Source organism: Pelophylax lessonae, assembly GCF_965119305.1.
Source record: "Pelophylax lessonae genome assembly, chromosome: 4".
In the NCBI taxonomy this organism is placed as follows: Eukaryota; Metazoa; Chordata; class Amphibia; order Anura; family Ranidae; genus Pelophylax; species Pelophylax lessonae.
The window spans coordinates 165,272,666-165,523,667 of NC_138771.1; the positions used below are offsets into that span (position 1 = coordinate 165,272,666).

General features: G+C 44.6%; 1 protein-coding gene across 1 annotated transcript; it reads left to right on the plus strand.

The window, feature by feature from the left end:
• Positions 1–93,054: 93,054 nt before the first annotated feature.
• On the plus strand, positions 93,055–213,125 carry COPG2 (COPI coat complex subunit gamma 2). The gene is made up of 24 exons (XM_082255985.1): positions 93,055–93,180; positions 104,556–104,608; positions 106,605–106,685; positions 114,153–114,224; positions 116,699–116,778; positions 135,664–135,739; positions 135,996–136,088; positions 144,649–144,735; positions 145,959–146,116; positions 148,337–148,470; positions 165,207–165,274; positions 166,592–166,780; positions 166,956–167,051; positions 167,971–168,214; positions 168,635–168,710; positions 172,653–172,756; positions 172,907–173,032; positions 175,069–175,134; positions 194,532–194,671; positions 194,782–194,953; positions 197,826–197,923; positions 199,592–199,730; positions 212,222–212,320; positions 212,552–213,125. The coding sequence occupies exons 1-24, from the start codon at positions 93,144–93,146 to the stop codon at positions 212,680–212,682; spliced, it is 2,619 nt and encodes an 872-aa protein (XP_082112111.1). The 5' UTR covers positions 93,055–93,143; the 3' UTR covers positions 212,683–213,125.
• The last annotated feature ends 37,877 nt before the right edge of the window (positions 213,126–251,002 follow it).

Here is a 251,002-nt window from a genome sequence, read left to right on the forward strand (position 1 = left end):
TGGGAAAAAAAGGACGTCAATTTCGTTTAGGTACATCGTCGCACGACCGCGCAATTGTCCATTAAAGTCACGCAGTGCCGAATCGCAAAAAGTGGCCTGGTCAGGAAGGGGGTAAAATCTTCCAGGGCTTAAGTGGTTAACAATCTGAAGTTAGAAGCTGATTGGCTACACAGCTGCACTAAATTTTGCACTCTCCCATTTTAGCAAATCAACCCCAGTATGTTCACAACTATTTTAAAGCTAAAGCCCCGTACACACGTACCGATCGTCGGCCGAACAATCGGCCGTCTTTTGTCCCCGGGCTGTCGTGTCCGCTGAAAAGTGCAAAAGACTGCACACGAATTTTGTCGGCCAACAACAGCCGACTGCAGAAGTGATGTCATGTGATGGTTAACTTTCCCTGTGTTTTTTCTTTTCTGAGCATGCCCAGTCTTGCAAATCTGCTGTCTGTCGGCCGAAATCTGTACTGACTGGCGAACAATCGGCCGTTCTGGTGTCGGCATACAAAAATTTTAATGCTTGCACGACAGATTCTGTTCGGCCGAAAGTGCGCTGTCGGCTGTCGGAAGCATCATACTAACAAGCCGAAAATCGGCCGATCGGTCGTCGGCCGAATCTTTTCGGCCGACAATCTGCACGTGTGTACGGGCCTTAAGTTAACATTTACTAGGATAAGTGCACAATTCAATATTTGAGATCTTTAATATGTATCTTTCCTGGAGTAAATGCTGCTTGAGGCCCCTTTCACACATGCGGACCGTTCAGATCTGCCTGAAAGTTTTTCAGGCGGATCTGAATGGATGCCCCATGCATCTCTATGGGGCAGCATATGTCAGTGGAGACATGTCCGCTGACATCCGATCCGATCCGATCCTGTCCGTCAAATCCGGACGGATGGAAACCCTATTTTCCATCCGTCTGGCGGATCGGATGAGAACAGACAGGCGGTCCGTTCTCATCCGATTCCCCCATATAGAACAGCGGAGATCGGACACCTCCATCTCCACACACAGAGCAGAGACAGAGCTGTCATCCACCTGCTCATCGGGGATCGGCAGATCGATCCCTCGCTGAGCAGAACGGAGTCCGCCGACAGAGTGGACAGGTGTGAAAGGGGCCTTAGGCTTCTTCCAATGAACATTTAAAGAGAAAGTAAAGCTTCCTCTGTAACTTGTACCTATAGGTAAGCCTATGATAAGGCTTACCTATAGGTACTGTAAATATCTCCTAAACATGTACCGTTTAGGAGAGATTTACCTTACATGCAGCCAGTGACATCACTAGCCCATGTGCTCTAAAGGAACGGCTGCCTGTGCCATTCCTTCAAAGCCCTGCGTCGTGAACAGCGGCTCCCGCGCGCATGCATGGAAGTGACATCATCTCAGCTCCAGCTACTCAGAGTGCCGGGGGACGCGAACTCGGAAGGAAGACCGGGTATAGATGGACGCCATATCAGCTGTAAGCGGGCAGCGCTGTGGGGGCTTCGTTCTAAGGTAAGTATTTTATAATTATGCATACTAGCTCATTATGCCTTTGTCTTTCAGGTTTTTATTTTTTATTTTTTTGGGTGGTTTACAACTTCTTTAAAGTCCTCCTTAGTCTAATTAATCCTTGAATCTGCTAATGACTCCCATAATTGTATAGACTTTGACAGGGCTTTTTTTCTCCGAAAAAAGGTGCAGGAACTAAAACGACCCCTGCCCCAATACACATACACCCTCCAAAACTGCGTGAAATAGTGGGTGTGGTCACATTTTAATAACAGTGAGAGGGTCATACAGGGGCATTAAATACTAGGAGTGCATACTGTGCAGAGTTTGTGGGGGTTGGTGTGTGTTACACACAGAGTGTAGAGTTTAGGGGTGTGCTGCATACAGAGTGCAGAGTTCAGGGTGCTCTACACACAGAGCCACCCTCCACAGCTGCCTAGTTCTGCATCCCCTGTCTGCATCTCATATTCCCCACTCTTCAGCTTGGACCTCTACATGTAACCTCCCCTCCACTGCCCCCCCCCCCCCCTCCTTAAAAGCTCCACCACTCTCCACATGTCTTACTTTTGTTGCTGTATTAAGATTAATAAATGTGAAAAAAAATTAAATAATTTCCGCGCTATTCCTGTGTATTAACCACCTATTACTCAACACCTATGTACTATAGGAAGCAGCTAGCACCACTATGCATCCAACCACCTGTACAAAATGCAATAAATATATATTGTGACGAGACCCTTGCTCGCTCTGTCCGCTCTCCCGACACTCCTTTGTTTCTAGTAAGTCAGCTTGCAGATCGCAACGTCTGATGGTTCGGTCAACCAAGGATCCGGGATCCGAACTACAGCTATGTGCCGTTCGGAATCCATTAGAACACACACCAGGCAGGCTGTATGTAAGTTCAAACAGGAAGACAATTTATTGGAAGAACACGGCACACTTTTATACAGAATTTGGAACATCCTGCCCCCAACAACCGCTTTCCTATTGGTCAATTGTAAAGTACCTGCAGTTTCCATACTGGTCCTCTCCACACATGCAAATGAGGGCTCGAAAATGAGTCAGTAGTGATTGGTCAGATAGCTTGACCAGGAAATGCAAATGAGGACTTGAAAATGAGTCAACAGGGATTGGTCAGATAGCTTGACCAGGAAATGCAAATGAGGACTTGAAAATGAGTCAACAGGGATTGGTCAGATAGCTTTGACCAATGCAAGGAGACAGAAGCCCCAGGGGGCAGTCAATGTACATAATAGTCAGACACAGAACAATGGGTCCCTAACGAGCCCTCAATACACATTACTCTGTGTCAATACCTCCCTTAGCAGACAACAGGTGAGGTGCGGTCATTAGCATTAGCCCACCTGACAATAGTTGAATGGGGAGCCACCCCAGACAGTCCGTCTCCTCAGAACTTCCTGGGATGACCATATTAGGAGTGGGCTTCCTGCTCAGAAACCTCATGGCAAAGGGAACAATTGACCTTGCTGACAAAAATGAAGCAATTCAACCCCTCACCCATCTGTCCTTAAATTCCAGTGATGGTGAACACCATCACATATATAGTCACAAAAAAGTGCAGTGCTCTCCTTCAATAAAGTGCATTAAAATTATAGTGCATAAATAAATAGCTGAAAACAGTGTAAAAATCATCTATGTATAGTAAATGAATTAATTACGTAATTCCATCTTTTCTTTTACATAAATATACAATCCATCAATAAATGATTCAATGTCCGTAAAAAAAAAAGGAGTGCAGTCCCATACCCCAGAAACTCTGTAGTAATTGCCTCTGATCACCACAGTGCCCTTCACCCCACCTATGGGTGTCTTCTCACCTGCTTGAATGGACCTCACCAAATAATGCACTTTGCAGTGTTATAAGTGGCACCGCTCTCACTGGCCGTACCCTCCAAATCTGTGGCTCTCAGCAGCTCTCAGCAGCTCTCAGCAGCTCTCAGCGTGGTGTCAATCATAAAAGATGCAAGAGGAAAGAACCATAGTGGAAATCGCTAATGAAAAGCATTTATTTCCATATAAAAATCCACTCACATTTCAGAAATAAAAACAAAGCATTTCACAATACAATCCTCTGCATACACGGCTCCACCTAGTCCCAGCATAATTTCTTCACCACCCACCTCACGCGTAGCACCCAATGGGCTTTCTCGAAGGTTCAGCTGGAAATAAATGTTTTTTATTAGTGATTTGCACTATGGTTCTTTCCTCTTGCCTCCTATATGATTGACACCACGCTGAGAGCTGCTGAGAGCCACAGATTTGGAGTGTACGGCCAATGGGAGCGATGCCACTTACAGTATAACACTGCAAAGTGCATATAGACCTCCTTTAATTAGTGAGATCCATTCAAGCAGGTGAGAAGACACCCATAGGTGAGGTGAAGGGCACTGTGGTGATCAGAGGCAATTACTGAAGAGTTTCTGGTGTATAGAACTGTACCCCTTTTTTTTCACAGACATTTTCATAATCATTTATTGATGGATTGTTTAAATATTTAAAAGAAAAGATGGACTCACATTATTAATTAATTTATTATACAAAGATGATTTTTACACTATTTTCAAATATTTATTTATGCACTTATAATTTGAATGCATTTTATTGAAGGAGAGCGCTGTACTTTTTTGTGACTATGTATTAGGATTAAGCTTCCAGCCGGCTACAGTAGTACCTCCCCCAACCACTGTAGGTGGTCCTGCCTCTTTCACTTGCAGCGAGATCATCCAATGGGGTTGTCGGCATTCATACTCCACCCTGGCCACCTGCATCTCCCTTGTCCTCATCCTGAACCTAATAGGAGACGCTGAGGAGAACAGATCTGTGGAGCTATTGGGAGAGAAAAACACAAAAGCCATACCTCTGTCTTTACAAGTGATAGTGGTGAGCAGGGAGCAGAGGACCTGAGCCAGAGGTGGTGGAACTGAGTTCCACCAAGTTCCAGCTGAAAAAAGCCCTGAACTTTGATATTTTACAATGCTTTTACATATATGGGATCAGTCCAACTGCTCTCTGACATTAAGCTGATGCTTAGGCAAACAGTTAAATACACAGATGAAATACATACAAGGCAATTTTTTTTTTTTTTTTAGCCCGTAGCGTGTGCAACACACTCAAAAGACTCCACCCGGTGCATAAAAAAGTGCACACACACAAAGTGAGTAACACAAAAAAGCACAGGGTGTGCGACAACGTATGGTCTTCCCTCCGAAGAGGTAGGACCCAAAACCTCAATCCCCTGGGGCGCAAGGCTCCTGACAGGGACATAAGGTACTCATGGTCTGTCTGGCCAAAACCAGACAGACCCCGTTCTTCAGGGGAACTGCCGGAACAGCCCCCACCGAGTACTAAGTAGGGCTCCCCCGAAGGGAGACCCCATGGGAGAGGGCGAACTAAGCCAAAAGGCCATATCCACCCCCTCCCAAGACTTAAGGCAGGGCCCGAGGACCCACACACTCCAGTCTGTGCAAATAAAGAAAACAAAGGTGATAGTGCAGGTGACGGACTCCAAAGAAAAAGACAAACAAAACATAGAAGTGGGGAAGGGGAAGTGGGGAAAGTGCAATGGTGCCATGTGAGGAACCAAGGCAGGCCTTCCAGCCGGAATAAAAAATTCCTCTGGTGCAAGCCAAAAGGCCTGTCCCAAGAGGCAGGTGCGAAAAAGGTGTGCATAGTGCAGTGACCAAGGTGCCAAAAGAACTCACAGCGAGCTGCCCCTCACCAGTGAGAAATTAAGGCACCCCTGGGCTGCCACCCCAGGGGCACTTACACTACGGGCTTTTTCAATCTCAGCCCCCGGCCAGACCGAGTGTAGCCTATCCCCACCAGCAGACATCAGAACCTGGACAGGTTAGAGAGAGCTTACCTACAACTGGGGACAGGCTCGCCACAAAAGCCAGATCAAAACCCAGGAGAGAAAGCCCTCCCCTCGCCATCCCGTTCCTCAGTCCATTACATCCAGGAGCAGTTCCACCGGCCCCCCCGAACCGGCTTCCTGCCCCCTTCAAACTGGTTAGGACAGTTCAACCCATTCGAATCAGAAGGCAGCGGGCCCCACATGCTTTCCCAGATGACCTACTTCCCATACCTCAATACTCAGAGCGCTCCGGGTTTCGGTCATACTGGTACTAGCTAAGGCCCATACCAACTGATAAGAACAGATACTACACTTGATCTTAGCCAAAAGGCAATTGTTTTACCTGCCAAAGGATTTGCAGTTATATCCACTCAGCTCAGAGATTGACACAGCTCTGACATGTTTGTACATCCCAGTCTTGTATGGGGGAGATCTGATTTTTCTCTTCTGCAGTTCAGTTATACTGACAGGTATCACCCCACCACCACTCTATGACCGGACAGTCAAAGCTGAAGGAGCAGACTGATAAGCTTATCTCTTTGTCACCCCGTCTCTGTTCTCTCATTCTAGCAGCATGCTCCTTGTACTGCAGCAAAATTGTTGGTTTCCTTGTGCTAATTTTCCCTCCCCCAATCTGACATCTCATGTACTGCAAAAGGCTTTTATCGAGTCAATTTTGGATACTACGACTAGGTTCACACTAGTGCAGTTGCAACATGATCTGATTTTCAGTGCGATTTTGTAGTGCAAAATTGCATATTATTTTACGCATTTTCATGCTACAGGTGTTTTTTGAAAGGGGAAGGAGACTAGGAGGTTTTGCAGCTCAGGGATGCTGGTTGTTAAGGAGCCAGCACTCGCTTGCATTCTAGCAACCAGTGACTCATTCCTGCTGTCAGCAGGGAAGTCCCAGCAGACAACAGAATGTAAACAAAAAAGCCTATAAAAAAAAGCGCATGTGGATTCACTTACAATCTGTACCAGACCTTTTGGGTCTGATATGGATTTTACCTCCAAGAAAATGGAGTGAGGTCCTCCCAAAATTTATAGCAGACCCTTATCCGAGCATGCAGCCTTGCAAATCAGGAAAAGGGGGAGGGGTTGCGCCCCCCACCAAAACTATACCAGGCAACATATCCTCAACATGATGGAGTTACTTTGCTAGGGGGACCCCCCCTAGCAAAGCACCTAGTCCCCATGTTAATGACAGTGACCTCTTCCCCACAATCTTGGCCTAGTCGTTAAGGAGGTCTGTGATTGGAGGGGCTGAAAATCTGGAAGCCCTGTTTAACAATATAGGGGCCCCCAGATACCACCCCATGTGAATAAGTAAGGGGTACATAGTACCCCTACTTATTCACAAAACAAATTCAGTGGCAAATAAAACACAAACACAATTTTTGACAAGTTCTTTATTATTATTATTTTTTTTTAAGTCTCACTTTGTACATCATGTCAATCATGTCTTTCTACTTATTCACAAAACAATTTCAGTGGCAAATAAAACACAAACACAATTTTTGACAAGTTCTTTATTATTATTATTATTTTTTTTTTAAGTCTCACGTTGTACATCATGTCAATCATGTCTTGCAGCGATGTCTCTGTCAATCACAACAGAACAACGGCTGCAGACCCACATGGAAAAAAAATGCCGCCCACCAACAAGGTGCTTTGCCGGGGGGGGTGGTATGGTATGGTTCAGGAGGGGGGGGGGCCTGGCCTGCATGCTCGAATAAGGGCGTGGTATGGATTGTGGGGGGACCGGCTTTTTTGTACACATATTGCTGTCGGCCAGGAACTCCCAACCTGACAACATGGAAGAGTCACTGGTCACTGGTTGCTAGGATGTCGGCAGGTGTTGTGCTGAATTTATGTCGATGAGTGCCATAGAGAATAATGTGGTTTCCATTGTAATCCAATTCTGTGCGACATAAGTCGCGTCTGAAATCGCACAAGTGTAAACCAGGCCTTACACCACTTGCTTTTAAAAACACTTTAAATTACCTATTAGGAAATACAGATTTGTATTATTTTTCATCTTTATATCTGTCTGCAGTTCAGCTTTAAAGGATAAGTCAGGATAATCACCTTTTTAACCACTTCAATACAGGGCACTTTCACCCCCTTCCTGCCCAGGCAAATTTTCAGCTTTAAGTGCTGTTGCATTTTGAATGACAATTGCGCAGTCATGCAACACTGTACCTAAACCAAAGTTATGTCATTTTTTCCCACAAATAGAGCTTTCTTTTGGTGGCATTTGATCACCGCAAGGTTTTTTCTTTTTTGCTAGAAAAATAACAAAAGACCGAAAAGTGTGGAAAAAAAAAGGTTTTTTTGTTTATGTTATAAAATTTTGTAAATAAACAAGTTTTTTTCCTGCACTAACAAGCACTTATGAGGCTGCACTGGCAGACACTAATGAGGAGGCACTGATGGTGTGGCACTGATGATGAGACACTAATATGAAGCACTGATGGGCACTGATAGGTGGCACTGATATGCAGCACTGATGGGCACTGATATGTGGCACTGATAGGTAGCACTGATATGCAGCATTGATGGGCACTGATAGGCGGCACTGATGGGCACTAATAGGCGGCACTGATGGACACTGATAGGCGGCACTGATGGGCACTGATAGGCAACACTAATAGGCACTGATAGGCGGCACTGATGGGTAATGATGGGCACTGGTGGGCAACACTGATGAGGAGGGCACTGACAGGCATTTGTGGGCATCCCTGGTGGCCATGGGTAGGCAATCCCTGGTGGCTCTAGTAGCATCCACCAAGGGTCTGCACTGGTAATCAATGCTCTGATTACCAGCACAGACCCCCCTCCTGTCAGGAGAGCCGCCGAGTCGCGAGGAAAGCCGATCAACAGCACTTCCTATTTACTATGTGACCAGCTGTGATTGGACACAGCTGATCACATGGTAAAGAGCCTACGTCATAGTCTCTTTACCGGGATCGGAGATGCGATGTGTCAGAGCAGCCTATTCCACTGGGCGTCATATGACACCCAGCCGGGATGGGACAACCACTTTGCGGCTGTCATTTTACTATATGACGGGCAGGTAGTTGTTAATAAAGATAATAAATGCAAACATTTTAGGAGATATTCGCTCTGCATGCAGCCGCTGACACCAGCAGCACATGCGCTCTGAAGGTCCGGCAGACCTATAGAGCTTCTTGCTGGCTCATTGCCGGAAAGTGACCTCCCGCGTGTATGCGCGGGAGTGACGTCATCGCGGCTCCTGCCACTCACAGCGCTGGAACCGCCGAAACCGGAAGAGATGCCGAAGGAACATGACAGCTCCCCCAGCGGTGTCCGGGTGACCGTGTCGGGGCTTCGTTCTAAGGTAAGTATTTCATGATGCATACTAGATCATTATGCCTTTGTCCTGCAGGGGTTTTTTTTTGTTTTTTTTGTTTTTTTGTGAGGATACAACTGCTTTAAGCACAGTATATACAGACAAAAATTTGGCTAGTTCAGCAGGAACTGGCCAACCTTCCATCTGTTTGTACTACTATCTGTTCAACAGAAGCCTGTCTGATGATGTGCGTTTGTTGAATGGTCCTGTTGGAAATCCAATAGAGTACAATAGCGTCTCGGGGGAGATCCCTACATCCACATTATTTGTGCTAATATAGGGATCTCTCAGTTTCTTTTTGTTCAACCCACTGGTTGAAAAAAAAACTGAATGTGGATACTCAGCTGTTTTTCCTTTAACTGCTCTATTCTCAACCCTTCAGCAAGGAAAAGTCTCTTACAGGAATTGTCCCTTCCCCAGACTATGACTAGGCAGTGAAATGAGAAGCAGTACACTGATTAGCTGATTTCTCTCTGTCACTCTTCTCTCTGTCTTCCTATCAGTGAGTTTCTTGCACTGTAGCACAACTCATCGGCTCCTTGTGTTGCTCTTCCCTCACCCCGCCTGTGCTGTGCAGGGATTGCAAAATGGTGATACCAAATGAAATTCAAGCACTTTGTTTCCTTGCATGTAATGTTTATGGAAACTCTAGCAATACATTTCTCTTTTTTTCTCCCTTATGGTCTTTAAAATATACAGGTATATTTGCTAAAAAAAATTGCTATTCATTCAAATATGTTAGGATTTTATATTTTAATGTGCTCTCTTCCTCTGCAGTTATCAGTTGGCATTGTTCCCAGCTACCTCTGTTTACCAGAAAACACTTTCCTTTATGTTATTAAGAGAGGTAGGTGTTATATACTGTAGATCTAACATACTCCCTTCCTAGAGTGACAAGGCTGCTCCTCCTATTTACAGGCTTGTTGTCACCCTAGGATGGGAAGTATGTCACCCATCTTTTCTAAGGCCTGGTAAACTGCAAAAAATACAATTTTTGTTCTTGGGATTTGATATGCATTACCAAAGTAATGGTGTATTAAAGTGGGTGTAAACACTTACATATACCCACTGAAGTCACAAGCCTCAGGTGATATACAGAGATGAAACAAATGTTCCAACATAAGTTGTACTGTACCTGTATATCTGAAGCCCTTTCTTCTCTCCAGCTTTCTAAAACACACAGATCAAAGGCGATTTATCAGTTCCAGCAGGTAAGGGACAGGGATCTGGTGTCACACACCGCACAGCCTAGAGCAGGGAGCTTGTATGCAGGTTGAAGTGTATATAGTATAGCGAGCTAGTGGTTGGCCCAGGCTGGAGAAGTGATTAAACATTCCCAACTCAGTTCCAGGGCTTTTTGTTCTAGGCAGCCCACCTGTGCTAGAAAAAGGGGGATGGTGATGTCCAGAGAGTTCTGGGACCCAGGTTCAGAGAGTTCCAGCATCACCTGTGAGTGCAACTGTAGGTGCTACTGAAGAAACCAGGGTTTTTGGAAGACATTCAAGACATGTACATTGGACAATGCTATAATGGACTCTCACCTCGACTCTCACCCCATGGAGGTATGCCTGGGCCACTTCATCATTCTAGCTAGGACTAGGGGAAGGACGTTGTTCATATTGAACTGTTATGCTACATTTCTTCAGTAAAGTTACATTAAACATGCTAAGCCTGGTCTGAAGTTATTCAATTAAGTACATGTTGGTTTTCATGCATCAAAAGAACTTGGGTTTGTAAAGCACCAAGGTATGAAGTAAGAAGGAGTTAACTTGGCAAGGCAAGAAGAGGAATGTAGCTGCTATGGATAACCAAGTGAAGGAACAAGCTACAAGCAATTAGTAGCTAGGCATGGTACCTGGTAAGGTGGCAGGTCCACTGGTGGTGATGGGGTTGTTATAAGACTCCCTCCCTAGTTGGTTTCCAGTAGCAGCCAGAACTGAACCTACTTTATGGAGATCCATGGCCATGGCAGGTACAGGATGAAAGATGTTATGTGAGAGCATGCATGAGGTCCACGCTAGGTGCTCTACGGGACCCCATTTTGTTACTGGGAGTGAGATAATAGAGGCACGCTGGACTTGTGGAGTGGACGCCGGCTTAGCATGTCCTTCCTAATGCAATATACAAGTACAGTGTGTAGTGACAAGGGCCAAGTCACTTTTCAGAGGGACTCTGCACAGAATGAAAGCTCATCTCTAAGTTGGGGAACTGCCTTAATATCAGATTGTTCACATGACCGTAGTCTCCGCCTTGTCCCGACATTGGCGAACATGCACGGATGCAGATGACCCCGCCAAAAGCCTGGCATAGTTTGCAGGATATGACCACCACCTGTACCTGAAGATCACCTCTTGGTGATCAGCACAGACAGTAGCAAGACTACCTCAATCGCAGCAGTAGGCAGTTTAATCTACCGAGTGCTGGATCTACACTGCCAGAGTGCATTTATGCTGGCGATGGTAGTCTTATTAGAATGGGTATGCACTTTCCAAAAGAAAAGGAGGGTGGTAGTGGAGGGGGTAAGGAAACAAAGGGGGCTTGCAGAATAATTATTATTAGAAGGGCAGTCCTTTGTGATGTTCTTCTGCGGGCTATCGTTGGGGTCCTTTAGGAGTGTCTTTACAATTAAGGACATTCCCAGTTAAACTGCAGGCAGTATAGGTAGGCTATAATACCCAGCACATGCACTAAATAGATGTGCTTCAGATGCAGTGATAGTTCAGTATAACTATAATATAGGGTTGGTATAAATGTAGTGTTAAGCTGGTATGGATGCAATATAGGTTGGATGCACTTGGTGTCCTGCTCTCAGTGGCTCAGTCTCTTCTAGCAGTGTTAATTGCTCTCACCAGTTCCCAGGATGCTGCTATAAATGCTCGCTATGGAAGTGGGGTCCTCTCAGTCTCTCTCTAAATGCCTCCGGTGATCAGTGGTGGAAAGCAGAGGGTGTGGACACTTCAGCCTTTCTGAGGCAGTGGTGCAGGATATGTGATGTGGGCAGTACTGTGCTGCCCAGAGTATCCTCACTTTCAGTCTCAGGCTTGCATTCCCGCTGGCAGGTAAATACTCAAATAGAGGTACTCTGCTCTCTCTCTCCTCAGCACTAACAGGAAGAGCTTAACCATACAGTTTAAAAAAGATCTTCTATCCTCATTCTGCACAGAGCCTGTTGCAAATTGTACTGTAAGAAATCTATTTATCTGAGTATATGGCTGCTGTCTCAAACTACACTCGCTGGACTCTAAGCATGTAGGCAGGTTGAAACAGGTATAGTCTAGTAAGACAGCAGTTGGCCCAGGCTGGGGAACGGGTTAAATGTTTCTAGCTCAGTTCCCAGGCTTTTGGTCCTAGCCAGCCCACCTGTGCAATAAAAAGGGGGCAGGCTCTGAGGAAGAGGCCAAGCCTCAAAACACGTAAGCCTTTCCAGCTTCAGGGGACGGTACAGCCTTTGATCTTGATGCTGATGACAACATACCTATTTGATATGCTTTTACCAAGAACTCGTTTGTGAGTGTTTTTATACCTTTTACTTGAATAAACCTTTTTTAGAGGATAATGCACTAGGCCGGTGCGCCCTTGTGTTTGTTTTTTCGTTTTCAGTGGTCTTAGACTACCCTGGTCTTGTAAGGAGTAGGGATGATCGAACTTTTGAAAAGTTTGGTTCAGCCAGAACACCCGAACTTCCCGAAAGTTTGGGTCCGGATTCCAGAACCCCATTGAAATCAATGGGACCCGAACTTCTATAATCAAAAAACACCATTTTGAAGCCCTAAAGCCCAATAAATGCCCCTAAAAAGTGCCTAGGCTTCTGGGTCATGCCCCAGGGACTATGAATCAGGCAAAAAAAAGTTCTTAAAAATTGTCATTTTTGATAGAGAGCCAATTATTGAAAAAATTATTGAAAAAAAAAATGTCTTTGGATTTAGTGTCTGGGGGGGTCTAAAAAGTGTACCTGTGAAGTTCCAGCTCTGTAGCATGTCCAGAACCAGGAAAAAAATATCAATTTTTAGTAGCGTAGGGATGGGGTTCCGCTCCTTTCACACCTGGACGTTTCTGTTTCAGGCGTTTATTGGGCATTTTTTGGGCGTCTTTGGGGGCAGGCATGACATCTGAACTTCTGTATAGGGTTATATACACACACACACATATATATATATATATATATACACACATCACATACACACCTATAGGTGTGAAAGGAGCGGAACCCCATCCCTGCGCTATTGAAATTATGTCAGTAGCGCAGGGATGGGGTTCTGCTCCTTTCACACCTATATGTGTGTAAGTGTGTGTATATATATATATATGTGTGTGTGTGTATATATATATACCCCTATACAGAAGTTCAGATGTCATGCCTGCCTCCAAAGACGTCCACAAAAAAGCCCAATAAACGCCTGAAACAAAAACGCCCAGGTGTGAAAGGAGCGGAACCCCATCCCTGCTCTACTAAAAAGTTTAAGAAAAATTATCTTTTTTTTTCTGGCGGTCACCCTGACATGGATGAGTTCGGTCACCCTGGCATAGCAGTCAGAGTCAGTTCACCCTAAACTACATTACAGTCACCCTGACACTTAACACTTTCCCTACTAGAAACTAGATTATTGAATCTAACTATAGTGGTATATAGTACCCTAACTACACTGCATATCCCTTTCCTCACACTAATAATTACTAAATGACACTGGAGCAGCAGGAGTAACAGAAATGCTTCCACTCTATTCCACAGCCTCTCTATTACAGTGCTAGAGATTTGGCGGGGCTATGTTATATACTGGGGCGCGTATTCACTACTGATTGGCCTCTGGACCCCCTAGTCACTCCAATCACATTCCTAGCAGACTCCTGCCCCCTCAATTGGCTTTTACTGACGTTTCTGGTCCAATCACTGGCTTTTAAAGCCCAGTTCCTGTCCCATTGCATTTTGGGCGGTTCTGGTTGCCGAATTCCGAACTTTTACCGCAAAAAGTTCGGAATTCGGCCGAATTTCGAACAGCCAATGTTCGGGTCGAACCGATGATCGACCCGAACCGTTCGATCATCCCTAGTAAGGAGCTGCAAGGCCGAAGTTATCCAGCGAGGCCAAGTCGAAAGTTCTCAGCAGCTGCATGATTGTGGCTGAGGTGGTTAGAAGATCACACCTCTCAGAGCGCAGGATATAGGTGCTTTGCACTCCCCCCCCCCCCCCCAAACAAAAACACTCTCTAGTAATACACACCAAACTGAACATGTACAGCTTGCTCCCAAGGTTCTGTTCTATCAGGAAATGGTTTGGGAACTGTAGAAGAAGGGCAGGATCAGAGAAGACAGAATCAAACAGCCTTTTTACACAATGCCACCCTCCAAAGAAGCTGCTTGAGAATGCTATGCTCTGCCCCTCAACCCCTCTGGCACACCTGGCAGGTAAATGTTATTATTTTTTTTCACTAAAAAGACCTTCCTCATCAAACAGACAGTGGTAATATCAGTAGGTAAATAAAATATAAAACTCTGGTATTAGGCAGTGCAACACAAAGTCACATGCAAAATATAAATGGCACAGTTTCAACAACTTAACTTACTCATATGTGACCTTTGACCTCAAGCATGAAGGGAAATCAGAGTGACTTGTTGCAGGTCAGTCTATTCTCCTAAAACCCTGAAATCACAGGCCTTGAATGTACATGGGTGATACAATACACAACATTAAGCAATATCAACTCTGTCATAATGGTTCCTCCTTGAAGTGGAGCTCCACCCAAAAGGGGATGTTCTGCTTGTTTGCCTCCTTCCCCCCTCCACTGTCACATTTGGCACATTTCCTGGGGGGGATTGGGTACCTGGTTTGACAGGTACTTGCTCCCACTTCCGGCTTCTTCCTGAGATGTCAGCCAGAAGTTTGGCCCTCTCCCCTTTCCTCTGCTGCCTGGCCATTCACAAAGCGCAGTAAGGAACTAGCAGGCTTCATTGACATTTTCCCCTAGCCGAGATGGCAGCAGCAGCACCTAATTTAAACATCGGCTTGGATGAAGACACCGTTGGATTTGTGGACAGGTAAGTGTCCTAATATTAAAGTATTAAAATTAATTTTTTTTTCTGAAGGAGCCTGGGGCACGCTTTAATGAGTATAAGGGTTTGTCCCTGAGTCACTGCAGGCCTAAATAGGCACTGAAAGTTCTTATTCCTTGTGAGGCTGGGTTCACACTAGTGCAAATTGGATGCGGGTTTCCATGCATCCAATTTGCATGTCAGGAGACTGTGACCGGCTCTCAATGGAGCCGGTACACACAGCTCCGGGACGACTGCAAAGCGGTTTGCAGAAGAGTCCTGTGCATCTTCTGGTTCATTTCAGGTCTGAATCCAGACCCAAAATTTGGGCCTGATTCGTCCCTGAATCTATGAACAGGGACGCACCGGACCCCTGCTGTGAGCCACAGCAGTGTGTGAACCCAGCCTAATAGGGAATATTCAGTAGTCCTTGGAGATTACGTCTTGAGTCTTCAGCTAGCTCTTTGAAAAGGGCCCAATAAGTTTTGGCAAGTGTGCTAAATGTAATACTTCAGCATGGAGGGCTTCTAATACTTCAGCATACAGGGTGAAACAACTGGTACAAAGGGGTCTCCCCACATGGCTTGATAAAGTAAGTAAAGTAAAGGTGTCTGCAAGCAGTATCCTCTTAAAAAGGGGGTATTCACAAGATGGGCTACTGCCCGCTCACCAATCCTGTGATACCAAGGCCCAAGGAGAAAACATGTCCTGGAAGAGACTCTTTAGGAATGCTCGACTGTCAACCTGGCAACCGGAAGAGCTGGAAGAGTGTCTGAGACAATGGGTCTGATTCCCACCATGAAGCTTCTGGTAGGGAAGCGGTCACACAGTTCTAGAAGAAGAGCTCCCCTTCCCTGTGTCCAGTCCCTCTCCCCTGCCTTGTGGTCTCCCTCTGTCTTCTCTGGCAGCCTCATGGTTTTCTCTCCTCTCCTCCTCTGCCCCTCTCCCAACATTCTGGGGTATGTAGTCTGCCCCCAGGGGATTCACATGGAGCCACCTGGCTTCGGGACTGCGTGTCCCAAGATCCTCTGCTCCTGCTGTTCTTCTTTTAGATTGGTCCTTTCCCCCTGCCAATGAGGAAGCAGGGGAAAGGAGCAGAAGCTGTGCTAGCTCCGCCGCCCATGCCAGCATGGCATCTTGGGGGGAAGAGGGAGGGGGAGAAAATTTCCCGCAGCTGCTGCTGTGTCAGTGTTTCCCTGTCAGCTTCGCTGCCTGTGTGTGCTCCCCTGAGGCAGCAGTGGCTGGCTGGCGGGAGAGTGGTTGGGGGGGGGAGAGATAGGCACCTGCTGCATGGAGGATTAACCCCTTGGGCTCCAGAGTGAGTAGAATAAGCATGCTTTACTGCATATGCAGACAGATTTTTCTGTTGTGGGTTTAGTAACACTTTAATTGTTAGATTTTTCACATGATCGCAGTCTCCACCTGGTCCTGGGTATTGATGAGTGCGCTCCATGCCAAAGGTACCCCCACATGCAAAGGTGCAGATGATCCCACCCACAAGCACTTTGCATGAAAGTCTATGGGCTTGCTTGACTTTAGCTCTCCCCCTGTTGGCTGCTGAGAATAGGGCATTAAAGCATCAAAATCTCAGTAGAGGGAGAGAAGAATAAAAGGCAATGTCTTCTTCTCCATATTGCTGTAGCCCAGAACCTGTCTAAATAGGGATGTAGCACTGCCCCCTTGATGGCTGCTGGTTTTTCACACTTTTAGATTCCCCTGGGTTACCCATAGCAACTGCATGCAGAATCTTAACACTTTACTTTCTTGGCTCAGTCAATGAACAGTCTAGGGGTTGTTGTTTTTGTTGTTTTATTTGATATTAGGATGGGAGAAGGGATGAGTGGGATACTCCAACACTTGAACTATTTACAATGCTGAGGACTTCTATCTGAGAATGCGGCCAGGCCACAGCTTCATCCTGCTACTAGATGAATCTGAGATAAGGTTCCTTTTAGTACTTATCTTCAGGGCACACACCTAGTACCCCCTTTCCTATCCACCAGCTAACACCCGTCCACTGACTACTCTACTCAGGAGTGGCCCCCTTCCTGGTAAGGCCCTTAGGCACGATCATCTGTACTCACGATACTGCTTTCCAGGTTCTCCAGTGCCTCAACTCCTTCAGCTCTCCTGGACCTCTGGGTTCAGCTTCAAACTTCTGGCTCACCAGGCCGACTGCCTGTGACCATACTCCAACCACTGCAGAAGAGTTGGCAGCCGCCACCCTCCTTCCGGGACTCTGCTCACCAGCCAAAGACCTTGAGCACATGTGCTCCTGCCTTTTTATACTACACCCCACAGTGCACCGAGACAGCAGTCTGTGCCAATCCCTGGGGCTGTATCAAAGCCCGTGTACTCATTGGCCAGGTTTCCTCCACTATCCAATGTGCCTCCCCATTGGATCAGTGGGGACACTCCCTCAGACCAGATGAATCACACACTGAGCACATTGAGCAGACCTAACTCACAGATCCTGCTCCATGTTAAGCAGAGAGAATATGGAATTGACCTGCTGCTCCTCTGATAGGCAGACAGAGCCAAAACTATACTCACTCTCTAGCACCTATCTAGGAGGGTGCTACACTCACCCCCCACCAAACGAGCCATGTCCTCACTGGGACATGAGCTGTACTTGATGCCCTAATTACTGAGGAGGAGGAGGTTGTTTTGGCTGATATTGGCTCCTTTCCCAGCTGTTAGTCTCCTGAACCTGATGGGCTCCCGGCAGTGTGGTATAAGCATTATGTTGAGGACTTATCCCGTCAGTTAGTGCACCTGTATGAGAAATGCTTATGCACAAATTCTCTACCAGAGTCATTTATTGAAGCGCATGTGGTCCTGTTGGCTAAGCCTGCCAAAGACACCTTACAGTGCACATTTTATAGACCCATTTCCCTCCTTAACATGGATCTCAAAATCCTAACAAAAATACTAGCCACCAGGCTCACTAAAGTGCTCTATCTCCTAGTGTCCCCTAACCAGACAGGCTTCATGCCCAGTAAAGCCACAAATATTAATTTGAGGAGAGTCTTTACCCATACTGAGTTTCACTCGGATAACCCTCATAGTCGTGCACTGATTTTTTTTTTAATAAAACATTTGACTCCATAGATTGGGTCTATGTGAAGGAGGTATTGACTCGAATAGGGTTTTATGAGGTATTCCTTCAGTGGATACAGCTGCTTTATGATCAACCGGTGGCTGCTATTAAAACTGGTGGCAGGCTGTCAGAATTTTTCCCAGTTGGTTGTGGTATTAGGCAGGGCTGGACTTTTTGCCTTAATGATAGAGTCTATTGCGCTTGCCTTGCTAACCTCTTCTTTAGTACGTGGTATCAGGGTAGGTAGCTTGGAAGAAAAGACGGCCCTATATGCAGACAACATAGTAAAGCTTTTGGATGACCCAGATGCTTCCTTACCACCTGCAGTAACTATATTAGATGACGTGGTGTCCTTTTTGGGTCTATGTGTAAATTGGCAAAAATCCAAAAGGTCTTTCCCCTCAATAGATCTGTTGGGTTACCTTCCTCTCCTGTTTCACCTTTGCAATGGGTAAAACAAGTGAAGTATTTAGGGATTACCATAACTCATTTGGTGTCTGATTTCATATGGTTAATTGTCTCCCTCCTTATTGCTCACTTTAGACAAAAGATAAATGCCTGAAGAAACCTCCCTCTCTCGCTGATTGGTCAAAATTAAATTTCCTCCACTAGTGCTATATACGGTATTATGCGAACTTCCCCTACGTGGATTCCCAAAGCCAATTTCATTCCCATCATACACTAATTTCTGATCTTTTTTGTGGAAGGGGGGTGGTACTCCCAGAATTCGCCTTGTAGTTTTGCAACAACCTTGGAGGGGGGGGGGGCTTAGCAGTGCCTAACTTCTGTAAATATTTAATATAAACTCTATGAGATTTGTAATGCGGGCCTGGAGGGTGAGGCATTTGACCGAACCTGGAGGCTCCTTTCCCCCTTCCCCTCATACTCTGCTGTGGAGGAATCCAAACCTTCCTCACTTTTAAACGTATGCAGACCCCATAGTGTGTACAGGTTATGGAGACAACAAATTGGATGATATTACTAAAAATGGTATATTGAGACCCTTTGATGAATTCAAATTCTTAAATAATCTCCCAAATACCTAGTTCTTTCATTATATACAGTTGTGATATGCCTACCAGGCAACAACAAAGCAGGTACTGAGTTACAACAATTAGTACTAAAAAGGAAAAAACGCAAAATGGCTTTGCTGGAAAAGAGGATTGCTGAATTACAGTTAATCCTTGAACCAGACAAAGATCTAGCTCAGGTTATTAAGTTCAATACGGATGTAAAGAAAAATCCGCCAGTACACTCCATTGTACGGCCCATAGAGTCTGTTCCTAATACGCCGCTCCCATCCACTTCTAGTGGTATGGGTGCTAGTTATTATGCCAATTCGGCATCACAGATGCAAAATAAAAAGGGAAAGAACAAGGGAAAGACTAAATCCAATAGTAACAATTATCCATCTAACCATGACCAGTGGCAACACGTTCCTTTTAGGAATGGTGGGCATGATGGATCAATTTATAGAGGTGGTCTCAACTCCCCTAAACCCCTCCCAACCTTTAACAGGTATGACTTATTGGGTGATGCGAATGCACCATCCACGCCTGTGCCCCCACCCCGTCCTTTTTTATGGAGGGGCGGTCGGGGCAGGGGAGGGAGACGGGGGGGCAGACCCTGGAGGGGAAGACCCATGGAATGGGGCCCCCCGATTTATCCACCGAGGGATGGCCCATCCTCCCAATATCCTCTCCGAGCGGAGCACGCATGCGAGGATGCCGAGCAGGGAGGAGGTACCAACAACAAAAAAAGAAGGCTGGTGGATTAACGGGTGTGTATAATTTGGCTGGCATATCTCTTACGCAAAAAGAGACTAACATTTTAAATGCTGGTTTAAAGTGTGCCAAGCATAGACCCCTCAATAAATTTGATGTGTACATAGATGTGCATAAGTATGTTAGGAAGATTAATCTGAAGAGACATTTTCTTAATCCTAATCGAGTCATCAATAACAGCCAGTCTTATAGTATGGCCACCACTGTAGGAGTAGACAGTGGTCTTAAAAACCACTCCTTGTTTAATCCTCCACAATCCTCCAACCAGTGTGTGGATGTGTTTAAAAATCTGGTGCTGCAGGATGTAGAAGCTCTGCAGCCTAGAAAAGGGGTGAACCCTAGACACATCCAGCAAGGTTTGGAGGCTTTGGAGGAGAGGAAAAATGTCATAATCAGACCAGCTGATAAAGGGGGAGGGGTAGTGATCCTAAAGAAAGATTTCTATTTAAATCAACTCAGCAATATGCTTTCTGATACGGAAACGTATGAGGAGCTGAGAGGGGATCCAACCCTTGAATATAGGAGGATTTTGAAAGATCTTATACAGTTTGGCTACTATCATCGGGTTCTTTCTGATAAAGAGCAAAGATACCTCATGCCGAGTTTTAATAGAGTACCAACGATATACACTCTTCCTAAAATACATAAGGATGCACAAAACCCCCCAGCGAGACCCATAGTGAATGGGATTAATTCAGTGACCGCTAGACTGGGTGAGTACCTGGATTTCTTTCTACAGGCCAGTGTGGTAAATCTGAGGTCGTACCTTAAGGACACCAAAGATTTCCTCCGGTCCTTGAAGGACGTCCAGATATCCCCAGATAAAGAAGTATTTCTAGTAACAGCGGATGTGTCCTCGTTGTATACTATAATCCAGCACGAGGACGCATTATTAGCTCTGAATTGGGCCTTTTGTAGTCGCACCGACCTCCCGGACCCCCAAAAGAGATTTTTAAAATGCGCACTTGAGTTTTGCTTAGCGCATAACTATTTCTGGTTCAATGGAACATTCTATAACCAGAAACGTGGCGTGGCGATGGGAGCCAAATTCGCTCCCAGCCTCGCCAATCTCTTTATGGGGGAATGGGAGGATCGGTTTATCTATGCGCTCGCTAAGAGTGAGCTTAAGATCTACAGAAGGTACATTGACGACCTATTCTTTATATGGGAAGGTTCGGAAAGTACGTTGCGAGATTTTGCTGACTCGCTTAACTCCAATAACAATGGTGTTAAACTAGAGTTTAGTTGGAGTCACGAGTCCATCCATTTTTTGGATGTAGAGGTGATGTTAAAAAATAAAGAACTGGATACTCGTGTGTACTTTAAACCTACCGACAGGAATGGGTATTTACCCATTTACAGTGGTCATCATTCCCGTTGGTTGCAGAACATCCCTAAGGGGCACTTCCTACGTGTGAGGAGGAACTGCTCCTCAGATACGGATTTTCTGACACAGGCTCAGGTTCTTCGACATCGTTTCCTTGAGAAGGGTTATGATGGACGGAAGCTTGACAGTACCATTACTGAAGTCTTGGGCATTTCCCAGCAGGAATGCTTTGCAGACACTGTGAGACCAACAGACAGTAAACAGGAGTGGAGTTTTCTAACGCAATACAACTCCCAATATAGAGAGGTGGAGGACATTATTAGGAAACATTGGGGTGTATTGAGCGTAGATAGGATCTTGGGGAGCATTATTCCATCTACAACCACCTTTGTATACAAAAAAGCACGCACCTTTGGTGATCAACTGGTGTGTAAGGTCCTTGACCCCCCTACCAAGCCCTCCATGTTTTGGGATGACAGGACGGGCTTTTATGCCTGTCGTCGTTGTAAGACATGTAGACAGGTGCGGACTCATTTACGGGGGTTCGCTTCTTTTAGCTCTTCCGCGAATGGTGAGACCTTTGATATCAAAGAACTCATCACCTGCCATACCACTCATGTGGTATATGGCTTGGAATGCCCTTGTGGCTTGATTTACATCGGAAGAACTAAGAGAACCATTGCAATACACATTTCAGAGCATATTGCGAATATTCAAAATGGTTATAAGGACCATAATGTCTCTCTACACTTCAAAAAGTATCACAATCAAGATCCGAGTGAGCTTAAATTTTGGGGTATTGAACATGTCAAACCTGTCTGGAGGGGCTCAAATAGAGTAAGAGAGCTGTCCAAGCGTGAAACGCATTGGATATTTCTGACCCACTCTTTGCACCCCAAAGGGCTAAACGTTGGTTTAGACATCAACTGTTTTATCAGTGATTATTGACATCAAGTTCTCCCCTTCGTATGTGATTTTCTGGCTTTGGATTCAGTCGTTTACCCTTGTCTTTTCTGTTTTTATTTTGGTTAATTTTAAATTATGTTTTTTTATGTATTGTCTTAAGGTAATTTTACCTATTTTAAACAATGTATTATCGTTATGTTTATTGAATGGTAATCATAGTTTTATCTACTCATTCCATCTGTAATAAGTCGCTATTATATAAGTTCATTGTGTACATATGGGCTACATGATCTGCTTATGATCCGATGAGCGCTCGCTCCATTTATCTCTAGGGGCGCTGGAGAGGTTGGACAGCTTCGGTCGGAGAGGACAGTGACGCTCTGTGTGGGCGGAAGCCCGTGTTGTACGATATGACTTCCGGTGAGGGCGGAAGTGACGACTAGCGGGAAGGTCCCGCGTCATCCGGCTGATTGGTGCCGCCGCCCCTTCGGTACAGTCAAATAGCGGTGACCGTACACGCGTGACCACGCCCTCTGTTGAAGTTACTTGCTAACGAAACGCGTCAGGGCGTGGTCACGCGGTCACGAGGCAAGACCAGCGTCTGATGCTGAACCCGAGGCTCGCTACAGCTTGGTACCAGCGGCGAACTGCCATCACGGGGACCGGCCTCTGCACACAGGTTTACACCTCATTTCTTTATGACAAGCTTGCTTTGTTTTATACTTTGTAAGTGCATCAGCTACTGGGGATATATCTTTGGGTAATAAAGCAGTGTTTTAGCCATGCAATATTGCCCTATGTGAGTTATTATTGTCACATGTACCGCCCCTGGTTTGATTGGAATCTCCTGTGGGTCTGCCACAAGTACTGATCTGATCGAGACTGATCAAGTGCCATCTGTCCTGGTTTAATCCTGTGGAGATCGTTTCTGAGCCTGAGATAGGCTGATGTTACAGGCTCCTATTGACCAGATCTCTGGTGAGTGTCTCTTACTAGGGGGAGCACTTTGGTGCGGTGGAGGGTTCGGTGTATATATCATCACAATTACCCACTCACGGCTTCTGATTGTCAGGAGTGAATATTTCGGGCACGTTGCATGAATATATGAACACATGGACTTTATCTCAGTGGACTGCACTATATTTTAGCGCTGCTAGTGTGTTGTAGTATATCCTCTGATTGTTACTATATATGCACCTTTATTTTATATGCCTACCAGTCGCAATTTGGATGTGCTCCTATTTCGTCCAGTCCCTCTGGTTTAGAAACTATGGTAAAAGATGAGGATTTAATCAAACCTCTGTTGGCTGTTTATAAATACCTTTTTCCTCAGACTACTAAATTGCTCAGCATTTGGAAGGCCTAATGGCTGTCGGTTGTCCCAGACCTGGATATGGAAGATTGGGAGGACATTTGGGAGGCACCCTTTACCAAGTTCATCTCTGCCAGGGATCAAATTATACATTTAAAATTTTTACATCTCATTTATCTAAGTCGTGCTTAGCTGACTAGATTTTTTTGCAAAAGTTCATCCTCCTGTTGGCGATGCTCTGTCCCTGGGCAGATTCATGCACATTTTTCTGGACTGCTCAGCCATCCAGATATACTGGATTCAAGTCCTTGAATGTATCCAATCTGTCACCACTATTCCTCTTAGCCCTTCTGTAAGAACCTGTTGCCCCAACTTTAGTATTGTGGAAGGCTTTAGTCAACAGGGCCCTTCCCCCATATAAATCAACCTACACAAACACCTACCTCATAAGTTTGAAAATATGTGGGGGGATGGGTTAAATCACCCCTCAAAGTCTCTGATTAAATATACTTGTGAATTATTTGATGTTTGACTGCTGGTAAACGTTTTTTCGCCCTATGTACTATGCTGTTTTTTATTTTTGTTTGATTCCCTGACTGGCGTTTAGGCTTTGATTCTATTTTAGGAGGACTAAGTGCCGGTTCACATTTCTGCGATCACAGAGATTGCATGTAATTCGCAGTGCACTGCTCCTAAAATTACATGCGATGTCTGTGTGGTGCAAATTCAGCCATACAGTTTGTATGCACTACTTTAAGGTAGGAACTTCTCCAGGTAGTCATATTGCATTGAATTTTCAGAAAATTACAAAGCTGCAGATTGAGAGCCGGTTCACACGGGGGCGACTTGTCAGGCGACCTGGTCGCCTGACAAGTCGCCGTGGGTCGCCTGCCATAGATTAGCACAGGACCCGTTCTAATAGGAGCGACACAAGTCGCTCCGACTTAGGAAAAGGGTCCTTTACTACTTTGGGGCGACCTGGAGCGACCTGCATTGACTTCAATAATATGAAGTCCGTGCATGCCGCTCCGAGGTCGCCCCGGCAAGTCGGGTCGCGCCTATGTGAACCAGCTCTGAAAAGGAAAGTTTTTTTAATAACATTCAATTACAAAACGACTTGTGTCGCAATTGTATACGCTAGATTATTTTTTCTTTATTTACTATTTTTTTCCCCACAAAAGTGGAGTTACCCTTAAAAGAAAATAACAGAAAAAAAAACTGATAAAGATATTTTTGGAGCAGAGCTGTTTTTAGTAAACTGGCATTAAACTAAATATTTATATACAGTGCTCTGATTTCTTATGGTAGAAATATTCTTGACATCTTTCTCATGTTTGAAACCTTGCTACTGAGATTTCTAGTACAAACAACACAGATGTGGTTTTCTGTAGTTGACAAGGATGTATTCTAATATCTTGTAAACAACACTATTCTGAAAAAAAGACACCCTAATCCATTTTTTTTTATTATAAAAGCAAATATGAGATATAAAATCTCAAGTCTAGACAGTTAATTGTTGGAAATATAGAGTGGTGTAAGTGGTGACCCTTACAAAATACAAAATGCATACATTTATCCTTGAAGTGTAGCGTGTAAGATTTTAGAGAGTACAGTATCTATTTGTCTAAATACATGACATTAAAAGGCAAGAACTAATATGCAAGTATAGTATACTCATGTGATGGTAAAAGCCATTCTCCCAATAAGGAAAAGGTCAGTCACAAAACAGTAATGTAGCAAACACTATTATAAATCACACCATGGAGATTGTTGCTAAGAAATGAGTGACCCCTGTTTTAAAAGACAACTCTAAATCTGAAGCTGGAAGGACTTCGGGAAGCACTAGTACATGTCATTTTTGCTGGTACATATCATTGTTTAATGTGCTGGCCAATCTTATTTATTTTATTTATTTATTAAGTTATTACAAGTACTTATAAAGCGCCATCAATTTACGCAGCACTTTACATATTCTGTGTATTGTACATTCACATCAGTTCGTGTCCTCAAGGAGCTTACAATCTAAGGTCCCTAACTCACATTCATACACACACTTACTAGGGCCAATTTAGACAGGAGCCAATTAACCTACCAGCATGTCTTTGCAGTGTGGGAGGAAACTGGAGAACCTGGGGGAAACCCATGCATGCACAAGGGAGAACCTGAAAACTCTAGGCAGGTATTGAATCCCAACAACCCTAAGTCTTGCAATTTTGATATCACAGATCTAGACACATGAAAATAGTGCAGTTATTTTCTTGCTTAAAGTGGAACTTTAGTCAGAAAAATAAGTTCCGCTAGATCACTTCAGGCTGGCACCTTCTGCAGGTATAGCTATGTAAAACATTAAAAATAAGTTAAAGTGCCTATACTGCTTAACATCCAGTAATATATTGTCTCACCCTGCTCTGCACTGCTTAGACACTGACAAATATGTGTAGAGGCTGATCTGCTGACAGCCTTAAAGCAGAATTAAACCCTCCTATCCTTTACAGCCAAGGAAGCTGCTTCTGTTTAATCTGCAACTGCCATGGTGCTGCACATGTTATCAGTTATGGCACCAGCCATTTGATGGTTTGACAGTTTGGCTGAGGTGTGCTGCTGTATATAATCAAAAATAAATAAATTAAATAAACAAATACATATAAACAATCCTCTAAGATTAATATGTGCTATAAAGTGCCCAGTGCAAACTGTGCAAATATATGTTTATGTTACGAAATAATATCAATGTCCTTATACACTTATTAATGTCCTTCAGAAATAACTCCAATATAAAAAATCCAATATATGTGCAATGGAATCAAAATAGCCTGTATGTCTGTGTGGGTTAGTCAGGGATCTGTGTCCTCTCCCAGGCAGGATGTAATCCAATTGCTGTGTCTCCAATCTCCTTTTTAAGGTAGACATATACTGCTGTAGACCGTAATACTGGCCGGAATCTTCCTCAATAGTATACAAAAATAATATCAGCCATGGTGAAGTATGTAAAACGAATTTTATTTAAACAAAAATATCCACTCACATTAAAATAAACTGTGAAAAGCAAGCCGTGGCTCGGGGGTACCTACTTCCTGTAGCGTGCGCTCCACCGGCCGGATATGACGTCAGACGCTCTGTGTGTTCTAGACGCGTTTCACCCTCCCCTTGGGCGTCATCTGTAGCTCCAGGAATGTGACGTTTTTTAAACTGTTAAATCTATGGGTTTAGTTTCACTTTATGATTTACTTTGCTCCGAGGCTCTGGGCTTCAGAAAAATGGCAGCCTCCAGCAAGAAGAAACAGGAGCAATGCTGGAGGCAATTTGCATCACACACTCATTTTGGTAGCATAAATATTAATGTGGAATGTATGTTTCCTGCTAAAGAACATTATTTTTATCAAGTTGTTATGAAGTTGTTATAAAGTTCCACTTAAAGAAATAATTAAGAGTCAAACTGTCATTAAATAAGCATTTCGAAGATCTACAAATTTACAGACAGCCCAAATATTCTAACACAAAAAAGGTTCAGGCGCTATTCCTGGGCACAATGTTCCTGTGATGTCCTGGCCCAAAGGTTACAGGGCTGATATAACAGTATATTGACTGCACCGCTGATCGCCTAATCCTTAACACGGGATGGTGTATGGAAAAGTTCAACAGAAAAAAAGAGCCAGAGAGCCATCCTTTTTTTCTGCTGCAATGACCGTACATGCAATATTCTACTGCAATGACCGTACATGCACAGTACTCTGGCTAGAAGAAAATAAAATTGCAGCAAGAGTACAGGCAATAAATAAACATCTGGTATGAGGTCTGCATTCATGCATTGTAGAGAATTCCTCTCCCTTTCTGTTTGGACAGTAAGTGAATGGAAATCTCTCTGTTGGGGACACAGACAAAGACTTATATTTAGTAGAGTGAGGAATGATTCTGTCTCATTGACAACCACACCCCCCAATTTCTTATTTGAACATCACGGGCACATAAAGACTCATAAAGAAGAATGTACATCAATACATAGGATGAAAATATAGCACCCTCCTGATAGGTTGCTATTTACTGTAGGTTAGGTAAATTTAGTTCTGGTAGCTCTCATGTAATCATTTGAGAAATATGTGATTGCTTTGAGCTGTTCTGGGCTCTGCGGGCGTAATTGCTCTTCTGTATCTTCTGGTGGATTCCGGAACATAGTGGGTGCGTAAATAGTCTGGGTCCTGAGGCCAACTTATTCTTGTCCAGGAGGAAAAGTTCCCAGCCTGAAGCATTATTGCCCTTCTGGGCAGCCCAGCTGAAAATTCTACTTGTGCCCATCAAGGACCCATCTGTGGCAGAGATGGAGTGGCCTGTTCTGTTAGAATCTCTGAAGCTAAGCGAGGGATTTTATTGGGGATCCAGTTTAGGAGACTCATGGAAGAATTGTCTGTCTGATACTGGAGGGAGGCATCCATGTATCCAGAGACATTGTGAGGACAGGCCTAAAAGGAAGATCCTAGTGACTGTTGCAGCTGATATCCCTAGCATATACTTACTAGTGCTTGCTTGGTCTAGGACATTGCTGAAGGTGCCCTGGCTCTGATTAATTTTCAGGGATTTTGTTGGAGAGTCTGTTATTAGAAATAATATTACAGCAGAGAGTGTCCTCAATCCATTGCTAAGTTTTCATGGAGTATCTTATAGCTCCCTAAGCCCTATCTAAAAAAAAAAATAAAAAATAAAAAATAATCTCTCTCTCTGATTTCTTGATGTTCTATGTGTTACAAATATACAATTGCCTATGTACAATGTCAAAGATATGTTATACTTTGTTTTTTGATATATATGTGTTTTTCTCTTTTCTTTTTTTAGTAACTGTATTGATGCTTATATAACCCCTCAACTGCCCCTGAGGAAGCGGCTATTGCCGCGAAACATGTCGGGCTACAGTTTTGGGCATCATCGTTCTTCACGTCTACTCTAACCAGAATACTTCAATTCTGGTTGGTTGAGGGTCTGTAGTAATTTCTATCAGCCCCTGTGTAAGACACGATATCTACTGATCGATACATGGTTTGCTGTGATTTGGTTTGTACTTACATGTTTTTAATTGATCACTGTAATACTGTCTTCTATTGTTCGGAAATACAGTATACATTTTATACATATGTTGTTTCAATAAAATATTATTTTATATATATTTTTTGATTATTATATTAGTCCAATTACGGTACCCCTCTAGAAAGTCCCTCTCCCTGTGCGCCCCCCTCCTCTCTTCTATTTCCATTTAAGCCCTATCTAAGTTATTCAGCAATACAATTTAAAAAAGGCAACCCCTACACTGTTTATTGAGTCAGAAGAGTGACTGTTGCTGTGTGCCTGGCTGCTATTGCACTAATCTGGGAAAGGAACCTGGGACAAATAAGCGAACCTTTCAGGGGTGACCAACTGCACAAACTTGGATCAACTCTAAAAACATTGATGTCCAGATGTTAAAAATGATTCACTGTGTAGGCGTAGAAGAAAAGTAGCTTAACAATTTTTTTTTTTAATGTTCCAAATTCAATTTCATCAAAATACCCAAAAGGCACCATTGTAGGATACAAACATTAGGAATATCAAAATTCTGCAAAACAAATTTGTACCCAGAAGAGCCTGACCTTCTCACATGACCATATTGTATTCAACAGATCCCCTTCTACTTTTTGGCAAGTATAGGTATTTCTTTAGAAAATATATTAGTTGAATGTCAAGTTTATCAAGTTTATCCATATCCTAGTTAAAGCGGAGTTCCAGCCTCAAATACCTTTTTTAACTAAAAATACCCCTATAATACTAATCCATCGCCCTTTACAGAACCGCTATTTTCATACTTACAAGGTGTACAGTATTGGATTTTAGTCAAAATCTTACTTTTAAAAATGCTGTCTGGGCACGGCCATCTTAGATGTGGGCATCTGAAGCCACAGTGTAATCTGCTGTGTCCTTCTTCCTGATTCCACGGAGTGTTCTGGGAGTTCTTCCTGATTCCAGCCTCCTGGGAGTGATGACAAACAGCTCCCAGGATGCAATGCAAAGGGGGAAGTGATGTCAGTGGCCATGGCCACAGAGGGGGGAGAACGAGGAAGTAGAATCAAAAATGCCCTGAAAATAAGGTAAGGGACCCCCGAAAAAATTTGAAAATGCCCAATTGTTGATCAGCATAGCGAGCACTCCAGGAATCACTAAAGTTGCAAAATAGGCCGGAACTCCGCTTTAACCACTTTACCACCAGAGGATTTTGCTGTCTTTTTGTGATTCGGCACTGTGTGAAATTACCTGACAATTGCGCGGCCATGCAATGCCATACCCAAATGAAATTTACGTCCTTTTTTTTCCCACAAACAGAGCTTTCTTTTGGTGGTATTTGATCACCTGTGCGATTTTTACTTTTTGCGCTATAAACAAAAAAAGCGTGAAAATTTTGAAAAAGTAACAATATTTTTCACATTTTTTTATATGAAATCCCCCCCCCCCCCCAAAATGTAAAAATCAAAAATTTTTATCATTTTTGGCCAATTTGTTTTCTGCTACATATTTTTGGTAAAAAAAATTGCAATAAGCGTATTTTGATTGGTTTGCGCAAAAGTTATTGCGTTTACTAACTAAGGGAAAGATTTCTGTCATTTTTGGTGTTTTTTTTTTTTTTAACGAGTAATGGCGGCGATCTGCGATTTTTTTGTGGGACTGCGACATTGCGGCAGACAGATCGGACCCTTGACTGACATTTTTGACACTTTTGGGGGTACCAGTGACATTACTACAGTAATCAGTGCTATAGATATGCACTGTTACTATAAAAATGACACTGGCAGGGAAGGGGTTAATTTTATTGGAGAGGGAGGGGTTAATGTATGCCTGGTGCTTACTGACATGTGTGGGGGGAGGTGACTGAGTGACACAGGGACAGATCGCAGGTTCAGCTATGCTGAACCCTGCAATCTGACCCTGCCTGTCACTTAGGAGATCCGCCCGCTTTGTTTACACAAGCGGGCGGATCTCCAGACTCGATTCCCCGACGATCGGGGAAGAGCGGCGGTAATCACCACCGCTCCTCCCCTGGCCCGACTCCCACTGTGACTTAAAACAGCGGGAGCGAGCCTCCGGCGGTGCGTCTACGTCGCTGGACGGGAACGAGCCACATTGCCGCAGTAGCAGCAATGTGAGCGGGGGTAAAGCGGTTAACAGCATCAAAATAGGAGCTAATAAATTACTGCCAATCTTGGTCAGAAATATTAGGGATATCCTTATTTCACTGTAGGTCTGGAGAGTATGTGTGTATCCCTTATAGGTCAGAGATTAGTCAAATATGAAATGGCTGATGTAATGGACGCTCTACTTTTTAACAAACTTTGTTGCAGATTCCTACTTTTTGATATTCTGAAAAATTGGCTGTTTGTTTTTCTGTGTCCATGTGCAAAATGAACGTGCATGGGAATGATTTCATGATTTTTAATCAGCTGCTGCATTTGCAAGGCTCTAATGAGGAAAGTATCAATGTCTGCATCCCTTAAGAGGTCATTTTGGTGTGTTGCAGGAAATGCCAAAAATCTGAATTGTATTTTATTGCAGACTTCTGGGAAAATCAGTAAGCCAATCACACAAGCAGGAATTTACATTTCTGGGCGGTGTTTTGTACATCATCTGTGTCATCAGAATGCCTCCAGGTTGCCATATTGCATTGCATTTAACAGAAAATTACAGTCCTGCAGTTTGAAAAGGAAATGTAATTTTTAATAACATTAAAATGGCTAGTGTCCAAAGTGTATGTTATAATTTTTTTTATATTCTTTTTTTTCCATGTAAGTGGAGTTACCATTTAGGATGCCAGGTATTGGGTACACCTAGTTCCTTTTTCAATGGGGTAAAAGATTCAAAGAAGCCTGCAGTTTTTATCTGATATACATACTTCAATCCCACCTATACCCCCTGAAACCCATCAGGGATAGATTGGAAGTGCATTATTATGCCAGATGGGCTGGTTGTATTGGTTGGAATCTAGGATCAAAGTTAGGCATTGTTTGTTGACCTGGGTGTTTGGGTGACCTGATTTTTACAGGTTATTAAATTAATTGTGAATGGTAAGGGGTTGCTGTGTATGCAAATGTAAAACAAAAAGACTCATCGATTAAATACTTTTAATTTACAATATTTCTACTGTAGCAAGGTGACCCCGTGCTACTCTGTAAATTGGTGGTTTACGCCAGATTTTGGGAGAAGCATGCACACTGATAGCCCAGGTGTGTGCTGGCTTCATAATAGATCCAGAGTTAGAGCTCAGGGCCCCACCCTCCTGAGAGGGGTCAGTGTGTTTGAGGGGAGCCCTGTGGAATGCTGCCGTGCATTGGTCCTAAGCCTGACAGGAGGTCCATGTTGGACGGAAGCAGCCAGGAGGCTGTACAGGGAGTGTAGGATGGACAAGTGCAGCTAGGGAGTTGCAAGGAAAGGCGCAGAGCTAAGGTTCAACGTCTGCACATACCCCTGGGATGTGTTTGATGGTCAGGAAGACCAAAAATTGTTTGATGGTCAGGAAGACCCTGCAGAGGTACTCTCAGCAAATAGCTTAGGGTGTCTACTTTTCAAAAAGGGGTCATTGGGAGGGGGGGTTGTGCTATCTTGGCATTTCATGGCCTTCCAAAACTGTGATAGATAGTGAGGAGTGAAATCAACAATTTACGCCTTTAGAAAGGCTAAAGACGGTGATTGGTTTTCTTGGGGTCCTGTACGCAGCTAGACTGCCAAAAAAGTCTCATACAGGTGATATCCCATACTCAGGAGAAGCAGCAGAATGTATTTTGGGGTGTCGTTTCACATATAGCTATGGCATGTTTGAGCAATATATCATTTAACTGACAACTTTGTGTAAACAAAGAAAAAAAATATTTCTGTCATTTTCCGGAAACTTGTGGCAAAATATAAAATATTCCATGAACTCAAAATGCCTCTCAGCAAATAGCTTGGATTGTCTACTTTCCAAAATAGGGTTATTTTTTTTTGGGGGGGGGGGGTTGGGCTACCTTGACATTTCGGGGCCTTCGAAACTGTGATAGGTAGTGAGGAAGTAAAGAAGGCAATTTACGCCCTTAGAAAACCTGATGGTGGTGATTGGTTTTTGGGGTCCAGTACACAGCTAGGCTTCACAAAAGTCTCACACATGTGGTATCCCTATACTCAGGAGAAACAGCAGAATGTATTTTGGGGTGTCATTCCACATATACCCTTGGCATTCCTGAGCAAAATATTTAGTGACAACTTTGTGTAAAAAAAAAAACATTTTCCTGAAACTTGTGGCAAATTATAAAATATTCCATGGACTCAACATGCCTCTCAGCAAATAGCTTGGGGTGTCTACTTTCCAAAAAGGGGTCATTTGGGGGGGTTTTGAACTGTCCTGGCATTTTATGCCCAATATTAGAAGCTTATGCCACACATCACCCACTCCTCTATCCACTTGAAGACCAAGGGCTCTTTCACACGGCCGCTCCGCTTGTCCGCAAATCATCCTATTTTTTTGCGGATAATTTGCGGACATAATGTAAGTCAATGGCACTGCGGATGTCAGCGGAATACCATCCGCTGACATCCGATTTTCTTCCTTTCAGTTCTGTTCCGTTTTTTGGAACGGAACAGAACCCTATTTTTCCTCCATGTAAAAAACGGAAAGGAAGGAAAATCGGATGTCAGCGGTGTCATCCGCTGACATCCGCAATGCCCATAGACTTACATTATGTCCGCATATCATCCGCAAACGGATGGGATGATATCCGGACACACGGAGCGGATGACACAAGTGTCATCCGCTCCGTGAAAAAAAAAAAGAGTCCTGCAGCGGATAAGAACAGCGGAGCGGCCGTGTGAAAGAGCCCCAAGCCTTTTCTGACACTTTTTGTTTACATGAAAAAAATATTTTTTTTCCCTAGAAAATGACTTTGAATCCACAAACATTATATATTATATTTTCTTAAGGCAGAGGCCCTACAGAACAAAATGGTGGGTGCTGCAATTTTTTTGTCACACGGTATTTGCGCAGAGATTTTCCAAACGCAATTTGTTGGGGGAAAAAAACACTTTTTTTTTTTTATTTAATGCACAGATACACTATATATTTCCCAATTGTTTGGTAAAATATAAAACATGATCTTATGCTGAGTACATAGATACCAAACATGACATGATTTAAAATTGTGCATGCCCGTGCAGTGGCAACAAGCTACATACATTTTTAAAATCCTTTAAAAGTCTTTACATGTTAATACTTTAGATTTACAGAGGAGGTCTACTGCAAGAATTACTGCCCTTGATCTGACGTCAACTGTGATACCTCAGATGTATGGTGAAAATGCTGTGTACATATAACACCAGACCAATGCTTGCGTTCACCTTTGTGTGCAAACACAGGGGGTCAGGGGTGTTTGAATTTTTTTTTTTTTAATCGCTATTTATTTTGCTTTTTTTCTTTTATTTTGACACCTTCCCTTTCATTTTTTTTCTTTTTGTCATTTTTATTGTTATCACAGGGAATTTAAATATCCCTATGGTAGCAATAAGTAGTGACAGGTACTCTTTTTAAAAAAAAATTGGGGTCCATTAGACTCAAGCTCTCTCCTCTGCTCTTAAAGCATCTGACCACACCAAGATTGCTGTGATAAGATGGTTTCCCAATTTCCCAATGGCACTGTTTTATCTGGCGAAACCGAAGTCATGAAATGCTCATAGCTTCCGGTATCTTAGGCCATAGAGATGATTGGAGCCATTCTGGTCTTCAATCAGCTCTATGGTCAGCTGACGAAACCACCGGCTACAGTCTCGGGTTACCCGGTGGGACAGGAGAGCCCGAGAAAACCGTGGAAGGCGGCGGGAGGGGGGGGTGTTCCCTCCCACTGCTTGTAAAAGCAGTCTAGTGATTAATTATCTGCTAGGATTGCTTTCACATGAAAGCCAACCACTGGCTGTAAAAAAACGATACCTGAAAGTGTGTGTTATGCCCACCATTAGACCTCCCAGCATCCACCCACTTCTAATGATGGGCATACATGCAATGTTCTTTTTTCCTTCAGCCCATGGGTACATCAGAATTATAATATTTATTAGTGAAAGAAACCTACTTACAAACATCAGTTTAAAAGAATGACAGTACACGGCGCGGTGGTTAGCTGCTCTCGCAGCGTGCTCTCCACCGGCCGGAAATTACGTCGTTCATGACGTAAGACGCTTCAGCCAATCGTTGTACTTCACCATGGAAGCCATCCATGTACTTCACCATGGATGGCTTTTTATTCCTATGAGGGCACTCTGGATCCATGGGCAAGTACCATTAAGGATTTCTCCCGACATTTATCATCTATAAGGCTGCTCATCTAAGGATCTTTGGACATACACCAAGAGAGTATCTACAATTCAATGCTTGATTTCGATCTGCCTGTGGTAAGCAGGGAACCGCAAGAGGGAGCACCAGCACTTTACTCAAGCAAGTGGAGCACTGCAGCACTTTTTGTATGCACTTAAGGACAATTTATTTATTTGATTATTGAATATATGTATTCACTATTGCACAAAGGACTTGATTTGCATTATTTATTAATTGTGGTTGATTATTGGAGTTACATTGCTAATTATGCACATATTTTATGTGCACAGTTGTGAATACATGAATTTATTGTAGAAATTATCACAAAGGTAGCAGCGCTGAGTAATTTAATTTTGTTTGTTTATCACTGAAGTGCATGAACCACAAGATTTGCTTGTATCTAGTCCTGGCCATCGCAGCAGAGAACACAGCCATATGATGAATTGGGTCAATGAACCAATATGACCGCAACTCACTCTTTTTCGTAATACTCATGAGGAGGGCTAGGCCCAGAAAGGTTTTAAATTCAGAAACAGTGATACGTTTCCATGCAAATTCTCTGGCAAGGGTCAAATTTGGATTTGCGGTGATTAATTGATCGGCTTATAAATTGCTTTGGTTCACAATAGATCTGTAAATATCTTCCATGAAAAACAGCTCATAAAAAAAACCAAGGGGAGTAAAATTGGCTGTTTCCACCAGAATTCTGGATTGGCCAGTGAGTGGGGGAAGTACGGGCACTGCAGAAGTGGTGGGCGCCAAATCAGGAATGGCAAATGCATCAGGAAGGACACTATGGGATCTACGGGCCTATCTTCGAATTATTGGTGGCTGCGGGACACAACTTGTGCTAGCCACCGCACCAGCATGAACTGCACTTAAGGACTTGCCAAGTCACCAAGTGTTACTGCAGTGCTGGTTTGACTATGACCAGAATGTACTAGGCTACTGGTGCTTGCCAGTTCACCAGAAGGTTGAGCGGCACTAGTACCGACACTCTGCTGCAAACGACAACCCTGCGATTCTAGCACCTAAGCAACAGTAGAATGGGGTCGGGTACACCTGACCTTAGCAGGGACCATTACTCCATCGTCAGAGCTATCTGTCAGGGTGCCGCTGCTCTCTACAGATTTGAATACTTAACCTGATTCTGACAGTGAGGCTTCCCCATCGCTCTCATCTGTCATGCTCAGCATCATGTAGGCCTCTTCACTAGTGTACCTCTGTTTGGACATTTTGGCCAATAAATATATCGGTACCTAGCGTGTAAAAAAAGCACCTGGTTGTCAAATACTGTTTGAACTGCTACCAAAAAATGTAACTGCTAGTGCTAGCAGAGATCAGGCCTGACTCTGTTAATGCTGCGGTTTAGTGTGCTATGTACTGGAAGTGACAGTAATCTGCTGATTCTGCGCTTCTTGGGGGGGGGGGGGGGGGCGGAGGGGTTAAACACAGGCGCTGGCAGGTGTCGGGCCTAATGCTGCTAATGCTGCATTTTGGGAACACCACCTAACTATTGGGGACACTAGTATAGTTCTGATCAGATCAAAGATATTGATCTGCTCAGACACTATACTAGTAATGGAGACGTTTAGGGTGTGTGTGTGTGTGTGTGTCACTTGCAATCAAAGGGTTACAATGTATTACTAAATATGCGGCAGGCAATCTGATGCTATCCTGTATTGATGCTAACTAACGGTAACGCTAACTGATGTCATCCGTGACACTAATACAGTGATCAGTAAAAGGATTTGTACACTATAATAGTGATACTGTAACAGGGCAATGAAGGGGTTAACTGGGGGTGATCAGGGGGTTAAATCTTTACTAGGGGATATATGGCGGGTACCCTAAACCTATCTCGGAATACCTCTAAGTACCACTAACTGTCTCTCACACTAACTGAAGTCACAAGTGACACTAATACAGTGATCAGTAAATTATATGTATGCTGTATATAGTGTACACTGAGACAGGAAGTGAAAGGGTTAACTGGAAGGGGTGATCAGGGGGTTAAATGTGTGCCTATGTGTACTGGTGTCAGTGTAGTGCTTGTGTACTCACAGTTGATGTTCTCTCTTCTCACACTGGAACCAAAAAGGGTTCCAGGAGAGAAGATTGCTTTATTTCCTGTGCCTGTGTTTACATTACACAGGCACACGACGTTCTGCAATTGGTCAGAACCGATCACCAGGTCCAGGCCAAAAATCTTTGGCCTGGATCTAAAAGACTGATCAATTCTGAATCGAATCAGAACATCGCGGGGACGGCAGGGGCCCCGCGCGCGACCGACGAAAACCTGCAGTGGGCAGTTCGGCAACTGGTTAAGCCGAACAGCCAGCAGTCCCATAGTCAGCCTGTGCCATTGCAAGCTAACATGCTAACTAGTAACTAGTAGATGACAAGCTGCTCATAATCCCCCCCCCCGTCCCCACCCCCACCCCCCAATACTGATTGACAGAAGATCTTGTCCGGAGACACGCAAGGCAAACCTATTTACATTATGAAGTAGAGCGAAAACTGGCGATTGTCACAAGCAATCTCTGACCCAGTTATTGCCATCATGTGAATACCATACTGAATAGTGGTCATATGACAAGTCTCCCACATCAGACTGCCACAGATCCATGGCCTTACAGGGGTAGGCCTCCAAAAAGATATTCAGTAGCGATGCGTGACAATTAGAAATAACTCCCTTCTGTATTTCACTGTGCTGCAATAGCCCACAAATCAGTGTTGGGGATAGAGAAAAGTCAGAGGGAAGATTTTGTGCCTGCACTGCGTGGGACAGCTGCAAATAGTAAAAATTCATGGATTGTGGTAGACTATAAAAAAGTCTGCAAGGAGGGAAAGGATAGCAATTTACCAGCTCTAAAAATATGCTTCATGTGTGTAATACCATAAGCACCCCACTTGCAAAAGCAAGTTTCTCAAGTTCCAGGTACGTGGTATTATTCCAAATACAGTAAAATGTTGTAAAACCAGGTACCCCTTGCCGCTGTTTGACTTTACTCTAGATTTTGTTCATTAACCTATATGTGGGGAAGACATGGTTGGATTTAGCAAACAATTCCAATTCTGAACCTTTTGGGAGTAAGTTTGATCTAGTGTGGTGAATTCCAGGTTTCAACAGGCTGCCCTGGTTTAGGCATACCCTCCCGCATGTGCTGTAGTTGAGCAGCCAATAGTACACACATGGGTTTGGGAATGCTATGGGAATGCTATGCCCCCTTTTTCCTTTGATTTTTGTAATTGTTCTAGGCAGATCCTAGGTGAACCTTGCCGCCAATGTAGTTGTCTAAAAATTTAATTAATAGTCTGAAAAAGCTTGAGAGGTAGCCTTGAATATTAAAAGTGAATTAAATAGCGTTTTCAGTTTGTGGTACTCATATACAGTCAAGTTCCACTTTAGAGATTCACACACACTTACTAATATATTCTGTAACAAAATGTTTGTCTTGATATTGGCCACTAATTATTCCCTGTAAAGCAGGGGTCAGAAACCTTTTTTCACTTAAGGGCCAGAATTAATGTATGTGAATGCATGGAGGGCCACATTCACCTGCCCCTAACATAGTAATATTAACAGTACAGGTTTACCTCACATTAAGGTGCTTCACTAATACAAAGCCAGTTCACTCTGAGGGAGCATGCAGGTTCACTCCCTCGAGGCTCCTGCAGCGATTAGTTTGCTCAAATTATACTCACCCTCTCCATTGTTCTCATACAGCTCCAGCATGTCTCCTCTGGACCCCTTTACATTACACAGCCCCTGTAACTCTGGACCCCTTTACATTATACAGCCCCCCTGCATATTACACAGCCCCCCCTGCACATAACATAGCTCTCCCCCTACCCAGCCCCCCTGCATATTACACAGCCCCCCCCCCCTGCACATCACATAGCTCTCCCCCTACCCAGCCACCCCTGAATATTACACAGCCCCCCTACACACCTCCTGCATATTACACAGCCCCCTCCCCTCCCCCTCCCCCACAGCTCTGCCCTTTCATATCTTACCCCATGCAGAGAGGGAGACAGAGCAGAGTGGAGCAGGTAGCAGGTAGCTGAATGAGAACACAGGAGAGACACACAGCAGCACTGATAAGACAGCAGGAGCTTCCGGAGTTCATTTTTCATAGTAACAAGCTGGTGATTAGTTGCTAGGACCACCTAGCAACCAATCAACTGGAAAGTTAACTCCAGAATCTCCCACTGTCTTATCAGTGCTGCTGTGTTTCTCTCCTGTTTTCTCATTCAGCTTCCTCATCCCTGCTCTGCTCTGCTTTTACTTAAAAATGTCCACGGGCCAGGTGCACGTGAATTCATCATGTGCACTAACGGGCCAGGCATTTAGCGGCAGCGAGCCGAGTGCAGCTCGTGGGCCATAGGTTGCCAACCCCTGCTGTACAGCATCATTCAGACTGGAAGGAGGGGTAGCACTAGGAGGCAATCAAGTTTTACAACAGGCACTTGTATGGACAAGGAACATTCTAAAGCCCCGTACACACGTACTGATCGTCGGCCGAACGATCGGCCGTCTTTTGTCCAGGGCTGTCGTGTCTGTTGAAAACTGCAAAAGACTGCACACGAATTTTGTCGGCCAACAACAGCCAACTTCAGAAGTGATGTCATGTGATGGTTAACTTTCCTTGTCTTTTTTCTTTTCTGAGCATGCCCAGTCTTGCTAATCTGCTGTCTGTCGGACGAAATGTGTACTGACTGGCGAACAATCGGCCGTTCTGGTGTTGGCCAACAAAAATTTTAATGCCTGCATGACAGATTCTGTTCGGCCGAAAATGCGCTGTCGGCTGTCGGAAGCATCATACTAACAGGCCTACAATCGGCCGATCGGTCGCTGGCCAAATATTTACGGCCGACAATCGATACGTGTGTACGGGGCTTAACAGAAGGAGTTAAAAATGAGATGATTCATCAATATGCTGATGCATCTTTACTGGCCAGTCACAGGCTGTGGGGGCAGGGAGGTGACCAAGCTGTATTCTTAAACCACTTGCCGTCTGAGTACGGTAGTACTACTGCGGCAAAGTGGTTCGTTATCGCCTGACGACGTAGTATTAACGTCGTCAGACACTCCCCCTTCTGGGCGGCGCTTGCGCGCCGCCGGAGGCTCGCTCCCGCTGTTTTCATTCACAGCGGGAGTCGGGCCAGGGGAGGAGCAGCGGCGATCGCCGCTGCTCTGTCCCGATCGCCGGGGATCTAGTGTGTAAACACAAGCGGGCGGATCTCCATGGTGACAGGGAGTGACAGATCGGACTGTTCAGCATAGCTGGACATCCGATCTGTCCATGACTCACACAGTCACCTCCCCCCCTACACGTCAGTAAGCACCAGGCATACATTAACCCCTCCCTCTCCAATAAAATTAACCCCTTCCCTGCCAGTGTCATTTTTACAGTAACAGTGCATATATATAGCACTGATTACTGCAGTAATGTCACTGGTACCCCCAAAAGTGTCAAAAATGTCAGTCAAGGGTCCGATCTGTCCGCCGCAATGTCGCAGTCCCACAAAAAAAATCGCAGATCGCCGCCATTACGCGTTAAAAAAAAAAACACCAAAAATGACAGAAATCTTTCCCTTTGTTAGTAAACGCAATAACTTTTGCGCAAACCAATCAAAATACGCTTATTGCGATTTTTTTTACCAAACATAGGTAGCAGAAAACAAATTGGCCAAAATTTTTTTAAAAAATTGGTTTTTACATCTTTTTTGGGGGGAATTTCATATAAAAAAATGTTAAAAATATTGTTATTTTTTCAAAATAAACGCTCTTTTTTTGTTTATAGCGCAAAAAGTAAAAATCGCACAGGTGATCAAATACCACCAAAAGAAAGCTCTGTTTGTGGGAAAAAAAGGACGTAAATTTCGTTTGGGTACGGTGTCGCACGACCGCGCAATTGTCAGTTGAAGTCGCACAGCGCCGAATCGCAAAAAGTGGCCTGGACGGAAGACAGCAAAATCCTCCGGTGGTAAAGTGGTTAACTGCTGTGAAGAGCAATAAGGGCACCAAACCTAGCCTTACTGTCTGAATGGGATGTGCAAATTTCAGTACTGGTTGGAAAAATTTTAAAATCTGTTGACAGATAAAAATCTCCCCTATAAGTATTTAAGTATGTATTAAAGCAGTAGTAAACTCCACTTTATGATTTGTACCCACATGTAAGCCTATAAGGCGTATACCAGGAAAGAAGATCGGGTGAAGCTGAAAGTGCCAACAGCAGTGACAGAGTGCCACTGGAGGGCTTTGTTTTAAGGTGAGTTGGTTATAATGTGCGAATATGCAGTACATACTGGCACATTGTGCCTTAAACCAACTGGGAGCCCAAAGTTTTTTTGCTATTATAGGACTTTTCTACTGCTTTACTGTTTACCTGGATTTCAGCTTTAATGTAAACAGATGGTGGGAGTCTGCACTGGTGTCAGACATTTTATTATATATCAGCGGTCACTAAATGGCGGCCCGCAGTCCATTAGTGGCCCGCACGATGCTTCCGCCCGGACCGCTTGCGGCTCCCGGCTCACTCGCAGCCGGTGTCCTGTCGGGCCGTGAGCCGCGAGTAGGGGAGTGACGTCCCGCGCGCGCCCCGCCCCCTGCAACTGACTGATGGACATCGCAGTGTCCTGTCGGGTCGCGAGTAGGGGCGTGACGTCACTCGCGCACCCCGCCCCCTGCTCCTGACTGCGGCTCCCTCTCAGCCAGGCAGCGAGCTAGGGCGTGACACTATGTGCACGCCCCGCCCCCCTGTTTGCGGCTTTTGGCTCAGCTCCTGGCTCCAGGTATGCGGAGCACATTTTTAGGGGAGAATAGCTCAATTTAAAAAAAAAACCTCTCAAGCTTTACCAAGTGTGCAGACTGGCATGTTTTGTTGTGCTCATTAGAGTGCCCATTAAAAGAAACAAAATGTGCCCATCAGATTGCTCCCTTGACATAAAATGTGCCCATCAGTGTGCCCCTTATTTTATGCTAAGGGACACGCTGATGGGCATATTTTATGTTAAGGGACACGCTGACGGGCATATTTTATGTTAAAGGGCACTCTGATGGGCATATTTTATGTTAAGGGGCACGCTGATGGGCATATTTTATGTTAAGGGGCACGCTAATGGGCATATTTTATGTTGAGTGCAACGCTGATTTACACGTTTTGTTTTGCCCATCAGCGTGCCCCCTAACATAAAATGTGCCCATCAGAGTGTCCCCTAACATAAAATGTGTAAAATGTGCCCATCAGAGTGCCCCTTAACATAAAATGTGCCCATCAGAGTGCCCCCTAACATAAAATGTGCCCATCAGAGTGCCCCTTATTTTATATTAAGGGTCACGCTGATGGACACATTTTACGTTAAGGGGCACTCTAATGGGCATATTTTATGTTAAGAGCAACGCTGATGGACACGTTTTTGTTTTGCCCATCTTTCTGAGTCATAGCACAGATTTCAGATTCGGACCTCGGCCCAAAGAAAATTTTGGCGACCGGACCTCCTCGAATTTGAATTCATTACCCCTGTTATATATGATATATTTATGATATACACCAAGTTTTCATTCGTACTTTCCATAACTAGTAGATGGTAAGAAAACAATTACCCACTTCTTTTCTGACCTCACACTAATGAAATTTTACTATCACTGCTAACATAATTAATATTTACAGTTATACTGCCATTCCACCACATAGTTTTAACCTCAATGAACCTCAGGGTTAATGACAATGGCTCCGTTTTGAAATATAAATAGCATTCTCGTTGATTCCATCAATAAAATATTATTTTTAAGCTTCCTAATGTTCACAGTGAAGACACTTACCTGTAGAGGATGATGGTTCCAGATAATGAATGGCTTTTTAAATATCATCTTTATTTAAGCCATAACAACATTACAAGTTTAACAATGCTGAATTTTTCAGTAACAAGTTCTTTAAAAATCATGGTAATTGACATAAAAAGTAAATGAGGCAAAAAGCAACTAGTGGATTTTTTTTCTGGTAACAACCTCAGCTAAATACTTCCTGTAAGCAGTTGTGCTTGTGTGCCCAGTGCTTAGGAGGTATTTGCCTAATTTCTGTTTTAAAAAGTATCTCTTTGCTCCGGTATATTTAGGTATATTTAGCCTGTTTTAGCTTATGCTGCAGTATTTATAAGGAGTTTAGATATGGACTTGACTTATCTAAAATAAGGATTTTTCCTGTTTAAGTCATTTTAATTCTTCACTCATCTTATAGGGGTTGTAGATTGTGAATGTGGGGCCAATTGACTAATTTAAGAATCTTCACACAATAAAAAGCAAATTCCTGTTTACTTATCTCACCTGCAAATAATTGGATAATGAAGGGAATAGTGACACAATATAATGCGTGAAGATTCTCAACTTATTTAGTAAATCAGATTAAGGCCCCTTTCACACATACTGTCCGTTTGTCCGTTTTTCATCCATCCGTTGATGGATGAAAAACAGACATCAATACATCTCTATGTAAAAACGGATGACAACGGATGATCATCCGTTAAGATCCGTTTTCATCCGCTTCTGTCAATGTCCATTTTTTGGAACGAATGAATGCCCTTTTGGATGAAAAACGGATGTAAAAAAAACGGATGAAAAATGGATGAAAAACGGATGAAAACGGACGAAAAAACAGATGAAAAATGGAGGAAAAACTGATACATTTTGACGTGACTGAACTGATGAACTGAACGGACCGTATGTGTGAAAGGGGCCTCATGGCATGCCCTAGCTATTCTAGATTTTTTGATCAAAGACTCTCTGGTATTCTGCAATATTTTATTTTTATTTTATTTTATTTATATGCTTTGAAATAAGGTCTGGTGTTGGTATAAGTATAAGTTGGTATAAGTATTTTTACCAAAAATGTTTTTCTCTCCTTAGTATGGCCTTCCCTGGTTCCTCTACATGCTAATGACTTTTTGAAATAAAATCTTTCTATTTTAATTACATAACTTAATTTACACCCAATGACATCATCAATGGGTCTCCTCTTTGCTTCTCTGTGCAATGCAGGCGATCATAGCTGGTGGAAAGAGCTATCAGAGTGATGGAAAGTGAGGTCTTCAGAAGTTTTGTAGCCCCCTTTCCACTTCGACAACCCTTTGTTTAGGTGCTTCATCAGCTGTTTTAGGTGTTCCATCACTTCAGTTGTAATTTATTTTGTATTTATTCTGATGTGCGAAAAGACACCAATTCGGTTACCTTGTTTTTAACAGAAAAGTTTTGGTAAAATGCAAAATGAGATGATCTAAACTGAAATTTTACAGGGCCGTAGAAAAGGAATTAGCTTTGCAGCCAGGATGACATACAATCTTAAGGGGCAACTGAATTCCAAGTTGTATCAAGATATTCTACAGCAAAATTGTTAAACAAACTGTAGCCCAATTGGCACATTAATGATTTTTCCCATAACCTAACTGGGACTGTCAATGTTATAATAATAATAAATGTGCATGTATTTGATGAATCAAGGTAGTACACTAATAACCTCAATGATTCATACTACAATGGAAGACAAAAACTCTATCCACCTAACAAAAATTGCTATACATGCCTTCTGCTCCTCATTGTTAATGGTGTCAAATTTATAAATTAAATGTTCCTAATAGAGGAGGTTGATTTTAATGAAGGAACTGAGCTGGAGGGAAATCATCAGTGCTTAATTGTGTAAACACCTGTTGTCTTTTATGAAACCTTTGCACATTGCAGAAGGCATTTGAGTAATTTTGACAGTGGCAATATCGCCTGTCATATCTGCTTTCATATTGTACAGTGATGTTTCTGGCCACAGAAATACCATCTACTGGTAAGATGTTTCATTTTTCCTTCAGACATAATAGTTAAATGTTTTCCTCCCTGCCAAATTTGCAAACTCGCAGGAAGGCACACACTATTAATAGCTGGTTTGCTGTCTAGAGAACAATTCAATTTACCAGGATGCACATAATGCACTGTGCACACAAGAACGTTTTTGACCTTCTTGTGCAAATTACCATTGCCTTGAGGAATTTATCTGCTGCAATTCTCTGTGTATGTTAAAATTGCACTTTCTGTTCTCTCTGAAGACAATAGACCTAAAATGGTTTCTTCAACCACAAACTGATATTCTGATTTTTAATGATTATAAGTTAAATCATCCAGCAGCTTGGTTCAACACTCGGGGATCCAAGTGTTGAGTTTTTCCCACTATTGTTATAAATTGTGTTCACTCGTCTGTGCTTGAAGTCTCATTTAAGATCACACTGTTAGAGGAAGAGCTGTTTCAATTTTTCTGTTACATTTTCCTTCATATAAGTTCTTCATATAAGGGCGGCACAGTGGTGTAGTGGTTAGCGCATTCACCTAGCAGCAAGAGGGTTGCTGCTTCGTATCCCAACAATGACACTACCTGTCTGGAGTTTGCATGTTCTCCCTGTGCCTGCGTGGGTTTCCTCTGGACACTCCGGTTTCCTCCCACACTCCAAAGACATACTGGTAGGTTAATTGGATCCTGTATAAAAAAATTGGCCCTACTGTGTATGTATGTGAGTTAGGGACCTTAGATTGTAAGCTCCTTGAGGGCAGGGACTGATGTGAATGTGCAATGTATATGTAAAGTGCTGCGTAAATTAACAGCGCTATATAAGTACCTGAAATAAATAAATTTAACAGCAGAGAATCAACAGCTTGAACTTAAAGCAGAACTCCAGGAAAATTAGACAGTTTCACCAAAGATTCGAAAATCTATTTAGTAGGACTTGCACATCCCTGCCATAGTGCTGGAAGCAAAAACAGACTTCCCGTGTCTCATCTCTGCATTCAACTATTTTATTGGAAATCTATTGAACATTTTACACTGCATTAATTAAACAGCATTAATTAATGTCTTCATACAACTGTGTGCTTTACCTTTATGCTATAAGGCCTGGTTCACACCTAAGCGTTTTTTTAGTGCATTTTCTGTTTTACAGAAATACTGTAGTCCCTTTAACATGGTTTCCTATGAGTCACGTTCATATCTGTGCATTTTATGGAAAGGGCCAGAGATTTTTTTTCTGGTTTTTGGTTCCATAAACTTCAATGGATCAAAAACGTGTAATAAAAATGCAAAATGCACCTGGAATATGCATCAACTGTAACCTGCATAGATGTGAACCAGGCCTTAAAACATCTAACAGCACTGGCAATCACCTCAAGCAATGGACTACCACTTTAAACTAAACCATACTCCCAAACATAGAGACAGTGATATGCTCCAGATGGTGTACAACCATTTATTGCCAGTTACCCAAAGTTACAAATAAAGTTCCACATCACATTGACAACATTGCTCCACCCTTCATATTTACAGTCAGAATTCTGGAAGATTATTACAAATGGAGACAATGAATATGTGCTTTTAGGTATATTACTGAGGGAATGTAAAATTATCCCTCCATATAAATTACCTTAAGTGATGGATAGGGTTGTTTAAATGGTAGCAAATATCCTTTAAAACAAAATTAAAAAGTAAGTGACCCCATACCTACGCATTTACACTAAAATAACTGAGAACCTGGATGACAAAGGTGTGTATCATGGACAGTCATTTGTTTATATTATTTCAGCCTCATTTTCATTTAAATTAATTTTATGAACAGATTACATTTGTGCATCACGTTGAGTTTTCCAGTAACTGGGTACTACTGACCACAGGCATTGTGTGCTGGTTGAATCATCTAGTGATGAATCAGAAGGAGCATGAAGAGTGCATACACATATCATAGTGTGACTACATGTAACTCATATAGATTAAAATTAATGAGTACTACATGACTTATGAGTGGGAGGATAAACTCTTCAGATGTAAGGGAAGCAACAGCTCAACTCACCATATTTCTGGCCTATATGTTACCATGACACCAAATTATATGTCAGTAAATATATATATGATTAATGAATTACTATTTATCATAACTCAGCATTGTAACACACTTAAAAAGATCAGAGAGGTAACCTACATTTTTTAGATGATATAAAGTGACTTCAAATCAAAAAGAACCCCATGCAAAGACAACAAATAATACATATTTGTCCTTTTACCTATGCTGCCAAACTCCACTGTGTTATAGAAAGAGAAGCTTTCTGAAAAATATTTAGCATCTGCCACCTTTCCAATTCAGTCAGATACCTGGACCTCCACTGCATTCTGTAGTTCTTTCTGCCAGCCCCTACATTATTACTGTGTCCTGAAGTGGAGTAGAGGCAGGGGATGCTGAAATTTAGCACTCTTCGAAAAAGAAGTTTGGTTCCTCAGGCCAAAAAGGAGAAAGTGGGATTTTATAGGCAAGTTTAAATATTATTCATTTTATTAAGAAAGGATTACATATAAAAGTAAAAAACAACAAAAGAATAACATTGGTTGCATAGGTAATGGGTATTACACAGTAGATAATTTATGAACCATTTTACTTATTAAATGGTGATTCCTGGTTGTGAAACCCTAGTTCTACAACCAGGAATCACCATTTAATAAGTAAAATGGTTCATAAATTATCTACTGTGTAATACCCATTACCTATGCAACCAATGTTATTCTTTTGTTGTTTTTTACTTTTATATGTAATCCTTTCTTAATAAAATGAATAATATTTAAACTTGCCTATAAAATCCCACTTTCTCCTTTTTGGCCTGAGGAACCAAACTTCTTTTTCGAATTATCACAGGGATGATGGCAACAAATCTATCTCAGTTTTTATATCTCTAAAAAACCACCCCCAAAATTTAGCACTCTTGGAAGTATTGAATGCTAAATATTTTATGGCAAGCTTTTCTCTTCAAGAGTGTGGGGTTTGGTGCTGTTGGTAGTTAGACAAGCAAGCATTTATTGATGTCTTTGCAGAGAGGTCTTCTTTTAGGTTGTTTTTTTTTTTTTTATGTTTTATTTTTAATAGCGAAAGTGTTACTTAAAATGTCATAAATAATTACAAGGCAGACACATCAAAATAATTGATATTCCCACTTAGAAGAGATCTAATAACCAAATGACTAGACATTCCCATAACCAGCCACCGCAAGATTCCAGAGCAGGTGTTTCTCCAAGTACTAGGGATGAGATTTGGACATTGGGTCTACTTTTAGGATGCATTTAGCACAATAAACACCTATTGATTCATACTGAACAGAAAAAATGGATATAAACAAACAATACACAATACACATAGCAAATGGGAACTGTATGTTTTTGATTACATTTTATTTTTAATACACAGATTTTTGACTGTAACACTTGCTCTTGCATGCATACCAAAAACCCTAGATACAATAAATGCAAAATTATTAAAAATATTCCACTGAAATTAATAAACTGTTCAGCTATAAGCATTGGCAATTGATAAAGAACTGACAAGCAAACTTATTTAGAAGGGAAAAAGCAATGTATGAAATGGAGTAATGAAAGAAATCGATCAGCAACCACTTTTATTGATTCTGATTACAGTCAACTAAAATTTGAGAGGTTGCTATTAGTCCTGCCTAAGAGGAGACAATACAAGATACCTACTATAAATGCCTGTGCCCCTTTATGATTTAAATTTACTTTGTTACTGGGGTCGGATCTTCCCTGACTGGATGCTAAATTGACAATTACCATTAAGGCCCCTTTCACACATACGGTCCGTTCAGTTCATCAGTTCAGTCACGTCAAAATGTATACATTTTTCATCCATTTTTCATCTGTTTTTCATCCGTTTTTCATCAGTTGTCATCCGTTTTTCATCAGTTGTTATCTGTTTTTCATCCGTTTTTAGTCAGTTGTTATCTGTTTTTCATCCGTTTTTCGTCAGTTATCTGTTTTTCATCCGTTGTCATCCGTTTTTCATCCGTTGTCATCCGTTTTACGTCCGATCCGTTTTTTTGACGGATGAAAAATAGGGCATTCCTACATTCAAAAAAACGAACATTGACGGAAGCGGATGAAAACGGATGTTAACTGATAATCATCCATTGTCATCCGTTTTTACATAGAGATACATTGATGTCCGTTTTTCATCCGTCAATGGATGGATGAAAAACGGACAAACGGACAGCATGTGTGAAAGGGGCCTAAGCCTGCCTCAGGTCTCAGGGCCCATTCACACTTGGGCGTGTAGCAATGCACACTAATACACCCGTGTTAACATAATGTATGGCAATGCACCTGCTTGAGTGCGGCGATCATCATGAATAGCACCCAATGCATTGCTCAGTTGAACCCATTGCACCTCATCACACTAGAACACATATATCTTGTGTTGGAGTTGCTCTGAGTTGCTAAAAAAGGGTAATGTATTTTTTTTTATCAGTTGTTGTGCATTAGAAGTCTATTCCTATTGAAAAGGCTGCCTTAACACAAGTAACATTAAATGCATGTGCTTTAGCAAATCTTAACAATACGCATTCAATGGAAAGCGAGAATGTGTCCTCAGTGGACACCAAGGACACTCTCATTGGATAGGTAGGTGGTAGTTGGTGGAGTTTAGCCAAGAAATTAGTGCTATTAAACCCAAAACCAAACATTTATGAAATTGCGGCTCACCAATCCTAGATGTAGTGGTTGCATTAGTTTTTTTTTTTAGGCTATGTTCCTTTATTTTTACCTGGGGATATGGACAGTAAGTCTGTTGTTTATCAACTTCCTTTAACCACTTACCCACTGGGCACTTAAACCCCCTTCCTAACCAGACCAATTTTCAGCTTTCAGTACTTTTTTTTTTTCAGTACATTTTGAATGACAATTACTCAGTTATGCAACACTGCACCCTTATGAAATTTTCGTCCTTTTTTCACACAAATAGATCTTTCTTTTGGTGGTATTTAATCATCATTGGGTTTTTTATTTTTTGCACTATAAATGAAAAAAGACAAAAAATTTTGGGGGGAAAAATTATATTTTTCTTCTTTTGTGATTTAAATTTGTTTCAAATTTAGTCATTTTTCTTCATAAAATTTGGCCAAATGTTATACTGCTACATATCTTTGGTAAAAATAACCCAAATAAGTATATGTAGCACCCTCCTAGGTAGGTGCTAGTGAGAAAGTATAGTTTTGAGCATTATCTGCTTACCAGAGGGGCTGCAGATAAATCTATTGTTCTCTGACTACCAGAGAGCAGGATCTGTTAGTGAGGTCTGCTCATTGTGCTCAGTATGCAATTCATTATGTCTGGAGGAGTGTTTCACACTGGTCCTATAGGGAGGCATGTTGGATAGTGGGAGGAAACCTGACAAATGGATGCAGAGGCTTGGATACAGTCCTGGTGATTGGCAGGGGGCAGGTTGCTTCGGTGCATTCTGGGATACTGTATAAAAGCTAGGAGCACATGTACTGCAAGGTCTTTGGCTGGAGAGCAGAGTCCCGGAGGGAGGGGGATGGCTGCCTCCTCCTCTGTAGCAGTGGCATGTGGTTGCAGGCGGTCGTCCTGAGGGCCAGAGGAACAGATAAGAGGAGCTGAACCCAGAGGTACAGGAGAGCTGACTGAAGGGGAGACACTGGAGACCACAGTATCATGAGTACAGGGACTCGTGTCAAGGGGCCTGACCTGGGGGGGGGGGGCACCCCACATGTAGGACAGTCAGTGGACGGGTGTCGGCAGTGAAAAGAGAGAGAATGCTAGTGAGAGTGTCCTGAAGATAACTGCTAATTCACCAAGACATCTTATCAAAAGGAAAGAGACTTAATCCAAATTCACCCATAGTGGCAGGGTGATTCAACAGATAGGAGTCCTCAACCACTTGTGAAAAGTTAATTTGGAGTATCCCACTATTCCTTTCTCCTATCCCTAATTTATAATAAACACAAAAACAACCAAATACCCCTGGACTGATTATTGGAGCGAGCCAAGGAAGGAGAAAGTAAAGACTTGAAACTGTGATTTTTGTATGCTGCTAACTCAGGGGGACCCGAAAGTGTTAAATCTGGCAGTCCTAAGGGGGGCAGTGCTACATATATATTATTTGGTCTTTGTGAATGTTATAGAGTCTACAAGCTATGGTGCCAATCATTGAAAATTGATCACACCTGATGTACTGATGGCCTATCTTATTTCTTGAGACCCTAACAAGCCAGGACAGTACAAATACCCCCCCCCCCTCCCCCCAATTGACCCCTTTTTGGAAAGGAGACATTCCAAGGTATTTAGGAGGCATGGTCAGTTTTTTTTAAGTTGTAATTTTTTTCCACAATTCTTTGCAAAATTAAGATTTTTTTTTCCTTTTTTCACAGAATGGTCATATTACCAGGTTATTTCTCACACACTGTATAGGCATACTTGCAATTACACCCCAAAATACATTCTGCTACTCCTCCTGAGTATGGCGATATCACATGTGTGAGACTTTTACACAGCCTGGCCACATACAGAGACCCAACATCCACGTAGCACCTTCAGGTGTTCTAGGAGCAAAAATTACACATATAATTTACTGACAACCTATCACACTTTTGAAGGCCCTGGAGCACCAGGACAATGGAAACACCCACATTATGACCCCATTTTGGAAAGCAAACACCCCAACACATAATCTAGGAGGCATAATGCATCTTTTGAACATGTCATTTTTTTCCACAAGTTTTTGAAAAATGTGGAAAGAAAACGAAAATGCATTTTTTTTACACAAAGTTGTCCATTTATAAGATATTTCTAACACATAGCACGTACATAGCAAAAATGACACCCCAAAATACATTCTGCTACTCTTCCGGAGTATGGCGATACCACATGTGTGAGACTTTTACACAGCCTGGCCACATACTAGAGTCCCAACATGCAGGGAGCACCATCATTTCCTGACTTCCCATTACAATTTTGTGAGGCAGTGTAGGGCACTGATAAGCACTGTTGTGGCACTGATGTGGCATGGATGTGGCACAGATGAGCAATGATGTGGCATGGATGTGGCACGAATGAGCACTGATGTGGCATGGATGAGCACTGATGTGGCATGGATTTGGCACTGATGAGCAATGATGTGGCATAGATGTGGCACGAATGAGCACTGATGTGGCATGGATGTGGCACTGATGTGGCACAGATGAGCACTGATATTGCATGGATGTGGCACAGATGAGCACTGATATTGCATTGATGTGGCATGAATGAGCACTGACGTGGCATGGATGAGGCATGGATGAGCACTGACGTGGCTTCGATGAGGCATGGATGAGCACTGACGTGGCATGGAAGTGGCACAGATGAGCACTGATGTGGCACAGATGTGGCACGGATGAGCACTGATATGGCATGGATGTGGCATGAGTGAGAGTACTGATGTTGCACGTTTGAGCACTGACGTGACATGGATGTGGCACGGATGAGCACTGACAGGGCATGGATGAGACACAGATGACCACTGACGTAGCATGGATATGGCACGGATTAGCACTGATGTGGTATGGATATGGCAGGGATGAGGACTGATTTGGCATGGATATGGCACGGATGAACATTGATGTGGCATAGATGTGGCACGGATGAGCACTGACGTGGCATGGGTGTGGCACGGATGAACACTGATGTGGCATTGATGAGCACTGATGTGGCATGGATGAGCCACGGAGGAGCACTGAGGGGGCATGGGTTGGCACAGATGAGGCATGGATGTGGCATAGATGGGCATGAATGAGGCACAGATGGGCATGGATGAGGCATGGGTGGGCATGAATGAGGCATGGATGGGGCACGGATGGGCATAACTGAGGAATGGAGGAGGCAGGGGATGAGTGCAGCTGCAGTCTCTCTCCTCTCCTCGCATCGCTGTGTACAGCGTGCGAGGAAAGAACTGAACCGGCACTGGTTTGTTGACAGCTGATCGCTCCATCATTGGACGGAGCGATCACGTGGTAGGGCCACTGTCATTGGGCCTTTATCACGATCCGTGATGCGCTGAGTACCTTGGACTCGGCGAGCACGGACACTTACTTGTGGGTGCCCAAGGGGGCGCGCAGGAAGTGTGATTCTGGGAGAATGTCATTCTACAAAGTAGCAGTTAGAAAGCTGAGACAAACCATTTATCACTGACAGGGGTGCTTACAATGGTTAGCTTTTATTTATTGTTGTAAAAGCTTTATCTCAAAAGGAAGAAAAAAAACATTGCTGTAACTGATTATAATATGTTAGCTGCTAGTCTAAAGCCTAGTGCACACTACTAGTTTTTTTTTTTCTTTTGCTCAACCCAGGTAGCTGAATGAAAAAAAGCTGACAGCTCAGGTCGGAGTGGCTGTATTAACTATGCAATGTTAGCACAGAGACCTTAACCTCTCTTCTATTGTGTTCTGACAGGGGGACGCCACTCCCACCAGAACGTGTCGGTTAACACTCTCAACCTGGCTGTGAGCGCTGATGGGGAGCCGATCAGCAGACCTCTTTTTTGGTCATGCCCCTTCGACAGAAGCCGGCAGAACGGACCGCCTGCAGTGCACACGGGCCAAATGTCTGATGGTTTCTATTGAACTGGCCAATGCCGCCCAACATTCGGCTTTACACTCTCCTCTCCTTAGACTGACAAAGGTGTCTGCTTTACTACTTCATCCAGATTGGAGGCACCCTAAGACAAGAAGTGTGTTACTGGCTTGATCACCAGATAAAAAAAAAAAAGGCTTGAAGCCACCTCATCTAATAATTGGTAGGCTGCAATATATTACATTTTTGTTTTTGGTTTAATATTGCTTTAAGAAAAATCAAGTCCATGTAATAAAGTGAAACTAGATAAGGTAGGTTTAGAATAGTCTTTTGTTTAACCGGTTGCCGACCGCCGCACGACTATTTACTGCGGCGGTCAGCCCCGGCCAGGCAGAGTGACGTAGATCTAGGTCACTTGCCTGTCACTTCCTTCTGAGCCTATAGCGGGCGAGCGCACGCCCGCCGCGGCTCATTCACAGGGAAGTCAGTGCGTGTGACCGGCGGACCCGATGTCCGCCGGTCACTCGCCGATCGTCGGTAGAGAGGGAGAAAGTCAGGCGGCTGATGTAAACAAGCCGCCTGTCATTCTCCCCTGTGTAGAAACAGTGATCAAACAGTTCTACTATGTAGGACCGTTGATCACTGTTCCTACACTAGTAGCCACAGCCAATCACAGTAAAAAGCACGCCCCTAGGGACACACTTAACCCCTCCCTCCCCAATAAAGTTAACCCCTTCCCTGCCAGTGTCATTTTGCAGTAACAGTGCATATGTATAGCACTGATTACTGCAGTAATGTCACTGGTAACCCCAAAAGTGTCGAAAATGTCAGTCAAGGGTCCGATCTGTCCGCCGCAATGTCGCAGTACCGCAAAAAAAATTGCAGATCGCCGCCATTACGCGTTTAAAAAAAAACACCAAAAATGACAGAAATCTTTCCCTTAGTTAGTAAACGCAATAACTTTTGCGCAAATCAGTCAAAATACGCTTTTTGCAATTTTTTTTACCAAACATAGGTAGCAGAAAACAAATTGGCCAAAAATGTTAAAAAAATTTTGATTTTTACATTTTTTTGGGGGGGAATTTCATATAAAAAAAATGTGAAAAATATTGTTATTTTTGCAAAATTTACGCTCTTTTTTTGTTTATAGAGCAAAAAGTAAAAATCGCACAGGTGATCAAATACCACCAAAAGAAAGCTCTGTTTGTGGGAAAAAAAGGACGTCAAATTCGTTTAGCACGGCAGCGCAATTGTCCGTTAAAGTCACGCAGTAAAAAATCGCAAAAAAAACCCTGGTCAGGAAGGGGGTAAAATCCCCTGGGGCTTAAGTGGTTAATAGTGAAGGCAGGATATTGCATTTTTATTTTATGAGTTGAGGTTCACTTTAGAGATAAACTGCACTGGGATCCATTTGGAGCAAAAACCACATGTTGTAAGCTGAGCTACCTTACCTTCTGTGGAAAGAAAATAACTATTATTTGTAAGGTCAACATGACTCTCATTCATGTGAATGATTTAGTAAAATTAGGAGCTGAACCTTTCACACCAGCGGACCACCCGTTGTTCTCTATGGGGCGGCGGATGTCAGCAGACATGTGTCCGTTGTCAACTGCCGGCATCCGATCTGACCCCCTAAAAACAGCCTGATGGCGATTCATTCCTCATTTGTTTGGCAGATCTGATCGGATGACAATCAGATGAAAACAGATAGCCAGCTTGTTTCCATCCGACCACCCCATAGAGAACAGCGGGCTGTGTCCATGTCCACACTGCATAGTGGAGCAGACACAGACTTGTCATAGACCTGCTCAGCGAGGATCAGCAGAGAGATCCCCCGCTGAGCAGGTGGATCTGCTTGGACAGATTCTGCTCTGTTTGAAAGGGGCCTTATGCATTTAATAGCTGTTTATGAAGGTTAGCATATACAGCGTCAGTTTTTCAGTTATCCCAATACAGGAAAGATAGAGGCAGCAGATTATTTAGGGGGTCTGGTTTAGAACATTCATTAATGGAATTTAATTAGCCACTCTAAAGACTAAATTGGTAAAGGCACACTGAAGTCTTTTAAACGTTGTCCATTATGTGAAAATGATTAATTAATAATGAATAATGTAAATAAATATTTGCTTGTGTTAATATGTTAAAAACCTTGTTTCTTTGAATAGTTTATAATTATACACGCACAAAAGTATGGTCATGTTTTTATTGCCTACACTGGCTCTGCTTTCTGCTTGTTGATTCTGTTATCTCACTGCAAGCCTACCAGACAGCCGCTGTCTAATTGAAAACAATAGACCATCTGCAGTCTCTAATGATGCAAAACAGCCACAATGTTAGCCAAAGGCCATGTGATTTGGGATGCCAAAGCCTTACGTCACATGAGGGCACAGGTTTTTTAATCGTGGTATGAATTACAGCTATTTTTTCAACATAAAATGGGATTTGGTACTGTTGACATGTGCTGTATTGATTCATGTGAAATGTGAATTTTAATGATAAATTCGCTTTAACGACAAAACGACATATTCCAGAATGGCAAGAAATTGTTTGAAAAAAAGAGCCAAGCTATGCGGGTGATTTTCCATCACGCCACTCTGGGACAGAAAATCTCCAGCAGATAGAAAAATGTAAAATCCAGTAATCCAAAATACTGGTTTATTTGCTAGGACATGAAATAATGTGTATTATTTTGAACATTTGTGATTGATCCAGAACAGTGAACAGTGTGGGTCTTGATGACAAAAAATGTCATCATTTCATTGTAGATGAGCAAAACTGAGAGTTTTATTTATTTATTTATTTTTTTAATGTTGCAATTTTGTCAACATGCATTAGAGTCAAAGGGGAAGGCAAAATGAACCAGTTGTGGACATTGAGAGTGCTACTCCCATCCAAACAAAACGTAATCAAAGTACACAGGTGTGTAGTACATCCTATCCTTCTGCCCCTCTGCAGCTACTTCTCCCCCTCACACTTTCTGGCAATTCCCAAATGTCAAAATAACAGTCGGAAGTTACTGTGTAAATACAGCAGCTACAATAGCTGCTGGTTCAAAAAAATGGCTTTCTGACACTAGAGTTTATTTACTAAAGCTCAAGAGTGCAAAATCAGACTCACTTCTGCATAGAAACCACTCAGCTTCCGGGTTTTACTGCCAAAGCTTAACCACTTAAGCCCCGGAGGATTTGGCTGCTCAAAGACCAGGGCCTATTTTGCGATTCAGCACTGCGTGACTTTAACGGACAATTGCGCGGTCGTGCGACGCTGTACCCAAATGAAATTGACGTCCTTTTTTTCCCACAAACAGGGCTTTCTTTTGGTGGTATTTGATCACCTGTGCGAGTTTTATTTTTTGTGCTATAAACAATATAAACAATTTTTCACATTTTATTTATATGAAATTCCCCCCCAAAAAATGTAAAAATCTAAATTTTTTAACATTTTAGGCCAATTTGTTTTCTGCTACATATTTTTGTTAAAAAAATAGCAATAAGCGTATCTTGATTGCTTTGCACAAAAGTTATTGCGTTTACTAACTAAGGAAAAGATTTATGTCATTTTTATTGTTTTTTTTTTAACTAGTAATGGTGGCGATCTGCGATTTTTTTTGCGGGACTGCGACATTGCGGCGGACAGATCGGACCCCTGACTAACATTTTTGACACTTTTGGGGGTACCAGTGACCTTACTACAGTAATCAGTGCTATACATATGCACTGTTACTGTAAAAATGACACTGGCAGGTAAGGGGTTAACTTTATTAGAGATCCAGGGGTTAAGTGTGTCCCTAGGGGCATGCTTCTAACTGTCAAGGGGCGTGGCTTTTGATGTAACCACAGAGACATATGATCCTACATAGCAGGATCGTATAGTCTCTGCTGTTACACTAGGGAGAATGACAGGCGGCTTTGTTTACATTAGCCGCCTGCCTTTCTCCCTCTCCAGCGGGAGATCGCGAGTGAGCAGCAGACATCTGAGCCGCCTGTCACTCGCGCGGGGATGGCCGTGAACGAGCGGGGGTGCGCCTCCGGCGGTGCACGCTCGCCCCCTACAGGCTCCTGGGCGAGCGAGGTAGTACTACGCCGCTTTGCCCAGGAGGGGCTGACTGCCACAGTAAATGTACTTGCGCGGTCGGCAAGCGGTTAATTGAACGAGCTGAGGTTAGAAGCCCATTGGTTTCTATGCAGAAGTGAGCCTTATTTCACACTCTCCAGCTTTAGTAAATAAACCCCACTGTGTTTATAAACACTGTTCATAAGCGAGATAGAGTGATACTATGTATCATTTATCTGCAGATCAAATGGATGAGCTGTGATCTGCATATAATGTTAGTTAAAGCCCAACTCCAGGCAACTACAAAATGATCCCTTGCAGTGGGATACACTTCCTACAATATATTCTATTCTCGTGAGCTTAGACCCTAGGAGAATGGATGCTGCAGAATTCTCTTATCCTGGGAGGCCCTTAAAAGATGCGACTTGCTGAGAGCTGAGTAATTGGCTTTGAGGAATTACGTGGTTGTCCCCATTGGATGGAATAGATGAGCAACTGGCTGACAAAGTAGTTTACACAAGAACCTTTGTTCGCTTCTCGGCCTTTTGGCTAAGATGAAGTGTAGTATCTGTTCTTATCAGTTGGTATGGACCTTGATGGTTAGTATCGGCAGGGGCTAAAATGAACCAGGATGCCCCAGGAGAATCTGGGGGACTGGGAAGTAGGCACTGTCAGAAAAAGCCGGATGGGTCCATTGCCTTCTGATTTGAATGGGATTCGCCCCTATCAGTTTGAAGGGAGCGGGAAAGCCGGTGTTGGCACTCACATCAGTTAGTACTGCTCCTGGGTTGAACCTCTCCTTTAAGGGAGGGCCTTTTTCCCCAGTTGAAGGCAGGCTCTCCCTAAGCTGTCTACATTCCTAGCCTCCTGGTAGGTAAGGGCTACACCGGGTCTGGCTGGGGGCCGAGACCAAAAAAAGCCGTGGTGTACGTGCCCCTGGGGTAGCAGCCCAGGGGTGCCTTAATTCTCACTGGTGAGGGGCAGCTCGCCTTGAGTTTTTCGGCACCTTGGTCACTGCACCATACACACTTTTTTCACACCTGTCTCTTGGGCCAGGCCTTTTGGCTTAGACCAGAGGAATTTTTATTCCGGCCGAAAGGCCTGCCTTTGTACTTCACATTGGCACTTAAGCACTTCTCCACTTCCCTTCCCCCACCTTTTTGTTTGTGTGTGGTTTTCTTTGTTGTGTGTCACTTCACTTTCACCTTTTTCTTCCTGCACGACGAGTACGGTGTGGGTCTTCGGGCCTGCCTTGAACGTCTTGGGAGGGGGCGGATATGGCCTTCTGGCTTAGTTTACCCTCTATCATGGGGTCTCCCTTCGGGGGAGCCCCACCTAGTACGTGGGGAGGGCTGTTTTGGCAGTCCCCCTAGAGAATGGGGTTTGCCTGGTTTCGGCCAGGCAGACCATTGGAAGTACCTCAGTCCCTGTCAGGAGTCTTGCGCCCCGGGGGGATCAAGGTCAGGGTCCAACCTCTTCGGAGGGAACGACCATTTCGCACACCCTGTGCAGTTTTTGTGTTCTTCACATATGCGTGTGTGCACTTTTTATGCACCGGGTGTAAGTCTTTTGAGTGTGTTCACACACCACGGGCTTTAAAAAAAAAAAAAAAAGAACCTTCTCAGCTGCCTGCCTTAAAAATCAAATAGAAATATCAATAGACTCTCTAAGAATTCAAAGTCTACAAGCTAAATGGTTCCCACAGTCTGTAAGAAAAGACTGAGAGTTAGAGGGATAAAGTCCTTTGAAGAGGATTCAAACTAAAGCCCCGTACACACGTACTGATTGTCGGCCGTAAATATTCGGCCGACGACCGATTGGCCGATTGTAGGCTTGTTAGTATGATGCTTCCGACAGCCGACAGGCCGCATTTTAGGCCGAACAGAATCTGTCGTGCAGGCATTAAAATTTTTGTTGGCCAACACCAGGACGGCCGATTGTTCGCCAGTCAGTACAGATTTCGGCCGACAGACAGCAGATTAGCAAGACTGGGCATGCTCAGAAAAGAAAAAAGACAAGGAAAGTTAACCATCACATGACATCACTTCTGCAGTCGGCTGTTGTTGGCCGACAAAATTCGTGTGCAGTGTTTTGCAGTTTTCAACAGACACGACAGCCCTGGACAAAAGACGGCCGATCGTTCGGCCGACGATCAGTACGTGTGTACGGGGCTTTAGTCTGGTGATTAAAGATGGAAACCAACTGTGTTTTGGGGTATTCTGATTCATTACTCACCTTCCCATATTTTTGCTTTTTAGTTAAGTTTATTTAACCAAAGTGAACGTTGCCCATTTTTATTAGACAACCTGTTCCTCAAGGACATTAACCTGATAAAGTGAAGCCTGAGTATGCCTTGAGGCAGGACACACAGTGTAAACTACATATAGGGTATGAATCTGACATGTGTTCCTAAAAACAGTGTTTTGTTGGGAAGGGGCTATGTGTAAAATATTTATAGAAGAATATCTTTGGGGCTACGGATTGATGTTGGTTCATGCAGTTGTCTCTGAAGTGTTCTCTGCTTACCACTGGAAGTATAAACAATGGATTGTCCATGCAGGTCCTCACACTAGATAGTTGTCTAAGGACTGGTTCAACCAGAATCACACAGGAATGTTGTGGGCATTTTTGTGTGATTCCTGCGTGTTCCCCTGCAGTGCAGTTTTCAATCCATTTATTTGAAAGGGCTGAAATCACACTGGATCGCACCAAAGTGCATGGTACCATGCGATCTGGTGCCTGCAAATGCCCTGTATTTGAGATCAGTGTTTGGGGTGCCATTAACAATGTATTGGCACCTGCAGCAGATCGAAAAAGCAGTGCGTTTTGAACATAGTGCTGGAATGTGCACTGAATGTGAGATCTGGTGCAAACCGCCCCCAAGGCCTTAAGGACACAGGGCGTTTTGCAAATTCTCCTAGAAGCCTTTCCTCCTAGCAACAGCATTTTGAAAGAAAAAAGGCCTGACACTTGTAAAATTGTCTAAAGCTTTTCCAAACTTTTAGGGGCACGCACAGGCATCAAGAGCTTGGGCATTAATTAATTTTGTTGGCCAGAATAATAATTTATTCTGGCCATTGAAATGATTTAACTCCCAAGCACTAAACGGGCCTAGTGTTTAGACGCTTTTTGTCTGACAAAACTCTGCTACTCCTGGATGCACTTGCAGTGTTTTGTAGTTGTTGATTTTGCATTCATTGCTAAAGATTGGCCAAAGCATGCGCCTGACCTGTATGCTTTGGCCAATCACAGCACAACGTCCTATCAGAGCCATGATTGGCCAAAAGGGAGGGTGCCTTTGGCCAATCATAGCTCAGGGGCTGAGTCCACGCCCCACACTATATAAGGCTGCTGCTAACATGGCAGCCGTGTATAGTGTGTGATAATAGAGATTAGGCAGGTAGTTAGTGGATAGTGTGTTGAGTTAGTTTAGTGCAGTAAATGTAGTGTACAGGCATACCCCACTTTTAAAATGTATAGATATGTTGAGGTCCTGGGTCCCCTCTCGGTGCTTCCCAAGATTTGTGTCCCTGTCACTTATAGTTCGGGAGCAGTGTCATGCCAAGCCAACCAAGATTTCCCATAGACGCCAATGTTAAAGACAGGGAGCAGTGTCATGTCAAGCTCACCAAGATTTCCGATAGATGTCAATGAGCACTAAAAGCTGAAAAATGGTCAGGGTAGAAAGGGGGTGAAAGTACCCTATATTTAAGTGGTTAAGGGGAACCCTATGAAAGAATTTTAATAAAAAATGGCGTGGGGGTCCCCCCCAAAATCTATACCAGGCCCTTTGGGTCTGGTATAGATTTTAATTGGAACTCCACGCCAAAATTAAAAAAAAAAAAAAAACTATGTGGGCACCCCCCCCCCCTCAAAATCTATACCAGACCCTTGTCCGAGCATGCAGCCTGGCAAGGGGTCCCTAAGTGAAGGGGTATCAGGTACATCGTACCCCTACCGATTCACCAAAAATGTGTAAAAAAGTAAACACCACAGAACACAGTTTTTGGAAAGTCCTTTATTAAAAAGAAAAAAAATAGTGTCCCTCGATGTAAATCCATTGTCAATCACGAAGACAGCCGGATCCGCAAAATAGAAAAAATTCAAAAATGCTTTGCCTCTTTAAAAGCTACCCGCCACCTGCCTACTCTTCAGCTTTGAAGAGTTCTTTTATAGGCAAGGGGTGGGGCCACCCAGTTACAGAACCCCCCCTTATGATGTCACATGATTTCATGGGACGTCAGAAGGGGGCGTGTCTAAATCCAATAACTTTGTTTTATGTCGTCCTAATTAATGCAATGGATGGTATCCTATTATGTATGTTTTGTTGGTACAATTGCTGGTAATTAAACCTATAGTATACAATGTGAACAGTACATCAATACAGTTATCGCTTCCTGGAAATGTACCAATGAAATATACCAGAAATTATCAATTACATCAGTAAGCAACAGTAAACATCTAACCCAGCTGCTAAAATGCATGTACAGTATATTCCTTCTTAAAGTAGAACTTTAGGCAAAACTTTTTTTTTTTTTCCCCATTTTGGATTTCCCTTTAATTCGTGTCCCATAGCCGAACAGGACGTGAGAGTAGATCCCTGCAAATTAGGGTAATTCCTTGGGGACTCCCCCGGTCACCAGAACTAGTGTCCCCATTGGAAGATTTACCATCTATTACTTTTCTGGAGACAACCCAAAATTTCGATTTTCTTTTACGTTCACTTTCACTGATAATGGGAAAACAGAGCAGGTGAATCTCCCGAATACGGACATAAACAGCAATAAAAACTGAAAGGGGTTTTAAATCCTCTCCACTCTATCCAAAACTAGAAAAAAAAAAAAAAAGCTTTGCCTTTAGGTATACTTTAATATTTTTTATGACTTACACTTTACAACAGTCAGTTTCAACATTGTTCATACTGAAGGGAAAATATTGATCTATAGATGCTCTAAGAAAAAGAAAACGTAGGAGGATGTAATAGGATATAGTAAGACAGAACACCCATTTATAAAAAATGGACACGCAGATATGACAAGAAAACAAATCAGACAAATAAAATAGCACAGAATGTCTGGATAAAAGGTTATTCTTACACACATCAATAAACAAAAGGGAGTAAGGTTTACATGATTTGAAAATAAGTTTAGCTTTATTCTACAAAAATATGATATAAAAGTAGAACTAAAGGCAAATTTTGTTTTTTCTTTTTTTTTTTTCATTTTGGATCGAGCATGGGAAAGTTATAATCCCTGTCAGTTTTTCGCTATCTGTGACACCCTGGAGAAAATTCCCCTTCACTTCCGGTCCCATAGCCAAAATGAAAAGTGAAGGAATCCTGGGATGTCACCAGGCTCACCAGAACAAGTGTCCCCATTGGACGATTCCCCTTCTATTATTGTTCTGGTGTCAACTGAAAATGTGGCAATTTCTTTTACTTTTCATGATAACAGTAAACAGGACAAATAGAGGGCAGACAGGGGCACAGACAGCAATAAAAAACCTCAGCAGCATCCCTTGGCTCTGAGGAAGGGGGTTTGCGCTCGAAACGCGTCAACCCAGCCACAGTGGTTTATTATGTGGTACACAGCAGGCCATCCAGCATTGCGTAGTACCCTGGCCACCTTGGAGACCCTATGTTGAACATGTTGTTATGTGCGATATTCACATCTGGTTTGTGAGTATAATGCTTATTTTATACTATTTTAATACATTTTTAAAATTTTTAGTGGTGATGCACTAGGTCGGTGTGCCCTTTCTTTTTTATGTTGTCTTTCAGTTGTTTTCGGACACCCTTGGTCCTGAGGGGGCGGCAAGACCAATAATCATATCCATCTAAGCCCGTTGGAAGTGTTCCTCTTTTTTTCCCCACCATTGTTTTTTCACTAGAGCGCAGGAAGTTTATTTTGCAGCAATAAAAAATGGACAGGTGTTCTAATCCATCTCTACTCTATCCAAAAAAAAAAAAAAAGAATTATACAATAAATACTTTCTATGAAAAAAATACAGCTAATGCTATCTATACATAGATAATGCTCTGCATAAGTAATCTGAGATGTTTTGATTTTCACAAGCTTAAGCTGGATACACACTATACAACTTTTGTTGTTAGACTTTCTTTAGATTTACCTTTACTATGTAGTGCAAGGGCCTGCCTGATTACATACTAATTGAAAATGTTTAGGTTTGACCTCATATTATATGGTTTTGGTAAAAAAAAATCTAAAGACAATTGTATAGTAGTGTGTATGGCCCATAAGACTTTAAAGAAATGACTGAATTTTATAGACACAACTCAACTATAGGCAACTCACTAACTGCCTAGCAAAATAGGTTAATGCAAAAAGAAAAAAAAAATAGAGAGAGGAACTACAGCGCCACCTGGTGGAATTAAAAAGAAACATCTCAGCTAAAAATATTTACTAATTAACTGCAGAAGCAATGCACATGTCTCATTCCATTAAATTCCATGTGAATACCTTCTGTTTTAAGAAAGGCTTTTACATTGCTTTAATCCCTTCTTACCATGACCAGTGGTTATACTATCAATTTATTCACAGTAAGTACTGCAGTAAGCTGAATAAAAATACAAACACATACTGTATATATACACTGTATATTTTATATATAATATTTAGCCTCCTGGCTGTTTGGTCTGTTTAGACCCTCAGCCTACTTCAGCAAATAATACATTTTCCCTTCGGCATCCAAATGGTCAGAGAGTTTCAAGACCTGTCTACACACGCACTGCTCTTGCAACATTTTGTCTCCTTGCTTTAAGATTACTCCCTTTTGTAGACAACACCCACCTGACAATCAACTTAACATCTGCTCTGACACTGTGCAAGCTGAAACAGGCACCGTCTGCACCTTTACACAATGAAAGACCATCCCTCTGTCAAGCGATATATATATATATATATATATATATATATATATTAAGCTGCACAATATGAACCCTGGTGTAAAGGGGAACTCTGATGTAAGGGGGTTTCTGCCCACCAAACCTCCCACTTACATCAGTGTTCCCAGCATTCCCCCTTAAATTAGGGTTCCCAAAGCCCCCTTACATCAGAGTCAACCTTACCCTAATGTACTCAATCATAGGCATTGGATGGTGGACTAACTTACCTAAGGATGGAGGCTCAGGCACAGGGGAGGGCTGGCAGCCTTAGGTCTGGGGGGCAAGTCCAGTCAAGTGGCCCATTGAACCACCGAATTGGCTCACCATCCATCTGCACCACATTTCCTGCACAGAGAGATAGAGAGAGACTGCTCCACATTGCCCACAGAGAGAGAGAGAGACACACTGCTCCACATTGCCCACACAGAGAGAGGCAACCCCACATTGCCCCAGAGAGAGACAGAGAAAGACCACTCCACATTGCCTGCACAAAGAGTGGGAGAGACTGCTAGACACTGCCTGCACAGAGAGAGAGAATGCTTCAGACTGCCTGCAGAGAGAGGGGAGACCACTTCACATTGCCTGCACAGAGAGAGAGACTGCTCAACATTGCCTGCACAGCAAGAGAAAAACCGCTCCACATTGCCTTCACAGAGAGATACCACTCCACAACATTGCCTGCACAAAGAGAGAGACCTCTCCACAGCACTGCCTGCACAGAGAGGGAGACCGCTCCACATTGCCTGCACAGAAAAAGACCACGCCACATTGCCTGCACAAAGAGAGAGACCACGCCACAATGCCTGCACAAAGAGAGAGACCGCGCCACATTGGCTGCACAAAGAGAGAGACAGCTCCACATTGCCTGCACAGAGGGACCGCTCCACATTGCCTGCACAGAGAGAGAGAGAGCCAGAGAGACTGCTCCACATTGCCTGCACAGAGAGAGAGACTGCTCCACATTGCCTGCACAGAGAGAGAGAGAGAGAGAGAGAGAGACTGCACCGCATTGCCTGCACAGAGAGAGAAAAACTGCTCCACATTGTGTGCACAGAGAGAGAGAGACTGATCCACATTGCCTTCACAGAGAGAAAGAGACTGCTCCACATTGCCTGCACAGAGATATACTGCGCCACATTGCCTGCACAGAGAGAGACTTCTCCACCTTGCCTGCACAGAGAGCTACTGCTCCACATTGCCTGCACCAGTGGCGGATCCAGGGGGGGCATCGGGTCAATTGCCCCCCCCCCCCCGAAAATAATATTTCCCCCTTACTCCAGTCTGCACCAGCCCAGAGTCCCAGACACAGTCCCGCAGCCGAGTTCCGAACTACCTTTCTCCCCAGCAGGCCAGCGGCGCGGCGGAGCTGAAAGCTTCTCTTGTAGTCCCTTTACCGCGCCGCTGACCTATACAGCAGCCGCGGCCGCAGTGAGTGCCCTGGTTGCTATGCTATCACCGATTGGCGTCTAGCAACCAGTGACGTCACCGGTCCTGAGGAGGGGAGGAGGAGAACGAGGCCCCTGCATCCCTGCATCCACAGGGGGAGCCTCCTTCCTCGCGCGCTTAGAGTGCTGGCTCCACCCACCTCCCGCTGGCTCCAGCAGCTTCTACAAGCCAGGCACCGACCGAGGAAAAGAATCTGATTCTGAGCAGTGACAGTGACCGACACAGTGACAGAGAGTAAAGACTAGTACAAAAGTGAGTACAATTTAATGTATGTATTAAAGGAAAAAAAAAAAAGTGCCCTGCCCTTTGCCATTAATGTTAAAGCAGAGTTCCAACTTCCACCCATTTATAATAAGATGCACTGACTGAATCCCATTTAAAATGCTTTTACCAATGCAAACTATTTTTTTTTTTTTTTGTAAGGAAATACCGTTTTTCTTCTTTATTCATCCGCACTTCCGGGTCCTGCTGCCTATAGGTGATTACGTTATTCGCAAGGGCTCCTGGGATAGCGGCATCATGTATCCCAGCAGCCCTTGCGAATCCTAGTGACGAAATCTTGCGTTATTTCCAGACTGGCACCAGCTGTTCTCAGGGATGTATTGCATTCAGTCTGCGCTCTGCCCCGCCTCCTCTCAGTGAGCTCTACAGGATGCGAGGCGGAGCGCGGACTGAATGCAATATATCCCTGGGAATAGCATCGTGACAATTTTTGGGGAAAAAATACACTTATGTGAATAAAAAAAAAAAAAAAAGAAAACTGTAAAGTTAGCCCATTTTTTTTCTCTAATGTGAAAGATAATATAACGCGGAGTAAATAGATACCCAGCATGTCATGCTTCAAAACTGCACACGCTCACGGAATGGCAACAAACTTTTTTACTTTTTTTACTAATCCCCATAGGCGTTGTTTTAAAAATTTCTACAGGTTACAAGTTTAGAGTTACAGAGGGGGTCTAGGGCTTCAATTATTGCTCTCGCTCTAACGATTGCGGCGATACCTCACATGTGTGGTTACATATGTGGACGCGACTTGCGTATGTGTTCGCTTCTACACGCGAGCTCAGAGGGACGGGATGCTTAAATTTTTTTTTCTTATTTATTTTATTTTTTTTTCTTTACACTGTCCCTTTTAAAAAAAATTTTGATCACTTGTAAACATCCCTTGTAATAGAAATAAGCAGGACAGGTCCTCCTCGATGTGAGATCTGGGGTCAAATCGACCTCACATCTCACATTAAGTGCCGGTTCACATTTCTGCGATCACAGAGATCACATGTAATTCAGAGTGCACTGTTATTATTACCCTTGTAATAATAAAGTTATATGTGGTTAAACGTATCCTGTCTGTTTGTAATGTAATATTCTAATGTGGAATGATAAATGTGTCACTGTTTTAAACAAGGTTAGGACCGTATAATACGTTAAAAACAGTTCTGTAAGCAACACCTTTTTTTCTGGCAGTGCCCCTCCCGAGACTAGACTCTGGATCCGCCCCTGGCCTGCACAGAGAGATACTGCTTCACATTGCCTGCACAGAGAGAGACTTCTCCACCTTGCCTGCACAGAGAGATACTGCTCCACATTGCCTGCACAGAGAGAGACTGCTCCACCTTGCCTGCACAGAGAGATAGAGACTGCTCCACCTTGCCTGCACAGAGAGATAGAGACTGTTCCACATTGCCTGCACAGTGAGAGAGAGAGACTGCTCCACATTGCCGGCACAGGGAGAGGGACCACTCCACATTGCAGTTTCTCTGTGGAGACAATGTGGAGCAGTCTGTCTCTGTGCAGGCAGTGTGGAGCAGTCTCTCTCTCTCTCTGTGCGGGAAGAGTGCAGCGGTCACTCTCTGCGCGGGCAGAGTGCAGCGGTCACTCTCTGTGGGGGCTTCTCTCAGCAGGGGCGATCTCTCAGAGACTGCTCCGCATGAATGCCACCTGAGGCAGAGAGCCTGCGCCTTCCCCACTCCTATTACACAGATCAAAGAGACTGCAGGAAGATGAAGGCAAAAGACTGTGCTGTCACTGCCGCCACACTAAGCGCTACTTGTGGAGTCTGGGCCTTCTCTGGTGAGTGAGCACCACACCACTGGGTAAGTCAAGCGAGCAGTTACAGTAAGTGCAGCAGGCTAAACACGCTAGTCCTGCTGTCTCCCTGGGCATGACCGCCAATACTAGGCATCAATACTAGGGGTTATTACTGTGTACACTGGCACCATTACTATGGGTTATTACTGCGTAAACTGACACCATTACTAGGGGCTATTACTGCATAAACTACCACCAATACTTGGGGCTATTACTGCATAAACTGGCACCAATACTAGGGTTTTTTACTGTGTAAACTGGCACCAATACTAAGCTATTACTGCGTAAATTGGCACCAATACTAGGGGCTATTACTGCATAAACTGGCACCATTACTAGGTGTTTAATACTGTGTAAACTGGCACCAATACTAGGGGCTATTACTGCGTAAACTGGCACCAATACTAGGGGCTATTACTGTGTAAACTGGCACCAATACTAGGGGCTATTACTGCATAAACTGGCACCATTACTAGGTGCTATTACTGTATAAACTGGCATCAATACATAACTGTGTAAACTGGCACCAATACTAGGGGCTATTACTGGCTAAACTGGCACCATTACTAGGGGCTATTACTGCGTAAACTGACACTATTACTAGGGGCTATTACTGCATAAACTACCACCAATACTAGGGGCTATTAGTGCATAAACTGGCACCAATACTAGGGGCTTTTACTGTGTAAACTGGCACCAATACTAAGTGCTATTACTGCGTAAACTGGCACCAATACTATGGGCTAATACTGCATAAACTGGCACCATTACTAGGTGTTATTACTGCGTAAACTGGCACCAATACTAGGTGCTATTACTGCATAAACTGTCACCAATACTAGGGGTTATTACTGTGTACACTGGCACAAATACTAGGAGTTATTACTGCACAAACTGGCACCAATACTAGGGGTTATTACTGCATAAACTGGCACCAATACATAAGTGCCTAAATTGGCACCAAAACTAGGGGCTATTACTGCATAAACTGGCACCAATACTAGGAGAGCTATTACTGCGTAAACTGGCACCAATACTAGGGGTTAATAATGTGTAAACTGACACCAATACTAGGGGCTGTTACTACGTAAACTGGCACCAATATTATGGTCTATTACTGCTTAATCTGGCACAAATACTAGGGGCTATTACTGCTCAAAACTGTTTGCTGAAGTTGCTTTAAACTATAAAGAATTTTTTTTTTAGAGTTTACCGCTTTCTCAGGCCTGAAGCAATACCCGAGGAAGAAAGTAAAACTCTTGAAAGCTTGTCTTTTAAGTGTTAGGTTAGTACAATAAAGAAGTGTCATTGCAAACCGCATTACTCTTGTATTTTGTAGCCTTATTTATATACTTACTTTGTTTTTTTAAGTGGTATGATATAATGGTGAAAATTATGAGTGCCCCCCCCCCCCACAGTTTTCACTGTGGTATCTTCTGTGCCCCCCCTATATATTGTTCCTAGAGTCGCCACTGTTTCTGACCCCTGTACTTTGCTGTGCTGACCCCTTGTGCTCTGCTTTGCTGACCCCAAGTGCTCTGACCTAATGACCCCAAGTGCCATATTGACCCCCTGTTCTCTGCCCTGCTAAACCCCTGTTCTCTGCCCTGCTGACCCCATGTGCTCTGACCTAATGACCCTAAGCGCTATGCCCTGCTGACCTCCTGTGCTATGCGATGCTAAACCCCTGTTCTCTGCCCTGCTGACCCCCTGTACAGTACCTTTCTCAAGTTTGACCTCGAATTGCACTTCTGTGCCGAAATTAAATAGGTAAGTTTTAATACTTATTCTGCTCTGAGCTGAGTGGTGACTATCAGTCACTGCTCTCTGCTCTGAACCTCCAGCACTCAGTGGAGGGCTGGTGAGGGGGCAGGAGCTGCTGGCTCAGGCTCTCAGCGGGCAGCTGTAAGGCTGAGTCAGCTGCTGATCAGGCATCTTTTGGGATCATTCCAGAAACTGGAATGGCTCTGCGATATCAGCTGACAGCAGGCTTTAGCACTGTCAGCTGATTCTGGGTCACAGTGCTCAGAGTAGATGATCAGTGTATTCTGACGGTAGGGAATTATTCCCCACTGTCAGAATACAATAAATCAGTGGGAGGATTCCCACATCCACCTCGAATGTGTGGATGGTGGAATCAGATTAGTTTCTTTTGTTCAACCCCCTGGTTGAACAAAAAAAAAAATGGACTCATGTATGGGCTGCATAAGGGTAGTCAGATAAAGGCAGCGGTACTCTGCTGAGTAAAAGTGGTCAGAATCAGGTGCTGCTGGGGGTAAGTGTGGCCAAAGAGCCACCACAGCTGGGGTAAAAGGAGGCCAGATCAGAGTGGTATTGTGGGCCAGATAAAGTTGCTGGGTAAGTGTAGTCATAGAGATATAACTCTGCAGATGGTTTTGTGGGTTAAAATGGTCAAATAATGGTGGAGTTATGGCAAGCGTGGACAGAGCATAAGGATAACAGTGATACAGATATGGGTGGTCCGAGAAAGGCGTTGTGTGCCTAAATAGACAATGAGGTAGGTGCTGCTCATAAAGGTGGCGAGATGAGCCATAGATGGCTAAATACAGATTATGTTGTCGGAAAGGTTGACAACAAGTGTTGGGGTAATGATGACCAGAAGAAGGTGGTACAGTGGATATGGGTGGCAATAGGATGGTCAGAAACAGGTGGTACTTTAGCCACCCATATCCACAATATTTTACCCTCATTCATATCCATTTGTCTGATTTGATGTGGTGGGGAGCATGACATAATAGCCTATTCACTGTGTCCAATTGGAGAATGCTTCACATTCATTCAATTATTCTCTGAATGACGGCCGACTTCTTGTGTTCAAAATGCAGCATACAGCCGCTCAGTGCAGGACCCAGAAAAGGCGTTAACTGTAATAGTGGTGTTTGCTTCAGTGATTTCTAGCTTCCAGGGGCATCAGCCAGGTATGGTAACTTATCCAAACTGGACCAGTGTAACTGTGTATAAAATATCTGTACCTTGAATTAATGTTAAACTTTTTTGCGCTGACCACTTCCCGGCCCTTTAAGAGTTCTAAAAGGTGGGCATTTGGGTCATGTGACTGCTGTGATTAGCTGTAAAAGCGGTCACATGATCAGAAAGCTCCTGATCGCAAGTACACTTCAAGAGCTTTCTGGTACCAGCTGGTTACAGGGCTGGGAGTGCGTTGGGGGTGTCTGTCTCTATGTGAGAATCTCAAACCAAGTGTGAATGAAAACCTAGTTGATTTAGAGTGTGATGAGGCTGAAGCATTATGGGTGGAACTGTACATGGGTGTGCATACTACAAATGTAATCATTGGAGTTTGTTATAGACCTCCCAGTGTTAAAGAGGAGTTGGAGACTCAGCTTCTTGCACAGACAAAAAAGGGCTGCAAGGGCTGGGAGTAATAATAATGGGGGATTTTAACTACCGATAAATTGACTGGAGTAATGGCACTGCTGGGACTGTTAAAGGGCATAATCATGCAGAGCGGATTACCAATGTTCATATAAAAGAACATCTAGGTAGCAGTGACCATAATATGATTTAATTTAATGTTAGCTGTAAGCAACAAGCTCATACTGGAAATATATACACTTAACTTTAGGAGAGCAAATTTTCCAACGATGAGGGCTGCTCTCCAAGACTTAGACAGGGAGGGAGTATTGGCATCGATAAACACAGAACAGAAATGGGAATTCTTCAAAAAGACTATATGCAAACTCACTGCAAAGTATATTTCCATGGGCAATACGTTTAAAAGGCTAAAAATAAAACCTATATGGCTCACCTCCAAAGTTAAAAAAAAAGCTATAAATAATAGGAAAAGAATCAAGGAACACTATCATAATTTAAATGGTAAAATTAATATAACCGAATATGTAAAAAAGAAATCAATGATGCAAAAATTCAAAATGAATGACAGATTGCAAAAGATAGTAGGACAAACCCCAAAAAATTCTTAAAATATATTAATAGCAAAAATGTCAGGTCTAAGCATGTAGGCCCTTTACAAAATAATCTAGAGTGGGTGACTGGGGACAAAAAGAAGGCAGATTTATGAAATACTTTCTTCAGCTTGGTGTATACAAAGGAGCATGGGGAGCTCATGTCCATAATTGGGGTAAAATTGGCACAGTTCCAAATGATCCACAATGGCTCAGAAGTGATATGGTCCAGAAATATTTTGACATAATAAAGGTGGATGAAGCACCTGAACCAGATGGCATCCACCCATGGATCCTAAAAGAATTGAGCTCTGTCATTTCAAAGCCATTGTTTCTAATTTTTAGGGACTCATGACTGTAATTGTACTACTAGATTGGCGTAGGGCCAATGTGGTGCTCATATTTAAAAAAGGATCAAAGTCTTTACTAAGTAACTATAGACCTGTTAGTTTAACTTCTATAGTCTGGAAGATACTGGAGAGTTTAATAAAAGACCACAATGATGAGTTTTTGCTAGAAAAAAATATTTTAGGCAACAGACAGCATGGATTTATGAAAGACAGAAGTTGTCAAGCAAATCTGATTTCTTTTTATGAGGAGGTATGTAAAACCTTGGACAGACGGGTGGCTGAAAAGTGTCCCCACACACAGCTGTTGTGTAAGGTAAAGTCTACAGGCGTGGAAAGATCAGTTTGTAAATGGATAGAAAACTGTCTAAAAGACAGAATTCAGCGAGTAGCGGTTAATGATTCTTACTCTGAATGGTCTAAGGTTATCAGTGGTGAACTTAATACTCAGTGTTGGGACCCTTACTTTTGGGATTAAAAGTAAAATTTCAGTCTATGCAGGTGACCCCAAGCTATACAGTGGAATAACTTCCTTACAGGATGTCTCCAATTTACAAGCCAACCTCAATGCACTGTTTATTGGGCAACTATGTAACAAATTAGGTTTAATGATAATAAATGTGAAGTTATGCACTTGGGGGCTAAAAATATGCATGCATCATACATACTAGGGGGACCACAACTGGGGGAATTAACTGTGCAGAAGAATCTGGGTGTTTTGGTGGATCATAAGCTTAATAATGGAATGCAATGCTAAGCTGCTGTTTCTAAAGTGAGAAAAATCCTTTTTTTGTATTGAGAGGTATGGACAGCAGAGAGAAATATATCATTTTGCCCTTGTGCAAATCATTAGTAAGACCCCATCTGGAATATGCGGTTCAGATTTGGGAACCAGTTCTCAAAAAGGATATCGGGGAACTGGAGAAAGTACAGAAAAGGCAACCAAACTGATGAGGTATGCAGGAGTTCAGCTATAAGAAAAAAGATTTCATCTCCAAACACAGAAAGGTTTCTTCACAGTAAGAGCTGTGAAAATGTGAGATAGAATCCCTCAATATTTTTTTTCCCTGCTGTAGAAAATTGAATCATGCTTTGCTGGGGTTTTTGCCTTCCTCTGGATCAACTGTGGGTAAAGGATTGTGTATATGGGATTGTATGATTTTTTTTCTCTCTTTTATTGGTTGAACTAGATGGACTTGTGTCTTTTTTCAATCTGACTAATTGTGTAACTGTTCTTTGCAGCGTGCTACATGTGCCGCACCATATGACTTTGTTTTAGTGCTTAGGTGTTTCTCTGGTCTTTCACAAACCTAGCAATACCCCTGGTTATCAGTAAGGTTGCATCACAGCTTTGGTAGGTGAGGGTGTTGAGGACTTTGTCATTTGTGGGTGGTGTTTTTGGTAAAGATTGCCAGATGCAGGTGGTTTTGTGGGTAAGGGTAGCCAGAGAGGCTCATCAGGATGAGGGAGTTGTTGTTGTTAAGGTTGGCTACAGAGCCTTGGCAGATGTGCGTGGTGTGTTATAGGTACGGGTGATAACACAGCCTTGGTAGACCTCCAAGGGAGTGCCAGGTATGATTGTTGGTGAAGGTGGCCACAGAGGCTTGCCTGATGAGAGTGACATTGCTGACAAAGGTGGCCATAGAGCCATGGCAGATGAGAGTGTTGAAGAGTTTGCCAAAGGTTGGCAATAGGTGTGGGTGGTGATGATGAGGCTAAGGCTAGCCTCTGAGCTTTGACAAATGAAGGTGCAGAGGAGGATGTTGGGGGCCTTGTCAGGTGTGGAAGATGTTTTGGGTAAGAACGTTCTTGCCTGTTGTAGGTCTGCCATGCCTGTCCATATAGCTTGTGTAGCCATCCAGAAGATAGCTGAGTGGCAGCAAGACAAAATGTAAATTGATGTTGTAGCTGAGGGTCTTGTCATGTTCAGGAATGGATATGCTTCTGTTTTAACAGTCTGGGAAATTCATCAATTTAGGGTGGCACCTGAGGTTTAAAAGAGGTTTGTTTTTTACAGCTACATAGTCAGTCAGGTTAAAAAATGTTCATTGAGTTCCAGCAGAAAAATTCAAGCATGATTTTACCTAGAACAACTTGAAAAGAAATAATGTTCTTTAGCAAGGAACATACACCCCACATTACTTAAAGCGGTAGTAAACTCAGACAATGTAACTACAAATCGCAATATATAACCTAATTTGGGTGTTTTCGATCAAAGCACTGCATATAGTATGGCAAAAAAAAAAAACCTTCTTACTTTTTATAATACGTTTTTGTGAACGCTTCTTCTTGTATCTCGCCACTGCCATTACTACTCCTGTCTTCCACGTCTGTACAGTAATATATTTCCGCACTCAGTATGTATCTGTGGCCATAATCCTACACGTGTGCATTATTCCCTGAAGCTAAGCCTTATCTCCTCTCCACAACCCCTGTGACATAGCGAGTCACGTGGGGTCCAGGTTCAGCTTCTAAATGAGGAAGGAGTATAGCGGGATCTCGGGGCTGACGCCGACATTAGTGACATTAATGATGCAGCCCTGGCATATAGACAGCATTTTTCCTGCAGCATAAGCTTGCTGGAAAATAAAGGCTAACAGCGCATGTGCTGGTGACGTCATTTAAAATAAACATAAGGATTCCACCGAAAGCAAGAAGGTAAAAAGCAATAAAAACATAGCAAAGAGTACTATTGGCTGTACTTTCTAAATTTAAAGAAACTGGTTGGAAAGGGTTTACAACCACTTTATTTATGCTACCAAAATTAGTGTGTGCTGTAAATTGCCTCCAGTGTTGTTCCTGTTTCTTCCTGGAGACGGCGATTTTGCTGAAGCCCAGAGCCCCTGAACAGCAGTAAAGTATAACACAGAACTAAACCCATCGATTTAACAGTTTAAAAAAACTGTTACATTCCTGGAATGCCGGGGTTGCTAACTGTCACATTTGCTTGTGTCCTCAACTAAACGGCCAAACCGTAAAAAATGGCTGGTATCATAACTAATCACGTGTAGCACCATGGCAGTTGCAAATCAAACAGAAGCAGCTTGCTTGGTTGTAAAGGATACTAGAGCTTAATTCCGCTTTAACCACTTGCCGACCGCCGCAAGTACATATACTGTGGCAGTCAGCCCCTCCTGGGCAAAGTGACGTATCGGTGCGTCACTCGCCCACGAGCCAATAGGGGGCAAGCGCACGCCCACAGAGGCGCGCTCCTGCCCCCGCTCGTTCACTGCCATCACCACGCGAGTGACTGGGGGCTCCGATGTCCGCTGGTCACTCGCGATCTCCCGCTGGATACGGAGAAAGGCAGGTGGCTAATGTAAACAAAGCCGCCTGTCATTCTCCCTGGTATAACTGCAGAGATCATACGATCCTGCTATGTAGGATCGTATGTCTCTGTGGTTACATCAAAAGCCACGCCCCTTGACAGTTAGAAGCACGCCCCTAGGGACACACTTAACCCCTGGATCTCTAATAAAGTTGTCCCCTTCCCTGCCAGTGTCATTTTTACAGTAACAGTGCATATGTATAGCACTGTCTACTGTAGTAATGTCACTGGTACCCCCAAAAGTATCAAAAATGTCAGTCAAGGGTCCGATCTGTCCGCCGCAAAGTCCCAGTCCCGCAAAAAAAAAAAAAAATCGCAGATCGCTGCCATTACTAGTTTTAAAAAAAAAAAACAATAAAAATGACAAATCTTTCCCGTAGTCAGTAAACACAATAACTTTTGCGCAAACCAATCAAAATACGCTTATTGCGATTTTTTTCACCAAAAATATGTAGCAGAAAACAAATTGGCCAAAATGTTAAAAAAATTTAATTTTTACTTTTTTTGGGGGGGAATTTCGTATAAAAAAATGTGAAAAATATTGTTATTTTTTCAAAATTGTCGCTCTTTTTTTGTTTATAGCGCAAAAAGTAAAAAACGCACAGGTGATCAAATACCACAAAAAGAAAGCTCAGTTTATGGGAAAAAAAGGACGTCAATTTCATTTGGATACAGCTTCACATGACCGCGCAATTGTCGGTTTAAATCACGCAGTGCCGAATCAAAAAATAGGCCCTGGTCTTTGAGCAGCCAAATCCTCCGGGGCTTAAGTGGTTAAGGCTGTCAGCAGATCGGCCTCTACAAACTTGGCAGTGCCTAAAAATGGAAAGCAACTGAGCATGTGCAAAGCAGGGTAGAGACAGTGTATTACTGGATTATTATCAGTACTGTATAGATACTTTTTTATGTCTTACATAGCTATACCTGCAAACGGGGCCAATCTGAGGTGATCGTACAGGACCTAATTTTCTGACTTAAGTTCCACTTTAAAAATAAATGTATTGCTCACGTCTGGAGGGCTACTGAAAATACACAGGTCTCCCTCGCTGGTTCAGAGACTGCTAGGTCTAGGTAGCGGTTTCAAATAGGACTGGCAAATACAGGCTCAGACTAGGGCAGTCTTTTTCAACCTGGGTGCTTCGGGGTTTCTTCAGGGGTGCCTTGGCAAAATACCTAAAAATGTAATACAAGCCAGCAGGTGGATGAAGACAGCATTTAAGTTACACAAAGCCACAGGTTTTCATTATGCACCATTATGACTTTCTAGACACTGGCACACTAACAACCAATGATGTCATCAGTTAATAAGGAGCATATCTGTTGCATCAACAGCATGTTTGTTTGACCCTCCTGCGCCCGTCTCCCTCAGCACTCGGGGTGACATTAGCTGACTAATGAAGAGTAATTGAGATAGAAGAGAAACATTGGAATACTAGTCAGTACACATGTGCAAAAGTGTATTTGCTTTGGAAGAACAAATCATCTCTATTGTTGGGTGTCCTAGTTGTAGCACCCTCCTAGGTAGGTGCTAGAGAGAGAGTATAGTTTAGGATCCTTTCTGCTTATTAGAAGGATTGCCAGGTAAATCTATATTGTTCTCTGCCTACTAGAGAGCAGGATTTGCTAGTGAGGTCTGCTCATTGTGCTCAGGTGCAGCTCAGTTTGTCTGCAGTGTTTCACGCTCTTCCAATAGGGAGGCATATTGGACAGTGGGAGGAACCCTGAAAAATGAGTGCAGAGGCATTAAGTACAGCCCTGGTGATTGGCAGAGGAAAGTGCCTAGGTGCATGCTGGGATACTGTATAAATGCCAAGAGCACATGTGTTTGGGGTCTTTCAGCTGGAGAGCGGAGTCCTGGAGATGGGGCACTATTCCTCCCACTGACACCAAGGATGTGGCACTATTCCTCCCATTGACAGCAACGATGTGGCACTATTCCTCCCACTGACACTAATGATGGGGCACTATTCCTCCCACTGACACCAATATTGTGGCACTATTTCTCCCACTGACACCAATAATGGGGCACTATTCCTCCCACTGACACCAATAATGGGGCACTATTCCTCCCACTGACACCAATAATGTGGCACTGTTCCTCCCATTGACAGCAATAATGCGGCACTATTCCTCCCACTGACACCAATAATGCGGCACTATTCCTCTCACTGACACCAATAATGCGGCACTATTCCTCCCACTGACACCAATAATGGGGCACTATTCCTCCCACTGACACCAGTAATTCCTCCCACTGACACCAATAATGGGGCACTATTCCTCCCACTGACACCAATAATGGGGCATTGTTCCTCCCATTCACACCAATAATGCGGCACTATTCCTCCCACTGACACCAATAATGCGGCACTATTCCTCTCTGTTACGCTGAGCGCTCCGGGCCCCCCGCTGGCCTCGGAGCGCTCACAGCGTATGCCCCCAGGCTGCACTCCAGCGTCTCGGCGTGTGCGTCCCCGCTCTCTAGGGCGCGCGCGCGCGCCGGGACTCTTAGATTCAAAGGGCCAGTGCACCAGTGATTGGTGCCTGGCCTAAAGTGGTTATTAAGGGTTAAGGTTTGTGAGAGGTAGTGCTGACTTAATTAGGCTTCACCTGTGCACTACCCATAAATACCTTCTCCTCCCACAGCTTCCTGCTGGATCTTTGTGCCTTGTGCCTCTGAGAAAGCGTTCCCTGCTGTGTTTGTTTGCTTTGCCTGTTGCCGAACCCGTTGCTACCGACTACTCGCCTTTGAACCTTTGCCGCCTGCACTGACCTCTGCTACGTCCGATACGCTCTTGCCTACTCCCTGTGTTCCACGCCATATCAGCTGCCAGAGAGGTCGAGTTGTTAGTAGGGGACACGACCTGGTAGTTACCGCCGCAGCAAATACATCCCGCCTTGCGGCGGGCTCTGGTGAAGACCAGTAACTGCTTAGAACCGGTCCTCTAGTACAACCAGTGCCATCGCCTCTCTGGTCCAGAGGATCCACTACCAGTCCTGCCGGTTCGTGACAGTAAGATCCGGCCATGGATCCCGCTGATGTTCCCCTGCCAAGCCTAGCGGACCTCACCACCATTGTGGCCCAGCAGGGTCAACAGCTGGCCCAGTTGACCGCTATGTTGCAGCAGCTCCTGCCTTCTCAGCAACAGCCAGCACCTCCGCCTGCAGTTGCCACCGGTTCCAGAATCCGTTTGTCCCTACCAGACAAATATGACGGAGATCCAAAGCAGTGCTGTGGGTTCCTGTCGCAGTGCTCTCTCCACCTCGAGCTACTGTCCGACCAGTTTCCTTCTGAGCGAGCCAAGGTAGCCTTTATTCTCAGTTTACTGTCCGGGAAGGCCCTGGCCTGGGCTACACCACTATGGGACTGCGCAGATCCTGCCACCGCTTCCGTCCAGAGCTTCTGCCTAGAGTTCCGGAATGTTTTTGAGGAGCCTGCCCGGGTTACCTCCGCAGAGACTGCCTTACTAAACTTGACCCAAGGAGGTTCTTCCGTGGGTGACTATGCCATTCAGTTCCGCACCCTGGCCTCTGAGCTGAACTGGAACAATGAAGCCCTTTGCGCCACCTTCAAGAAGGGACTTAACAGCGAGATAAAGGACGTCCTGGCTGCACGTGAGCTTCCTTCCACTCTTAGTGACCTCATCTTGCTGGCCACTAGGATAGACAAGCATTTCGCCGAAAGACAAGAGGAACTCCTCCTTGAAAAGGAAAAAGCTCGTCCTAGACGCTACCCTCGTCTGGCTCCCGTTTTTCTGCGTCCACCTCAACCCGCTACTGGGCCTCCCGCCATGGAGGCCATGCAGGTGGATCAGTCACGCCTGACTCCGCAAGAACGAAGCCGCCGCAGAGACGAGAACCTGTGTCTGTACTGTGCCAGTACCGAGCACTTCCTTAGAGATTGTCCTCTCCGTCTACCGCGTTCGGGAAACGCTCGCACCTAGTAAACGTGGGAGAGGCGTTGCTAGGTGTGGATTCTTCCTCTCCACGTCTCATCATACCCATGCAGTTGATCATCTCTTCCAAGTCCTCTTTCTCCGCAACCGCCTTCTTGGATTCCGGTTCAGCTGGCAACTTCATTCACGCCTCCTTGGTTGACAAGTACCGTATTCCAGTAATCCGTCTACCCAAGCCGTTTTTCATCTCTATTGTTAACGGTGAGAGACTCTCTGCCACCGTGCAGTTCCGTACCCAGCCTCTGCAGATGGACATTGGAATATTTCATACCGAGACTTTAGAGTTCTTTGTCCTTCCCTTCTGTTCCTCCAAACTCCTCCTGGGTCTGCCGTGGCTTCAACGTCATAGTCCTGTCCTGAATTGGTCCACCGATGAGATCCTGCGTTGGGGTTCCTCCTGTTCTGACCGCTGTCTCAAGCCTGCTCTGGTCAAACAGGACCCGCAAGTTTCTCCGCCTCCTGGGCTGCCCAAGCCATACCATTCCTTTGCGGATGTCTTCTGCAAGAAACAAGCTGAGGTTCTTCCTCCTCACCGACCCTACGATTGCCCGATCGACCTGATACCCGGTTCTACTCCACCTCGGGGCAGAATTTATCCTCTCTCACCTCCTGAGACTCTTGCCATGTCCGACTATATATGTGAGAACATACAGAGAGGATTCATAAGAAAATCTTCTCCTGCTGGGGCCGGTTTTTTCTTCATGACAAAAAAAGACGGCTCCCTCCGCCCCTGCATTGACTACAGAGGTCTTAATAAAATTACCATCAAGAACCGTTACCCTCTGCCTTTAATCTCCGAGGGGCAAAGATCTTCCCTAAATTGGACCTTTGAGGGGCCTATAATCTGATCCGTATCCGTGAGGGAGACGAATGGAAGACCGCCTTTAACAAAAGGGACGGCCATTTTGAGTATTTGGTGATGCCCTTCGGCCTCTGCAACGCACCTGCTGTCTTCCAGGAATTCGTCAATGATATTTTCAGGGACTTACTTTACACCTGCGTGGTCGTATACCTGGATGATATCCTCATCTTCTCCAATTTGGACCAACACCGGGCCCATGTGCGACAAGTTCTTACTCGTCTTAGGAGGAATCGCCTGTACGCTAAACTTGAAAAATGTCTTTTTGAACGGACCTCCCTGCCTTTCCTGGGATACATTATCTCAGCCCAAGGACTTCAAATGGACCCAGCCAAGCTCTCAGTGGTTCTGGATTGGCCACGCCCCTCTGGTCTCCGAGCCATACAAAGATTTCTGGGCTTTGCGAACTACTACAGGCAATTCATCCCTCACTATTCCACTCTGGTAGCTCCTATCGTGGCTCTCACAAGAAAAGGAGCTAACCCCAAATCCTGGCCTTCCCAAGCCGAGGAAGCCTTCCAGTCCCTGAAATCCGCCTTTGCCTCTGCACATGTTCTCTCTAGACCAGATTCCACCAAGCCTTTCTCTCTTGAAGTGGATGCCTCCTCGGTGGGAGCCGGAGCTGTCCTCACCCAGAAGTCCTCCAGGGGCAAGACTTCAACTTGTGGCTTCTTTTCGAAAACATTCTCTCCCGCAGAGAGAAATTACTCCATTGGGGACAGAGAACTGCTGGCTATTAAATTGGCACTGGAGGAATGGAGACATTTACTCGAGGGCGCCACACATCCTGTGTACATCTTCACGGACCACAAGAACCTGGCTTATCTCCAGTCTGCTCAGAGATTAAATCCCCATCAGGCCCGTTGGTCTCTGTTCTTCGCCCGCTTTAATTTTGAGATCCATTTCCGTCCGGCTTGTAAGAACATTAGGGCAGATGCTCTGTCTCGCTCCTCTGATGTGGTGGGCGACGAGTTAACACCTCAATATATTATCCCTCCAGAACGCCTTATTACAGTCGCTCCCGTGGACCTGCGCCTTCTTCCTCCTGGCAAATCCTACGTACCTCCACGTCAGCGGTTGTGAATTCTCAAGTGGGGCCACGCCTCCCCTTTTGCCGGTCATCCAGGGGTGCTAAAATCTCTCCAACTAATCTCCCAAAGGTACTGGTGGCCTTCTCTGGAGAAAGATGTCTCGGACTTCGTCCAGGCCTGTATGATTTGCGCCCGGGATAAATCGCCTCGCCAGAAACCAACGGGCCTCCTCTTGCCTCTACCTGTTCCTGAAGTTCCCTGGTCTCACATCGCTATGGACTTTATTACAGATCTTCCCTCCTCCCATGGCAAGTCCGTTATTTGGGTCGTGGTGGATCGCTTCTCCAAGATGGCTCACTTTGTACCCCTGCCCGGTCTACCCTCTGCACCCATGTTGGCCAAACAATTTTTCCAACACATCTTCCGTCTCCATGGCCTTCCCAAACATATTGTCTCGGATCGTGGGGTACAATTCGTCTCCAAATTCTGGAGGGCTCTATGTGCTCAGCTCGGGATCAAATTGGACTTCTCTTCTTCGTACCATCCTCAGTCTAACGGCCAAGTAGAACGGGTGAACCAAATTTTGGGTGACTATCTGCATCACTTTGTGTCCTCACGCCATGACGACTGGGCTGATCAACTTCCCTGGGCGGAGTTCTCCTACAACTACAAACAATCCTCTGCTTCTAACAAGTCCCCTTTCTTTGTAGTTTTTGGCCGTCATCCTCTTCCACCTCTGCCACAGTCTCCCACTCCTTCTTCTGTACCTGCCGTTGACAGTCTTGTACAGGACTTTTCCTCCATCTGGCGAGAAACCCACGCTGCTCTCCTCAAGGCTTCTGCCCGTATGAAGGTTCAAGCTGACAAGAGACGCAGATCTCCTCCGGAATTTCGCCTGGGTGACAAGGTGTGGCTCTCCTCTAGGTACATCCAATTTAGGGTCCCAAGTTACAAGTTGGGCCCTCGTTTCTTGGGACCCTATAAAATCAAGAGTCGTATCAATCAAGTTTCTTATCAGCTCCATCTTCCTCCCTCCCTCCGAATCCATAACTCCTTCCATGTCTCCCTTCTTAAACCTACTGTCTTTAACCGTTTTTCTCCCAAGCTTGTTTCTCCCACGCCTGTCGCCGGTACCTCCGATATATTCTCTGTCAAGGAGATCTTGGTGACCAAAATCTCCCGGGGGAAAAGATTTTTTTTGGTCGACTGGGAGGGCTGCGGTCCTGAGGAGAGGTCATGGGAGCCGGAGGAGAACATCCTGGACCACAGCCTCATCCTCAATTCCTCGGTACCAAAAAGAGAGGGAGACCAAAGGGGGGGGGGGTACTGTTACGCTGAGTGCTCCGGGCCCCCCGCTGGCCTCGGAGCGCTCACAGCATATGCCCCCAGGCAGCACTCCAGCGTCTCGGCGTGTGCGTCCCCGCTCTCTAGGGCGCGCGCGCGCCGGGACTCTTAGATTCAAAGGGCCAGTGCACCAGTGATTGGTGCCTGGCCTAAAGTGGTTATTAAGGGTTAAGGTTTGTGAGAGGTAGTGCTGACTTAATTAGGCTTCACCTGTGCACTACCCATAAATACCTTCTCCTCCCACAGCTTCCTGCCGGATCTTTGTGCCCTGTGCCTCTGAGAAAGCATTCCCTGCTGTGTTTGTTTGCTTTGCCTGTTGCCGAACCCGTTGCTACCGACTACTCGCCTTTGAACCTTTGCCGCCTGCCCTGACCTCTGCTACGTCCAAATACGCTCTTGCCTACTCCCTGTGTTCCACGCCATATCAGCTGCCAGAGAGGTCGAGTTGTTACTAGGGGACACGACCTGGTAGTTACCGCCGCAGCAAATCCATCCCGCCTTGCGGCGGGCTCTGGTGAAGACCAGTAACTGCTTAGAACCGGTCCTCTAGTACAACCCGCGCCATCGCCTCTCTGGTCCAGAGGATCCACTACCAGTCCTGCCGGTTCGTGACACTCTCACTGACACCAATAATGCGGCACTATTCCTCCCACTGACACCAATAATGGGGCACTATTCCTCCCACTGACACCAATAATGTGGCACTGTTGCTCCCATTGACACCAATAATGCGGCACTATTCCTCCCACTGACACCAATAATGCGGCACTATTCCTCTCACTGACACCAATAATGGGGCACTATTCCTCCCACTGACACCAGTAATTCCTCCCACTGACACCAATAATGCGGCACTATTCCTCCCACTGACACCAATAATGGGGCACTATTGATCTTTTATTGAAAAGAATCAAGCAACAAATTTTATACAAAAGTAAAAAACAGAACTATAGTACAATATTCCAACAGAAAACAAAGGAATACACATCCATGTGCAGAATATATATACAATATATACATAATCCACTTCCAACATTCATAGAAAACTATTTACATAAAGCAGCAGAGAGGGCCTAAGAGGCACAACCCATCACCTATGTATGCAGCCATTTATCAAAAACTAAGCATTAAGAAAAAATCTGGGGTGATAAGAGACAAAAAGCCACACCCGGGAAAGAGACTCTTGGCAGTCAGGGAGGCTTGAAACCCCTCCACGCCTTCAACCAAGCCCTCTGACCCCACTTGTCTCTCTCAAGCGCCCGAATCTTCCCCACCTCATGCAGAATGTCACACACCACCACCTGAACAGGAAGGATTTTACGCCGAAGGGTGACCTGACACCGTGCATTCCAGGTGTAATAACGGACTACTAAGCTAACTAAAAAAAGTGTATCCAAACAAAAGCCCCCACCAGTATTGAATGCTCCATACACCCACTCAGCATAACCCAGCCTGGAGAGGAAAGGAACACCGAGGGCCCCCCCCACCTGTTTGTATACCTCTATGTTAAAAGGGCAACGAAGCAGAAAATGGTCCATAGTCTCCTCCTCACCTGTACATTCCTCCAGAGGACAACCACGATCCATCCCACTGCGGAATTTCAAATTGCCCCGAACATAGAGCCTCCCGTGGAAGCACAACCAGGCCAGATCCCTGAATTTAAGGGGGACTCTAGCCAAATTAATCAATCTTAACCCTTCCCTCAAAATTGGGCCTGAGCAATCCCTTAAGGCCAGTGGGTCATGAAAGACTTCGCTCAAGACTCATAAGGACTTTCCTCGGAGCGGATCTGAGATCTTCAGCCGACAGTCGCCACTGCCGCAGCAACTTCAGACACGGAGCGACATAGGCTGGGAGCTGACCACGATGACCCCTGAGATTCTTCACTTGGCCACCTTCTTCCCAAAGTCGCAGAAAAGGCCTAAACCAAGATCTAAACATGCCTGCCCATCCAGGAGGTTCCACTGCAAGCATACTACCAATATTAAACTTGAGAAATAGCAGTGAAAAGAAAAGAACAGGGTTGACCATACCTAAGCCACCCTCCCTCCTGGATAGATAGGTGACATTCCTCTTGATGGGGTTCGGTCTGTTCCCCCACAGCATCTGGAAGAACACACTATAGATCCTAGCATAGAGAGACACTGGCAAGATGCAGACAGGGCTGACATACAAGAAGATCGGTATCAGGTAAGTCTTAATCAGATCAACCCTTTCCCTCAGAGATAACTTCCATCTCTTCCAGCTGACCACCTTAGTATTGGCAACTTCCAGCCTGCCTTCCCAGTTTTTGAGGCCATAATCGCCAGGTCCAAATTCAATGCCTAATATCTTAATTTTTTCCTGGGGCACTGGAAAGGTGTCCGGGAGATCAAACCCCTCACCTTCCTTTCCCATCCAAAAAACTTCACTCTTTTCCTGATTGATTTTGGAGCCTGATGCTTCAGAGTACCGTGATGTCAGAGAGACCACCTCCTCCGCTTCATCTGTCCCAGTGACAATCACTGACACATCATCCGCATAGGCAACAACCCTCAAAGGCGGCTCACCCGGGATTCCCACTGGTACCCCACACAACATGCTGCTCTCTAGCCTCCTGATGAAGGGGTCGATTGCAAACACATAGAGCAGGGGACTCAGGGGACAACCCTGGCGCACCCCAGAGCCAACCTCAAAGGACTGTCCAACCCAACCATTAACAAGAGGGAAGCTTTCTGCCCCCTTATACAAGACTTTTAACCAATCGACAAAACCACCCGGCAGACCGTACTTACTAAAGAGCAACCACAGGTACTCATGGTTGACACGATCGAAAGCCTTTGCCTGATCCAATGCCAGTAGATACTTTCCCCAGCCTGCAGCCCTGCACTGCTCCAAGGCCTCCCGGACAGCTAAAACCGCTGTGAAGGTGCTCCTACCCTGGATCGAACAGTGCTGATGGCGAGAAAGCAAAGACTCTGCTACTGCCGATAGGCGCCAGAAAATTATCTTCGCCAGCACCTTTCTATCGACATTGAGAAGGCTGATGGGGCGCCAATTCTCAATCATCGAAGGATCTTTACCTTTTGAAAGAAGAATCACAGCTGAGTGTCTCATGGAAGGGGGAAGCACCCCCTCAGCAAGACAACTGTTAAAAACCTCTACCAAATGTGGGGCCAGAATAGACTTAAAGACTTTGTAAAACTCAGCCGTCAGACCATCCGGTCCAGGTGACTTTTTGATGGCAAGCTGTTCAATTGCCCTCGTCACCTCTTCAACTGTGATCTCTTCTGTCAAATTCATCAAAGGGACATCTCCACCATTTAGACCTGGAGTAGAGTCCAAAAAGCTTTCCATCTTGTCTCGGTCAAGCTCTTTCCTCCCAAGAAGTTCAGCATAAAAAGACCTCACGACCTCCAGGATCCCTGACCTGGACTTTGTCAAGGAACCTGTACTATCCTTAAGGCCAACAACCATCTTAACAGCTACACCCTGTTTACAGTTCTGGTAAGGGTCAGGCAAGTGGTATTTCCCATAGTCCCGCTCCAGAACCAAAGAGGTATGCCGGTCATATTGACACTTCCTGAGGAGGATTTTCACTTCAGAGATTGCCCCAGGATCTCCACCTCTCGAGACAAGAATATCCAGCTTCCTCCGCAAACGTTGGTAGGTCATGTATCTATTAAACTGTTTTTTATTGGCTAGGCCCCTGAAGAACCCAGCAATCCTCTTTTTGGTCAGCTCCCACCACTCAGCCTTGCTGCTACAAAAGTCCAGGATGGTCACCTGTGCCTGAAAGAATTCCTTAAAGGATTGTCTAACATGTTCTTCCTCAAGGAGAGTCGAATTTAATCTCCAGATGCCTTTGCCCCTCTGAGGGAAGTCTGAAGCATTCAAGACCACAGATAGCATACAGTGATCAGAGAACTCCACTGCCTGCACCACTGGGGGTGAGAAAGCAGAGGCCTCCTTCAAAAAAAACCTATCTATCCTACTCTGACTATTACCTCGATGAAAGGTGAACCCTGTGTCATCCGGAAGGTGCTTAATGTGCACATCCATAAGACCAGCATCCCTAACCATACTATTTAAAAAAACGCTATCATATCCCAGCCTGTCTTTGAAGTCCTTCCTGTCCTTGGGCCTAGTCACAGTATTAAAGTCACCTCCAAAAACCACTTGCTGGGATGTAAAAAGAAATGGCTTGATCCTTGTAAAAAGGCATTTCCTGTCCCACTTTGTGTGCGGCCCATAAATATTAATAAGGCGCAGGTCCTGCCCTCCCACAAGGACGTCTAAGACCATACATCTCCCAATCTCCACCTCAATAACCCGCCGGACAGTTACCATGCCGGTTTTAAACAACACCGCCACCCCGCCGTAAGGCTCGGCCGCAAGAGACCAGTAAGATGGACCATACCTCCACTCTCTCTTGGCCATATGAATATCTGCCAAGGAGGTGAGCCTAGTCTCCTGCAAAAATAAAATTTCAGCATCTAATTGGCTGAACAAAAAGAAGGCCATAGAATGAGCTCTTACTGACTTAATACTGGCGACATTTATTGTCACCACTTTTAACGGAGGGGGAACCGCCATTTGGGTTATTGAGTGGATTGCTTCTTAGCTCCCCTCTGCTGCTCATCACCAGAAGCCTCTCTCTTTCTTGAAGCCTCCTCCAACTCCATTTCAATTTCTGAATTCTGCTCAGAAGAATCCCCAGATGAGGAGATATCCCAAGCAGAAGCCCTAGAACGGTTGGGGACAGACACTGGGGCATCCTGTCCCTGTTCTGTCCTCACCGTCTGTCTCTTCCACCTCACAACCTTCCTTCTCTCCTCCAGGTACTGCAGGTCAGATTCAGAGATGCTTTCATCTCTTGTTTTCTTCTTCTTCTTTGAAGCATTCACAGAAGACTTCTTTACAGAGGAAGCCGCAGCAGCACCCTTTTTGGTACCCTCTACCACTGGTGGGTGGGGGGCTTCTTTAAGGTCACACTTAGGAAGGGAAGATTTATCGGGAATAACTGACTTGGGGGGCACAGACTTGGAAGGTTCTGACACAAGAGGAGCAGGTACAGTAGGCTGGGGGGACACAGGGACAGACACAGAAGGAATACTTACAGATACAGGAGGGGTGGGCACAGGGACTGGGGAGGGATCCTGAACAAGACCAGGGGGGTCAGTCACCGCAGAGGAGGGTGGTACACCAGGGGCCTCATCCTCCATCCTGTCCAGCCTTAAGAGGTCATCTATCACCTCTCTATCCATATTATGCCAGGCTTCAGGACATCGGCTGTAGGGGTGGCCAAGGCGCAGGCACAGGTTGCACCTTATCACCTGAGTGCAGTCCCTGGCCACATGACCCTGTCCCCGACACACTGAACAGATCAGTGCTGAACAAGAGGAGCTAAAATGCCCCTTTTCTCCACAGCGGTGACACAGTTTTGGCTGACCGGGATAAAAAATAGTCATCCTATCCCTCCCTAAAAAGGCAGAGGAGGGCAGGTGACGGACAACATTCCCATCCCTAGCCAACCTGACCGTTACCGACCAACCCCCGGTCCAGATGCCACGCTTATCATAAATTTTATTTGGCCTGGTCAAAACATCCCCATAATTTCTCAACCAGACCTCTAAGTCCCGAGCAGGAACACTCTCATTTGTGAGGATAATAGTGATTTTCTTTACTGTTGACCTTTGGGAAACTGCCACTGGCACCAGACCTTCCCATTCGGGTCTTGACCTGCACCGAGCCATATATCGTTCCCAGAACAGGTCAAGACCCTCTGGTCTGGTGAAACTAACCGTGTACTCCCAACTTCCAGCCACATGTATCAAGGCATATAGGTCATTAGCCCCAAAACCCATATCCAAGATCAGGTCCACCACCATACGCCGTGCTACAGGGACTGCACCACCTTCCCATTTAAAGAGGACTACATTCCGCCTTGGACCCCCAGCAGGAGCCATAGACCCAAGACCAGATCCAATGGTGTTCATAGTGGCAGCCTGCAAGGGAAAACCCCGATTGGAAGCGGAGCTCCTCCTTGATTGTATTCCTGGCTTGATGATATTGCCAGGAGCACAGCTTACCACCTGTGCAAATGTAGGCTTATTAGGGCCAAGACCCCACACTGATGTCACATTATCAGGTACATTACTATTATTATTTTCAGCTTTGTCTAAACCAGCAGCATTATCAGTTAAACATACAATGGTGGGTCCCACCACACCTGCAATGTTATTAGGTGTAGTTACTGTTTTTAATGCAGTACCAAGTGCTTCCTGCTGCTGCGCTGTAGAGTCCTGGTTAGTTATTACTGAAACAGTTTTGAGCTCAGCAGAAGCAGGGTTAATCGGCTCTTCTGGGTTTTGTAGTTCCTGAGCAGAAATTTCATTTTTTAAAGTAACATTTTCTCAGCAGGCAAAGCATTGCTGAGCACAGGGGTATCATCCTGGGTGTCACTGGGAAAAACCTCATTATTAGGCAAGGTGCTAAAAGGCACAAAAACAGTTTTGTCTATTACCTGAGACTTGATAGCCTTTATCTCATCAGGTACATGATTCGGCAAGTCCTCCACACCACCAAACACCAGCTTATCTCCCTGTACTGGAGACTCCATTACCTGGATTACCTTTAGCATGCCTCCTGAGCCCTGAGATGGCAATGGGCTGCTTACCTCACCTTGAGGGGGAAGGGGGTCAGAACATGAGGTCTCCTCCTCCACCTCCATCTTTGCAAACCTTCGGTCGTTGCTAAACTTCTCCCTGAAGGGACCATCCCTGCCTTCCATCATGGCCACGATGGTTTCCTGATGTTCCACACGGACCTTAGCTAATTGGACCTCTGAATCCATGGATCCACGGTTCTTGCTGAACAAGCCTTCACGCTGCTTTCTCAGGTGCTTTAAATCCGCTCTAAGCTTGTAGAGCTTGTCTCTTTCCTTATTGAGGACTTTGATCCCGGCCACCACTCGCTCCCGAATGGATCCAGCATCTTCATCCTCACCAGGTGCAGAGAGATCACCAACCACGGCTTGTCCAGGAGCAGGGGTGCCATCCATCCGACCAGGGGATGGCTGAGAGCCTCCAGCAGGAGAGGCCCCGCTGGCCTGCATGGCCTCCCCAGGAAGGAGCCAGCAGGGCTGGGAGGGATTTCACCTCACTCCCCTCTCAAACAGATCACTTGGAGCAGCTCCAGACACACAGCCAGAGAACCTTGCAGCAGCCACACCCGAAGCTGAATGATGGGACACTACTCACCTCTAACCAGACCTCTAAGTCCCGAGCAGGAACACTCTCATTTGTAAGGATAATAGTAATTTTCTTTACTGTTGACCTTTGGGAAACTGCCACTGGCACCAGACCTTCCCATTCGGGTCTTGACCTGCACCGAGCCATATATCGTTCCCAGAACAAGTCAAGACCCTCTGGTCTGGTGAAACTAACTGTGTATTCCCGGCTTCCAGCCACATGTATCAGGGCATATAGGTCATCAGCTCCAAAACCCATATCTAAAATCAGGTCCACCACCATACGCCTTGCTAGAGGGACTGCACCACCTTCCCATTTAAGGAGGACTACGTTCCGCCTTGGACCCCCAGCAGAAGCCATAGATCCAAGACCAGATCCAATGGTGCTCATAGTGGCAGCCTGCGAGGGAAAACCCTGATTAGACCCCATACTGATGTCACATTAGCTGGTACACTACTATTATTATTTTGACCAGCTTGGCCTAAACCAGCAGCATTATCAGTTCCACACACAATGGTGGGTTCCACCATGCCTGCAATGTTATTAGGGATAACTGTTTCTGATGCAGTACCAGGTGCTTCCTGCTGCTGCGCTGTAGAGTCCTGTTCAACAGTGACTGAAATAGTTTTAAGCTCAGCAGAAGGGGGGTTAATCGGCTCTTCTGGGTTTTGTGGTTCTTCAGCAGAAATGTCATTTTTTAAACAAAACTTTTCCTGTTTAGAGACATCAGCAGCAGGCACAACATTGCTGAGCCTAGGGGAATCACCCTGAGTGTCATTAGGAAACCCATCATTAGGCAAGGTGCTAAAAGGCACAAAAACAGTTTTATCTGTAACCTGGGGCTTTATATCCTTTACTTTAGCAGGCACACTGTCAGGTAAGTCCTCCACACCACCAAACACCAGCTGATCTTCTTGCATTGGAGACTCCATTACCTGTATAACTTTCAACATGTCTCCTGAGCCCTGAGATGGCAATGGGCTGCTTACCTCACCTTGAGGGGGAAGGGGGTCAGAACTGGGGGTCTCCTTCGTTCATTGCAATACTTCTCCCTGAAGGGACCATCCCTGCCTTCCATCATGGCCACGATAGTTTCTTGATGTTCCACACGGACTTTCGCTAATTGGACCTCTGAATCCATGGATCCACGGTTCTTGCTGAACAAGCCTTCACGCTGCTTTCTCAGGCGTTTCAAATCCGCTCTAAGCTTGTAGAGCTTGTCTCTCTCCTTATTGAGGACTTTGATCCCGGCCACCACTCGCTCCCGAATGGATTCAGCATCTTCATCCTCACCAGGTGCAGAGAGATCACCAACCACGGGCTGCACAGGAGCATGCATGCCATCCATCCGCCCAGGGGATGGCTGAGAGCCTCCAGCAGGAGAGGCCCTGCTGGCCTCCATGGCTTCCCCAGAAGGGAGCCAGGAGAGCTGGGAGGGATTTCACCTCACTCCCCTCTCAAACAGATCACCTGGAGCAGCTCCAGACACACAGCCAGAGAACCTTCCAGCAGCCACACCCGAAGCTGAATGATGGGAAACTACTCCTCCCACTGACAGCAATAATGCAGCACTATTCCTCCCACTGACACCAATAATGGGGCACTGTTCCTCCCATTGACACCAATAATGCGGCACTATTCCTCCCACTGACACCAATAATGCGGCACTATTCCTCTCACTGACACCAATAATGCGGCACTATTCCTCCCACTGACACCAATAATGGGGCACTATTCCTCCCACTGACACCAATAATGCGGCACTGTTCCTCTCATTGACACCAATAATGCGGCACTATTCCTCCCACTGACACCAATAATGCGGCACTATTCCTCTCATTGACACCAATAATGCGGCACTATTCCTCCCACTGACACCAATAATGGGGCACTATTCCTCCCACTGACACCAGTAATTCCTCCCACTGACACCAATAATGCGGCACTATTCCTCCCACTGACACCAATAATGGGGCACTATTCCTCCCACTGACACCAGTAATTCCTCCCACTGACACCAATAATGGGGCACTATTCCTCCCACTGACACCAATAATGGGGCGCTATTCCTCCCACTGACACCAATAATAGGGCACTATTCCTCCCACTGACACCAATGATTGGGCACTATTCCCCCCACTGACACCAATGATTGGGCACTTTTCCTCCCACTGATACCAAAGAGGAGACACTGTTTACTCCCACTGACAGCAGGACATTTTCTATTCCTGCTGACCATTGTTTTCTTTTCCGTCCCCCCCTAAAGTTTGAAGGACAGTAAATGGGTCCTTTGCTAAGAAAGTTTGGAGACCCCTGGTGGAATAGACCATCCAAAATGCAGGTTATCCATAATTCACACCATTACAGTGCTGTGCAGAGGAAGAAAGTCCAGCAACCTGCATTTTTCCGAACAACAATTTTGCAAAAAACACATGGTAATGCACGCAGATGAACTGCAACAATGCAGTGCCACTGCGTAGGGGTGCCATTCAGTTGTAAGGTGGCCATTTGCATAGTTGCCAACATTCTCAAATTTTTAGGGATACTTTTTTGTCTGTAGGCAAAGTATCATTTTATTACGGGCAAGGCAATTGAAAAAACGCTGTCTGCGGAGTGGAAAATTGCTGTTTGCGGAGTGAAAAAACGCTGTCTGTGGAGAAGAAAAACACTGTCTGCGGAGTGAAAAAACGCTGTCTTTGGAGAGGAAAAACGCTGTCTTTGGAGAGGAAAAACGCTGTCTGTGGAGAGGAAAAAACGCTGTCTGCGGAGAGGAAAAACGATGTCTGCGGAGAGGAAAAACGCTGTCTGCGGAGTGGAAAAACGCTGTCTGCGGAGTGGAAAAACGCTGTCTGCGGAGAGGAAAAACGCTGTCTGCAGAGAGGAAAAATGCTGTCTCCGGAGTGGAAAAATGCTGTCTGCGGAGTGAAAAAACGCTGTCTGCGGAGTGGAAAAACGCTGTCTGCGGAGTGAAAAAACGCTGTCTGCGGAGTGGAAAAACGCTGTCTGCGGAGTGAAAAAAACGCTGTCTGTGGAGTGAAAAAACGCTGTCTGCGGAGTGGAAAAACGCTGTCTCCGGAGTGGAAAAATGCTGTCTGCGGAGTGAAAAAACGCTGTCTGCGGAGTGGAAAAATGCTGTCTGTGGAGTGAAAAAACGCTGTCTGCGGAGTGGAAAAACGCTGTCTGCGGAGGGGAAAAACGCTGTCTGCGGAGTGGAAAAACGCTGTCTGCGGAGAGGAAAAACGCTGTCTGCGGAGTGGAAAAAACGCTGTCTGCGGAGAGGAAAAACGCTGTCTGCGGAGAGGAAAAGCGCTGTCTGCGGAGTGAAAAAATGCTGTTGGTCTTTACGGGGAATCAGCGCGGCCCAGGAGGGAATTATCCCCCTGTCGTCAGGGACAAAACATATTTCAGTTCAGAAGAAATCTGCATTTTCTGAAAAAATTTATTAACTTTTTAGCTCATTAACAGGAACAGCAGCACACTCCATTCCCTGACATCCCTTTCCTCGTCCCCTCAGTTACACAGAGCCCCGACTCTGGACAAGTCTCTGACGGACGGTGGGCGGGGCAGAGAGCAGTGCGCAGGCGCAGTGTGTCCTGTTCTGTGCTGACTAGCTCCTTCGGTCCCGGTAGCAGAGCGGAGATATCCGGAAATGATTAAGAAATTCGATAAGAAAGATGAGGAGGCTGGTAAGAACGGTTCCTTGTGTCACTAGCTGGAGCGGGGTAGTTGGCTGAGCTGTGCGGGCCCGGAGCCTCGGACTTTCCTGAAGCCGGAAGCCGTGTAGGCTCGCCTGCTGTACATGTGATGGACACGTAGCCTGTACACCATCCTACCTACCCACCCCCTCACCCCCCAGTGTATGTGTGTGTGACCAGGAGCAACGAGTCCTTCCTCATGTCCGAGGAGTTTGTGTGTTCCCTCCATTCAGTGGCAGTCTATGAATGAATACAGCTGCCTCTACACAGGAACTCCATCCACATTCAGTATAATGGAATGCTGCTGTGTGTTCACACATTACATGGGACGACCCATTCATGTGTTACATGGGACGACCCGTTCACGCGTTATATGAGACGACCTGTTCACTCGTTACATGGGACGACCCATTCACGCGTTACATGGGACGACCTATTCACGCGTTACATGGGACGACCTATTCACGTGTTACATGGGACGACCCGTTCACGCGTGACATGAGACGACCTATTCACGCGTTACATGGGACGACCTATTCACGCGTTACATGGGACGACCCGTTCACGCGTTACATGGGACGACCCGTTCACGCGTTACATGGGACGACCGTTCATGCGTTACATGAGACGACCCGTTCACGCGTTACATGAGACGACCTGTTCACGCGTTACATGGGACGACCTATTCACGCGTTACATGGGACGACCTGTTCACGCGTTACATGGGACGACCTGTTCACGCGTTACATGAGACGACCTATTCACGCCTTACATGGGACGACCTATTCACGCATTACATCGGACCTATTCACACATTACCTTTTTTGCACATATGTTTAAAAAATCATTTTAGTTTTGAAGATTACATAAAACCCTCAAAACTGTATATACTGTATTTTCTGAAAGCAGACACCCTAGAGAAAAAAAATACAATTTTGTCACACAATATTACCACAGAGGTCTAGGAAATGCAAACATTTCATTAAAAAAAGACACTAAAGTTAATTTTAGTGTACACAAAGACAATAAATTGCCGAAAATATAAAAGACAAGGTGGCACTTACCCAGTATGTCAAACCTTAAATATGCGTGCGCCCGTAAAATAATGACAATATTCAGTAACCTAAATTTTTAGCAATTTAAAAAAAACATTTTTTTTTTACTAAACTTTTTTTTTTTTTTTTTTTCATCACATAGGGGACAAATGTCCCTTATGAGATGATTTTTTGGTGGTGACAGGTTCTCTTTAATAGGAAATCCAGGGTCTAATACCGGTTCTGGGACTGCAGATGGAAGTGGAGCCTTGGATACATGGCGGGGGCGCACGTTAGCAGGAGGTGTGAAAGGTATTGGGCGTCAATGCACCCGCCATATATTCCATCTGACAGGCAGGAATTTTCTTGTCACATATACACTATGCCCAGAAGATGCTCTCAATCCATCGAAGAGCTCACTGAGAGGAGGTGGGGTCAGAGCGCTGACTGAAAGCAAGGCATCCCTGTGCATCATATACTGTTATACCACTGACTGAAAGCAATACATCCCTGTGCATATACTGTTATACCAATGGAGAGCTGTTCTGATTAAATAAAATAATATATATGCACACACATATACATATTTTTTTTTTTTATAAAAGCTGGGGGACGGGGGTGTGGAAGTGGAATGACGTGCCCGCACCGGATTTTTTTAACCAGGAGAACAATCCTCCATTGGTATAACAGTATATGCACAGGGATGTATTGCTTTCAGTCAGTGGTGTAACTGTATATGATGCACAGGGATGTATTGCTTTCAGTCAGTGGTATAACAGTATATAATGCACAGGGATGTATTGCTTTTAGTCAGCGCTCCGCCCCGCCTCCTCTCAGTGAGCTCTCCGATGGGTCGAGAGCATCTTCTGAGCATGCGCAATGACACGGCACCAGCTGTGCTCGGGATGTATTGCTTTCAGTCAGCGCTCCGCCCCGCCTCCTCTCAGTGAGCTCTACAATGGATCGAGAGCATCTTCTGGGCATGCGGCCACACCGGAAGTGACGAGGGTATAGCAATCTGTCAGAACACTGGCAACTCCGTCCCGCCTCAGCCCCTCCTCCTCTTAGTCAGCTGCATGCTCTGTATTAAAATTTTCCTCGACCCTGGAGAATGTCTTCTGCCCATGCGCACTGGTGACTCGCACCAGCTGTTTCATGATGCGACCGCATTGGAAGGGACGAGGTCTAGGATTTTCATGGGTCCAGGAAAATTTTACAACACCGGCTTTACAGGCTCTTCTAGTAACTTCTACGGCAGATAAAGTGACGGCGGGGCTCTGGGGAGGGGACACACCGGGACCGGCACAGACATGGCCAAGTGGGGAGAGGAAGACCCACACTGGATTGTGAAGCAGAGGGCAGACGCCACCAACATCAACAACTGGCACTGGTGAGAGGCACTGGACACAGATAGTGATACATTGTATTCCTTCTACCATTCATGATGTCACTACTCATTGTATTGCTATTATTACTGAATATATCAACACCAATACATTGTATCATCTTCTCATATATTCTATATCCGCCTCAAGACCCGCCCAGTTCTGACATTTCTCTTAAATATGTAAAATTCTGCATATTTTCTTTTGCTAGAAAATTCCATAGAACCCCCAAAAATTACATAAATATTCTCTTTTTTTTTTTTTTTCAGCAGAGACCCTGGTGAATAAAATAAATTGACCAGGCCTGGTTCACATGTATGCGGGTTGGTGACCCACATTTGCACAGGCATAGCAGCCAATTGATTCAAATGGGCTGCTATGACTGCATTTTCGGCTGAAAAAAGGTGCATGCAGAATTTAAAAAAATGCAGTGGCCATGAAATCCATCCTGCTTTTGCACAATGTGACTTACCTGCAGTTCCTGCATAGGCAAACTGTTGTTTTTAAATGCTGGGCCCACGTATATAAAATTGCAGAAAGCTTGCCAGTGCAGGAACTGAAGGTAAGTCGCATGGTTGCAAGAGCAGGATGGATTTCAAGGCCACTGCATTTTTTTAATACCGTATACCGTGGCAAAACCTTAATTAATCGCAGCATGGAAATCTGATACCGTCACATGCCTAATATACGCACAATCCTGGTCGCTGCAGCCACTAGGAGTGCGTGTTAAACCCCCCACACTCAGGTCCGTACAACATACGGCAAATGGAAGAGCACAAAAATCCGCACAACCGGTTGAAGATGCAAAAAGTTAAAATCCAAATTTATTTTGCAGGCAAAAAGATAAAATCATCCAAGATGAAACCAAAACAGTCGGAGACATGGGGGGGGAAAGGGGAGCACAGCGGTTGACGCGTTTCACGGAGTCTTCCGCTTAGTCGTAACCGTTGGTTAACTTTTTGCATCTTCAACCGGTTGTGCGGCTTTTTGTGCTCTTCCATTTGCTGCTATCAGGACTGCGGATCCGTGCCTGCACCTGGGTCGGATGTGTTTGGAACTATCCCCTCACTTGAGCGGTTCTTTTCCCTCTTGACCGTTTGTTGCCGTACAACATACGGGCCTGGTAGCAAAAGTGTTAAAGTGGAACGAAAGAAAGTCAGGCTTTTTTTTTACAGAAGGGACATATACTATCCATTCTTCAATAAAATGCCCCTACCTGCCTTCTTGCTGTCTTACCTGGTGCCGTCAACTGAACTACTGGTGCACAGCTCAGCTTACATTGCTCAAGTCTCTGAGTGCTGGGATGATGGCCTCATGCACAGGAGTGACGTAACCCTCCCCCCCCCCCCCACTGGCTCGTGAAGAGGCCCTAAGACTGGCACTCAGAAGAAAATGCTGGCGAGGGGGGTCATTGGACAGGTACATTTTCCCCCTTTAGTTCCACTTTAAAAGGTCCTGGGCCAGATTCAGAAATCCCTACCACCTGTGTCAGTAGCTTGACGACACGTGTGGCAGATTCAGGTAGTTCCTAATGGCGCCATTTTTCCAAAGTGGAGCTATTACTGCACTATTGCCTCCAGTTTGTAAATTATGAACTTGTGAGTTAGTGTACAGAGACAGGCAGAGTTTCTGTCTCTGTAAAACCGCTATCTCCTCACCTGTCACTGCCTGATAAAGTGGAACTTACATCAAAGAGTGAAGTCCCGATTGTTTGCTCCCTCCCTCCATCTTGCAACCGAGTTAGGACTTCTTCACATGTGAGGTCAGAGTTCAGTAAAACCAGGCAGACCCTCTTCATCAGAGGGGTTTGCTGTGAAGAAGAGAGTCTGTCCCTTGAAACGCGTTAGCTAGTGATTCTCAGTGAACCCAATGTTGGGGTGATATTTATCCCTAGTGTTGGCTACCCCTGCCACCTGTGTCTGGAGTATATTCTATACTCTGTTTAGCCTTTGCCTGTTGTAAGTATGCCCCCATTCCTTTTCCTTTTTTCAAACAATGTTAACTGCTAATGCAATTTGCCTTTGCGCCCTTCTGTTTTTGTGTATGTCTTAATACATTTTCTGCATTATGGCAAAATAAACCCCCACTGCCTAATCTACCCACCCCCATTTCTATACACCTACTGACTGAGTGAGCGATCCAGCACTGTCCTGGCTGCAGCACAGCTCTCCTCTCTTCCTGCATTCACAGGAGACACTGAGAGCAGTAGGAGCCATTGGCTTCTGCTGCTGTCAGTCAAACTCCTCTGAGAAGAGAGCAGGGGTGTGGCTTATCGGCGCTGTATGTGTCTATGGACACACACAGCTCAACTATCTGCACAGGTGCCCCCTTAACATATGACTTGCTACATCCTCATTGGAGGATGTGCACCCACAGCTAGTACACCGGTGCACTGGTTTTTGGTAAAAAAAAAAAAAAAAATGCAGCTGAGTCACCTTTTTACGGCCCCCCAACAGCTCTCTCTTATGCTGCAAAGGCAATACAACCTCTCTCCCTTATGCTAAAGAGGCAATACAATGTCACCTCATCACTTGTCCAGTGCTGTCTAAGAAATCCAAACACAGATCACTCTTCAGGGAGCAATGCTAGTGTAAACTAGCTCTAAAACCCCTGGCCCTTTCCACAGCGGCCAATACAAGTGAATGGATGTACATGCATTCTTCTGCATTGCCGTTTACCTGTGCGTATGTTGGATTTCCCCAAATGCACCACTTTAAGAGGGGGTTTTGCCCACATTGGAAGAATATCCTCTCTCTTCTTGTTGAGTTTCCAGGATGTGAAGGCAGAAAAAAGGGAAGAAATTTGACAGTGGTGTTAACCCTCTCCTGATTTACCAAAAACAAATCTATAAAAAAAAAAACTGGCTTTAGGTAAAGGCAAAATTGTTTTTTGAGATAGATTAGAACCCCTGCCAGGTTTTATTGCTGTCTGTGCCCCCGGGAGATTCACCCTTACTTTTTGTTCTGTTTACCGTTGTCATTGAAAGTGAAAGAAAATCCCACATTTTGGGTTCTCCCCAGAAAAGTAATAAAGAGGAAATCTAATGAGGACACCAGTTCTGGTGGCCAGGGGGCCCCCAATGAATCCCCTTAAAATGATTGTTACTCCCCCCCCCCAAAAAAAATAAAAAATCATGCTCCTGTCCCTTTAAGGCAAGTGCTATAGCATAGTGCTTTTGCCTAGTCAATTGCCCTTTTGTATCTCCTACAGTACCTGGTTGATTCTGCCTGGTCCTGACCTCCCCTCTGTGAGCAGACCACGTTTATCATGGCTACTGAGCCATGGAATCGTGGTCAGGATACGTGCCTCCGTCATCTAGCTTCTGTCCAGTCTGTCTGCGTGTCTCTGCAGCTCCCCCCTCCTCCCACTCCTTTCTTCTTGTCAGCTCCGTAGTGTTCAGTGGAAATAGGATCTCATGGCCCCTCCCCTCTCCTCTCCTACAGCTTTCATTCACTGACAGAAGGGAATCTGAGCCCCTCCCACTTGGTTCTCTTAGATCAGGATACAGAGCAGAGAGAGAGAGGAGGTCACTACAAACGAACAAAAAGAAAAAAGGTATTTAGAGTTGAAAAAAAAAACAAGCTGCTTAATGAACAAACACATGGAGGCTAGATCAATTTTAGCCATTGACAGATAAAAAAATAGACATCAATGGAAAAATGGATGATCATCCATTTACATCTGTTTTCATCCGCTTCCATCAAAATCCGTTTTTTTTTTAACGGAGGAAACCCCCTTTTTTTTTATCCATTAAAAAACGGATCAGATAAAAAAACGGATGGCAAAAAAACGTGACTGAACTAATGAAATGAACAGTCCGTATGTGAAAGGGGCCTTAACGATACTCAAAAACCTGGGAACATACCGGTCAATGATATCTGGAACATGATATTTTGGAGGCATTGTAAATATTTATATCACTGGTTCATATAGTGCCAACATATTCTTCAGCTCAGTGCAGGGAATGTTGAATAATTATATCAGGCCCAAAGGTGTTTATAATCGAATGTTTTCCAGTCATGCCTTCGCACACATGTGACCCAGAACACATCAGTGGAAAAATCAGCAACTTTTTTAAATGTAGGAGAGAACTGATGCACCTGATGGTGATCCACAAAAAACATGGGAAGCACATAACATCTTCACGAAGGGAGTGTTGATAACTGGAAGCAGGATCCAAGGTGAAAACACTGGTAAAACCACCAGCCACCCCCCCCCCCCCCCAGAGGTAACAGAAGGGGTCATTTACACCACAGTGCATTAAATCATATGCAAATCCCTCTTTTATACTCCTGATATGTGCCTGCTGTTCTATTTGTATTGCTTCCTTTGTATGAAATGCCTGGTGATCCTGCTAGTCTCTTTGCTTTCCTACTTTAAAAAAACTATCCACACTAGGCATGAGAGCACCACATGGTCAGTTCTCTAGCTATGCTGGGAAATCGACCTGCTTTCCTCCAATGATTAGACATGTCCTAAAATCTCCCCACCCTTGCACAGCCATTCACTGGGAAGATCAGTGTACTGCTGTTTCTCCTTCCCCCTGCTCTTATGCAGCTGCAAACAGAGGGTATGTGAGTACTTTTATAAATACCCTATTTTTTTATTTTTTATCTATGCACAATGGTATTGCCTCTCATTTCTACTTTAAACTGAATGGCTTGTTTTTCAAGGTGATTGTTTACAGTCACTTTAAAACCCATGTTGTAACTTGTGGTGGCAACGTTTAGGAATATGTTGCTACCAGTACATTAAAAAAGGTAAATTGTGATTATTTTAAATTACAAAAAAACTTGTTTGGTAATTTTATATGCCCTATAAATTAAAAAAAAGTCCTATTTTATTTTTTACTAAAATGCCTAACTATATGCAGTACCTTAAAAAAAAATATCCCCCCTGAAATTTTCCACAAAATGTTTCTGTGAATGTATTTTATTTAGATTTTATGTGATAGACCATCACAAAGTGGCACATACTTGTGACATAGAAGGAAAATGATAAATGGTTTTCAAAATTTTTTACAAATATCTGAAAAGTGTGGTAAATCAATACTTTGTAGTACCATCTTTCGCTGCAATTACCACTGCAAGTCTTTTCGGGGATGTCTCTATCAGTTTTGCACATCTAGAGAGTGAATTGTTTTCCCATTCTTCTTTGCAAAATAGCTCAAGCTCTATCAGATTGGATGAATAGCGTCTGTGAACAGCATTTTTCAAGTCTTGCCACAGATTCTCAATCAGATTTAGGTCTGGACTTTCACTGGGCCATTCTAACACATGAATATACTTTGATCGAAACCATTCCATTATAGCTCTGGCTGTATGTTTAGGCTCGTTGTCCTGCTGGAAGGCGAACCTCTGCCCCAGTCTCAGGTCTTTTGCAGACTCTTAACATGTTTTCCTCTAAGGATGACCTGTATTTGGCTCCATCCATCTTCCCATCAACTCTGACCAGCTTCCCTGTCCCTGCTGAAGAAAAGCATCCCCACAACATGATTTGGCCACCATGTTTTACGGTGGGAATGTTGTGTTCAGGGTGATGTGCAGAATTAGTTTTCCGCCATGCATAATGTTTTGCTTTTAGGACAAAAATTTAAATTTTGGTCTCATCTGACCACAGCACCTTCTTCCACATGTTTGATGTGTCCCTCACATGGCTTATCACAAACTGCAAACGGGACTTCTTATTAGAGGTGCACCGAAATTTCGGCCACCGATAATTTCGGCCGAAAATGTGAGTATCCAATTTCGGCCGATAGGGGGTTAAGGATGCCGAAAATGTATGCTGATATCAGTTAAAAGTGAGTCCTTCACTTCCCTGTCATTTGCGGGTATGTGTGCTGCTGACTGCTGCGATCCTATGCTGGTTACACTGGGGCTTCATTGTGAGCTACAGTGGTCGCTAGACGGCTCGGGGGAGAGGGACTTAGAATGCAAAGGATCTTATCCTCCTCCGCGCCTAATGCTGAATCGTTGTACCCACCTCCTCCCTTCCATGTGCCGTTCGCTGTAGAAGAAGGTAATGTGGATGTCTGCTGCTGTAGCGTCTAGTTAGAACGGATTATAAATCACAGCCTAGAGTAAGTCTCTCTCTCTCTCTCTCTGAAATGGAATGTTACAAAGTGTTTCTGCAGTCAAAACGTAACATTCTCTCTCTCTCAGAAACACTTTGTAACAGTCTCTCTCTCTTGTTAAGATTTGACTGCAGATACACATTGTATACACTTTGTAACATACATCAAATCTGTGAAAAAGGCACTGTATGTTAAAGCCTTACTCCAACAAAACCTTATTACTTGTACAAAAAGGAGTAAGTAATTAAAAAACTGCCCACTCACCCAGCGCTAGCTTAAAGCTGACAAATAAGATAGCAGCTGCTATAAATAGAATAAATTTAAAACAAGGTGTGAATATAGCTCTGAGGGGCATCCTAATCACACTAACAGCGCTCCAATGAATTCTTAAGGAGAATCGTATACGACCACTACAATACATATATAAAATACTGAATGTATTTTATATATGTATTGTAGTGGTTGTATACGATTCTCCTTAAGAATTCATTGGAGCGCTGCTAGTGTGATTAGGATGCCCCTCAGAGCTATATTCACACCTTGTTTTAAAACCTTATTACTGTTGGGGAAATTTCCCTGACTTTCTGTCCTGGTGACATACACAGAGCCGTAGTAGTGACATCACCGGGAGGCGGCATTTTTGAAAGGAAGGGGACGGGAGGAGCAGAGAGGTGCTGACAAGTAAGGACATTGCATCATTGAGGTGGGGGGGCTGAGGTGAGGTTACCAATGGTATTTGTATTATGAAGCATGAGGGGGCTAATGTATTGTCACTGTTGGTCACTGATGCATTAGTGACCGACCAGTGGCACTTAATTAACCCCTTTGTGCTGCATTAGTGCAACCAGTATCAGTGCAACCAGTGTTAATTAACACTGATACTGGTTGTACTAATGCAGCACAAAGGGGTTAATTAACTGCCACTGGTCGGTCACTAATGCATCAGTGACCAGCAGTGGCAATACATTAACCCCCTCATGCTGCATAATACAAATATCATTGGTAATTAAATTAACCACTTGCCAACCCATCACAGTACATATACTGCATACTAGCTACAGGTGTACATCGCTGCCTGTTTCTGTCGTATGCCCCTGTTCTATCTATTTTAAAATAATTTGGGGGGAAAAAGTCATTTTCGGTTTCGGTTTCGGTTTTTGGCCAAGGGCTTCCTGCATTTTCGGTTTCGGTTTCGGTCCAGAATTTTCATTTTGGTGCATCCCTACTTCTTATGGCTTTCTTTCAACAGTGGCTATAACAAACCTTGGGCTTCGAAGGACAGCTGTATTTATACTGAGATCAAATTACGCATAGGTGGACTCTATTTACTAGGGATGCACCGAATATTCGGCAGCCGAACATTATTCGGCCGAAAATAGAAAAAATAGCACTTTCGGCGTTCGGCCGAATAAGTCAAAAGGCCGAATAATTTTGAGCCGAACAATGTCAGCTTCCGCCCTGACCGCTCACCTTCCTCATTGCGGCTCGCGGCTCCCTTCTCACACGCCGCCGGTGTCCTGTCCGGCCGGGTAGGGGGTGTGACGTCACGCACGCGTCCCGCCCCCTGCTCCTGACTGCGGCTCCTTCACACTAGGTCCACGCCCCGCCCCCCTGTTCGCGGCTTTTGGCTCTGGCTGCAGTTCAGGTATGTGATGTGGAGCTGAGCACATTTGGGGGAGAATACGGTAGCTGGCAGCTGCACAAGCATTAGTGTGCAGACTGCCATATGTTGTTGCCACTTGCCGTGCTCATTACATTAGAGTGCCCTATAAAGTGCCCCTTAAAAAAAAAAAAAAAAAGAAAAAAAAAAATGTGCCCAACAGAGTGCTCCCTTGACATAAAATGTGGCCATCAGCGTGCCCCTTATTTTATGCTAAGGGACATGCTGATGAGCATATTTTATGTTAAGGGGCACTCTGATGAGCATATTTTATGTTAAGGGGCACTCTGATGGGCATATTTTATTTTAAGGGGCACGCTAATGGGCATATTTTATGTTAAGAGCAACGCTGATTTAAATGTTTTGCCCATCAGAGTGCCCCCTAACATAAAATGTGCCCATCAGCGTGCCCCCTAAAAATTGGCAAAATAAATGGAAAAAATGCGAAACACCGCGTTCGGTATTCGGCCTTCGGCCAAGCATTTCATTATTATTCGGCTTCGGCCAAGAATTTCATTTCGGTGCATCCCTACTATTTACTAATTAGGTGACTTTTGAAGACAATTGGTTCCACTAAATTTTAGTTAGGCCCCTTTCACACATGCAGACCGTTCATTTTACATCAAAATGGATGAAGTATTCATCAGTTTTTCATCAGTTTATTTTACATTCACTACCAATGCAAAAATGGATGAAAAACTGACCATTTGTCAGTTTACATCCGTTTTTTTTCCGGTCCGTTTTTCTAACGGAAGAAAAATAGAGCTTTAATCAGTTTAATATAACGGATGGCGGATGTTACTTAATGTAAATGAATGATCATCCTTTTACATCCGTTTTTCCATAGAGATGCATTGATGTCTGTTTTTCATCCATCAATGGATGGATGACAAATGGACAGCATGTGTGAAAGGGCCTTAGGGGTATCAGAGTAAAGGGGGCTGAATACAAATGCACGTCACACTTTTCAGATATTTATTTGTAAAAAATGTTGAAAACCATTCATCATTTTCTTTTCACTTCACAATTATGTTCTACTTTGTGTTGGTCTATCCCATAAAATCCCAATAAAATACATTTACCTTTTAGGTTGTAACATGACAAAATGTGGAAAATTTCAAGGGGTATAAATAATTTTTGAGTACTTGTATGTATGTATGTATGTATAATTACAATACATATTGCACATAAATAAAAATTGTGTTAATTTTCAGGAAGTGGATCCAATCCATTTCAGCATTTGGAAAAGAGTGCTGTTCTTCAAGAGGTAAGACCTATATTAACCACTTCAATACTGGGCACTATTACCCCCTTCCTGCCCAGGCTAGTTTTTAGCGCTGTCACACTTTGAAAGACAATTGCGTGATATTGCACCACTGTACCCAAACTAAATTTTTATCCTTTCTGTTTTCACACAAATAGAGCTTTCTTTTAGTGGTACTTAACCACTTCAGCCCTGGAAGATTTGGCTGCTCAAAGTCCAGGCCCTATTTTGTGATTCGGCACTGCATGATTTTAATGGATAATTGCGCGGTCGTGCGACGCTGTACCCAAATGAAATTGATGTCCTTTTTTTCCCACAAACAGAGCTTTCTTTTGGTGGTATTTGATCACCTGTTGATTTTTATTTTTTGCGCTATAAACAAAAAAAGAGCAACAATTTTGAAAAAATAATAATTTTTCACATTTTTTTATATGAAATTCTCAAAAAAATGTAAAAATCAATATTTTTAACATTTTAGGCCAATTTGTTTTCTGCTACATATTTTTGGTAAAAAAAATAGCAATAAGCGTATTTTGATTGGTTTGCGCAAAAGTTATTGCGTTTACTAACTACAGGAAAGATTTATGTCATTTTTATTTTTAACTAGTAATGGCGGCGATCTGCAATTTTTTTTTTTTTTTTGCGGGACTGCGACATTGCAGTGGACAGATCAGACCCCTGACTGACATTTTTGACACTTTTGGGGGTACCAGTGACATTACTACAGTATTCAGTGCTATAAATATGCACTGTTACTGTAAAAATGACACTGACAGGGAAGGGGTTAACTTTATTGGTGGTCCCCTTGTTAAGTGTGTCCCTAGGGGCGTGATTCTAACTGTTAGGTGGCGTGGCTAGTGAAGTAACCACAGAGACATGCTATCCTATATAGCAGGATCGCATAGCCTCTGTGCCTACTTCAGTGAGAATGACAGACAGTTGTGTTTACATCAGCTGTTTGTCTTTCTCCCTCTCCTGCGGGAGATTGCGAGTGGCTGGTGGCCATCGGAGCCGCCGGTCACACACGCTGGATAGGCAGGGGCACGCGCGCGCCCCCTCTTTGGCAAGCGACTTTGCCTGTAAGCAGCTGCATGCCGCAGTGAATATACAGGAGGCGGTCGGCAAGTGGTTAATCACCACTGGGTTTTTTTTTTTTTTTTTTTTTTTTTGTTTTTTGCAAAAAAAAAAAAATGGAAAATGTCGAAAAAAAATGCATTTTTCTTTTTGTTATAGTTTCTGTTATAACATTTTGCAAATTAATCTTTCTTCATAAATTTAGGTGGAAGTATATTTTGCTACATTTCTTTGGCAAAAAGAACCCAAATCAGTGTATATTATTGTAATAAAAAAAAGGTTTGGAGATCTGTAATTAGTTGGCTTCTCCATTGGGTTATGTGCTATCTCATTGAAGAGGACTGAAACCCCTACTTCAAAATAGCATAGCTGGTTGCCAGGTGATGGTCAGTATTAGAGTATGTATATGAGATGAGGAGGATCAAGGAAAGGGCTCTTTCACAGGGGCGTTCCCTTTTTTTTTGCCCGATCAGGTCCTTTTTTTTTTTTTTGTAACGGACACGGATGACACTTGTGTCATCCGGTCCGTATGTCCGTTTTTCATCCCATCCGTTTGCGGATGAAAAACTGACATAATGCATGTCTATGTAAATACGGATGTCTGCGGATGACACCACTGACATCCGTTTTTGCTTCAGTTCCGTTTTTTGAAAGGAAGAAAAAAATAGGGTTCTCCTCCGTTCAAAAAAACTGAACTGAACTGAACTGACAAAAAACGGATGTCAGAGGATGATCATCCGATGACATCCGTATTTACATAGAGATACATTATGTCTGTTTTTCATCCGCAAACGGATGGGATGAAAAACGGACATACGGAACGCCCGTGTGAAAGAGCCCAAAGGCAGTCCCCAACCTTTTTTATGTATAGTTATTTAAATTAAACACTGCATATACCATTTTATTTCTAAATTGTTGTTTACAGGCTCGATTATTCAATGAAACTCCAATAAATCCAAGAAGATGCCTTCATATTTTAACCAAGATTTTGTATCTTTTGAACCAGGTAAGGAGAACAATCTCAGGTTATGATCACTAAATTTCAATTTTATTTTAATTTGTCTTACTTAAAGTGGTTGGTAAACCCTTACATATACCCATTAAAGTGACTGGCCTCAGGTGATACATAGAGATGAAACAAACCCTACATACGCTGTACCTGTTTATCTGCAGGATTTCTTTACATCCATTCAAAGTCCAGAATATACAGTAAAACTTTGGAGTAACTTGGTTTGAGAGCGTTTTGAAAGACAAACAAATTTTTTTTAAATACGTTTTGACTTGATAAACAAGCAATGTCTTGATATACAAGTAGCATCATGTCACAGCTGAGTATAAAAGAGAAGAGAGGTGCCTCTAAGTGTAGCAATATTGTTACATTTAATGAAGGTACAACATTTAGTAACTCGCATGGTTGATGATTAAAACAGGCACATCTAAGTATGCAGGCATCTGAGATAAAGCTGTCCACATAGACCATCCTCCGCACCTCCATGGACGTCATCCCTTCCACACTGCGCTCCACAAGCACTTCAAGCTTCACTTTAAGATCTCTCTACTCCAGGGTAGTCTTCCCGGTCAGGACCGCAGACTGACGGCGCTGAGAGCCGGTGGCGAGGAGTGTGGTCTATGTGGACAGCTTTACCCCGGATGCCTGCATTCTTAGACTTGCCTCTTTTAATAATCAACCATGTGAGTTGCTAAATGTTGAACCTTTATTAAATGTAACCATGTTGCTACACTTAGAGGTGTCTCCTTCCCCTTTATACTCTGTAGCTCCTGCAAGATTTTGCTTCTAATCTTCTTGTGAAGGCTGCCATTTGTGAATGGACATTTTATGGTTACACAACATATCACATTGCTACAATCTTTTTATATGGCCTATAAACTGAAGGACTTATGAAAAAAAGGTTGTGGAATGAATCATCTGAGATTTCATTATTTCTTATGCGGGAATTAGCTTTGATATAAGAGTGCTTTGGATTACAGGCATGTTTCCGGAATGAATTATGCTCGCAATCCAATGTTTTACTGTATAAGCTTGTCTGCACTGTCAGAAAAAAGGGGGTGGAAAGCTGAAAATACACATTGCAGAGTTCAGTGAGGAGAGCTCTAAGGCTACGTTTCCACTAATGCGGCTACAAAGTCGCGCTACTTCTAGCGTGACTTTGTAGTGTGACTTGTTTGCGGCAAAAACTATTTTTCAAGTCGCTGCGACTCAAGTCGCAGCAGTTAGAACGGGCCAAATTGAAATTAATGGCTTTTGACTTGCTGTGCGACTTGACATGTGTCAAGGCGCACAACAAGTCGCAATAGTGGAAACGGAGCCTAAGAGCTTTTTGGAGGGAAGGGACACATCCCCTTTACATAGCACACAGGAACAGAGCTAAGGCTGTCAATCAGCTTGGAGGTCCCTCCCCTGTCACCTTTTTTCTCTTGGTGTCAGAAAAAATGTCAGAAGCGTTTCATGCCGATAGCAGAGTAAGGAATCAGCAGACAGAAGTGACACTTAGGGGTTGCTTTACCAAAACTGGAGGGTGAAAACTTGGTGCAATTCTGTTTAGAAACCAATCAGCTTCCAGGTTTTACTGTCAAAGTTTATTTGAACAAGCTGAAGTTAGAAGCTGATTGGCTACCATACAAAGTTGCACCACATTTTCTACTCTCCAGTTTTAGTAAATCTTCCCCCTAGTGTTCTTAATTGAGACAAGTACACACTATTGAGAGATATGCTTTGTTCATATGGTTTACAACCACTTTAATATGCAATTAGAGTCAGTAAAAAAGCCAGCAAGTACAGAAGATCTGTATGCATTGATTCTCTTTCTTTCATGTTTATAGCTTACATTCTGAATCCTGTTAAGAAGTTATGGAAAAAAGAAACCTATAACAGAAAATTTATATCTGCAATAAGGGGCCGACCGATATTGTTTTTTCAGGGCCGGTACCGATTTTCCCGGCCACCCTTCAGGCAGATAGCCGATATCAGGTGCCGATATTCTGCACATTTAAAGTTTTTTTATTTTTACACTTTCCTTTTAAAAAAAATGTCTCCAGTCGTCTTCCACGGCAGCATCTGAGAGATAGGCTCCTCCCTCCTGAAACAGGAAACACAATAGTCCACCATTATAAAAATGTCAGTCTTAACTTCTGCCTCAGTTTGTTTGTTTCCTCCGGACCCATAGGGGCTGCATCTTTTTGTTATTTTCAATCTCTGTGCTAAATTGCAGGCAGCTCCCTGACCAGCCTCCCATGCAGCTCAGTGAGCCTTGGGCAGTGCAGGTCAGGGGCAGCACATTGCGGCAAGCTGTCCCCCACCTGAGATTTCACCCCTACTGAGGGGTTTGCAACCATCCCCCCAGCTGTCAGGATGCCAGTGATATCTCCCCTCCCTAAACCTTGCCCCCTGCATACAGAACCCCTGGTTCTTCCATCCTTTGGGCACCTGTCCAATCAGACCGCGTTGGCATTCCTTGCAGCATCCTCGCTGTTGGAGGGAACATAAATGGCTCAATTCCACAAGGAGAAGCTGACCTGAGGATACCAGGAAGTTGCAGTGCAGGTATGTCCACCAACCTGCATGGGGGGGGGGGGCAGCTGGAGCAGGGCAGGAAGCAGTTAAAGGTCCCTATGCTGCAGTTCCTTTTCTAAGACTGAACATGTCAGGATGACTCTCCACCCTGCCCTGTAGATCCTGCGTGCCAGGACCGCTCCAAGGTAAGCCAGAGCATGCTGAGGCCACATCTGTACTTACCAAACCACTATGCACATAATGCTAATTAGTGGTAGCAGCGATTTTGCCTAAAGACCAGCAGCGCACATTCCCACCCTAAGCATGTGCTTCCTATGAGGGCAAATGGCAGCCACCTGGGCCAAAAATCTTTGCCTAAAGTGCATAAGCAAACCTGTGGCAAAAAGAGTCCCTGGGAGTCCTAAAAGGATTAGTCTCCTCTGTAAAAGAAGCAGGCACCTTCCTCTCCCTTCAGTCTTCAGGTCTCTGTGCTTGATTTTGGTGTGGATCCTGCAACATATAATTGACTGGATCTTGGATAGTCCTCTATGCAAGGGCTGCATACACAAACCTGTGCCTAATGACTGCCCTTTATCACAGGCAGGTGGTGCACTTCTGACTGCTCTGGCCACATTTTTAGATTTAGGATGTCAGCAGCTTTAATTTACTACCAGTCCTGACCTGAAGGCTGGCCATACATGTTCACTCATCTTGTGCAATTTTTACTTTGGATTTACCAAAGACAGTGTGATATGAGGTCAAAACTAAACACTCTCAATTGTATCCAACTAGGATTGTATAATGTAGTGCCAGCCTAAGACCTCCGGAATGAGAGACTTTGGGTGCTTCTCACCTGAGTGAGATATTCAGGTTACTTCAAGTTGCAACTTTTCTGGCTCTGAGGAAGGGGGCTCGCCCCTGAAACGTGTCAGCCCATCCACAGCAGCCCCATACGGCACACTGCATGCCATTCAGCTTCGTGTGGGACCTTGGCTACCTTGGAGATTTTATGTACATTATGTTGATGTGTGTACATTCACACCTGCTTTGTGAGTATATTACATACTTTTTACAATTTTAATAAATGGTTTTAGTGGTAATGCACTAGGTTGGTGAGCCCCTTTTCTTTTTTCTTTTGTCTTTTTCTCACTTGGTTCTAGATACCCTTGATCCTAAAGGGGGTAGCAAGACCATAGGCTTTGTCCACCTGAGTCTGAAGTATCTCTCTTCCCTCCGTCATATTTCACTCGAGCGCAGGAGATTTGCTTTACTACATGTATATGGATTGCCCAGGAGACCGAGCTCCTGAGGCTTCATCCAACAGACAATTATAACCCACACATTTAGGCATTACCAGACATTCCCTGGGCCTGACACTGGTAGCTTATAGGACATGATTCCGGTCCTCTAGCTTCATTGAATATGGTATATCCCTTATCTCCTCAAAAGCAATTGTGTTAATGCAGACATCCCTACAGTAGAGATGATCCTCAGGTTATGGCACTATATAAGAGGGTATGCCTATGCTAAGGATGTGGGGCCACTACATTATATCATAGTGTAAAAGAGAAAACAAGAAGAGCACCTCTAAGTGCAGTAGTTTTAATGGATAAAAAAAGTGAACAATAGCACACTCGCATTCATAAATGTAAGGCTCATTGGATGGGGCAGAGCCCGATGGTGGACATAGCGCAGTGTGGCCAGGAAATGAGGTCAAGATGATAGTGGGAGACGAGGAGGGTGTCGGCACTCGGTGTCTTCCGGGTAGGATTGGAACCAGGTTGAGCCGCAGCGTCAAAGGCGCGTGACGTCACCGAAGGGCGGAAGGAGGACACAACGCGTTTCAGAGCATGCGCGATGGCCCAGACCTCAAGATTACACAGGCTTTGCTTCAGTCCAGTCAAAATCGCGCGACTTTTAGGTCGCACAAGGGTGGAAGGGACCTAAAGCGGAACAAATCCCATCGATTTAGGTCTCTAAAAGGTTACATTCCTGGAATGCCTGGATTGCTAGCTGTCACATGTGCTTTTTTCATCGGCTGGGCTGTTGGGCCATCGACTGGCTGGCGTTGTGACTCGCATCGTGGGTGCAGTCACCAGGACTGTTGCAGATCAGACAGAAGCAGCTTGCTTGGGAACATCGGAGTGGATGCGTGCAGCCAAAGCGGGGTCCCCCATCTATGTTATGCATTCCCTCCTATTGCCCTAATGCCAAGGTTGGTACTAGGTCAAGGAAGAAAAGGCTACAGTGATACTTATTGCACCCCAATGGCCTCAGAGACCATATTTCAGTCACTTAAAAAACAAAACAAAAAAAACCTCATCATTCAGCCTCATCTAACACTTCCAGACATGCCAAACCTCCTGTCACAAGGTCATGAAGCTCTCAACCTGGTTCCTGAAAGGGCGAGGTTACAGAGCAAGGTCTGTCTAACAGAGTGATTGATACCATCTTAGCCAGCAGAAAACCTGTGACTAGAACCATCTACGAAAAAGTGAGGGAAAAGTTTGTCTTCTGGTACGAGAACAAAGAAGACCCTGTTAAGGGAACTATTCCAACAATCTTAGATTTTTTTACAGGAAGAAGCGGACAAGGGCATTTCCAATAACACTTTGAAGGTTCAAGTGGCAGCCCTATCTTCCCACCTAGATATTAGGCTGGCAGAGGACACACTCATAAGAAGATTCCTTCTCTAATTGGAAAAAGCCACACCTATAAAGTTCAGCAGAACTCCGACATGGGACCTCTCCGCAGTACTCAAAGTATTCCTCTCTGCACCCTTTGAACCACTGGAAGAATGTTCGGATAAATACCTTACACTACTCCTCGTGGCACTTGTGTCAACAAGAAGAGTCAGCGAAATACAGTATCTATCGATGATAGAACCTTACTGTTTAATTCTGAGAGAAAATTATTCTCACACCAGACCCAGCCGTCCTACCGAAAGTCTCTTCAACTTTCCACAGAACTCAGGAGGTGGTTATTTCTTACTGTCCAAATTTAATGGATAGCAGGGAAAGAGTCACTTAAAACAAGCTAGATGTAAGAAAGGTCCTGATAGCTTACCTCGAGAGAACTAAAGAGTGGCGAAGAACCACCACACTGTTCATCCTCCATGCAGGAGTCAACAAAGGAAAACCAGCCTAGAAAAGTATGATAGCAGATGGATAAAGCTTGCTATTCAGCTTTATACCAAGCACCAAATCTTGCCCCGTGGAGTCATGGCCCACTCATCAGAGCTTGGGCATTATCAAGCACAGAAAAGCCGGGGCAAAACCAGAGCAGATCTGTAGGGCAGCGAAGTGGACCAGCTGTCCAGTCAGGACCAGGCATTTGGCCGCAAGGTGCTCCAAGGACCAGGCATTTGGCCATAAGGTGCTCCACATTTTTTTTTTTTTTTTTCCTTCCCTAGTAAGTATTGCTTGGTACATCCTCTCAGATGCTGCCATAGAAGACGACTAGAGAAAACAGAGTTAGGTACCTGGTTAAGTTTTTTTCTAGTCTTCCAGGGCAGCACTTGTTGCCACCCTAAACAACGATAAATAAGGGATTTTGCGGATTCATAAACTTATTGAGGGTTCCTTCTGTGCTTTGATATTACTGAGGCAGAAGGTATGACTGACATTTTTATAATGGTGGACTATTGTGTTTCCTGTTTCAGGAGGGAGGAGCCTATCTCTCAGATGCTGCCCAAACCCCTCCTCTGCACTTAAAAGCATTCAAAACACTAAGTTTGGCTGTTTTGAATGCTGTAATTTTTTTATGTGGTGCCTTTAAGGCTCCAGTACCCGGAAGTGATGTCATGACATTGCTTTCGGGTTTTTACATCGGAGACCTATTCAGAGTCTAATCGGCCAGCTGGCGGACGTGCCGGCTGGTCGCTCACATTATTCTCCATGGTTTCCATTTCCACTCCACTCCAAATCGCTTAAAGCTCAAAAAAGTCCTGGAGCTTTATTTGTAGCTCGAATAGAGCAGATGTGAGCATTTTGGTGTGTTTTTTTTTTTTATTCTCATAGAAATAAATGGAAACGCACTTTTTTAGCGATTTTCTGCTCAAGTGATAGAATGGCATAATTAAATGGCACTAATATTTGAAGACATAAATGTAAAATACACAAATAACTAAAAATCATCATAAATAAATTATGTAATAATACATAAATAATAATTAACCCCTAACCTTCAAATTAAATTAATAATCAATGATGATGATGATTATGTATTATTATTATCATTAACAACAATCATCAACAACACCCAAACTCGAAAAAAAAAAATACTAATAATAATTATAACTTATTTTGTGTTAGGGTATTTAGTTATTTTTTATTATTTTTTTTTTTTTTTAAGGGTTATGGGTTAATTATTTATTTAAAGTGATTGTAAAGTCTTGTTTTTTTTCCTATAAAAATACCAAACATGTTAAACTTACCTGCACTGTTGCAGTGGATTTGCACAGAGCAGCTCAGATCCTCCAATTATCCGGTCCCTCTTCTGTGATCCTGGCCCCTCCCTCTTGTTGAGTTCCCCTACATCAAGCTGCTTGCTATGGGGGCACCCGAGCCAAGTCACAGCTCCCTGTGTCCGTTCAGACCTTTTATTATCATTATTAGTAGTAGTATTAATAACACCCTAATGCTAACAAAAACAAAAAAAGGAAAAAAATAACCCTAATCCTAACCTTAACTTTAATCCCTTACCCTAACCTAATGGAAAAAAAATAATAGTAAAAGAAATAAAAGCTAATGTAAAAGCTTAAAAAGATGAAATACCTAGCAGTAAATGGTGAAACAGATGATAGTTTTCTCTATTGGCCAATAAAAAAAAAAATGCCAAAACTCAAAAATGCTGTATAAAAATGCACCAAAATTGTGCATAAATCCGTGCAAAAAAAAAAAAAAAACCCTCCAAGACGCTATGTTTGTAAATATAAATGACTCTGATGTTGCTCTTTTACAGGGTGAACACTTTGGAACGATGGAGGCCACTGAAGCATTCTTTGCTATGACCAGATTGTTCCAGTCAAATGATGTAAGGGACTTTCAGCATCTCTAAAAAATAATGTTGATCATAAAGAGCTTGATCCTGCTTCTTTTTTGACAGTCCAGTGTTATGCCTAGGCAATGTCTAGGCTGCTTAAAGCGGAGCTCCGCCCAAAGGGGTACGTTCCGCTTTAAGGCCTCCTCCACCCCCCCCTCTTTTTCAAATGGCACTTTATTTGGGGGGGGGGGGGGAGCGTGTACCTGGTTTTGACAGATACTCTCTTTTACTTCCACTCGGAGCGCCTAGTCGATCTGAGTGGAAGTTCTCCTCTCCCTGCAGCCTTCTGGGCATGTCACATGTCCCAGAAGACTGCGGGACCATTCACAAGGCACAGCGCAGCTCGCAGATGCAAAATGGGCTACCGGATGTGAAGTCATAAGCTGTCGCAGCCGGATGCCCACAGTTGAGATGCCGGCACCATGGAGAGAAGGCAGAGGAAAGGGATGGATGGCTCAGGTGAGAACATCGCTGGACCCTGGGTCAGGTGAGTGTCTGTTAATTAAAAGTCAGCAGCTACAGTTTTGGTAGCTGCTGACTTTTAATAAACATAACAATGACTGGAGCTCCTCTTTAAGCTAAATCTATATGGACATATTTAATTATTTGGCAGCAACAAATTTAATACCAGTGTTGTGGTGTGAAGAAGGCACATAGAGAACAGTTCTTTTATTTATACTCTTGTAGAAACAGGTGCAGAACAACTAATGTCTCTACACATGGTAAGAACGGGGGCCCAAAAGGAGATGGAACAGGGAAGTTTCCTCAAGCTGTCATTTCTGATGTGCAGGCTTGAAAGCAATGATTACAATTGGAAAACATGGATTCTGATTAGAGGTGCACGGAATGGAAATGTTGGTGCAGAAACCTAAAATGCAAGATGCACTTGACCGTAAACAAAAACTAAAATATTTTTTTATATATAATTGTATTATATTCAACATTTTTATTAATGTAATTAATTTAAATGAATATGAATTTATTGTTGGCCTTTATTGGAATCTTTAACGCAAGAAAAACTCAAGAAAAATGTATCCCTTTAAATTCTGTGTATGTCTGCACACTGGTCCGTTGCACTTCCGTTGTGATTTTAAAAATCCTGCTTGCTGCATTTTTGGTCTGTTAAAAAAAACGCACCAAAAATGTACCTCCCCGTTGAAATGTATTGAAAACGCAGCAAGAATGCATTAATAGTGCACCTGTGTTAAAAGCACAATAAAGATGCGGAAAACTTGTGGCAAAATCCCATGAGATTTCGGTACCATTATCTGCACCTTTTTCTCTTACGAGGAAAATGCCGATAACCCCATTTTCGGCAGATATGTTTTGGCCACTGAAATTTTGGTACATCTGATGGGATGTACTGGACAAGAAGTTTTCTTGTTAGCATGCTTTTATACTTAAGCCTCTAATTAGTTTGTTGCACAGATTTCCAAACCTGACTCTACTTCCATTGCTGCTTACCTTGTGCCTTGGCAAATTACCAGGGCTTGACAAATTTGCTTGAAATCTAGGAGCCAGCTAAAAAAAGTTCGAAGCCAGTTTTTTTTTTTGCGCATGCCGAATGGCCGACTTCTGTCGAACCGGCTGCCACACACACGAGCCGAATGGCGGACAGTTTTTAATGAACCGGCTGATGTTGTCCGGCATTCAACCTGTTTGTACACTTGGTTTATTTCTTCTGAGAGATATTAAAGGAACACTTTAACCACAATGACCACTTCAGTCATTTGAAGTGGTCATGGTGGTAGGAGTCACATGCTGGGATATTTACAATTATGTGCTTGGGGCTAGTTGCACCCCTAGCACATGTGACTTACTGCTGGCGGTTACTGCTGGCTGGTATTGCTGTGGGTCCTGCTGGCTGGTGCTGCTGTGGGGTAACGCTGGCTGGTGCTGCTGGCAGGAAAAGCTGGCGGAGAGTGTGAGGAGCGACGCTGGAGGAAGCATTCAGAACCGATGCTTCCTTTATCTCTACTCACAGGCGGAGTGCATTTGATACCACTCAGCCTTTGACAGGACGGAGTTGGAACTATACAGGAAGCATCGGCTCCATTCTGACAGCTGACACAGACAGCTGGGATATCGCGTGGCACTTGCGGGTGTCAGGGAGCCACGGCCCACATGCGGGAGACTTGGGATGTCTGGGACAAGACACCTGCCGCAGTGTAGCCCAGGTCGCTAATTCTATTCGCCAGTGCGACCTGGCGCTTGGGGTTTGTTGAGCCCTGCCTTAAATATCACCTGATTACTGCAATGAATAAATACCTTTTTCATCACTAGATAAGGTATAAAAATGTTTAATTTGTTTTTAGATGTATAGCCTGTAAAGGAGAGATAAGTGTATTCCTGCCTTAAGCACATTGCAGTTGCTAAAGAATATCCTTAGCTAGCAGGAGCTCATAGTTCACTGTGTATTGTGTTTCATTTATTTATTTTGTAAAAATGTCTGTGTGTGCTTTCAGCAAACCCTGCGGAGGATGTGTTACCTAACTATCAAGGAGATGGCCAATATCTCTGAAGATGTCATTATTGTTACAAGCAGGTAATGTGGAATCCTTATCAGATTCATATACAAAATTGTACAAAGTTTCTGCAGAGTAAATCCTAAGATCATTTTACTTCTGATCTGTTACGATCTGCAAGTGTACACTGCTCAAGAAAATTAAAGCATTTGGCTAGGGTCAGTGTCACTACTGGTAGCATGAGGCAATACCTGGACCCTATAAAGCAGGGGACTTCAAACTATGGCCTTCCAGTTGTTCAGGAACTACAGCTCCCATCATGCCTAGTCATTCCTGGGAATGTCAGTGTTTTACAATGCCTCATGGGATGTGTAGTTCCTCAACAGCTGGAGGGCCGTAGTTTGAGGATCCCTGCTATAGAGGTTGCACAGGCAGTCCAACTCCTCCAAAATGGCACATCAATAAATGCCATTGCCAGAAGGTTTGCTGTGTCTCCCAGCACAGTCTCAAGAGCATGGAGGAGATTCCAGGAGACAGGCAGTTACTCTGGGAGAGCTAGACAGGGCTGTAGAAGGTCCTTAACCCATCAGCAGGACCAGTATCTTCTATTTTGTGCAAGGAGGAACAGGAAGAGCACTGCCAGAGCCCTACAAAATGACCTCCAGCAGGCCACTGGTTTGAATGTCTCTGACCAAACAATCAGAAACACACATGAGGGTGGCCTGAGAGCTTGACGTCCTCTAGTGGGCCCTGTGCTCACTGCCTGGCACTGTGGAGCTCGACTGGCATTTGCCATTGAACACCAGAATTGGCAGGTCTGACACTGGCGCCCTGTACTTTTCACAGATGAGAGCAGGTTCACCCTGAGCACATGTCACAGACGTGGAAAGGTCTGAAGAAGCCATCGAGAACATTATGCTGCATGCAATATCGTTCAGCATGACCAGTTTGGTGATGGGTCAGTGTTGGTCTGGGGAGGCATATCCATGGAGGGACGCACAGACCTCTACAGGCTAGACAATGGCAACCTGACTGCCATTAGGTATCCGAATGAACTCTTTGGACCCATTGTCAGACCCTACACTGCAAGAGTATGCAGCCAGTTCCTGGAGGATGAAGGAATTGATACCAATGAATGGCCCCCATGCTCATCTGACCTAAATCCAAAAAAACACCTCTGGGGCATTATGTTTCGAACCATCTGACACTGCCAGGTTGCACCTCAGTCTATTCAGGAGCTCAGTGATGCCCTGGTCCAGATCTGATAGGAAATTACCAAGGACACCATCTGTCATCTCATTAGGAGCATGCCCCGACGTTGTCAGGCATACATACAAGAATGTGGGGTCCATACAAACTACTGAGTACCATTTTGAGTTGCTGCAATGAAATTTCATCAAAAAGGACTAGCCTGCTGCATCATTTTTTCACTTTGAGTTTCGGGGTGTCTTTAAATTCATCCCTCTGTAGAGTGGTCATTTTCATTTCCATCAAAAGATGTGGCATCCTTTCATTCCTAACACAATAATCAGTCCATATCAGTATAGATATCCAGCATGATATTTTCCCCATTGAGATCTGAAATGTTTTCAAAGTGTTTTTTATACTTTTTATACATCTCTCATTTGTGTTACTGCATATTACATGCCCTAGAACTTTGTGATGTCATTTATTTTTACCAGCACCCCAGCATACTAGGGCAACCTACCTCCCACGCACATGCAATGCAGCACTGCATAATTTACCATAGTATACCATGTCCGTTTATCTTAATCATGCAGTACAGGAACACAGGGCTTTTATTCATAGACCATGGGTGACATGTAGGTTACCTTCAGCTGTTTGGACACTGGAACGGAGCTTGGTTATATAACTCTGGGACTTGTGTTTTTTTTTTTTTTTCTTGTTTTGTTTTTTGGGGGTTGGTGCTAGTGTCCTTAGGTGATGGACCTCTTCCCCTCTGGAAAATATTTTTTCCTTTTTTAACCATTCTTTTTTTTTCTTCCGGCCCCTTCTGTCAAGATCTGACTGCTTATTGCTCTGGGTTATATAGCAGTTTCTGAATCACTAACTCCACCCTGTGCACTGTACCCAGTCCGTACTTTGTGGGGCTGGCCTGTCCTGTTTGCTTTGGGCCCTGGATTCTGCATTAGACACTTGCCTTGGTGTGTTTTTGCAAAGAGTGTAGTTAGCCACAGGGTGCCAAGCAGGTGCTGGGCTGTTTTATATCCCTGTGGTTCCAAGAACTTGAAGACCCCTTTAGGGTTATGTGCACTGTGACAGGCGAAGCCTAGACCCCGAACATAGACATTGGTACGGTTAGACCAGGTTTCCCTGTACTTGGACTTGTGTTTGGTTATACACACCACCGCAGTGCTTAGCACACAAGAAGATACATAAGAATGGGGAGTTACTTTATTGTTATGATACAGATTTGGTGGTCTTTTTCCATCCAGGCTTAGTCTGTGGATGGGGATGTAGTTGCAACATGCCTTCCAACTGACGCTTCCATCTGCCATTTCTGCCAAATATGTGCACACCATAACAGTGTTTGCTGCACTTCCTGTCACCTTTCTACTACATACACACAGATGAGCAGGTACTGTATTTCGGACACACAAAATCCATTCCTTCTGCATCCATTTAGTGAGCACCCCACAGGGCATCCCTTCAGTTAAGCAATGGCGGATCCACAGGTGCATGAGAGCTGGGATGAAAAGGCCGAAAAACACACTGCCACTTGCCTGCAGCCGCTGATCAACAAACATTTTCCAACATTCCTGTTTGACAAATGTTGATCTAAAGAACTTCTTTTGATTAGGGACAACCACGCATGGATTGAAATTCAGTTGCTTTCTGCTGAGCCATTTAATGTTTGATCCATCTTTGCCTAGCCTAAGACTTTTGAATAGAGCATTTCCCATGTGTTTCCCCCTTCCATTCCCCTGTGACTCCTTATGATCTAAATCTGGATCTCTCTCTCTCTGCTTTCTCTTGAGAAGATGGTCTTTCTTATAGCCATCACCTCTGTAAAGCAAGTGTTTGTACTAGCAGTCTTTTCCTGCAAGGAACTTTTTCTGGCTGTGCAAAGATTCTAGGTGGTGTTGAGACTCAGGACTTTCTTCTACCTAAGGTAGTTTTTGTCCTTCATCTTAACCAGGACATTGTTCTTCCATCCCTCCTGTCAAGTTTATCAAAAGGAAATGTCCTTCCATTGTCTGGATGTCGTTTTGGCTGCATGAGCCTAAAGCTGGCCGTAGATGGTTTGCAGGAACCAGCCGAGATTCAAACCATGTATGGGCAGGCTGAATGTACAACTAGCCTGCCGGATTTTATATAGCCGCTAGAAGTACAAAGTGTGTATATCCAGTGTCACCACAAGATGGCAATGTGGACACCATTGTGTGACCGTGCCACGTCCTATCATATGGGAAAACCACAAAAATGCTATTGCATGAAAAATGGACTTTACTGGCACAACATATAGGACACTAGGTCGTAAAAATACATAATTTTATTTCAAAACAGCTTAAAAATTATTTTTCACAGAATACAAATGAGCATTTTTTTTAAAAAAAATGGTATGCAACAAACAATTCGTTCAATTGATCACAGGTGAACCCCACCAAACCACATGGTACCAGTATGTTGGACCCACTAGAAGCCCTTTAACCTAAACTAGAGTCATACGATAGTATAGGCTTTTGATGGTGTAGTTCCAGTGGTGGCGGTGTATTCACTAGAGAAAGACAGGATTCTCTACATGTTTCACGCTATAGCGATTCTTCTGGAGAGTGTCGTTCGGTATAACACTTTATCATAAGATCTATAGGAAAAGACAAGGAAGAATATATATATATTTTTTTTTTTTTTGGTGTGAGAAGATTATTCTGTCAGCCATGTGTCCCTCCTATACAATCCTAATTGATTAATTGGCAATGCCTCCACCCAACTCAGTATAAATGTAAGCCCTTTCTAGGGGAAGCACAGGCAGGGGTTTGCACAGGCTGGGATTGCATTGGCAACTATCATCTTGGATAAAGTATTAATATTGGATTAAGTATTACACTTCTGCTCAGCACTTCAGCGAATGCACAAAGCATACAACTGCAAGCCAACAGACAGATTACAGGTGACCTGAGACTCTATACAACTTTTCCATCTCACATTCAGTCTACTTCTCAATCTCACCACCCTGTATTATGCAATCCCTAATTCTCCTTCTCACGTTTGCATCCTCTCTCCTAAAACTTTCTCTCCTTCACCCCTCTTCTCCGCCCCACAGCTTGTATATATCACCCTCATTCCTATCCTCACCTTTATACTGCACTCATCAACTCCTGCTGATTCTGAACCCACACACCAATAAAACCTACAGGACACTGAGATGTGTCCCCCCCTCATAAATCATACTCCCATATCACCTCCCTCACCCTTCTGCTTCTCCTAACCTCTGGAGATATTTCCCCAAATCCTGGACCCCCATCATTTACCTTTGGTAGACATACCCGTCACCCCCTATCCTCTGACACCAGCCGAAATCCACACAATCTGGTTTCTATTCCTCTCCTGCCTAGAGCCAACCTCCCCTTCTCCTGCGCCCTCTGGAATGCCCGCTCTGTTTGCAACAAACTCACCTCTGTCCATGACCTATTTATCACAAACTCCTTCAACCTGCTTGCAATTACTGAGACCCGGCTTCAAGACTCTATCCTTCTCCTGCTGCCCTCTCCCATGGTGGCCTCCTGTGGACTCACTCTCCCAGGCCTAGTGGACGGAAAGGAGGTGGGGTTGGAATTCTGCTTTCCCCTCAAAGCATTTTTCAGGTTCTTCATCCACCCCCTTCTCTGTCTCTCTCCTCATTTGAAGCTCACTGTATTCGTCTATTTTCTCCAGTTTCGTTGAGAATTGCTGTGATCTATCGGCCTCCTTGACCGGTATCAGGCTTCCTTGATGACTTCTCTGCCTGGCTACCCTACTTTCTCTCTTCTGAAATTCCCACAATCATTCTTGGAGACTTCAACATCCCTGTTAATCTTAACACTCCTGCTACTTCTAAACTTTTGAGCTTAACCTCCTCTTTTGACCTAAAACAATGGACACATGCTTCTACACACTCTAATGGCAACAGCCTTGACCTCATGTTCTCCTACCTATGCACCCCTCGCAACCTCTCCAACATTCCATTCCCTCTCTCTGATCACCACCTCCATTAGTTTCAGTCTCTCCTTGTCCTCCTCCTTACCTTCCAACTACCGAACAATTACCCGTAGAAACCTTCGCCATCTTAACCCTTCACTTCTTTTTTCTGCTACAGATGGTCTCTTCAACACAATCTCATCCCTCTCCTGCCCCAACATGGCCACTTCTGTCTACAACAGTTCACTGTCATCTACCCTGGATGCTTTGGCCCCCCTCACTACACACAGAATCAGGCCCCGACCGCTTCAACCCTGGCAGACAGACAATACCAGAAGCCTCAAAAAACGTAGTCGCGCTCTTGAGCGTCTGTGGCGTAAGACTAAGTCACAGCAAGATTTCAGCCAGTATAAATCTGCCCTCCAAAAATACAGTTCCTGCCTCCACACTGCCAAACAGACCTACTTTATCACTTTCATTAACACCCTCTCACACAGTCCCCGTCAACTCTTTTCGACCTTCAACGCTCTACTTCGTCCTCCATTGCTTCCACCCACTAACTTACTCACTGCCCAAGAGATTGCCAATCACTTCAAAAATAAGATTGATACAATTTGTAAAGAGATCTTTACACTACAGATATCTCCCTCACCTTACATACCTTGTCCTCCTGCACAATCAATACTTCCCTTGTTTAACCCAACTACTGTAGAGGAAGTCACTAATTTTTTTTCTAATGCCCACCTAACTTCCTGCCCCCTGGACCCTGTTCCTTCTCAAATACTACGGTCACCCTCTGACTCTATCCTACACTCTTTAACTCATATCTTCAACCTCTCCCTCTCCACTGGCATCTTCCCCAACTCTCTAAAACATGCGCTAGTAACTCCCATACCAAAGAAAGCCTCACTAGACCCCTCCAATCTTAATAACTTAAGACCCATCTCCTTACTCCCTTTTGCTTCCAAACTCCTTGAACATTTAGTCTACAACCGCCTGAGCAAGCACCTCACTGAGAATAACCTCCTTGATCCCCTTCAGTCTGGATTTCGCCGGCAACACTCCACAGAAACTTCTCTCCTAAAACTTACAAATGACTTACTAACAGCAAAAACCAATGGTCACTACTCAATACTCTTACTCTTGGACCTCTCTGCTGCCTTTGATACTGTTGACCACCCCCTCCTCCCCAAAAAACTCAGTTTGCTCGGTCTCCGTGACTGTGCTCTCCACTGGTTCGAATCTTACCTATCTCACCGCACCTTCAGTGTCACTTACAATTCCACTTACTCCTCTGCAACTCCTCTCGGCCTTTTGGCTAAGATCAAGTGTAGTATCTGTTCTTATCAGTGTTGGAATGGAACCTGAAGGTTAGTATCGGTGGTGGCCGAGGGTTAACCGGGGCGCTCTGGGTGTAACTGGAGGACCGGAGTAGGCCAAACCAGAGAAAGCCGGAGGGTTCCAATGCCTTCCTGATTTGAATGGGTCCGCCCCTGCCAGTTTGAAGGGAGCGAGAAAACTGGATCTGCGGCCAGTTAGTACTGCTCCTGGATGTGATTGGTAAGGAACGGCGGTGGCGGTGGGGGAGCCTTTCCTCCTGGGTTGAATCTGGCCTTGCAAAAGGCTTGTCCCCAGTTGAAGGCAGGTTCTCCCTAAGCTGTCCAAAGTTCTGATGCCTCCTGGTAGGATAGGGCTACACTCGGTCTGGCCTTTGGGCCGGGGAAGAGAAAGCCCGTAGTGCATGTGCCCCTGGGGTGGCAGCCCAGGGGTGCCTTAATTCTCACTGGTGAGGGGCAGCTCGCCTTGAGTTTTTCGGCACCATGGTCACTGCACCTACGCACACTTTTTTAAGCACCTGCCTCTTGGGCAAGGCCTTTTGGCTTCGACCAGAGGAATTTTTATTCCGGCCGGAAGGCCTGCCTTTGTTTTTCACTTAGGCACTAATTCACCTCTCCACTTCCCCTCCCCCACCTTTTTGTTTGTGTGTGCCTTTTCTTTGTAGTTTGTCACTTTTCTATCACCTTTTTTCACTTGGCACGACTTGTAGGGTGTGGGTCCTCGGGCCCTACCTTGAGTCTTGGGAGGGGGTGGATATGGCCTTTTGGCTTGGTCCGCCCTCTCTCATGGGGTCTCCCTTCGGGGGAGCCCCACTTAGTACTCGGTGGGGGCTGTTTCGGCAGTCCCCCTGAAGAACGGGGTCAGTCTGGTTTTGGCCAGACAGACCATGAGTACCTTAAATCCCTGTCAGGAGTCTTGCGCCCCGGGGGATCGAGGTTCGGGTCCTACCTCTTCGGAGGGAAGACCATTTGTTTGCACACCCTGTGCACTTTTTGTGTTCCTCACGTTTGTGTGTGTGCACTTTTTTATGCACCGGGTGAAGTCTTTTGAGTGTGTTTCACACGCTATGGGCTTAAAAAAAAAAAAAATACTGTTGGGGTCCCCCAAGGTTCTGTCCTTGGACCGCTACTATTCTTAATCTATACCTCCTCCCTGGGTCAGCTAATAGCCTCCCATGGCTTCCACTACCATTTCTATGCTGATGACACCCAAATCTACCTCTCTACCCCTCAGCTCACCCCATCAGTCTCCTCCCGCATCACTGATCTACTAACAGACATATCAGCCTGGATGTCTCACCACTTCCTCAAACTGAATCTATCTAAAACCGAGCTCATTACATTTCCTCCTCTACGTGCCCCTTCCCGAGAATTCTGTCAAGATCAATGGAACAACTATTAGTCCTTCCACACATGCCAAGGTGCTAGGGGTAACCCTGGACTCTGCACTGTCCTTTCAGGCTCATATCCAATCCCTGTCCAAATCATGCCGCCTTAACCTCCGCAACATCGCTAGAATACGGCCCTTTTTAACCAATGACACCACCAAGCTTTTAATTCACGCCCTGGTTATCTCTCGCCTCGACTATTGCAACTCCCTCATTGGATTACCCTTACATAGATTATCCCCCCTTCAATCCATAATGAATGCTGCTGCAAGACTTATCCACCTTACCAACTGTTCAGTGTCCTCCAACCCTCTCTGCCAATCCCTTCATTGGCTTCCACTCACCCAACGAATAAAATTCAAAGTGCTAACAATAGTTTACAAAGCCATCCACAACTCTGCCCCCAGCTACATCACTAACCTGATCTCAAAATATCAACCAAGCCGCTCTCTTCGGTCCTCCCAAGACCTCCTGCTCTCTAGCTCCCTTGTCACCTCTTCCCATGCCCGCCTCCAGGATTTCTCCAGAGCTTCTCCCATTCTTTGGAACTCTCTACCCCAATCTGTCCTACTGTCTCCTAATCTATTCATCTTTTAGACGATCCCTGAAAACCCTTCTCTTTAAAGAAGCCTACCCGACTACTAACTAATAACACTGTTTCACTTGCTCCATCAGCTCATCCCCCACAGCTATTGCCTTTTGTATCAATTGACCCTCCCTTTTAGAATGTAAGCTCTAACAAGCAGGGCCCTCTGATTCCTTTTGTTCCAAATTGTAGTGTAACTGTAATGTCTGCCCTCATTTTGTTAAGTGCTGCGCAAACTGTTGGCGCTATATAAATCCTGTATAATAATAATATGCATGAAAGTTCATACAATATACAACCTCAAAACCGTGCTCTAAGAATATGCACACTATTTACGATGACCGTCTATAATTATGCATACATATATATAGGTTAGTTAAAGTTCTTACCAATAAACGATGTGTTGCAAAGTATATAACATAGTCCAAAACGAACCACATCAAGATAAATAGCTACAGAGGTGGATAACTTGGTGTCAATGCCCAGAGCATAGGCGTGCGCACGGGGTGTGCCGGGTGTGCCTGGGCACACCCTAATCACCCTGTGTCTGTTAGTGTTGGGCCGGCTTCTCCATCTCTGCCACTGAGGGTAGTGAGATACTTGGTGGAGAGGCGGCTGTGCTGTTGGCTCCAGCAGATAGTGAGGCTTGTCAGAGCCGCTCAGTGTGTGTGTGACACTGTTAGGTAATGTTAATGCTTGCAGGGAGAAAGACGAGCTGTCAAAACTCAGGGGTGATGTCGGGGGTGGGCGGGACCGAACAGCTATCAAACACCAGCCAATAGGATGGGGTCTGGGCGGCCGCTTCGTTTATGTGGCTCCGCCCCTTTCTTAAGCAGCCCAATCATTGGCTGGTGTTTGACAGCTGCTTGATCCCGCCCACCCCCGACATCACCGCTTTTTTTTACAGCTGGGCTTTCTCCCTGAAAGCAGCTACATTACATGACAGTGTCATACACACAGTGGGGTACCAATGTGGGGTGTCAGCCGGCGTTCTCTGAGATCCCACATCGCAGGGTGAAGGCAGCTGCAGTGGCAGCTCCTTCAGTCCGTGCTGCTAGCGGGGGGCGGAGCCGGGATGGGAAGAAGGGGGCGGAGCCTCGCGGTGAGGGGCGGAGCCTCGGCGGGAAGAAGGGGGCGGAGCCTCGGCGGGAAGAAGGTGAGTGCGTTCCCATTGCTCAAGTGTGTGTGCTGGATAGGAGGGGGGTGGGGAAGCTGCATATAGAGGGATTCATCTTTCCCTATTCTTTCTGCAGCTGCTGAATAACTGATTCTCCTCCTCTCCCTCCTGCAGGAAGAATAGGGAAAGATCAATTCATCTATATGCAGCTGCCCCATCCCCTCCTATACAACTTCTTTTGCTAGCCCCCCGGTGCTCGTAATCCCCCCCTCTGCTCTTAGCCCCCCCCAAAGGCACTAGACCCCCCTGTTCTTTAGCACCCCCCATGCTCTTCAGCCCCCCACAGTGCTTTTCATCTCCCTCCCCCCAAGTGCTCCCTGTCCCCCCCAGTGCTCTCCACCCCCTGGTTTTCCTTGCCCGCCCCCTAAGTGCTCCCTGTCCCCCACCCAGTGCTCTCCACCCCCCTGGTTTTCCCTGCCGCCCCCCAAGTGCTCTCCACCCCCCTGGTTTTCCCTGCCCGCCCCCCAAGTGCTCGCTGTCCCTCCCAGTGCTCTCCACCCTCCTGGTTTTCCGTGCTCGCCCCCCCCCCAGTGCTCCCCCCCCCGCGCCTTCCAACCCCCCTACAATGCTTTCCAAATCCCCTCTTTATTCTCTCCAGCCCCCCCCCCCCCCCCACCGTGCCCTTCAGCTCCTCCAGTGCTCTCTGCTTGCCCTGTGCTCTCCGGCCCCCCTAGTGCTCTTCTATCTTCTATCATGTCCTCAGTCTCCGAGCATCTCCTGTATCATGTCCTCAGTCTCTGACCATCTCCTGTATCATGTCTGCAGTCTCTGACCATCTCCTGTATCACGTCTGCAGTCTCTGACCATCTCCTGTATCATGTCTACAGTCTCTGACCATCTCATGTATCATGTTTGCAGTCTCTGACCATCTCCTGTATCACGTCTGCAGTCTCTGACCATCTCCTTTATCATGTCTGTAGTCTCTGACCATCTCCTGTATCACGTCTGCAGTCTCTGACCATCTACTGTATCATGTCTGCAGTCTCTGACCATCTACTGTATCCTGTCTGCAGTCTCTGACCATCTCCTTTATCATGTCTGTAGTCTCTGACCATCTCCTGTATCACGTTTGCAGTCTCTGACCATCTCCTTTATCATGTCTGTAGTCTCTGACCATCTCCTGTAAACACATTGCTAATAATATTAGCTATCTATTTATGCTGAAGGTAGGACTGTGCAGGGGAGGCAGAGAGTGCAAAAGGGGGAACTGTGATTAGAGAGACAGGGGGCAGACTGCAAGGGGCACTGTGATTGGGGGGGGGGGGGGGGGGGCTGTGAATTTTGTGCAATAAATATTCCTGAAAACATTACAAATTTTTGTGGGTGCTTACATTTTAAAGTTGGGGGGGGGGGGGGGTGCCAGATATAGAATCCGCCCCGGGTGCCAAATTCTCTAGGTACGCCACTGCACACACACTGAGCAGCTCTTGCAAGTCTCACTATCTGCTGAATGTGAAACTCCCCCTCTCCCCTGTTAGTGTCCATAAGTGGTGTCCAGTAGTGCCACCTATCAGTGCCCAGTAGTGCCACCTATCAGTGCCCACCAGTGCCACCTATCAGTGCCCACCAGTGCCACTTCATCAGTGCCCATCAGTGTCACCTAATAGTGCCTATCAGTGCCCAGCAGTGCCGCCTCATCAGTGCCACCTATCAGTGCCCACCAGTGCCGCCTCATCAGTGCCCATCAGACACATCTAACAGTGCCTATCAGTGCTTCCTATCAGTGCCACCAATCAGTGCCCACCAATGCCGCCTATCAGTGATGCCTATTAGTGCCCATCAGTGCTGCCAATAAGTGCTGCCTATCAGTGCCACCTATCAGTACCCATCAGTGCAGCCTCATCAGTGCCAGTCAGTGCTGAGAACAAGCGCCTATTAGTGCTGCCTATCAGTCCATATCAGTGCCTCACATGTAATTTCACCTGTAATACACATCAAAAGGAAAATAAGGCATACATCTTTTTCAAAACTTAGCAGTGATGGTGGAACCCCTCTACAGATATTTGCCATACAATTTAACTTAAGTGCAAAAACCTTTTAGTGTCCCAATACTTTTGACAAGTGTTTATGTGTGTGTGTGTATATATATATATATATATATATATATATATATATACACACGCATGTGTGTTTGAGCTTTGGGGTGCACACCCTAATGCAATAGGCTGCGCACGCCTATGGCCCAGAGACAGATGGAGGCGGGGAGATGATCTAGGATAAATTAACTCTTCATGCCTATATGTGTGGAATATATCAATATATATGAATTAATCGGTCATATCCATGAGTAGAATGTATCGGGATACAGAAGGATCTTAAGATGAATTCTCTGGCAGGGAGTATAAGAAAATGTATTTATCCTTACCCCAATTGAGAGCACTGCACATATCATATGTACCATATGCCAGAATAAAGATGTAATACAGCTGAACTCAGTCAAATCCCTCCATTTTCCAAAGTGGATTTTGTCTGTATAAATTGGATAAAGGCCTTGCTCTAGATAGAAAACATTAGCTCCATATAAGTATAGACTAGTATGTTAGTGCTATAAATACTACTGTAAAGTAGTTGCTAAAGGGGTGCTCAAAAAAGACGCTTATCCCCTACATACCTGTCAAATGGGCACTACTTGGTTCCTGGATACCAGGAATGTCAATGTACAGAGCTTGATCCAATAGAGGATTTGTACAAATTGTGTATGTGGACAAGGCCCTGTCCCACCGGGTCAGAGGGGGCTTAGTATTTCCCCAATATATTTGTGGACCACCACCTGTTCTAGAATAAAGATAAGGAATGATAGGAAGCGGGGGGTGCCCAGTGAAATTAATGAAATAATGCATACTAATGCCTGTTGCCACATATATTAGGCAAGGTACCAAAATAAACGGCTGTATCATACCTGGTCAGGTGTATCTTCCTTCCTCCAGAGTCCAGAATCGTAGTCCTCATACTGGGGCGAATCACCCTGCCTGCTGCAGCCAGACCGACAACTCTAAGTCTGGCTTTAAATCTCCCCCGACTGAGTGACGTTCTGCGCCGGTAGGCGTCTGACGTCACTCAGTCCGGCAAGGTGACGCCCCTCCCCGCCGTCCGCAGCTGCGCATGCGATAGCCTGTGCAGTGCAGAGATGGAAGAAGAGACGTATCTGAGGGGTGGGGATCTCTCCCGACTGCCTGCCCAGATCGTGCCGCACACTAGACCCCAGGGTACACTCATGCGGTGTGGGAGGAGAACCTTCCACAGCACCGCTCAGGTGTCCACCCCCCGTGCAGCAGCCTGTCAGCTCAGCCCCAGGCGTAGGAGACACATAGAGCCTGCAGCCATCCAGCCAAGGGGGGCATCCAGGGTACAGTGGAGGTGCCACCAGCCGCACCTCTGTTTAGAGGGCCCAGACCATCAAGCATCCACCGCTGTTGGTACCAATAAAGGAGAGGATGATATCATAAATCACATTTACCTATTTATAGAATGATATAATTTTTGATGTAGGAAAGAGAGGAAAGGGATAGAGGAAGGGGAGAAGGAGGAAAAAAATGGAGGGGAAAAAGAAGGGAGGATCAAAATAGATGAAAAGAGAAAGACAAAAGGAGGGGGGGAAAGGGGGGGGGGGACAAGAGAACAACAGAAAAGGAAGAAACCCAAAGAGATATGAGAAGGACGCAGACAATAATAAACCAAAATAGGCCAGATATTATAAAAACATCAAGAAATCCCACCTATAGAGAAATATAGGTATAATCCCTAAATCATAGAAACGGTTATTAAAAAAAGACAAAGAGCTCACTCAGCGTATGAAACATCTAAAGATGCAGGAATTCAGGGCATTAAGGGACCTTATCCTACTCCTAGAGGAAAATGAAGCCACCCCAAACAGTGGGGTTGCAGAACATCAAGACCCTCCTACTCCATTAATAGATGAGCAAGAACAACATCATAGATTCAAAAATAAATCCCTAAAGTTCCTGGACCTCACATGAAATCCAAATTTATGGGCCTCTCTAGTGCCTACAGTAAGCGAGATTAAGAATACACAGTTTGATCAGGTAATACCCAACCTCACACGAGCGCAACATCTACCCCTTTCCTCCCTTAAAAAAAAAAAGGGGATTGTAATTAAACCAGCAGTCAAGGGGGGCAATGTAGTAGTGATGAACCAGGCAGACTACGAGAATATGTGCTTTGAGATACTTAAAAATAAGCAGTGGTACTCTCAAATTTCCCCCAGTCGGACTGTGTGTTACAGAGCTGAATTCAAGGAAATGATCAGTGGGGCTTTTTTTCAAGGCCTCATTGATCAGAGTACTTATGACTATATAAACATCCAATTCCCTCGGGATGCTACATTTTACGCCTTACCTAAAATCCATAAAAACCCCTCTAGACCACCAGGGAGACCGATTGTGTCAGGAATAGGATCCATAACAGAGAATGCGAGTAGGTATGTGGATTTCTTTATGAACCCACATGTGACAAGACTCCCTTCCATTGTCCAGGACACCCTTGACTTGCCTAAACAAGTGGAAGGACTCTACATACCAGAGGGAGCCCTTCTGGTAACCCTGGATGTAGAGTCTCTATACTCCAGTATCCCACATGACAAGGGCCTGGATATGGTACAGATGTTTTTGAGGGAGGAGGGTGACGCAAAGCGGAAATTTAATTACTTCCTCATTCAGCTTTTACGATATATACTTACCCATAACTGGTTCACCTTTGCTGGCTCCCACTACCTCCAGGTACAGGGTGTCGCTATGGGAACATGTTGTGCCCCTTCCTACGCAAACCTGTACCTAGGGGGGTGGGAGCGCAGCTTGTGGACAGAAGACACATACACACAATTTACAGACTCCATTCTCTGTTGCATGGATTTATCGATGATATATTCCTTATTTGGAAGGGCTCTGATAAGGATCTACTTGCCTTTGTCTGCTGCTTAAATGTAAATGACTTCAATTTAAAGTTCACTTTGACATTTGATAAGCGATCAGTGACATTTTTGGATCTGCAAATATTTGTTGACAGGGACCAGTGTATTGCCACCTATCTCTACAGGAAGGAGTCGGCGGGCAATACCCTGCTCCATGCTGACAGCGCACATCCCCCAGCATTAGTGAGGAGTATTCCATATGCGCAGTACATCCGCTTGCGCAGGAATTGCACACACGTGGAAGACTTTAAAAAACAGGCAAACCTACTCCGTGGCAGACTCTTGCGAAGAGGCTATAGTAAAACATTACTACGCAAAGCCTACAATAGGGCACTACAACAGGATAGGACCTCATTCTCTTTAAACCAAAAGGCCAAAATACCAACTATAAAACTGTTAAAGTTATCACTAAGTTTTCATCCCAACATAACCAACTAAGAGGGATTTTGTCTAAGCATTGGCATATCCTGTTGCAGGACACCACTGTGGCCAGACATGTAAATAGCCACCCGGAGATTATTTTCCCGGAAAGCTCCCTCCATTCGGGACAAAATGGTCTCCTCCCACTATGACCCATGTAAAATAACAAAACAACCAATTCAAAGAAATTACATATTTAAATGCAACAGCTGCGACTGTTGCCAATGGGTTGAGCAGGGCCAACGTTTCCTGTTACCTAACCAAGAAACATTTGTACCCAATTTTTCCGCAAATTGCACAACAGCAGGCGTGGTTTACCTCATGTCTTGCCGATGTGGGGCATTCTACGTCGGCAAGACAAAAAGAATGCTGAAACAAAGGATCAAGGATCATAAATATATTACTCTGGGGGTGGGAAGATGGTCACACCATACGCGTCACCTCGATCTTTATCACAGATTTGAAACATCATGTATCTCCTTTATTGTTTTAGCAGTGGTCCCACCTGACCCCAGAGGGGGCAATTGGGATAAGAGAATTTAGCAAAAAGAGGTTTTTAGGATAGAGAGACTGAATGCCACTTTTCCACCAGGTTTAATCGAAATAATTTCTTACAAACCGTTTCTATGATTTAGGGATTATACCTATATTTCTCTATGGGTGGGATTTCTTGATGTTCTTATATCTGGCCTATTTTGGTTTCATTATTATTGTCTGTGTCCTTCTCATATCTCTTTGGGTTTCTTCCTTTTCTGTTTTTCTCTTGTTTCCCCCTCCCCCCCTTTTTCCATCCCCTCCTTTTGTCTTTTTCTTTTCATCTATTTTGATCCCCCCTTCTTTTTCCCCCCTTTTTTTTCTCCTTCTTCTCCCCTTCCTTTCCTCTTCCTCTATCCCTTCCCTCTCTTTCATACATCAAAAATTATATCATTCTATAAATAGGTAAATGTGATTTATGATATAATCCTCTCCTTTATTGGTACCAACAGAGGTGGATGCTTGATGGTTTGGGCCCTCTAAACATGGAGGTGCGGCTGGTGACCCCCCTTGGCTGGATGGCTGCAGGCTCTATGTGTCTCCTACGCCTGGGGCCAAGCTGCCTGGCTGCTGCATGTGGGCGGAAACCTGGGCGGTTCTCCTCCCACACCGCACGAGTGTACTCTGGGGTCTAGTGTGCGGCGCGATCTGGGCGGTCGGGAGAGATCCCCGCCCCTCAGATAGGTCTCTTCTTCCATCTCCGCACTGCACAGGCTAGCGCAGTTGCGGACGGCGGGGAGGGGGCGTCACCTTGCCGGACTCAGTGACGTCAGACGCCTACCGACGCAGAACGTCGTGGGAGATTTAAAGCCAGACTGACAGAGTTGTCTGTCTGGCTACAGCAAGGAGGGTGATTCGCCCCAGTGTGAGGACTACTATTCTGGACTCTGTAGGAAGGAACATACACCTGGCCAGGTATGATGCAGCCGTTTATTTTGGTACCTTGCCTAATATGTGGCAACAGGCATTAGTATGCATTATTTAATTAATTCTGCTGGGCACTGTCCTCTCTCCCCGCCTCTTCTATCATTCCTTCTCTTTATTCTAGAACAAGGTGGTGGTCCACAAATATATTGGGGGAAATGCTAAGCCCCCCTCTGACCCGGTGGGACAGGGCCTTGTCCACGTACACATTTTGTACAAATCCTCTATTGGATCAAGCTCTGTAAATTTACATCCCTGGTATCCAGGAACCAAGTAGTGCCCATTTGACATTTATGTAGGGGATAAGCGTCTTTTTTGAGCACCCCTTTAGCAACCACTTTACCGTAGTATTTATAGCACTAACATACTAGTCAATACTTATATGGAGCTAATGTTTTCTATCTAGAGCAAGGCCTTTATCCAATTTATACCGAAAAATCCACTTTGGAAAACGGAGGGATTTGACTGAGTTCAGCTGTATTACATCTTTATTCTGGCATATGGTACATATGATATGTGCAGTGCTCTCAATTGGGGTAAGGATAAATACATGTTCTTATACTCCCTGCCAGAGAATTCATCTTAAGATCCTTCTCTATCGTGATACATTCTACTCATGGATATGAGCGATTAATTCATATATATTGATATATTCCACACATATAGGCATGAAGAGTTACTTTATCCTAGATCCTCCCCCCGCCTCCATCTGTCTCTGGGTGTTGACACCAAGTTATCCACCTCTATAGCTATTTATCTTGATGTGGTTAATTTTGGACTATGGTGTATATACTTTGCAACACATTGTTTATTGGTAAGAACTTTAACTAACCTATATATGTATGCATAATTATAGACGGTCATCGTATATAGTGTGCATATTCTTAGAGCACGGTTTTGAGGTTGTATATTGTATGAACTTTCATGCATATATTCCTCCTTGTCTTTTCCTATAGATCTTATGATAAAGTGTTATACCTAACAACACTCTCCAGAAGAAGCGCTATAGCGTGAAACATGTAGAGAATCCTGTCTTTCTCTAGTGAATACACCGCCACCACTGGAACTACACCATCAAAAGCCTATACTATCGTATGACTCTAGTTTAGGTCAAAGGGCTTCTAGTGGGTCCAACATACTGGTACCATGTGGTTTGGTGGGGTTCACCTATGAACAATTGAACGAATTGTTTGTTGCATACCATTTTTTAAAAACAATTCTCATTTGTATTCTGTGAAAAATAATTTGAAATAAAATTATGTATTTTTACGACCTAGTGTCCTAGATGTTGTGCCAGTAAAGTCCATTTTTCATGCAATAGCATTTTTTTGGTTTAGCCACTAGAAGTAATCACTGTGTTCTCCCAGCAGGGACAGCTTCCAGAACACAATGGCTCAGTGGAAGGGATTCCTCCATCAAAACTGTCTGTTGTTGCAGGAAAGAAATTCACTGTCTGTCGCCGGCCTAACAATCAACCATTGCTTCTTTCAATTTTTTTGTCATCCCAGATGGACCCTGTGTGGGTGTCTTGGCCTCTCATTCCATCTCTGGGTGGCATAGGCACACCATCATCCAAGCTTTTGGTCTCAAGATGTTGTTCCACCCTTTCTTGTGCACTCTTTTTTAATCCATGAGTGTGTCTTCTCTTTTCAGCGTCAAGCAACATGTTTTACAAGGTGGACATTTCTGCCTGGTCTGAGGCCAGCTTTGGGCGTAAGTTCCATTAGGTGGCTCTTGAGCTTCAAACAGTCTCCAGTTTTTGTTTTTTTTTTTTTTTTTCTGTTGTTTTTTTTTTCCATGGGGCTGTTGGGGATTGGTTCTGTGCTTCCAACCCACCAGTTGAACTGCTTTTGGACCACCTGAAGAATAAAGGTTTCCTGTGTCCCTCAGTGGATGAGAAAAAAAATAGCATCTTTGTATTTGTAAAAAAAAAACATTTTTTGGAGTCCATTGTAGAATGTGGTTTCAATCTGTGTTTATCATCATACTTCTGGTATTGTTTTTAATGTCCAGTCCTCCTGTAAGGGCAGTATAACACAAAGGTTAAAGATTTCCTGTGACCCTCAGTGGACTCTAAGAAAATCAGTGACTAAAAATCAATTTTTTTTTGTATTTGTTTTTTTTTTTCTAATTCAAGCACATGCAATTTTTATTCGAACTGGGTCGGAATAGCTAAATCCTCCAGATTTTGTTAGCTGGAGGTTAAAAAAAACTGACTGTGGGTATTGGGGATATGTGGGTGTGATCTCGCCTTTGCCTTAATGCGTAGGCTGGAGAAAATCTGTTTTTTCTTTTTTTATAAAAATATCCTCTTTATCCACAATTGCTGGCTTGATATAGTTAGGTAGTTTGGTCTTTGACATTTCAGTAGATCATTTATCTAATATTTCATTTTCCAGCCATGTTAATAAATAGAAGTCTTTGATGCTTGTATCCTATGTCTCAGAACAAAGAAATGCCATAATGTTGCTTTCCAATCAGATGTCTACTGATTGTTATTGAATTAACCTTTTGGATAATTTCATTCTGGCAGTCTGACCAAGGACATGACCGGCAAAGAAGATGTTTACCGTGGGCCAGCTATCCGTGCACTTTGCCGAATTACTGACGTAAGTAACCATCCAAGTCAAAGGTGGTGCCCTGGGGTTCTAATTTTTTTTTTTTTTAAATAAGTGTCTAGAAATGTTTATCAGTCACTGGCTTTTATAAAATATATGCAGTGAATGGAAAGTTGTGCTTTAATATAATGATTTTGATGGGTAATAAACTGATATTATGCTAGCATGTCCTATTTTTAATTTTAGGCTGATCTTTCCTCCAAATATAATAAACACAAAGTAAAAATTATATTGCTTTTTGTAACAGGCCACTATGCTCCAGGCTATTGAGAGGTACATGAAGCAGGCTATTGTGGATAAAGTTCCTAGTGTCTCCAGTTCTGCACTGATATCATCTCTGGTATGTATCTGGAAATATCCAAGAAATCAAGTGCATCTATACCCAAACTGTTTTTTTGTTTTTTTTTTGTTTTGAATAGTATTGGGAAAAGTTACAATCCCTGTCAGGTTTTACTGCTATCTGGGCCTCCAGTAAAGAGATTTCTCGTAATTTTATGTTCTGGGGACAGCATTTTACCAGATGAGAAGTGAGGGAAATTCTGCAATAGGAAAAAAGACGACTGTGGTTCTAGCATTCCCATATTTATCATTAATGACTTGTCGACCACACACTGTAGTTTTACTGCTGCAGTGTGGGCTGGCTGCGCAGAATCACAAATTTATATGTGATTTTGCATTTCCGGGTAAGGGGCATGTGTCTGCCCACCCAGCTGTGCTGTCACTGGCTCCAGCACATGCCGATCACCGATTCCCGGCAAATTATTTATCTCAGGACCAACCGATCAGTGGAGTAAGTGACAAGAGAGAGCTTTGAGTATGTAAACAACACAAAGCTCTCTTCTGACAGCGGCGATGTCGGTTTTTGTTTCCCTGCTAAGCAGGGAATAAAAACCGGCACATCCCTTTAATAAAAGCACCACACAGTAACTGCCTTACACATAGTTAGGCACACATTTAACCCTTTGATTGTCCCAGATGTTAACCCCTTCCCAGCCAGGGTCATTAGTACAGTGACAGTGTATATTATTAGCACTGATCACTGTTTTAGTGTCACTGGAGATGTCAGTGGCAGTTAGTCAGTTCCCACAAAGTGTTAGTGTCAGGATGCCTTCTGTACTATCACAGTCTTGCTATAATTCGCTGAACACCGTCATTACTAGTATAATAAAAAATTCCAGTATCCTTGTTGGAAAAAAAAAAATTCCAGTATCTATCCCATAGTTTGTAGATGCGATAACTTGCACACAAACCAATCAATTATTATTAATACTTATTGGCATTTTTTTTTTTTTTTTTTACCAAAGACATGTAGCAGAATACACTTTGGCCTAAATTTTTGAAGCAATTTGATTTTTTCATTTTTTTTATTGGATATGTTTTATAACCGTAAACAAGAAAAAATATATATATATATATATATTCAACATTTATACTCCTTTATGTTTTAGAGCATGAAAAAAACCCAGTGGTGATCAGATACCACCACCAAAAGAAAGCTCTATTTGTGGGAAATAAATGTAATTTGCGTACAGCGTTGCATACCTGCTCAATTACCAGTTGAAGTAGCGCAGTGCCAAATAGCAAAAATGGCCTGGTCATGAAGGAGGTAAAATATAATTTTTTTTCTACTCTGTCTTCCTGTTAGGGCCCTTTCACATTGGCATTCATATCAGGATTGCCTGTCAGTTTTTCAGGCGAACCTGATCAACAGCTCTATGGACAGGTCATTGTAAACAGACTTGAGTCCGTTTACTCTCACCTCTGAGTCTGTCCAGGTCCAGTAAAGAGAGTGGAACAGGACTGTATCCTTTTCTGTGTATAGCCGAGAAATACTTGAACCGCAGTTCTTGGACTTTATGGGCACAACCACATCAAATAATATAAAATTTAACACTTTATTGATGCAAAATAAAAACTTAAAAATCATTCAAGGTAAAAACATAGTAGCATTCTGCACCATATATAACCAAGGATGGTGGCCCAAACTAAGTGAATGTAAATAGAACACTTTTAAACTAGAGATTAAAAGTCCCAATTGGTAGAGGGCTCCGCATCCCCTTCACAGCAAGCTCAACATGTTTTGCGTGTTCCGCTTCTTCAGGAGTGAGAGATGCTTAACATAGGATTGCTACAATGGACATCAGCCGGAGACAATATCTATAGTACATCATGTCACAAAAACATAAACACAACACCAGGGTCCATATACTGTGATATAAGTGATACAGCGATATAAGAGGTGAACCTCCATAATGGCATTGATTAATTACAACTATTACAAAGCATTTGACAGCCTGTCCCACATCGCTGCCTTTAAGCCACAAATCGTTATAACGCAAATGAAGAAGGAAGGAAAAGGGGTGACAAATCCACCCTCATGCAGGCTTTTTTTCACACCAGCATTTTGTTAAAGAAGAGGGGTTGCTTATATTCTAGAGTTGAGTTTTAGCCTTAAGTGCCTGTTCCCGCATCGCAAACGCACATCTGGCAGTTCACACTGCCATATGTGATACGCTGGGGGTGTCAATGAAATGTTACCGACACCCCCAGTTTGATCGCATATCGCAGTGCGATCTGACAGTTCGCACAGGATCGGATCGCACAAGTGTGAACCACTGTGCGATCCGATCCTGATGCGGCTGAAAAAATGCCTCGTGCGACTTTTGTGCGGGTGCAGTGCAAATTTAGCCATACAAAGTGTATGGCTGAATTCGCACTGCACATCCGATCGCAGGTAATGAAGGAGCAGTGCGCTCCGATATTACATGCGATCGCCGCACATGCGGAAGTGTGAACCGGCACTAAAGCTGAACTCCATTTGTGCAGGTAAAAATATAGTGGTAATAAAATATTTGTGAACTTTTTTTTTTTTTTTTTAACCAGCTGTTGAATTAGAAATTCTGTGTAGTCAGGTTTGAGACTTAGGCACCCCTGCCAGACAGCACAGCTAGATCCTCAACCTCCATAGCAGCACACCTTTGCTTTCTAACTGGACAAAGAGACAGCAGCGCTCCTAATGATTTCATTGCTCTGCTCACTCACTGCTCCTCTCTTCAAGTTCAATATCAGAATGTATTCATGCAGCAGGGCCTGATTGGCTCTGATACTGTCCCACTATTGTCCCAGTTTGAGTGCTGCTTTATAGGTGATTACAAGAGGTTTATTTTAGGACAAATACAAGTGATCACTTTACTTTTATTTAAAGCAGAACTATCAATTATTTTACAATCTTTACTATATGACAAAAAATATATAGCCTAATACAATACCTTTAAAAACCGCAACCTTGGTGAATTGTGCCTTCAGTCTGCTGCAGACAAAAGAAAAGCAGTCCTCAGCAGCAGTAGGGGGCTGAGCTATGTAAAGTTTTGCTGCATTTGTGTCCCAAAGCGTAGTGGCTGTGGCATGTGTAAAGCCACATCTGGCTGTACTGGTAGAATTTAGGTGGGTGGTTTGGGACTGTAATATAACAGCTCAACCGCCTGTTTTTACTCACCTCTGGCCGCCCGTGTGAAAGACTCCAAAGGGATGCAAACCCTGCAGTTTTCCGAACACAGTACACTAGACTATTATAATGAGCCAGTCATTCCTATTCAGAATCTGTATGAAATCAGTTTGGTGAAACCGCAACAAAAGGTAGAAATCTGTGACAAAGTTTGTTAAAATCCCTGCAAAGTATATTGATCACTCAATGCGGATTGCATTTTTTCTCAACAAAAGTAGAGTTACTCCTTAAGGCTTTGCCAGGAAGTTTACTGTGATCTCCGGAAAATACCTGCGTTCACACACTGCTTATATAGTTACATAGTTAGTGAGGTTGAAAAAAGACATCAGTCCATCCAGTTCAACCTATGATGTGTGTGTGTGTCCGCTTTTAACCGTACATTGTATACCCCTGTATGTTGTGGTCTTTAAGGTGTCCATCTAATAGTTTTTTGAAACTATCAATGCTCCCTGCTGATACGACTGCTTGTGGAAGAGAATTCCACATCCTTACCGCTCTTACAGTGAAGAACCCCTTACGCACTTTAAGGTTAAACCGCCTTTCCTCTAGTTTTAGTGAGTGGCCACGTGTCTTATTGTATCTCCTTTCTTTGAATAGTTTGTTCCTTATGCTAGGGTCACCAGTACAGTATTTGTACATTGATATCATATCCCCCCTCAATCGTCTCTTCTCCAGAGAGAACAAGTTCAGTGCTTGTAGTCTTTCCTCATAGCTGATGTCCTCCATTCCCCTAACCATTTTTGTTGCCCTTCTCTGGACTTTCTCCAGTTCCAGCACATCCTTCCTGAGGACCGGTGCCCAGAACTGGACAGCATACTCCAGATGTGGCCGGACCAGAGTCTTGTAGAGTGGGAGAATAATCTATTTTTGGAGTGAATCCCCTTTTTTATACATCCCAGTATTCTGTTGGCTTTGCTTGCAGCGGCTTGGCATTGCATGCCACTGCCAAGCTTTTTGTCTACCAGTACCCCCAGGTCCTTTTCCATCCTAGACTCACCCAGAGGTTTCCCCCCCTAGTGAGTAGCTTGCTTTCTGGTTTCTGGCCCCCAAGTGCATTACTTTACATTTTTCAACATTAAATCTCATCTGCCATGTAGTTCCCCACCCCGTTTTTTTGTTCAGGTCCGCTTGCAAGGTTTCCACATCTTGCATAGAAGATATTGGCATGCTTAGTTTAGTATCATCTGCAAATACTGAGATTGTACTAGATATCCCCTCCTCTAGATCATTTATGAATAAATTAAACAGGATTGGTCCCAGGACAGAACCCTGGGGGACCCCACTTTCCACACCCACCCAATCCGAGTACTCCCCATTAATCACCACCCTCTGGACTCTCCCCTGGAGCCAGTTCTCTATCCAGGTACTCACCTTATGGTCCATACCTACCTTCCTTAGTTTGTACAGTAAGCGTTTTTGGGGGAACGGTGTCAAAGGCCTTTGCAAAGTCCAGATACACCACATCCACAGGCTTTCCTTTATCTAGGTGGCAGCTCACTTCATCGTAGAAGGTTAATAGATTGGTTTGGCACGAACGATTTTTCATGAATCCATGCTGATTACTACTAATAATACAGTTTTCATTACTAAAGTCTTGTATGTGGTCCCTTAACATCCCCTCCAAAATTTTGCAGACTACTGAAGTTAGGCTGACCGGCCTATAGTTCCCCGGGATACATCTCGGCCCCTTTTTAAATATTGGTACCACGTTGGCTTTTTTCCAATCAGCTGGCACCATACCCGTCTGTAAACTATCCTTAAAGATCAAGAATAATGGTCTGGCAATCACCTGGCTGAGCTCATTAAGAACCCTCGGGTGCAAGCCATCCGGTCCCGGGGATTTATTTATGTTAAGTTTCTCTAGTTTAGCTCTAAGTCTATCTTCTGTTAGCCATGGCGGCACTTCCTGAGGTGTATTATTTAGTTTGGCCTTACAAACTGGGTTAGTGTAGCCCCCCGATTCTTTTGTGAAGACTGAAGAGAAGAAATTATTTAACACTTCCGCCTTTTCTCTGTCCTCAGTGGCCATATTTCCTTTATCATCTTTTATGGGGCCAATGTGTTCTGGCCTCGCTTTCCTACTGTTTATATACTTAAAGAACTTCTTGGGGTTCTTTTTACTCTCCTCCGCTAAATGTCTCTCGTGTTCTATTTTAGCCGCCCTGATTTCGTTTTTACATTTCTTATTGCTGAATAATAATAATAATAATAATAATGAATAAATGTAACATGTAAAGTATTCTAGGTCTGCTTTAAAAAATCATTTGTAACTTTTTAATTATAATTGTGTTTGTTATTTTTTAACATTTACCAGGGGTTCAGCTTTAGGCTGGGTTCACACATATGCCGCTGCCGTTTCAGTGCGGGAGTCTGGTGCGGTTCTGTTCACGGGTTCAGGTTCCATTCAGGTGCAGATTTTTACCTGAAATCGCACCTGAACTGGACCCAAAATCACACAGGACCCTTTTTAAAACCGTGACTGCCCCGCACATGTTTGAAGCGGCTCCATTGAAAGCCTGTCCGATTCATGTTATGCATATTGGATGCAGTTAAAAGCACATTCAGATCGCATATCTGTGAACCTACCCTTAATCACTGATTAACAAAGATTTATCCTTTGGTGTGAGCGCAATCATGTTTTTACCACCAAATAAGGTATAACTATTTTAAAACACAATCATTGCATACTCCAATGTTTCTTATACAATAATTGTCCTGGTATCCTGCAAATGCATTGGTTTGTTTCTCTTTGAAAAACTAATTATTTTGATGTTGTTGTGCATTATAACTGCATTACAAAATATCATGAATTATTAGTTATATTTATAGACAATTAGTGTTTACTTTTTGCTGGTGTCCAGAAGTTTCTGGATAAGAGACAATAATTCAGAATGAAATGTATAATGTTGTAACTAATGTTCTGCCAGGTTTTTAAACCTATTGCTATGTAATAGTCAAACCTGCTGAAGCTGCATTATGTCGGTTGCACAACATACCAACTCATAGGCCAATGTGGTGTGGCTTGCCAGATCTGCTTTACAGGGTCCACTTCCATTACCTTAAGAACATTGTTGCCAGATCTGCAGTAAAAGGCTTCTTTTACAGACAGAGAGGTTATTAGCCTATTTCACAGATCAGTAATCCCAGGAATATCTCAGAAACAGAGAGTGGTTCCAAGGAAGCAATGATCTGTGAAAAGCACAGGAAAGCACGCTGATAACATACAAAGCTAGTTTACAACAGATCCAGCTATAAATGTTACAAAGAATAAGACATTTATAAGTGGTGATTGGTTCATTGTAAAAAGAAAAAAATGCATTCAGTGATATGGTTTTAAACCAAAATTGCTTTATTATAGCTGTTGTATTGTATGTATACATTACTGATAAATAGGAACCTAAAATAATAAAGTCGTCTTTTTTTTTTTTTTTTTACTGCTGGAGTGTAGTAAAGATGTCCTTTCTTTACAGTTCTGCTGGTTTCCCTAGCACTATTCTTGCTTTCCCTTTTCAGGGTGGCTCCTATCCCTTGCAGAGTCCTGTGAAGCCAACCATTTGTGCTGTCTCCCACGGTCAGACTACAGGTCTAGATGATGACCCTGTCTGCACCAATGTACACTGGCAGCCCAAGAGGACAACGCACAGAAGACGCTCCTTCAAGGAAAGTGATTAACAGCTGCTTCTGAGGCCTGCTTCTGGAGCCTCTGTAAATCACTTTCCTTGGGGGATGAGCAGAGACATGTCATGTGTTTTTAGTCCCGGGTGCCTGTGCATGTTGATGCAGTCAGTGTCACCTTGTCAGGAAATTTTATTAATGCAGGCACAAAAGCTGATGTAACATGTAGTCTACAGATTTGTAACGAGAGATGGTATGCACACCACCCCATCCGGATGTTCAGGGAGTGGAGGATGCACTGTAAAAGTAAGTGTTTTTAAACTTTGTGGCGAGGCAAGAGTTATTATTCTGTGTTAAATTGATCTATCCTAAAATGTTGCTGTCAAAAAAATAGGCTTAAAGTGGTTCTAAAGGCTTAATATTTTTTTTACCTGATCCTGCGATGTGCACAAGAGCCTTGGCTCTCCGGGGGATCTCCCTCACCATTGGCTCCCGTTGCTGTCAATCACAGCCAGTGTGGGGGGAGAGGGGCGGGGCCAAGCAATGGCTGTGTGTGAATGAACACGCAGAGCTGCAGCTCGTGAGCGAGCCTGCTTGGGTGCCCTTCATGCAAAAGCTTGCTACGGCGGCACTGGGCAGGAGGCAGGGGCCAGGAGCGCTGTCGAGGGACCCGAGAAGAGGAGGATTGGGGCTGCTCTGTGCCAAACCACTGCACAGAGCAGGTGAGTATGACATGTGTGATATTTAAAAAAAAAAAAAGCCTTTAATATCACTTTAAGCGGTAGTAAACTTAATCCAAGTAAGGCACTTAAAGCTAAATACCACAATTAAAAGCACTTTCCAACACACAATCTAGAGTGGCATGTAATTGTTCTTACAATTTATACAGCTTAATTTAATTGTAGCCGTTCCGCCTGAAGCCACCGCCATATTTGTGGAATCCTCGTGCTCTCTTCTCCACCCAAACTTCCACTCTACTTGTACACCCGTGTAGAAATCTCGCACATGCTCAACAAGATTAAATCAAGCCTTGGTTTTATTTAGCAGTTCCCATGGAGCTTTAATCCCCCCTTAGCAATTTGTGATGCTGTATGTCAGTTTGTGAACCTCTTTGATGTACCTAGTCACATGGATTTTTTCAGGAACTGATGATTGGTCAGTACACTTGCAGGATTACAGTGTCGTGGAATAATGCTGAGAGATACACGGCACATAACTGTATAGACTGATGGCCCACTTAGAAAATTCTCGAAGGGACAAACTCCAAAATTGTTCTCGTACAGAAAAAAACAAACTATTTTCGTTTAATGTGTACCATTTTCATACGATTTTTTTACAAGAAAAATCAGAAAAAGAATGCACATGATCAGAAACAATAAACAACCAAAAAAAAAGCCTTCGTCGTACGAATTTTCGTTCATCGGTTTCGATTTGCAATGAAACAATGAAGAAAATGGGACGATCGTTTGCACAATTTTCTTATAATGTGTACCCCACTTTAGTAATGCTCACTTTACCATTAAGAATTGAAGTCACAATACAAAGGTTGGGTAGCAGAGATGTTGGACCAATGTGTTGGCCACATCTACTTTCTAAAACCCTGCAGCCTGCCCTTTTCTTCATTGTCCCACAGTGATCAGAGTTGTGCACCCCTAAAATAAACCTTAGTAGACAGTTGGATATTTTCTAAAGGTAATTTTAGATCAGTATTGCAGTATTGTATATCGTGTGATGTAAATGATTTGTTCATAAGTCACCCCTCTGTACTTTATCATTTTAGCATATGATGAAAATAAGCTATGATGTGGTGAAAAGATGGATCAACGAGGCACAGGAAGCTGCTTCTAGTGACAACATCATGGTCCAGGTACATTTATGCATTTAGCATAAACCATATTTCCAGTGTATACAGTCATTCGTTTTTTAAAAATATACTTTAATTCTAAATTTGACTAAAGTTTACTGTAATCATGAAGCCTCCAGATCTGGTTGCTGAGCTATGGGACTTACCAGCATGCAGCAGGCAGCTATAACTCCCATTGATTAGCGTGTGCAGAATTAATTGCGCTCCCGTGCATCCTGTCATTAATGCAGTGGCTGCCTTGTGCAGTTCTCCTTGGCTAGAAATGGATCAATTCACTTGTTCTTCAGAAGTTTACAGATGATGCTTACTACACATAGGATGATGCCTACTACACATGGAATAGGATAGGTGCACGTAACACCCTTCAGCTCTCTTGCAGACCTTGAAAGTCCTCCAGGAGGCACATGTATGATAGGGGAGGGTGAAGGAGTGTACAGCTGTTGCCCCTGCAATGGGAGGCGTTCTCCCAGCGATTGGCCAGGGGAGGAGATTTTAATCACGCGGTGCTCGCAATCACACAAATTCCCACCACCTGGACTGACTGCTTTGATAGACAGCACACTGATCCAATTCGGGGACGTGTGATGTCAATCATGGGAGCCGGTCCACGAGGCTGGACTTTGTGTGACGGCGAGCGACGTGCATTTCAAATCAAAGCTGTCACAGTGGGCGATCCCCGCTCTGTGTGATGATCCGGCCGGCTCTCCTCTTCCTCTTCTCTCTCTGATCCCCTGTACTGGTCAGGCTGCGCTGATGGGCACTGGTGAGGCTGCATTGATGGGCACTGATCAGGCTGCCTTGATGCGCACTTTTAAGGCGCGTTGATGGGCACTGATCAAGCTGCATGGATGGGCACTGGTGAGGCTGCATTGATGGTCACTATCCTTCATATAAGATAGGGCCAGGGACTATTCATAGGATTCAGATTCAGATATATTGGGCAGACTAGATGGGCCAAATGGTTCTTATCTGCCGACACATTCTATGTTTCTATGTTTCTATGTTTCTATGTCACTGAAGCAGGGTGAAGCATTTATTTAAGCATTTATGTTTTTCTGCCATGTCATGAGAAAGTGTATGTGTGTGTGTGTGTGTATATATATATATATGTATGTATGTATGTATGTATGTGTGTGTGTGTGTGTGTGTGTGTAATGTATGTGTATATGTATTATTTTATTTTTTTATTTTAATGGTGACCAACAACTTTGTTGCCTTTATAACAGTATCATGCATTGGGACTTCTCTACTATCTGAGGAAGAATGATCGTCTGGCCGTGGCCAAAATGATAAATAAGTTTACTAAATCTGGACTGAAATCTCCATTTGCATACTGTATGCTGATTCGAATTGCTAGCCGGTTACTAGAGGAGTCTGATGAAGGGTAAGCTGAATTGTCTTCATATTGAGCATTTTAAAATGGAACTCCAGTCAAATAGTTTACTGTGCAGTTGTAATGGATATATGTGAATACTTTTACAAAAGTCTTTTGATCCAGACACCTCTGGCAAACAGTGCATCCAGACCCTGGATCTTTCTGCAGACTACACAGCAGTTGAGTAGAGCCTTGATGGACTGACGCAAAATGGCAAAGTCCCCAATGAGAGCTTCTCATTGCCCAGTGATAAATGGCAGTGGAATGAACATTTAGCATGTGCAGTTTTTAGCAAAGTCAGAAGTTAAGTCCTTAGTAACAAATAAAACACATAGAAGATGGTTTTCTGGTGTTTAAAGCGGTATTAAACCCAAACGCAAACATTTATTATAATGCTTCTTACCAATTCTTAGATGTGATGTTGTTTAGTTTTCTTTTTCTAGGTTTCTTTTCCTTTATTTTCACCTGGTGATCTAGTCCCTAAGTCTTTTTTGTTTTTCATCAGAGCAAGCTTTCTTGCAGATATAGCAGTTAACAGGACGAGCCAACCATTTTCCACTGACAGGGGTGCTTACAATATTATTTTTAATAAACTTTTTTTAATTGATGTAATACCATCTTCCCAAAAGGAACAAAACTGCTGTAACTGCTTATAAAGTATGTGCTTGAAATTGGCTTCAATTTGTTAGTATATTTAAATCTGCTAGTACATCTAACACCTCCCCTAAGATGGGCAGTGCTGCTGTCAAAAGCTGCCCCCTGTGCTCCTTCATCCAGAGTGGTGGCACTTTATTACTGGAGTTGTGTTACTCGCCAGATCACCAGATGAAAAAGCTTTTATAAAAAGAAAATAAATGTAGCTGCCACATCTAATGATTGGTAAAAAGTAATATCAAGCACCTTGTGGTGCCATGCCTGCTCTTTATGGAACTCTGTTTTGAGAAAATAATGAATGCTTTCAGGGCCAAACTGTTTGTTTTAAGAATTCTAGGCCTCTTGCTGTGAGTGTCTGACTAAAGAACAAGTATAGAGATAAGGTCTTTTGACACTTTTCTGACCCTCATTTACAGCATGCTTGTTCTACTTTTGTGGTTAAAACGTACCTAAGTCATACTTAAATGAGAAGTATGGCCACTTCGTTCTGCACTTCTGTGACCCAATTTTAGCCGATAGCGGGCTACAGTCTGTTATCGGCTGACGTCACTTAGTCGGTCCAGGTTCTAAAGAGATCCCGACTTTGTCAGGATCTACCAAGATGCCTGGACTGGCAGCTGGCTCGGCTTCCCAGAGCTCTGTACAGAGGGAGAAATCTGTCAGTAGTAAAAATCAGCACACTTGTTACACATTACACATAGTTAGGCACATATTTAACCCCTTGATCACCCTAGATGTTAAACCCTTCCCAGCCAGTGTCATTAGTACAATGACAGCGTATAGCATTATCACTGATCACTGTATTAATGTCAGTGGCGGTTAGTCAGCTATCTCCAGCGTTAGTGTCAGATTGCACACCGCTTTATCGCTGTCCCATTATAGGTCTCTGATTGCCCCCAGTAGTATTATCAAAATAAATAAAAATTCCAATATATATATTATATAGTTTGTATGCATTATAACTTTCACACAAACCAATTAGTATACACTTATTAAGTATTTTGTATTTTTTTTAAAACATTTAGTCGAATGCATTTTGGTCAAATATATATTTTTTTTTTATTGGATATGTTTTATAGCAGAAAGTAAAAAATGTGTGTTTTTCCAAATTTTTTAGTCTTTTTTTTTTTTTTTTATTTATATTGCAAAAAAAAAAAAACCCCAGCGGTGATCAAATGCCACCAAAAGAAAGCTTTATTTGTGTAAAAAAATGTATATAAATTTTGTTTGGGTACAGCGTTGCATGACTGCGAAATTACCAGTTAGCCAATGGCGCCTGCTGCTGTCATGCACATCGCGGGATTGAGGTGGGGCTCAGGTAGGTATTGGGGGGTTGCTGCACAAAGAAGGTTTTTAACCTCCATGCATAGAATGCATGAAGGTAAAAAACCTCCAGCCTTTACAACCACTTTAAAGATTGTGGGTTTTTTTTTCTATTATTTTGCAACGTTTTGAGTTTTTGTGATCTTGATTTCTTAGTTATCCTATCCCCACACCAACTTGCCCCATTTTTATTTTTTAGTAGCCTTTTCTTTTGTAGTTCATTATTCATGTATTATTTTTGTGTGTATATAGGCACAACAGTCCCTTGTTTGACTTTATTGAAAGTTGCCTTCGGAACAAACATGAAATGGTGATCTATGAGGCAGCCTCAGCCATCATTCACTTGCCCAACTGCAGTGCAAGAGAACTAGCCCCAGCTGTTTCAGGTAAGAGACCATCGATTTGCTTCAAACAGGCTTATGCCAAGTACATACTATTCATTTTTTTTTTTCGTTCAGCCCTGCGGGTTGAATGAAAAAATGGCCGGCTCCGGTTAGAGTCGCTGTACTTACCATGCAAGGTTAGTTCAGCGATCTCCCCTGCTGAACTGTTGTGTTCTGACAGGAGGATGGCCACCTCCCCCACCAGAACACTCTGATCAGTGCTCTCTGCCATTGGCTGAGAGCACTGATCAGGAGTCGGTTGGATGCTGGTTCTCCAGCATGCACGAACAGACTGATTATACACAATGGCAGAATGTTTTTTTTTTTTTTTTTTTTAACCACCCATTGTCTCCCGGCATTTGGCCTGTGTATACCTGGCTTTAGTGCTTGCATAAACAGCCGTTGTTTTGCTGTGTGATGTGTATATGAAACTTTATTAGTACAGTTTGGATGTCCATTCTGAGGCTGCATTAAACCTACTTTTCTTTGTGTTCCTTTGGATGCAAAAGGACTTATTCAAATGTGATTGCATTGCAGGCAACCCAAGTCAAACACAGCCTATTACTGCTTGAGCAGCTGTACATTATGACTCAAAAGGCAGTAAAAACGATGTACTTGGGAAAAGCCATCTGTATGTAATCCGAGAAGAAAACAAAATTGGTACCAAATTAGAATCATAGTGTTTTTCTTTTAATCTTACTATTAATCTTACTCCTCGGTGAGCAGAGGAGGATCTGTCTGGAGCGGTGCCCACCTGGTTCATGGTATGGTGGGTAGCTGTCCCCCTTCTGCCCCTGGAGGGTTTTGGGTTGAACGGTGGGCCCCTCCTTAGGACTGTAGAACCTCTGGGTTCCCCTCCTCCCGTGGTAGCAGTTTAATTTTAATCAGGATGATCTTGACAATAAATGTCAAGGGAAGATTAGCCCAGGCCTTCAGTTTGGTTTTAAACAATTGTAGGATGGGAGATACATTTATATCACAAAAATCTCGGATCTTGGGGAGATATAGATACACAAGTATCTCATCCTGTTCACCCAACACAGGGGTAAGGACTGGTCCGCTGTATGTAAGGTTTCGTCATCTATCGGAAGTATTAGGATCTTATCCCAATTTAACCCTGAGCCCAGACATTTCGGTAAATTTCCGAAAGAAGGCCCAAAGCGGCCCAGAGGGAGGGCCCGGGATCCTGGAGAAAAAGGATGATAATTGTCAGCATAGAGAGCTATCTTTTCCTCCAGGGAACTGACCCGCACCCCCCTGACCGCTCCTGAGCATCTGATGGCCGAAGCCAGGGGCTCCACCACAAGGGAAAACAGGGCTGGTGATAGTGGGCAACCCTGTTTGATCTGGGCCTGAAGCCTCTGGTACAAAATGGCTATCCATTTGCGAAAGATGGGGCCAAAACCAAAAATCCTGAGTGCCTCTTCCATGTAAGGCCAGGCGACTGAGTCAAATGCCTTCTCTAGATTTAGCGCTTCGATGTCAGCTGAAGATGGGTATAAACTCTGGGGATATTGATGTCTGTGGATTTACCCAGCATGAAACCAGTCTGGTCTATATTGATTAAGAACCGGAGGACCTCCATCATCCTGGTGGCTAGAATTTTAGTTTAGATTTTAAGGTCATAATTTAGGAGCGAGATTGGTCTGTATGCAGAGCACAAGGTGGCATCCTTCCCAGGTTTATGTATTAATACGATATGGGCTTGAGGCATGGAGTCCGGCAAGGTACCCAACTCTAGACAGTCTAGGGGCCAATTCGGAGAGATACATCTTATACCAGTCCCCCAGAGGGCCATCTGGTCCCGGGGGTTTTCTGTGAGGGGGAGAGGGCGAATAGCCGCCTCGATCTCCTCAACTGAGAAATCAGCATCGAGAAAAGCCACGTCCTCCCCTGCTGCAACTCGCCTAACGCGGCATACATCCCAGTGGAAGGAGGAGACAATGGCAACTGGTAAAGTTTCTCGTAATAGTTATTGTGCATCTGTCTTACATTTGGCAACAATCCACTCCATAAAACATACGGATAGGTAAGACATTGCAAACGGTAAGTGAATATCTTTCAAGAAACCCAAAAAGAAAACGCATAACAGAACATCACTTTTACATAGTACTATTCCCGTTCACCCTGCCGGGCCAGAAGCGTGGGATTCAGGTAAGTGCAGTGTTCATGGCGGCTCCTAGAATGAGATTGGGGGCATAGGACGTGTACAATCTGGAGGATGAACGGGAATGCATATCAGGTCTAATGAGTGTGGGTCCTGGGGTGGACTCTTGTCCTGGGTAGTATTAGTTCCTAAATTCTAACAAAATCTCATCAGGGTCAGTGGTTACCCCTCCCCTGCAAGTCTGAATGAGAGGGACAGACGTTTGATACTTGGGATCAGCCACCAGGTTTGCCAAAAGCCTCCCATTCCTATCACCGGATTCAAATAGCAGAGGTCTAAAAGATTGTGCTTCCGCTGTGGTGGCGGTAGTAAGGTGAAGAGACAAGGCCCTGAGCCAGGGAAGAGTAGGCCCCTGGAGTGGACTCAGGGGCAAACACCGACTCAGCCTCACTGACCTTGTCCTCTAGTATCACCAACTCCACAGCACACTCCACCCTGGCCGATTTGATTACTGAAATATATTCTCCTCGAATAGTGGCCTTAAAAATCTCCCAACCCACCAGAAGGGGGAAAGGAATTCTTGTTGATTTCCCAGTATTGTGCAATCTTTCCCTTCGTAGACTTGACTACACTAGGGTCCTGTAGCCAGCGACTATTTAGCCTCCAACCACCCCTCCCACCGACAAGGCGCAGGATGACCTCAAATGGGGAATGGTCCGAAAGCCCTGCTGGCAAGTATGTTGTCGAAACGTCAAAAGGCATTGGTAGATGGACAAAAAGTGAGGTCAATCCTAGACCCCGAGCGATGGGTCGCAGAAAGGTGGGAGAAGCGCCTGAGATGGGGGTTATTCCACCTCCACAATTCGGCTAGCTGCAGGGTCGAAGCCCAATGCAAAAGGTCTGGGTTCGGTAGTCTACATTGGAGGTATCCATATTCCCATCGAGGATGTTATTGAAGTCGCCAGCCACAATGACCCTATGAGTGGAGAAGGGTGCCAATTGATCATTAATATGATCTAGAATAGAGCTAGAAAAGGGTGGGGGTACATATAAGTTTACAAAAGCATACAGTTGGGCTCCAATATCCAAGAGAAGTATAATGTATTGGCCCTTGGGGTCCGTAATGACCTTCTCAACAGTACAGTGCAAGGATTGTTCAATGAAATAGACACCCCCCTAGCATAATTTGAGTAGGTGGGGTGGAAGGATTGCCTCACCTAGGGTTTGCGAAGGGCCAACGTTTTGCTGCCCAACAAATGTATTTCTTGGAGAAAATGAATGTGTGGTTTGTGTTTGTAAGTACTTGAACATAAGGGCGCGCTTGACTTTGTCATTGAGACCCCGCACATTCCATGAAATCAATTTAAACTGTGTATCCATAATATAAATGAAGGGGATATGCGAGGATGGGGAGAGGATAGGGGGGGGGGGGGGCGACCACGCTACCTACCACAATGATCACATAATATATAGAGAACTAGAACGTTATACATATTTGCATCATAAAAATGAAGTGGAGCAGCACAAAAGACCCTGTAGGAGCAGAAGTTAGTAACAGCAAGCAAAAAATACTGACCCTCACCGGTCAGCTTCATCCCTGTAACTCGATTCAAAGCAGTCTAAAACTTCAAGGTGTAGAACATGTGATGGAAAAAAAAAAGAAAAAACACCAATAAAAAATGTCCAAAAACCAAATAAGAAGAAACAAATCAATAATAACAGTTTGTTCTATTGGAGTTCTGATTCTGAAGCTAGACTTTGAGGGCTGTATCCGTGGGGACAGTCACAACCAACCAACGTTTGAACATGAAAAGGACATATACGAAAATGTTAGTTATCAACAAAAAACAGGATAAGAACGTCCAGCAAGGGAGAACTCCTCTTCAGCAAGGATGCAGGAAGGCGAAGTTGTAAGTATAGGTATGGCATGCTGAGGGACCACCAAACCTGATGGCGTAGGTGATGAGGGTGTCATAATGGGGTCACACTCCAAATGTATAGTATTTCATAGTTACATAGTTACATAGTTACATAGTAGGTGAGGTTGAATAAAGACAATAGTCCATCCAGTTCAACCTGTGTAGGCATGTGTGGCTGTAATCATCTCCCATACCCCTGAATGTTCTGATCCTTGAGATGTAAGTCTAAGAGTCTTTTGAAAGCCACCATACTACCCGCAGAAACCACCTCTTGTGGTAGAGAATTCCACAATCTTGTTGCCCTAACAGTAAAGAACCCCCCGCGTTGCCTGAGGTTAAAACGCTTCTCCTCTAATCGCATTGTATGCCCTCGAGTCCTCATGCAATCCCTTCGAATGAACAGCTTTTTTTCTAAGCTGGGATCCCCATTAAGATATTTATAAATTGCTATCATGTCCCCCCTCAGACGTCTCTTCTCCAGGGAGAATAAATCGAGCGATTGTAGACGCTCTTCATAGTCAAGGTCCTCCAATCCCCTAATTAGTTTAGTTGATTGGAGGACCTTGACTATGAAGAGCGTCTACAAGCGTCTACAATTTCATGCAGAAACAGATGGCAAAGGACAAAAAACAGAGACAAAAAGATGGTGGAGAGTAAACCTGATGTGTTTTTAGCCGCATTAACAAATTGATGCTAACCATGAATCTGCATCTTCCGGGATGTTGAAAAAAACATACTGTGCCATCATGAGTAACTCTGAGCCAGCTGGGGTACAACATGCCATATTGCACCCCTTTCTCTCGTAGCTTCCGTCGGATTTCTGTGAAGGATTTGCGCTTCTTTTGCAGCTCTGCCGAGAAGTCTGCATATATCTGGATAGAGGTGTTTTCAAATCTAAGCTCAGGGTTCTTCCGTGCCTCGCTGAGGATTCCGTCCCTATCCCTGTAGTTTAAGAAGCGGACCACAAATGGTCTGGGGGTGCCCTCGGGATCCTCTTCCAGGTGGGCACCCTATGGGCCCTCTCAACCACCTAAGTAGGGGATACATCTTGCATGCCCAGGATGGTTTTAAAAAATACCTCAACAAATAAAAAAAATTGATGGACTTTAGTGGCACAACATAACCTTACAACAGTATTGATTATTAAAAATATTTCTTTATTGATTGTACATAAAGCCTCACATCTACATTAATAAATCAATTTATAAAAAAAATACTTTCTCCGTAGATACTTAGCCCAGCACTAAAATCGACCCTCAAACCTGGATATGTAATAACCACTCAAAAGACAGTATACTATAATGGTCTAACACCAAACCATAGAGCAAAAAATGGTGGCCTATAGCCAGATGGTAGGTCCCAATAATAGAAGATTGGAGAAGCTCAATTAAATTTCGCACTCAATAGTGCTTCCTCAGGAGAATCTTATCATAAAGCTGAGCATTATTTCTCTACAAAAAAAGAGAAAACTCACATTTTGAAATGTATACACCACAGTTTGTATTTAAGAACTAGAACTTTACATTCAAAAGTCTATGAGTCTATAAAGTAGTGTGTTACTTACAAAACCATATAGTAAGACAAGTAAAGCAATCACAGGAGGCATTAAGGATCCTGGACATGTGCAAAGGAATCCTATCCCATCTACGGAGAAAGTATTGTTTTTATAAATAAACTTATTACTGTAGACGTGAGGTTTTTTTGTACAATCAATAAAGAAATATTTTTAATAATAAATACTGTTGTAAGGGTATGTTGTGCCACTAAAGTCCATCAATGTTTTTAATTTGTTCATGTAATTCAGGATGAGGCACAGTTTACATTATTAGTGTCCACAGGGCCACTCTGTGGTGACAAATTTTTTGTATAATATTAAAAAATACCTCAGCGAAGTCAGCCGGCACATCTCCCTCCGGTCCCTCTGGTAGGCCCAGTACATGAACGTTGTTCCACCACATACGATTCTCGGCATCGTCGGATTTAGCCACCAGCAATTGTACCATGCGTTGGAGAGAGTTAATAAGGCCAGTGTGTTGGGCATTGGTATCTTCTGTAGTGGAGATCTGGCTGTTTCAGCAAGGCGGCCCTGGATTTTGGGGATCAAATTGCATTCTTCTGCTAATTGGTCTATATACGAACCAGTAATGAAGTCTTGCTGTGTTCGATGGCTTGCAAATTGACCTCTGTGTCCATGTCCAGGGTACGATCCGAGGTGCCAGGAGAGGGCTCAGAGAGGCGCGCCGCTTCCATCTACGTCAGGAGCGCATGGAGCCTCTCTGCCAAAATGGCGTCTGAACACGCTGGCGCCGGGGGCCTAGGCCCGTTTTTGCAGCTGTTGCACAGCAAAGCGTCTTTTTGACAACATCTAGCCAGACACAGTAGTCCCGGTTAGCTTACCATGCCCGAGGAAGTTAAAGTGGTAGCCTATTTCAGGAGAAAGGTCGGATTTAATCAGGATGTGAGGAGCTCTCAGAGCGAATGTCCACCACGCTCTACATCCAAGCCACGCCCCCTCCCACCCCTCATGTTTGACACTGCTTTGGGACGTCCCAATGGTCAAGAATGACAGGAGCTATGTCCGTCAATGAACGAAAGAGAAAATGTGATTTTTGACTTACCATAAAATCCATTTCTCTGATGTTCATTGACGGACACAGCACCCACCCCTCTGTGGAGTTATAATTCTCCTGACACTGTAACAAAACTGAGTGACTATAGCAGGGAGAGGTAGTATACCCCCCGGGACTGCCCATGGGTGTATCCAGAAGTTTTTTCTGCCTAGTACTCATGTAAGGGGCATTATAACCAAATGATCAAGAATGACAGGAGCTGTGTCCGTCAATGAACATCAGAGAAGAGGATTTTGCTGTAAATCAAAAATCCCATTTCTCTTACGTCCTCCGACAGTCGCCGCCTCTCCATATTCGTCACAATGGGGTAATTGACCTTTTCTCCGTAGGAGTAGCTAGGCAACAGAATATGTCAATATTAAAGCTTTTAGCATATCCCACCCCCAGGGGGTGGTCCCCTCAGTCAATACCCTCCTGCTTCCTGTATCCATACCTCAGTTTCATTGTCTAGCTTTCATTAGTTAGCAGGCTGTTTCTGTGCTGGGGCTTCTTGTCTCAGCCTTTATCTTCTTTTTGATTTTATTTGAGTGTTTTTTCTCTATCTTTACTTAGCTGTTTGTTTCTTCAGCTTTAGTTAGTTCTTCTGATGAAGAGGATCGTGCGGGCTGGGTCTCGGGCTGGCCCCCCTGGTCGCAGGTTGTGGGTCAGTGGCTTCCCAGCCTGCCATCGAGCGTTCAGTCAGGTTTTTTCCTGGCATGTGTGAACGACCCATCCCTGTTCGCTGCAGGGATGCTGCGGTGAGGTGGCTACCTCACTGGACGCCATACGGTTTCGCACCGCAGTTTTGCTGCGTCCTGGCTGCGACTCTCCCTGTCTTCTGTGCAGCGGCTTGATCGCTTGGGCGGGATCCCCACGCCATTTAGAAGGTAAGTGTATCTGTGTGGGGGACCTGTCTGTTTAGGGGGTGTCAGTCTGGGACTGTGTAACCCTGTTTCTGTACACACTATTGGACTCCCTATCTGTTTTGGCTGCATTCTGTGGACTGCAAGGAGGGGGGCCATACTGCACTGTTTCTGTGTTCAGACTGTGTGCTTTTATTACTGTGTGACAGGCTGTATGCTGCGGGGCATGATTTGATCGTGTTTGTGCATACATGCGGCGGCCGCTGCTGCGGTCCGCCATTTTTTATTATACTGCAGGCGTGTGATGGTGTTTTACTGTGTGCGGGGAGCGGCGTTTTTGGCGCCAAGCGCCGCCATTTTGGCGGCGATCGCTCCGGCCTCATGTTAGCACTGCAGGATCTCTGCCTTTACTTCCTCCCCCGGCGGCCATTTTTTTGTAGCCTTCCATAGGCTTTATAGGAGCGGCCTTGATTGCATCACTTCCTTTTCCCTGGGCACACAATGATCGATACAGCAGCAGCAGTGATCTCTCCAGGTTTTTACCCTCTTTATTCCTGTATTCCTTGCCTGAATTTGTACTTTTCTCTGTGGGGGTCGGCTTGTGCTGGTGTGTGTGTGCGATGGGCTGCACTCGCCGCGCTTTTAAAGGGGCAGTTACCCTTTTTTATCCTGCAAACTTTTGGGGGCATGGATTCTCAGGAAAGCAAATTTCCTCCCACTTTACTGGGAGGCCAAGGGGCTGCTGCTGTTTCCCCTGAGGGGGGCGATTTGGCCACCATTGTGGCTAACCTGGCTGCTCAGGTACAGATTCTTGTGCCTGCTCAATCCACAAAACGGCCCAGAGTTTCAATCTCCTCTGATTCAGAAGGCGATGGTGATGGGGCTGCTATGGCTGGGGTCCCCTTATCGGGGTCCCGTTCGTCCCTGGACTTTGCAGGGTCGGAAGGGGAGGCAGAGGTTGAAGGGGTTGATGATTCCCCCCCTGGCTTGTCTGAAGAGCTTGCAATCATGGATGAATTGGTTGCTTCTATCAAACGCTGCATTTACAGGAGGAACCGTGTCCGCCTGCCGTTCTGGCTTCTTATGGGACACAGCGGAGACGCAAAACATCGCAGGTTTTTCCTTGCACTGAGGATTTTCAGCGCGCTGTTAGTGAACAATGGCGCAATCTAAAAAAGCCTTTTGCTGTGCCAAGTAGGTTCAAGCTGCGTTATCCTTTCACGCCCGCCACTGATGAACACTGGTGTGTACCACCTCCGGTGGATCACGCGGTGGCGGTTTTGAATAATTCCACTGCGATTCCGGCAGAGGATACCCCGGTGTTCCGGGACCCTACGGACAGGAGACTGGAGTCTCTTGCCCGCCATACTTACTCGGTTACCGGTTCCATGCTAAAAGCTATTTTTGCTTCCCTTATGGCAGCTCAGGCTGTCGCGGATTGGACGCAGGTACTCAGGCACGTCCTGGTGGCTGATTCTGCCCCGCCGACAACATTGGCTATGGTGGATCAGATTCATCAGGGTGTCATGTATTTGTGTGATGCGGAATTAGATGTAATTCCTTTGGCTGCACGTGTACACAGCGTGGCGGTGTTGACACGCCGTTTGATTTGGCTGAAATGTTGGTCTGTGGACCAATCTTCTCCCAAGACTTTGGCTAATTTGCCCTATACGGGATCTCGCCTTTTTGGCGACTCACTGGATACGCTGATTAAGGGGATCTCTGGGGGTAAGAGCACGCTCTTGCCCCAATCTCACAAGGCTAAGGGTGCTCAAGGTAAGAAGCATGCTTCGTTTAGGCCCTCTCAGGGGTCCTTTCGTGCCTTTCGGTCGCACTATAAGGGCAAGCCCTTCAAGGGTCAAGGCTCCCAAAAGAAACCGTGGGCAGGTAAGCAGAAGTCCGGCCAGTCCGGGTCCGCTGCCCATAACAACGCGGCCTGAAGGGACGCCCTCACCCAGTTCTGGGGTGGGGGGACGTTTGCTCGGTTTTCTTCAACCCTGGCTGGCCCGCGTTCGGGACAGGTGGGTTCAGGAGATCGTTCGGTCCGGGTACAAGATCGAGTTCCTGTCTCGGCCGGCGAACAGGTTTTTTCCCTCAAATCTTCAACTGTCTCCGGAGCGTTTGCGGGATCTGCACCTGGCGGTGCGGGACCTGCGGGCTCAGGGAGTGGTGGTTCCGGTGCCTCATCGGGACAGATTTCGGGGGTTTTATTCCAATCTGTTCACTGTGCCCAGAAAGGAGGGCAAGGTACGTCCGATTCTGGACTTGAAAGCTCTGAACCGCTTTGTGCGGATTCGCAAGTTCCGCATGGAATCCCTGCGCTCGATGGTGGCTGCTCTAGTTCCGGGAGAATTCATGGCATCCATCGACTTGAAGGATGCGTATCTTCACATCCCCATTTTCGAGGGTCACCAGAGGTACCTTCGATTCGCCATTGCGGAGGATCATTACCAATTCGTGGTGTTACCCTTCGGTCTCGCTTCGGCTCCGCGGGTGTTCACCAAGGTGCTTGCACCGGTTCTGGCCTTATTGAGAGCCCAGGGTATCTCAATCCTGGGGTATCTGGACGACATTCTGGTTCGGTCTGCGACCAGTCAGGGTCTGGTGAAGGACCTGTCCGTCACGATGCAGACTCTGCAGGAGTTTGGTTGGACGATAAACTTCCCAAAATCGACGCTGTGCCCGTCGGTTCGTCTTCCCTATCTGGGAATGATCCTGGACTCTGTTCAGGCGAAGGTCTTCCTACCGGAGGACAAGCTCAGGACACTTCAGGACGAAGTCAGGTCCCTTCGGGACGTTCCGTGCTCATCCCTCCGGACGGGCATGCGGTGTCTAGGTTTGATGGTCTCGGCTTTCGAGGCGATTCCCTTTGCCCAGTTTCACACGAGGGGTCTCCAGGTGGAGATCCTGTCCAGGTGGGACGGGTGACCACAATCTCTGGATCTTCAGATCTTGTTGAGTCCTCGCACCAGAAGGGATCTTCTGTGGTGGCTCCAGTCCCCGGCAGTGTCGGGGGGCAAGTCTTTTCGTCCGCTTTCATGGACGGTGATCACCACGGATGCCAGCCTGTCGGGCTGGGGTGGTGTTCTGGGCGTTCTGTCCGCCCAGGGTACTTGGTCGGAGGGGGAATCCTCCCTTCCGATCAACATTCTGGAATTGCGGGCGATAAATCTCTGCCTTCAACGTTGGACGGACAGGCTTCTGGGACGTCCGTTTCGGGTGCAGACGGACAATGCCACAGCGGTGGCCTACATCAACCACCAAGGGGGCACCAGGAGTGCCCGAGCGGCTCGGGAAGAGGCCGATATTCTGTCCTGGGCCGAGACGCACGTCCCGGCGATCACGGCGGTTCACATTCCGGGGGTGGAGAACTGGCAAGCGGATTATCTGAGTCGCCAGTCTCTGGACCAGGGGGAATGGTCGCTCCACCCGGATGTCTTCCAGATGTTGTGCGCGAAGTGGGGTCTCCCAGATGTGGACCTGTTCGCGTCTCATCTGAACAACAAGGTGGAAAGGTTTGTGGCAAGGACGCGCGATCCTCGGGCAGACGCGTCAGACGCGTTAGTGGCTCCGTGGCATCAGTATCGACTGATGTATGCATTCCCACCGATTCAGTTGCTATCCTGGGTTCTTCGCAGTTTGTCCTCGGAACCGCTCACGGTGATTCTGGTGGCGCCAGACTGGCCCCGCCGGTCTTGGTACGCAGACCTCGTGAATCTGGCGGTCGACGCTCCATGGCGTCTGCCTCTTCGAGAAGATCTTCTGTCTCAAGGACCGATATTCCATCCTGCTTTACAGTCGCTGGCTTTGACGGCCTGGCTGTTGAAACCGAGGTCCTGAAGGATAGGGGTCTCTCCCCGGAGGTCATTCATACTTTGATCAATGCTAGAAAGGCCTCTTCTGGGAAGATTTACTACCGTACTTGGAAGGCCTATTTTGCCTGGTGTGAGTCCAGGGGGTTTTCCCCCCGCTCATACTCGGTGTCTCGGGTGTTGTCTTTCCTTCAAACGGGTGTGGACCAGCGTTTGGCGTTGGCCACGATTAAGGGTCAGATTTCTGCACTGGCCGTTCTCTTTCAACGCCCTGTGGCGTCTAATTCTCTGGTTGGCACTTTTGTCCAAGGGGTGCGACACCTGGTCCCTCCTCGGAAGGAGCCTTTGCCTCCATGGGACTTGAACCTTGTTCTGTCCGTGTTACAACATGCTCCCTTTGAGAAGATCAGGGAGATCTCATTGCCTCTGTTGTCTAAGAAGGTCGCCTTTTTGGTGGCGATCACTTCGGCTCGCAGAGTGTCAGAGCTGGCAGCTTTGTCCTGCAGGTCTCCGTATCTGGTGCTTCACTTGGATAAGGTGGTCTTGCGACCTAATCCTTCTTTTCTTCCAAAAAGGATCTCGGAATTTCACCTCAATGAGGACATTGTCTTGCCTTCACTTTGTGCGAAGCCTGAGCATCCGAAGGAGGTGGCCTTACATTCCTTGGATGTTGTTCGGGCGATCAGGGTTTACCTGTCATCGACAAAATCCTTTCGCAAGACGGATTCTCTCTTTGTCCTTCCTGAGGGACCTCGGAAGGGCATGGCGGCGTCGGCTTCTACCATCGCCAAATGGATCAGACAGACCATTGAGCAGGCCTATGCTTTGAAGGGAAAAGTTCCCCCTATGCCTGTGAAGGCGCACTCTACCAGATCTCTGAGTACGTCTTGGGCCTGTCATCATAGGGCTTCTGTGGCCCAGGTGTGTAAGGCGGCGACTTGGTCGTCCGTTCACACCTTCTCAAAGTTCTACAAAGTGAATGTTCAGGCATCGGCAGATGCTTCCTTTGGCTGCAAGGTTCTTAGTGCGGCAGTACCTTAGGATCCCTTGTTTTTGGGCCCTTGGCTGTTTGGGATGTTTTTTATCCCTGGGTTATTTGTTCTTCCTGGGTTGTTGCTCCTGTTGAGCAAAGTTTTTTTTTCATGCTGCCCAGCTGGTTTCCTTCCTTTGGTAAGGTTACTTTCTCTGATATGGGTCCGGCGTTGCCTTAGGCGCGGCTGCGTTTCCCACCCCTCATGCATGCACTGCTTTGGGACGTCCCCATTGTGACGAATATGGAGAGGCGGCGACTGTCGGAGGACGTAAGAGAAAACTGAATTTCTTACCTGTAAAATTCCTTTCTCTGAGTCCTCCGACATTTGCCGCCCCCGCCCCTCTTTTGGGGTTTGTTTATGTACTCTACTGCTATTCTACTGAAACTGAGGTATGGATACAGGAAGCAGGAGGGTATTGACTGAGGGGACCACCCCCTGGGGGTGGGATTTGCTAAAAGCTTTAATATTGACATATTCTGTTGCCTAGCTACTCTTACGGAGCAAAGGTCAATTACCCCATTGTGACGAATATGGAGAGGCGGCGACTGTCGGAGGACTCAGAGAAAGGAATTTTACAGGTAAGATTTTACAAAAATTCAGTTTTTTTACATATATGGGAGAAGTGTCAGAATTGGCCCGGTAAGCAAATTGTAAAGGCAGAAGGTTTATCTTAATGCATTCTATAAAAAAAAAAAAAAAAAAAAGCCTTCTGTGTATACCAGCCTCCCTAGCCCCCCTTATACTTACCTGAGCACATTTCTGTCCACGATGTCCACGAGTCCCTTGGCTGTCCAGGACTCTCCCTCCTGATTGGCTCCCGCGGCTGTCAAATCAAAGTCAGTTAGCCAATCGGGAGAGAGGGGACAGGGCCTAACCGCAGCTCCGTGTCTGAATGGACACGTGTAACTGCAGCTCGGCTCGGGTGCCTTTAGAGAAAGCTGCTTGCTGTGGGAGCACTCGACAGGAGGGAGGGCCAGGACCAGTGAAGGGGAACCCAAGGAGGTTCTGGGCTGTCCTGTGCAAAACCAACTGGACAGAGGACGCAAGTATAACCTGTTTTTTATTTAAAAAAAATAAATAAATAAAACTTTAAAATCACTTCAATATTGAAAACACAACTATCAATTTGATTCTTTCAAAAAATAATATAACAACATTAGCACTATTTTATCACTAGGCAGACCTCCTCCCCCGATTAATAAGTAACCCCTCATGTATAAGAAAATGGTAATATTTTGTCCTAAATGATACATGCTTGTTTGCACCTTTGTCAATCCCTTTAGGCGCTATATATGCAGTGTTTTTAAAGCCTCATAACTGCCCTTTAATGCCTGCCATAAATAATACAATAGGCACCTCACAGTGCAGTGCACACAGGATTGGTAGCATTGTGTTCTGTTACAAAATGAAGCAGCATGTCGCTTTCATGAGGCACTGATGCTTATCAGTCACCTCCATTATTTCAGTAGTATTGTGCTGTAACTGGCTCTATATCATTTATGGTTTGCTAGTGAAGCATTTATAAAGTGTTTGCGGGGCGCTGAGGGAGAGGCAGTGGAGACTCCTATATCCTAGAATGCACTGGGAAATAATAGCAAACTGGGACAGAGCAGCTCCAGCCAATTCCTCTTTGTACAGAGCAGCCGTGTGGTAACACCATTTGCTTCTAGGCCAAAGCTTCAACCAGCCAGTCAGCAATACTGCCAGTGCCAGGCAGGAGCAGAGGCATTGGGTATTATTGCCAGTGGCCACGATTTCTGTATCAGCAAGAGACCTCGCCAGCAAGTGTCAGTACACGGAAGGGACAGTGCCAGCTAGTGTTATGATGGCTGATGTTAAATTTACTAGTACTCATAGAAGAGATGGAACAGCACCCAGGATAATACAATCCAAGCATACAAAGACAGATCTGTCAGCAAGCAGGTATTATCTTTAGATTGGGAGTTGGACCAAGCCAAGAGTCAGAGATCAAAATATACAAATCTATTTTGCACAGAATTCACAAAAAATGTCTGCTTTTACCACAACCAAATCACACGTCAAAGCAGATCATTTCCTCTACGTCACTTCCCCTTTTAAGCAATTCCCATTAGGAGAACAACACTTTATTGAGCATTTAACAAGCTGAGGGATTTCCTTGTCGAAATATTACAACTCCCCAAGCTTTGCATCCGGTTTATTCATTTTATCACAATGTATGCGTAGCAGTGTTCCCTTCACAGTGGCTAGGGTAAGACTTTACTAGCCAGCATACCCTGAACAGGCAACGCTTTTATCTTATTTCACCCCAAAAAAAAGCATGTCCCCTGCCACACAGGGCGCAAAGGTTCCAATCTGCAGCTCGTGGCAAGGACTGAGACACTGCTTGCCTTAAAGAGAAAACAAACTATAAAGCATTTAACACATATTGTTTTGATGCATCTGGAATTAATTTAAACTAAATGTTCCCTTTCTTTTTGGATCATTTTTTAGTCCTTTTTTAAGTGACGCTGAAGTTTAGTTGTCAGAATTGCTAATTAGAGGCTGTACTCTAGATCTACAGTAGGGAAACATTCAAGAGGAATGGTTTATTTTCCAGAAGTTTTGACTTTTTCAGCAAATCTTTTGATCCAGGCACTCCTGACAAACCACAGTCCAGTACTGGAACTTTCTCCTGATCTCAGTACAGTTAAAGCCCCATTGAATCAACAGTGCTCACGCTCCCTGAGCAGTATTTTTGATTGGAGCACAGTGCATGAGCAGTATCTGACAGCTAAAGACCTCGCCCAGTGCATTGGCTTTAGTTTGACTTGAGCCAGTCCATCCTGGTCCAGAGCTTAGCCTGTGATTGGACAGTCCAGAAGTTTCAGCACATTGATGTTATGTCTGTGTTTTCTCCTCCTTGTGATCATGTTCACAATGTTGCCGATAATGCTGTATATATCAGTAGAGCCTGTTTGGCTTTGCCTGCCTTTCCCAGTCTGTGTACTGTTGTGCATTAGATTATAGGAGTATTATATGGTACATATAATTGTTTTATTGAAAATCTGTTTAATGTCATTTATTTATTCTTATGAATGCACAACTGAATGAAATGGTACCTATTTGTCTACCTGTAGTTCATCTCTATAGTAGCCAAATCGTTTTTTTTAGCTTTTTAATGTAGTAGGGCAGAGGTAAAACCATTGTCCTTTTGACAACTGAAACATTTTTGGATTCCCCATCACCTTCTGTCTCCGTGCCATTGGTTACCAGGACAAATGGAGAGAGTGAATCTCCCCACAAACTGCAATAAACATTAAATGTATTTGAGTAGTTTATCCTCATGCAAGAGCTAAAAAAATGTGGTTATACATTCACTTAAAGTTGTTATAAACATTAGACATTAGACATTAAATATGAACAAAGTATATCCCTCTGTAGTGTGCACTTGTCTCAATCCAGAGCACTAATGCCCCATACACACGTGCAGATTATCTGCAGACTTTTGTCTGCAGACTTACCTTTTCTATGTAGTGCAAGGGCCTGCCGGATTGCATACAAATTGAAAGTGTTTAGGTTTGACCTCATATTATATGGTTTTGGTAAGTCTGCAGACAAAAGTCTGCAGATAATCTGCACGTGTGTATGGGGCATAAGTGTCATTTCTGCCTGCTGCCTCCTTCCTCTGCTATCAGCGTCAATCACTTCTGTCAGGTGTTCCTGACACCAAGAAGTAAAAAGGTGACAGGGGAGCAACCTCCAGCACACAGCCTGTGATTGCTAGCCTCAGTTCTTTTCTTGTGTGCTACGTAAAGGGGGATGTGTCCTTTCGCTTCAGTCAGCTCTGAGCTCCCCTCACTGAACTCTGCAGAGTGTAACCTCCCCACCCCCGCTTTTTGGAGGCTTAGACAAGCTGATTAAATTTTGCACTTTGAACGGATGTAGAGGAGAAAGGGCTGTAGCCTGGATTCACACATGATAGGTGGCGGAAACCGAATGTGATTCAATCAGGAATCACACTGCATTCCCTTTTCAAATCGCATGTGATTCTTTGCAGCGCGATTTGAGCCTATTCATTTTGTATGGGCTCAAGTCACACTGCACCACATGAAAAAGGTGCAGGCTGTTTTGAGGTGTCACTAATTCAAAATTGACACCCGCAGCAGATCGCATTAACGCGGTGTGATACGGTGCAGGTGCACTGCATGTTTGTAAACCAAGGCTTAGATAAACAACTTACAACTACAACAACTTGCAACTTTATGTAGGAGGATTTGTTTTATCTGTTTTTTACAGCTATTTCACCAGGTATATGTAAGAGTTTACAACCACTTTAAGGCTTACAGTTATTTTGATTGTGTACCTTGATCAGTCATCATGATTTCATGCATATTTTCTATGTGATTTACTTTATTTAATTTTTTTCACTTTTAGTTCTGCAACTTTTCTGTAGCTCTCCCAAGCCTGCTTTGAGATATGCTGCAGTCCGAACCCTTAACAAGGTAGGCTTGCTATTCTCATGCATATGTTTTCCCCACTATAAACAATATGTTAGCCACTTCCATCTCAGGCCTATTCTGGCACTGAAAATTACTCAGAACGCCCAAACATTATATATATTTTTAGCAGAGACCCTAGGGAATAAAATGGCGGTCGTTGCAACTTTTTATGCCACACGGTATTTGTGCAGCAATTTTTCAAACTTTTCATGAATTAGAAAAAAAAGAAACACTAACGTTAGCCCATTTTTTTTGTATAATTTGAAAGATGATGTTAGGCCGAGTAATTAGATACCTAACATGTTACGTTTTAAAATTGAGCACACTTGTGGAATGGCGCCAAACTTTGGTACTAAAAAATCTCCATAGGCTATGCTTTAAAAATGTTTACAGGTTACCTGTTTAGAGTTAGATAGGTCCTGCGCTAGAATAATTTTGCTCACTCTAACATTCGCGGTGATACCTCACGTGTGATTTGAACATTGTTTACATATGTGGGTGCGACCTACGTATGCGTTCTCTTCTGCGTACGGGGACAGGGGTTCTTTAACTTTTTTTTTTTTTTTTTTTTTACACTTTCCCTTTAAAATATGTTTTCTCGTTACAAGGAACATCCCTTGTAGTAGGAATAGGACATGACAGGTCCTCTTTATGGAGATATCTGGGGTCTATAAGTCCCCACATCTCTCTATGCTGGAAAGCCTGAGATTAAAAAAAACAAAAACATCTCAGGCTTTCCAGCTAAAAAATAGCAGTGTTTACATCTGCTGATGCTGCGGCCTCCGAGGGTCATAGAGATGGTCGGGGACCATCTGGTCCACGGTTAGCTTTATTGTAAATGGTGGCCAATCGCACAGGGGAGCCGGGATGAGCATCAGAAGGCTCCCCTCCCCACCAGGGGACATCCCCTCTCCCCACCTGTAAAAGCAATCAAGCGGCTTAACAGCCGTTTTGATTGCTTTTATGTTGCAGGGAATTGCCATCAGAAATGCTTTCCCCAGACATACAGAGCTCTAACTAGAGCAATTGTAAATGTGCCATAGAAAACTAAGCTTCAAAAAGACTTTGTGCCACATTCATAAGTAAGGCACAGGTGTGCACTGATCTACACCGTGTAATCCAATCCTTGATTTTTATTGATGTACCTTGTTGTTTGTCTGAATGCCTATTTTATCCAGATAAAACCAAATAAATACATTTCAGGATTATGTGTACTTCTCCGCAAAATAGTATTGCCATAATTTGAAGCATACTGCACCACTAAAATCTGTCATATTTATTTTATTTTGAGCTGTTTGCTGTGTTTACTTTTTTATTGAGGTGGCGATGAAGCATCCATCTGCAGTTACTGCATGTAACCTGGATCTGGAAAACCTCATTACCGATTCCAACCGCAGTATCGCTACCCTGGCCATCACCACGTTGCTGAAAACTGGTAGTGAGAGCAGCGTTGACAGACTAATGAAACAGATTTCTACCTTTGTCTCGGAGATCTCTGATGAGTTCAAAGTAAGAAAATGAGCCAGAGGGCAAATTTTAAATGAATCTAGGAGACACACAAGTGATAATATAATTTTGGTTAAAAAAAGATAGTGATACTTGTACAGTATTAAGCTGGTTATACAGAGAGCAATGCTGATCTATCATGTATTTGTTTAAATTTTATACATATTGTGTTTTTCAGGTTGTGGTTGTACAAGCAATCAGTGCCTTATGTCAGAAATATCCCCGCAAACACACTGTAATGATGACTTTTCTCTCCAACATGCTTAGAGATGATGTAAGTCGTCACCTAGGGTCTCTCATATATTATACCCTTTATAGGTAAAAGTATTGTTACAGTTGATGGTTTTTGAACAGCTTTGTTTTTAGACATTCGTTTCTGAGCTATGGCTAAGAGATATCTCATAGTAAACAATAAATGCTGCTATATTCCATATATAAAGACATCCTTCCTATCCCTTTTACTGGCATTTCCTATCTCTTTTTATTCTTCATTTTTGTTATGCCATTGTTGCATTAAATGTTGTTTTTTTTTTTTTTTTTTACTCCAGTATTGTAAATATTTATTTGAATAATTCTGTAAAATTATGTTGCCTTTAAAGGGATATTAAAGTCAGATTAAAAAAAAAAAATAACAAACATGTTATACTTACCTGCTCTATGCAGTTGTTTTGCACAGAGCACCCGATTTGTCTCTTCTCGGGTCCCCTGCCAATGCTCCTGGCAGAGGACCCGAGAAGAGCAAGCAGCTTACTATGGGGGTACCCAAGCAGGCTCGCTCCCTAACTGCTGCTTTGCGTGTATATTCCCGCACAGAATGCTGCTGAGCCCCACCCCCGCTCTCTCCTCATTGGCAGCGAGAGCCAATGGCTACTGCTGTTGTCTCAGCCAAGAGGGGCCCTGGAGAGCCGAGTCTCACGAGAACATCGCTGGATTGGGATCATTCTCAGAAAAGTATAAAGGAGGGCTACTGCACAGGGAAGGTTTTTTTTACCTTTATGCATAGAATGCATGAAGGTAATAAACTTTTAGCCTTTACAAACACTTTCATGTTTTTAGGTTCTGCATTGCTGAATTTTGCAGCTACATATGCCTGCATGAATGGGTCATTTAGTAAATGTGAGAACCATTTTCTTTAGCTTGGTTTAGGCTTCTTAATTTCCCATAATAACGTTTGATTTGTCCAATTTCTACAGGGAGGCTTTGATTATAAACGAGCTATTGTGGACTGCATAATCAGCATTATAGAGGAAAACCCAGACAGTAAAGAAGCTGGACTAGCCCATTTATGTGAATTCATTGAGGACTGTGAACACACTGTGCTTGCCACCAAGATATTACATTTCTTGGGCAAAGAAGGTCCTCGGACACCTAACCCATCCAAATATATCCGTTTCATCTTCAACAGAGTGGTGCTAGAGAATGAGGCTGTCAGAGCAGGTAAGAGTGAATGACAGTGCTGAACAGAAGCAGTCAGCTGATGTTTGGTATACATAATGATTTATACCATCCCTCCTCTTGCTAAAATAAAAGCAACAAATTCTGTAGTATGCTGTATGTGCAGAAAGATGCACCTTCTTTGTAGGTGTACATAGACTGTAGGCGTGCATATACTGTAACATAACAGAACACATCTTCAGTATGTGCAGCTTGGGAGGTGATTACTTTATATGAATACAGTACATGAGAACAGGAAGAGGACTTTCAGCTAATTAATGACTGCTCACGTTTGGGAGGTGGGTTGTACAGTAAAGGTTAGATGCCAGTACTAATGTGATTTTTATAGATTTTATTTTTGACCATTTGTTTTGTTTTGCACTTTTCTGACATGTAAAATTGGAAATATTTGTATTTTACCAGCTGCTGTTAGTGCATTGGCCAAGTTTGGTGCACAGAACGAATGCCTCCTTCCCAGTGTTCTGGTACTCCTACAAAGGTAATTTGTATGGTCATAAAAAAAAAATTTAGTTTTCATGTAAAGTGTAACAAACCCCCAGGACAAAAATGTAATATATTGGTGTTTTACCAGTGCTGAATTTGTTTTCATTTTCTGGATGCTTTTCTTTTTTCTCACCTAGTGATCCTGCCAGTAACACACTTCCTATCCAATGGTGACAACGCTCAGTCACAGTACTTCATTTATGGAGGAGGAGCATTGTCACTCTAGGGCAGGAATTGTGTCAGGACTATTTAACACCCTGCTTCTTATACCCGTTATAAAGGGAGATGTGTTGTTATAACACACTTCCCGATAATATTGTTTGAGTTAAAAATGCACAGAACTGGACCTCTAACTGATTCGGCATGTTAGCAGTCTCCAGCTGATCATTTCCCCATAGCTGACTTACGAGGTCTTGTTCTGCACTGCACTGTGTCTCTATATGAAGGGGGGCATCTTGGTACAGGAGAACAGCTTTGTTTACTCTTGTTAGAGCATTTCCTCCTGATGACTGAACTGATGATTTTATTACTGATGTGAAATGATGTAGGAGACAAGGAAGCACAGACTGCATGAAGCAGAAAAAGGGATATTACACTGCAGCTTATTAGCAAGGAGAATAGTGGGCAGCACAGTAGTGACATAGCAGTGTGACACAGGCAGCAGTGCCTCTTATACTGCAAAAATACATTAATCTGACATAACGTTATGATGACCCATCTAATATTGAGTAGTTATCCTTTTTTCTGCCAAAACAGTCCTTACCTTGCAGTACAGCTCTGAGGCTTTAAGCACAGGAGTGCCTAGACACACTGATATTTTTTTAGAAGGAATGCAATACATAAGGTAAATCTCTCAGGGTAATGTTTGGGCACAAATCTGTTAAACCCCCGGATGTCTCATTAAAGAGAACCTGTCACCAAATGATCACATAGATTACTTTTTGATCATTGGAGGACAATATGCAGAGTTCTCAGCAACAGGCCAGACCTCTTGTCTCAGGGCCCTCTATTCCATCCTGCTTCTCAACCACTGCCTTTACCAGCATGGTTAAGCCCAGATACTAAAGGACAGAGGGTTCTCTTAGTCTGTCATTCCTATTTTTCTAAAAGCAAGAAAAGATACTTCCAGAAAGATCTACCATCATCCCTGGAAATCCCTTTTGGCTGGTGTGAGCACAGGCACTTTATCCTAGAGACTACTCTGTGCCATGCATTCTGGCCTTCCTACGGTTAGGACTTGACCAGAACTTGGCCTTAAACACTCTGAAAAAACAGGTTTTTAGCTTTGTCCAATGTTTTTCAAAAGCCTCTGGCCCCTCTCTGCCTCAACAAAACCTTGATTCAAAATGTATTTCAGATCAAGCTGCCCTACTGAGCACCCAGTGCTTCCTTGGAACCTCAATCTGACACACTCTACCCTGTAGAAACTGCTCTTTGAACCCATCAGGAAATCCCCTTAGATGATCTCCCCTGCAAAGAGGCCTTGTTGGTTGCTATTATATCTGTCAGATGTGTCTCTTAGTTAGCATCTATCTCTACTAAGAACCTGTTCCATATTCTTCACAAAGGCAAGGTGGTCTTACATCCAAGACCATCTTTTCTTCCTGAGATGGTATCAATCTTCCACCTCAATGAAGGCCTAGTCCAGCCATCTCTGTGCCCTGCCGCAAATCATCAAAAGGAAATTGTTTCTCACTGCATGGACTTAGTAAGAGCCGTCAGAGTCTCTCTCAGAAAAATAACTTCCATCAGGAAAATGGACTCCCTAATCTTCCAATCCTTAGGACCTCACAAGTGACCTCTGCTTCCAAGTACACCATTGCTAGATGGATAGGACAATGCATCACCAGAGGTTACACTACAAAGGACAAAGCTTGCCCTTCTTTTAGCTCTTCTATGGACCCAGGGCCTTCATGTCTCCTACTGAACAACTGAAGCCAGAACCTTGTCTTCCAATGTAAAGAGGAAGCTCCTTTAAACCTTTGGCTAGCTTATCTACTTTCCAAAGCCTGCTGAAGAGCTCTCATATTGTCTAGAGTACCTGGATACTTGGACACAGCCCAAGACAGAATCTTCCGGAGAAGATTTTCTCCCTAAAGTCCAGCTCTTGGACCCTCAAGTTATGACACTCCTAAGTTTGATTATGCATGAGGGTTCTAAGCCCCATGGTGGCTTCCTCTGAGGCAATTCTGTTTGCCCGGTTTTACTCCAGACCTGTTCCATCCAACATTCTCAGGGCGTGTAACAAGCCGCTCTAGTCTCTGGATCACCAAGTGCTATTGTCCAGTCAAGCAAAGATCTTTCTGGCGTAGTAGATATCCAGTCCTGCCCTGGAATTGGGAAAATAATTCCTTCACAGGATTTGGAATGTGGTAATGACAGATGCAAGTCTTGCAGGCTGGGGCAAGGTCTACAACTCCCTGACTGTCTAGGAAACATGGTCCCAGAAGACTCAAAACCAAGCCATCAACATTTTTGAACTGAGAGGCATCCAATTGTCTCTTCAACACTGAACATCCCCCCTACAAAGTCTCCCAGTCACAGCCACCCAGTCATAGGCATCCCTTCAAAAAGCTCTAAGGGCTGGCAGGTGGGAAAGATCAGCTGATCCTGTGACCAGCGTGATTGACTGTTACAGTGGTTACATGATTGGGAATCAGTCCCGATGGCTACCCATCATTAGCAGGGACTGTCTTTCACAGCTTTGTCCATGTGCTGGGTGTGCAGAGTGCTGCCCAGTGAAGCATATGTGCGGTGTGGGGGGTGTTAAAGTCCACCCTTTACTGCAGTAAATATGTGCTAGGCGATCATAAAAGGGTTAAACCTTTGTGTTTCTTGTGGGCCTGTTGGCACTTTCAGGTTGCAATGTTGTTGCCCACCCTTCGGTTTTTGTTTGGCTACACCAAATTGTACATACCAGTCACAGCACAGAACACAGGTCCCTCCCCTTTGTGCCCTTTTCTCTCCCAATTCCTTGCTAAAAAAAAAAAAAAAAACAGGTCTCGCAGAGGGGGCAGGGTTATATGGGTAGGCTTCATGGGTGGCCATAATTGTGCTTCAAATCTTCGGCTGTCAGGGATTTGTTTTTGCAGGCTTATAACCGTGTCCAAAAAAAAGAGCATACATCATAAAGAAGAAGGAATTTACATTTTAGTCCTGCTGTCCTGGAACGGTCAGTAAGTGTAGCAAAGTATGTTAATGTCAGTAATGACTAATGCATCTAACACAAGCTAGAGTGGTAGGATATATCTTGAGGTAGCTACAAGCAGAGAGTTCCCACAGTAACTGTGAAGACTTTTTTATGATGGTATTCAGATGGCAGGAAGTTTAACTTATGGTGCCCATACACTAGATGAACAATAAATAGAAAATCTGTCATTTGGACTGTTCGCTTTTCATGCAGTTATTGGGCACATTTGAAAATCGGTTGTGACTTTTTTTGAGACAAAATATTGGAAGGAAAATTTTGGAAAACTTCTGCCGAACGGACAGTAACGTGAAAGATTAACGTGTTTCTCGACCCTTAAGAATTGAACTGTTGGTACTGCGCACATGTGACCAGAAGCAAAAAACAAATGAGAAACTCATTCATTTATGACCATTAATCGATTTGTCATTCGAAATTCCGTCATTACATAATGGCAATATCTTTTGCTCTCTCTGTTTTCGAAAACTTATTTAAACAATTTTTCGACTTGTGTATGGCTAGCATTAGAAGAGCAGAAACACTCCAGGAAAGGTGAATAAGAATGTTTGTTGATTTGTTCATATTATAAAAAGGTATACACAATATGAGTAGGAAGTTAAAACTTTTCTTCTTGAGTTCTTACACAGGAGAATTTAGAAGACAGCTCCAATATAATATTGTGGCAGAGTAACATATCTGTTATTACAAACCTACTAGTTTGGTGTTATTTGCTACTTGAATGTTTTACAGGTGCATGATGGACACTGATGATGAGGTCCGGGACAGAGCAACGTTTTACTTCAACGTACTGAAGCAGAAACAGATCAACCTCAGTTCAGCCTACATTTTGAATGGTCTGTGATGATTACTTGTAGTTTTTATGTATTTATTTTATTTTATAATCTTTCCATAGTACACTTACTGGTCACTCTCACCTTTTTTACTTATTTTGCATTATTGTTGCTGTAGTGGGCTGCACTTGTTTATAAATTTTTGTTCTGCAGGTCTTACAGTTTCTGTGCTGGGACTAGAAAAAGCATTACACCAGTATACACTGGAGCCATCTGAAAAACCATTTGACATGAAATCCGTCCCACTCTCTACTTTCCCTTTCTTGGAGCAGAAAGCAGGTAAAAATGCCTTAGGTCCTTGAAACAACTTTTTACCCTAAGTTGTTGCACAACAATAATATACAGATGAAGAGCACTTTGATGGGGCACTATTTACTCTGCGCAGTAAGAGCTTTCGCTTCAAGCTGACTTAATTGGAATGCAAACAGTTTGAAGCAGGTCAGAAGGAGGTCAGCTGCAGATCAAAACACACCTGTCAGTGAATTTTTAAAGAGGAGTTCCAGCCTGGGGGAAAAAAAATTATAAACGCCAGCAGCTACAAATGCTGTAACTGCTGACTTTTAATATAAGGACACTTACCTGTTCTGGGATCCCGGGATGTCAGCACCCCAAGCCAATCCGTCCATCAGTTCCAGGTGGAAGTGCTGGCATTTTTACTAAGGGAAACAGGACGTGAAGCCTTGCAGCTTCACAGCCTGTTTCCCACTGCAAATGCATGAGTTGCGCTACTCTTTCCGAATGGTCCTGCTGTCTTCTGGGACCTGTGTGTCTCCCAAAAGGGAGGGAGGAAGGAGGGGGTGGAAATTTCGTAGATCGGTGAATGATTGCAGCGATCTTACCTGGAAGTGGCAGCGGGAACCTGGTTTTGCAGGTATCCGCTCCACTATTCCCCTGTAAGGTGCCGCTTTAATGCTTTTAGAAGTCTTTCAAACTGATTTCAATTGTATGTCATTAACCAGTTTATGACCGCCCGCCGCAGATGTACTGCGGCAGGCAGCCGCTCCCAGGCAAATCGCCGCACAGCGGGGAAGCCGATGCGTGTGTCATGCGACTCACATTGCCGCCTGACACCCACGATCGTTCCCCACTGAGAGAGAAGGACGGTCGGCTGTTGTAAACACAGCCGACCGTCCTCCCTGGGATGATCACAGAGCTCATGTGATCCTGCTATATAGGATCACATGTCTCTATGGTCATCTTAGAAGTCATGCCCACCCCCCCCCCCCCTCCACAGTTAGAATCACTCCCCTAGGCTCACATTTAACCCCTTGATCACCCACAAGGTTAACTCCTTCCCCAGCCAATAGCATTATTACAGTAACAGTGCATATTTTTAGCACTGATTACTGTAGTAATGTCACTGGTTCCCCCCCAAGTGTCAAAAATGTCAGTTAGGGGTCCGATCTGTCCGCTGCAATGTCACAGTCCCGCAAAAATGTCAGGAGTCAAGAAATAAACATCCCCGGGCTTTCTGGCTTCCCAATCTTCCCCCGTGGGCTGCCCTCCTCTGGCAGCATTTGAGTATGTGCAAGCTCTAATGTTGGAGCTTAGACAGGGGTGATGTCTTTGTCCCCACGTGACATGATTTGGGCCTCATGACTGGCAATCTGCCTCAAACACATGTGCTTCCCTATACCCCAGAAGCCCCACTACATTAGCAAGCGTTCAGGTTGTGCAGGGATGTGGCGTGGGGCATGGCTTGGTATAACTGCATACAGGAGGGGAGGCTGTTTGCAAACACCATTACTTCGCTCTGAACAGACCAAGTGATAGTTTGTTTGGAAATACTGGAAACTGCTGACAGGTATGTAGTGCAGGTACACAGAAGCAAATACTTGCAGCAGCTTTCAGTATCCCCGCTTTACCCGAATGCTAAGCCTTTCTGAATGAGTAAAGCTCTGACAACTTCAAGGTAATGTACGAGCTTGCCACTAAGCCCTGCCCACATCTTCCAATTGGTCCATTACTGTGACTGGCCAATAGGAATATGTGAGAGGGTGGTGGGGAAGCGTTAGTACTATGAGAAATTGCTGAAGCTTCGCACTGATCAGAACAGACTGGCATTTGGATTAAGCAGATGATGCTGAAAGTTGTTGGTGTTTAAAGTTTTTAAAGAGCAAGCATGTAGTATTCATTACCATAATGAAGCGACATACAGTTTTGTACAAGTTTTTTTATGTTGCACATCTGTTTTTGTGTCCGACAGAAAAAAAAAAAAAACTCTTTATGATTAGGAACTGTTTACATTTAATTTAATCTCTATTAAATGTAGGGTCATTTCACATAAATTTTTCTCAATTTATGTTCTATGCTAGATCTTACTCCATTGACCACCAAGCAACACGTTAAAGCAGCACCTGCTCGACAAGACATATATCAAGGTAAATATAAAAATTCTCATTCCTCAAAAAACATAATTATTTTTATTTATATTCCTAGCAGGTATTTGACATTTTAGGTATTTTTTTTTTCTAAATTGTAATTGTAAATTGGTAAGGCTGAATTCTGAACAAATACAGTTGCAAGAAAAAGTATGTGAACCCTTTGGAATGATATGGATTTCTGCACAATTGGTCATAAAATGTGATCTGATCATCATCTAAGTCACGACAATAGACAATCACAGTCTGCTTAAACTAATAACACACAAAGAATGAAATGTTGCCATGTTTTTATTGAACACACCATGTAAACATTCACAGTGCAGGTGGAAAAAGTATGTGAACCCTTGGATTTAATAACTGGTTGAACCTCCTTTGGCAGCAATAACTTCAACCAACCGTTTCCTGTAGTTGCAGGTCCGACGTGCACAACGGTCAGGAGTAATTCTTGACCATTCCTCTTTACAGAACTGTTTCAGTTCAGCTATATTCTTGGGATGTCTGGTGTGAATCGCTTTCTTGAGGTCATGCCACAGCATCTCAAGCGGGTTGAGGTCAAGACTCTGACTGGGCCACTTCAGAAGGCGCATTTTCTTCTGTTTAAGCCATTCTGTTGTTTTACTTCTATGCTTTGGGTCATTGTCCTCTTGCAACACCCATCTTCTGTTGAGCTTCAGCTGGTAGACAGATGGCCTTAAGTTCTCCTGCAAAATGTCTTGATAAACTTGGGAATTCATTTTTCCTTCAATGATAGCAATCCGTCCAGGCCCTGACACAGCAAAGCAGCCCCAAACCAGGATGCCCCCACCACCATACTTCACAGTTGGGATGAGGTTTTGATGTTGGTGTGCTGTGTCTCTTTTTCGCCACACATAGTATTGTGTGTATCTTCCAAACAATTCAACTTTGGTTTCATCTGTCATACAGAATATTTTGCCAGTTCTGCTGTGGAACATTCAGGTGATCTTGTGCAAACTGTAAACATGCAGCAATGTTTTGTTTGGACAGCAGTGGCTTCCTCTGTGGTATCCTCCCATGAAATCAATTCTTGTTTAGTGTTTTGCGTATTGTAGATTCGCTAACAGGGATGTTAGCATTTGCCAGTGACTTTTGTAAGTCTTTAGCTGACACTCTAGGATTCTTCTTCACCTCATTGAGCAGTTTGCGCTGTGCTCTTGCAGTCATCTTTACAGGACGGCCACTCCTAGGGAGAGTAGCAGCAGTGCTGAGCTTTCTCCATTTATAGACAATGTGTCTTACCGTGGACTGATGAACAGCAAGGCTTTTGGAGATACTTTTATAACCCTTTCCAGCTTTATGCAAGTCAACAATTCTTAATCGTAGGTCTTCTGAGAGCTCTTTTGTGCGAGGCATCATTCACATCAGGCAATGCTTCTTGTGAAAAGCAAACCCAGAACTGGTGTGTGTTTTTTATAGGGCAGGGCAGCTGTAACCAACACCTCCAATCTCATCTCATTGATTGGACTCCAGTTGGCTGACATCTCACTCCAATTAGCTCTTGGAGATGTCATTAGTCTAGGGGTTCACATACTATTTCCACCTGCACTGTGAATGTTTACATGGTGTGTTCAATAAAAACATGGCAACATTTCATTCTTTGTGTGTTATTAGTTTAAGCAGACTGTGATTGGCTATTGTTGTGACTTAGATGATGATCAGATCACATTTTATGACCAATTTGTGCAGAAATCCATATCATTCCAAAGGGTTCACATACTTTTTCTTGCAGTTGTATATATACACAGTTGGTTATGAGCAAACTCTTTTACCTGCCAAAAAATCTTTGACAAAGCATAACCAGGAAGGTGATACCACTTTCTGTGTTAAAGTTAAAGCTGAACTCTGGAATTAGCAAATATATAAAATGCATGCGTATTCTTACTTGAGTTTTGGGGTGCTGTGTGTATCATTCCAGAACTGTGAAGTAATCTAGTGTGAAACTTTGCCTCCGTACATTTTCTCTAACAGAGTAGGGTCACTGCTGCGCTCTCTGTGCAGGGTGACCAGTCTTGTCTCTGCCCATCCTTCTTCTGTGGTTTTCGGCAGGCAGCTTGTAATGGGAGAACCTGCTGAGCCTCTCCTACAGCTCTGCTCTCTGTACAGGTTATGTCCTTCACAGAGATGATGTCACTGCTACTTTTACAATATCTGGGTTTGTTGTGCAGAAAGTGAATTTCATATCCTTTGTGGCTATTGAGGATTTTATTGGATCAAAATATTTGTGCACAGAGTTAAATTTTTAAGGAGTACATTGGTGCCCCCTCCCTAGCTCACCTACTGTATTGTCAGTTAAGGAGCAGCAGCAGTTTCTCTGTGCTCTACCTTCCTGTAAACACATTCTCTGTGTTAGACTAACAGCATTTGTATTGTGCAGTACAGTAAAGCCTCGTTGACTGATGGTGGTGGTGGTTGAGTGCTGCTTTGAATGGGGATTGCAGCAAAATTATTGTAAAGACAAATGTAGGTACTAATACCAGCTGTATTTAACCACTTCAATACCGCGTCATAGCAAAAAGACAGCCACAGCAGAGCTCTGTTCTGGGAGGGCGTCCATGTACGTTCCCCCCAGAAAAAACCTCCCGCATGCATTGGTGAACGCTTTGTGATCGAGGTAAAGAGCCAATCACAGCAACCCTTTACCATGTGATCAGCTGTGTTAAATCACAGCTAATCACCTGTTAACAAACTTGCCAATTATCAGAGAGCGGTAACCAGAAAGTGTGATGGGACATTTACACAGATAATCAGGGCACTAATCGTCAGTACTCATCAGTGAAGCCTCGTCTGTGACCCCTCATCAGTGCCCATCAGTGGAGCCTCGTCAGTGACCCCTCATCAGTGACTCCTCATTAGTGCCCATCAGTGCAGCCTCACCAGCACACATCAGTGAAGAAGAAAAATTCCTTATTTGCTAAATTTTATAGCTGAAACAAACAAAAACCTTTTGTTCGGTTTTTACAAATTTTTGATTTTTTGCATTTGTTTAGCAAAAAATGGAAAACTCTGTGGTGATTAAATACCACCAAAAGAAAGCTGCCAGGCACCCGCAATCGCTCCCTGTGGAGACAGAATGGTGGTCTGCCATTGTAAACACGGCAGACCGCTCTTCTGTCAGCGATAAACACAGGGATCCTGTGTTCCTCCTATTTAGGAACACAGGTCTCTGTTTTCATTCTTTGAATACAACCCCCACACAGTTAGAAAGAAAGCACCTCCTAGGGACACATTTAACCCTTTGATTGCCCCTGGTGTTAACCCCTTCCCTGCCAGTGTCAGTACAGTAACAGTGCATATTTTTTAGCTCTGATTCATGTAGTAATGTCACTGGTCCCCCCAAAAGTGTCAATGTCAGTTAGTTGAGCGATCTTTCTGCCACAATGTTACAGTCACGCTAAAAATCGCTGATTGCTGCCATTACTAGTAAAAAAATAAAAATGACAAATCTATCCCCTAGTTTGTAGACACGATAACTTTTGCACAAACTAATCAATATACATTTATTGGGATTTATTTTACCAAAATATGTAGCAGAATACAAATTGGCCCAAAATGGTGAAACAATTAGATTTTTACATTTTTTTTTTATTGGGAATGTTTTATAGCATTAAGAAAAAATATTGTGGGTTTTTTTTTTTTTTTCCGAATTGTCGCTCTTTTTTTTTTTTTATAGCGCAAGAAAAAAAATTGCACAGGTGATCAAATACCACCAAAAGAAAGCGCTATTTTTGGGGAAAAAAAGGACATCAATTTTATTTGGGTACAGCGTCACACGACCGCGCAATTGTCAGTTAAAGTATCGCAATGCCATATTGAAAAAAAATGGCCTGGTCATTAAGGGGGAAAACCTTCTGGTCCAGAAGTGGTTAAAGTAAACCTTTGCACAGATCATGCACACTAAAGTATTTACATATTTTAACAAGCAGTAGAGCACTTAAAAACAAGCCCTCATTCAGCAATTTGGCTGCCAAAGCTTTATACCCTTTTCTCCAGTTTATCGTGGTGTTTTTGGGTATGTATTTTGTTATTAGAGGTATCTAATAGGTTAGGGGGAAAATGGCAACTTTTGCAGTTTTACCACTGAGCACATTCTTGTGTTGGTATATGTTTACATTTTTAAAGTTGCATTTTGAACTCCTTAACTCCTTTTGTATTATAACTATATACACCAAAAAATGTGTTAATGCCTTGGTCCTTTTTCCTACCAAAGGTGATTTCTTTGTTCTACCTGAATCAAAACATTGTTTTGCTCTAAGCACCTAAGGAAAAGATGTGTTGCTTTTTGAATGTTGTCCAAGCTGTTCAAATGCATCCTTCATTTTAACATTCTGATTCCTGTTTGTTCTGTCTGAAGGTCTTCACATGGGTCAGGAATGCATCTCAATCCACTATTTTTAGATGGATTTGTCAGCTCACTTCTCAGGCCTATAAGCTCAGGGCAGGGCTCCTCTTTTTCCAGTTAAGGCCCATTCCACCAGGAGTGTCAGTACTTTAGGGGCTATTCCACATTGATCTTCTGCTGTTCAAGTTTGTAAAGCTGCTACTTGGTCTTCTTCTAACGTTTACTAAGTTTTACAAGATAGAGGTTCACGCCTTTGCAGATGCCAATTTTAGGTAGATGTAGATGGTCTTTCAGGCAGGTTTGTAATGGGGTCCCCCCTGTTATGTTTTGGGGTTTTGGGCATCTTGGCCTTGTTTCTGTTGCCCACACCTAATGTTCAGTGCTTTGGAACATCCCAGGTAGCCATAACTATCTAAGTTTTTTATTGTCTTGTAATGTACAATTAACAAATTAGGATTTTTGGTTTTGTAAAATAATTTCTCTTTCGTTCAATGACAGACACAGCTTCAAGTCTTCAGACCACTGGGCTTATGCTCTTGCTCTCTAGGAGTAGGACTAGACAAAAACCTTTTTTGGTTACGCCCCTAAGGCAATCCCAGAGGGTATACCATCACTTCCTGCTGTAGGACCCCAGTTTTTTCTGCCTAATCAGGAGTAAGGACCTGGCTCTCCGCTGGGATCTGTGGTCCTGGCATTTTTTCCAAATAAATAGATTTTTTTACTTTATCTTTAATCAGCTGTTCCTGTGAGAACTACAATCAATAGCCGGACTGGGCGACGCACTGTATATTCTAGATCCTTACTGTCTGGCCTGCGAGCCCAACCCAATGACTAGCTCCATGCTAAGTTAGCCGCGACATAGCCCCACTAGAAGGGAGCTGATCGGCGAGTAAAACCCCTCACCAGGTCGCATAGCACTGGTCACGACAGTAGTCACGACCAGAGTCGCAGCGTACCTCAGGCCACAGCACCCCCATTCCAAGATGGTGCGGTGGACTGCAGGGAGTGGCACCCGCCTGGTGACTGAGGTATGGTGAGTAGTGTCCGCCCTCGTTTCCTGCAGAATTATTAGGATGGTAGGCCCTTCTGTGTCCTTTCTCCCCCTTGTTCTTCCCTGGTTCGGCGGCCATGTTTCTGTAGTTCAGCGGCCATGTTTTTGGTTTACCTATAGACTTCCATTGGCGGCCGTTTTCCTGTAGTCTGAGATAGTGCTGAGGCTGTAGGGGCCTCTAATGTCAGGTCAGCGTTTCCTCTTTCCAGCAGTGTGGCAGATCATGTTGGCGCTTTCCACCTCAGGTGGGGAGTCTCTGAGGTACACTATCCTTGCTTGCTGTATACAGCGCCGTGGATGTGCTGCTTCTTGTAGTGCCACAGTGGTGCACAGGGGAGAGAGGTGCCTCCCGTTTAAAAAAAAAAACACATGGTTGGAATACCGAAGCGTTTTGCTAGAAGATATCCCTTTTGAGGAGTCTCTTCTAAAGAAAATGATGGTTCCACTGTCGGTGGACTCTCAGGTTTCCACACTTTTGCCGGTGGAAGATTCCCCGTCTTTTAAGGACCCAGTGGACAAAATAGCGGAGAACCTTTTCACTGTGGCTGGTTACATTTTAAGACCGGTATTTGCTATCACCTTGGTATCCCAGACCTTAACGGAATGGGCTAAGGTTTTGCGCCAGGATCTGGAGGAGAGTCAACATCCTTCTGAGCTGGCGGACCTGGCCGATCAGTTGATTCAAGGGTTACAGTATATTTGTGATGCATCCCTGGATGACGGGGTTTCTGTGACATCGGTGATTCTTTGGTGCATGATCTGGTTAAAGTACTGATCAGCTGACCAGGCTTCTAAAAAGTTACTGGCTGATCTCTCTTTGTAGATTACCATTTGTTTGGTGCTTCTATGGAAGAGATCATAAAGGCCTTACGGGAGGCAAGAACTCTTTGCTTCCACAGGCTGCTAAGGGCAAGGAACCTCGCCGTAAAAGGACGAAAGGGCCGCTTGTGAGCCAAAAAGAAACTGGAGGTTGCACTTGCGGATGCAGCTCATACGGAAGTTGCCTTTGGCACTCGCAAGCCCTCCAGGGTGGCAAAGGTGTTTCCCTTTCCCAAATGCTTTGACAATATTATTAAGAAGGAGTGGGTCCGTCCAAAACGACCCCCTGGGATGCCCAAACGGATTGCTAGGCGCTACCCGTTTGAAGAGTCCCTCCTTAAAAAGTGGACGGTGCCACCTTCGGTGGATCCGCCGGTTTCCAGACTAAATAAGGCTACTGTTATCCCGTTGGAGGATTCCCCATCCTTTCGGGATCCAGTTGATCGTAGGGCGGAATCTGTGTCCGGTTCCATATTCTCCCTTGCAGGGTCGGCCTTGAGGCCAGTGTTTACCATTGCTCTGGTTTCGCAGACGTTGATGGAATGGGCCAAGCTGTTACGCCATGACCTGGAGGGGAGAAGTCTCCCCCCTGCCGTGGCGGAGTTGCTGGAGTAAATGGTGCAGGGGCTACAATTTGTTTGTGACGCCGCGCTGGACGGTGCTCCATTGCTGGGGCGTGTGTCGATCTTGGCGGTGGTCCTCCGGCGCATATATTGAAAAGAAAGGGGTGCGCTGATTAGGTGAAAGGCTGCAACCAGATGATAGGACGTGTATATGTTTAAAAGTGATGGTGCGCTTTTCTTGAATGTGAAAAATCATATATTAAACAATATATATCAAAATTGGGAAAAAACCAAATCAAAGTCACAGTGATAGGTGAATGGGTGTAAAATAAACAAACAAAATGGTCAAATAACATTCGATGTGACTTTCCAAATAAACATTAAAATAAAAGTCCATTGAATAATGTGATCCAAAATGTGAAAAAATGGTGAAGAAAGTCCAATTAAAAATCAAGGTGATGATGTAGTGTTCCCTCCACCGGGTGAAATGCCTCCTTACCTGGCGGAAAGAAGGTAAGTGCCTGATAATGATATTCTAATATGGAAACCGGTGCTCTATTTCCACCTGCACACGTGCAAGGTCACCCAGGTGATAAATAAATACAAGCCTCTTACCAGATGTAAGAGACAATCAAGCCTCTAAATATCCTGATCATGAGGATGCTTCTTTAACACCATGGATGGATGAAATCATTCGCACTTTCTTCCCTCTGTATATACCAACATGTGTCTCCTATCCTTTTGGGGTGATGGACTCCCCGCGATGTTCCAACGTACATAAAAGAATGGATGGGACTAATAGTGCATTACCTTTTGTATGCAATTTATTGATATACAGATTTGCACTTACAGTTAGGTTGAAAGTTCGGGCAGAAAATCAATTATTGACAGGCTGAGGATCTCTAGGTGCATCGGGTCCGGCTGCAGCACGGACCGCCGATGACGCAATGACGGCACGCCTCCCTCCTGACGCGTTTCCTCCAATAGGGCTTCAACTTGAGATGGGAGATAGGCGCGCGCCGTCATTTCCGCCAATTTATACAGGTTAGTGTTGTCCTCCCCTTCCGGTGTCTGCAGAGAATGTCCCGAGCGCCGGAAGTGTCTCTTTTTTTCACAGATAGTATATATACTATAAAGATCGCTTATATTTTCACTCTTACAGTGTTCTACAGGGGATGTTTGTAATTAAAGTGAAATTTGGCGCTTGGACTTCAATTTTCCTGCATTTATAAGGGGATGTGACACCGGAGGAGGGTATCAACTACTTCCTGTTTACGTTTCATTAAACCTTTTCTATAATTAACAAATTAATGATTATGTGTAAGAATTAAAACATCTTAGTATGCATAATTATAAACGGTCACAAATATTCAGTGAATAATGTTTAAAATCAATTTCAGTTAAATTAAAAATTAAAAATAAAATTAAATATTTAATACTGAATTATGTGCCTAAAAAGATGAAAACCTTTGTTAAAATATGTACTAAAAATTTAAAATGTTAAAATTTAATAAAATTTCATAAAAATCATTTTATTTAGTTAAATTCTTAAAATCGTATCATTTGATAATAAAAAGGTGGGTATGAAAGTTTAGGAGCTTCGGGAATTTATATTAGCTGTTGTTAATGTGGGCATTAATATCCCATTCTATGTTATGTCCTCTAGGTTGGAAACATTTTAATTCAAAAATCCAAAAAGTTTCCCTCTTTGAAATCGTCCTTTTTAGATTACTCCCCCTCCAATGTGGGGTGTATTTTTCTATAACGGTGATCTTCATTTTTTTAGGATTTTTACGGTGGCATTGGGCATAATGTTTTGAGACACTGTGTCCTGGGAAGGCTTTGTAAATATTAGTCAAGTGTTCTCCTATCCTAATACTAGCTGTGCGAATGGTTCTTCCTACGTACTGTTTGTTACACTCACACTGTAACAAATAGATGACTCCTTTAGTGTGACACGATATGAAATCCTTAATCGGATATTCTTTTCCAGTCACACAGGATGAAAATTTCTTTGTTCTGACCGTATTGGCTTCTTTGCATATCCTGCATTTGCCACATGGGTAAAACCCATTCATGTCTGGGAAGATTTTCGTTATTGTTGGTTTCTCCACAGGATTTTGGGCTACTAAATTCTTTATGTTCGCCGCTTTTTTAAAGATGATTTTCGGTTTTTGGGGTATCACAGGTCCTAGGACCTTGTCATTCTGTAGTACTCCCCAATATTTTCGAAATACATGATTGAGCCATTTATAACCTGAAGAAAACTTCGTAACGAAGGCGAACTCGTGGTGGGACCGAGTTTCTTCTAGTTTTGTTTTCTTAACTGGTTCTGTCAATGCAGATTGTTCAATGAGGCTCATTTTCTGTATTTCCTCATCCATCTCTTGTGGGTCATACCCTTTTTCCACGAATCTTCCTTTTAAAATCAATGCTTGTTCCTGAAAGTCGGTTTTTTCTGTGCAATTCCTTCTTATACGTCTGAATTGTCCTTTAGGGACTGCATTGAGCCATGTAGGGTGGTGGCAACTGTCTAGAGCAATGAAGCCATTTTTATCTGTCGGTTTAAAATAAGATCGGGTGGCGAATCTGTTACCTTTTCTAAAAATGGTTAGATCTAAAAAATTGATGGAACTTTTACTGTATTGATATGAGAATCGGATTCCCCAACTGTTACAGTTGAGGTTCTTCATAAACTTCTCAAGGGATTCTTCATTCCCCCTCCATATTAACAGTGTGTCGTCAATATATCTTCTCCATATCACTAGTTCCTTCACTTTTTCTGAAAAAATATTGCGATCTTCCCATAAGGCCATAAACAAGTTGGCCAAGCTTGGAGCAAACTTGGCCCCCATTGCAACGCCCGTTTTTTGTAGATAAAACTCGTGATTATAGTAAAAATAATTATGTTCCATCCCGAAGACAAGTAGGTCAAGAATAAATATTTTTTGTTTAAAAGGGATTTCTAAGTTTGCATCTAAAAATGTCCTCACCGCTTCGTAACCCAGTTCGTGTGGAATCACAGTATAGAGAGATGTTACATCTGCTGTAACTAGCAGTACATCTTCTGATATTTCTAATTCTGTAATTTCTTTGATACACTGGGATGTGTCTTTCAGATACGCGGGGGTTTCTTGTACAAGCGGCTGAAGAAAAAAGTCCACATATTTACCAATTCTTGAAGTTACTGAATCGATCCCGCTTACTATGGGTCTTCCCGGGGGTTGGGTTAGGCTTTTGTGAATTTTAGGGAGATAATATATGGTGGGAATTCTTGGGCACAAAGGGACCAGGAATTCTTTCTCTTTTTTGTTCAAAATGCCGGCGCATGCTATGGTTGAAGTGCTGGTCGGCGGATCAGGCTTCCAAAAAAGCCTTGACTAAACTCCCTTTTCAGGGGGATCGCCTGTTTGGTACTAGCTTGGATGAGATTATCAAGGATCTCACTGGGGGCAAGAGCACCTTTCTACCACAGGCTAATAAGGGTAAGGAACCTTGTCGCAGACAGGGACCTTCCTTTTCAGCTCACAGGAAGTTTTTTCGCTCCTCCGGGGCGGGCGACAAGGCGAAGCGATCCTCTGGCGGACGCCGCAGACGCGCTGGTTGCTCCGTGGGAACAGTATCAGCTGCTGTATGCCTTTCCTCCTCTCAAATTGCTGCCGAAACTTCTTCGCAGGGTAGAGGCGGAGGGAATTCCAGTCATCCTGGTGGCTCCGGACTGGGCTCGTCGGGCCTGGTACGCTGACTTGGTCAGGCTGGTCGCGGACGCTCCTTGGCTACTTCCTCTCAGGGAGGATCTGCTGTCTCAGGGACCAATCTTCCATCCTGCTTTACGATCGCTGGCTTTGATGGCTTGGCTGTTGAGAGCCAGGTGCTGAAGGACAGGGGTTTGTCTGTTTCAGTTATTCCTACTCTGATTAAAGCGAGGAAAGCGACTTCCAGAAAGAACTCTCATCGCACATTGAAGTCTTATATCGCGTGGTGTGAGTCCCTCGGGTTCCTCCACGTTCTTACTCGGTGGCTCGGATATTGGCCTTCCTGCAACGGGGGGGGGGGGGGTTGAGCAGAAGCTGGCCTTGAGCACTATCAAGGGTCAGGTTTCAGCATTGGCGATTTTCTTCCAGAGGCCACTGGCTACTCATTCTTTGGTGCGGAATTTCATCCAGGGGGTGCGGCGCCCTTGCCACCCTGGGATCTTAATTTGGTGTTGTCGGTTCTCCAGAAACTTCCCTTTGAAAATATTAGGGAGATTCCCTTGCTTACCTTATCCCGGAAGGTGGCCTTTTTGGTGGCTATCACTTCTGCACGCAGGGTGTCGGAACTGGCTGCGTTTTCCTGTCGTTCCCCCCTATCTGGTGGTTCATAGGGATAAGGTGGTTCTTAGTCCGAATCCATCCTTCCTTCCTAAGGTGGTTTCTGACTTTCACTTGAATGAGGATATTGTGTTACCTTCCCTGTGTCCTAAGCCCAGTCATCCTCGGGAGTTTGCGTTACACTCCTTGGATGTGGTTCGGGCGATTAGGGTGTACTTGGCTACTACTGACTCTTTTCGTAAGGCTGATTCACTTTTTGTGATCACGGATGGCCCTAGAAAGGGGTTGCCTGCGTCTGCCGCGACTATCTCCAGATGGATCAGACAGACGGTGGTGCAGGCTTATTCTATTAAGGGTCGGGTTCCTCCGTTCCCTGTTAAGGCGCACTCTACTCGGGCTCTTAGTGCTTCCTGGGCCTTCCGCCATCAGGCGTCGGTGCTTCAGGTTTGCAAGGCGGCTACCTGGTCGTCAGTTCATACCTTTACAAAATTTTATAAGGTTGATGTGCTGGCATCGGCGGATGCCTCTTTTGGCCGCAAGGTTTTGCAGGCTGCTGTTTGAGGGGACCTTTGGTCTACCTCGGGGGTTTTGTTTTTTTTTCAGGTGGGTCTCATCTTCTTGTTTCGATGAGTCCTCTGTTCTTCTGGTTGGCTCTGTTTTGGCCTTCTGGTTTGGATTTTTGTTATCCCACCCCTCATTTATGGCACTGCTTTGGGACGTCCCTATGGATATCAAGATATGGATTCTGCGTCTGTCAATCAGCGACAGAGAAAACTGGAGTTTTGACTTACCGTAAAATCCTTTTCTCTTAAGCTTATTGACAGACGCAGTACCCGCCCCTCTATTTTGAGTTGGGTTGGTATGAGTCTCTGACACTGCTTTGTTACATAACTGACATCCTATAGCAGGGAGAGAGAGGATATACCCCCTGGGACTGCCCATAGGTGTGGCCAGAACTGTTTTCCTGCCTAGTGTCCTACTCCTGTAGGGGGCAGTATAACCCTATGGATATCAAGATATGGATTCTGCATCTGTCAATGAGCTTAAGAGAAAAGGATTTTACGGTAAGTCAAAAATCCAGTTTTTGTCTTACGGTAAATTCCTTTTCTCTGAGGTTCACTGACAGACACAGCACCTGCTCCTCTTTTGGGGTTGAGTTATTTGTTCTTCTTACACCGCTCGTTACAAACTGGGGTCCTACAGCAGGAAGTGATGGTATACCCTCTGGGACTGCCCCAGGGGCGTAACCAAAAAGGTTTCTGCCTACTCCTAGAGAGCAAGAGCATAAGCCTGAAGACTTGAAGTCAGGTCTGAAGACTTGAAGCTGTGTCTGTCAGTGAACCTCAGAGAAAAGGATTTTGCAAATGGATTAAGACAAAAATCCAGTTTTTCTTGGAGTACATCACAGGACAGAGATCCCCCTGTTGGCTGTGTCTCATTGCTTGTTACAAAGCTGAGGCTAAGTTGAGTTGGGATGGGTTACACCTGGGTGGGGATTCCTGATGAGTTGGGATGGGTTACACCTGGGTGGGAATTCCTGAACCCCCCCTTTTTGTATAAATGGTGGAGGATATAGCCTAGGTAGTTCTAAATATCGAAGTCCTCTGTGTCCTGTGATATACTCGAAGAAAATAATTTTACAGGTAAATTAATATACTAATATAAAATGTATTACAGCACAGTATTCTTTCAATTCGTTTTTATTAATTTCAAACAAGGTAAATAAAAGCTTACAAACATTCAAAGCGTCCAACAAGCGGACAATGTTAAAGCAAGATAACATAGGAGTGTTCATACACTAGTAGAGACATCCGTACAATGCAGGTAATATACAGAACACAAGATCTATAAGGCAACAGCTCGATATATATGCCGCCTCTTGGGACATCATGTTATACATGTGCTACATGACTTCCCCTGAGTTTCGTACAAGATGATGCTCGGACTCGGACACCCCCAATGGGAACAATAACTGTGTCCTCGTCCAGGCCCCACCCGGTTGTCAGGGGGCTTCACTAATGGGGAGGTGACGTCCCAAGGGTAGGCCTGGGTTAAGAGTACAAACACCCAGGTTAGTAGTTGACTATTATGGTGTATGGGGGACAAAAACAACAATAGGAAGTATGGGGGAAAGTAATAAGACAGACAATTAAAACTAAAAAAAAAAAGAAAAATACAAAAAACCACCAAAAATGTCAAAGATATAGCGTCATCAAGAGAAACCGTTATAACCCGGGCTACACCCTATTTGGGTGTGGTTTTGGGAAATGTGCATACCAGGCTGACCATATGTTCAGAAATCGCTTAAGAGAACCATTGTAAAAAGAAAAGAATTCCTCATAGGAGCAATGGGCCTGTACTCTTTTAATAACATCTGTAATATTTGGTGCGTCAAGCGACTTCCATTTTAATGTAATAGCCAGCCGTGCTGCCACTAAGATAATGGGTTATGAGCACTCTATATTGTTGGAAAGTGATCAATCCCCAAATTCAGGACCGCAAGATCTGCCTTAAGGGAGAAGATCAGACCCGTGACTTGGGCTATCAGCCTGGCCACAGCATTCCAAAAGCTACGAAGGCATTTGCAGCCAAACATGTGCAACAAGGTGCCCGCGCCACCGCAGCCCCTCCAGCACAAGTCAGAGGACTGGTCAAATATGCGGTTCATGCGTACAGGTGTCAAGTAACTTCTATGAAGAAGTTTCATGGCCAGTTCCCAATGGTTCGTACAGTGGGATGCCTTGAGTATTGAAAGTGAGGCCAATCCCCACTCTTTAGGGGTATAGAGAGCCTGAAGATCTTTTTCCCAGTTAAGCATACTCGTGGTCTTATTAGGTTTAGAACAGGATTGAAAATAGGTATAAAACCACGATATGCCTTTCTGTTTGCGTTGCCGTGAGAACAGGTATTGCCATACATCAGATGGCAAGGTGCAGGTAGTCTCAGGATCTCTAACATGGTAATATTTCAGTTGGGCAGTCGTATAGTAGTGGTACCGGTTAACTTGTGTAAGGTAGAGTTGGTAGGTGGTGCTTTTAGGGTCGATCCCCATGGGAAGTCTTAAGGACGGGATAAGGAATTCATACGCAGCAAGGGAAAGTTCCATACTGTGGGTAGGGATGCGACCCTGGAGGCGGGAGGAAACCGCCCTCCAGGCCTCCAGGGTAGCATCAATGGATGGGAAACTGGGGTGATACAGCGGTCTATTTAGGGTGGTAGCTATCAGCAAGGAAGGGAGGTCCTTACCCAAGAGGATCACCTGTTCGATAGAGACCCACAGCTTATCTGTGCAGGGTTCAACCCAAGCTTGTAACTGGTCTAGAAGGGCTGCATAGTAATAATTGCATAAATTGGGAAGGCCAGGGCCTCCCATTGTCTTTGATCTAAGCATTATGGAAAATGGTATTTTGGCCATCTTGCCCTTCCATAGGAATCGTCAAAGCATACTGTTCAGTGAGTCAAAGTAGGACATGGGTATATGGACTGGCACTGTACGGAAATAATAAAGGAGTTTTGGTAAGGTTTGCATCTTGAAAGCAGCTACCCTACCCAGCCAGCTAAGTTCACGCTTGGCAATATGGTCCAGGTCTGATGTGATCGTGTTCAAGAGGGTAAGGTAGTTCTGTTTAAATGTGTCTTTCGTCGGGGAAGTAAGAGTGATTCCGAGGTAAGTTAGCGTTTTTTTAACCCAGTTAAAAGGGAATGAGGTTTTCAACGAGCGTAAAGTGGAAGTGGGGAGGTGTAGGGGTAGGCAGGAGGATTTAGTGACATTAAGTTTGTAATAGGAAATGCGCCCGAAGGTTTCTAAAAGCTCACACGCATCATAGGTTGAACTGGATGGACTGATGTCTTTTTTCAACCTTACTAACTATGTAACTATGAGTGAGGTGGCTGGGGAAGTAAGAGTTAGGACCACATTATCAGCAAACAACCCCAACTTATGCACTTTGTCACCCACAGTGATACCTTTGATATCCCTGTGTTGTCTAACGGCCTCCGCCAGGGGCTCCATCATCAGCGTAAAGATGATAGGGGAAAGGGGACACCCCTGGCGTGTGCCATTCGTTATATAGAATTTCTTGGACATTGCCGCTGAGGTGTAGACATAAGCTGAGGGGGTTGTGTAAAGGGCCGTGATCGCTGACAAGATAGGGCCAACAAAGCCAAACCGCTGGAGCGTAGTCTTTAAATAACCCCAATGTATGCAGTCAAAAGCCTTTTCAGAGTCAAGCGTCAAAAAGGCTGTCAGTGTCCCTCTCTGTTCAGCAATTTTAAGTAAGCTAAGCATTCTACGGGTGCCGTCAGGAGCCTGACGGCCCTTCACAAAGCCGACCTGGTCTGGGTTGATTAAGTTGGGGGTGATCGGGGGTAGTCTGTTGGCAAGGATCTTCGCGTAGATTTTAATATCGCTATTTAGCAATCAGATGGGGTGGAATTTAGCAGGGGCATCTGGCTTTTTACCTGGTTTTGGTAGGGCCACTATGACCGCTTCCAGCATTTCTTCAGGAAATAGTGTAGAAGATAGTACCTTTTTGAACATGGGGAGCATATGTGGGACTAAGACATCTTCAAATGTTTTGTCATACTCGGCTGACATGCCATCTGCCCCTGGGGATTTGTGCGCGGGCAACGAACGGATCACCGTGGAAATTTCTGGACACATCGCGGTAATCGGGTCGTTCAACCCTCGCAGAACCTCCTCCGAAAGAGCTGGGAGGTTCAGAGGCCTCAGAAACTCCAAGATGGAGCACTCCGAAGGTTGGGTTGTATCGGGGTCTGTGTGCAGATTGTAAAGATTAGCGTAATATTTACTAAACACATTGGCAATTTCAGTGGGGTGATAAACTAATTGGTTCGTGGAGGGATCTTTGACGTTGGTCAGTCTAGTGGTCGCCTGTTTTTTACGTAGGTAATTAGCCAGGAATTTCCCCGCCTTGTTACCATGGGAGTAATAAGTAGCCTGTGTCTTCCTAAGATAAAGTTGGTGCTCTTCCTCAAGGTGTGTTTTGTCTACATTGTAGCAATTCCGACGTATTCACCTGAGTAGGGTCTATTTTAGTTTGTCGCTCTAAAGATTTAAGCTTCGACAACAGTGTGTTGAGGGCCTGGAGGTTGCGTCTTTTTTCCCTAGCGGCCATTTGTAATTGCACCCCCCTGCTGAAGGCCTTGTGGGCGTTCCACAGGTAGAACACATCAGTACTGGGTAGGTCATTCAGGGATAAATAATCTACCAGATGACAATGCAACCGATCTCTCAGGTCAGATTTAGAAAATAAAGATGTGTTGTTGCGCCAAAGGTGACCAGGCGCAGCTTTAACACGCTCTTCCAATTGAAGAGAGATCGGAGCATGGTCAGACCATGTTATGGTATGAATATTCACCGAAAGTGCATGTGGAACCAAGTTAACATCAGATAAAAATAAATTGATTCTGGAGTATGACCTGTGGGGAGCCGAGTAATAAGTGTAGTCCTGAGCCATGGGATTTCGACATCTCCACAGGTCATACAAGTCAAGCTCATGAAGCAATGGGCAAAGTTCAGGTCTAGGGAGCTTCTGCGGGAGAGAACAATCCAGGACAGAGTCCACTATGCAGTTAAAGTCCACCCCCCCCAATAGTACTGGACCCAATTTGCATGTAGTAACTTTTTTCATGAGGGAGCGCATAAACGAAATTTGCCCCGAATTAGGGGCATACACATTGACTAAAGTGTAGTTAGCATTGTTTAAGGTACAAGTAAGTATCAAGAAGCGGCCTTTAGGGCCCTCATAGGCCTCCTGCAACTGAAATGCAACTGAGCTGTTAATAGCGATAAGTACCCCTCCTTTCTTTTTAGTTCTTGAAGCTGTAAAAACATGGGAGAAACGCTTGTCTGCACAGCGGTGATGCTTAGTGGCAATGAAATGCTTCTCCTGGATAAAGAGAACGTCCGCTTTCAGAGTCCTAGCATCTCGCCACATAGCTCTTCTGTGAAAGGGACTATTTAGTATTGTGCTAAACCATAAAGAAAAAGCTGCTAGCACAAAAACAAACTGACAATAAATTGGTCCAATGTGAAAATAATAACAAAAACGTGCAGCGCTAGTTAAAAATTGCATATAAATGAACATATACAGTTATAAGTGTCCAAATAAAGTCCATAGTGATGTGTCCATATCAAAGAATCCCAGTGTCTATTAAAGTGAAGGGAATAGTGTCTAAATGAATTGTAATAGGTGATTTTTGGTGCATGTGAATTCCCAACACCGACAGGAGAAATTAATATGCGCTCACCAGAAATAGAGGACCTAGAGTACTATACAGTACCTAGATCTTCAAAGCTGTAAGTGGTCTAAAGTAGGTAATCGAGTCCATACGATGACTTCGGGTGTCCCAGTGTGTTGTAGTAGCTGGTATATTGCCTCTCATTCGGATATGGTGATCATAAACCAAAAAGGAGCAAAATAGAGTGTAATACTGCTACAGTTTATTAATCACAATAAAGCAATTACACTTACAGACATCCCAGGGTAAAGTGCATCAAAGGTACATCAAACGTACATGGGTAGGTTGTCCGTGGCGTGACCTTAACATGTTTCAGCACATCTGCCTTTATCAAAAGGTGTAGCCCTTATTATTTTTACTTTTAAGCATATCCATCTCCTCATCCCTATCATTGTGAGCGTCCACAAGTTCATTATGGGCAGTAGTGAATTCCGCCATCTTATGTTCCACCTGGTCCACCCGATTCCCCACCTCCCCAAGTCCCAGCTTCATGCGGGATACACACTCTAGCAGCGCCCTCTGCATGGAGCCCTGGAAGGTGATTAACATGTCTTTCATGACAGTATCCTTCAGTGGTTGGCCTGTAGTTGGAAAGTCATGGATGTTGTCATGGAACTCCAGGGTTCTGTCTGAAAGGTTGAGGCCTACTCTGTCCCCAGCATAGGTGTGGGCCGCAGAGCGTTTAGGGGCCGATTTCTGGGGGCTCTGGTGGGGGGTACGGTTCATCGGGGAGCAGGGACTGCCATGATGGGACCCATAGTCTGTGCTGTTGTCATCCCTCCTCAGTTGGGAACCCGGGCTGGTGGAATCGCGGCACCATCTTGGGACGCCGGTGTGCTGGCGGAGTAAAAGAACTCCGTTAATTTGCGGGGGCAGCCGCCCGTTTTTCTTTTCCCCATGATCCGTGGAGGTGTAGGGGGTAAAGAGTTGCCTCACCAGGGTGTGGATCGCTGTCCGCCGTCGCTGATGTTCCGGATTGCAGGTGGATGGCGCAGAGCTCTCCTCTCAAGCGGCCATCTCCGTCAGCCGCTGGCCACGCCCCCTACAGTACAGTATTGCATGACAGACTAATTTACTCAAAATATCACAGCACTGAAAGATAAAAAAAAAATTACAGGACAGGAAGGTGGTTTAATCTGTGTTATTTTAGCTGACAATTACGCGGTCATGCAAAGCTGTACCCAGATAAAATTTATGGCAACATTTTTTCTCACAAGTGGAACTTTCTTTTGGTGGTATTTGATCACCACTTAGTGTTTTTTTTTTTTTTTCGCTATAAACAAAAACAGACTGACAATTTAAAAAAAATAAATAACCGGAAAAAAAACAGTATTTTTTACTTTCTGGTATAAAACATATCCAAAAAAACTATTTTTTTTATAAATTTAAGCTAATATATGAGGTAATATGTATTCTGCTACATATTTTTGGTAAAGAAATCCCAATAAGCGTATTTTGATTGGTTGCGCAAAAGTTTTAGCGTCTAAAAAACTATGGTGTGTATATATAATGACTAGCGGGATTTTGTGGCAGACAATCTGACACTAACTGACACTTTGTGGGAACCAATGACACTAATACAGTTATCGGTGCTGAAAATATGCACAGTACTAATGACACTGGCTGGAAAGGGGTTAAACATCTAGGGCGATCAAAGGGTTAAATGTGTGCCTAAGCAGTGTTTTTGTGTACTATGTGTAGGAAAAGAAAATCCATTACATCCCCTGTCAGGATGGAGCTCGGTCCAGCATCTCTCCTCAAAGTGGCACCATGTGATCGGCTTCTGCTGTGACTACCCACAGCAGAAGCAGCGCACATGCCCCCTAGGCAGATGTGCAGAATTACGCATATTTACACGATCCTTCACAAAACGGCCGCCCTGTAGCAGGAAAGCTGCTATGGGGTGGTCGGGAAGTGGTTAACACAGGTCATACATGAGGCAAAGACAGGCTGCCTGTCTAACAATTATTGGTACTTGGTGATCCCGGCATTATTTTTTACATTGCCGTTTTCATTTCTATTTACAGAACAATTGGCTGCCATTCCAGAATTCAAAAATCTGGGTCCACTCTTCAAGTCTTCTGATCCTGTGCAGCTTACAGAAGCCGAAACTGAATATTTTGTACGTTGCATCAAGCATATATTTACAGATCACATTGTATTTCAGGTGAGTAAAGTTTTTGCTTTTCTCAGTAACAGACATCCATACAATACTAATGTACAGGTACTGAATGCTGGTACATTTGAAATGACTTTCATTTTACGTCGACTTTACAGTTTGACTGCACAAATACATTGAATGATCAGCTACTGGAAAAAGTGATTGTTCAGGTAGAGCCATCAGAAGGATATGAAGTGGTTTATTATGTCCCAGCCCAAAATCTTCCCTATAACCAACCTGGAATATGTTATACTTTGGTCCGGCTTCCTGAGGATGAGTCTGCTGCAGGTATGATCATTTGTGTTTTTGTTGTTGGCCTTTTCAGTTACATTTCCAGGTATGAAGCCTTCCTAACATGGTTTAAACCAGTCAGGTCCATTAATATTGGGACATCGACACAATTCTAATCTTTTTGGCTCTATACACCACCACAATGGATTGGAAATGAAACAAACAAGGAGTGCTTTAACTGCAGACTTTCAGCTTTAATTTGTAGGTATTTACATCCAAATCAGGTGAACGGTGTAGGAATTACAAAAGTTTGTATATGTGCCTCCCACTTTTTAAGGGACCAAAAGTAATGGGACAGATTAACAATCATAAATCAAACTTTCACTTTTTAATACTTGGTTGCAAATCCTTTGCAGTCAATTACAGCCTGAGTCCCGGTTCACACTTGTGCGATGCGGGAAGTCTGCGAATTCGCAGCCTGTTCCCGCATCGCAAACGCACCTCTGGCAGTTCACACTGCCATATGTGATACGCAGGGGGTGTCAATTAAATGTTAACGACACCCCCAGTTTGATCGCATATCGCAGTGCGATCTGACAGTTCGCACGGAATCGGATCGCACAAGTGTGAACCACTGTGCGACCCGATCCTGATGCGGCTGGAAAAAAGGGTCATGTGCGTGTTTGGTGCGGATACAGTGCGAATTCAGCCATACAAAGTGTATGGCTGAATTTGCATCCGCACATCCGATCGCATGTAATGAAGGAGCAGTGCGCTCCGAATTACATGCGATCGCCGCACTCGCACAAATGTGAACCGGCCCTTAAATCTGGAATGAATAGACATCACCAGACGCTGGGTTTCATCCCTGGTGATGCTCTGCCAGGCCTCTACTGCAACTGTCTTCAGTTCCTGCTTGTTCTTGGGGTATTTTGCCTTCAGTTTTGTCTTCAGCAAGTGAAATGCATGCCCAATCAGATTCAGGTCAGGTGATTGACTTGGCCATTGCATAACATTCCACTTCTTTCCCTTAAAAAAAACTCTTTGGTTGCTTTCGCAGTATACTTCGGGTTATTGTCCATCTGCACTGTGAAGCGTCGTCCAATGAGTTCTGAAGCATTTGGCTGAATATGAGCTGATAATATTGCCTGAAACACTTCAGAATTCATCCTGCTGCTTTTGTCAGCAGTCACATCATCAATAAATACAAGAGAACCAGTTCCATTGGCAGCTATATATGCCCACGCCATGACACTACCACCACCATGCTTCACTGATGAGGTGGTATGCTTTGGATCATGAGCAGTTCCTTTCCTTCTCCATACTCTTCTCTTCCCATCACTCTGGTACAAGTTGATCTTGGTCTTATCTGTCCATAGGATGTTGTTCCAGAACTGTGAAGGCATTTTTAGATGTTGTTTGGCAAACTCTAATCTGGCCTTCCTGTTTTTGAGGCTCACCAATGGTTTACATCTTGTGGAGAACCCTCTGTATTTACTCTGGTGAAGTCTTCTCTTGACTGTTGACTTTGACACACATACACCTACCTCCTGGAGAGTGTTCTTGATCTGGCCAACTGTTGTGAAGGGGGTTTTCTTCACCAGGCAAAGAATTCTTCTGTCATCCACCACAGTTGTTTTCAATGGTCTTCCAGGTCTTTTGGTGTTGCTGAGCTCACCGGTGCGTTCTTTCTTTTTAAGGATGTTCCAAACAGTTGATTTGGCCACACCAAATGTTTTTGCCATCTCTCTGATGGGTTTGTTTTGTTTTTTCAGCCTAATGATGGCTTGCTTCACTGATAGTGACAGCTCTTTGGATCTCATATTGAGAGTTAACAGCAACAGATTTCAAATGCAAATAGCACACTTGAAATTAACTCTGGACCTTTTATCTGCTCCTTGTAAATGGGATAATGAGGGAATAACACACACCTGGCCATGGAACAGCTGAGCAGCCAATTGTCCCATTACTTTTGGTCACTTAAAAAGTGGGAGGCACATATACAAACTGTTGTAATTCCTACACTTTTCACCTGATTTGGATGTAAATACCCTCAAATGAAAGCTGAAAGTCTGCAGTTAAAGCACATCTTGTTTGTTTCATTTCAAATCCATTATAGAACCAAAAATATTAGAATTGTGTCGCTGTCCCAATATTTATGGACCTGACTGTATAATCCTACAGTTCTGTGTAGTACCTTCGCCTTTACCCATGAATGTAAGAACCATATTCAAGCCAACATGTTTGTATGTGTTAGAATGATGAACCAACTTTATACACTTTATTAAATCTATAGGTGCACTGAAATGAACATTTTGGTATCGAAACCGAAAATTCAGGATGCTGAAATTAAAATTTTGGTACCGAAACCAAAAATTCAGGATGCTGTAGGCCAAAACCCAAAATGACAGTTTTTAAAAAAAATCTAATTTTTTTTTATATATAATTGTATTCGACTTTTTAATTAATATTATGAATTTAAATAAATATGAATTTATTGTTGGCCATTATGGGCACTCTTAGCGCAAGAAAAGCTCAAGAAAAATGCATCCCTTTAAATTCTATGTATGTCTTCACACTGGTCCTTGCGCTTCCGTTGTGGTGTTAAAAAACTTGCTTGCAGCATTTTTGGTCAATTAAAAAAAACGCACCTCCCTGTTGAAATGCATTGAAAACACAGCAAGAAAGTTTTTGATGCATCTTTAGCACCATTATCAGCACCTTTTTTCTCTATCTGCAAAATGCTGAAAACACCATTTTCGGCCGCTGAAATGTCAGTGCATCTCTAATTATACCATATGGCCAAACTGGGACACCAGGTTTATGTACTTTTATAGTTGCTTAAAAAATTAATTTCATCCTTATTCAATGAATAGGTAATTCATAATTGTATTCAAAAGTTATTCACTTAATTTTATTTCATATTTAGTGTCCTGCACATTTAACTGCACAATGAAATTTGTGGTCAGAGACTGTGATCCCCACACTGGTGTTCCTGATGATGAAGGATACAGTGATGAGTATGTGGTATGTTGAGTTTTTTTTTTTTAATTCTAACCTTGCCTGCTTAGTGAGTAGACTTTTTGGGGTTGATTTACTAAAACTGGAGAGTGCAAAATCTGGTGCAGCTGTACATAGTAGCCAATCAGCTTCTAGTTTTAGCTTGTTCAATTAAGCTTTGACAAAAAAACCTGGAAGCTGATTGGTTTCTTTGCAGAGCTGCACCGGATTTTGCAAGTAAAGCAACCCCTTTGTGTCATCCCCAAAGGGGGTAGTTTATTCATATTATGTACATTTGAAGCTTTTGTTTCTCGAAAAAGTGATACGCTGTTTTTATAAAAAAAAAAAATGAAGCTCTAGGTGTTCCTGTTTAGGCTTCCTTTACACTAGTGTGATTTCAGATTTGCATGTCAATGGAAATCACATCATTATGATGCCTTTTCACATCAATGCAACTCAGCACAGAGCAATTTTAGAAAAGTTTCCTGCCTTACAATTTTGTTGCAATTCCAGCACGATTATGGCCCCAATGAATATGCAAACCACTTCAAATTAGCATCCAAGTTGCACTACATAATCGTACAGAAAGCCAGATCAAAATCGGATTGCAGCAGTGTGGACATAGCGTTAACCTGAACATAACTGAAATAATCTTGAATTAGTTCCTTGTATGTAGCCTTTAAAAAGTGTATTCATAGTTATTTTGCGGAATGATTGCCTTTGATCATGCTGAAATAGGAACATATTCCTGACCATTTGACAGTTTGTGTCGAATGGTTCTCCAGACTGGACAGATTTCAGTTCTGATTTTGTTTTTTTAAAGACCATTTCTACAGTGGCTTAACCTAAATGGGCTCTATTCATTCTTAAAGCACTAGTAAACTGGTGAATTAAAAAGAAAAAAAAAAACTTCCCCTGTAAGGCACTGTTATAATGTGCTAGTATGCATTGTATACTAGCACATTATGTGAAGCCTACCTTAAAACTAAGTCCTCCAGCTGTGCGCTGTCACCACTGACAGGCCCTCCTATCTTTTCCCAGTCTTCCTTCCAGGTTCGCGGGCTCTGGTCCTTTGAATGGTCAAGCCATTTAGTTAGTTTACAGGACAGAGCTCTGAAGGACCAGCACGGGTATGCTGTTCCTTCAGAGCACATGCGCCAGTGATGTCACTGGCTGCTGCGCAAGAAAATATTTCCTAAACAGTGCACGTTTAGGAGACATTTACAGGCAAGCCATGTTATAGGCTTACCTGTATGTAAAACATAAACAAATGGACTTTATTTCCACTTTAAGTGTTTCATCATAACATGCAGTACTGACATAAAAAAGGCTAGTTTTTTATTTGACTGAGGATTTTATCTGACACAATTTTTCCTATATTTTTTTCTTGTGTGCTGGTGTTTCCTGTGTACAACCCTTTAAAAAAATGTAATCTTTCCAAAACCCTTTACCTTTTGCATGTTATATGAATGATCAGACAGTGGACAACCTTGCCTGATCACTCTTGTTTTTCTACTGACATACCGGTACTGGACCTCGTCTCTCTCCGGCCCTATCCTTACCTGTTAATCTGTATACCTGCTGAGGGAGTGTAGTCCTTATACAGAGTTACTTTAGGAAGGTCACTTTGTACGTGCATGTATGACTGTTTTGTGTTTATGGGAACATTCTAATTCTGAATGTATTTTCAACAAGCTTGAAGATCTGGAGATAACGCTCGAAGACCACATTCAGAAGGTGCTGAAACCAAATTTTGCAGCAGCTTGGGATGAGGTGGGAAATGCACATGAGAAAGAGGAAACCTTTGCTCTCAGTAGTACAAAGACATTGGAAGGTAACACAGTCTGTATTGATTCTTTGCATATCTGGTATGTTTTGGATGTAAATCTCTTTCTTTCTTGTGTTGACCACATTAGTGTTGTCAAGCGAGTTTAAAAAACAAATTGAAGTCATGGAAATAGTTATGCAGTCTGACAACCCCATACCTTGTACTTGTTTGTGTGAGGAGTCTTGTACTGAGGGGATTGGCTGTAAATCCTGGTATACACTGGCAGTTTTTTTCGTTCAACCCAGCTGAACAAGAAAAAACTGACGAAGCTCAGGTGGAGTTCGCTGTACTATCTGATGTTGGTACAACGATCTTCCACTCTGAGCTATTGTGTCACCACCAGAACACACCAGTCAGCGCTCTCAGCCATTGAACTGGCGTATTCGGCCCGTGTGTGCTAGGCTTTACTTCACTATGCCCCCACAGAGCACTGCAGTGTGATGACAGGAAGCAGCACTTTAACTGAGGGAGATGTTTATGAACAAAGATCAGCAACAAATTATACCATGCAGCTAAAGAAAGATAAAAAGGAATGAGACTTTAACTTGGTTTAACCAGTTCCGGCAAGCTATATACTGCGGCAGGGCGGCCTGTCTGCGCAAAACACATACATGATTTTATGTAGGGGGTGCACACGTGCCTTTGGAGCTCCACTCCCGCTGTGATGGGACCTGCCGATAGTTCGGCAGAACGGCGATCTGCCTCTGTAAACAAGGCAGAGCACTGTTTTGTCAGAGAGTAAAACAGAGATCTTGTGTTTCAGCTAAGCTGAAACACAGATCTCTATTTTCCTCTAGTGCATCCACTGCCCCCCACAGTTAGAAAGCACTGCCTAGGAGCACACTTAAACCCTTGATCACCCCTGATGTTAACCCCTTCCCTACCAGTGTAATTTATACAGTAACATTGCATTTTTCTCTTTCATTTATTGACGGACACAGCTCCTGTCATTCCTGGCCATTGGGTTATACTGCCCCCTACAGGAGTAGGACACTAGGCAGAAAAAAAAAATCCTGGCTACACCCATGGGCAGTCCCATGGGGTATACTCCCTTATCTCTGCTATAGTCAATCTATAGCAGAGTCTCTCTGCCTCCTGCCTAGTCAGAACCTAGTTCCTTGCTAGGATCTTTTGTCCTGGCTACATTTTTTAGATAGACAATTTTTTACCTCCTGCATTTTTCCTGTGAGATCTGCTATCAACTGCCGGACTGGGCGACGGGCTGGATAATCTAGATCTAGTGTTCACCCCAGTCTGGCCAGCAAGCGAGCGCAGGCTTCAGCTCAGCGCTAGGTCAGCCGCGACATAGCCCTACTGGAAGGGGGCTGGCCTTGCGAGTTAAACGTCTCGCGAGGTCGCATACGATCTGACCTTGGCCTGAGTCTCAGCGTTTCTCCTGGTCAAAAAGTGGACATGGGCCCCTCCTTGGGACGGTCGGACCCCCAGGTTCCCCTCCCCCCCTGCAGGCACCCCCCCTTGCCAAGTCCCTCATCCTGCCCCCCCTCCTTCACATACGCTGAGAATGTATTTTTTTTTGGGTGGTCTGGCCACTTTCCTGGAGTGGGGGCCGGGCGCTAACTGACAATGGGGACCAGGAGGGGGGTGTGCTGCCGGGGAACAGACGATCGATTGTGGGTGGGGGGGGGTTGTACCTGGATCTGTCCTGAGGTCTGGTCCCCCTATTCTGGGTCCCTGTATGCCTCGCGGTGCTGCCATTTTATTGTAGCCTGTGTGTTTTTATACACTGGGGCCATGTTTGTGTAGTCCGGCGGCCATTTTCTTGTGGTTTACCAATATAAATAGCGGCGGCCACGGCAGTGGAGCCCTGTGGGCGACAATTTTGGCGGTGGGAGCCCCTCCTTATCCCCTGGTGCTGACTCCTGGATCGTTTAGCTTTCTGATCGCCGCATGTGTAGTGCAGATTCTTCTGGTGGTTGCAGGTGCCTGTGTCAGCGGGTGATGAGTCTGGTGGTGTCCTCTCCCTCTCTGCTGAGGATTGCTCTGTGCGCTGTACTTGGCGACTGGGTGGCGCTGCCAGCGCCGTGGGGGTTGTCCCTTAGCAGTGTGTTACACTTATTTGTGGGGTCCCCCTGGTGACTCATTGAGTCTTTGGAGCACGTTTCCCCACCTGATCCCCTCTCTGAGACTGCGGGGCCCTCTGGGTCCCAACCATCCATCCTTCTGTCCCGGGTGGAGGTGGCATGCGGGCGAGAGGCTACCAAAAAGCGTCCCCCGCCTTCCCCTGCCTCATCAGATCCTGATGATCTGCGACCACGCACCTCGAATCCTCTGACAGTGAGGATGATTCCTCCACATCTGCGACCGTGCACGAAAAGGCGCTGATAGATGCACTGATTGTATCTGTGGGTGAGATTCTGAAGATGGAGGATGCAGCTGTTAACCTTTAACACTCACAAGCCATCTGGAGCGGCAAAGGTGTTTCCTTTCCCCGCCTATTTTGACAGAATTGTCGCTAAAGCGTAGGAATGACCAAAGAGTCCCTGTGGGGCTCCTAAGTGCTTTACTAAGCATTACCCCTATAGGGAGTCCTTCCTTAACCACTTAAGCCCCAGCCCTATTTCGGACACTTTTTGTTTACAAGTTTAAATCAGTATTTTTTCCTAGAAAACTACTTAGAACCCCCAAACATTATATATATTTTTTTAGCAAAGACTCTGGAGAATAAAATGTCGGTCATTGTAATATTTTTTATCACGCGGTATTTGCGCAGCGGTCTTTAAAGCGCCATTTTTTTGGAAAATTTTTGAAAAATCACATTTCACTAATTTTAAAAAATACTAAACAGTAAAGTTAGCCCATTTTTTTTGTATATTGTGAAAGAACATGTCACGCCGAGTAAATAGATACCCAACATGTTACGGTTTAAAATTGCGCCCCCCCGTGGGATCGCGACAAACTACGGTCAAAAGAGATCTCAATCTGCGACGCTTTAAATTTATGTAACGGTTACCAGTTTAGAGTTAGAGTGTAGCTCTTTTTTTTAAATTATTGCTCACGCTCTGGCGATCGCGGCGATACCTCACATGTGTGGTTTGAACAGCGATTTCATTTGCGGCTCGACTTCCGTATACGTTTTTTTTTGTGCGCGAGCTAACGGTGACGGGGGCGGCTAAATTTTTTTTTTTTTTTATTTTCCCATTTATTTTATTTATTTTTTTAACTTTATTAAAGTTTTAAAAAAAAAAAAAAAATCTGATCACTTTTATTGCTGTCACAAGCAATGTAAACATCCCTTGTGACACCAATATGTAGTGACAGGTACACTTTATGGAGGGATCGAGGGTCTAAAAGACCCTAGACCCCTCCACTACACTTCCCTGTATGCAAAACGCCGAAAACGGCATTTTTGCATACAGCCGTTTTTCAAATTTGCCGCCTTTTGCAGCACAGTAACCCGGAAGTGACGTCATGGACGCCGCCTCCGGGTTACGTCATCGGAGACCCGATCGATGCCGTTTCCGGCATTCATCGGGACTCCATCCAGCCGGCGGACGTGCCGGCTGGGTGCTCGGGGCTCCCGGTGGAACGGGAGCCCCGGGCAAAGCCACGGAAGGCGGCGGGAGGGGGGGGGACGTCCCCTCCCGCCCCCCCGGGTACCGATCGAGCGGCTCCCGAGCCGCATCGGTCGGTACCGACGGAAAGCCAACCGTCGGCTCTAAACCACGGTACCGGGATGGTGCCTCTAGCTAGAGGCATCATCCCGGTACACTACCGCAAAGTTTACTGACGTAGACCTACGTTAGTATGCGGTAAGTGGTTAAGAAGTGGACTATGCCACCAGTGGTGGACCCTCTGGTTTCTATATTAAACAAGGCAACCATTATTCCAGTGGAAGAGTCCCCGGCCTTTAAGGATCCGGCTGACCGGAAGGCGGAGGCTGCAGCCCGCTTTATGTACACCTTAGCTGGTTCGGCAATGAGGCCAGTATTTACCATTGTCCTAGTGTCGCAAACTCTGACCGAGTGGGCTAAACTCCTAGGCCGTGATCTGGAGGGAGAACAGCTCCCTCCTGCCTTTGCTGAGCTGGCAGACCAGCTGGTCCAGGGGCTGCAGTTTATCTGTGCTGGCTCTTTGGACGCACCTCCCCTGATGGCTCGCCTCTGTTTTGGCGGTGGTCCTTCGGCGTGTCTTTTGTCTCAAATACTCGTCTAGACTTCTAAAAAGGCCTTGACTGATCTTCCCTTTCAAGTAGATCATCTGTTTGGATGACATCATTAAGGTCTCACAGAGGGGCAAGATTACTTCCGCAGGCTACTAAGGGCAAGGGACCTTGCCGTAGATGTGGACCTTCCTTTTCGGCTCATAAGAAGTTTTTTCCCCCCTCAGGGTCGACTGACAAGGGCTCAAAGCCTTTCAGGGCCTCCTCTGGCAGATTCAAACGAACCTGGTCTGGCAAGCCGAGAGCAGGCTCCTTCTGCATGAAGGTGCGCTCTTACCCATATCGGGGGGGGGGGGGCTATCTTCCCTGGTTTATGGACCCATGGACTTCCCAGGTGCAAGACAAGTGGGTCTACAAAGTCATTCGGTCTGGCTACAAGATCTAATTTCGCTCTTGTCCCCCGGCAAGGTTTTTTCCTTCCAACCTGCGCTTGTCCCCAGACTGGTTACAGGGTCTGTTTGGGGTGGTACAAGACCTGTTCCTTCAAGGTGTGATTGTCCTGGTTCCGACTTGGGAAAGTTTTCAGGGTTTTTACTCAAACCTGTTCACAGTCCCCAGGAAGGAAGGCAAAGTGCGTCCAGTCCTGGACCTCAAGGTGCTAAACTGCTTTGTGCGGGTTTAGAAGTTCAGAATGGAGTCCATTCGAAGGGTGGTGACATCTTTGCGTCTTGAAGGTGTATTTTGCGTGGTGTGAGGCTAGGGGGGTTCCCCCCGTTCCTTTTCGTTGGCTAGAGTTTTGGAGTTCCTTCATAAAGGGGTAGATCAATGCTTGGCCTTGGGAACCATCAAGGGCCAAGTTTTGACCTTGGCGATTTTCTTTCAACGCCCTTTTGCTATGCACTCCTTGATTCATACCTTTTTCTCTATCGCTCATTGACAGACGTATTCTTCTTGATTCTCAAGAGCTGGGTTATGTTGTCTCCGCAGGAGTAGGACTAGGCAGAATGACAAAACGTTCTGGCTCCACCCTAGGGGGCAGTCCCTGAGGGTATATCCTCCCTCTCTCTGCTACAGGGAATCAGTTTTTTTCTGTCTAGTCAGGAGTAAGGACCTAAGCTCCTTGCTGGGATCTTTTGGTCCTGGCAAGACTTTTTTTCTTTAAGAAAAAGACATTTTTTAGGTAGTTTTCTCCAGTGTTTTTTTCCTGTGAGATCTTCAAGCAAAAATGCCGGACTGGGCGACACTTGTGGTCACCCCAGCCGGCCTACGAGCGCGTGCAGACCAGGCATTGCGCTTGGTCGGCCGCGACATATTCAAGTAAGTATGCGGGGCCGGGCGACGGGCTGGATGTGAGATCCAGTGGTCACCCCGGTTTCTGCCTAAAAGGCGCGTGCAGACCAGTGCGCTGAGTCGGCCGCGACGGAGTCCCGGTAAAGGGACTGACTTTGCGAGTTAAAGCTCGCTTGGACGCCAGGGCCAGAGAGTCGAGGCGTCCACAAACCCCCACCCCGGTGGAGAGGGTATTATGAAGAGAGGGTGCCTGTCGGTTCGGTATGGTGAGTAAAACGTTCCCTTTTTTTCCTCATTTATGAGGCAGTATATATTATGGGCCCCTCCATATATGGTCAGTATATATCTGACACTTACAAGTCCCCCTTGTAATACAGCATGTGTTTGTGGGAAGTGGACTTGGTTCAAGAGCTAACACTCTACCCAGCAGACTGTAACATTACAGCAGACATAGGAGGTATAATCCTACCTTATGTGCAGTGTATCTCTGTAGATCCATATGTCACCTCTCAGCAGAGTGCAGGTGGATGTGCTGGGAAGACGATATCGGCGGTCCGCCGCCATTTTGCCGTAGACCGAATACATATATGTCCTCAGGTCACGCCGGCCGCCATGTTTTTGGAGTCTTATGTCTCTTCTATGGGGGCGGCCATGTTTTGTGAGCCCAGCTTCCTCGTGGAGGGCTGGGAACGCCGGAAGGCATACACAGGGGGCGGAGCCACGCCTTCTGCCCGGGAAAAAGCAAACAGCTCCTTCCAGTCTGTGTAAGACAGACGCTGGCTGCAGTTTGTTGGAAACTGCACTGCATCGGTTGGTGAGCCTTGGGGGTCCCTCTCTCTCTCTCTGGGATCGAGAAGCAGGTACTCTGAGGGGCGCTATTGCGCTAGGGGGAGACACACAAAAAAAAAAAAAAAAAGTTTTTTTGTTTATTGCTGGCAAAGTGTCCTGTATTAACATGGACCCTGCCACTCATGTATCTCCTCCGGATCCCCTCGAGGGGTCTGCGGGATCCTCCAGCACCCCATTGACAATTGAATCTTTGTCAGCTATTATGGAAACTTTTGTGTCCCGGGTGGAAGTGGCTTGTCAGGGACAGGGCGCAAGAAAGCGACCCCCGCCTAACCCCTTATTATCTGAAACCTCGGATTCAGACTCTGAGCCTATTTCTGCAGTTGCAGGTACTTCATCTGGTATTGGTGTCTCGGGTCCTGTCTCTTCAGACAGTGAGGAGGATGTTTCGGCATCTGCCATAGCCCGAGAGGAAGCGTTGGTAAACGCACTCATTGTATCTGTTCAAGAGACTTTAAGGTTACAGGGTATTCCATCAGAAATAGCTGAAACTGAGATCCCTTTTGGGACTAAAAAGCGCATCAAAGTGGCAAAGGTTTTTCCATTGCCCAAATGTTTTGGCAATCCAATCGATGAAGAATGGCGTCTGCCAAAACGCACTTTTAATATTTCCAAACGCATTGACAGGCGTTATCCGTTTGAGGAAACCCTTATTAAGAAATGGACAGAACCACCTGTGGTGGATTCACCTATTGCTAGATTGAATAAAGCCACGGTTATTCCTTTAGAAGACGCTCCGTCTTTTAAAGATCCAGTGGATCGCAAGATAGAAGCTATGTCTCGCACCATGTTTTCCTTGATTGGATCAGCTTTCAGGCCAATAATTGCTATTGGTCTGGTTTCGCAGGCTGTAACTGAATGGACCAAGTGGTTACGCCGGGACTTAGAAGAAGTCCCTCAGGCGGTATCAGATTTGTTGGAACAAATGATACAGGGGTTACAGTTTGTATGTGATGCGGCGTTAGACGCCACTCCATTAATGGCGCGAGCATCAGTCTCAGCAGTGGTTCTCAGTCCTATGGCTAAAAGGTTGGATAGCCGACCAAGGTTCCAAAAAAGCATTGGCTAATATCCCCTTTTCAGGAGAGCGTCTATTTGGAGCCAACTTAGATGAGATCATTAAGGATCTCACCGGTGGAAAAAGCACCTTTTTACCGCAAAATTTTAAGGGTAAAGGAACTCGTCAAAGACGAGGGCCTTCTTTTTCTGCTCACAAGAGGTTTTTTCGTCCAGCGGGTGAAAAAACTAAGTCCTCCAAAGCTCCTGCAGGAGGCGTCAGGGGTCGGTGGTCGGGCAAGCAAAAGCCCGCCCCCTCCAGACCCGAAGATAAACCATCCAAAGCCTGAAGGTGCGCCCCCACCCATAACTGGGGTGGGGGGACGTCTTCGCCGGTTCCCGGATCCATGGCTTTCCAGAATCCCGGACAAATGGGTTTGCGAAGTCATAAAGTCAGGGATCGAGTTTCGATCTCTCCCACCGGCGCGATTCTTCCCTTCCAATATCCGACTATCTCCGGATCGTCTAGAAGATCTGCGGAGAGCAGTCACAGATCTACTACAACAAGGAGTGGTAGTCCACGTTCCTTGGACAGAACGGTTTCAAGGGTTTTATTCAAACCTGTTTACAATACCCAGGAAAGAGGGCAAAGTGCGTCCAATTCTGGACTTAAGAGCGCTCAATTCTTTCGTCAACATAAGAAGATTCAGAATGGAGTCCATTCGCACGGTAGCAGCCTTCCTGCATCCAGGGGATGTCCTAGCGTCCATAGACATCAAGGACGCCTATCTTCACATTCCCATTTTCGCAGGACATCAGCGTTTTCTACGCTTTTCCGTAGAGGAGAACCACTATCTGTTTGTGGCGTTACCTTTCGGTCTCGCCACGGCTCCGCGGGTCTTCACAAAGGTGTTGGCCCCTATGTTGGCACTTCTGCGCCAAAGAGGTATATCGATTCTAGGTTACCTAGACGATCTTCTGCTTCATGCAGAATCTCCTCAGACCTTGCTACAAAACATAGAAATTACTATGATTTCTTTACAGGAATTCGGGTGGCTGGTGAACCAGCAAAAGTCATTTCTGGTTCCCACCCAGAGGCTCGAATATCTGGGTCTAATTATAGACACAGTCAGGACGAGAGTTTTCCTTCCGGCAGGGAAACTTCGAAAGATTCAATCAGCAGTCCAGTTGTTACTGTCCAACAGCTGGTCTTCCCTTCGGACGTGCATGAGGGTTCTGGGGTTGATGGTGGCTTCATTCGAAGCAGTCCCATTTGCCCAGTCCCATACCCGAATTCTTCAGCAAGAGATTCTTCTCAGATGGAATCGGAATCCGGAATCCCTGGACAATCAGATACGATTGAGCAAACAGACCAGAGAGTCTCTGGTTTGGTGGCTTCGGTCTCCAATGCTCAGCCAGGGAAAGTCATTTCTGCCAATATATTGGACGATAGTGACCACGGATGCCAGTCTATCCGGATGGGGAGGAATTCTTGGTCAGTTATCTGTCCAGGGACTTTGGTCCCCGGAAGAATCCAGATTACCGATAAATGTATTGGAACTGAGAGCGATCAGACTTTGTCTGATTCACTGGACCGAGCAGCTCCAGGGCAGCCCGGTTCGGATCCAGTCGGACAATGCCACGGCCGTGGCTTATGTCAATCATCAGGGGGGCACCAAGAGTGTCCGAGCGGCCAAAGAAGTGGCTTGCATTCTTCGCTGGGCGGAACGATTTGTTCCAGCAATCTCTGCGGTGTTCATTCCGGGGGTGGAGAATTGGCAGGCAGATTATCTCAGCCGTCAGACCCTGGATCAGGGGGAATGGTCCCTCCATCCAGACGTTTTCCACCAGTTGTGCCTACGGTGGGGCACACCGGATGTGGATCTGTTGGCATCACGATTCAACAGGAAAGTTCAGAGATTCGTGGCTCGCTCCCGCGATCCTCTAGCAGAAACCGCAGACGCACTGATCGCCCCGTGGGGGCAATACCAGCTAATATATGCCTTCCCTCCTCTCGCGTTACTGCCAAGACTTCTTCGCAGGGTAGAGGAGGAAGGAATCCCAGTAATCCTGGTAGCTCCGGACTGGCCTCGTCGAGCTTGGTACGCCGACATGGTCAGACTGGTGGCGGACGTCCCATGGAGACTTCCTCTCAGGGAGGATCTACTGTCTCAGGGACCGATCTTCCATCCTGCTTTACGATCGCTGGCTTTAACGGCCTGGCTATTGAGACCCAGGTGCTGAAGGACAAAGGTTTGTCAGCTTCAGTTATTCCTACTCTAGTTGAAGCAAGGAAAGCGACTTCCAGAAAGATTTATTATCGCACATGGAAGTCCTACATTGCATGGTGTGAACCTTTGGGGTTCCGTCCTCGGTCTTATTCGATTAGTCGAATATTGGCTTTTCTGCAACAAGGGGTTGAGCAGAAACTGGCCTTGAGTACTATCAAGGGTCAGGTCTCAGCATTAGCCATCTTCTTTCAGAAGCCTTTGGCTACTCATTCCTTGGTGCGGAATTTCATCCAGGGGGTGCGACATCTGGCTCCGCCAGTGCACGCGCCGTTACCCCCCTGGGATCTTAATTTAGTGTTGTCGGTTCTTCAGAAACCTCCCTTTGAAGATATTAGGGAGATTCCTCTACCCACGTTGTCCCAGAAGGTGGCCTTCTTGGTGGCTATTACTTCTGCACGCAGGGTGTCAGAACTGGCCGCATTATCTTGTCGTTCACCATATCTGGTGGTTCATAGAGATAAGGTGGTTCTTCGTCCGAATCCATCCTTCCTACCAAAAGTAGTTTCAGAATTTCATCTGAATGAAGAAATTGTATTACCTTCCCTGTGTCCTAAGCCCAGTCATCCTCGGGAATTTGCTTTGCACTCCTTGGATGTGGTCCGGGCGATCAGGGTATACTTGAAAACGACAGACTCGTTTCGCAAGACGGATTCACTTTTTGTGATCCCAGATGGACCCAAAAAGGGGTTGCCTGCATCTGCCGCGACCATTTCCAAATGGATCAGACAGACGGTAGTACAGGCTTATTCTATTAAGGGTCGGGAGCCCCCGTTCCCTGTTAAGGCGCACTCCACTCGGGCACTTAGTGCGTCATGGGCCTTTCGCCATCAGGCGTCAGTGGTCCAGGTGTGCAAGGCGGCTACCTGGTCGTCGGTGCATACCTTCTCTAAACATTATAAAGTTGATGTAATGGCATCGTCTGATGCCTCATTTGGCCGCAAGGTTTTGCAGGCCGCAATTTGAGGAGACCAGTGGTCTACCTCGAGGGTTTTTTTCCGTTGGAAAATTTTTTCTTTTAGTCTCATTCTTTGTTTATAATGAGCCTTTAAAACTTCTAGTTTGGCACCGGTTGGGCCTACTAGATTGGATTTGATTTTGTCAATCCCACCCCTCATTTGTGGCACTGCTTCTGGATGTCCCAGCTCTTGAGAATCAAGAAGACTACGTCTGTCAATGAGCGATAGAGAAAAATGGATTTTTGTAAGAACTTACCGTAAAATCCTTTTCTCTTAAGCTCATTGACAGACGTAGTACCCGCCCCTCTATCATTGAGTTGGGTTGGGTTAAATTCTCTGTACTGCTTTAAACAGAACTGATTCCCTGTAGCAGAGAGAGGGAGGATATACCCTCAGGGACTGCCCCCTAGGGTGGAGCCAGAACGTTTTGTCATTCTGCCTAGTCCTACTCCTGCGGAGACAACATAACCCAGCTCTTGAGAATCAAGAAGACTACGTCTGTCAATGAGCTTAAGAGAAAAGGATTTTACGGTAAGTTCTTACAAAAATCCATTTATTCAGGGTGTCCGCCACTTGGCTCCCCCCGTGAGGTCTCTGTTGCCCCCGTGAGACCTCAATTTGGTGCTGTTGGTTCTTCAGAAACCGCCGTTTGAAAATACTTGTGAGATTTCTCTGCTCACTTTAACGCAGAAGGTTGCCTTCTTGGTCGCTATTACTTCTACACGCAGGGTGCCGGAGTTAGCTGCATTGTCCTGGTGTTAACCTTACCTGGTGGTTTACATAGTCAAAGTAGTACTTCTTCCCTATCAGTCGTAACTTCCTAAGGTCGTTTCTGGTTTCCATTTAAATGAAGACATTGTGTTGCCTTTCTTGTGTCTGCTGCGAACATTTCCAGAGGATCAGACAGACGAGCAGGACTGTTCCATTAAGGATCAGGATCCACCTTTCCCTGTTAAGGCCCATTCTATGAGGGCGCTTAGTACCTCTTGGGCCTTCTGTCATCAGGCATCAGTGATGCAGGTATGCAAGGCGGCCACATGGTCGTCTGTGCACAGTTTCACAATATTTTTAAAGTGGATGTGTTGGCATCTGTGATGCTTCTTTTGGCCGCAAGGTTTCGCAGGCCCCTGTTGGAGAGGTTTAGTCCTCTTTGAGGGTGTATTTATTTTTGTCAGGTGAGCTCCAGTTGTTCCTGGTTGAGCATGTTTAGCCTTTGGGAAGTGGTGTTTTTTCTTGCTGTGTTATTCCCACCCCTCATATTGACACTGCTTTTGGACGTCCTGTCGGTCAAGAAGATACGGAGCTGTGTCTGTCAATGAATGAAAGAGAAAACTGGATTTTTGTTTTACCATTAAATCCTTTTCTCTGATGTTAATTGACGGACACAGCACCCGCCCCTCTATTGAGTTCAGTTTTATGTTCTTTTGACACTGCTTGTTACAAAACTAAAGCCCTATAGCAGGAAGTGGAAATATACCCCCTGGGACTGCCCTATAGGCATGGTCAAATTTTTTTCCGCCTCGTGTCCTACTCCTATGGAGAGCAGAATAAACCCATCGGTCAAGATGATATAGAGCTGTGTTCGTCAATGAACATCAGATAAAAGGATTTTACGGTAAGACAACAATCCAGTTTTTTTTTTTCTTCAAAGTTGTGGTTCTTTTTTTTTTTTGTTTATAGCGCAAAAAAATAAAAACCAGAGGTGATCAAATACCACCAATAGAAAGCTCTATTTGTGGGGGAAAAAAACACATCAGTTTTATTTGGGTACAGTGTCGCATGACTGCGCAATTGTCAGTTAAAGCAATGCAGTGCCGTATCGCAAAAAATGGCCTGGTCAGGAAGGGGTAAAACCTTCCGGAGCTGAAGTGGTTAACGGAAACCTGCACAAACGTTTGTGGAAGGAGGAAGGGGGGCTCACACTGCTTTTGCTGTTTTCCTAAAATGCTAATCGTCTGGCTTTGAATCACTGACCTTCTGTATTTGTTCTTGCAGAGGCTGTAGCTAATATCATTAAGTTCTTGGGAATGCAACCATGTGAGAGGACTGACAAGGTACCTGAGAACAAGAACTCGCACGTGCTTTATCTATCTGGTAAGACAAAATCACCCTGGTTTCATTCCTTACACTACAAAGACAGTCAATTGGTTTTGTATCTGCCCCTTTCTAATGGGACATTGTATTTAGTATTGTAAGCAATATAACAGATTATAATATTTATGAAATATCAAATTTTGATCAATCCTAAATTATTTACTTTGTAAACTGCCATCTTAAAACCAATGCTCTTAACATAAATTGTCCTCTCTTTATCTTCCTTTACAGGGGTATATAGAGGAGGCCATGATGTGTTGGTGAGGGCCAAGCTTGCACTAGCTGATGGTGTCACTATGCAAGTAACTGTGAGAAGCACGGATGAGACGCCAGCTGATGTCATCTTAGCCACTGTAGGCTAGAGTCCTTGGAGATAACACATTTTCTTGACCAAAAACATTTCAGGACTTTAATCCATCTCCAAATGAATCCCTTAAATTTTTTTGCTTGCAAATCCTACAAATAGTAAACAACTGGTGGAAGAAGAAGTATGAAACAATATGACGTAAAATCTTGACATATTGACATACAATACTGTATTATTCCATATTTCTGCTGTCACCTCGTGTATTTCAGTGTATCTACTAAGGTAGGGCCTGGAGAGGTTTGCTATTGTTCTGAGGAAAAACTGTTTGTTTTTGTAGAAAATCAGACTATTTTCTGCCTCATGTTACCCTTATGAGGAAACTTGTTACATAGCTGTAATTATATGCAATGGGACATAGTAATGACCTCTCAGAAGACTGCAGTTGAGTAGTCAGTAATCACAGCCATTACCTCCAGTCATACCATTAGCTGTGCAAAAATAATGTACTTCATAATGGATTGATTCCATTATTCTCCCCAACTGCCCTGATTGAAATTTTGGACTTTCCTGGGTTATATTACACTTTCCTCTTTTATATCAATACAGTGAAAAGCATAATTTTGTTCACAGACTTTGTTTGTTTTTTTTAGTAAATTAAAAAAAAAAAAAAAAAAAAAACAGAATTTAGTGGACAAAACCAGACTTTTGTTACAGCTCTTTTCCAATGTTCCTATATGTTAGCACAGAATTACAGTTTAAGGGTTAATTTATAAAGAACAAATGTGACAGCTATTTTGCACAACCTAGCCTGTCACATTTTCTGCAGCATGTAAAGCCTCAAAAAGAAAAGTATGCAATGAGACTGGTAAAAAAAAGAGCAGAACAATGGCCATTTTTTGTGGAAAATAACTGAGATAGGAGAGGCTATTATAAGCATGGGCAAAGCGCTGGAGTGACTGGATTTATAAGGGCACAAATGTGAAGGGCGCATGTCTGACAGTGTGGTGGTTTGCGTAGCATGCATGGAAGTGTGAGTGTGGATGTTGAAGTAAATGTTTTATTTGTTGTATGTTGCAGGACAGGCAGGATACAGATGGCGTTGAAAAAAAGAGTAAGAATGGTAGGAAGCATGTTGGCCAACATTTCCACAAGTGATTTGTATGATGCTGGGGAGCCTGCACGGCAAAGCATTCATTTATTAACTATACTGGATATAATTGTGTATTTTTTTATAATATTTAGTACCTATTAAGATAAACTTGTTATTTAGCCCATCCAGGGCAAAGTAACAGGTTCTCTTAATGGCTATCTTCTCTGCTACTAATATCTTCCTCATGCTCCTCTACCACCTTGATCACCAGCTTGAGCCTTTCAAAATATGCGGTACTTATGAGTTTAAGGGAGCATGTGACCTTCTCCCCTCCACTGCAGTGCACAGTGCCAACACAGCTAGTTGGCAGGCCAGAGGACTGTCCCTTGTGAAGGGCACTTATTGCTGGCTACTGACCGATACAGAGCTTATATAGTGGAAGGAGTCCAGGAAAGGTAAGTTTTAGTTACAAAGAAGGTTAGCTATTTAGGGACTTGATAAAGTCTTAACAACACTTTTCTGGTGGTAGTTTTCTTAAGAACTACCTGTACCCTGTAAAACACCGGTTTCAGTAATATTACTTACATAGGTAACAAATTTAGGTAGTTCTAATTACCGCCATTTTGGAACCTGTTGCTATGGCAGTGAAAGACCTATTGTCAGTTTCAGATCAGGAAACTGACAGTAATTTAGACCCAGCTCTAACTTGGCGTACAGAAGTATGCCAGTACTCACAGGGCATGCCCTGTGTTGTTAAGCTGTCATGTAGCTTCCTGCATAGGGCTCTTTTCCTGGCCCCATTCAATAGGGGGATAGTAGTGATGTCATTACCCAGATATGGTGATTCCCATGTTTGGGAAATTACTTTTGACACTGGGTGGGCAGAACCTGATGGGGGAACTAAGAGACTAGTTCCCCATTAGGTCCACATTACTTTAGACCGGCAGTGCTCGGGAGTGGGCAGGTTGAAAAGCCACTATTGGACTGAATGGCATCTATGGATTCGCACACCACAGGGCACTATCAACAGCCAGGTGGAACTCATGGGGGAACTAGTCTCTCAGTTATTAATCCGCCTCCACCCACACCTACTACAAAACTCAGCTATGTGCCTATTAGTGACAGGAACAATGACTGGGAAGGGAGAGAGTGCACTAGTATGGACACCCTAAACTCAGTGCCAGGCACCAAGAGATTCATGTACCGGTCTCTGACAGGTACAATAGGGTGAAAGCACCAACAATTTAGTTTTGTCTGACACCCTTTATGAATTCCCCCCCAGTGACTTGTTTACTTTAAACGTTTTCCCCAACAAACAGCTGGATCTGGGTCCACAAGAAGTTACGTGAATAAACTTTTTTTTTTTTTTATGTTGAACTCAAAGGCAATTTTTTTCCACTTATTAGATCTTGATTTTTTTTTTTTTTTTGTCACCATAGCAACAAAAAGAAAAGGTCTTGATATTTCCACCAGTCCATTCTTGACAGTGCTGATACAGGCAGACTCCTTGATACTGTAAATAAAGGCCTTACTGATGCTTATGAGAGATGGGATGTTTTATTTTGCTAATCTAAGGAATATGACTTAGGACTTTGCTCTAATATAGAAAAACCTTTAACAATTTGTATAACTTATTTGTATGTTGTAAAAAATAAACTTTAAACCATCCAAATACTCTTGTCTGAGATCTTTCTTTGTACTTCTTGCCTGAATAAAAATGTTATAATTTTTGGGCATTGGGACATAGGTGCATATGGTAAAAATGTAACTGGTGTCACACTATTAGTGACCTGGAAAACTACAGGGCTCAGGATTTCTGTTCAGAACTGCTTTGTGGAAGAAAATGCTACTGCAGTGAATAACGCAGGAAGAATGGTATGGGCTATGTTTGTGAACATTTTGGGAAAAAAATGTCCTGGTTACTGACAGTGTAAGCATGCGAATGGTACATATAGTGATTTTCAAAACTGAACTTTAGGCAGAATAAAAAAGACCAAAAATCCATGGTCATGCTTCATATGTGCAGTGATGTAATTTCAGTCAGTACCACCTGCCCATTGGCCATTCATCATGGGACAGAAACATAAAGGTGTCAGAAGTTCACTTTTAGGGCTTATGGACACAGGCATTCATGTTAAATGCATTCTTTTATATCGGTATTTCAGGACACGGTATCCTAATCTCCATTATGATAAGATTGTGTTGCCACCTTTAGGTGATTGAGCACTGGTAAACCTCTACCCTTTTAGTCAAGACTTCAGTTTTTTTTGCTTGTGTCTTCGGTCATATCTGTACACAAATTCCCCTTGCCCTGCTACATCCTGTCTTGGGTGGAACTTCATGTTTCCACACTGTCCATTGTCCCGCATTTCCATGGAAAATTGGCAGGCAGAATTTCTTAGCCAAAATTATAACAAAATGTGTTCACTCTAGTGAACAAATGTGTATAGAAAAGAGTGAATTGAAATTAACAATATTTATTATCTAAACAAAGGTAATAAAACATAATACATATAATGCAGTGAGCTACAGATTGGTACAATGGTACATGTTGAATCTACCGTGACATTTAGGAGTGATGAGAAAGAAAGAAAGGAAAAAAAAAGTTCCACAAATCACAAAGTCCACACTGATGTGAAAATGTCAATCTTCGATAAGTGATCCAAGTGAATGATGAGTAACGCTGTGAATAGATCAACCACCACCAACATCAAGGGGGCTTACAAGAACAAATGGACCCAGTTTAGCATACGCCTATTGGGTCAATAGAGGCTGTGGTGTATATACACCTAGTATGGAAGGGGAGAAGGTAGTTGCAATCTTTCACACCCCTTTCCACTTTGCTTTCCGCACCCCTGAATGTTCTACTTTCACCAATGGAGACAGCTTAGTAGGGGGCCGCCAAGTCACAATGAGGCATGGATAAAGTCTTCTCCAATTAGATGAATAATCCGGAGGAAAAAATACAAAGAGCCTTCATATAGTGTAAAACCATACAGTAAAGAGTTAATTGAAGGTTAAGAACACTTACAATTATGTAGATAAAAAGCGCTTTAAATACAATTTTCTGTAGACCACATGGAATGCAATGGCACAAATGGAGCTCGACCCAATGCGTTTCGTCTGACAAGACATCATCTGGGATATGATGGATCTTGTTAGACGAAACACGTCGGATGGAGCTCCATTTGTGCCATTGTGTTCCATGGGGTCTACAGAAAATTGTACTGAAAGCGCTTTTTTTATCTATATAATTGTAAGTGGTGTGAAAGATTGCAACTACCTTCTCCCCTTCCATACTAGGTGTATATACACCACTGCCTCTATTGACCCAATAGGGGTATGCTAAACTGGGTCCATTTGTTCCGGTAAGCCTCCTTGATGTTGGTGGTGGTTGATCTATTCACAGTGTTACTCATCATTCACTTGGATCACTTATCGAAGATTCACGTTTTCACATTAGTCTGGACTTTGTGGAACTTTTTTACCTTCTTTCTTTCTCATCACTCCTAAATGTCATGGTACATTCAACGTGTACCACTGTACCAATTTGTAGCTCACTGCATTTTATGTATTATGTTTTTATTACCTTTGTTTAGAGAAGAAATATTGTTAATTTCAATTATTCACTATTTTCTATAAACATTTATTTGTTCATTAGAGTTATCTAAGATACACTAGTGCCACACATTTTGTTATCATTTTGTATACAGACTGTCTTCTGCTGTGCTGACAGCTGTCCTTTGACTTTTCAGCATGGTATTATTTGGTATTTATACAGATTTTCTTAGCCGTCAACTGTCTTCGGGGGAGTGGGCTGTTCACCCTGAGCTATCTTGTCTGCTTTGCAGAACTACAGTGGAAGGAATTCCAGTGATTTTGATTGCCCTGACCTGGCCCAGGAGAACTTGGTACTCCAATGCTGTGAAGTCGTCAGTGGACTCTTCTGGATTAATTGACTAACTTTCATAGGGCCTGTTCTTCCATCCTTCCTGACAGTTGCTGACTTAAAGCGGTAGTATACTCTGCTATTTGACTTTTACCTACAGGTAAGCCTATAATAATGCTTACCTGTAGGTACAATTAATATCTCCTAAACCTGCACGGTTTAGGAGATATTCAACTGCGGACGTCTGCGGCACATGTGCTCTAAAGGTCCGGCGGACCTTCAGAGCTCCTTGCCAAATCTTGCTGGAAAGTGAAACTCCCACGCGCAGGCGGAGTGACATCATGGCGGCTCCGGCCACTCACAGCGCCGGAGCCGCCGAACCAGGAAGAGACGCCGAGGGAGCATGTCAGCTCCCTCGGCATTGTCCAGACGACCGTGTTGGGTCTTCGTTCTAAGGTAAGTATTTCATAATGAGCTAGTATGCGATGCATGCTAGCTCATTATGCCTTTGTCCTGCAGGGTTTGTGTTTTTTTTTTTTTCCATGAGTATACAACCGCTTTAACAGCATGGCTAATGCAGCTAGGTTTCAAAGAGATGGACCTCTTATTAGGCCATTTCTACCCTGCTGCGACTTCCATGAAGATGCATAACAGGACTTGTAAGTCTTATTTTGCCTGGTGTGAAGCTTGGGGTTTTCACCTTTGCAAGAATGTGGTTAGCTGCATTCTGGCTTTTCTCCAGTCTTGAGTTGACTTGGGACTTGGCCTAAGTACAATGAAAGGTCAAATTTCGGCCTCAGCGGTCATTTTGGTTAGAGACTGATTGCTTCACAATCTTTGATGTGGGCCTTTGTGCAAGGCATAACTTACATTATTTCACCTGTTAAGATTCTGTTGACTCCATGGGACCTCAACTTGGTACTATTTGTTTTGCAGAAATCTTCATTTGAATCCATCTGGATATTCTGTTTTTTTTCTGGTTGCCATTAGTTCGGTAGTTTCAAAATCAGACACTTTTTCCTGTTAGGAACTGTTGCTGGCGCTTCACCATTACAAGTTGGTTTTATGGCCTCAGCCATCCTGTTTGTTGGTTTCTTTGTTCCAGCCCAATTAGGACTTTGTGTCGCCATCCTTTTGTTCTAATGCCCCATACACACGTGCAGATTATCTGCAGACTTTTGTCTGCAGACTTACCAAAACCATATAATATGAGGTCAAACCTAAACACTTTCAATTTGTATGCAATCCGGCAGGCCCTTGCACTACATAGAAAAGGTAAGTCTGCAGACAAAAGTCTGCAGATAATCTGCACGTGTGTATGGGGCTTTAGCCTCCGGCGCTGGGGGACAAAGCTCTTCACACCATGGATGTGGTTTGCGGTATCAGGTATTATAATTGACTGCTTTAATTCGTTCGTTGGTTTACCTCTTCATGCCTCCTAAAGGCCCAAGGAAGGGTCACGCAGCTTCCAAGTCTGCCATTTCTGGATAAAACCGTCTGCTTTTTTCTCAAGATAATAGTTTGAGGAAAAGTTCCACCTTTTTGGTAAAGGCCTATTCCATTCCACCATGAGTGCTGCTGCCTCCTGAGCTATATGTCATAAGGCTTCTCTAGCTCAAAATTTTAAAGCTACTACCTGTGGGACTTTCTGCAGTATACACTACCTGGTCGTTGATTCATACCTTTTTATGCAGTTTTCCAAGTGGATGTTTTAGTTGCTGAGGACACTACCTTTGGTTGGCATGCTTTGCAGGCTGCTGCACAAGGTTCTAACCTATCCTGGTTAAGATGTTGGGATCTTAGGGTTAGCTTGTGACTGTGCTTCCCTCTCATCATATGCTTTGGGACATCCCTATCATAATGGAGATGCAATTCATACTTTTTACTTTCCCCCAATGTGATTTTAAAGGCAACAAAATCTGTTGCAATGGAAAATTTACTTTATTTACAAGATAAAATGTATTTTTCTCTTAACGTCCTCTTGACAGTTGCCGCCCAATGGTATTAGCCTTCACTAATGGGTAATGGCGCACTCTGCAGGAGCAGGCTAGGCAGATAATTGATTATCAGGTTAATACAAAAAAACGTTTGTACCTCAGCACGCTACTAGGGGGGCCATCCCTCAGCCATTACCAGAACCCAATCTGATATTACTTCAGTTTCATGCTGCCTAGCGTCAGGAGCAGAGCTTTACGTCTTTTCCTGATAAAGACCTAGCGTCTTGGCTTTCTTATATATTTTTTTTCAGAATTTAAGTGTTTTCTCTTTACACACTAGAATTTTATTTCTTCTCACTATCACTAGTTCATCGGGGATTCCTTTCCTGGAGGACTACACGTGACTGCAGAGCTGGGCCTCGGACTGGGTATCATAGATCCTTATGGAGTCCCAGCCTGCCAGCGAGCGTCGCAGGTTACTGGTACGCCCAGGCCCCGCAACGACAGTGCCCCTCCATATGGGGACGAGCCTGCAGAGCTGCGCTTCGCAGAGGATGTCTCAACCCGGATCGCCCGCGTGTTGCCAGCGTCTCTCCTTGGCTGACGGCACCCCCACTTAGGGTGGGAGGTCTCCCGTTTTTGAGTGGTGCCCGCTGCTGGACTGGTGAGTACTGAACCCCCTTGTCCCTGGGGATGTTTGGGGAGTTGTGGGCCCATTCCTAGGGGATAGCAGGGGGTGGTCTCTGTAGGATCCCTCTTCTGGCCAGGTTGGCGTTTTTCCCTCCCCTCCCTGCCTCCACTGGGGGCGCTGCATGGGGAATGTTGTGGGGGTCTCCCTGGGGTCCCTGCTAATAGCCAGAAATGTGTTTGGTGCATTTATTTTGCAGCCGTTTGGAGCGGCTGCCACTTTAGTGGTTTGCAGATTCTAAGCTCTGTGTAATACAGCAGCCATGTGAGAATTCTGCTCAGGCTCCCGTTCGGGCGTCATCTTGGATGTGGGCAACATGCCTAGTAAGGGCAAGCGGTCTATTTCCCTGTGACTTTTGTCATTGACTTTCAATAGGCACCTTTTCTTGAGGGCTGGCCTCTAGTGATGTGAGGTCACTTCCTCTTTCTCCATTTTTTTTATCCTGTGTAACATGGGCTGACAGACTGGGGATTTTTGCTTATATCTCGGCCATTATTCGACCAAATCAAATTCTTTTTTTTGCTAGTGTGTTTTCTCAAGGGGTTCTTTCAGTTCCTGCAGATTTCGGAGGGGGGGGGGCACCCATATCTGCTGCTCTGGTGACTTTGGCGTCCCAGGTGAATCTGCTGATGTTGGCACGCTCCTCCATAAAAATTGGCCGGTGCCTTCCCAGTCCTCTGACTCTGAGCCCGAATTGGTTGCAATGCACGATGGTCCCCCTGAGGAGTCCCGGTCCTCCATGTTGAGGGAGAGGAGGAGGGGGAATCTTCCTCCTCGGTTGCGCGAGAACAGACTGTCGGGTCAGGCATTTTTCCTGCCCGGTGGATTTTCACGAGATTGTGAATGGTCAGTGGCGGCGCATTTAGCGCATGTTGGTGGTGCCTAAGCGTTTTTCCACCCGCTCTTCGTTTTTCGAAGGCGGTAGACGAACATTGGTCGGTGTCCCCAAGCAGGGGATCACACTGTGTCTAGGCTGAATAAGTCCACCTTGCTGCCGGTAGGGGATTCCTGGTATTCGGGGATCCGGCTGATAGGCGTGTGGAAGCGCTTGACCGCCACATTTATCTAGTGCCGGGTTCCCTGTTGCAACCTGTGTTTTGCCTCAGTGTTAGCCTCTCAGGCGCTCATGACATGGTGCAAGGGGCTTCGCAGCAGGATCAGCTCGTCCACACTGCGAGCTTCCTGGGCGACGCGGCTTTGGACGTGGCTCTGTTGGTCGCCCGGTTGTCGGCGGTGGGGATTGCGATCCACCACATTACCTGGTTAAAGTGCTGGTCGGTTAACCACGCGTCCTAAAAGACGGTGTCTGAGGTCCCCTATGAGGGGGGGTCGTCTTTTTGGGGTAACTCTAGATGAGTTGATTACGGGGCTCACGGGAGGTAAGAGTATTCGTCTGCCCCAGGTCACCAAGGGAGAGCTCCCCCGTACGCGGAGGGAGCCCCCCTTTCAAGACTCAACATAATTGCCTTTGGGACACAGGAGAAGGGTAAACCCTTCCGCCTTCCCGGTGGCCATGAGGAGCCGTAGTCGGGTAAGCCGAATGCCGGTCAGTCTGGTTCGGCGTCCCAGTCCACCTCTCCCTAAAAGGGAAGCCCTCCCTGTTGTCGGGGTGGGGGGGACGTCTGCTTTCTTTTCAGGAACCCTGGTTGTCCGGCATTCAGGACAGGTGGGTTCACGAACCAGTTCGTTCAGAGCACAAGATCGAGTTGATCTCGCCCCGCAGACAGGTTCTTCCCATCCATTCTTTAGCTGTCCCCTGATCGTCTCAGAGATCTCATGGGGGCCGTGCACGGTTTGCTTGCACACAAAGTCATTGTACCCGTTCTTTTTCGGAAAAAAGTTTTTGCGGTTTTGACTCCAACCTGTTCACGGTGCCCAGGAAAGAGGGCACGGTGTGTTCGATTCTTGACTGGTAGTCCCTGAACTGCTTTGTGCGGGACGTTTAGGATGGGATCCATTCGGACAGTGATGGCCTCGTTGAGGCCTGGGGAATTCCTGCACGCCTTGCATGATGCATCTCTCCACATCCCTATTTTCGAGGGTCATCAGAGCTGCTTCCGCTTCGCGGTGGCTGGGGAGCATTACCAGTTTGTGGCATTGTCTTTCGGTTTCGCTTCGGCTCCCAGGGTTTTCACCAAGTTGTTGGCTCCGGTCTAGCTTTGCTGCGTTTACGGGGCATTGTGGTCCTCGGTTGCCTGGACTACCTCTTGTAAGGTCGAACTCATGTGTAACCCTGCGGCCTTCGTGAGGGGGTCAGGTGGGGACACATTGCATGCAGGGTCCATACTTAACCAGAAGAACCCACCAGCAAAATTTGCAAAAAAAATTATAAAAATTATTATTTTTTTTTAAAAGAGCAGCGCTACAGCTCCCCCCAGAGGTCAGGCACACACTAATGAACCCCCACAGAGAGAGACTACCCTCACTAACTCGTCCCCAGATAAGCAAACGGATTAGGGAGGTCTCAGCGATGGCACAGTGAAAGGAAGTGAGCCAGGAAGCTGCCTGGGGTGAAGGGGGGGGGGCTACTCCAACCAAAAAATGCCTCCAGGCACACCCACCAGCCTTCAGAGCAAAGAATCCACTGCAAAATGACCAAAAATGGGTGTACCAAGATGGCCGCCATCATAGAAGCAGACGAGGCTACAACAAAATGGTGACCCCGCGTGTGAACGCAGTAACCAGGGCCCTCCTAACACCATCCAGCTTGAGGAACCCAGCGAGGCCCCCCCCCTCGATCGGCCGAGTGCCGCACTCCCCAAAGCCCCATGCGGCCTGCAAACAAGGTCCCAGGTAGGCCCAAACAGTCCGCCATGTGGGGGAAGGGGGCACAACAGGACAAAGGGAAACCCAGGAGTGTGAGGGTCCGACCATCCCAGGGAGGGGCTCTGGTCCAACCCAAAATCCGCCAGGTAAGGGGGGGGGGAACGTTTACTCACTGTACCAGGAACACAGGCGGATGCCATCTCCTGACAGGACCCCTCTCCACCGAAGTGTGGGGGCTGTCGGCCAAATGGGAATGCTGCGATATAGGCCTAGACCCTGTCGTGTGCGACCTGGCAAGACGTTTAACTCGCAGGGCCAGTCCCCGTTCAGTGGGACTATGTTGCGGCCGACCCAGCGTGGAGCTAAGGCCTGCACGCGCTCGCTGGCCAGACTGGGGTGACCACTGAATCTACATATCCAGCCCGTCGCCCAGTCTGGCATAGTTTCTTGAAGATCTCACAGGAAAAAATTCCTGAGAAAAAGGCTAGCTAAAAAAATTCTACATAAAAAAATGCTTAAATGCCAGGACCAAAGATCCCAGCAAGGAACTAGGTCCTTACTCCTGACTAGGCAGGTTAAAACTGACATCCTATGCAGGAAGAGAGAGGGGTGTACCCTCTGGGACTGCCCATAGGCGTAGCCAGAACTTTTTTCTGCCTAGTGTCCTACTTCTGTAGGGGGCAGTATAACCCTACTGATATGGATCAGAGGACTGTGTCCGTCAATTAATTTAAGAGAAAAGGATTTTGCGGTAAGTCAAAAATCCAGTTTTTCTGTATAGGCCGACGGCCATTTTGCGCTAGTCTGGCATTGAATTGCATGGCAGCCATTACTGTGGAGCCTTCTGGGCGTCCATTTTAGCTGTAAGAGCCCCTCCTTATCCCCTGGTGCTGACTCCTGGGCCTCTTTCCTTCCTGGAGGCCGCACATGGAGTGTTTTGATACTGGTGCTGCCGGTGACTGCCTGGTGGGGGTGGTGAGTCTGGTGGAGTCCTCTCCCTCTCTCTGCTGCTGGATCGGGGGATGCTCAGTGGCTGGAGACCGGGCGGGGTTACCAGCATGGTGGGGGTGTCCCTTAGCAGTGTTTTTTGCACTTTTGTGGGGTACTCTTATTCCTCATGGAGTCCTTGGAGCACATTTCCCCACCTGACCCCCTCTCAGAGCCTGCGGGGCCCTCCGGGTCACAGCCATCCATTGATGCACTGAGCGATCCTGGAGTACTATGTGTCCCGGGTGGAGGTGGCTTTTGGGCGGCAGGGTAGTAAAAAGCGGCCCCCCCCCCCCATTTCCCCTGCTTCATCTGTCTCCTCAAATTCTGAATCTGATCTGGCCACCATGGACAGGGCCCGTCCTGAGGGGTCTGCAGCCATGCGCTGAGTTCTCAGATAGTGAGGATGATTCCTCCACTCCTGTAGCCACGCATGAAAAGGCGCTGGTAGACACACTGATTGTGTCTGTGCGTGAGACTTTGAAAATGGAGGACGCAGCTGAAGCTGCGGCAGAGGCACCGGTTCCCTTTGGCACTTATCTCAGTTGGCATGCGTTGGACCAAGGGGAGTGGTCCCTTCATCCGTTTCCTTCATATTTTGACAGATTTGTCGCAAAAGAGTGGAAATGTCCAAAACGTTCCTTTGTGGTCCCTAAGCAATTTACAATGAAGTACCCATTTGAAGAGTTCCTCCTTAGGAAGTGGACTGTTCCACCAGTGGTGTATCCCCCGGTTTCTAGGTTGAATAAGGCAACCATGATTCCGGTACAAGAATCGCCTGCTTTTAAGGATCCAACTGACAGAAAGGCGGAGGCTGTGGCCCACAGTATGTTTCTTCACCATTGCCCTGGTGTCACAAACTCTGACCGTGTGGGCTAAGCTTTTATGCTGTGACCTGGAGGGTGAGCAGGTCCCCCCTGCCTTTGCGGAGCTGGTGGACCAGTTGGTCCAGGGGCTGAAGTTTGTGTGATGCCCCTTTGGATAAGGCTCCCCTGATTTCTAGACTGTCGCTTTCGGCAGTGATACTAAAGCCTCGTACACACGCAACGATTAACGGCCGACCGATCGTCCGACTTTTGTCCAAGTTGTGTTTTGTTGGTTTTCTCGGCCAACAAAATTCTACTTCAGAAGTGATGTCATGTGTTGGTTAGTTTTCTTTGTGTTTTTTCTTCACTGAGCATGCCCAGACTTGCTCATCAGATTTTTCCCTGTCGAAATCTGCACTGACTGCACGAAAATCAGCCGTTATTTTATAGTCTGCACACCAGATTTTTTTTTCGCCCGAAAAGTCGGAGTTGGTTGTCGGAAGCATCATACTAACAAGCCGAAAATCGGCAGATCGGATGTTGGCCGAAAATTCCCTGCCAATTTTTGACGCGTGTGTACGGGGCTTTAGGCGTGTTTTGTGGCTCAAATGTTGGTCTGCGGACTAGACCTCTAAAAAAAAAAAAAGCCTTAACTGATCTTCCTTTTCAAGGAGATTGCCTGTTTGGAGGTACCCTGGATGACATAATTAAGAGTCTCATAGGGGGGAAGAGCACCTTTCTTCCGCAGGCTAGTAAGGGTAAGGAACCTCATTGCAGATGTGGTCCGTCCGTCCTCGGCTCACAAGAAGTTTTTTCGTCCCTCGGGGTCAGCTGACAAGGGTTCAAAGCCTTTTAAGGCCTTTTCGGGAGGATCAAAGCGAACTTGGACTGGCAAGTCCAAAGCGGGTTTCTCCAGACCCGCAGGCTGGGCTCCTTCTGCATGAATGTGCGCCCTCACCCATGCATGGGGTGGGGGGGGATGTCTTCGCTGGTTTCTGGACCCGTGGGCCTCTTTTGTGTAAGACAAGTGGGTCCATGAAGTAATACGGTCCGGCTACAAGATCGAGTTTCGTTGCTAACCTCCGGAGAGGTTCTTTTCTTTCCAATGTGCATCTGTCCCTGGACCAATTGCAAGCCCTCTTTGGGGTGGTGCAAGACCTGTTACTTCAAAGGGGTAATTGTTTTGGTTCCAACTACAGAACGTTTTCAGGGGTTTTAACCTGTACACGGTCCCGAAGAAGGAAGTGAAGGTGTGTCCAATTCTGGATCTCAAGGCCCCGAACTACCTTGTGTGGGTACAGAAGTTCAGAATGTAGTCTGTTCACATGGTGGTGGCATCCTTGCATCAGGGGGAATTACTTACACATTCCATTATGTGTCTGTCACCAACGCTTCCTCCGCTTTGCCGTGAGAGAGGAGCATTATCAGTTTGTGGCTTTACCCTTTGGTCTCGCCTCTGCTTCTCTTGTCTTCACAAAGGTGTTGGCTCCAGGACATTGTTACGTCAGTGAGGAATCCCAGTGCTGGGCTATCTGGACAACCTTCTTCTCTTGTGAGCAGTCTCCTATTGCTCTGATGGACTACGTAAACATCACTATACAGACTCTGAGGGAGTTAGGCTGGCTTCTGAATTTTCAGAAGTCTGCTCTAGTTCCTTCCTTGAAATTGGACTATCTGGGTCTGACTCTCGACTTGGCTCTAGCCAGAGTGTACCTTCCTCTGGACAAACTCCAGAAGTTGAATGCTGCCATTTATCTCTTGCTGTCCAGCAGGTGGTCATCCCTCTGGACTTGCATAAGGGTGCTGGGCCTGATGGTTTCTACCTTTTGAGGGAGTCACATTTGCACAATTCCATACGAGGTCCCTGCAAAGGGGTAATTGTTTCGGTTCCAACTCCGGAACGTTTTCAGGGGTTTTATTCAAACCTGTTCACAGTCCCAAAGAAAGAAGGCAAGGTGTGTCCAATTCTGCATCTCAAGGCCCCGAACTACCTTGTGCGGGTACAGAAGTTCAGAATGGAGTCTGTTCACATGGTGGTGGCATCCTTGCATCAGGGGGAATTACTTACACATTCCAATATATATGTCTTTCACCAACGCTTCCTCCGCTTTGCCGTGGGAGAGGAGCGTTATCAGTTTGTGGCGTTACCCTTTGGTCTCGCCTCTGCTTCTCGGGTCTTCAAAAAGGTAGGTGTTGGCTCTGGTGCTGGCGCTGTTATGTCAGTGAGGAATCCCAGTGCTGGGCTACCTGGACGACCTTCTTCTCTTGCGAGCAGTCTCTTACTGCTCTGAAGGACAACGTGGACATCACTATACTGACTGAGGGAGTTAGGCTGGATGTGGCTGGCTGAATTTTCAGATGTCTGCTCTGCTTCCTTCCTCAAAACTGGACTATCTGTGTCTGACTCTGGACTTGGCTCTAGCCAGAGTGTTCCTTCCTCTGGACAAACTCCAGAAGTTGCATGCTGCCATTCATCTCTTGCTGTCCAGCAGGCGGTTGTCCCTCTGGACTTGCGTGAGGGTGCTACCTTCGAGTCAATCCCATTTGCACAGTTCCATACGAGGTCCCTGCAAAGGGAGATCTTGGCCAAATGGGACCAAAGTGTCCAAAGTCTCTAGACAATCAAATCTGGCTGAGCCAAAAAACAAAAGGGTCTCTGATCCGGTGGCTTTTCTCTCCAGCTCTTCGCCAGGGCAAATATTTTTTCCCCCTGTATTGGACAGTGGTCACCATGGATGCCAGTCTGTCCAGGTGGGGAGGTGTCCTGGGTCGGAACTCTGTTCAGGGAGTTTGGACACTGGATAAGTCCAGATTCCCAATCAATGTATTGAAACTCTGAGCGTTTAGGCTGTACCTGAATCACTGGATGGATCGCCTTCAGGGGTGTCCGGTGCAAATCCATTCGGACAATGCCACAGCCGTTGCTTATGTCAATCACCAGGGTGGAACAAGAAGTGTATTGGCAGCTCTGGAGGTATCCGTCATTCAGTGGGCAGAACGTTTTGCTCTGGCCCTCTCCACCGTACACATTCTAGGTGTGGAAAATTTGCAGGCGGATTATCTCAGTTGGCAGGCATTGGACCAAGGGGAGAGGTCCCTTCCTCCGGAGGTGTTTTATCAGTGTCTCTGGTGGGGCACCCTGGAGGTGGATCTGTTGGCATCTCGGCTCATAAGTATATGGCACAGTCACAGGATCCAATAGTGGATGCCATAGATGCGCTGGTGGCCCCCTGGGGCCAGTATTGCCAGATTTACGCCTTCCCTCCTCTCAAGCTTCTGCAAAGACTCTTGCACAGGATCGTGGCAGAAGGAATTCCGGTCATTCTAGTGGCCCCGGATTGGCCTTGCCAGTCTTGGTACGCTGACCTGGTGTGGCAGGTTGCTGACGCCCTTTAGAGACTACCTCAGGTAGGATCTGCTGTCCCAAGGGCCAATTCCCCTATCCTGCTTTACGCTGGCTTTGACAGCTTGGCTGTTTAAAGCCAGGTGCTGAAGGATAGAGGTTTGTCTGGGTCAGTGATTCCCACACTACTGAAGATGGGGTTGAGCAGGAATTGGTCTTGAGTACCATAAAGGGTCAGGTGTCGGCCTTGGCGGTCTTCTTTCAACGACCCTTGGCCATGCACTCCCTGGTGCGTACTTTTATTCAGGAGGTTCGATATTTGCCTCCACCGGCTACCCACTACCACCTTGGGATCTCAACTCTGTGCTTTCAGCTCTACAGAACCATCCCTTTGAAAATATTTGGGAGATTCCTCTGCTTACGCAGTCCCAGAAGGTGGCCTTTTTGGTGGCTATCACTTCTGCGTGCAGAGTGTCAGAATTGGCAGTGTTGTCTTGTCGCTCCCCTTATTTGGTGGTTCACAAAGATAAGGTGGTTCTTCGCCCCCGTTCGTCGTTCCTTTCAAAGGTGGTCTTTGATTTCCATCTAAATGAGAACATTGCCTTCCCTGTGTCCCAGGCCAAAACATCCTAAGGAAATTGCGTTGCATTCCCTGGATGTGGTTAGGGCTATTCGGGTGTACCTGGCAGCTACGGAGTCTTTTAGGTAGTCAGACTTACCATTTGTGCTTACGGATGGGCCACAAAAGGGAATATCTGCTTCTTCTGTGACCATTTCTAGATGAATTAGACAGACAGCGACTCAGGCCTATTCGATTAACGGTCAGGTTCCTCCTTTTCCTGTAAAGGCACACTCTACATGGGTGCTCAGTGCTTCTTGGGTCTTTCGTCATCAGGCATCAGTAACGCAGGTGTGCAAGGGGGCTACTTGGTCGTCGGTGCACACTTTCACAAAATTTGTGTTGTGATCTGCAGATGCATCTTTTAGCCGCAAGGTTTTGCAGGCTGTTTAAGGGGGCTCGTTCCCTCTTTGGGGGTGTAATGTTTTTCAGGTGGGCTCCAGTTGTTTTGGTTGGGCTCCAGTTGTTTTGGTTGAGCTCCTGTTACCTGGCTGGCTATGGTTTAGCCTTAGGAATTTTTTCTTGCTCTTCCCATCCCTCATGTTTGACACTGCTTTGAGATGTCCCAACGATCAAGAAGATCAGGAGCTGTGTCCATCAATAAACAAAAGCGCAAATGGGATTTTTGTCTTACTGTAACATCCATTTCTCTGATGTTTATTGACGGACACAGCACCACCCCACCCCCCCCCCCCTCTATGGAGTTGTATTTTCTTCTGACACTGCTTGTAACAAAACTGAGTACCTATAACAGAGAGGGGGAGTAAACCTCCTGGAACTGCCCATAGGCGTAGTCAAGTTCTTTTTCTGCCTATTGTCCTACTCCTGTAGGGGCAGTATAATCCAATGGTCAAGAAGATCAGGAGCCGTGTCCATCAATGAACATCAGAGAAATGGATTTTACGGTAAGTCAAAAATCCCATTATTCAGCTAACCGCTTGATGTTGGCTGTATGCATATATGTGGCTGCTCAGGGGGTGGGCCTTAATGCCGATTGGCCACATCTATGTGGCCCTGTTGAAATAACTTACCGTGCAGAGAACACACTCCCAGCACATTAGCTGGCGGGGATCGGAAAGCTCTCAATGCATTCTTGCGATCGGGAGCTTTCCGATCATGTGACCGCTGTGACAGCCAATCACAGTGGTCACATGACCGGAATGCCCGCATCCTGGATTTTAGAACTTTTGAAGGGCTGGGAGGCGGTCGGATTGAAGAGGTTAAAAATCAGTAACATACTATTAATGGCTGAGTAGTGTACAAAATATTAGAGAGTAGCTAACCCGAATAGAAACCCAGACTCTAGACATTTAAATTATATCTTTCTTCTATGGTCTGTAGGGATATGAGAGGCATTATTGTGGAACTGTATGCTGAAATCAATTTTAATTGAATATACGTTTTATTGTCTCCTGTTATTCTTCATTGTAGGTGCCTTTTGTATGTGGAGGTATACAGCTTTCTATCTCCTGTGTAGTATTTTACAATGTTGTTTGGTACTTTTTTTTTTTTTCTCTAAAACTTACAATAAAAAATATTGGAAACAAATATGTTTTATCATGTCTATAACATAAAGTAAATTGTTTTTATTGTACCATAGATTGTGTTGCCCTAAAGTCCCATTACAGGAAAGTAAAAAGTAGGAATTGCAATATTGAAGGGGCAGTGGAGACTCCACATACAGGTGCATCTCAAAAATTAGAATATCATCAGAGTTAATTTATTTTAGTAAACCAATTCAAAAAGTGAAACTCCTATTTTATATAGATGCGTTACAGACAGAGTGATATATTTCAAGCATTTTTTTTTTATTGTGATGATTAGACAGCTAGTGAAAACCTAAAATTTAGTATCTCAGAAATTTAGAATATTACATAGAACCTATAAAAAAAAAAAAAAAAGATTTTTAATACAGAAATGTTGGACTCCATGCACTCAATACTTGGTTGGGGCTCCTTTTGGTTGAATTACTGCATTGAAGCGGCGTGGCATTAAGGCGATCAGCCTGTGTCGCTACTGAGATGTTATGGAAGCCCAGGTTTCTTTGATAGCGGCCTTCAGCCTATCTGTATTGCTGGGTCTGGTGTCTCATCTTCCTCTTGACAATACCTCTCAGATTCTCTATGGGGTTTGGGTCAGGCTAGTTTGCTGGCCAATCAAGTACAGTGATACCATGATCATTAAACCAGGTATTGGTACTTTTGGCAGTGTGAGCAGGTGCCAAGTCCTGCTGGAAAATAAAAATTTGCATCTCTATAAAGCTGGTCAGAAGAGGAAAGCATGAAGTGCTCTAGAATTTCCTGGTAGAGGGCTGCACTGACTTTGGACTTAATAAAACCGTGACCAACACCAGCAGATGACATGGCTTCCAAAATAATCAATGACTGTGGAAACTTCCACTGGACTTCATGCAACTTGGGTTCTGTGCCTCTCCACTCTTCCTCCAGACTCTGGGACCTTGATGTACAAATAAAATGCAACATTTTCCACAATTCGTGATAATTTAGGGAGCCACTGCATCTGCTGGTGTTGGTCCACTGTGTTCTATCAAGTCCAAAGTCAGTACAGCCCTCTACCAGGAAATTCTAGAGTACTTGTTGCAGGTTGAGGGAGATATCAGCTCAGGGGTGGCAGTGCTGGAGCAGGCGCCCTCCCCCAGCTGCCAGGGGAGTGGCGGCTCCAGGAAGAAGGGGGGCCAAGATTCAGGAAAGGTTAGACAGGTTGTGGTAGTTGGGGACTCAATCATCAAGAGGACAGAGAGGGCAATCTGTCGAAAAGATCACGGTAGCCGGAAAGTATGTTGTTTACCGGGTGCTCAAGTTTGGCACATTGCAGATCGGGTAGACAGATTATTGGGCGGGGCTGGGGATGACCCAGCGGTCATGGTGCATGTGGGCACTAATGACCAAGTAAAAGGAAGGTGGAGGATCATAAAGAATGATTTCAGGGACTTAGGGAATAGATTGAAGAATAGGACCTCCAAGGTGGTTTTCTCTGAAATACTGCCGGTACCTCGAGCCACACAGGAGAGGCAGAAGGAGCTTAGGGAACTTAACAAGTGGCTGAGGAGTTGGTGTAGGAAGGAGGGGTTTGGGTTCCTGGAGAACTGGGCTGACTTCTCAGTCGGCTACCGGCTCTTTAGTAGGGATGGGCTGCACCTTAATGGGGACGGTACAGCTCTTTTCGGGAGAAAGATGGCCACCAAGTTGGAGGGGCTTTTAAACTAGGATACGGGGGGGAGGGCTCAGAAGTAAAGTCATTCAGGAGGGAGCAAAGGACAGAAGGCAGTAGTAGAGTCAGCAGCGACAGTAGTTCCATAACGTCAATTGGGGGGTCTGTGCGGGAAAACCTCAGACCAAACAGGAATAAACATAACCATTCACGATCAACTTCCACAAAACTAAGAGGGGTATAAGCTAATGCCAGGAATTTAGCTAATAAAATGGATGAGTTGGAAATGTTAGTACATGAGGAAGACATAGACCTTGTGGGAATAACGGAAACTTGGTTCGACCCCTCACATGACTGGCTGGCCAATATCCAAGGGTATTAGATGTACCGAAAGGACAGGGTAGGAAAAAGAGGGGGAGGGGTATGTCTCTATGTCAAGAACAATGTAAGGGTGATAGAGAGGAGTGATATTACGGAAGGGATGAGTATGGAGTTAGAATCCGTGTGGGTAGAACTTAATAGGGAAGAAGAAAAGGGAAAGTAATTGTGGGGGTTTGCTATAGGCCACCCAACCAGAGGGAGGAGGTAGAGCTGGAATGTATATCACTGTTGGGTAAAGTGGCAAAACTGGGATCAGTCATCATATTGGGGGGCTTCAATTATCCCGACATTGATTGGGAAGAGGGGACTAAACACTCACAGAAGGCCCGTTGGTGGATTCTCCTACTAGAGAAAATGCAGTCCTGGATCTATTGATCACTAATGACCCAGACCTAATCTCGGAGGTAGGAGTCCAGGACAACCTGGGCTCTAGGGATCACAGGATGATCACATTTAGTTTAAATAACAATATAACAAGTGGGGAACATAAGAACCCTAAACTTCAGAAGGGCAAACTTTCCAAAATTGTGCTCATTAATGGAAAGGGTAAACTGGGACCAAACCCTGGGATCACTGACCACGGAGGAAAAATGGGAATGCTTTAGGAACATATTAAACAAATGCATTTTGCAGTGCATTCCTATTGGAAATAAATTTAGAAGAGACAAAGCCAAACCTGGCTGGCTAAACCGTAACGTTAAAAAAATTATTAGGGGAAAAAAAATGGCCTTCAAGAAATATAAATCAGAGGGCACAGTATCGGCTTTCGAGCAATACAAGGAGGCAAAAAAGAAAAGTAAATATGAAATCAAAATGGCTAAAATCAACTTGGAGAGACAAATAGCGGAGGATAGTAAAAATAACCCAAAGAAATTCTTTAAATATATCAACAGCAAAAAAGCTAGAGCAGAGCATATTGCACACATAATTAACGAAGATGGGGGGATGGTTACAGTGGACACTGAAAAGGCAACTGTGCTGAACGCCTTTTTCTCATCAGTCTTTACTCAGGAAAAGGAGGGGTACACTGACCACGACTATATGGTTAGTAGTAATACACAGGTCTTGCCGCTATGGCTAACAGAGGGTGAAATCAGGGAAAGGCTGGATAAAATTAACACAAACAAATCACCAGGCCCGGATGGCGTACATCCGAGAGTACTCAAAGAACTCAGTAAGATTATATCTAGACCAGTGTTTCTCAACTCCGGTCCTCAGGGCACACTAACAGGCCAGATTTTAAGTATTACCTTGGGGAGATGAAGACTAGAATACTGCAATCACTGAGCAGCAAATGAGATCACCTGTTATTGATTTCAGTTTTCTTGCAAACCTGGCCTGTTAGTGTGCCCTGAGGACCGGAGTTGAGAAACACTGATCTAGACCACTGTTCCTGATCTTTGCTGATAGTATTATGACAGGAAATGTACCAGGGGATTGGAGGAAAGCTAACATGATACCGATATTCAAAAAGGGGCAGAGGCATATCCCGGGAAATTATAGGCCTGTCAGTCTGATATCGATAGTATGTACACTTCTAGAGGGGATGATAAGGGACTATATCGTAGAGTTTGCTAAAGACATCATCATCAGCAGTAATCAGCACGGGTTTACAAATGGGCATTCTTGTCAAACCAATCTCTTAACATTCTACGAGGAGGTGAGCTGTGACCTAGATAGGGGCAGACCAGTGGATGTGGTGTACCTGGATTTCGCTAAGGCGTTTGATACAGTTCCCCACAAGCGCTTAATTTATAAAATAAGGTCTGCAGGTATCGACCGCAGGGTTTGCTCTTGGATACGGAACTGGCTAAAAGGGCGTGTCCAAAGGGTGGTAATAAACAGCGCATACTCAGACTGGTCTGAGGTAGTAAGCGGGGTGCCCCAGGGCTCAGTCCTGGGACCAACCTTGTTCAATTTATTCATAAACAGCATTGAGGTCGGGATCAGTAGTTCGATATCAGTTTTTGCAGATGACACAAAATTGGGCAGGGCAATAACTGCGCAGCATGAAGCAGATATCTTACAGAATGTCCTGGACAAAATAACAGAGTGGGCAACGACATGGCAAATGAGGTTTAATGTGCAGAAGTGTAAGGTTTTGCACTTGGGGACTAAAAACATAAAAGCACAAAACACGTTAGGGGGGGGAACCCTTGGGGGAATCAAAAATGGAGAAAGATCTGGGAGTCTTGGTAGATGATAGACTAGGCAATAGCATGCAATGTCAAGCAGCAGCTGCCAAAGCCAGCAGAATATTAGCATGCATAAAGAAAGGGATGTATTCCAGAGATAAGACTATAATCCTTCCACTTTATAAAACTCTGGTCCGACCACATCTGGAGTATTCTGTCCAGTTCTGGTCGCCAGTCCTCAGGAGGGATGTGTTGGAGCTGGAGAGAGTCCAGAGAAGGGCAACTAAACTAATTAAGGGATTGGAGGACCTTAATTATGAAGAGCGTCTGCAATCACTTGATTTATTCTCCCTGGAGAAGAGATGCCTGAGAGGGGACATGATAGCAATTTATAAATATCTCAATGGTGATCTCGGCATAGAAAAACAGCTATTCAGTTGACGGGATTGCATGAGGACTCGAAGGCATACAATGTGATTAGAGGAGAAGCGTTTTAACCTCAGGCAACGTGGGGGGTTCTTTACTGTTAGGGCTACAAGATTGTGGGATTCTCTACCACAAGAGGTGGTTTCTGCTGGAAGTATGGTGGCTTTCAAAAGACTCTTAGACGTACATCTCAAGGATCAGAACATTCAGGGGTATGAGAGATGATTACGGCCACACACACCTACACAGTTTGAACTGGATGGACTATTGTCTTTATTCAACCTCACCTACTATGTAACTTTATGCTTCCCTTTGCTGACCAGCTTTATGGAGATGCAGATTTTGTTTTCTAGCTGGACTTGGCACCTGACCAAAGTACCAATACCTGGTTTAATGATCATGGTATCACTGTGCTTGATTAGTCAGCATGCTTGCCTGACCTAAACCCCATAGAGCATCTGTGGGGTTTTGTCAAGAGGAAGATAAGAGATACCAGACCCAACTATGCAGATGGTCTGAAGGCCACTATCAAAGCAACCTGGGCTTCCATGCCACGCCGCATCTATTCATGCAAAAGGAGCCCCAGCCAAGTATTGAGTAGATACCATACTGTACAAGGACTTACTTTTTAGTAAGCCAATTTTTCTGAATTAAAAATGCTTTTTTAATTGGTTCTACCTAATATTCTAACTTTCAAAGATACTGAATTTTGGGTTTTCACTAGCTGTAAGCCATGATCATTACAATTAAAAAGAAATGCTTGCAATATATCACTTTGAGTGCAACGCATCTACACTGAACAAAATTATTAACGTAACACCTTCGTTTTTGCCCCCATTTTTCATGAGCTAAACTCAAAGATCTAAGACTTTTTCTTTGTACACAAAAGGCCTATTTCTCTCAAAAATTGTTCACAAATCTGTCTAAATCTGGGTTAGTGAGCACTTCTCCTTTGCTGAGATAATCCATCCACCTCACAGGTGCGGCATATAAAGATGCTGATTATTGCACAGGTGTGCCTTAGGCTGGCCACTCTAAAATGTGCAGTTTTACAGTATTGGGGGGGGTTGAAAACCAGTCAGTATCTGGTGTGACCATCATTTGCCTCACGCAGTGCAACACATGTCCTTTGCATAGAGTTGATCAGGTTGTTGATTGTGGCCTGTGGAATGTTGGTCCACTCCTCTTCAATGGCTGTGCAACGTTGCTGGATATTGGCAGGACCTGGAACACGCTGTAGTATACGCTGATCCAGAGTATCCCAAACATGCTCATTGGGTGACATGTTCGGTGAGTATGCTGGCCATGCAAGAACTGGGATGTTTTCAGCTTCCACGAATTGTGTACAGATCCTTGCAACACGGGGCCGTGCATTATCATGCTGCAACATAAGGTGATGGTCGTGGATGAATGGCACAACAATGGGCCTTAGGATCCCGTCACGGTATCTCTGTGCATTCAAAATGCCATCAATAAAATGCACCTGTGTTCATTTTCCATAACATACGCCTGCCCATACCATACCCCCACCGCGGGCCACTCGAACCACAACGTTGACATCAGCAAACCGCTCAACCACACAACGCCATACATAAAAAAAAAGGTTCCCCCTTTGAGAAAGCTACGGGTGTTCGTAGCGCAACGCGTCAGTGTAAGCCGTACCGACGTCACTTCCGGTCTTCGGCCGTGACCGGAAGCTTCGGATTGCACCGCATCGGCGGTTTGTGACACTACCTGCTTTGTTTTATCGACTGTAATGTGAGTAGCCTGCACTACTATTGTTTGTGAATAAAAACTACCCTACGTTTCTGCACCATGAGAGCCTCTCTTTTTAAGTTACCAACACAGGAATTAAGGCAGTTCTGAGCTTCCTATGCTGCGATATCTCCATTATTGTATCCATTGCTGCTGGTGCACGCTGGGTTGTTAGCGAACAAGCTGAAAAGGGTTGCCAGGATTGTTATATCGAACGCTCAATCTGAGTGTTGTGGAGGTGAGCGGCCACTGCACTCGGTGTCTGGATTGTATGCTCACCGGGATACACTCACCTTGTTGTGTTTGAAGAGCACCTTTCACTTTTTTGAGTTGATTGGAAAGATCACCATATATAGAAAATATTTTTTTTGGCACACTGCACTTTATTTACTTCATTTGGGACTGCTATCATGAATATTTGTTAAATTAATATACGCACTTTATGGACTATTGAAACACTTTTTTAGCTTAATATTGCTATATTTAGTTGTTTTTATTTTTGTCACTCATTTTCTACACTTTTTTGAGTTGGATTTATTTGATTGTATAGAGTCGCACATGAGTTTGGTTTACTTGAACAGCCACTCAGCATTGCATTGTGGATTGGATTTATTTTGTATACATTTATATATTCTATCATCACTCTTTACATTCAGCATTTTTGAACACACTTTTATTGACACATTTATTAATTTGATCACCATTCATTATTCTTTTAAGGCACGTCTTTTCTACATACATTTATATTAGATCTAGTGGTCCCCCTGTAAAAAAGCTGAGCGCTGATCTTTATATTTTTTAATTACGTTGTGATTAGTGGTGACACTATCAGAATCAGCTGCTGGCTTGGAGGAGTTCCACATCTATTTTTCAGATTGGGAAGATCCATTTGATCGCTTACCTCAAAATCGCGCATAAGTTTATTATTCCTGTTTACAACGCCATACATGCTGCCTGCCATCTGCCCTGTACAGTGACAACCGGGATTCATCCCTGAAGAGAACGCCTCTCCAAAGTGCCAGATGCCATCGAATGTGAGCAATTGCCCACTCAAGTTGGTAAAGATGAAGAACTGCAGTCAGTCGAGACCCCCATGAGGACAACGAACATGCAGATGAGCTTCCCTGAGATGGTTTCTGACAGTTTGTGCAGAAATTCTTTGGGTATGCAAACCGATTGTTGCAGCAGCTGTCCGGGTGGCTGGCCTCAGACGATCTTGGAGGTGAAATGCTGGAGGTAGAGGTCCTGGGCTAGTGTGATTACATGTGGTCTGCGGTTTTGAGGCCCATTGGATGTACTGCCAAATTCTCTGAAACGCCTTTGGAGACGGTTTATGTTAGAGAATTTAACATTCAATTCATAGGCAACAGCTCTGGTGGACATTCCTGCAGTCAGCATGCAAATTTTGCGCTCCCCAAAACTTGCAACATCTGTGGCATTGTGCTGTGTTATAAAACTGCATATTTTAGAGTGGCCTTTTATTGTGGCCAGCCTAAGGCACACCTGTGCAATAATCATGCTGTCTAATCAGCATCTTGATATGCCACACCTGTGGGGTGGATGGATTATCTCGGCAAAGGAGAAGTGCTCACTAACACAGATTTAGACAGATTTGTGAACAATATTTGAGAGAAATAGGCTTTTTGTGTATGAAGAAAGAGTCTTAGATCTTGGAGTTCAGCTGATGAAAAAACAAGTGTTGCGTTTATAATTTTGTTCAGTGTATATAAAATATAAGTTTCACTTTTTGAATTACTGAAATAAATTAACTTTTTGATGATATTTTCATTTTATGAGATGTACTTGTAGTGTAAAAAAAAAAAAACATCCCCAGTTTCCTATAATACTGTAATGGAGATGAAGATACTCTGTGTCCTATGATGTACTTCAAGAAAAAGGTAAACCAAAAATCCAATTTTCTATTCCAATGCATGTGCTTGAACAACAGGTAAAAAGTAGTCTTTCCTTGTTAAGCACTGCATTTTGCATTTTTACACCTCGATAGGACCACCTGCATCTGAAGAACTGCAAAGCAGGTTAAAATCTACCTTAAACTTATCTACTCCACTCTACTGAAAACAATGAAAACCTGCTGACTTGCATTTTAACATGCGTTTCAATAACACCTATTACAAATGTCATTCAGAAGCTGCAAACTTTGTAATAGAGGAAGAGAACTTGGCAGTGATGGGAAGCACTCCTCAATTAACTGAGGTATCTCGATCTCCAGCGCTCCCTCACACTCTAAAGACTATTTTTCACCATTTCAACATTAAGCCAGGTTTAGTCCCGATGGAACCGACTTCCCTCTGGGAATTTTTATATATTTTTTTTTTTACACAAAGTTATTAATTCAAAGATATTAAATTAAGATATTTCTAACACACAACATAGACATACACGAAACACATTCTGCTACGCCACCCATTTATGGCGATACCACACGTATTAGACTTTTTCACAGACTAGCCGCCTAGAGGGGCCCAGAATGCCTGGAGCACCTTCAGGTGTTCTAGGCAGATAAATTATGCATCTAAATTCCTTGGCTACCGATTACATTTTCTGAGGCCCTGGAGCACCAAGACAGTAAAAACACACCCAAAAATGACCACATTTTGGAGAAACAGCACTCTCCAAAAACAGTAAGTCTCTTGAAGACCTCATTTTATTGCCACAGGTTTTTGGAAAAACTGGATTTTTGTAAGAACTTTTCATAGAATCATTTTCTCTGAAGTTCATCGACAGACGCAGCTCTGCCTAATCATAGACTATAGGGTATGCTCCTCCCACTAGGGATAGGCACTAGGCGGAAAAAAGGCTTGTCCACACCTATAGGAGCTGTCCGAGCAAGCATAAGCCCTCAGGCTCTGCTATACTCAAACAGTTGTGTTGCAAGCAGCGACAGAAAAAGACCCCCATAACTCAAAAGTAGAGGGGCAGGTGCTGTGTCTGTCGAACTTCAGTGAAAATAATTTTATGGTAAGTTCTTACAAAAATCCAGTTTTCTCTATCGACCATCGACAGACGCAGCTCGGCTTAATCATAGACTATAGGGATGATCCAAAGCAGTAAAAACATGAGGGGTGGGAAGAAGACAGGAACAAAAAACCTGAATGCCAAACATAGCCAACCAGAACCGGAAAAACAAACCCTCAAAGAGAAACCAAAAAAGGGGGTTCTCTCAAACTGTAGCCTGCAAAACATTGTGGCCAAAAGAAGCATCCGCTGATGCCAGCACATCTATTTTGTAGAATTTTGTAAAAGTATGCACAGACGGCCAATTTGCCGCCTTGCAAACTTGTATCACCGACGCCTGATGGCAAAAAGCCCAGGAAGCACTCAGCCCTCTAGTAGAATGCGCTTTCACTGGAAATGGTTGCAGCAGACGCAGCCAGTCCCTTACGCGGTCCATCCGTAAGGAAAAAAAAAGAGCGTCCGATTTTCTGAAGGACGCAGTGGTCTCCAAGTAAACCCTGATAGCCCCGGACCACATCCAAAGAAGGTAAAGCATACTCCTTAGGATGCTGAGGTTTAGAGCAAAAGGAAGGCAGTACAATGTCTTCATTTAAATGAAAATCAGAAACCACCTTAGGAAGGAATGACTCATTAGGTCGAAGTACCACCTTATCTCTGTGAACCGCCAAGACAACATCGCCAATTCAGATACTCTGCGGGCAGAAGTGATCACCACCAAGAAGGCAACCTTCTGAGACAATGCAAGCAGCGAGATCTCCTGAATTTTCTAAAAGGGGGCTTATGAAGAACAGACAGCACCAAATTGAGATCCCATGGCTGGAACAGGGATCGCCGCAGAGGTGCCAAATGGTGCACACCTTGAATAAACGTCCGGATAAGGGTGTGCGTGGCTAATGGGCTTTGAAAATAGATAGCCAATGCCGAAATTTGGCCATTGATAGTACCCAAGGCCAACCGCTGTTCCACCCCTTTCTGTAGAAAAGCCAAAACCCTGGTGATAGAAAACAAGCGAGCGTGCACTTTAGCCATTCGCACCATGAAATGTACGATTTCCACTAGATCTTTCGAGAAGTCGACTTCCTAGCTCTCAAGAGAATGGGGATTACAGACTCAGAGAGACCCTTATCCTCGACACCTGACTTTCAACGACCATGCAACTGTAAAAGCAGGATGGAAGATCGGACCTTGAAACAACAGATCTTCCCTGAGAGGAAGCCTCCAATGGGTTCCAGTGGCAAATCTTATGAGGTCTGCGTACCAAGACCGACGAGGCCAATCTGGAGCCATCAGAATGACCGGAATGTTTCCTGCACAGAAGACGTGGCAGAAGTTTCAACGGGGGAAATGCATAAATCAGCTGATACTGACACCAAGGAGCCACCAGGGCATCCTGTGGAATCGGCCAGAGGATCTTGAGACCTGGCTACAAATCTTTGCACCTTCTTGTTGAGGCGGGAGGCAAACAGATCAACCTTGGGGGTCCCCCACCGAACGCACAGTAGGTGAAACACCTCCGGGTGTAGGGACCACTCCCCTTGATCCAACACCTGACAACTCAGGTAATCCGCCTGCCAGTTTTCAACACCTGGGAGTTGTACAGCTGGAACAAATCTTTCTGCCCATGTCAGAATCTCGGACACCTCCTTGGCCCCCAGGAAACTCCTGGTGCCCCCCTGGTGATTGATGTAAGCCACAGCCGTGGCGTCTGATTGAACCCAAACTGGACAATCGCACAGGCGAGTAGTCCAATGACTCAGACAAAGTTTGTCCGAGGGGAGGGAGGAAAACCCTCCCCAAGGCTGAATTCAGAGTCAGGCCTAGGTACTCCCGTCTCAGAACCGGAGTCAATGCAGATTTTTTAAAATTGATGTTCCAACCGAACTCTTGTAGAGTTCGGACAGTGACCTACAGATTCTCCAACAGAACCAAATAAGAGACCGCTCTCAACAGGAGATCGTCCAGGTATCCCAGTACCGCAATCCCCCTCCGCCGCAGCAATGCTAACACCGGAGCCAGAATCTTGGTAAACACCCTGGGAGGCGAGACCAAAGGGTAATGGCACAAATTGATAATGCTGCTCCACTACCACAAAGCGAAGAAACCGCTGGTGTCTAGCGTAGATACGGATGTCCACTACCGTATGGATGGACTCCGTCCGAAACCTCTGTACCCGCACAAAGCGGTTCAGAGCTTTGAGATCTAGGATGGGGCACACCTTGCCTTCTTTTCCGGGCACGGTGGACAGGTTTGAATAAAACCCCTGAAAGCCTTCCGAAGCCGGAACCGGCACAATCACCCCTTGTGACAGCAAGTTGTGTCCAGAGAGGCCCCAAATAGCTTCTCACCCGTAAAAGGGAGATCAACAACAGCTATTTTTTAGAAGCCTGGTCAGCCGACCAGCATTTCAGCCATATCAGGTGTCTAATAACAACCCCCACTGCTGATGTCCTGACCACCAATAAGACCAAGTCCAGGGACTTATCACACATGAACACCACCGGCTTGGACCAACTGGTCTAACAGTTCCAGCACCACAGGGGGAAGCTGTGTCGTTTTCAAGTTACTTTTCAGCAACTTTACCCATTCAGTAGCCTTCTGTGCTATGAGAACGTTCACAAAGTTAGCTTTTAACATGTGACCCCCCCTCACCACATGTAAATGGCGGGATAAGGATTCCGCCCGTCTATCCACGGGATCCGAAAAAGGTTGGAGACTCTTCCACCGACACCGGAGTCGCTTTATTCAACCTGGCCACTGGGGAAGCCCACCTTGTATCCACTGCCTCCAAAAAGGGATATCAGCAGGCAAAACTCTTAGGCACCACCAGCATGTGCTTAATGCGTCGCCATTGTTCATCCACAATAGAGTGAAACAAGTCAGGACAAGGGAATACTTTATCTTCATACCCACATCTGGTCTGATTTGCGATATTTGCGGGAGCCAAAAGACACCTGCATACCTGATGCAGTGAGTTCATCAGCCATTTTAAGAGTTTCCCGCACAAACTATAAAATTTTCCACCAAGGTGCGTTCTCGCACAACAGCGGAGGAGGACAGATCCACTTCACTGTCAGAAAGTGAAGACACCGAACCCTCAGGGTGGTCTGCGTCTGCGGCAACCATATCTGTGTCAGAATCTGAAGATCCTGCAGATGGAGGGGAGGACAGAGGACATTTTGCGGCTAGCAGGAGCAGAACAAACTGACTGCACTTTTGCAGAAAAACCACAATCTCTGGCTGCAACTGTGATTTTTTTTTTTTTGTTTGCAAATGGAGTCCCAGGATAAAATATCCCCTGCAGATGCCCTGGAAATGTCTGTGGGACCTCCAGGGGACTGTACCTCAGCTATTACCCATCATCCACTAGGTTCTGCTCTTCAGTTTTGTAGCAAGCAGTACATGAAGACTATCAACCCCAAAAAAGAAAGAAGGGCGGGAGGTGCGACTGTCAGAGGACTCAGAGAAAAGAATTTTACAGAAAGTTCTTACAAAAATTCTATTTTCTCTTACGTCCTCTGACAGTCGCAGCCTGTTCAGTTAGCCTTCACGAGTGGGAGGTCCCAAAGCAGTGAAGGTGTGAGGGATGGGAAGACACAACCAAAGAAAAGGCAACATGTCAACCAGGCCAGAGACAAAGCTCAACAGGAGCCAACCCTGAACAAATACACCCCAGGAACAGACAGAACACCACGTCTCCGCAAAATAACCGCCGCGCTCAAAAATTAAGCGGCCAAAGGAAGCATCCTAGAATGCCAGTACCTCAAGTGCGCACAGACGACCACGCCGCCGCCACACACACCTTAGCCACATAAAGCCCGATGGCGGAAAGACCAAGAGGCAATGACAGCTCCAGTAGACCGTGCCCTCACAGGAAAAGGAGGCACCGGAGTCTATAGTGAATAGGCCCAAAACCAAAGTCTGTCCGATCCAAACCGTAAGGAGCTGAAGCGGACGCAGCCGAACTCTTCCGAGGGCCCTCGGAAGGACAAACAGGGAATCCAACTTCCCAAAAGACTGTGGCAGACAGGCAAAAACCTGATCGCCTGGACCACAGTCAAGGAATGCAGGACAAAGTCCTTGGGATGCTTGGGCTGCGCCCAAGGAGGAAGCAACGGAAGAAAACAACGATGAGGTGGAAAGCAAACACCACCGCAGGAAGAAAAGACAGAGCGGGTCGCAGGACCACGTGATCCCAATAAACGATCTCTGCGAACAGAGGTGACAGTCACCAAAAAAGGCAACTCTTTGGGACAACCCAGGCAGAGCTGGTGCTCTGATGTTCTCAAAGGGAGACCGTTTTAAGAAAATGGACAAAAAACCAAAGTCAGTCCCCACGGAGGCAAAGGAGACGTCCGGGGGGGGAGCCAGATGACGCACCCCTTGAGTAAAGGAGAGAAACAAGAAATTATTTTCCAAGGGAAGCTGGAAGAAATCTGGCAAAGGCAGACAACTGACCTTGACCGTGCCCAGCGCCAAGGCCAAACCCCTCGCTACCGAGAGGAAGCGTTGATGAAACCCTTGCGACTCACACCAGGCAACATACGCCTTCCAGGCACGATGGTAAATCTTCCTGGAGGTAGCTTTCCAAGCCTTCAGTAAGGCAGGAATAACAGCATCCTAGAGACCGTGTCCTCCCAAAACTTGGCTTTTAACAACCATGCCGTCAAAGCCAGAGACCGTAAAACAGGATGGAATATCAGCCCTAGAGACAGTAGAAAGTCTCACAGTGGAAGCCGCCAGGGCGGCTTGACAACCAACTGCCTGAGGTCTGCATACCAAGACCGACAAGGCCAGTCTGGGGCCACCAGAGTTACCTGTACCCGTTCCAATGCCAACTAGCGGAGGAACCTAGACAGCAGCCGAATTGGAGGGAAGGCGCAAATTAGCCAATACTGGTGCCAGGGCACCACCAACGCGTCTGTGGCGTTTGCCAGAGGATCGCAGGTTCAGGCTAATAACCTACCCACCTCCATGTTGAGACGGGACGCGAACAAAGCCACGTCCGGAGTCCCCCACCGGGCACACAGGAGGCAAAACACCTCCGGAAGTAGGGACCATTCCCCCTGGTCCAAGGACTGGCGACAAAGATAGTCCGCCTGCCAGTGCTCCATTCCCAGAATGTGTACAGCCGAAATCGCTAGAACGCGCAAATCGGCCCAAAACAGGATCTCGGCCACTACCCTGGCCGCCTGGGCACTCTTGGTGCCCACTTAGGTGTATGATGGAAGCCACCGCCGTAGCATTTTCCGGTTGAACACGAATCGGGCGACCCCAAAGCTGAGGCATCCAAGGAACATTCAGAGCTTGATTGCTCGGAGCTCCAAGATGGTATAACGGCAAGGAGGATCCTTCCGCCGACCACGTCCCCTGGGCACAAAGCGTGCCCTGAACTCCATCCTAGCCCGACAGGCTGGCATCTGTGGTAACCACTGTCCACAGCATAGGCAGAAAAAAAATTTCCTTGTGTCAGAGCGGGCGACAGGAGTCACCCTGAAAAGGCCACCCTCGTGAGGTGGCTCGAAGATATGCTCTTGACCAGCGACAGAGGATTTTGGCCCAAATGGCACAAATCCCTGCTTACAGAGATCTCATTGTGAACTGCGCAAACGGAATGGCTTCAAAGCCCGAAACCAGCAGCCACAGGGACCGCCTGCAGGCCCGTAGAGAGGGGAAATCGTTGTCCCAGAGGGACCTCACCTCGCCCTACAGGGAGCAAATTTATTTCCCCGAGAGAAAAAATCCTAGAGTGAGCGGAGTCCAGGACATTTGGAGTCTTGCATGCGTACAGGCCATGGCAGTTGAGTGGATTATGGCCCCGACAATGCTCCCTGGAACTTTCAGAAGTTTAGAAATACTTTTGTAACCAATTCCATCAGTATGTTTTAGAATAAGGATGCAAAGGTCTTGAGAGAGATCTTTGTTTTAACCGTCATGGGGGGGGGGGGTTTCTTGTGTGACACTTTAGTAGTGAGACTTCTTTTATAGGCCATCAGTTGAGACTGAACCAGCTGATATTATTTTCACTGACATAGGGCAGGATTGCTTTCTAAATTACTGATAGATTTCAGCTGGTGCCTTGGCCTTCCATGCCTTTTTGCACCTCCCTTTCTTCAATGCTTTTTCCCTGTGTCATTCCATTTTATTACACATAACTTAAATTTCTGAACTTATTTGTTTTAGTTTCTTTGTCTGTATGAATTGTATGGGTTGATACAGACATGTGGTGAAAATTTCATGTCAATAGCACCTTTAGAACTATATGCATCTAGAAAAATGAAGATGTGTTCAATAATTCTTTTTCCCGCTGTAAGTGGGTAGCGGTGATTGAGGACAATGACTTGTGACAATGACTGTGCGGTAGAGATTAGGGATACAGACTTCATCACTGGTCTGGTGACATACTGCTGTGGCAGTAATCGCTTCTCGGCCTTTTGGCTAAGATCAAGTGTAGTATCTGTTCTTATCAGTTGGTATGGACCTTGATGGTTAGTATCGGCAGGGGCTGAAATGAACCGGGGCGCTCTGGGCGTAACTGGAGGACCGGGAAGTAGGCACTGTCAGAGAAAGCCGGATGGGTCCGCTGCCTTCTGATTTGAATGGGTCCGCCCCTAACAGTTTGAAGGGAGCAAGAGGGCTGGTTCGTCATGGAGGCCGGTCTGTATTGCTCCTGGATGTAATTGGTGAGGAATTGGGATGGCGGTGGGAGGGCCTTTCTCCTGGGTTGAATCTGGCCTTGCAAAAGGCTTGTCCCCAGTTGAAGGCAGGTTCTCCCTAAGCTGTCCACGTTCCAAACCTCCTGGTAGGCAAGGGCTACACTGGGTCTGGCCTTGGGCCGAGACCAAAAAAGCCTGTGGTGTACGTGCCTTAATTCTCACTGGTGAGGGGCAGCTCGCCTTGAGTTTTTCGACACCTTGGTCACTGCACCACACACACTTTTTCTGCACCTGCCTCTTGGGCCAGGCCTTTTGGCTTAGACCAGAGGAATTTTTATTCCGGCCGGAAGGCCTGCCTTTGTATTTTCACATTGGCACTAATTCACTTCTCCACTTCCCCTTCCCCACCTTTTTGTTTGTGTGTATTTTTCTTTGTAGTGTGTCACTTCACTTTCACCTTTTCTTCCTGCACGACAAGTACGGTGTGGGTCTTCGGGCCTACCTTGAACGTCTTGGGAGGGGGTGGACATGGCCTTCTGGCTTAGTTCGCCCTCTCTCATGGGGTCTCCCTTCGGGGGAGCTCCACCCAGTACTTGGGGTGGGCTGTTTCGGCAGTCCCCCTGGAGAACGGGGTTTGCCAGGTTTTCGGCAAGGCAAACCATAGGAAGTATCTCAGTCCCTGTCAGGAGTCTTGCGCCCCGGGGGATCAAGGTATAGGTCCAACCTCTTCGGAGGCCAGACCATTTGCACACCCTGTGCAGTTTTTGTGTTTCTCACGTTTGAGTGTGTGCACTTTTTATGCACCGGGTGTAAGTCTTGAGTGTGTTTCACACGCCACGGGCTTTAAAAAAAAAAAAAAGGAATCAGAGATAATGGCTGACGGCACTGACATACAGTGATATCAGAGCAGCCAGCCATTGCAGTCATCACCCCCACAGTGGTACGAGGTCTTTATAGTGTAAAAAATTATATACAATATATGTTTATTTATATTAAATAACTTTTTGGGTGGTTTTTTTTCCAATGTTTTTTTTTTCTTTTTTCATCCTGTCACCAGAGCACTGAAGTGATACCATAGTAACACTGCAGCACTTTAGGGAAGTGTAAAATAAAATTGCATAAAAAATAATAAGTGATAAGCTGTGATTGGATACATCTATCATATGGTAAAGGTAGGCGGAGATCAATGTGACCAATCACAGACCTCACAGTAGTTCTGAATGGCAGCCATCTTTACTACTGGACATGTGATCACTGTAATTGGTCACAGCTTTTTTTTTTTTTTTTTTTAAACTTTGGACATGAGCCACACAGGTTTTATTTTCAGCCTTCTAAACAGATTGCCTGTGGGAATCTATTTTGCAGTATGTTTGCATGCAGTTGATCTGAAATGTTCCCGTTTTGTGTTTTTCGATTACAATACTCCCTCTAGGTCTGGACACTCCAATGTTTATATCGTGGGTTAATTGCAGGACATAGCACCTATTGGCACTTGCGCTAGCATCGCAGCTGTGTGTGAATGAACTACAAGCCCAACATACTTTGTGGCTGTTGGCTTGTAGTTCTCAATTAACTACCTTGTCGCTCCACAGTGCTGTGGTAGTTCATTGATTCTTCCTGTCAGTGTATCTGCTTGCCCATATAGGATTGTACAGGCATACAGATATATGGCCAGATCTGCAGGAGACCTGCATGGCACCAGCGGTCTGCTGATGGCTGGTGCAATGCTTTACACGAAAACAACAAGAGAAGGGCGCACCGACCTTGTGTATTACCACTTAAACGTTTATTAAAATCAAAGAAGGGTAGTGTACAATCTACTCACAAACGTAGCATATGAACAAGCATATAGGAAATGGGCACCGCTCGCTTCCAGGACACTTCTCTACTGCTGTACAGCGTGATGGCGTCCTCAAAACTTGATGTGGCTTACGCGTTTCGAGGGAGGACCCTCTTCCTCAGAGCCAAAATCGAGTGGCATTTGTGATTGCGTTTGTGAGTATATTGTACGCTACCCTTCTTTGATTTTAGTAAACTTTTAAGTGGTAATGCACAAGGTCGGTGCGCCCTTCTCTTGTTGTTTTCTTGTAGTGCCTTTTGGATACCCTTGGTCCTGAGGGGGGCAGCAAGACCACTTCATTTGTGTCATAAAACCGCCTAGAAGATTCACCTTCCCGCATACCACTTGAGCGCAGGAGAGATATTGTTGTTTTTTGGCAATGCTTTACACTACAGGCTCAAAAAAAAAAAAAAAAAAAAAAAAAGAACATTGGACTTTTTTTGCAAAAAAAAAAAAAAAAAATATATATATATATATATATATATATATATATATATATATATATACAGATAAAAGATTCTGAAATGTGAGAATTTCAATCATGGTCAGGACAGAAAAAGAATACAAAACAATTATAGTGTTGCATTTCAAAAAGAGGGCTTGTACGCAATTTCATTTTTAAATGTTTTTATTCAAATTTTCTTCAAAAGCAAAAATGTGGTTACACAAGCTTTAGTTGCGTTACAAATACATTATATTCAGATTTCTTATTACCTGTTAAAGTTTTCAGATCTGTAATGAGACGGACATACTTCAATATAAGATGTTTGCATACACTGGGGAAAAAACTGTTGTAAAATTTCTCAGTGGGGAGATACAATTTTATTTTACAATGTAAATTATATCAGTATTGTAAAAATGTTTTGATTAAAGTGACAGGACAGTACATAAATACAAGTTACCTTCTGAAGGTGCAATGGATAACAAAAATACATGGCAAGCTTTGATAGTAATCAAATTATGTCACAGCTTATGGTATTCGATAGGTTATAGTAAAACTCCAGAATAAAACTTGATTTTGATAGGTCAGGGCCTTAATGGGGTGGTCAGCATGCATGACGACAGGGGTCGCCATCAGTACAGATGAGCCATAGAAAGAAATAGACTGAGAAAGAAAACATTGCATTTAAACCCTGCTCTCGAGTTCTTCACTATGCGGTCCTACCCATCCAGCAAATAATGGGTATGCATTCCACACATCCTTCTCACTACTTTGGCTCCTTTCATACTCCTCTAGATGGCTGAAGGTCTCCATAAGTACAGATGAGCCAAAGGTATGCATGGACCAAGTAGCATAGATGTGCAGTAGGAGCTGGACAACGCCTAGAGTTTGTGCGGCATGTGGCAGGGGTGCAAATTGATGGGACTCTAATGGGGTTGAAGGTACATTGCTACCCAGGCTTCATTGAAGGGGGGGGGGGCATTAAAGGACTACTTCACTCTTTTTATTATGACCAGGGCTAAATAAAAACTGCATTATGCATTTTCCTTGCCAGCCAGTAGTCACTGCTATAGGTGCTTTTTTCCCATGTAAAGCAGTATTGCTCTCTGATTTCCTGAAATAAGTCTGGTTTAAGTTTGGTTTACTCAATGAGTCATCACACTAGTGACTCATTTCCCTATCGGACAAAACAGAGCCTAAGAAGCAAGATTCTTCTCCTGGGCTGCCTCTTTAGCTAGCCCATGGTGCTTTGGCAATGGTTGGTCATGAATTAAAATGGTGCTTTAAATATGCAAGAATGGCTGCCAGAATCACAAAGAGTAAATACTATCTGGTATTCAGCTGCAGCTATTTATGCATGAGAAATGCATCTATGAAAAATTCATAATACAGTAAACGGTTACGTTCCGGACCCAGCCGCGAAAAGTGAAAATCCGCGAAATAGAAAAACCCTATTCAAATACACTGTAGGCATGTCTTTTAAAACAATAGAAACTCATTTACACACATAAAAGATACTGAGAGACATAACAAGAGCTATGGAAAACACAAAAATATTTAATTTTTAATGAATTATATAGTAAAATAACATTACAGAAAAAAACGCAATATACCAGGACCGCAAAAACTGAACCGCGATGGAGCGAGGTTTATTGTATACTCTGAAATATACCCCCAATGGGAAAATACTGCAGTATTGTTCATATTTAGTTTAATGGAATGCAATGAATATCCACATTTGTTGTAATACATACAGGTAGGTCATGGGTACATTAACTGGTTTATTCAGTAACGCAAGCAAGGAGAAAAGCATAGTAATCCATTGCAACCAAACAGAATTCATTTTACAGCAAACACTGTAGTACACAATGGATTCTAATTGTTTGCTATAATTAGTGGTTTGCCCAGTATTATTGACCAGACTTCTAAATGTACAGCTAATCCAAAAAAAAAAAAAAAAGAAACATTTCTGAAATTTGTAGTTTAGTCATTATAAAAGTACATTTTTACAGTTAAAAAAGCTTAATATTCTTAAAGCCCTTGAGAATACCGCAAGCCGCCTCATTATACTGTTATGGCTCAATGTACGTGAACACAAATCCCTGAAATACCAAGAGGCTGCAAATCTGCTTCATGTTGAGCTTCAAAGCCAGACTAATTATCTCACTAATGACAAACAATGCCTTTCAAAACACACACACTTGTTAAATATACCAGTGCCCCTAATGCTGTGGCAAACACCACAAAATGAAAAGGCACTCACTTTGTTCTAAACCCGGCCACAGATGGAGAGATCTTAGAAAATCACTCAATTCCCCCATCAATATGTTCAACGACAATCTAGTTGGGGTGGGGGGGGAGCTGTCAACGCTGGGAGAACAAAGTGATTACTGCTAATGGCCATAATACTAGCAATAATCTCATGTGAAATCCAGCAGGATACTTGTACCCAAGCTGAATGATCAACTTGG

Coding starts and splice junctions, on each gene's coding strand:
- COPG2 (XM_082255985.1), top strand. CDS start 93,144: ATGATTAAGAAATTCGATAAGAAAGATGAGGAGGCTG. Junction 146,117..148,336: donor CTAGAGGAGTCTGATGAAGG/GTAAGCTGAATT, acceptor GTGTGTATATAG/GCACAACAGTCCCTTGTTTG. Junction 168,711..172,652: donor GTTCTGGTACTCCTACAAAG/GTAATTTGTATG, acceptor AATGTTTTACAG/GTGCATGATGGACACTGATG.